The sequence below is a fragment of the Lygodium microphyllum genome, chromosome 22 (genome assembly GCF_053477565.2).
Source record: "Lygodium microphyllum isolate KBCC chromosome 22, Lygodium_microphyllum_v1.1.10, whole genome shotgun sequence".
Taxonomy (NCBI): Eukaryota; Viridiplantae; Streptophyta; class Polypodiopsida; order Schizaeales; family Lygodiaceae; genus Lygodium; species Lygodium microphyllum.
Window position 1 is genome coordinate 77883697 of NC_141156.1, and position 288358 is coordinate 78172054.

At 41.8% G+C, this 288358-nt stretch overlaps 1 pseudogene; it reads left to right on the forward strand.

Moving 5' to 3' along the window:
* The first annotated feature begins 13055 nt into the window (after positions 1-13055).
* On the forward strand, positions 13056-178747 carry LOC148017318 (ras-related protein RABA1f-like; annotated as a pseudogene).
* The last annotated feature ends 109611 nt before the right edge of the window (positions 178748-288358 follow it).

Consider the following 288358-nt stretch of genomic DNA (forward strand, 5'->3'; position numbering starts at 1 on the left):
TCTCCTTGAATCTCCCTTCACCCTGTTGTCTCATATCCCCGTGGTAGACTTTCGACCCCAAATGCTCCGACAACGTCCTCATGGCTTGGCATTGGGGGGACACCATGATTAGTGCAGTCATGTGTGGACGTAAGTGGTTTTGTAGCTTGTGCTTTCTACTTTGTGCCAGTGTCCCAAGCTCACTTGGCATGAAAACACACAAGGATTTCCTTATGCCTACACTACACATGATGTCTAGGTCCTAGGTTGGTAGGTGAATTGGGTGATTAACCTCTATCAACTCCCAATACAACACCATAAGACAAAAGCCAAGAATCTCTCTTAACAAAAGTTTTTGAATTAGCATGATAGAAAGAAAAAAAAAGGATTCCCTATATTACTTTCTTTCCACCACTGAGAGCTCAATCTAGCCTCATAACCCTTCTAATATTCAAACTCATATATCTCCTTATTGGTGACTTGGTGCAGGAACCACAACTACAAGTACTGCAGGACTACTATAGAGATTATAGCGCTACATGCCACAAATTGCCTCTTTTAGTTCTGTATGTGTATTCGAGCATGGAAAAATATATATTTTGGCATATTTTTCCATGAGAAAATTCTATAAAGCTTCAAGATTTTCTATAGATACTACCATTGGAGGTGAATGCATGACTCTAGGTAATTGTAACTGCCAATTTATTCCAAAACTATGTACCAACATGGATAAACATACATTTTAGTATACTCTTCTCTAACAGAACACTACAAAGTTTCAAGACCTATTGTTGCAAGGCTGCCACAACAAGATCACAAGTACCACTACGGAAAATGCAAGATTGCAAGCAACAAACTACCTCTTTCTACTCCAAATATGTACTCAATGTGAACATACATTTCAATGTACTCTTCCTAGATATGCACTACAAAGCTATGGAAAGTGTAGAATTTCAAGAGCTAGAGAAATTTAGATCATGCCAATGTTAAACATGATTGTTTGAGAAAATCTTTCCATTTCCAAAGAAACTTTCAATTTTATTACTCTTATTGTTATAAATCCTTTGAACTTTCCATTGACTCAAGTCGTATATTTAGCCTTTAATAGTATTACATGATCTTTTCAACATACTAATCCTTCAATCTCACCAAAACTCTCATTTCTCATTTCTAATTGATGAGAAATCTCTAGCATGTGCCATGCACCATCAACAACACAAAGTGAGACAACCTTCTTGATGTCTCTCATGGACAATAGCACCTCCAACAAAAATTGCACTCATTGTGCTTCCTACAGCAAGAGAAAGGGAAAGAGAGGCTAAAAGTAAACCCTTGCAATCATAGTTAGAGAACATAGGAATCACATTAGTAGACTTCATTCCACGATTTCATTCAACACATCGCCACCATTAGCTCTTAAAACCATGTAAGCTTCAATCACTTGCTGTAGATCCCTTTCCTCACATTCTTTTTTTTCCCTTCTCCCACATCTTCCATATTTTTCCCTTGTTACTAAGGTTCCTCCCCCATGCCAAGTGGCAAGCATGCTGTTAAACACTTTAAACATTCCTGAAGGAAGGTTATAGCTCTACTTATAAAATGTAAGTTGTTGGAAGACATCATATCAAATTTCAAATATTTCAGCCCAAAAAAAATCTATCCATCACGTATTTCTGCACATAATCTACTACGACCATCAAATTTCTAGAGTGCACATCTCCCACATACTTGCTTTGTTGGCTAGCAAACTTGATGGGGACCTTTGTTAGGTGTGAAAGTATACTATGAGAATGTAATCTGTCATTTAAAACCCATGGTTAACACTAGATTTCAAAATACCAAAGCTATTACAAACTATTAACCATAGCAATCAACTCTATGACTTGTATACATACTACTTACAACATTCATATATACATGATTCTACAAATGTGTTTCTTAAGATGGAACCTATTGATCCTGATTTTATGAACCATGCCATCTAGTTCATGTAACATATAAGTACCATTTTCAAACTTTTGCTAGATCATTAAGGGTCCTTCCCATCTAACTTGAAAGTTAGTTTGAAAAGTAGAGTCCAGACTATTATAATATTTTATGACTAACATTCACTTATGAAGGTCCTTCCTCCTCAAGTGTATATTCAACCATTCCCTCCTTTTCAAAATTTGTTTCTCATAACAATCCATTTCTTTTTGTCTATCCAATTGTAGCATATGCAATTTCAGTCCTATGTGAACTTCCAATCCTAATTAATCCAAGTGACATCTTTTTACAAACTCCATTGTGGAAAACATGACATTCATATAAATTATAGCCTCCTGAGCATATATGAAATAAAAAGGGGTGAATCTTGTACTTGTCTTCTACTTTGTCCTACAAGTCCATAAAGTTTGATGCAAGTACTTGTCCCAATCCTTTGGATGGTCTTCCACCAATTTAAAGAGAATATTTTGTAAAGTCCCATCGAATGATTCTATAAACCCATTGCATTGAGAGTAGTAAGGGGTAGCAAACATATGCTTCAAATCTAACTTCCTTGTCAATTCTTGAACTAGCTTATTCTTGTGAAGTGGAGACCATGATCTTTCACTATTTCTAATGGTATCCCAAACATACATCATATATCCTCCGTAAAAAATTGAAGTAGATTCTTTTTTTTACATTTCTGAGTGGCTTTTGCTTCAGGACATTTGGTCATGTAATCAATTGCAATAAGGATATAATACTTTATTGTTTTAGTTCTTGGCAAAGGTGCAATGAAATCCAAACCAAATTTCTCAAATGGCCAATAGGCAAAGTAGCTTTAGGAGGTTTTCAACATCCTCTTAGCAAATGATTGAGAAGCATGGCAACTTTTACACTAGTGACGAATATGAGCACTCAAACTAGACCAAGAAAGTCCAATAAATAGGAATTTTCCTTTTGGTTAGCTCAAATCCAAAGTGACATCCACATCCTTCTTCATGACAGGAAGATAAACAAGCAGGAATTTTAGAGTTGTCCAATACTCTTCTTAGTATATTATCAACCCCTCTTATATATAACTAATAGTTTATAAGTGTGTATGACTTGATCTTTCTAACAATACATGTCTTTTACCATTATCAACAAAAGATTTTAGCTCACCAATTTTTAGAAACACTTCAATCAAATGAAGACTTTCCCTATCTTAATCGGCCCCTTTATCTTGAATAACTAGTTCTTGAAAACTTATTTGCTGGCTTTTTAAACATTTTGAACTTGCCTAACAACTAACATATCATCTTTTTTTTGTCATTACCTTTTTATATCCCAACTGAATATATAGTTTTAAACCAGTATGTAACCTTACATATTCATCCTCATTATTGCTTTGTATTTCTTTACTTTCCTAATTTCCTAAAAAGACTTCTTAACCTTCAATATTCAAAATGGAAAATCATAAACCTCCATTTTTCAATATTCTTCTATAATTGCCATAAAAAAACAAAGTGGTCTCTTTATTCCTCATTTCTTTATGAATCTAAAAATGCGGGATCAACTTTCATTTTCTAGCAACTGCACTTTTAATATGCTCTTTATAGGTCAAAATTTCAACTAAATTAGCTCTTACAGTATCCTCTTTCAAATAGGTAAATTCAAATTCCTATAGAATCAATACCCATTTAGTTACTCTTAGGAAATTTTCAATAGACTACAAAATCTGTAGTAGTAATTGGGAACTAGTAAACACTACAAATAGTTTCTAAATTAGATATGATTTTCATATTTTAATTGTGTATACAATTCCCATACTAACAACTCTTCTTTGATCGAAGCCTTTTTTATTTCTCCAAAATAAATTTTCTTATGAAAACCATAGATCACATGTAAGGCATTTCCTTCCCTTTTTGCATCAAAATGGATGTGACAACATTTCTTTCCAATACTGATGCTAATGAAAAAAGTTTCATCCCAATTTGGAGGCATAAGAATGGGCAAAGTACTTAGCTTCTCCTTTATCTGTAAAAAAAACATCCTCTTTAATTTGTGTCCAAAGTAAAGGATATTTTTGAATTACTTTTTATAAATGATACATATTATTTAACTAGCATATGAAAAGACCTTGACATATACCTCAGTTTCTAAACAAAGCTCATCAATTCTTCTACAATTTTTGGGGAGTTCTAAGAAGTAAGCCCTCAACTGTAGTAGGTTTAGGTGAAATACCATTAGCAAATACTTCATGACCCAAAAGTATCACTCTACCTCTCCTATTAACTTGTATTTATTAGGAGTTAGCTCTTCTCTATCTTGATCTAGTTTGCAAAAAACCTAATCACGCTTTTTAGCATGCAAAGCTCTAGAGTTTTACATACAAAGGTCATCCATGAATACTCATAGGGACTTTCCAATGAAAGGAGCAAACACCCAATTAACCCATCTTTAGAAGCTAACAGATGATGTAATGTTTCTATTACTTAGTTTATTTTAATGTGCATATACATTCCAAAGAAAATTGATTTATGTTGCACATTAAAAAAAACAACTAGCTCTAATTATGAAACTGACTCTCATTATGAATATAATAATTATTATTAACGAGGTATTATATGCCAGTTCATGGAAGAAAGACTTGAGAGACCCTCCCAAGACTAGCTTATTAATCTATGCTTGTAGTATAGAACAACAAAAAAGAACTAGCCTAGTGGATAGTCACTTGGCAGTTAAGCACACTTGGGTGACGACACTGCCGAGATGGGTGATCTCCGAAATTCTAGAACTCAAGATAAATCATGAGTAAATTTTCAAGATGGATTTACTAAGAATGAACCCCGAAGAAATTAGTCAAGGATATAGTTTAATCTAGAAGCTTTGATAGAAGATTTTAAGATCGGAAATATCTCTAAGTTAAAGAAACAGACTTAGGGCCAAGAAACTTGGTTACAAGAATAAACCTTAAACTGGGAAGTTAGAGACACCAAAATCTAGATACCCTTAGTTAAAATCCAAGGGGAAGAGTTAATTATGTGAAATTCAAGTATCGATTGCTACTAGATTATTTATCACTTGAAAGTTGCATGATTGATTGAAGTCATAATTGCTTGAAGACTTCAATCTTGTATGTGATTTTCTAGATTAGATCTTGATTGAATTAAGTATTGGAATAGATATAAATTAAGGAGCCCTATAACTCCCCCAAGGATAGGTGCTGAATCCCCATACCAAGTGGGGATGTTTTTACTACTGTGGAAGCATGGACCTTGACTTCGATGGCAAGAGGTCTTCCAACAGGGATCGTAATAAGTAGGAGGTGGTTAAGGTGCCAAGGGGGCTCTGGCTAGTAAATCCTTTATGCACCTAGGAACTACTTGGTCCCCTATGGCTCAAGTTCTATTTGGGACACCTAAAAACACTAGCTATAGGTGGATTTGGTCTTGGTGACGTGTAGATGCGCTAGATGAGGCAGCACATGAAATTGTAATTTTTCTCCTAAATGGATGGGAGAACACACATTATGAAACATAATCAATGAATTTGTTTTATTCTGATTGTTTGTCCATGAGTAAATTATGTAATCGAACAATTGTGCATAATTAATGAAGTTGTTTTTATATGTTTCACATAATGTGGCAGGTAATTAGATAACTAATAACTTCCATAGAGGGAAGCAGGTGGATGGATTCCTGACGAATCTAGTCCTATGGCAGGGTGGTCTTAGTTAGCCGAGAGGTTTCCCGAAAAAAAAATGCCAGGAAGAAACTCTAGGAAGGGCCAACTCACTTACTTACCAAGGGTTTGGTCTCAGAATCCGAACTGTAAATTATCTTAGGGGAAAGGTATGGCAGCTGTGCTAGGGCACTGCGAGGGATTTCATAAATCCTTAGTCTGCTACTGGAAAAAAGCATTGTACTCCATGAACCAAGGGTATTGGTAGTCGCTCCTTCCGGACAAGAAGCCTCTCAAAGGGCACCTCTAGATGTGAGCTAGTTGTTGATAGGTGACTGTTAGGTCAATTAGGAACCTTTAGGTTGGTCCTCTGTGAGTAATGGTAGGATGCTTCCCCTGCGGGGTAGACCTAGGGTTATAGAGACGGCAGACAAAATCGGAGGACAAAATCTGATCATTCTGGTTAGAGTACGGATAACAACGTCTAGAAGGCAAACTCTGGGCGATTGCTAAAACGTTACTCCTCATGTAATAAATCCGGCTACATTACAGATGAATTTATCAAACCAAAAGACATTATCCTATGATAGAAACATCCCCAAGGAGTAATGATTTGGAAGTATTTAGAATATCCCTTGCATACATTATAAAGCTCATGACCTACCACACTTGATCCAAAATCTCATCCTAAAATGGAAGAGGGTAGTAATACATTTTGAACATAGCATTAGAAGGCTTAAAATCAACACATCCTCTCCATTTTCCATTTTTATTTGGTTTGATTACAATGGAAGATACCCATTCTACATCATCAACAGGGTAAATAAACCTAGCCTTCAACAATTTTTGAACCTCAGCTACTCTGAGTACACTTTTCTCAATTGTATCAAGTCTTCTTAGTTTTTGAGCTACTAATTTACATCATTCTTTCAATTTGATGCGATGCACAATAGTATTGGTATCCCACAACTGATAATATTTAGCAACAAGTAGCTGTGGGTATTTTTGAAAGATGACTAAATATTTAGCCCTTTCACCATTACTGAAGTCATTTCCCAGCATGTTCATCAGTTTGGGCAATCCAACATTCATTTTCTATTGTTGGTCATGCATTTCTTGGTATGGGGCATGCATTTTCTGCTCACGATTTATTGATTTTTAATCTTCTTTTGGACTCAGGATTGACAACAAAAAAGGTTGATGTCTCTAGAAAGTTAACTAGCTACAAATTCTCTATCTTCGTCATCAATTTTGAAATTTTTGGAATCACTAGTCTGATATATTTTAGCATCACTTTCATGTCCAACTTGAATGATATGTTTTCGTATAAAAACTCACCCTCTTATGAGTAGGTTTGTCCAAAGAGTTCTAATTGGACCCTATATCAATCTTGTTTTGATCTCACACCAATCAACCATGGTTGCCCCGAAATGAGAGGATATGCCCCTAACTTTGTAGCCATAAGATGAAAGTCCAAGCATATCCTCTTGCCTCCAATATTAATCTCCAAGTTTTCAATAACTCCTAAACACTTTACCTTTGAGCTGTTAGTCATTTTAACCATAAACATTGATTTCCTTGTCATTTTAAGATGCATTTGCAATATTGTCTCTTCAGTAATTACACAAAGACCAGTTATTGCTTGATGTATCCTTGTGCCTTAGTCAAATTAGACCTAGTCTATGTTATTGCAATTACATTTCAATGTGTGCAACCCATACAATAGTTGCAGGTGTGACGATTACAACCATACAAAATAATACAATATGTAATAGTATGAGCTCAACTCTGAAAAAATAAAATAATCATAATGTGATATCCATGAAGTATCAAAATAATAAAACTATTTAAAATAATCCATTGAATTTTCAAAAAATAATAATAATTATGACACATGATTGGATAGTCTTTGATCGTAGTCTTCCACATTTCCTATAAACATAATCTATGTTTAAATTTGGTATAAAACAACCATCATGGCCATTTTGGGAGAATATTTTGGGAAAGGTGTGGAGCCTGAAAAATATTATAAGCTGTTGAGTATATAGACATGTACAAATGTAAATGCTTTATTGAGTAAATATGTATTCAAGACCTAAAGTTGTACTCTATTACATATACAACAAAGGTTGTCTATGCAAAATATGCCTTGCATAGTATTTGAAATATCGATTACACAAGCCCTTCATTATTTATATGTATGTCTATTACCACTTACAAGTGGTTCGGTGGTTCCACTTGTAAGTAGTCTATTCATATTGCAAAGCAATTTGCTACCACTAAAAGACCATTATTGAAAATTTCAACTGGTCTCTAGCTTAGTTAATGGTAATAAATCAATTCTAACTAGTAGCAAATAACTTGTAAGGGTTGTTATAATACTTGCAACTATTGTTCTACCAATGGTTTTCCAAATCTTAACAGTAGTCTTACATCCCTTAAAAGTGACTTTCCATCACTTAAAATTGGTCTTCCATCTCTTAAATTGATTTTCCATCACTTAAAAGTAGTGCTTGATATATTTTCTAGTGGTGCGATACCACTCTATGCTACTGAAGAGTGGAGGAGGTGGCCAATAATGACTCTAAAATGGTAGGGTATTTTAGAATTGAGTAACCATCACTTTAAAGTGGTAGTCCACTAGTTGAAAGTGGGTTGACACCACTTTCTAGTGCTACAATATCACTTTTGTAGTGGTGATGCTCCAATGTAAAGTGTAGATGAACCATTTGAAAGTGGTATACAACCATTGTGAGTTGGTAATAAAGTGGTCTATCACCACTTTCTAGTGGTGCAATATTAATTTGTAGTGTTGATACACTAATGAAAAGGAGAACGATTTCAAAGTGGTATACAACCACTGTCAGATGGTAATAAAAAACATGGTTGAATGATTTTCCACACTTAAAATGCTAAGAACTAACTTTAGAGACACACTTGATAGTGGTGGAGTAGCACTTTTCAAGTGCTTCACTAGTTGAAACCTTTCTAGTTATACTCCACTGCTAAAAAGCGGTTGGAGAACCATTCTAAAGTGGAGTGCAACCACTTTTAGAATGGGGTGAAGTTCAAAGGAATTGGAAGTGCTTCACCACTTAAAAAGCGGTTCTCCATCACTTCAAAAGTGTTGCCCTACCACTCTACATTTTGTGGTTGTACATCACTTTTAAGTACTTTATGGAGCACATTTAAATAGTAAGGGGAGCCTTTATTTTGCATGTGGACTCATGTGGTAGAAGTGCAAAGGGACATAAGATAGCTATGCTCTTGTGGTATGCATACTATTTGCGTAGGGGTGTAATTAGGATGATAAAGTAGTAGAACAACATGGATAGGAACCTAAATAGATGGAGGTTGATAAATGGCCCAAGTTGGATGGTTGAGGAGAGACCCTTTTCATAGACAATCTCTCTTTACAATGATATGATTGGCACAACCTTTGACTAGTCTATTCTCAAGTACATTAATGTTTTTGGGGTATATTGAGGAGATTTTGAAAAAGAGGGCCATGAATTTACAATCCAAAGAGGTCAATATCTCTAGAAATCAAATAGGCTTTCCATTCTCATCTTCTTCATCAATGATGGAGTTTTTTGAACTATTGGTTTCATCTTTTGCAACATCACTTTCATGCCCACCTTGAATGATAGATCTTATTTTAGTGTAAAAATTTACCCTTTTATGAGTTGTGGTTTATCCAATTAGAGTTTCAACTAGTCTCCATACTAGTCTTGTTTAGGTCTCGTACCAATCAAGCATGGTCTACCCAAGATGAGAGGATATGCCCTTACCTTTGTAGGAATAACATGAAAATCCAAGCATACCCTCTGACATCAAATATTAATCTCCAAGTTTTCAATAATTCTCATGCATCTTTCTTTTTAGCTATTAGCCATTTTAACCTTAAATATAGAATTTCTTGTTATTTTAAGATGCATTTGCAGGATTGTCTCCTTAATGATTACATAGACTTGTGCATTGCCATCTACATAAACTTGATCAAATTTTCATTCACATATCCATGCATCCATGACAAGTTCTATTCCTTCCGCATTTAAAACATATAGAACCTCCTCATGCTTAGCTCTAGTTCTCCCTTTTTTGATACTAAGTTGCACATGCCATTGTCTCCTCAAGGAAAATTTCATTTGCAGTAGTTGTCCGTACATAACATTAATATTTTTGCGTTTAAGAACTTTAAGCAAGTTATAAGGGACCTAATTGACTCTTGGAGCAAAATCTCCCATTTGAACATTCCTTCTTTATCTAGCCTTCTTGCTATTCTTTGGCTCATTTACAACCGATTTTCATTTTTTGAAACTTGTTACCTTTTGAATCATAGTTTCAGTATTCCTCTCTCTAACTCTTTTATTAGCTAGAATATGTACGTTTTTACTATCGTGAAAAACTAGTTTAAGTTATATTCATAGTAGATGGGTTTTCATGAGGCCTTCTATCCAACTATTGCCCACTAGGTTTAGGACGCCTTTGTTCATATTGTTGTCTAATATCCTTAGGGGATTCACTATATGTATATCATCTACATCATGTGTGGTCAAGGCATATTTATAAATATCCTTATCTATGAAATTTTCCTGAATAAAACATAACCCTTTTCTATTCAATCTCTAAATAACCCCTTTATATTACACCCTTCTATATGTAAAAAATGTATAAAAATGGTATTTTTAAAATGCCTTATTTTGAACCCACGTAATGCACACATATATTCATGAGTGACCTTCCTGAGTTAATATCTTGGCTTGCATTTCTTTGAGGTATATGATACATCTTCCCTCTTACTCTTCTTGGATATGGAAAATCAATGGCAATATATCCTCTTTCCTTGCAATTGTAACATTCAAAGTTCTCCCATCTATTACTAGGGGTCCTCTAAGTCCTTATCACATTGGGGGTTACCTAGCTTGTAGTGTATTTATATTTACATTCCAATTTGCTAATTGTTCCTACAATTCTTAAATTACATCATCATCAGGTCTTCTACAACCTTGCTGCATAATATTTTTAGCCCTTTTCAATACCTTAAAAAGATTTATACCTTACTATCCTATATTTGTTATAGCATTTCTAGCCATTTTAGGCATTTAAACTATAGATACAACAATACCTCCTAGCTACTCCAACCTTGTTTGCATCTTTCTTTATTTTTCTTAGCTATTTAGTCACTTATCAAATTTACCTAGGTCTTCTCCCTAATTTCAGGTGTAAGAAGAGAAATAAATTATTCTCTTTCAAAAACATGACCAGACTTGCTCCATTTCTCATGTAACCTCGAAAGAGAAAAGCAAAAGGAAAGAATCCTATTCACTCACACATAGAGAATGTAAAAATTGCAACAACAGTTTCAAATCCATAGCTTTATCTTCATCCACATCACCATTGAACTTCAAGGCAATAAAAACCTCTAGCCTTGGAGCTCTCTCTCTTTGTAAATTACAATCTCTCTAAAAACTCTCTTTTTCCATGTTTTTACTCTCGTTTTTTCTCATGTACATGGCATGTACTCAATTTTCCTTCTCTTGTTAAGTAGTAAGCATGTTGTCAACCACTTTAAAATCTACTCACTCACATGAACATTACTACTTGATATATATAAAAACGTTACATGTACTATATCTATATCTTCTCCATAGTAAATCCACATTTAGTGTCATGTCCTGAGTCAAATATTTTCATCCATCAATGTCTCTTCAAGACAGTCGGGACCAAAAATGGGCTCGACATTGGCTCTAGGGCTCTAGCTGGGCCTTCTATACTAACCAAAACTACCCCATGGGCTCGTGACCAAGAGCGTATAGACACTATGAACTGATTTATTGAAAAAACATGTTCGTAGATATAATCTCTAGAATATATTCCAAACTGATGCCCTTTTCGAATCCAAGCACAGAGATTATTCAAACATATTGGTGGCTAGCACCTCATAACACAAATGAAGGGAGAACCCCCCAGCTTATCACTGTGGCCCCACTACGACCCTCTTTCTAAAACAAATAAACTTATAAATCAATCAGTGTGGATGTGCACAAACAACCCTTTCATGATTTCACTCTAGCAAATTGCTTTGTTGCTAAGGCACCACTAGAATAACCCGTGATACTGCCCTTTTTAAGACTTAAATCAAATGAATCCTATATGCTAGAATATGCATAAAACCAAAATTCAAATGATACTTAACTCCCACAATCCCCTTCCACCTATTGTTTAAGATTTTGCATTTGATGGATAGGTTAAGAGGTATTTCATATAAATATTCTTTATATAGAAAGTAATAGATACACATCGAAACATACAAATGAGGATAACTGAGGCCATTGATCCTCATGCTTTACCTCTATTATACTTGCACAAAACAAAATTCTAGTTATTTCATAAATTTCTAGATGCAAAAACTATTTGTTTTTCTATTTTCTTTGTCCCAAAAATGCATTTTTGGTTTTTTTCTTATTTTTATGTAAAATACAACATTTTCTAAATTTTTGTCAGACTAAGTGGCAGTGAAATCTCCATTATTTTCTTTTCTTCTTTTCTTCTTTTCTTCTTTTCTTATTTTCTTATTTTCTTTTTGGTTTTGTTTAACCTTATAGTCTATTCCAAAGGAAAGTGATTTATGTTGCACATTTTTAAAACTAGCTCTAATTATGAAACTAGCTCTAATTATGAAGATAATAGTTATTATTAATGAGGTATTATATGCCAGTTTATGTAAGACAAACTTGGAAAACCCTCCCAAGACTAGCTTATTAAGACTATGTTTGTAGTATAGAACAACAAAAAGAACTAGCCTAGTGGATAGTCACTTGGAGTTAAGTGTACTTGGCTGATGACACTGTCGGGATGGGTGACCTCCCGGGAAGATTTTCCTACAAGCTACTGGGGGCTTCTCACACGCAGCCAACAGCGCCAATGAAGCCTTCATAGCCCATTGCCAAGTATGCCAAGGCCAAGATGCCAAGGTCTATGCCTTGGTCGCCACCTTAGTCGCCGCCTTAGTCGTGAGCCTTGGAGTGACATCGCCCGATGACGAGACGTGCGATGCTCACCCATATATTTGTTAAATTGGTATCCTCGCGCTATGAAAATGGATTCCCTCTCCCTGACGTCACCAGTGATGTCGTAAAAAAATGCTAAAAGAAAGTGTTCTCTCTTTATCAACAATGATGTCATAAAAAAGTCAACGCTAAAAAGCGGGCGTCATCTCTTTATGCCTCCTTCCCCCCTCCCCAAATTACTATATAAAGAGGGGTAGAGCATCATGTCACAGACACACAATGATCCATGCAAAAGTCGCTGTATTGCTATTGACATGACGAAGCTCTGCTGCAACCAGCTGAACCTCTCTCTCTCTCTCTCTCTCTCTCTCTCTCTCTCTCTCTCTCTCCACACCTACGTAGGAGCTCTGCTCGAATCCATCAACTTCTTCCATGGATCCTAAGAGACGTCAAGATGCTGAGCGAGATCATGCTCAGAGAGTTCCTCAATACGTGGAAGTGGTCGCCGCTGCTGAGGGAATTCAACACGATGTTGAAGCACAAGCGGAAGTTAACCCCGAACTCATTCAAACCAAAGAACTAGCCATCCCACAACAAATTGAGGTTGCGGCTATAACCCGTATTCCGGATGGATGGACAAACGGAGATAATCAGGTTAGTACATAAGAAAAGGATCACAATTAGTTAGAAATTACTTAGACTTGTAAAAGCATGTTAGTATTATCAATTGCTTTCTAGGAAGGAACACAGAAATTGATGAAGGGGATAAATTCTATGTATCGCATTGACAACTGTGTTAAAATGTCTTATGGTTATGACTACTTTTGGATTTGTGAATGATGAGTTATGGCTCTTATGATTCCGGGCTTGCAAAGCCAGATGAGTTGTGGATTGTGGTGGTTCGGGACATTGGGGTCCCCAACCCAATGCTCCCTTACACTTTGCAGAGTGTGGAAAAACTCACTTGTGGGTGGGGGTCCTACGCTCCTCAGGGAGGTAGGTGGTTTTGGTTTTTGATCACTTGAGCACCTGAGAGGGCAAAGGGCTGAGTGGTAAGTGTCCTTGTTATGTAGGACGGATCTAGAGGCTTAGGGAAGCTTAGAGGGGCATTGAACTAGTAAATTCCCTGTTGACCGTGAATGAAGTGCGATCACATACAACCCAATCCCTCGAGGGATTGGAAGGTCCTATCCTAGGCTGGATGGTGTCTTTCTGCGGAAAGACGGTTTTGTATCACTCTGCAGAGTGATGGTGAAATAAGGTATCTGATTAATTAGTTACAAGGTTTAACACAATTTGATTAATTAGTTACAAGGTTTAACAAAATTTTAGGGGGCCGGAGCTGAGTTTTTACCTTATGGGTAGGGGGATCGAGTTACACTCTCCCCCGCCTCTCCCTCTCTTTGAACCAAGTACGGTGTTAACCTCACTCCTGCCTTTGATTGATTACAAAGAGGTCTTTCTTAGGTGGGCGTTAGATTGCTGTTAGGGGTGACTTGTCCACGCTTCCCCTATGAAGTAGAACTGAGATTCCCATGCTCAACTAAGTCCAAGTGTTAACCCCAACACGAAGAAAGCAAAAGAAAGTGAAAAAGACGCAGGGCAAAGGCGGAAAAAGATAGCCCGACTGAAGAAAGAAAAGGAGAAAAGGGCCAAAAGCGCAAGGACAACCTTAAAAGTCCAAGGCAAACACAAAAAGGGAAAGGCGCATTTTTGAATAAAAAGGCGCACCCTAAAATATTGTAAAAGAGCGCCGGGCTCCCACCCGTGCAATTTGTAAAGGTAGAAGGGCGGTGAAAGGAAGCTAGGAAGATAAAAGGACAATGGAAAACAGGGCCTAGGCTATGACCGGCCATGTAAAAAAGGGAAAGGGGGATGACTGCCCAAAAGGGAAGTAGGGTTTTGTATATAAAGTTGAAAAGTGAATGAGGAGCTCATTCTTGGTGTGTGGCAAAACTAGTCTTCTTCTTCCTCTCTTCTTCTCCCCTTCTTGCTTGTGTGTGCTCTTGAGAGAGGGAGTGTGAGAGTGTGAGGGAGTGAGTGTGTGTGAGAGTGAGGGATCAAGAGGGTGAAGCTCTTCACCATCTCCTCTTCTCTACTTCTCTTCTCTTCCCTTCTCTTCTCTTGCGCGGGTGGCTATGGAGGATGGAGCTTGGAGATGGAGGAGGCTTGAGGATGCTTGAGCTAGCATCTAGAATCGTGGAGCTACCGGAGTGCAAGAGAGAGGAGGGTACTCGATCGAGCATCAAGGTAAGTTCACTGCATTTGTAGGATTGACGGCGCATCGGCTAGGTGAGAGATAGCCATTAGAGCTCGCTTGGAACGCTTGAAACAATAAGCGGTCCGTGGGTCTTGGCGGTGGAGCGAAAGCTCCCACATTTTGGTTCCGTTGCCGGGACCGATGGACTCAAGCTTGAGCACTTGCGCGCCTCATATCGAGCATCGAAGTAGGGTATTCATCCCCGAAACAGAGCTTGAGATAGGTAGGAAGTTGGGTGTTTTCGATCTTCAGAACAGGTAAGTATTTTGGAATATTCTAGTTATTGATGATTGGAAAACATGGAGAAACTAGTTCAGTGTTTTGCTTTCGATTCAGGTTGTGTTTAGGATAGATTAGCAGTAGGAAATCACACATGAAGAGGCAGAGGGCTGCTGCTGTGAAACAGGGAAAAAACCACAGGAAACAAAAGGAAAAATGGAGTAAATGCAAAGGTAACTGCATAGGAAATGCCACGAAAGGAATCTGTAGTGTTCAGGGAAGAACTAGCAGGGTATAAACTCTGGGAGGGCAAGAGAACCCCATTTCCAACCAACAGAGAGCGAGAGAGATAGAGAGTGAGAGAGAGAGAGCGAGCGTGGCAACCGTCCGATCGACCAGGGCACGGAGGACATCGCATTCGGCGATTCCTAGGTAACCGATCTCCTCCTCACCACTTCAACTCCGTCGCTTGTTAATCGCATGGTCAATAGGATAAAACATCTGGAGAAAGTCGAGCAAATCCGTGTGCACAAGCTCATCGGATCGTCGGCGGACTCGGACGTCCGACCCAGTGTCGGACACTCGGACAACCGTCCGATCGGAACAACCTATCCGACTACTAGGATCGGACCAACTAGTCGGATCGGATGTGCCATGTGGCAGTCGGACCAACCTGTCCGATTTTGAGAATCGGACGCTCGGACCAACCTGTTCGACTCGGACGCTCGGACCACTCGGACGCTCTGACTCGGACCCACCCTGTCCGATCGGACGAATTAATACACGTCACCAATCAGACCACCTGCCCAGTCCGATTCCCAGGATCGGACCCATCCATAATCGGACCACTAGGATTGGGCACTCGGACCAATCTGACCGATTCTAGGAATTGGACTACTCGGTCCGATCGGACCAGTCAGACAAATCGGACCGCCCAAAATCGGACCAGCTCAGAATCGAACTCCTTGGCCGATTCTTCGAACACTTGCTCGTCTGATTTTTGAGAATCGGACACGCGGACCTAATACACTAGTCTGATTCTCATAATCGGACCACTGGTAAATCGGACATCCGATTCCCAGAGTCAAACCAAAACAAAACCTGACCCATCTAGGGACACACTGGGACACTCCCCTAGTGACCGACCCCCGCGTGAACAACAGGAAGCAGCATAGAACCCTAGAACCTGTAGAATGGCTAGAACTAGAGTAGCAAAGCCTGTCAGGCCCAAAACGAGCAAGAGTGAGTGAGACGTCGGGGAATTGCTCACAGCACTCAGGTTGAATTTCCGCACTTGAAGTACACTAAGGAAAGCCGAAAGCCTGATTGAGCACAAGTGCACGAGGAACAACACACTCACGAGTGATCATAAGTTGAGCACTGCATTCAAAAATTAAAGGAACTCACTCAGATAAATCGCCCAAAAAAACCCACCAATAGGAGAAGACCCAAGGTGTGTGCAAACGCGCGGAGCGCAGGGTAGGATCAAGCAAGGAGCGTCAACGACAAGGATCTGACTCACGACCAAGTGCAAGAATTCAACCATGACAGAGGGAGGCTCGGACCATCGGTTTATAGGGGAGCTAGATGTTAGCGCATTCCTAGACGCCATACAACAGATGGTGAGCAGTTAGATGTGCATGCCAGGTACGAGCACCGTGGTAGGACGGCAGACGCAATCATTGCGGACCTAGAGGAGGAGAGAAGGCTAGCCCGCAAGGCACTGCAGGGCATAGCCAAGTACTATAGGGACCAACAAGCCAGGAGCCTAAGGCAAAGCATGGAGCTGCATGAGGTGCAGCGAGTGCTAAACTTGGCTGGCCGGAACCGGACAGACCAGGAAAGAGCACTAGAGGAAGACCTGACGCTGGGCAAGCTCCTCATGAAATGACTGCTCGATAACACCGCGGTAGAACAGAATGCCACTGCGCTAGCAACCTCGCTACTTGCAGGGCTGGGGGCAAACCAGGGCTCAAAGAGCCAAGCCAAAATACCTATTGTCGCCAAGCAACTCGACCAAGTACCAGCCCCACCGGATGACTCGTATAGCTTTGTCGAGTAGTTTGAGCAAGTCTGCGAAGCCAATGGCCTCAACGACCAGGCCCAACGTTCGCAAGCATTCGGACTTTGCTTAAGCGATAAGGGTAGGACGTGGTATACAAGCCTAGACGCCATAGAACGAGCCAACTTCAATAACCTCAAGGACCTTTTGTCAAGAGATTTACCGAACCCGGATACTCTGACAACCTGCTAGTACGCCTGATGAATGTCAAGCAGAAGGAGAAGGAGGGCATCCGCGACTATGTGACCCATGTGAGAAGCCTCCTTAAAAGAATCCCCTTAGGCGAAAGACCTATTGACAGGGCAGTGTCGACCGTGTTCATCAGCGGGATTCGGGATGAGGAATTGTACAAGGCAATAGCAGGCAACTCAAGCTTGCAACGAGACATGGTGGCTAGGGTTTTTGAGGAAGCCATTAGGGTTGATGACCAGCTGAAAGAGCGGAGCTCCAGGAGCTCAAACCTAGAAGAAACCAACCCACGGAGTTTAGAGCGAATGCCAACCTCTAGCGAGCGATCAAACCCATCATCCCAAGATAAGGGAAAGGCCACCGAGACGGAGCACGGCTTGGCCGAGGTCAAGAGGGAGTTGGCCAAAATACAAGACATGTTGAGGTGACCGATGCGTCCACACGTCCAGTGTGTGTACTGTGGAGGAAACCACCTACCAGTAGAGTGTCAAGACCCTAGGTCAAGACCCTGCGCTAACTGCGGTAGGTTCAGCCACGATGCCGCACACTGTAGACTACCACGAAGACTACCATACATGCAACCCTATGGCCAGCTTTACCCGGCTAACAGGCCACATCCATTCTTCGGAAGGGGAGCCCCGCTAGCCCTACCGGCGCCTAACGATATGAAACCAGCGGTCCCTAGGCTGGACATAAATCCTACTGGTATTCCTAGACCGCCTGGTCCCTATGTGACCCACCCACCGAGCGATGCTCCCGTACACTACGTAGAGGAGCCCAGTGACGAAGAAACCTACATATACCCTTACGTCTCGCATGACGACGAGGGCAATGCAATCCTCATGGATTATCGACTCGTGTCGGTGATGGCATTAGGACGAGGACGAGGTAGAGGCCTAGGAGGGCAGCCACAAGATCCGGTCACCTGTTGGACTTGTGGACATCCCGGTCACGTCTCATCACACTGCCCCGAGAGAGAGTAGCAAAACAGGGACAAAGGTGACCAAAGGTGCACGGAGTGCGGAATCACCCATCTTTTCATAGACTGCCCAAAACGGAAGTCGCCTTCTGGTTCAGCTAATTTGCCGTCCGTCCCGCTGGGGCTGTTTGGTGTTGAAAACCCCGATGGGGAGGCCACACCTATTCCCTTGTGAGTTATGACCCGAGCACAAACGAAGCAGGCCGGTATCTCTCTGCCAGGACCTAGCAATCTTGACGCGACCTCAGTAGGAAAGAAGAGCCGTAGGCGGAAAAAGAAGAGATCAGAGGCTAAGGTCGCACTAAAAACCGACAGTGTTACGACCTTACCCCAAGGGAAGAAAGTCTCAGATGCAGAGGCAGAGACTTCAGCCCCTAAAACAGCCCAAAAGGGAAGCGCTAAGGTAGGGGAATACCCACACCCCAAGCGGCAATTGGAAGCCATAGAAAAGGTGAAGGAATGGGTAAGGGAGGCTCAACAGCACCTCAAGGATGTTGAACCCATCACGGAGGACGAGATTGAGGATCTCTCCAGCATGAGCACGCCACTATCACCGCCCCAACCTAAGTCTGCCGAGGCTGCTACGCCACAAGCAGTGCCATCGAGGCCAAGCCTAGACACAACAGACCCGCAGATCAGCCGCGGCCATTGGCCCGGATAGTCTGGGCTAAGGGAAGGACGAGTGTTTAGCAATCTCCTGACCACACTAGTGACCACCCCTGTAATGGTTGGCCTGGGAGATCTGCTTAGGCAGCACTTTGCCCTATGGCAGGACCTCAAGCATTGGGTCGAGAGACCGCAAGAGCAAGCCCCGGCAGATACTCAAGACCAGGATGCGGAAACGCACTTGCCAAGTTTGACGCTACACTCCGGGCCTAAATCCTTGCACGTCAACGTCTTCTGGGAGGGCTCAGAGATGCACGCAGTCCTGCTAGTCCTAGCCCTGGGAGACGCAACGAGGAAGGGGATTGTAGACAGAGGAGCTGGGGTTAGTGTGCTTAGCCACGCAGTGTTACAGAAGTGGGGAAACCCGCCTGTCGAAGCTGCTCGGTTTAACGTCACGCTAGCAAACGGTATGCGAGTGAAGCCATTCGGGGTCTTGAAGAATTGGCCAGTGAAGATTGCAGGAGTCCAGTTCTCTGTCGACTTTATCGTCATGAAGGGAGTGGACTATGATATCTTATTGGGTCGACCCTGGATGCGCAATGCTAGAGTTATCGAAGACTGGGGTAACAGCCTGATCTTCCTGGGCAACCAAACTAACGCTGTGAGAATAGAGATGGACACTTGGAAGACCTCGTCAGTCGACCTAGATGCCATCTCTACTCTACTCAAGGGAAACACCCAGGACAAGGAACCCTATGGGTCCTTAACTAAGTATATCCCATGCCCAGAGGACGAGCGTTCTCGCTACACTCGACCTGCCGTTCTCAGATCATGAGGCGTACGAGCAGGCTGTCAAAACAATTGGCAAGCCAAAAGAAACACTCCCTACACTTGTCTACATGATGGCAGCAAGCCTCCATGAAGGGCCTAAGCCTGTCGTTTTCCAAGTGCCTACCAACAGGAGGGAACTCTAGAGAATACTGGGGCACTTAACGGACCGACTGGCACGCAACGCAGCCGCCAATCTCAAGCCTCTCCAGGACCTCTTGGAAGAACCTGAGTGGAAGTGGACCAGGGTACATGAACTAAACCTTATGTATAACTGGGCGTTGGTTCCCGACCAACAAAACGAGGCAGAACAGGCCTTGTGGGATGATGAGCAGTCTAGCGATACAGATTCTTGTGACGAATACGAAGATTGCCAATCCTTCGATGAAGGAAGTGAGGGTGAGGTGGATACCGTTGAATACGACACCGAAGGGCGAGAAATTGAGCAAATCCGGGCAGATGCTAAGCCGCAGACGAGACCGGCCCTTAGAGTGGACCAAGGAGTTATGTGTACGAAATGCGATCGTGCTTGGTTGGAACGGATGGGAGCTGTGGATTTTGAGCAAGCCGGCCTGGCCCAACCAGGAACATCAGCACTGCTTAGAACTGAATCGCCATCTGAACTGCGGCTGCTAGGGGAGACCACCTCCTCTAGCGAAAATGGGGAATTTAACTCTGAGTTTGAAGTTACTTCAGATGGTGACCCAGAAATCCCTAGGCCACCCATGACCAGATGCACCAAGGGAGACTTACCTGTCCACCTGAGGTGCAGACGGTTACGGCAGGATGAGGCTAAGCGTCCCAACGATGCGCGATCAGAGGAACAAAGGAAGCCACAAGACCTCCCTAAGCGCTTTTCGAAATTCAAAAGAGGGGACAGGGTAGTGGTTCTGCTAAGTGCCAAGCGCCAAGGGCAAACCAGCGAACCAATCGAAGGGCCAGCCAAGGTCAAGGAGGTAAACCTAGCCCTGGAAGGGGAAGTACCCTGACCAGTGTTCATTGCCAAGGACTTGACCACAGAAGAAGAGTCCAGTCTTGTCACTCTTTTGCGGGAGTACCGGGACGTATTTGCTTGAACTTTAGATGAGCTACAAGGGGTAGATCCGAGTGTTGTGACTCACAACATACCCATGACAACGGATGCAACGCCGGTCAAGCAGCGACCATACCCCATGAATCCAAAGCACGCTCATGCTGTCAAGGAGGAAATCGACAAGCTGATGAGAGCCGGATTCATTTACGAAATTGAGCACACAGACTGGGTATCACCCATAGTCATTGTGATGAAGAAAAACGGCAAGATTCGAGTGTGCGTCAATTACAAGAAAGTAAACGCCACTACAAAGAGAGACAACTACCCCTTATCGTACACCGAGCACAGGGTTGAGAGAGTGGTAGGTCAGGAAGCCTACAGTTTCCTGGATGGCTTTTGGGGGTACAATCAGGTGCAAGTGCATCCTGCAGATAGGCACAAGACCGCCTTCGCCACTGAGTGGGGCGTCTTTGCATACGTAGTCATGCCCTTCGGGCTAACCAATGCCCCCGCCACCTTTCAACACCTCATGTGCACCATATTCAAGGACATGCTTCGCAAGGAGTTAGAGGTCTTTGTCGATGACCTGTGTGTCCATTCGGCCTGGACCGAACATCTCGACAAACTCCGCGCGGTCTTTGAACGGTGTCGCTTATACTGTCTCTCCCTCAACCCTCTGAAATGTCAGTTTTGGGTGAAGCACGGATGCATCTTGGGACACGTGGTGTCCAAGAATGGCATTGCCACAGACTTCTCGAAGGTCAAGGTCATCGTGGACCTTCCACCCCCAGGTAATTACAGGGGAGTTCAATGCTTCTTAGGTCACACAGGTTACTGTCGGCGGTTTGTATTGAACTACGCGTTGATCGCTAGGCCATTGTACAAACTGCTAATTGTCTTTGAGTGGACTGAAGCGTGCCAGCGGGCCTACGAAGAATTGAAAAAAGCCCTAACAATGGCACCTATCCTACGAGCCCCAGACTGCACTATGACTTTTCATGTACACATCGACGCCTCTAAGTTTGCCGTGGGGGCAGTGTTGTGCCAACCTGGTGAGCATAACCTAGATTACCCAGTGAGTTTTGCTAGCAGGCAACTCACGGAGACAGAGATGAATTATTCGACAACGGAAAGGGAGGGATTAGCCATGGTATTCGCCATGAAGAAGTTCCGGCATTACCTACTGGCCACCCCCTTCACCTTCTTCGTAGACCATCAAGCCCTGCTCTATTTAGTCAACAAACCTTGCGCTACAGGACGTATAGCTCGATGGCTTCTCCTGCTCCTAGAGTTTGACTTCTCAGTGGTGGTACGGAAGGGAAAACAACATTACATGGCTGACCATCTGTCCCGTATACCCACAGGAGAAGCTGCTGGACAAGGCATCATGGATGAGTTACCGGACAGCCACTTATTCCATGTGTCCAGCGAAAGAGACCTATTCAGGGCCGATCTGACACCATACTGGGCAGACGACATAGTCCAAGTGCTCCAGCATGGGCTACCCAAACGACCAATAGAACGGGCACGGCTTAGGCACTTAATCCTGAAAATCTAGCCCTACCAGCTGATTGCATGCCAGCTCTATAGGCTAGGCCAAGACGGATTGCTACATAGATGCGTATGTGAGCATGAGATGCACGATGTGCTCTCAGAGGCGCACAACGGTATTGCGGGAGGACACTTTAGCGGGGACACTATAGCACGAAAGGTGTTGCAGTCCCAGCTATGGTGGCCCACACTCTTCCGCGATGCCACACAATTTGTCAAGCATTGTGACGAGTGCCAACGGACAAAAGTCCCGGTTCGTAAAGATCAGATGGAGTTAACCCCTGTTATCGCCTGCCAACCCTTCGAAAAATGGTGGATTGACTTCATAGGACCCATCAGCCCCGCTGCACAATATTCACAAGCCAGGTACATCGTGGTGGCCACGGATTACCTCACCAAATGGGCGAAGGCGAGAGCCACGCGGAGAAACGACGCTAGGACGACTGCCAAGTTCTTATGGGAGCAAGTAATCTCGCGTTTTGGTTGCCCCATCGAACTGGTTAGCGACCAGGGAACGCACTTCATCAACGAAGTGATAGCCCATCTCCTATCCACCTTTCTCATCATCTATCGCAAATCCTCACCATACTACCCTCAGGCTAATGGCCAGGCTGAATGAACCAACAAAATTCTCATCAATGTCCTGACCAAAGTAGTCTCAGCCTCACGAAGTGACTGGGATAACAAGTTGATGGCAGCCTTGTGGGCCTACCGAACAGCTTATAAGATGGCCATTGGTCAAACGCCTTTTAGGCTAACCTATGGGACTGAAGCTATTCTCCCATTAGAATTCTTTGTCCCTAGCCTGAGGATAGCACTCCAAGAACGATGGGAAGGGAAGGAAGCATGGAGGCAACGCTTGGTTGAGCTAGAACGCCTGTCAGAAGTTCGTCTCCTAGCCACCCATGGACTTATCTGCGAGAAAGCCCGACGCAAAAGCTAGTTTGACAAACATGTCAAGCAACGAGAATTTGAGCAGGGTGACCTAGTGCTCCTCTACTCAGTTAAAGGACATAAGAAAAAGATGAAATTCAGAGGTCTCGGACCCTTTAAGGTCCGCACAATCAGCGGAACTGGTAATGTCGAGCTGGAAACACTGGATGGTGAGGGAATGGGCTTCTTCAATGGCAGTCAAATCAACAAGTACTATCCGCCCAGTCATTCGCTGCATGAACCACCAATGGTAGAACCACCCGTCAAAATACGAGTAGCCACAATTACGAAAATCTGCGAGAATGAGGAGGAACCTGTAGAACCCGCCTGCCTCCGCATCACGGTCATGGCCAAGCAGACGTGCTCCTTCAATGCCCTGATTGACGAGGGGGCGGATTTTAACATTTTGACGCATGAGCATTGGACTCGGCTTGGCGCACCAATCCTTCATCCCACAACAGCCAGATTGAGCCCATACGGGGCTCAATCCTACCCAATCCTCGGCACGTGCCGAGTCGCCATTTCTATCGAGACTGAAACTATCCCCATGCTATTTTATGTCTTACCAAATGCCATGGATGCAAGCACAGAGTCATTTCTCGGGCGAACTTTTAAAAAGCAGACCCGTTGCAATGTTGATTATGAGTCGCAACGCATCCACTTAACAATCGGGAACGTGCCTATTGTCACGACTTTCAGCAAGGGCCTCGTAACCCCATCACCGCTCACGGGGCCACCGATAAAAATAGCCGCACCTAGGACTAAGGAGGGCCGTGAATATCTACCACACCCAGATCCCCATGCACCGTGGCCCGCCGCACCCAAAGCAAAACCCCAACATACTCACTTGCAATGGGTACCTAAGAAGCCTCGAGAACTGCCTAGAACTAGATGTGCATGTCCGCGGAAGACCTACAAACCTAAACCTAGGAAATCCAGACGCCATCATCGCAAGTACCGCATGATTAAACAAATATGGGTCCCTAAAGTCCTCCTGCGTGCACAAGGCTACTATGAGGGGAATGCCTCGCTGTGGATCCCTAAAATCCCAACTGTCACAAGCCCTAGTTCTACGTCGACCTCAAGGCCTTGTCCCCCGACACCTCAAGACCACGAATCGCAGGGCTCACCCCAGTCATCCGACTCCTCTGCGAGTCAACCCACGGGCGTCACACACACCCAACGACCCAAACAACGGCCATCACCACAAGTAGCCTAACTGACTGCAGTAGCATAGTCCCTAAGATCAAACCCGACCCATCCCTCCAACCAACCCCCGGGTTGCTGTCAGAACCTCCAACTCCAGCAAACCCCAACCACCCGCCGGCCTTAAGCCCTCCTATGAATGGAAGTCATTCCTAATGTTGGCCCCCGCTGACCTCACAGAGGACACTGGGGATGATGTGGTGGACTGCATCAAACAGCTCGATGCCACCTTTGTTGCACTGGCCCTCAGCTATGACTGTCTGGACTTGGGACTATTAGCAGAACCCCTTGCAACTGACGTGCGCAATATGCCTTGCTCTTGGGAGACTTTTGAATTTGCCTTTGCACAAGCTTCTCGCTCTGCCACCGCTGAGCTGTTCACTCGCGAGGTCTCCAAAGAGCAAGCCATTAAGCAACGCCTCATCACATCATTTGACCCACGCACGATGTCTGCCATCACTAGCCAAGAGAAAGCAAGGTTGTCCCACCTGGCGGAAATGGAATTACCCTTCTTGAAGCAGTGGTACACTCTTAGATTGAAATGGGAAGTCGATGGATGCCGCATAATGACCAACGCCGAACAACGCCGAGCCATCAAAACGGCCGAGTATGATCCCACCTACGTCGCGCTGACCTCGTATCGAGTGTTAACCACTCTTCGAGGTCGGACCATGGACGATCATATCTTAGGGCACCCCTATCTCGACCGCATCTTGATAGAAGAAGAGCTCCACATCGCAAGTCGGGTCAACTCCGGTGATTTGCTCACAGATGTCCTCACGTAGATCACCCATGTAGGCATCCGACCCTGTGACCTGGACTGCGCTGCACACTTGGAATATAACCCCAACTTCTACGATTGGCTCCTACACAAATAAACATGAACGCCTTGGCCCCACAAGCTCCAATCCTAGGACGGATTTTTCTTTTCCACGAGGGGGATGGGGCAGTAAACGGAGTGAAAACTAAAAAGTAAACCAAGCATGAAAAGGCTCAAAATTGAAATGCCATACAAAAATAGGTGATAGAAGTTTGAAAGGAAAAGTTAGGGTTATGAACGATAAAATCTGCTATGTTTGTGGTCGTCTAGCAAATTGGTTGCCAAAAAATACTAAAAAGTTAATTGACTGAATGTGCAGGTGGCGACCATGGCAAGTCAAGACAAAGCTGGCAAACTCCCCTTCTCGGAGGAAGAACAAGTGTGGTACGGCCTCACGGTGGAAACAAGAGCGTTCAATCAGCTGAAGTTCCGCCACATATTCAACCTAGAAGACATGGTCATTGAGGAACTAGCGGTACGACGAATTATAGAGCAATGCCACTTACAAAGGTACCTGGACGCAGTGGGCCAGAGGATAAACTACACCCTGTGCATCGAGTTCCTGCGCACCTTCAACAGAAACAAGGGCACCGTCATGGTGCGGGACAGGGAAGCCACCAGACAAGTGCAGGTCGAACTGACCCCCGAACTAATAGAAAGGGCACTAGGGCTTCCAAACAAGGTGGAGAAGAAACCAAAAAGGGACATCTATGCCATGTTGGGAATGGACAAAGTGAAGGTCCACACCAACGACGGAATCAACCTGGCAGACATCCCCAATCAAGAGATTCAACTGCAGGCAAAGATGATGCATACCCTGTTTTCGAGTCAGCGGTACAACAGCATCATGTCCAGAATCAATGTACCTCTACTCGAAAGCATCGCTGCTCAATCACTGGACGAGGTGAACCTCAATGGGTTCGTAAGAAAGACAATTGAGGCTTCGGCAAAGGCCCTGGCAACAGGAGGAAGGGCCGTAGCAGGAGAATCCCCTTCACCCCGATCAACCCGCAAAGCCTCATCCTCCAAGGCCTCCACCATAGGTTTTGGAGGTGCCCTCACCACGATCATCCACGAAGCGATAGGGCAAGGACGAGCGGGAGAAGACAAACAGGGAGATGATGAGAAAAGTGGCGAATCGCCGTCGCAGTCCCAGCCTCATGCGGAAGAGCAGTCTGATGAAATAGAAACGGACACCGACGAGGAGGGAGAACCCCAGGCTACACCAAAAAGGAAGGCGCAGCAACGGACTAAATCCCTACACAGAAAAAGAGAAGAGGAGCGAAGGAGAAAAGAGAAGGAAGAGCTCGAATGGGCCCAAAGGGAGTCGGTAAAGGAAGAGGAGGAAAGAAGAAAGAGGGTTGAGGAGGAGCTGAGAAGGGGGGAAGAAGAAGATCTGGAGTTGGCGACCCGTCGCTCCATCGAGGAACAGCGAAGAAAAGACGTGGAAGGAGCAGGGAGTCCATACCAACCTGAAACACCCGGTCCCAGCACTGGTGTGTCAGAAACTGTGCACCTACCTCCTGCAGAAGGAAAAGGAAAAGACCCAGTCAGGCTAGTCTCCCCTCTCCTCGTGCCACCCATGCAAGCCACCCCCTACCACCGCCACCCAGGGGCACACCCCAAAAATCGATGAAAGCAACGTGGTCACCTGGTTGCAGTTTTTGGTGGAAAGGGAGCTGGCAAGGGAAGCAGCCGGGGCCACCCCAGCTTCAGATGCCAAAAGGGCAGCAACAGCCGAACTGGAGCTAGGGCCGGAAGTGAAAAGACAAAAATTGGAAGAGATTGCCACCACTACAACCATGTCCCACCCCCTACCTCCAGCAGGCCACTATGATGACTACGTGAAGGAGCTGCTCGCACAATTGCAAACGGCCAGGCAAGAAAGGAGAATATCGGTGGAGGAGTTGGCAGCGGAACACGAATCACAAGCCGCCCTCCAGCTGGACAGAGTGAAGCAGATAACAGAATATCAAAAGGAAATCACTGTGCTTAGGGAGGAGGCCAGCACTAAAGAGGCAGAAGAACTAAGAGCCCTGAAGGAGCGCGATGCTACCTGGAAGGGAATAAGGAAAATCCTAATGGAGCGTCTCAACAGAGAGAGGGAAACAACTGCCCACCTGCAGTGCAAGAATGACCAGTTATCTGCAGCCAACCTGGAAGCGCAAAGTCAACTCAAGAAAATTAGATAGGAGGCTACAGAGCTGGATCAGTTAAGGGCAGAACAGGTGCGCAGGATGCAGGTAAAGCTGGACCAGCTCAATGCGCAGATCACAGAGGAACACCAAGAGCAGTCCCGCCTGCACCATGAGCTCGAAGCCTAGCAACAACAACTCATGGCAATGACCCTCCATAAGGGGGAAAGCTTGGAAGATATGGAGAGAAGGGAAAAAGAATGGTCCAATCATAACGAGCAGAGAGTACGGGACTTGGCACGCCGGCTAGCCAAGGCCGAGGGAGACAGGGTGCTGGCTGAGAATCAGGCAGAAGCAGCCCAGCTCTCCATGATAGCTCAGCAGCGCACTTTTCTCAACATGCTGCTCCACGCCACCCAACCAGAAGGAGATGAAGCAGAGGAAGCTAACCATTGCGCGCAGAGCTCTCACAGCGGGCCTGCATGTACCGCTGCAGCTAGGAGGCCTGCCGCAGAGCCTAGAAGAATAGAGAAAATATCTGGCACAAGTAGGCCTGATGGCACAGGAGATGGACGACCTTGGTTTCACGGAGGAGAAAACACAAGAAGACGAGCAAGCAGAAGGGGGTGAACCGGAGCTCGACCTGGGGCCTTAGGAAGAGGAATATGTCCCACCACCCCCTCAACCACAACAAGCCAAAGTGCAACCCCCTGACACATCTGCCGAGCGAAGAGCGGCCCAAACCGACCGTAGAAAGGAGATGGTGGAGAAGGCAAGAAGAAAGCTGAAGGCCAGACATGTCCAGAAACAACCTGCCCCTCTTCCACTGCGCACCCAAGTCTCCCCTGCTGAATACCGCGCATAAATGATTATCTGGGAACAACAGGAGTATAACCGCGACCCCTTCGACCTGCGCTTCGAGTTCCCCACTGCCTTGAATAGGGTGCTGCCCATTCAGTTGGTGGAGGATGTCATTGCCATGGGGGCCAGGCTCAAGGCCAAATGGTTAGCAGAGCGTGAGGCCCACCCAACTGCTTGGGGAGCCGAGGACCGCGAGTTTTGGCAAGACAAAGTCCTCCAGGTACCTCGAACAGTGGAAGGCTATAATTGCCAACCCACCTGGAGGAGGTGCATTTTTTACGTCAACGTGGAAGCATGGATGGCGTTTTGCAACACCCTTCTACTTCTCCTCTCTTCCCTTCTCTTCTCTTGCGCGCGCGGCTATGGAGGATGGAGCTTGGAGATGGAGGAGGCTTGAGGATGCTTGAGCTAGCATCTAGAATCGTGGAGCTACCGGAGTGCAAGAGAGAGGAGGGTACTCGATCGAGCATCAAGGTAAGTTCACTGCATTTGTAGGATTGACGGCGCATCAGCTAGGTGAGAGATAGCCATTAGAGCTCGCTTGGAACGCTTGAAACAATAAGCGGTTCGTGGGTCTTGGCGGTGGAGCGAAAGCTCCCACACCAAGGTTTCCCATGGGGAGACGGGATGGTGATGTGCATGGATACGAATTTCAGTTGACTACTTGAGGACTCCTCTGTGTTTGTTGGAGGAGGCACCTCACAGTCTTATAGTTGGTTTCAATTTGCATTAGGTGGACAACCTTAGTTAGCATATCAACAATGTCTAAGATTGAATTGTATCCTCCTTGGACACAAGGTAACCCAACTATAAAATCCATGCTGATAAGTTCCCACTTCATTTGCAAAATGTCAAGTGGTCGGAGATTCCCTAGCATTTTGACATGCTCAGACTTGACGCATTAGCAACTCAGATATTCAATGGTATATTTAAGCACATCTTTTGAGCTTTTCCTAATGAAAGATTCTTCTTACTATATTGAGAGTCTTTGCTTAGCCAGGATGTCGTGAGAAAGGAGAATCATGGGCTTCCCAAAGTATCTTCTTCTTGAGGTCTTAACTTCTTGGAATTCACAATTTTGTTTTGAAGTAGATAAGTCCTTCTTCTATAGAGAAGTTTAAATACTTGAACTTGAATATAGGGTCTGTCTCTTTGGATAGAACTTCTCTCATCATCTTTTGGTATCTTAGATCCTTACTTGCTTCTTTCTTAGCCATTTCTAGGATTGGGTTATTAGGCATTGACCATTGCTATTGGAGATCTTTCCTTGGAGGGTTTTTCTAGGATACGGGTATTGAGAAATGCTTTGCGGCTTAGAGAATTTGCATCGACATTCTCCTTACCTGGCCTATACTTAATCTCGAAGTCATTCTCTTGCAAGATATCAATCCATCATTGCTGCCTCATGTTTAGATCAAGTTGAGTAATGATCCATTTGAGGCTTTTATGGTTGGTTACTAGGGTAAACTTGTTGCCAAGCAAATAGTGTCTCCATAGTTTGAGATCATGAATTACAGCAAGTGGCTCCAAATCATGGGTAGCATAGTCCTTCTCCTGAATCTTCAATTTTCTAGAAGAGTAGGCTATCAACAGATGGCCTTCTTGCATGAGTACACAACCTAATGCAAGAGAGCTTGCATTAGTGATAACTTCAAATTCTTGGTTTTGGATAGTTTTAGGATAGGTACTGTGGTCAAACTCTGTTTGAGCTTCTTGAAGCTAGACTACTCTTTAGTGGGAATCCATACAATGGCAGTTGGCTTCTTAAGTCAATCAAAGGTGTGGAAATCAAGGCATAATCCTTGATAAAAATCCTGTATCATCTAGTCAAGTCTAAAAAACTTCAAACTTTTTTAATTGTCATTGGGGATGCCCATTCTTGTACATGTTTAACCTTGGTAGGGTCTACATCAATTCCTTTGTTAGAGACCATAAATCCAAGGTACTCAATCTTCCTCTTATGGAAGGCACGTTTCTTCTTCTTGGCATAAAGCTTGTGTATTTTCATTGTTTTAAGAACAACTCGGAGTTGTGATTCATGGTCTTTATCCTTCTTTGAGTAGGTCTAGATGTCATCAAAGAAGACAAAAATAGAGTCATCAAGATAGGGTCGAAAAATATATTGCATTAGTCTATTAAAGGTTACAGGTGCATTGGTTAACCCAAAAGACATTACAATAAATTTGTAATGGTCGTACCTAGTATTAAATACAGTTTTTGGAATGTCCTCTTCTTTGATCCTTATCTCATAATAGCATGATTGTAAATCAATATTTAAAAAGTTATTTACACCTTGAAGATGGTCAAGTAATTCATCTATCCTTGAAATTGGATATTTATTCTTGATCGTCACTTGATTTAGCCCACAATAGTCAATGTAGAGACAAAGAATTCTATCCTTTCTCTTTTGGAACAACATTGGTGCTCCCCATACTAAATTACTTGGTGGCCCTGGCATGGTTGCTGGTGTTGAAGATCCTAATGTCATTAGGAAGGAACTACTAGGGCAAAATGTGTTGCTGCCTATGATCAAGAATAGCTCTGACCATGGGAGTCGAGCTCAAAGAAGCCTAGGAGAGAGTAGATGTATTTAGTGCCAAATGATATCTCATCACCAATGTAATGTATTTTGTAATCTTCTCTTGAAGTAGTGAAAACAAATATTTGTTGGATTTGAGCGCAATATAGTTTGTCATATGCGTCGTTTATTATTGTTTTTTACTTGAATATTATGTTTATTTATCGAATTTATATGCAACACGATTTGTACCCTAAATTTAATACATAATGATTTATTGAGTTCATATGCAACATGTATTCATTCAAACGTATGTAACGATAACTCAAAGACATAACTAAAACAAATAACAAGCGAATAAACAAAAATAAGACTTCTTGAAGTTGAGGGCATTAACAAAGGCTAGGCCCTTTAAGACCATCCTAACGAACTCTAGCTTGGAGAAAGTAGTGTTGCTTCGACGTTCGAAGCTCCTCTACTTATTCTCTAGTACTAGGTCTGGGCCACTTTTTTCCATGGTGGCCCGTGGCATGGTTGCTGGAGTTGAAGATCCCAATGTCATTAGGTAGGAACTACTAGGGCAAAATGTGTTGTTGCCTATGATTAAGAATAGCTCTGACCATGGGGAGTCTAGCTCAAAGAAGCCTAGGAGAGAGTAGATGTACTTAGTGCCAAATGATATCTCATCACCAATGTAATGTAATTTGTAATCTTCTCTTGAAGTAATGAAAATCGATATTTGTTGGATTTGCGTGCAATGTAGTTTGTCATACACGTCGTTTATTATTGTTTTTAACTTGAATATTACGTTTATTTATCAGATTTATATGCAACACGATTCGTACCCTAAATTTAATACGTAGTGCTTTATCGAGCTCATGCACAATATGTATTCATTCGAATGCATGTAATGATAACTCAAAGACATAAATAATACAAATAACAAGCGAATAAACAAAAATAAGGCGCGCCAAAAAAATTGTATTCATATTCATAACATTTTACATGGGATCCATTACAACCAGGGTTTTACAAAATCTCTTTGAAAGCTACATTTCATATATGTTTTGGTAGTACACTCCTATTGTTGTTGATCTCTGCGAGGACTATCCTTCCATTGCCGGAAGAACTTCACTATCCGCAAATCCCTATCGGCGATAGTGACTCTCCTTACATGTATTGCTGCATAGACTGAGTCTCCAAACAAGTCGATGATGTAAGCTTTGGCAGCTTCCTGTAGTGCAAAGACGGCTTAGATAGTACATCAATCGGGTTATTGCAAGCATGTTCCATCTAGGAAGTGCCTCTTGCTGTTCTTAATGAGTATGCCGTCCATAATATCATGCACTAGCTTCTGGAATGGAGCTTTTGGTATCAGGAGATGCGTGGACTTCTGGTAATGGCGGATCTCACGAAGAGCCACTATGCATGGCTTCCATCGACGCTTGAGATGCTAGCATGGTGGTGGTGGTGGTGGTGGAGCTAGGGGAGGTGGCCTTTGCATAGGATTTCTAGGGGGTGTCTCTGGGCCACTTGCTTGGTGCATGCCATGTCTTCTAGGAGAGAAAATCCAAAACTCAAAAGTGAAATGTGTAAAATGAGGTGAAACTTTAAACTTATAGCAAAACTTTCAAAAAACCCTTAAACCTGAATTAATGTATCCAGGCTTTGGAAAAATATGACCAATGATCCGATTGACGTGAAATTTTACATGTGGACTCCTCTAGGGTATATCAACTAGCAAATTTTTTTTTTGGCCTCATCAGAAGCTTGAATCCCTAGGGCCCCAGATGCCAGCCTCCGGACAGGTATCCCAGAGACTTCTGATGGGACTACTTTTTTAATATCCATGAGTTTTTATGATATCCGGCATGTGGGTGAAGTTTCACCAGATTTTGATTTATAAAATTGATGGTTCAATCATTTTTTGAAAATGCATTAACTGGATTATACTTCACTGATAACATAAAAACTCACCACTACACCGAGTGTGTGCAACTACATATTAAATGTGTTGTCAACCAAACTACATGAAATATTGGAAACTTAAAAACAAAAAAATAATAATTCATGGATCGAATGGAGTATCACATATCGGATATAGTGTTCTCGAATTGCTAAATACAGTAAAGATATAATGCATCGGCCCATCTACAATTGATCACTGATGTTGTGCGCGTGATTGCACATTGAATTTATCCTTAACAAAACTAATTTCAAAATTAAAAACTTGGAAATACACACAATGCAAATCATGGCAAAATAGAATATCAAATATCTGATTTGGCATTATGAAACCATGAAATATATGGTAGATAGTGCTTGCACTAAGTACAACTAGAGCTAGGTAAAATTTAGCTCCATTTTGTAGACCATTGTTATCAAATACTTGAAGGTCTACTAGAAAGATAAACCAAAACTAAGCTTCTTACAATCTACAACCAAAACTGAGCTAAAAACATAGATCCAATTACAAGGTAGCTTCTCAAAGCATATTGTTGACATTAAGATTAAATGCATCCTTGTTGTTGTGGATCCTATGAACAAGAACCATATCTATGGGCTTAATAGTGATACGTTGGGCATGAATGACTAAAACTTGAGAATCACCCATTAGATCAATCAAGTAACTTTCAGCTGCTTCTTGGAGAGCAAGCAAGGCTTGGCTTGACCATTGCCCCACATTCCTTGCCTGGTTCCTTGAAAATAACTTGTGATCATGTCCTAACTGCAGATCTTGCAGTATTTCTCACACCAACCTAGAGAATGGTGCTTTAGGAATAATCAAGTTGGCACTCTTCTAGAATTTCCTTATCTCATGTAGTGTAGCTGTGCATGGTCTCCATCTTCGCTTCTTATGTGTTGGAGGATGTGTATTACTAGCTGGAGTAGTAGTGGGAGAGGTGGAGTAGTAGCTGGAGTAGTAGTGGGAGAGGTGGAGCAATTGGAGCACGTGGACCACCATTTCTAGAAAATGGCAAACCACCATTATTGACCACACTAGAGCCACCATTGTTGGACACAATAGTACCACCATTATTAGTTGCAGTAGGGCCACCGTTGTCAGCCACCCCACCAAGGGACATTTGTCACTCACAGTACGCTCACTAGATTCGTAAGAGTGTTGAGCTTTTGCTCTTGTAGGCGCCTTCTTGATAGAAAGCTTGGAACGTGCCATGGTTGTGATAATGAAGGATAGAAAGGTGGAGGGTAGAGTGAAGAGTAATGGGAAAAAATGAAAGGAGAGACTTGACTTAAGCATGAAACTTTTGAACTTACTATGGTGTAAATGAACTTTAAAATTAAAAAACATAGTTCAAAATTGACTTTGAAAAACATAGTGACAAACCTTTGAAATTTTAAACAAAATTTGCAAGACATCTCATGTTAAAGATAGGAGTATTGATGTGTCATATCTTGGGTACCTATGCTCTCTGGTGGACTCTAAATGCATCAAAAGTTTTATCTTTATCTAGGTATCCATTTCTTGCCATCCCTCTCTTGGGTTGCCAACCATTCTGCGCGGCGTTGTCTAGTTGTACTATTTTCATATCTTGCTTTTCTCACTTCATATATTTCCCTACTTATAAATTCTGCTTGAGAGGTTTTGGACTTCTTTCCTTTTTCCTCGTATCGTATCTCTAATATTCTATACCACCATTATAAGAATTGCCTCATAGAATTGGAATAATTGATGCCATCTCCATGATCAATTGCCTTTTGAAAAGCACAACGAGCTTGCCAGTGAGATCGTTCTATGCCTTGAGTTGACTATATTGCCAAACTTCCTTGATCTGCAAAGTATGGACCATGTGCTTCAAGTATATGCTACACAAAAAGAGAGATTAGAAACACAAACTAATTCGAAATGATGATATTTTTTTGTAAAGGTGACAATACTGACCATGTAGTGTGTTATACTGTTTGTAGTCCATGCCTCCACCATGGACTTATGAAATTTAGCAACTGTTTTTTTAAATGTATTGGCATCACCATCCCTAAACCTCAACTTTTTTGAGAGAGTTGCTAATCTATCTAGGTGTATCCACACTTCTGCCTTTGCAATCCTCGTTCGTCCCCTATTGCTCAATTCAGAATAGCAAGGTGCAACTTTTTCCATGCTTCATACTTCTCTGGTTGTTTTACAAGTATATTGCCTTCCTTATCTCGAGGTGGAGATATAAACTTCATAGCCTTGGGTCCACCAAAGCATGGTTTACAAGGGATATTTCCACTCTTTCCTGATTTTTTATCATCATTTTTAATTTCTACTTGGCCCTAGTGCAATCCAACTTCAAAGAGGACTCCTTCTACCTTCTTGCATGTAGCATTAGCTTCTAACACAGGCTGCATCTTGTATGCAAAGCATATATATTCATATACTAGCTTCTCAATTATTCTAACCAAACAATGCAATGTGAAAAAGTGAACCCTTGTTAGTGGTATTTCCAAAATAGGGTGCTAGTTTGGATCCACTGGAATTAGCATTCCATTTCTCATGACTTTTTGATCATGTGTTGGAGCACCTTGTTGTCCTGCCTTGGCAAGCCATTCTTTCTTTCCATCTTTCCCTTTCTTCCTAGTTTGCATGCAGTATATGCACGGAAATTTTGCATTCGTTGCATTTGATAAACCAAACATACACTTCAATGTTTTTAAATCACTTGCAAGATGCCATTCAACTTGATAGTCCCCAAATCCCTTGATGTGTAAAATTGCTCCATTATTTTGCTGTTGAATAACAGTGGGTATATTAGTGAGGTTAAAAAAAACTTTAAGTACTTCATGGTCCTCCTTTGGTTCTTTAAATGCTACAAGCCACCATATTTCATTCTCTGACTGTACATTGAAGTATAAAGGATGGTTTTCATCGATGTTGGGATCCAATGCTCGATTCATAAGTGTTATACTCACACGTTCAAGTTTTGCCCCTTAATAATCTCACTCTCATTAAGTTTGAGGACAAACTTAAGCTTGCCTCTACATTCTTCCATAGACATATTGTAGAACTTGACCATAGCAATCTGAATCCTTCATATATCCAATACAAAGTTTTTGGATGCATTCAATACAAATGCAACTTCTTTGGAACCATACTTCAATATGTGTGTATTTTCCACATGTGTTGGCTCACCAATTAGTTCTAAAATTTTCTCATTTAGTTGTTTTTGAGCCTTCTTCACATGAAATGGTTTTGGTAGAGGCATTACTCACTTAGTTTTGAAGACTTGCTTAAATCCTGTATCCAATTATCGATAGAGCATACTATATGACTCAGAACTCATTCCCATCTTATCACATAATCCCTGCGCATCTGTAGCAGTAAACAAGTTGCTCACATCCCTAAGATGTTCACTTGCGACACCATCTACAATGTCCCTGAATTTACAATTTTTCAATGCATTTTTGACCATATCCTTGCTTAGGACTTTGGCAATAGTATCATTCTCTACATGAGGGAACATATTTCTCATTATAGCAGATTGAGCATATATCCATCTATGATATTGTCCACTTCCTTTGGTTGATTGGTGAATTCGTTAAGCTAATCAGATGCACCAATGTGATTCTTTGGTTTTTAAAGTGGGCCCAATCTCCAAAGTTTTTGTGAGCTTCCTCTTTATATTTTGATTCTGTTTCTCCACGTCCATACCTTTAGACTGTAACTCCATATTTTGCACGTGTGTAGTCTGCATAGCATCTTCAATGATAGAAATTGCTTGTTGTAGGATCTGGTTCTCCCTATCCTTCTTAGCTAATAATCTTTCCTTTTCCATTAAAGACTGCATATTCCCTTGTAATCTTGTCTGCATATTTGTCAAGGCTTGATGAACCCCTGCTAATCCTTGTGTGACAAGTCTGCATGTGTATCCATACAATCTTTTGTTGCCTTCACAAACAAACTTTACAAATGATGTAAGCCCTTCAAATTGTGGTGGCCTTTGAGTGACTGGATCGGGTGGATAAATGCACCCATCAACCCAAAGGTCCACATTTCTTTTCCTTGCATTTCTTTCTTGTTGCATCCTGTATCTTATTGCATCATCCCTTTCTACAGTTCCTTTAAACATTGATACATATTCATCCTCCAATTGAAAGTGAATATCTCTCTTTCTCTTGGTACGTCATGCACTTGCATCTTGTAAAGAAAAATATATGCCAATTTCAACATTACACAATTACACCCCTTTGATTAGATGCCAATTTTCTGATCAATAGCAAGAACGTCTAAATATCTGGGAGCTATAGTTTAGCATCAATTAAACAGAATACAACTTATTATGGATTGGCTCAAATCACACAATTATACCCCTTTGATTCACTATATCTGTGTTCTTTTGTACCCAATTGGATCTTATCTCTTTCTCTTGATTTTAGTCATGATAGACCCTAATCAACCCCTAATCTACCTGTAATCTTAGCTTTTAATTTATCTCTAATCAACATCCAATCTTATCTTCTCTTCTATCCAAAATACTCTCTCTCTCTCTCTCTCTCTCTCTCTCTCTCTCTCTCTCCCCCAAGAAGAATTGATCAAAGATATATAAACATATTTATATAGAAGCTTGGCTAGTGGAGAACAATAACATCATCTTATCTTCTACCCTAATTTACTCTCTATCACTCTATCACTTATTTTCTTAGTTAATCTCACACAGTCCTCTCTCTCTCTCTCTCTCTCTCTATATATATATATATATATATATATATATATATATATATATATAGAAATTGACACTTAAGGATTAAACAAAACAACAACTATGAAGAATAACAACATCAAATAGATTAAAAAAATAAAGCTATCTCCATTATCACTTGATTGCTTGTAGTATAGAGTGTTGAAGAGGAAGATATCTTATAGCACAGTACTGAAGAGGAAGATTGCTTGTAGCAGGGTAGAGAGTTTTGTAGGTAGAGATTATTTGATTTCAGCAAATGCTATGAAAACCACTCATGAGATTGCTTGTAGTAGGGTAGAGAGTGTTGTAGGCAATACTGAGTATTGCTTTAGAGGAATTCATATGCAAGAAACCATATTCTGGAGGGAAGGAAAAGAGTACACAAAATTTCGGACAAAACTAGAGCTTTGAGAGGGAATGAAGAAATGCCAAGAAATAGGCATATGCTTGTCAAAAAAATAAAAATTTACAAGGAAACTCTCATAAAAAAGGTGTGTCTGGGTAAAAAATAATCTTAAAATATGACGTCTACGTCATTTTATATCGTTTTTTAACTTCCACCCTTTTAAGAAGCAAGAATGAGAATGATTCTAATATATTTTCATGTTGAAAAGTCATGAGGGCATTAAAGAGTCATATATTAATGATTGGCTCCATTTTTACAGAAATTAGAAGTGTATTTTTTTAGTTATGAGGATTTTGAGAAAAAGTGACATTATCCTACAGTTTGAGAATAAAATAATAGGTGAAATCTATTGAAAATACAAATATGATTTTTTCTTGATTGTAGAAGATCTCTTATTTTAATATTTTGGAATCTCTTTTGAGAGAGAGAGAGAGAGAGGTGAGAGAAACCCCTTGAGGGGCAAAAAAGAGAGTCCATATTTCTCCTAATGCTTCAAAGGGAAGAAGCCATAGCTACCATCGACTTTGACCTATTGTAGGTATCTCAAATGAATATTGAAGCAGTGCCAGGTTGAGCTCAAGTGTTTGAGGAAGATGGCTCTAATACCAGTTGAAGGGTGAAGATGCATCTTGTTAGTCATATTTTCTTACAATATGGGATCTCCAGCTTTGAAAAAATCTCAATCTTCTGGCTTTCAAAAGATTGTTGATCATAAGTATCCAACTGAGCATAGTGGCTCTCGAATTCACACAAAGGGACTGTAGCATAAGACCCTTGCGAGGCTTTTCAATACAATCTTGAAAAGTATTCTTGGTAACTGATCATGTATCCTCAAGAAAGAATTCTTCCCTAAGAGTCTTCATAAGTGTTGCCCAATTTGCATCTCGATGATACAAATCATCTATGCATTCCTGCAATGCATGCACAGTCAAACATGAAAAATATAGACTCCATGCAAATTTCCAAACCCCATAAAATAACATCTTTTTAGCATACAACCATATAAAAGCTGATATACTATTTCATCTCTTGTCCCACAAGCTGCAAAGCATTCATGGTTGTAGTTTCCATCTTATTCGAATCCTATCTTCTCTGTTGTTGTTGTTGCTCTTGTTGCAATTGTTGTTGTTGTTGTTTCTATGCCTACGACAATAGCACAATTTGTTGGAATACATCACCACAAAAACCTAGTGAGTCCCCCATATCCACATTGCTTCTACCGACCTTCATGTCAAGTTCACTGATGTCAGAGCGTGTTTAGTGGAAGGTTGACCATTGGGGTACAAAACAGAAGGGTGTATAGGGATTCAAAGATAGGAACAAATGAAAGAGAAGAGTTTGGAAGAAAAGAAGATTTAGATGAGACTAATAGAGGTGAATTGTGTCATTTTATTTCATAGAGCTCAATAAAGCATACATCTTTGACATATATGTAATACATAAGCTCATAATCAAATCAAGATAGATACATCCATGAAGGTGGAACGATAACCCAATACACACTAAGGTGATAGCTCAACTCATAGATAAGTACATATCATGATCTCTATTGATTCAATCCATATGCAGCTATAGGTATTCACCTCCACTCCTCATGTAGACATTAAACCATTAGTTGTAGATGTCAAAGATCATCCATCATAACCAAGACAAGAAATTGGTAAACCAAAAGCATGTGCTAGATCCTTGCTAAGGTTGCCAAGGTACATCATCCCTATTATTTCTGTGTGTTTACAATAGTCAATCAAGAGCCATAAGAAGCTCAAAATCCAAGATAAATCTACTCGGAACTATCAAGATTATGTCTAGTACTCTTAGAGACCCCTTTTGGGTCAAAATCTCTTCAAATGAACCATGATGTGTCCAAATGAAAAATCAAAGCAAGTTGCCTTGATTTTGACTATTTATTATAGCCAAGAATAGCCCAAATCAAGTCCATACATGGGTAAAAACTTCTCTTTGGTGAAACATGCAAGTGATCCTATTCTTTGGGACCATGAACTAAGCATAATCCACCATAAAGTGATCAAAGAGAGTACATGAAACCCATATACAACATTTAGCCCTATTTTTCCTTGTCATAAATAGATGATGACACAGTTGGTTCAAAGAGAGAAGAGGATAATCAAAACTTTGTCTTCAGCCCTGTATGCTCTATTGTTGACTATCAAAACAGTCCACAAATGGTACTCATGACACATACACTCTCCTTCCATGAGCAAAGATGAATCTTCTATTGGTAAATTCCAAGGTGTAGGTAGAGAGAGAATCAAAAAACAAATCTAAGTATTCAACCCTAAAAACTTGCTCTAAAATTGAGAATATAGCAGCACACTCTTTCCAACAGAGCCTCTTTACATGATCAAAAAGTCATTTTTTCTTTCTCAAATGGTTTGAGAGCTTCCTCCTCACTTTGTCACTTGAGTTGCATGCCCCCCATGAGCTTTCCTCCATCCCTTTTTCTCCACGGTTGATATAGCACCATGGCATCTCTCAAAAGAGGCCAAAAATTATTTTGAAGATCTTGGCCATACGTCACAACTCCTTGTCTACCACATAACTCTCTAGTGAGTCACTTGAGTGACTAATCAAGGCTTAAGTTGAGCCATGCACTAGCATGACTTGTCAAGTGCTTCCCAAGGCCATAAGAGAAGTCAATCTTCAAGTAGACCATCATTACTTGGCGAAATAGACAAAAACTCTACTATTGCTACCTCGAGTTAAGTGTCCATTTTCACACTCTGTACCGAAACTCCTCAGACACCATGATTTGCGATCAACTCCACCTTTTAATGTGTACATAAAGGAGCTCAAGTTGTGTGGGTTCAAAACTAATAACATGAACAAGGTCTCTCACAATCTTTACCTTTGTCAACCATAGTTATGGTAATCCCTACAAATTTAATACTTGCGATGGTATTAAAGATGGTCATAAGGTTCTCTCTTATCTAAGCCAATTTGACTCACATTTTGATAGTGAAAGTTATGCTAAAAATGATAAAATCAAGTATGCTTCACATTATTTTATCATGACAAAGTTTCTTTATGATGGAATGTCACACGTAAGAGCACATACCGTTCTCTTACGTGGGAAGCATTCCGTAAGAAGGTTCTCACTAATTTTCTTCCTACCCAATTTGAGCTTCATGTGCAACAACAATGGGATGTCTTTATGCAGCAAGAGCAAGAGACCATTTCTTAGTACACCGAAAGATTATGGAGTACTTTGTTGCAACTTTTCAAATGGTCGAGCCTAACCAAATCTACTTTTAAAAGGAAGTATATGTCTGGCCTTCTTCTGTTTTTCCAAGCTAAAGCTAATATATTTAAGGCCAACACATTGGACGAGGCTATCTCTTTCGTGCATGACATAAAAAAGAAAAAGACTAAAGATTGGCGAAAACTTCTAACCTCCACTTAGGGGAAATAATATAGGTAACAACAACTCCTGTTTTAATTCTTTTTGTGCTTCTAACTTTCAATTTGGAAAAAACTGTCCTAATCGCTGACCTTGTATGAGAACTTTTTATTATAATGTAGGTTAGCTTACTTCAATTTATAACCCCAAGATTTCTCATCAGCCTTTTTCTATTCTGCCTAAGTCAACTCAACCTAAAATTTTAATCCAAGTGTCTTAAATACCGATTTCAAGAATGTAATTTGATATGAATTCAATCGCTTTGGTCATATTTCCAGTTGTTGTCTTATGGGAAATACTCATGAAGGGAAAAGGCCTACTACACATTAAAATTATATTGGAGTTGGCGAAGCAATTGAAGACCTTGAAGTGATGCTTGGTTTTGATGAAGCCATGCTTATGGAAGAAAACTCTAACAACATTGATGAAATTTTTGGTAAATTTTCTATCCATATATAAAAAATGAGATGTAAATTCCATAATAATGAAATGATTGTCTTGCATGATGAGGGTAGAAGGTATGACTTTGTTTCAGAAAAGGAAGTCAGAAAATTACAACTTAAAACTATTCTACCCACTTATAAAATTAAGGCTACATTTTAGGGTAATAATATAATGAAACTAAAAAAGTACTTGGATTAGAAATTTACATTGAACATTATAGAGAAAAATGAAAAATTTTAGTAGCACCGTTACAATCTATCGATGTAATTTTAGGTATGCCTTAGCAGTTATCAGTTAAATCCTAATGTTGATTATCACAGGCATTCGATGCATATTCAAGATGAAGGTAAAATTCATTTTTTGAAGGACTAACAAATACTGAGTTATACCCATTAATTAGTCACACACAAAGCGTGCTATTCAAAAACAATCCAAAGACACCATATTAGAGAATTTGGAAATCTTCTAAGTCCCACTTTCAAATAAGGGGTAAAGATTTGGCCATGTGGCTAAATCTTAATCCATGCTTCAAAGTGGAACTTGGAAAGACAACCTACATAGTAATTAGGGTAGACTCCACTTTCAAGTAAGGGAACAAGATTTGATCATGTGGCCAAATATTAACTATATTTGAAAATTTCAAATTATATGAGAGTTCTCAAATTCTCTAATATATTTTTCAAATATTTTCTCGTATTGATCAATGAAGTCGAAGTTGCCAAGTTTAAGTTAACCATAAGACATCAAGATTTTATTAATAAATTTTCTGATTATTTTCCTTTTGACTTGCCCCTCAAACTTTCTCCATCATGACTCGAGAGGATCATCAAATTGACCTTCTACCTAGTAGTCAACCTCCATGTAAAGCTCCTTATCACCGTAATCATGTTAAATAAAAAGATATCCAAAAATAAGTTAAACAATTATTAAATAAAAAGTTAATCCAACCTACTAGTTCACCTTTTGGAGCTCCCATTCTTTTAGTAAAGAAAAACAATCAAACCTATCATATATGCATAGATTACAAAGCTCTAAGTAAAAGTATTATTAAAAATTGATATCCAATTTCTTGTGTGGATAATCCGTTAGACAAATTGCAACGTGCTACTATGTTTAGCAAAATTGACCTTAAGTTGTTCGCATGGCTATACTTGACATTTATAAAACTGTCTTTAAGACCCAATTTGACCATTACAAATTTTTAGTAATGCCCTTCGATCTTACTAATACACTTGCTACTTTTAGTAGAATTATGAATCGAATATTTCTAAATTTTTAGCATTGTGTCATTATCTTTTTTGATGATATTTTTATTTTTAGTAAAACTGAAACAAAACATGAACATAATTTATCTTAAGTCTTTAGTTTACTAAAATAAAATCATCTTTTTGCTAACCTAGAGAAGAGTACTTTCTTTCAAACAAAAATTGAATATATTGTGTTTGCTAAAGGAATATGAGTTGATCCACGCAACATTCAGGCTATTAATACTTGGCCTACACCCAAAAATGTGTATGAAGTGCATTCATTTTTAGGACTAACTAGTTTTTATCGTAAATTTGTTTGAAACTTTTCATTTCTTGCTTTGCCATTAACTTTGTTATTAAAGAAAGTTTTTGTATATCATTGGGGCAACAACCAACAATGATCTTTTGATTTACTAAAGCATTAACTCACACACATGTTTTACAACTCCCTGATTTTAGTAGACTATTTTTTCTAGTCATTTTGATGCTAGTGGTTTTTGCATTAGTGCTATATTAATGCAAGATGACTACCCAATTGCATACTTTAGTTGTATATTAAAATCTTTTGAACTTAAGTATAGTACATATGAAAAGAAACTTTTAGGTGTAGTACATGCATTATGAATATGAAAGCATTATTGAATGGGCTCAAAATTTATGATTAAGATAGATCAACAAAGTATCAAACACCTTCTTTCTCAATCACAAATTTGTGATAGGCATATACAATGGACATCTTTCATTCAGTCTTTCCATACTTTAATCCAATATCAGTTTAGTAAAGAAAATATTGTAGCTGATGCATTTAGTTGTAGACCATCTGTAAATAATATTTTTGTGCTTTCTACATCTTTATTAGATGCTATGAAAAATACTTATTTGCATGATTTTGATTTTCATGATGCTTGGTTATATTTGTCTCAAAACCAATGGATTCTTGTTAATACTTTTTCTATCTCTAATGGATTCCTCTTTAATGAGAAACGTTTGTGTGTCACTTACCCTTTTCATCATTTTTTTCTCCAAGAAGTTCATGATCCACCTTATATGAGTCATCATGGCATCAACTTGGAAGTATGTTGCCAGGTGTGGCACCTACACGAGGGGATGGGCACCTTCAATGGTTCTCCCTTGTGTGCATGTTGACGGGATGAGTACCTTGAATGATCCTCCATTAGCATAAGGCACATTCCTAAGAACAAATTACTTTTCACCTTGGGTAGAAGGTTGATGGGGATGCCTATCCTTTCTAGGTGTGAGACTTGGAGGTGTGAACACAGGTATAGTCGTACATGTGTGATGCCACAATATTCATAGCTCAAGTACTAATGTCTATGTGATTTGAGAATTTAATATGATTCTAATGATTATTTGATTTATTATGGTTAGCTATATTTATTAAGTTAATTATTTTTCTAACATGGTTTTCTAAATTTTTGACAAATGATATGTAAAGCAAGATGATCTGGATACATGCAACAAGCGCAATTTATTCAATAGACTTCTTCATTGAATTATTTAAATAGACACACCACCATTTATTCTAAGAAGTGCCTACATTATCTTTGTAAATATTTATGGATACTTGAGATTTTAGGAGATATATTAAAGATATTTTAGAAATATTTTATGGCAACAGTTGTGAGTTGTGCAACTAATTGCAACTATTTATTCAGTGAACTCAAACTGTTTTATCAAAAGAGTGATTATAAAGTGCTTATCTTTGGGCAAATTAAGATTCATTTTAATATTATAAATGCGGCATGGAGGAGATGCCTACTCCATGTACGGGGAAAAATTGCACCCAATAGTATGTCATTCAATTTTACTTTACTCTTCTTTACGCCTATTTTGAGTTTTATGAGTTGTACTTTCATTTTTATAAGAAAAAGAGAGTGAGGGAAAGCTTCTTCTACTCGCTACATGCAAGTCTCACATCCAATATCTGAAACATATCTACAATCTCTGTAATAGTATCTATATAAAAGAGCCCATCATACAACCCATCAATGCACTCATCAACTTGCTTTTCTCAACTCCTCTTCTCTACATAAATACTACCTAGCAAACTCTAGGCAACTTTGTAACCTTAGGAAAACAAATAGAATATTCAGCCTGTAAGACCAATAAAGCATGAAGAACAAGAATTGCTGTCAGAAGGTGAGCAAATGCAGACATTTAAAGGATGGCATGAGAGAGCCATAAAAGTTATGTACTGGCTGTCTATTAGTATTTCAGACTCTATGATTGTGCATATTCAGGATGCAAGTATGCCAAAGGAGGCATGGGATACTTTGTCAAAAATGTATAGCACAAATACGCAAGCCAGGAAAATGCAGCTCAAGCAAGAGTTGCACAATGTGCAAAGAGAAAGTATGAGCATCAATGACTACCACATGAAGGTGAAGAAGATTGCAGATGCACTTGCTTCCATTGGGTCGCCAGTGGAAGATGATGATTTAGTTTCTGTGACCTTGAATGGTCTAGGAAAGGATTATGCACAGTTTCGAGCATCCATTTCCGTCCGTGAAAGATTTCCTGATTTTGAGGAGTTGATTGCTCTTCTAATTTTTGAGGAGCAGAGAAATAATGGTGCATCTTCTTCAAGCGGAACTTCAACAGAAGCTGTCTTCTACTCAAATGCTGGAAGAGGTAGAGGCAGAGGTAGAGGAGGCCGATCTGGAGGCCGTAGTAGAAATCAGAATATGCAGCAAACTCAAGAAAACCAATCCTATGGAGGAGGACGTGGTAACTCTAGAGGCAGGGGGAGCCAAAGAGGTCGTGGTGGATGGCAAAGAGGCCAAAATGCAAACAACAATGTTGAATGCTACTACTGTGGTAAAATGGGTCATATGGCTAAAGACTGCTATAAAAAGCAGAATGACATCATGAATGGAAAATTGCAACAAGGGAATTATGCATCTTCTAGTAGACAGGGTGATGACAGAAATGAGCATTTGTTTATGGTGCAGCACATGACCAATTCTGTGACAAGTGTAGAAGAAAGCAACGATGTGTGGTATGTTGACTCAGGTGCATCAAATCACATGACAGGTCATGCAGAATGGATGCAGGATGCAAGGAAAATGGAAAAACCAGAATTTGTGGAGACTGGTGATGATACTGCACATCCTATTGTGCAGATTGGAAAAATTCCTTTGTCTATGCAGGATGGGAAAAAGAAATATCTATCGGATGTATTTCATGTCCCGAATATCACCAAGAACCTGGTTTCTGTTGGTCAAATGGTTGAGCAGGGCTTGCACGTCAGATTTAATTCTCATGGATGCTTTGTTGAGGATATGAAAAATAAAGGTCGCTTGATAGCAAAAGGAAAGAAGAAGGGTAGAATGTTTACGTTGGATGCAGACATGCCTGAATTGAGTGCAGCAATGTTTGCACATGGGACCGGTGTAGTTGCATATATTGATATCTGGCATAAATGCATTGGTCATGTTAATGTACAACGACTTAAATCAATGCAAGCCCAAAATATTGTTGTAGGATTGCCTAAATTCAAGGTTGCAGAAATGCATAAGGTATGTGAAGCCTATCAATTTGGAAAACAGGCAAGGAAATCATTTTCTAGACATGTTCAAGAGAGTAAGAAGCCATTGGAATTAATCCACTCTGATGTGTGGACTACTAAAGCTGCATCTATTGGAGGCTATCATTATTTTGTCACTTTTATTGATGACTATAGCAGAAAAGTTTTGTTGTATTTTATGAAAAAGAAAAGTGAAGTTTTTGGGCATTTCAAAACTCTTAAAGCTATGGTTGAAAAAGAAACAGGCTTGCAAATAAAATGCCTAAGGTCAGATGGAGGGGGAGAGTACCTCTCAAATGAGTTTGCAAGGTTCTTGTAGGAACATGGCATAAAGCAGCAATATTCATGTAGTCATACCCCACAGCAAAATGGAATTGCAGAAAGAAAAAACAGGCATATTGGAGAGGTATCTCGTGCCATGCTCAATGAAAAAGACCTGCCAGATTTTTATTGGGCTGAGGCAGTTGCTACAGCAGTCTACATAATGAACAGGACTCCCACTGCAGCAATACATGGCATGACTCCAGAGGAGAGGTATACTGGTAGGAAACCAGATATTTCTCATTTGAAAAATTTTGGTTGCATTGCCTATGTTCATGTGCTAGATGAGTTGAGATCCAAAAGCTAAGAAGTGCATCTTTATTGGTTATTCTCTGCAGAAAAGGGTATAGATGCTATACCCTTCTACTCGTAAGTTTACAGTGAGCAGAGATGTTGTTTTTGATGAGATGAGTAGCTGGTATAAACTAGTAAATGTGATTGATAATGTAGATGCACAAAATGGTAATGCTGCACAGAATTCACAACAGCAGTCACAAGATATTAGTGGACCTGGAGCGTCCTCTAGCAGTGGTTCACATTCTTTGCCATGGACAGGCAAATTGAGATCAGGAGAATCTTCTCAAAGCAATGCAGATAGTGGTATGCAGGTATCACGAAAAGGAAAAGAGAAGGTAGATTAGCCCATATTTGATGTGAATGCAGGTCACTCTTATGTGGATGGTGAATCTAGTGGCTCAGAACAGAGCATTGATGATGAGTTGGGTATTCCTTCTATTGTTACACCTGGAGTAAGGAAGACCAGGGATGTTTTGAGAGCACCTGGGAGTGAACCTACTTTGCACAGATCTACCACAGCTAGGTATCCTGTGGATAGGCTGAAATATGATGGATTTACAGCCATTCACTATGCATATATGGTCAAAGTGATACAGGAACCAGAACCCACTTCTTTTGAGCAAGCCATGGGAAAAGAAAAATGGGAGAAAGCCATGGATGAAGAAATGGATGCCTTGGAAGCAAATGCTACATGAGAATTGATACCTTTGCCTAAAGATAATAATGCAATTGGTTGTAAGTGGGTTTATAAGGTGAAACACAATGCAGATGGTTCTGTGAATAGATACAAGGCAAGATTAGTAGTCAAGGGGTATGCACAAACATATGGCATTGATTATGAAGAAACATTCAGTCCGGTTGCAAGGATGGAAACCGTAAGAGCAGTCATTGCTATGGCTGCATCAAAGGGATGGTCTCTACATCAGATGGATGTAAAGAATGCCTTCTTACATGGTGATTTGCAAGAAGAGGTCTATATGGAGCAGCCACCAGGTTATGTGCATCCTGTTCATCCTGAGTTTGTTTGCAGGTTGAAGAAAGCCTTGTATGGCTTGAAGCAAGCACCTAGAGCATGGTCTGACAAGATATGACAGTATCTTGTCACTATTGGCTTTCAGATTTCCAAGGCAGATTTCTCACTTTATGTGAGAAAAACAGAGAAAGGTATTATGCTACTTGTCATTTATGTTGATGATTTGATTATGACAGGTGACAGTGATGAAGATATCCTTCATGTGAAAATGCTATTGAAGTAGAAGTTTGAGATGAAGGATTTGGGAGAGCTGCGTTATTTCTTGGGCATTGAGGTGATTAGATCACCAAGTGGGATACGACTCTTGCAGAGGCAGTATGGATTGGACATGCTGTCCAAATATGGGATGACAGGCTGTAAGCCTATTTCAGTTCCTTTGGAGCAAAATGTGAAGCTGAGCGTAGATGCAGGTGAGCTTCTAAAAGACCCTACTATGTACAGATGCATAGTAGAAAGTTAAATTTATATGACTATTACCAGGCCAGATTTGAGCTATGCAGTTGGATTGGTAAGTCAGTTTATGCAGGCTCCAAGGAAACCGCATTTAGATGCGGCTAGACGCATACTCAGGTATGTGAAGTCCACATTGCAGTATGGACTACTTTATGAGACTGGGGTTCAGATACAGTTACATGGATACACTGATGCTAATTGGGCTGGTAGTATTTCTGATAGACAATCTACCAGTGGATATGTGTTCTCTTTTGGGAGTGCTTCAGTCACTTGGAACAGCAAGAAACAGCCTACAGTTGCCTTGTCGAGCATAGAGGCTGAGTACAGGGGCGCAACAATGGCTGCATGTGAGGTAGCTTGGTTGCATAAGCTACTTTATGATATGCATCAGCCTACAAATGGGCCAGTTGTCATTTATTGTGACAACATGAGTAGTATACACTTGGCAAATAACCCAGTATATCATGCTAGAATAAAGCACATTGAGGTGCATTAACACTATGTGCAGGAGAGGGTTTTACTAGGTCTTATTGATCTAGTTTATGTCAGCACAAAGGATCAGGTAGCTAACATATTCACGAAGGCATTGGGCGCAGAGAAGCTGCGCAAGTTCAGAGACCTGCTTGGTGTGCAGGAATTGGGATTAAGCTCGAGGGGGAGTGTTGAGATATCGAGCTCCACTCGTGATATGCCAGGGTGACCGTTGTGCATTTATGTTACCGACTTGTTAGTTGCAGATGCGGTTGGTACACCGCCCATGAATAATAGCTAGATGACAACTATCCTTATCTACTCTAGTTTGTGGTTCAGTTAGTATGCCACCTTAGTTAGTTGAGTTTGGTTTGAGACCCATATATAGGGTTCTTCTATTTCTTTGTATGTGAGTTCTTTTTGGCTTACACAACTGAGAAGAGGAAAACTGTTTTCAGCCTCCACCTTTGTGTGTATTTCCCCATTGTGCAAGCAAGAAGGCTACAAGTGAGACTCCTTCCTTCTCTCCCACAATCTTGACAGTCCTAGTGATAAAAGGTTGACTGGAAATAACATCTTAAGAATATAAATCTTGCATAAAAAATGGCAATCATCCTGAACATCTCCTATAGTCACCCTCATACTCAGACATGTTGCATAAGGCTACCCTATAGTATTATTGGTAGCGTTATCCCCCATCCATGCTCCACATCTATAGGCCACCTCTCACTCTCATACAAACTACAAACTATGACATCTACCTTTGATCCATGATCTAGCAAGGCAACACATGGTCTCTCCATCTCTCCAATCTTAACCACTATCTCACTGGTCCCTCATACCCACAGACTTTTAGAAAAATAGTTGTGAGAAACCATTAAAGGTTCATCATCCTATTGCAACATCCTCAATAAGAACATCATTATCACTCTCATTGGCCAGCTCCTCAATCATGATACCCTACATGATATGTTTCTCTATAGTTTGAGTCACTTGTTTCTTTCTCTTAATCATATCTATAACTTTTTTATCAAATTCTCTCTTTGCATTTCCCAAAACCTCTCCTAAAGTGAACTCAACCTTGATACTCAAGATCCTCACTTCCAACACATTTTAAAGATCTATCAGGACTCAATATTTGAAGTAAGCTTGTAACCTAATTGTTTTTTCAATATGGCATTCTCCCTCTTTTGTACATCTTTTTTACTTTGATTAGACCCTATTCTAAAAGGCAATATTGCAGGCTCATCCCCTTTGGTCTTCTTGGAAGTGCTAGGAACACCATCATCTCTCTTGTGTTTTTTCTCTCAACAATTACCTCAATGCCTTGAGTTTTTGCTAAAGAAGCATAAACCAAATATGTGTCTGCTGGAGAGTCCCACATTGTTTGTAATTTGATGCTCTTTCCAACACTAGATAAATCATCTTGGTGCACTTTGCCCTTATTGCAATGTGTAAAGAAAAAGTCCATAACTCTAACTTACATTCCAATTTCTTCTTAATTTGAACACCATAAGCTGAAGCATAACCTGAGGATTCATAATATGTTTGCATAGACATGTCCTCAAAAAGCTTTTTCATACCTCCTTTACCAAAGTTTAGTGTGGAAGGCTACCATGTCTTTGTAGGATAAATCTTCTATCTTTCCAAAATACCAAATTATAGCTATGAACCTCTTTGAATGCCTTGTAGTCCCCATGCTCATGGTCAGTGCGATCACACCACATGCATTTGCATATATAGTCTCTCCTAGGCAATGCCTGAGAAGGACTCACTCACCTAAAATCATCTTTCAAAGACACCTTAATCCTCATATCTCTCATATCTTTTACAAGCTCATCAATAATCTCATCCTTATATGTTGTAGGAGTGGGTATAGAAGGTTGAGGTCTAGGTAGAGGTATAGGTTGCAAAAGAGGAACCATAGGTTGCATAGCCATCACTACTCAAGTCTTTATTGCCTCTTTACTAGCTTTGACTACCTCTTGTCATCCATCCAATCTGCTTTCAACCCATTTTTCATGTAATTATCTTCTAAGAGATTCTCTAGCTCTGATTGCAGTGGATGATCCAAAACCTGTAGGAAAAGAAAAATCTATTCAAGAAGTAGAAGAAATCGTTCAACGGCCCACTCCAAGAACGATCATTTTGTTACATGATCTATATCTTCTAAGAAAAATTCATCTTTCAAAGCCTTTTTGAAGCCATCCATGGTTTCCATATAAAGTCTAGATGCGATTTCACAGCTCCTCAACATAAGTTGCAACTTTGTTGAAATATCATGACATCTCACTAATTGCCACATTTGCAAACTCAAGTTTCTCTTGATAAATGTGTAAAAACCTAGGGATGTTCCTACCATGAAATCACTTCATCTCTATAATAATAGCATGTAGAGTCCTAGGCATGGCTTCCTTGTGCTTTATGTATTCATAAGTCCACATAAGATGGTGGATCTTATGTGTCATATGAACGTCTTTAGCATTGAAATTCCTATTGAAGATGTTTCCCCTATCTCTAATATGTTCACTTCATGATCTCTATCTCCCATCTCGTTGTCTAATGACATGGCTTTCATGTTAGGTTCACCAAATGTTAAGGGAGTATGTTTCAAGCCACAAATCATATGTCAAGAGAACCAAAAAATACTATGTATATTACTCTACAAAAGACTTTGCACATTCTAGACACCCATTCGAATAACAAACACTCTTTTGATAGAAGCTTAAACACCTTGTTTCAAAGCCCAAGAGGAGGGGCACCTTATAGAACATGTAAGATACCATGTGAATTTAAAAAAAATGGTATTTTATTCAAAAAAATTTACAAGATTATATTTGCAAAGGAGTTTTTTAATTACAATTAAAAAAATCTATAAGTTTAGCAAAGTAAAAGGATCATTTTATGGCCTTATAACATGTAAAGAAATAATGTTTCTTAATATCTTTTGAATGCATGTTATATAGATGGTTTTTTGTCCTGAGTTTCTCTATAACTTGGTTATGCTCTAAATTCTACACAAAGACTGAGAATATAGACATTCAATACTCAAATCAGCCAAAACAAACCTGATCTATAAGCCAATGCAGATAAAATTCCAAAACTTATCTCAAATAGTTAAAAAGTCACTTATGGTAAACATATTATTTTATGTTATTTTTAGATCTTGATGCCTTGTAGCACTTAGGATAACTCCTTGCATATGTTTTTATCCACCCGAAATTGTCATTAAGTTAATAGAACTCAATAATGAGTATTTAGACTATTTTGAAGATTAGTTTTGAACTTAGAAACTATGTCAAAATCATGAGTAAAAATCCCTTAGCATACATTTGGAATATGTATATGGACATCTTTTTCTTTTTTTCCATACTTGAAGATGTAATCACATGATATAGTGGCAAACTTGAAGATGTAACCACATGATACAGTGGCAAACTTGAACAATATGTAAACTAGAATTTCAAGTAGAGCTAGTGTTGCTTCAGGCTAAAATAGAGCCACAACCTCCTCCTCAGCTTCGTTATCATTTTTTTTCCACTTTTATGATATATGCCCTACTTCTTGATGTTGCGAAAACAAGGTGCAATTACAAGATATTGATTGTAATAATGTTAATAATTAAATATTAATAAAAGTTTTTTAGCCATCGTCTCTTTTACATCATGATCATCATCAATGCCAATTCACCTCATCATCATCATCATTGGAAATCTTCTCCTCCTCATGAACATCATCATAAAATCAAAATTTCATAAACCTTGCTTGTACATTTCCACCACTATTCTAGATCAATTTGTTAGGAGAGAAGCTAGGAGCCTCGATTAAAAATCAATTGTCGTCAAGAGCAAAATTTACATGTGGTTTAGTAAAGACGTGTGAGGGGGATAATGAAGGCTATGAAAGCCTCAAGTCTCTAAGCCTTATGCTATTCATTATTCCTTATTTTCTATTTTACTTGGGTGACCATTCAGAGATAGTACTCAAAGAGAGAGAGAGAGAGAGAGAGAGAGAGAGAGAGAGAGAGAGAGAGAGAGAGAGAGAGGATCATGCTCATCAAGCCTTCACTGTGTCTTCTCCTTTGACAAGTCCCCTTGCTCCATCCACTCCAAGATTAAACCCCAATCTTATCTTTCCCATAAAAACTTTGTACACTCCCTCTCACCTTACTACTAAGCTTGTTCCTTAAAATATCTCTTTCTACTCAAACCCAACCTAGATAATCTTTGAGCTTTTTCTTACACCTCAACAAGCCTCGATTTGAGGGAAGACAAGTTAGACAAAGACTGAAGAAAGAACTAAGTCCAGCAAGTACCAATAAGATGTCCCTAAAAAGAAGAAATGCTAGAGCTTGATGAGAGATAGTACCTATGATGAGTGACATTAAAACTTCTAAATTATTAGATGGTTGAAACTGCGATGATTAAATAATTGATTCATCAAATAGCAAAATTAATTTATATTTTTGAAAGAAAATATTCAAGAAATTTATGATAAATAGGAATATTAGTTAGGAACCATCCTAATTATCCTATTGAATATTATATTGGTATGAAAATATTATCATATTGAGTTAGCAAGGGTTAGGAGAAATGCTAACTCTTTTTGCTAGAAAATTATCTAGCAAGGTATTTTGCTAAATATTTTATTCTTGGATAGACATATAAACCTTGATTTAATTGACACAAAAATATAACTTGATTCGTTTAAAAAGAAAAACCTTTGATGCTCAAAAAGATCATCTTGTTATGTAGAATAAGAATGAGATATTCCAACAAAAAATGTATCTCACAAAAAAAAATCAAGACTAAAGAATATATTTTATCACAGTGCTTGTCGCATCGAAAGGAATGTTTTCACTATTTGTGAATGTTAAGAATGCTGGTTGATGCATTGAAATGAATGTTTTCACTATTTATGGATAGTATGAATTAATCTGTCCAAAATAGGTTAATGATTGGATGTGTGCATTAGGCCTCTCCCAAGGTTAGAATATATAACTCTTTAGAGAGGGAGTTGGATTACCACTTTAGATGCTAGGACACCAACATCATATGCAAGAGGTCTCTTTTGTAGGGAGTTGTTGTATGCTATGATGTGCCAAGGAGAGAGGGGCTCTAGCCATAATTCCTTGGACGTGCTAAGAATAGCTTCTCTCTTATGAGCTCAAGTGGATCTCTTGGAAGGCCCCGATACTAGTTGAGGGTGGAGGACCCTTGTCCTTGGGGTGAAGTCTAGATATTGGCTAGAATAATTATTGAAATAGAAACAAAAATCACTTAAAATAACCATGACCGACAGAGGTAGATAGTGTGGGAAACGTTGCTGATGTAGATTACCGATCGTCAACCCAAGTAAACAACTTGAGCTCCTTTATGGAGACATTCAAAGGTAGAGTTGATGGCAAACTAAAAGGAGAAAATCACGGCGCTAGAACGACTGCCACGAATTCATCAACAGCTTTGTCAGTATTCTGGACTTCATCTTGTTGTCTAGGAATTCACAAAAGCATTGGTGGTACTGAGGATGTTAGGTGCTCATCAACAAAACGCAACACCACTAGTGAACTGAGAAATGACGTACAATTGGGTTAGAGCTGCGATAGAGAAAGTTGACGTAATTTGAAAATTGATTGTTTGTGAAGGGAGGAAATCTGATTGCAACGGATGTTAATGCTGTATGCATCCGGATGAGTGAAAGCAGGGACAATTAACCAGTTAAATTCTGAATACAAGAGGAGCTGTCAATCTTGAAGGGGCCATCATCATGGGTGGCATAGCTCATGGGAGAATTAGATGCTGAGCTTGATAGATACCATCCTAAGGCCATGCAGAGTTTGTAGTTGTTCATGCTTCTCATCTTTGAGAACTTCTTCATGGAGCTTATTGCGGCGAGGTTGTTGTTTGGAAGAGTTTTATGGCATGGGGTTCAAGAACAGTTGGAACTAACCATCAAGAAGCTTCCAAGGGCAATCAAAGGGGAAAGCATTATCCCTTTCACATAAAGATGCTATTGCAAACAAGTTTGGACTCAAATGAATGAAGAAAGTCAACCATTGAAGGAATTGTGTATGAGGCAACCTATGCAAAGCCTCTGTAGAAGAGTTTGCTAACGGAAAAGGCGTGTGCCAACTTATGTGCTATGAGTTCGAAGTTACTGTGATTGGGTGCAAGTTTTGCTTGTCATCTTTCTTCCCTCTTCTAGATTTCTTCAAGAAATGGAGGTTGGATTGATTATCTTATTATGTCAAGCATGCCATTTCCACTTCCACTTCTCTCATCAAAATTAACCTTCATAAGTATTTTTTCCATGTATCTCGTATCTTGACCATATCTTTAATCGATGAGCTTGTAGCCTTATGCTACACCATTTCTAGCTATGTATGTGCAAGTCAAAGCTTTATGATTATGGAAAGAAAGAGTGAAAGACACCGTCATCTATCTCATGCTAGGGAATATGCATGATGTATTGATGTGCTATGCTTAGGGTTATTTTGAGGCTTAGTTATGATCACTCCTGAGCATCAGTTTAGCTCAGATGAAGTGGAGGGCTAAGTAGAGATTGGGATTAGTTGTGACCACCCCCCCTGAGCAATAGTACACTTGGATGAAGCGGAGGGCTAACAATCGAGAGTGTTTCTTATGTTTCTCTTATGAGGATGTGACCACCCCCCCCTGAGCGATAGTACACTTGGATGAAGTGGAGGGCTAAGTAGAGATTGGGATTAGTTGTGACCACCCCCCCTGAGCGATAACAATCGAGAGTGTTTCTTATGTTTCTCTTATGAGGATGTGATTTAGGTCTAGAGGATATGATAGGTGTGTATACTATGGTATTTTGCTGGCTTTCTATCTTATTTTTCATAGGTAACAGCTCCCTACTTCATGTGCCTACTTTATGAGACCTTGTGCCTTCCAACCATCAAGCATGTAGTGCCGCAAGATCTTTGGTGAATTCGGCGTGAAGTCCAGGTGAAGAGTCAGGTGGTATGGATGCAAATGCAAATATGCTTTCTTGGCAAGATATAAAGCAGGTCCCGTATTATACTATACATCTACTTGAGCTTTGGCATATAGATTATGCAGTTGGGAAGCAACTTGTGGCAAAGGCTCATTGCAAAATATAAGTACCTAGTGATTTAAGAAGGTTTGTTGGATGAAAATATGCTTTGTGCACAAAGTATGTAGCAAGTGATGGATTCTAGTATGCGGATGATTGAGCTTGGATATGTAACTTTTGTGATTTACGAAACTTTGAAGAAATTTGGAGCTCAATGCACAAGGCTTGTTACAGCCTATAATGATCAATGATTGGTGATTTATCATCAAAGGGTGAAACAAGAAGAGTAAGAACAAAGGAAGTGGAAAGAGGAGCAAATAAGGATGTAGATGCATCCAGAGGAGGATGAACTTTGAGAGGAGGCATATGATTTTGCCTAGGTTCCAATACTTCCTATTGCAATTGAGAGCCTACTAAGGATTTGAGTACTCATGCAGTGAATGCCCCTATAGAGGATGCTTATACAACAATGACTAGTAATGCTTTGCGCTACCATATTGATGATGTCTCTACAATTACTATGGATGCTTTGAGTCATCACAGAGATGATGTTTATCCAGACACTCTTCATACTATGTGTACCCATGCAGATGCTACCAAAAAAAGAGCTCAAAGAGGATGCGACAGATGATGCATATGCAAATGTCCTAAGTGCTTTTGAGAAGACCTATGTAGTGATATAGGAAAGCAAAGAGAGATTACAGAACTGATTGAGGTAATGATTAGCCAGTAGTCTGGGGATACTTTGGAAGAGCAGAAATCAGATAAGGTAGTTCTTATAGACGTAGAGTATACATATTTTCTCAGTGTATATGACGAGACTTATGAAGCTCATATTTTACTTGATGTAGGGACCTAGAGGGAGATTGGTGACTTGCTTGATACACATGATTTGCACGACACAGTTGTAGTCTATGAGACAATCCATGAGCTAGTGGCTATGCAAATAGAGGATATTGCGTAGGATGCTCCACAGGTTGAGAATATATCATATGCTTTGTCTAATGCCTTGATAGTAAATGTAGAGATACTTTATTCTTTGTCATGCTTTGATATTTTCAATGATGAGCAGAGTTTTTTGGATGCAAGTAATTCTCAAAGTATATTCAATGTGGCAAGTAACTAGTTCCAAGAGCAGCTTCTAAAGTGATGGATTCATAAAGAGAAAGGACATTGCTACGTAGTTTTAAATGGATGTATTGTTAGTATGTATATGAAGGTTCACAATCCTCGAGTGTGTGAGAGTCACCCATGGGCCTACGATCCTAGAGGGGGTGCTTGTAAGGTTCTAGAGTTGTGTGGATGATTGTGATTTTAATCTATGATCTAAGTGGATTCTTACCAATGCAGTCATGCTAGACCTACAAGAAAGCTTAAAAACTTTATTGCATCTTGCTCTAACCCTCAAGAAGGTGGATTATGCTTGTGGGAGACCTATTGTGGTTAGAGTTGATACTAGCCCTATTGGGATAGGATAGGATGTTGTGGCCAAGATGATGAGAAAGGACACAAGTATACAATTCACTTTGGAGAAAAGGTCTTGAATGAAAGGCAACATAAGTATAAATAAATCAAGTGTGAGCTTTGGGATATTGTGACCATGCTCAAATGTGATTAGGAGTATTTTATTAGTGCTTTAGTGGTTGTGGAGACTGATTGCTTGCCTCTTTTAGGGATGGATTACTAATTGTTTTACTCCTGATATAGTGATGCTTCATTGGATTGCCTATATCAAGTCATTGAATCTAGAATTTAAGAACATTGCATGAAGGGAGAATCCAATGCCTAACGTGCTTTCAAGAGCTAGGTTTGATGATGAGGAATCACTTCTTATGGAGGATGGAGAGGCTGAAATTTCAGTGAGGGTTGATCACTTGTGCCATATATATATATTCTTTTGAGGATTTTTCAGAAGAGTTGTATTTAGATGAGTGGTTGCAGATTGGCTGGTATTTGAGTACACTCACTAAAAAGGTTGAATGGTTTGTTGCAGAGTACAGAAAGATTAGGAAAAAGGCCTATGGTTATTTTTGTGGGATGAGTTGCTTTGGAAGCATCCTAATAGAAGGGGTAAAGTTCCTCTGCATATAATTTGTGACAAAGCTATGTAGTTGCTGGTTATGCATGAGTTTCATGAAAGTGCATGGGCTGGTCATAGAGGAGTATGGGCTACTTATGAGAAGATTAAAGAGCACTATTGGTGGAAAGGGATGTATAAGGATGTATCACACTTTGTGGAGACATGCATGGAGTGTCAATTGTACTCTTCAATGTAGAGCATAGAGATGAATTGCATCCGGAAAATCCACTTTGTATGCACTACAAGCGGGTTGTTGATTTGATTACTATGCTAATGAGACTTTGTCAGATTAGATATCTTGTGCTTGCAACGGAAGATCTTACCAATTAGGTTGAGAAAAGAGCACTAAAAATGAAGAGTACTAGTGTCATATGTAGGTTTTTGCTTCAGGATAACTTTTATAGATATGGTTGTGTGGATAAGATCATTGCTAATCATGGTGAGTTGGATGCAGATGATGCTAGAGAATTAATCTCTAGACATGGTATTAAATTGGCTTTGACTTTTGACGTGGATAACCCAGAAAGAAATGGAAAGAGTGAGAGAGGTCATCCATATATAGTGAAGGCTTTAGCCAAAGATTGTGGCAGAAGGATTGGGGATTGGCCAATGATGTTGCCCTGGCTCTTTGGGAAAATCACATTACTCACAGTGTTATCATAGGTTTTATGCCTTTGGAGTTGATGTACGGGAAAAATCTAGTTGTGTCGATAGAAATTTGTGCATTTAATTAGAGTGTTTTACCTTGGGAGGAGGATATGTTTAGAAGGAACTCTTAGCTCTTTGCATTCGAAAAATTGAGCAAAGGTCAGAGGAAGTACAAAGTGTAGTGCAAAATCTTAAAGAATATAGGTTGTAGAATAAGGAGAGGTATGATAGCAAGCATAGGCTATGACCTAAAGCAGTTGAAGAGAGAGATTGTGTATTGATGTATGATAGGAGATTGGAAAATTAGTATAGCATTGTTCATAAGATAGTGAGAAGGTGGTTCGGAGCTTACACGGTGAAGCATGCATATGAAAATGCTACTTATGAGTTGACTGAGCTTGACGAGGCAATGTTGAAGACACCTATTATGGGTAAGAGGATCAAGATTTTCAAGAGAAGAGATGAAGTTGAACATGCAATGGAAAATTTAGTTGAGGATGAGCTGATAGCTCGAGAGTTTGATGAGAATGTCATGGATGATGCTATGGCAGATGATGTTAGCTTGGATATTGAGGATGATGAGCTCAACTTACTTTAGAGCTTGGTGGAATTGAAGATGAATAGATATGGCTAATCCAAGGGATGAGAAGGTTTAGAGGGAGTGGATGTCATGATGTTGTGCATCTACTCCAAAAATTCTATCGTCGTCATTCCCTCAACATGTTTGGATTGTTTAGTGAGATAGCTTGCACAAAGACTAGAAGTCTTGTAGTCCCATCGACTACTTTATGGATGTTTTGTTTGATGAGTAGGCAAAGGAAGCGTTAGGGTATAGTGAAGATTACTTGGGAACTCACATAGACATTGGATGGTCTTCCCCTCCCTAAATTTTGACTCTTTGAAGGCATACTAATGGATTGGGTGGAACAACAAGGGAAGATAGCGAAGATGTTGTTAGAGGCCTCATTAGAGGCTAGGGGTTGCATATAATCGAATGGGCTCTTTCATAGCATGTACGCTATAGAAACAATGCAAATGATACTTGAAGAACATGTTCATATGGCACTTTGTAAGTTTTTTCAAGAACCTTAGTGGTATTTTGAGTGCTTAGACTAGCTTTTGGGAAGAGACCATCACATGATGCTAAACAAAAGATAGGAAAGAAAAGATAGTGGAGTATTTTGTTGAGGAAGGGAAAAAAGCTTTGGATTTTTTTTACTTTGCTTTGCTTTTGATTGCATGATGATAGTCAGCAGTTTTTTTTGTATAATCTTCATTAGAGATGGGATTGATCGAGTGTCTATCTATCTATAGAAGAGAGGAGACAAGAGGAAGATAACTACAGTTAACATGCAGAGGGGAAAAGGAGGGTAATCATGGTTCTGGATGGATGATGGAACCTATGCAATTAGAGGAAGAGAAGGTTAGGTCGATGGGTAGGCAACTTTTGGTATGAATGACAAAATCAATACTTAATGTGGAGGAGTTTAATGCTAGACTTGAGACATGCTATTTGCATAGCCAGAGGTGCTACACTGAATGATAACATGGGGAGTTGAGGCCATTCATGGAGAAGTGGATCCAAGTGGTATCATCAATTGTAGTCACTAAAGGGGAGCCATGCAAAGTTCGTAAGCTAACCAACCAATAATAAAATGAAGTAGAAGAAGATAAAAATGGTACATGTGCAACACCAAGTAGCTGGTCATAGGATACTTATACGAAGAGTTCTTGTTTGAAGATCCAGTGGATGACTTGTATCTTGCCATTGTTGCCACTCCTGTCTTAACCTCTATCATTACTACTAACTATTGCTACCTCTACTATGATGGGATCTAAAATGGGCCGGCACTGGCTATGGCACTAGCCGAACCTCATGCATACGATAGACAACCCCACCACACGGCCTCGTGGGCCATGAGCATCTAAAACTCACTTTGCCCTAGCTGCTTATGAAGATTTTGTGTTTGTATCCAATATGTAGTCCAACGTTTACCTTCCCTTCTCCTCAAAGGGAGATCCCATAACATATAGGCATAATGCCTCGTAACACACACATAGGGAAGTACCTCTCGGCTGATTGCCGCGGCTCCACTACAATTCTCCTATACCTCGAGGATTGGCCCCAAGATGTGTTGCTAACACATATAACATTTGCACAAACTCCACTCTTTCATAATTCAACGTTCCAGGAGATTTGGGTTTGCCTCACAAAACTTTCCCCAACGGAAGCACCTGTCTAACCCACGACTTAGGTTTCCTGTCCTCTCAGCGTTGGTCAAATTTTATCAATCAATCGCAATGCATTCCAGGAGATACCATGTGACATGCTTGATGCAAGGTGTATAACGATTGTGCACAACCATTTTATAATTAAAAAAACCAACTATGTGAGGTGCGGAAAACAACCCTTTCATGAATTTTAACTAAGCATTCCGTGATGTGCTGCTTTAGGGACTAGCACTGGAACTTCCGTGCTACTAATCACCTATATCTAATTATGGAACGATCCCTAAATGCTATGCACAACGAGGAAAATCAGAATTTGTATCTTTTCAGCAATTAGATCGTTGCACAAACTTCTATCCCCCTCACCATTTAGGTGTTGCTGCGTTGCATAGGTGTAAATGGTTGTTTTGTGTCATTTTTGTATGTAAAAAATAATAAACATGTACTATAACACAAAGAAAGAGGCCAAAATGAGGCTTGACCTCATGCTTTAGCCTCCACAAACATTCACGCACATAAATCTTATTTTTCCATATTTTTTGAGCGCAAAAATCCCAATTTTTTTTTAATTTTTTACTATTTTTTACTATTTATTATTCATAGAAAATAGGTATTTTCTGATTTATTTGTGTTGGCTTATTATTTTGACTGAAACTTAACATTTTCTCTGAGTTTATCCCATTTTCACTCATTTTTCCCAACTCAAAATCAGAAAAAACCACTAATTTACATTTAAAATGACATTTTGCGAGTTTTAAAGAATTAATAACGGCTCTAAATCATTACGGGTTCTGCATTTTTGTAGTTACAACCCTAAAACATGATACAAACAAGATTCTAACAAATATCCATCGCATATGAACAACATTTGGACCATGAAACAACAAAAACAAGCAAATTTCTTTGTAAAATTGGAGTATATAGCGTGTTGTGTGTTGGGGGTTTTTTAATAATTATTCCGGGTAGTCCACTGACCGACCAGCAACCATTATTCAATGGTGAACCTCTTTCCTCAGCCTCCTCTTCATCTTGGAGCAATTCGATCACAGTCGGACAAGCATCCTTCAGCCCCTCTTCTTCTTGATTTCTTGCATGCAAACCACCGCTTATAGGAGAGAGATGGAGGAGAGAGAAATACTAGATTGTGATCTCTTTGCTCAGTGCATCATTTGTTGATCCGTTTATGGTGATGGAGGGCGAAGGATAGAAGCATCTTAGGGCCAAGAGGATTCCTCCTACCTCAGACCGATCAGAAATCCCTAAAAAATGGGGATTTGGGAGGTGCCAAAAAATTGATCCCCCCCCCTGACGTTTCATTCTTGGTTATTAAGGGGACACTATTCAAGAGGGAGAGGAACTTGTGAGGGAGAAGAGAGGAAAACTGAGTGAGAGAGAGAGAGAGAGAGAGAGAGAGAGAGAGAGAGAGAGAGAGAGAGAGAGAGAGAGAGAGAGAGAGAGAGAACTACAAAAAATAGATGAATCAATAAAACTTAAGAGGGCACAAGAGATGGAGAACCCTCAAGACATAATCAATATACACAATATGGACACCAATAGCATGGGATTATTATATTGTAGAGCATGCATAAGCTATAGTAAGGGAATGAACTGCATAAGCTCATGAGAGAGAATGGGGAAGGCTCAATAGGGCTGAAGAAGGCCTCTTGGTTCCCTCTCTTGCAAATTACAAAGGAGAATGCCTCTTTATATAGGCCTTGAGGGTGTTTAGGGAGGATGTTAAGATAGAATATGAATTAACACCACCAAAGCTACATTAAGGCAGTTCCATTAATGTGGAAGCTCCATCTAGATGTTTTGCTGACCAATTTTGTACTTAATCAAGTTCCATCATAGGTGAGTTGTCTCCATTCTCCCCCCCATAGCTTGAGTCCAAGAGCTATTCTATAAAAAAAATATAGAGAATCTTCACAAAATAAGATCATATCTAGCAATAATGGAGAGAGAGTAGTGAGAATTCATACATTACATTTACAATTAAGGATGATTTAGGAGGGGAATTCTAATGGTTTATTAGCTTGAGAGAGAGGAGAAGAGAGGGGAAAGGGTTGGGAGTTTAATGAATGATGTTTTATGGAAGTGTTAAGTGTGGGTATGTATAAAATTGTGAGGTGGTCTCCACCGCAGTTGGAAAAAGTTAGCATCCACCATTTTGGCCATATCTCCCGACTCGTAGCTCCAAAAAATTATAAAAAAATTCCAACCAAAACTTTAGCTCACGAGCTATTTTTTTTATGTTGAAAAGTTTTTTTGGATCGGAGTGGAAGTATTTTAAAAAAATCTTACAAAATCATGTGCCTGATTTTTCTTCCACTAATACTTCCAAGAAGGGTTCCATTTGTTTGAATTATCATAAGGCTCCAAAGCCATGACATTATGAGCCTCACATGCCCTTTGGATGGCTCCAAATCTATTTCATGTCTTTTCTTTTCACATTACACATTTTCCCTTCACCTTCCTCCATTGATCTTTACTCTTCACCCCCCCTTGGTAAACCGGTCCATGAAATATTTCCATCCAGATTTCTTGGATTTCCCAAGAGGTTGTTCCCACCCTCTTCTTTATTTCAAACCTCCAAATGTACAAAAAATCAAAAAAGTGTTAGATAAATATTTTTTTGTGATTTTCTCGGATCAGAACCTACCAGGCCTTTGCAAGGCGATAAACAACAGCTCAAGGATTTTTCTTTCTGTCCTTTTCTATTTTTATAGGGGTTAAAATCCCTTTTTACACACCTTCCTATATTCATATATTGTATTTTAGATCTTTAGGGTTTTATATCTTTCCATCATTATTCTAGTAGGCTTCTCTAACTGCCTCACAACTAAGCAAGAACTCCTAGAACGGCTGCCTAGCGGGCTGGCAGAATAGGGTCACTAGAACTGCCTTCTAAAACAGGTCTTTCAATGCCTGGCAATGTCTTTACAGGAGCCAACGACAACTCAGACCTCCCCTAGACATACAGAACCTAAACCTGGGACTTCATGCCTCAAGTGCCGGTCCCTAAAAAACAAAAGAAAGTAACCCTCACCCACACATATATCATTAATTGCTCAGGGAAAAAACTCGAAAAGGGGACGAAACCACCTGGAATGGCCAAAAGAAGCTTGTTTGCAGCAAAGCCTCCCTCCAGTGACTTTGTCAACCTGTATGGCGTAATCACTAAAACAACAAAGCATTAAATGTACCTACACCAAAGAGAGATAGGGCCCTCTTGGCCTAAAGAAATAGCACATTTTACTGCAAACTAACTAGCCCTCTTGGCCTAAAGAGATAGATTATTAAAACCTGAAAACAACTAGCTCTCTTGGCCGAAAGAAATACGACATTAACTACTTAAAGCAACTGGCCCTCTTGGCCTAATGAGACAAACAAACTAGCTCATAGAGATCACTCCTTGGAAAAAGGCAAATATACGCAAATACGCTCCATTCCAAGGGGAAAAATAGGGCTCTCAACCCTAAACTAAATGCATCAAGTTATGACCCATACCTCCTGCATATATAGCAAGAGGCGTATGCCTAACATGTCTTTTGATCAACCTATGGATCCAAGATAACAATGGTAGATGGGTCTCGGCTACTCTTTGCATTACCCATATCAACCATCGCCTGCCATATAACACGTGGTCTGATAACATTCCCCACAAGCGACCAGGTCCTGTTTCATTATCAATAACAACGTCTCGACTAGGACCACAGTTGAAAAAGAGGTCCTCTTCATAAGAAAAATTAGCTAAGGAATCCGCAAACTGATTCCAATAACGTGGAATGAGCTGAAGAGATATGCTCTCAAATTCATCAAGTAGGGTTATAGCAATTTGATGATACATAAGAAGGAGAGGATTCTGGACTGTATATGTCCCATTAAGTTGATTTAAGATCAGCTGGGAATCCCCTTTTATTAACAACTGCCTAAATACCACCTTTCTTAGCAATATTCAATCCCATAATCAGGGCTTTATACTCGGCCATGTTGTTAGTAAATCCTACCCTGAGATAAGTAGCTAATTTCATTGTAACTCTACGTCGGGGGATCTTGGATAACTACCCTAACACTTCCTTTTCTATTAGGGCCCCTGGATGCTCCATCAAAATATAATGTATATATCCATAATGGGTTTACAGCCATCAAGAACTCCCCTATTCATAATTATGATAGTCAAAGTTCAACATATTTAGAGGATGAACTGACGGCTCCATCGCATCTTCTTCATTAAACTCAATAGGGATGCTTGTCAAGATTTGTAAGCAGTGATGGTAGAAAACTTTAATTTCCCACACAAAGGTACCGTCTTCTTGCTCAATCACTTTATATCCCTTGCTCCACTAGATAAGCCTCCCCTGATGATATCTTTTCTTGAGATATGGGTGCTCCAAATAAGGGATTAATCGCCCCATCAACCAATTTAAGCTCTCCTGCAAGTCTCCAATCAGCCCAGCATGGACCTGCAATGCATTTTTCCGCGTTAGCATACTTATAAATAATAAGGTTTAATCTTATTAAGATTAACCTTATTCTTAAATTCCACCCCTTGTAGATCAGCTAATAGAACTGTGGACTTATTTTTACCTATCCGAACTATCTTGTAAGGGCCATCCCATCAAGGTTCCAACTTTCCTGGAAACAGCTCTCTATGTGCATCGTAATATAAAACTAATTGCCCCTTTTTAAAAGTATGTTTCTTCGCTTTCAGATCATGCAACCATTTCATCCAATGTTTAGCTACCTCCTGGTGCAACAAACTCTACAATTTGAGCTCGTCCATGTGGCCTATAGTCGTAAACCGCTCAAATAGGGCATCTTCATTACCCAGAGAATGATTGATTGCGAATCTTAGAGGTTTCAGTGTCATTGACTCATACAGCCTCGATAAGACTAACTCCATTGCCTTGTGGCAACTCTTCTATAGTGGTCCTTCCCCTTTGCAGTATTTGTCTTGGTCCATCATTTTGTTGGAGGTTATTACCTTGGGCTCTATGATTAACTCGACCTGGCCCTTAAACTTGAGTTAATGTATCCAGGCTTTGGAAAAATATGATCAGTGATTCGATTGACATGAAATTTTACATGTGGACTCCTTTAGGGTATATCAACTACCCAAAAAAAATTTAGCCTCATCAAAAGTCTTTGGGACACTTGTCTGTAGGAGGCTGGCGTCTGGGGCAATTCAGGACCCTAGATGCCAACCTCCTCTAAACATGTGTCCCAGAGACTTTTGATGTGGCCAAATTTTTAATATCCGTGAGTTTTTTTTATGCCTGCCATGTGGCTGGATTTTCACCAGATTTGAATTCATAAAATTGACGGTTCAATCATTTTTCAAAAATGCATTAATTGAATTATACTTCACTGATACCAGAAAAACTCAACACCACACCAAGTGGCTGGTGAGCATCATTCAATATGTTGAATAGGGAAGATTAAACCCGCTTTTCGCAACTTTTGTAGTTCCTCATACAATCCGTCCCTTAATTCAAAAGGCATACGCCTTACTTTCTGACATACAGGGCATGTACCTTTCTTTACACGAATAGTATGCATAGCTAGACTAGAAGGAATACCTCGAAGTTTGTCATAGGTCCAAGCAAAGATATCACGCAACTCTCGAACTAAGGACACATAATCCTCTCTTTCTTCCAAACTGAGCATGGACGCTAATTTAATTGGCCACGAATCATTTATCATACCAAGATCCAGCTCAATAACGTCCGCGTTTCTTATTCGATCATGAGGCTCTATCAGCTCATTCAAGGTTATCTGATAAATATCCTCTATAGTGGACCCTTCCTTAGATCCATCGCTCGATGATGTCTCACTACCAGATGGATCATCTACTGTTTCTAGTTTAGTGGAGGATAGTGGAGCTCTCTCACTCTGAGGAGATTCAGGGTAAGCATCCACTATTACACGATGGGCACCTCGACCTAGAATCACTCGAGCAGCAGGTATATCAACTTGATAGTCTATTCGTAGAATCCATGTCCTGCCTAGTAAAACTTAATAGCTAGGACGTCTTGCAAACCTTATCACCCTAAAATCCAAATAGCATTCTACACTCGCAAAACTGAAACGTGGACCTTAGTAATGCAACCTTCTGGTTGTCTTAGACTATCATTAGCCATCCTAAGAAGTGTGGAGCCATCTTTTTGGATCTCTAGACCTAACCTCTCCATCAAGTCTGAACTTATGACATTGACGGAGGATCCAATGTCCACGATAGCATGCTCCACTAATATTCCATCCACATATGCTGGAACCCTAGGGCAATGCTTTTCAGCATGATCGAACCAATCTTCCCCCACTCTAGCTATGCCCAAAGGTTCTACTATATACCCTATACGTAGGATTTTCTTGAATTCCTTGCATACTCTTAGAGAAAGTTTAATCAATTGCAAGAGATTCACTTCTGGTTTGACTTTGCAAAGGGAACTTGCTAGATCAAAGTTGTGGTAATCAGCCAAAGTTCTCTTCTCGTGCCACACCATTCTCTCCTTTGGTCTTTCCATCAGCTTTGGTGCCTCTTTTTTAGCCTTTACCTTCTTTCTTGGCAATCCTTTATCCTCCTCAGGATCAACTTTACTGCCAACAGGTCTTAATGGTCCACCTTCCTTGTCAGGATTTATGACTCGCTTTTCCCTAGCATCTTGCTTAGGGCTTCCCTCAATAGGTTTTACAATTCATTTTCACCCTCTTTAATCTTTTGACCTCTTGTTACGGCTCGTAGATTAGAAGTTTCAGCGTCATTGACACATACAGCCTCAATAAGGCTGACTCCACTGCCATGAGGTAACTCCTCTATAACAGCCTTTCCTCTTTGCAGTATTTGCCTTGGTCCATCGTCTTGCAGGAGATTATTCCCTTGTGCATGATGGTTAAATGGACATGGTTGTTTACTCCCTTGTTGGAGAGAACTGTTCTTACTCTAATAGGTAGCAGCTAAGTGGTCAGACTTCCCGCAAATATCGCAGATGACATTCGGGCAATTCCTAGGGAAATGTTGGCCCCCACACCACTTACAGCTGAATCTTGAGGGGCCACCCTCTTCACGGCATCGGTTCCCTATCAAATTCTATTGCTTCTTAAGAAAATTGACATCCACAACTATTTTTTGATACAGTTCAGAGATCATATCCGTGTAGTGCTTCATCATGTTCTTAACTTCACCAAGGACATTAGAAGCACTCAACTCATAGCCGCGATCGTTAGTCTGTCGTCCCATGGGCCTAACCACTTGATTAGGAATCAGCCGCTGCTGACCAACTGGGACAACATTAGAATTCATTGTTTGGCTTCCACCACTATTTAGCGAGGCCGCGTGACTAGCCATAGGCATAGTTATGCTAGGAGGAGCTGGTAACATAGGCAAATTCGACATAATACTCCCTCTGCCACTCGTATTTAACATGGGGTCCCCTTGACTCCCATTGGTCAAGGCCAAATTATTACCATTCCAATTTATCCTTGTTGCATAAGTCGCTTGCAAGCGCGACTCTACTCCTTCTACTTGGGTAATGGCAGTGTCAATATCGGGCAAATCAACACTACTTAGCTGCACCTAGATATTAAAATCCAATCCATGTAGGAAATATTGCAACTGTGCAGCCGCTGGAATGGGAATATAAGCGTTAAGTTTGCAAAGAACTTGCTTTAGCTTCTTGGCATATGCTTGGACATTCTCATTTAACTCTTGGCATGTTACATTTAGAACAACACGCAACCAATATTTCCCACCCTTCTTAGGGGCAAACTCCCTACGGAAAGCCGTAAAGAATTGGGCACTACTAGTTATGGTTTCGACTTCTAGGCTGTGATACCACACTACCGCTCTTCCTTTTAATGTCATGTTGAAGAACATTATTAAGTGTCCTTCGTCTTGGATTCGATAGTTGAACATGAGCGTTTGAAACTCCTTAATGTGGAGTTCTCCATCTTCTTCTGCTAACCCATGGAAAATGGGCAATGGTGCTTCTAATGCTAGTAAATCCAGTGTACCTGCTAGAATTGCGATAGGTTGTGCCATGGCTACCACCGGATTGACAACAAGAGTTTGTGTAGGCAACACTACACCCCCACTTGTTGTGGATTGATTAATTGGAAATAGGGAAGTACCAAGACTTCCACTTGCACTCGAAGAGCTACTTGTAACACCTAGGTTACTAGAACCACTGCCACTTATGCATAACGGGCTACTCCTTTGAGGAGAATAGCATCTTACAATCTCCAATTGCTGTCTAGCCCTTTCAGCATGTTTTGCTTTTTGTATTTTGGCTTGATGGTCCTTGTCAGAGGACATAAATCAACTATTTGGTCCCTAAAAACCCTAGATTCAAGAACCATCACTTGTTGGTGGCTCCCGGTAGTAGACACACCACTGATGGGACCTAAAATGGGCTGGCACTGGCTATGGCACTAGCCGAACCTCATGCATACGACAAACAACCCCACCACATGGCCTCGCAGGCCAGGAGCATCTAAAACTCACTTTGCACTAAATGCTTATGACGATTTTGCATTTGTATCCAATATGTAGTCCAACGTTCACCTTCCCTTCTCCTCAGAGGGAGATCCCATAACATATAGACATAATGCCTCGTAATACACACATAGGAAAGCACCTCTCAGTTGATTGCCACAGCTCCACTGTGACTCTTCTACACCTCGGGGATTGGCCCTAAGATGCGTCGCTAACATATATAACATTCGCACAAACTCCACTCTTTCATAATTCAACGTTCTAGGAGATTTTGTTTTGCCTCACAAAAATTTCCCTAATGGAAGCACTCGTCTAACCCACGACTTAGGTTTCCTGTCCTCTCAGTGTTGGTCAAAGTTTATCAATCAATTGCAATGCATTCCAAGAGATACCACGTGACATGCTTGATGCAAGGTGTATGAAGATCGTGCACAACCATTTTATAATTATAAAAACCAGTCATGTGAAGTGTAAAAAATAGCTCTTTCATGAATTTTAACTAAGCATTTCGTGCTGCGCTGCTTTAGGGACTAGCACCGGAACTTTCGTGCTACTAGTCGCCTATATTTAATTATGGAACGATCCCTAAATGCTATGCACAAAGAGGAAAATCAGAATTTGTATCTTTTCAACAATTAGATCGTCGCACGAACTTCCTCCCCCCCTCACCTTTTAGGTGTTGCTGCGTTGCATAGGTGTAAATGGTTGTTTTGTGTCATTTTTATATGTAAAAAATAATAAACAAGTACTATAACACAAAGAACAAGGCCAAAATGAGGCTTGACCTCATGCTTTAGCCTCGACAAACATTCACACACATAAATCTTATTTTTTCATATTTTTTGAGAGTGAAAACCCCAAATTTCCCTATTTCTTACTATTTTTTGCTATTTAATATTCATGAAAAACATGTATTTTCTGACTTATTTGTGTTGGCTTATTATTTTGACTGAAACTTAACATTTTCTCTGAGTTTCTCCCATTTCCACTCCTTTTTCCCAACTCAAAATTGGAAAAAACCACTAATTTTAATTAAAATGACATTTTGCGGGTTTCAAAGGATTAATAATGGCTCTAAATCATTACGAGTTCTACATTTTTGTAGTTAGAGCCCTCAAACATGATGCAAACAAGATTCAAACAAACATTCATCGCATATGAATAACATTTGGATCATGAAACAACAAAAACAAGCAAATTTCTTTGTAAAATTGGAGCATACAGCGTGTCTTGCGTGTTGCGGGTTTTTTAATAATTATTTCGGGCAGTCCATGGACCGACAAGCAACCATTCTTCAGTGCTGAACCTCTTTCCTCAGCCTCCTCTTCATCTTGGAGCAATCCGATCATAGTCGGACAAGCATCCTTCAGCCCCTCTTCTTCTTGATTTCTTGCATGCAAACCACCGCTTAGAGGAGAGAGATGGAGGAGAGATAAAGACTAGATTTTGATCTCTTTGCTCAGTGCATCATTCCTTGATCCATTTATGGCGATGGAGGGTGAAAGATAGAAGCATCTCAAGGCCAAGAGGATTTCTCCTGCCTCAGACCGATCAGAAATCCCTAAAAAATGGGGATTTGGGAGTCGCCAAAAAACTGACCCCCCCTCCCCCCTCCATGATGTTTCATTCTTGGTTATTAAGCTCTTTGTTAAGAGCTTTTAAGATTTTAATCAAATTATCTAGTTCATGACTCTTGCTTTCACACTTTTGGCAAGTGGTTTTTTTCGCTTTTGGAGGGGCAAACGACATCGGATTCGAGATCCATCTAGACGGGTGGTTCTGTGTCATCGAAATCTACAAAGTTGGGCCCCATCTCGACTTCCAGATCCAGTAGCTGCTTCACAACCCCGAACCTTTCAGGGATTAAATGGGGGATCAAACGACCTCGGAATTGAGATCTGAGACTTGCATTGGAGTCCTGACATCGTTTTGCATCTAGGTAAACTCCAACTCGGCCATCCGCCACCGTTTGATTTTCCGTGCAAACTAGCATTAGCGCATTAGGGACTTTCCGCTTAAAATCGTAGTGATTGCCACCGTCGCCTTCGACGAAGTCTATTTTTCCCTTGATATTCGTAATTTTTGACTATTTTTTAGCACTTCTTGACATAAAAAATATTTGTAATTTTTGGCTATTTTAAGGATTTCTCGGCATCAAAAATCATCTGTCATGCTACTACTTTTGCATGGCCTCTTTCCCTGCAGCATTACCATAGCTTGCAATGCTTTATGTGTGCCCAGCTTCATCTGAACCTTCCTCCTCTACCATGATGAGGAAGGAAATAACATGTGGAAGAAGTGCTAAAAGTGACATTGTTATCAATTGTTATAGTGATCATAAAGGTGGTAGTATAATTGTTTAGAGGTAGTAGCATATACTAAAAAGGAAATAATCATGACTTACACATCAAGGGAATTTCAGCAACACCAAAGCTATGACTTATCTTGATGTGCCATGGAGATATGGGTGTTGTAGAGAATAACAAGTTCTAAATGAGGAGGAAAACTGCAAACCAACAAGACATACTTTTAGTTGGACATTAAGGTGCTACCTACAACCTTGAAAGACATTGAGAGCATGGAGTGAAAAGCTAACTCTACCTTCTTATACCATGTCCACATGCATACATTTATGGTGTCCTTATTCCTATGAGTACCCTTTTGGATTCCATGTAATGGCCATGAGTAACAAGAGTTAAGCCTATGTGACTTGTGTTAAGTTTGCTTATCCTTGTAGTACTGAAGAGAGTGTTTTGGATGATAATTGGTTTTAGGAACTAACATCATTCTACAAATCTTTATTCTTCCATCTTGTTCCATTATCCTCTATGGTTTTGTGGCTTGACTCAAACACCCTTCGATAACAGTTTTTTTTTGTTGGTGGAACCTTCCAACCATGGGATATTTCCAGGTAGTAGCTGTTCAAGGAGAAAAAGGGAAGGATATCAAGTTTGTAGTGTAGAAATATGCTTGAGTTCAAGAAAACTAATGCATTGCAAGTCTCAAGGCACTATTAAGTGTGTGCATAAAAAGATTTGGAGTTCATCATGCTTGAAGTAGTATTATTGAGGGAAGAAGATAAACTCACCATGCATATGTCCAAGGCTAAGGTGTGTGTGGCATGGGACTTAAGTGAGGGAAGAGTATTGGTGAAGGGTAAAACATATGCTTCAAGCAACCAAAAGCTTGTGGAGTGGATGCATGGCACAAAACTTTACAAAAAAGAAAATGCTATTATTAGCCCTAATAGAAGCCAATGCTAGAAAAAGGAGAGTGCTTGTGCTTTGCTAAAAAAAAAGATCTCCAACACCATATAGAAAGTGAAGATGACAAGAGAGGCATGAAAAGAGGGTGTGTGTGGCATGGGACTTAAGTGAGGGAAGAGTATTGGTGAAGGGTAAAAGGTATGCTTTAGGAAACCAAAAGCTTGTGGAGTGGATGCATGGCGCCAAGCTTTACAAAAAAGAAAAGGATATTATTAGCCCAATAGAAGCCAGTGCTAGAAAAAGGAGAGTGCTTGTACTTTGCTAAAAAAAGAGAGCTCCAACACCATATGGAAAGTGAGGATGACAAGAGAGGCATGAAAAGAGTGTGTGTGTGGCATGGGACTTAAGTGAGGGAAGAGTATTGGTGAAGGGTAAAACGTATGCTTTAAGAAACCAAAAGCTTGTGGAGTGGATGCATGGCGCCAAGCTTTACAAAAAAGAAAAGGATATTATTAGCCCAATAGAAGCCAATGCTAGAAAAAGGAGAGTGCTTGTGCTTTGCTAAAAAAAGAGAGCTCCAACACCATATGGAAAGTGAGGATGACAAGAGAGGCATGAAAAGAAGGTGAAGGGAATCAAGACTTCCATCCAATTAGTAAGTTGATAGTCCATGCACTAGATTAAAGTACAACTATGGGATGCCAGTCCACGATTGTAGGGATTACCAGAACTATGACTGACAAAGGTAGATATTGAGAGAGACATGGTTGATGTTATTATTTTTCAACCCAAACAACTTGAGCTCCTTTATGCAGACATTCAGAGGTGGAGTTGATCACAAATCATGGTGTTGGAGGAGTTTTGGTATAGAATGTGAAAATGGACACTTAACTGGAGGTAGCAATTCACCAAGTAATGATGGTCTATTGGAAGATTGACTTGTCTTATGGCCTTGAGAAGAACTTGACAAGTCATGCTAGTGCATGGCTCAACTTAAGCCTTGATTAGTCACTCAAGTGACTCACTAGAGAGTTATGTGGTAGACAAGGAGTTGTGACGTATGGCCAAGATCTTCAAAATAATTTTTGGCCTCTTTTGAGAGATGCCATGGTGCTATATCAGTCGGGGAGAAAAAGGGATGGATGAGAGCTCATGAGGAGCATGCAATTCAAGTGACAAGTGAGGAGGAATCTCTCAAACCATTAGAGCAAGAAAAAATAACTTTTTGATCATGTAAAGAGGCTCTCTTGGGAAGAGTGTGTTACTGTATTCTCAATTTTTGAACAAGGCTTTTAGGGCAGAATACTTAGATTTGTTTTATGATTCTCTCTTTGCACTATCCATAGCTTTTTATGCCTGCATCTTGGAATTTACCAATAGAAGATTCATCTTTGCTCATAAAAGGAGAGTGTATGTGTCATGAGTACCATTTGTGGACTGATTTGGGACTATTTTGATAGTCAACAATAGAGCATACATGGTTGAAGAAAAAGTTTTGTTTATCCTCTTCTCTCTTTGAATCAATTGTGTCATCATCTGTTGGATACATAGCCTCTAACAATGGAAGATTGACCCTTGATCATTGATAGATTGCTCTGTGAGCTTAGAGCTCTATTGGTGGGCTGTTTTGACTATTTATGAAAATGAAAAATAAGGCTAAATGTTATATATGGGTTTCATGCACTCTCTTTGATCACTTTATGGTGGAATATGCTTGGTTCATGGTCCTAAAGAGCAGGCTACACTTGTATGTTTCACCAAAGAGGAGTTTTTGGCCATGTATGGACTTGATTTGCTCTATTCTTGGCTATAATAAATAGTCTCAAAATCAAGGAAACTTGCTGTGATTTTTGATTTGGATGCATCAAAGTGGTGATTTTGAAGATCTTTTGATCCGAAAGGATCTCTAAGAGTACTAGACATAATCTTGATAGCTTCGAGTAGATTTATCTTGGATTTTGAGCTTCTTATGGCTCTTGATTGACTACTGTAATACACAAAAATAATAGGGCTGATGTGCCTTTTAAGCCTTGACAAGGATTTGGCACGTGCTTTTGGTTTCTTGGTTATGATGGATGATCTTTGCCATCTACCACTAATAGTTTAATGTCTACATGAGGAGTTGAGGTGAATACCTATAGTTGCATATGGATTGAGTCAGTAGAGATCATGATATGTACTTGTGTATGAGTGGAGCTATCACCTTAGTGTGTCTTGGGTTATCATTCACCTTCATGGATGTATCTGTCTTGATTTGATTATGAGCTGATGTATTACATGTATGTCAAGATGTATGCTTTATTGAACTCTATGAAATAAAATGATACGATTCACCTCTATTAGTCTCATCTAAATCTTCTTTTCTTCCAAACTCTTCTCTTTCATTTGTTCCTATCTTTGAATCCCTATACACCCTTCTATCTTGTACCCCAGTGGTTGACCTTCAACTAAACACATTTCGACATCAGTGAACTTGACATGAAGGTCGGTAGAAGTAGTGTGGATATGGGTGACTCACTAGGTTTTGGTGATGATGTATTCCAATAGATTGTGCTATTGTTGTAGGCAGGACAAAAACATCAACAACAATAGTTGCAACAAGAGTAACAACAACAGCAGAGAAGACAAGATCAGAATAAGATGGAAACTACAACCATGAATGCTTTGTAGGTTACGGGACAAGAGATGAAATAGTTCAATGGTCAAAATATATCAGCTTTTATATGGTTGTATGCTGAAAAGATGCTATTTAATGGGGTCTTGAAATATGCATGGAGTCGATTTTTTGCTTATTTGGGTTGCAGGAATGCATAGATGATCTGTTCCATTGAGATGTAGAGATTTGGGTAGCATTTATGAATGCTCTTAGGGAAGAATTCTTTCGTGAGGATACATGATTGATTTCCAAGAATAATTTTCAATATTGTATTGAAAAGCCTCACGAGGGCTTGTAGCTACAATCCTATTGTGTGAATTCCAGTGCCGCTATGCTCAATTGGATGCTGATGATCAGCAGTCTTTGAAAAGTCAGAAGATTGAGATGTTTTTCAAAGCTGCAAATCTCATATTGCAAGAAAAATTGACTAACCGTCTTGAAGATGCATCTTCACCCTTCAATTGGTATTAAAGCATTAAAGACATCTTACTCAAGATCTTGAGCTCAACATGAAATTGCTTCAATATTCATTTAAGATACCTATAGTAGTTCACAGTCAATGGTAGCTATGACTTCTTCCATTTGAGGTGAGATTTGATCTCCTACTTCTTCAAGCTTGTATTGACTTCTACCAGGCCATAAGTAGACTTGTTTAAGTTCCCCTGAAGTGATGATCACATTGTCCCTCTTTAAGTAGGTTTTCTATAATGTCATCTCTGATTGGTAGTCCGTATGGGACTTATAGGATAAGATTTGTAATATTTATGGCAAGCAAAGTCCTACTTCTTAGATATATTGGTTGAAGCAACTCATGGACCTTTGTATGAAGGAGGGCACTTCTATGTCAACCCACTTAAATGAGTTTCATTCCATTCTCATCCATTTCTCTCTATAGGGGATTGAATTCAAGGGTAATCCTCCCTCTTTGTTCCTCTTAGTTATGCTACTTAAATCATGGGATACATTTCCTACTGCAATGTGTGTAAATATGCCTCTTGATGGGCTAAAGTTGCAAGATATAGAGGTTGTACTCTTGAACAAAGAGGTTAATAGAAATAATATTGATGCTTCCTGCACCTCTCATGCTTTGATAGTTACAGGCAATAATGGTAGCAGTGGTAATGGCCGCTGTGGGATAGACTCTCAGCAATCTGGTTCTCAATCCTGTGGATAATCTCGCAGTACGCCCCATGGACATAAGTCCTCATTGACTTGTCATTATTGTGGGAATGTAGGACATATTTAGCCACAATTCCATATAATGCATGAGGACAAGCATAAGAAAAATAAAAAGGGTAGAATACAAGACAAAAATGATTATTATAGCATTGTTTCTAGCAAGTCCAACGTTGAGATTAAAGAGATTAATGTCATGTAGACTGATTCTCATGATGATTTGTACACTTCACAGTTGATTGATGCCTTATCACGATATACTCTATGTTGGTTGATAGATTTAGGGGCTTCGTTTCATGTGACTCCTTATAGAGAGTGGTTTCACTTCTATCACAGTATGACTGGATCTATCTGTTTGGGTAATGACTTGGTATTAGAGATAGTTGGTATTGGTGATGTCCAATTGTATTTTGGTTCAGGTAGTATGTTCACTCTTCATTATGTATATTAGGTACATCTCTTACAAAGAGCCTTATCTCTATTGGCACTTTGGATGATGCAAGCTATATTGTCTCTTTTGGTGATTCCTCATGAAAGATTACATGTGGGAATCTTGTCATTGCATGTGGTACTAAGTCCAATACTCTTTACTCCCTTACTTGTATTTAGGTCCGTTGATGATATTTTGATAGTGGATGTAGTTCCACATGTATCTTTTAGGCATTCTCACCTTGGGCACATATCCTTGAAAAGAATGAAAATGTTTACCCATTTGCAATATCTTTTGCCCCTCGACTATAAGTGTTTTGAGTCTTGTGATTATTGTTTATATGATAGATAGACATCTAACATGTATAAAAAGTCTGGTATGACATGCATGAGTGAGCCTTTGGCCCTTATTTATTTAAACATACGTGGTCCCATGCTGCCTTGTAAGTCATTAGGTGGTTTGAACTATTTTGTTACCTTCATTGATGGTTGTACACATAAGATTTGGACATACCTTATTAAGTAGAAGTTGAAAGTCTTGGCCTCATTTTAGCATTTGCTTGCTTTGGTTGAGAACTAGTGTGGATATAGGTTGAAATGCCTAAGGCCAGATAATGGGGGTGATCATGTCTCTAAAGCCTTTGAGCTATTTTGTGATGAAAGGGATATTAAGCATCAATTGACTACCCTGTACACCCCACCCCAGAATGGTATGGTTGAGTACATGAATAAGACAACTTAGAAGTGAATATTTTTGGGTTGAGGCAGTTACTAGTGCCGTACACTTGATTAATCGCTCCCCATGTACTACTCTTGACTATCATGTTATAGAGAAGAATGGTCTAGAGAACCTTCATCATATGCTCGTTTGTGTGTCTTTAGTTGTGAGGATTTCTGTCATGTTTCCAAGCATAAGTGTAATAAGCTGAATTTTAAGTTTGTGAAATGCATCTTTCTTAGTTATGGAGATGTAAGTGAGATGGCCTATTGCCTATGGGATCCAAAGGCTCGGAAGGTTACCTACAACCATGATGTTATTTTCCATGAGGAGAAAATGCATAAGAAGCATGAGCATATGGTTGAGGTACCTAGGGTGATATTTCAAGAGGGACCTCATCTTACTGTACAACCATCTTGACAGCTTGTAGTAGTGGGCTGATGCCCCCATGGCCCTGGTCTTTGATGCTCCATAGGATGCATAGGATACCACACCCTGGCTTGAGGTGATCTATTAGAGATAGACAATCATTTGAGAATTCTTCATCCTCTATGGATTATGTTATAGTGATACATACTTGCGAGTCTCTTACTTATGATGAGATATACATAGAGGTGATAGTCATTGTTGGGAGAGAGCCATATAGTTAGAGTATGATTTACTATAGAACAATCATACGTAGGATGATCTAGTTCCTTAGCCTAGTGGAAATCATACTTTTTCATGCAAGTGGGTATACAAGTTGAAAAGTACCCCTGGGTGCCCCAATGTTGAGATGACAAGCTCAACATGTGCAGACATTCATGATGGACCACCTGGCTAGATGGGTCCGCACGTCTACACTTAGCACGTTGGTAGTCATTATGATACTCACATGGCCACTGACTTATCACTTATTATATTTAGTTTGTTACACATACCTACAATTGGTAAAGATATAGCACTAGTCGATTAGTGTAGTCTGTTATGCAATGTTTGACTTAGTAGGCCACTTTCCTTTATGTTGTGTCTTATCTATACTTTTGTGTACATTGTGTGTGGAAGAAGAAGAAATCAGCAAGAAAACGTTTTAGGCCTCCATCTCTCTTCTCGTGTTCTTGAGTGAGATTCCTCTTGTGTATACAGTGTGTGTTTGGCACAACAGCTCAAGCAAGTTCCCCCACCACACGATTCTTGACACCCAAGCCGGCATACAAGACCAGATTTGCTACTAAGAGTTTCAACTACAAGCATGGCGTGGAATTTGATGAAGTCTTTTATCTTATTGTAAAGATGACTACCCTTTGCTTGGTACTGACTTTGGTTGCTCAGCTTGACTTGGATCTTTATCAGATGGATATCAAGATGGCTTTTCTTCATGGGGACTTGTATGATGAGATTTACATAGAGCAACCTAAGGGATTTGTAGAACTTGGTAGGGACCCACCTCATGTGTTGATTGAGAAAGAGCCTTTATGGCCTTAAGGAGGTACCTAGGGAATGGTACCACAAGTTTGATGCTTTTATGCATTCATAGGGATATTTTCACAGTGATATATGGATCCATGTTTATACACAAAGAAGGCTCCTGATGGCACCCTTAGGATTTTGATACTCTATGTGGATGATATACTGATTGTTGGGAGTACTGATGATGAGTTGGATACCTTGAAAGGTCAGCTCAAGAAGAGCTTCGAGATAATGGATATGGGACAAATCTCACATATTCTTGGGATGTACTGTAATGAATGAAGTTGACAGAAAAGAGGAGAATGAGTTGAAGCGAGAGAAAGTGAGAACGAAGAAGAAAGACTAAAAGAGGAGAGAGAAAGATAGGAAAGAGGGGAGAGGGAACGAGGAAGCCATGGAAGCTAGAGCTAAAGGTGAAGTGTATGTTCTTGATAATAATTGGATGCCCTAAACTTGGTCACTTTTAGCAGATATCAAAATGGAGCTTATGATGTGTACTTTTAGCACATGTAGCAAGCATATGGCTATAATTTGGACAATTACAGAAATTTTCTAAAATAGTGTATAGTCTATAGGTAGGGTGTTGTCAAAAGGGGACATTACTACTAGCCTTTAGCAGCCTTTAGCCCATTGGGCATCTTGGAGGTGAGTAAATTCATTGACAATAGTGGCTGGGTAGTAGAAGGCATCTTCCAAGGGTATGCCTTGCCATTTGATAAGGTATTCCTTGATGGATTGAGATCTTAAGTGTTTATCTTGTTGCCCAATGATTGCCTTAAGGATGTACTAAATGATACCTTCCTTGTCTATGGGGGGAAGCCCTTTCAAATAGTCCAATTAGGTGCCAAAAAAGGGCCTTAGCTAGCTAACATGAAACACAGAATGAATATTGGTGGTAGGGAAAAGCTCTAATTGGTAGGCCAAGTTACCAACTCTCTTGAGGATCTGGTAGGGGCCATAGAAATGGTGGACTAGCTTGTTGCTCCTACCTTCTTTGAGAGTGGAGTAATGGAACTCAAGCACTTTCAAGAGGATTAGTTCTCCCTCTTGGAATTCCAAATACATTCTTTTCTCTTCAACATAGAGCTTCATGTGGGTTTGTGCCTTGAAGATTCACTTTGCATTGCTGAAGTAGGGCATGCATGCGATCCAACTCGACTTTACTCTAAGGGTTGATCTTATCATTGAGTAAGACTAAAGGAAGGGAAACCTTATACCCTTATAATGCCTCAAAAGGGGAAACCCCAATCCTAGAGTGGGTAGAGTTTCTATATGCAAATTTAGTCAAGTGGATCCACGTATCCCAACTATATTATGCATCATGGCAAAAGTGTCATAGGTACCTCTCAGGCCATTTATTTACTCTTTCAGTCCCGCTATCTATATGCGGGTGGTATATAGTCAATGGATCAAGCTTGGTGCCTATAGATGTGAAAAATACATGCCAAAAGTTACTCATGAATGTGGCATCCCAATTGTGCACTATGACTTGTGGTAATCCATGCAACTTGAAGACATACTCCATAAACTGAGTGGCCACTTGAGAGGCAATGTACTAGGTCTTAGTGGGGATAAAGTAGGCAGCCTTGGTGAGGCAATTAACTAGCATGCATATATTGTTTCATCCTTTCTTAGTAATGGGGAGGCTGCGATGAAGTCCATGGTGATATGTGTCCATTTACCTTCAAGAATAGGCAGGGGTTGCAAGAGGCAAGTGGGTTTAAGTATGTTTTCCTTGTTCTGTTAGCACGGAACACATTTGGTCACAAAATCCTTGACATACCTCCATAAGCCTTTCCAGTGAAAGCTCTTGGGAAATCCTATCATAGTTTTGAAAATACCCAAGGGACCAATAGTGGGATAAGAATGCATCTCTTCCATGATCTACTATGTGAAGAGAGAAGTGTGGGGAATGACAATCTTGCCATGGGACCAAATAAGGCCATGTTTGAGCTAATATTGGGAGTTTTCAACCATTAGTTCATGCTGTAATCTCTGGAATATGTGGCCGAAGTCCTTATCTAACAAATTAAGTTCTTGAAGGTCCTCAATCCAATCACTATGCAGCTCTAAAAAATCTAATAAATCATCCAAATTTTTTAGTAGAAAAAGACTTTATGTTTGCACTTGTCTAGGTTCCTTTGACACAAAAGAGCTATGCTGATTGAAGAGTGAAATTCTATCCAATTTCTCTATACTTTGATGGGATAATGAGTAGAGAGGGAGGATACTCTGCATGCCCATATCTAAGAGAGTGAATCAGCCACGATGTTATCTTTGCCTCAAGTGTGAGAGATGTCAAAATCATAGTTTTGCAATGTTTCCACCCATCTTCTTTGCTTAGTAGTCAAAATAGACTGAGTCGAAATGTACTTGAAGACTCTATAGTCATTGTGTACTCTAAAATGGATACCATATAAGTAGTGGTGCCATTTCTTTAATAACATAGATGATGGCCAATATCTCTTGGTCATATACATTCATTTGCATCTCCTTGTCGTCAAGCTTATGGCTCTCAAAAGCAATCACACTGTGCTCTTATAGCAATACTTCACCAATATCTCTGCCACCACTAGCACCACACTAAATTGTAAACTCTTTGGAGAAATCAGGGCATATGAGGATGGGGAACTAAGATAAGCATTTTCTTCAACTGATAAGCTATGATTAGCAGTAATATCCCAAAAGAATGATTCCTTTTTTAATCGATCAGTCAAAGGTATTGCAAGGTGGAAAAATGCTTTATGAAGCATCTATAAAATGAAGAGAGACCAGGGATACCATGTAATGAAGTAGTGATGGACGGAGTGCACCAATACTTAATAGATTGCACCTTCTTGGGGTAAGTCTATATGCCATTTTGGCTGACAATGTGTCCCAATTACTTCACTGATGTTTGCATGAAGATACACTTATTTTCCTTAGCAAAGAGTGAAGGCTCTCTCAAGATATCAAACACCCTTCTGACATACGTCAAGTGCTCCTCTTGTGATTATTGTAAATGAGAATGTCATCAAAGAAAATGAGCACAAATTTGAACAAGAAGGGGTGGAGAATTTGATTCATGAGACTTTGAAATGTGGTAGCGGTGTTAGTCAATCCAAAAGACATCACTAGAAAATGATAAAGCCCATCATCAGTGCCCTGAAATCTCTTTTGATCTCACATCCTTCCTCGTATGGATGTGATGGTAGCCAAATAATAGATCAATCTTAGTGAAGAATCGTATCCCTTTCAACTCATCCAATAAGCCATCAATCCCTAGGATGGGATATCAGTTCTTCAATGTGATTTTTTTGAAGACTCTATAGTCAATGCACATGCGAAAAGAGCCATCTTTCTTCTTGACTAATAGGACAGGATATGCATAAGGGGAAGAACTCGATCAATAAAACCCATCTCAAGTAACTCCTTGACTTTCTTTGTAACCTCTTCATATTCACACTTGGAGAGTCTATAAGGTGGCTTGTTCATTGGGCTCTAAACTGAGTGGGTGGTCCACTTGCCTCTCAAGGGGAAGGACTATAGGCATTTGAAATAAATCACTGTACTCCTTAAGTAAGCCTCCAAGGATGAATCCTTAGATACTTTTAAGAGTTGATCTAAATTTTCCTTATTCAAGTTCAAGACAAAGATTTGTGAGCATTTTTTAAACTCTCGTTTGAGTTTCTTAGCTGTAATTAGCTGAAAATCAGTAATATTATGAACTCCCTCTAAAGTGGATGAGCTATCCATACATCATAAACTCCATGTAGAGCCATGAGAAGTCCAGAACAAGTTTTTTCAAAATTTTAAGCCAATAAAAACCCAAGACAACATCAATGGGACCCATGTCTAATGCAATTAGGTCAACCAATGCCACATAATTCTTAGTTAAGCATAGGGGGACTTTGGAACATACATGTGTCGGGATCTAAAATGGGCTTGACATTGGCTATAGGCACTAGGTGGGCCTCTCTTCACTCAAGAAACCACACCCCCTTGACCTCGTAGCCAGGAGCATATAAGGGACACACTGCCCTAACCTAACGTGAATCTTGCATTTGTTCTAAGTTGTAGTCCAACAATAAAACCCCACACTCCTAAGAGGGAGTCGCTATACATAGATCCATATAAAATACCGCGTAATCACAAACATAAGGAGACACCTCTTCGGCTGAATGCTGTGGTCCCACTGTAGCTCTCCTACACCTCGGGGATTGGCACCAAGATGCGTTGCTCTAGCATAAATAATACAGACGTAACAAGTTCCACTCTTATTTTAAACAATCTAAGAGATAAAATTTTCTCACTTGATAATTTCCCAAAGAACCCAATGCCTAAACCTACAGCTTAGGTGCCTCACAACTTGTCATGGGTCATATATATCAAAAACCAATTGCAATGCATCCAAGAGTTAACATGTGATATGCACAATGCAATTGTGAATGACACACCTCGTGCTCAAGAATTTTATGATAAAAAAACCAACAACGTGAGGTGCAAAGACAATTAATTCTTTGATGATTTCCAATCTATTCATAATTGGGATGTTGCTAGAGACTAGCATTGAGTTTCCTCGTGCTACTAGTCTCTCTTAAATTTAAATGGTGATCGGTCTATATGCTATGCATAAAAAAATAAATCAAAATTTGAAACATTTTTAGCATCTACTCACTTTCACAACCCCTCTTTCCCCCTACTGTTTAAGTTTTGCATTCGTTGGATAGGTATAGGGTTCATTTTTGTGTAGATTTTCATGTAAAAAGTAGTAAAAACCATACTCTAACATAGAAACAAGGCTGAAATGAGGATTATCCCTCATGCTTCAGCCTTGTTATACATTCACGAACATAAAGTATATTTATCTTTAATTTTTAGATACAAAAACCCTAATTTTCTCATTTTTCACTATTTTTCATATTTATTTGCACAAAAATTATGATATTTCAGAATTATTGGTTTTTCTTGATCAATATGCTCAACATTATTTCCATATTCATTTTCATCTCATATGAACCTAAAAAACTCAACAGAACTCCCAAATTTCATTATTTTCATGAAAACCACAACTTGCAGTGTTGTATGTTTAGAGAAAAATTACTATACTATTGAATTTTTTAAATTTGTTTAATATTTCTAAGAAAACACAGCATGAGGAACCAAAGCCAATCATTCTCAAGCAATTTCTTCAACCATTTATCATAAAACAAAAGGAAAAATTACTTACACATAAAAATCATTTTTTTAAGGCTTGTACTTCATGGTTGGGAGGCCACTGATGCTCTTTCTTGGGCGTTGACGTACTCTCTCAGCCCAATCTACGATCTCTACCGTTCCAACATCATCATTTGATCAGCATCCTTCATCACACCCCCCACCCGTTTCTCTCATGAATTGATTCATATGAATGAATAAGAAGGAGAGAGAGGAGAGAGGTGAGAGGTGAGAGAAAGACTAGATTTTCAGAATTTGATTGGTTGAACCATGTTACATGCATGAACAGTCAAAATCTTGCTCTTCTCCCATAGATCAGAGATCCATCATCATCTCTCATGATGCTTGAGGCATGAAGAGGCACAACATAAAAAAATTTTAGGGGCCCATAAAAATCTGTGCCTCCTCCCCTCATCTCGATAGTTTTTTCATGTTTTTAATGTCATGTCATTTCATTTGTTAAAAAAATTGGTTCACACTCATGTTCGCACTGCAAAACCGAAGTAGTCTCAGCCCGTTTGGAGAGGCAAATGGACTCGGAATTGCGATCCGTTTGACGGTTAACTCTATGACATTGAAATCTATAAACTTGGGCCCCGTCGCACACTTTTTGACTCCTAAACCACATAGCTGCTTTAGAGTACTAAACTTTGCGAGGATTAAATGGGAGGTTAAACAACCTCCAATCGACGAACTAAGACTTGCATTGGATTTCTGGCGATGAAATCCACTTAGGAAAACTCCAGCTTGCGACCATCCCTCATCGTTTCATTTTGCATGAAAATTTAGTCTTTGACGTCTCCCGACCACTTTTCTACTCCAAAATAGGCTCAAGTGTTTCAAAAACGAGTCCCAAAATTCAGCTCTCATATGATGACCACATGATAGGGTGACTTAGCCTGTTGAATCCCACGAACTGATCTGCACATACATAACCACAAAAACATCAAGTTGCTATAAGAAAATAAACAACAAAACATATCACAACTTTTACCCTTCCCCCTAACAAAAATCACGCCATGAAGTCCATAAGGGAGAATCTAAGTATCATTTGATAAAGAGGCCAAGTGTTAGTGGTTAGCCAACTGCTCCAACACAGCCTAGCTAAAAAGAACTATCAAAGAGAACGTCCTAAGCGGCGGTTTGACCTACCTACCTAACCTAGGACAACAAAACTAAGAGCTCCCACTAGGTGAGGGCTCGTATAGCTGAATCTCATTTATTCATTATTATTATTATTATTATTATATTCCTTTCCTTTCAAAACTTGATACTCGAGCATGTTAAAAGGAGGGACTTGAGTGTAGTGACCCAAGGAGAATAGGGCATCACGGCCTCGGGTCCTGTCTCGGCACCCGAAAACCTGCCAAACCCTTGCAAGGCGACACATAATTCTTTTTTAAAGCTCACTTTTATTTTTGCTCCAACTTTCCTTTGCTTTTCTTGTTGTGGCAAGATATCACCCCAAGGAAGGGCAAGGCATCGGCCTCGTCCCCAGGAACCTACCAAGCCTTCACAAGGCGATAAACACTACATTAGGATTTTTTTCATTTTTATTTCATCTTTTATTTTCTAGGGGTTAAAATCTATTTTTACACACCTCTATATACTGTGTTTTCCTGAAAATATCTCTTTCTTGATTATATATTTTTTGGGTAGGCTTCTCTAGCTACCTCACTACTAACAAAACCTCCTAGAAATAGTTGCCTAGTAGGCTAGCAAGACAGGGTCACTCAGGATTCCTCAAAACAGCTCTTTTAATGCTAGACAATGGCTTCACAAGAGGTGGCCAACTCCTCAAACCTCCCCCTAGATGTACCTAACTAAACCGTGGGACTTCATGCCATGTTTTGCTGGTCCCCAATAAAATAAAACCCCCAAAAATACATAGATATAAACAGCTTAAGGGGAAAACTAAAAAAGGTGACAACACCACCTGAATTGGCCACCACAAGCTCCACTGCAACAAAGGCTCCCTCCAGGCACTCTATCGAACCTGTTTGGTACAACACTAAAATAGAAAATGATCAAAAGCACCTGCACCAAACAATCAAAGGGCCCTCTTGGCCTAAAGAAATATAAAATTTCACAACAAACAAATTGGTCCTCTTGGCCTAAAGAGATATAACATTTCACATCTAAAATGTGGCCCTCTTGGCCTAAAGAAATATAACAATGCAACTCATATAAAACCCTCCTTGGAGTGACACTAATATACAACCAGACACTCTATTCCAAGGAGAAATTAGGGCTCCAAGCCCTATTCTAAATGCATTAAATTGTGACCCATACCTCCTACATACATAGCAAGAGGTGTATGCATAACGTGTCATCTGACCAGCCTATGGGCCCAAGATAACAAAGGAAAATGGGTCTCAGCTACTTTTTGCATTAACCATACTAACCATCACTTGCCATATAGGGCATGTTTTGATAAAAGCTCCCACAATAGACTGATTCCTATCTCATCATTAATAGAGATATCCAAACCAAAACCACAGTTGAAGAAAATGTATTCTTCATAAGCAAAGTTTGCTAACAAGTCTGCAAACTAATTCCAAGAACGTTGAAACAGTTGAGATAATCTCTCAAACTTGTTGAGCAGGGTCATAGCAGTGTGATAATACATAGAAAGAATGGGATTTCGTACTATGTATGTCCCATTTAGTTGGTTCAATATCAACTAGGAATCCCATTTTACTAATAACTGATGGATACCGCCTCTCTTAGCGATGTTTAGTTCCATGATCAAAGCATTATATTCTGTCATGTTATCGGTAAATCTTGCCCCGAGATAAACAACTATTTTCATCATGAATCTATGTCATGAATCTCTAATAACTACCCCTATACTCCCTTTCTTGTTGGGACCCCTCGACGCTTTTATATATGCCCTACCGCCCCTTGGGCATGCATCCCTTTTTTACATGGCCGGCCATTTTAGCCCACGTCCTATTTCCCTATTCTCTTTCTATTTACATTGTTCCTTCACCCATACCCATCTACATTTACAAATTACATAGAAGGGAGCATGGTTCTCTTTTACAAGGATTTAGAGTGCACTTTTATATTTAAGATACACCTTTCTCCTTTTGCACTTGGCTTGGACTTTTAAATTTGCTCCTTGCACTTTTGGCCCTTTTCCTCCTGTTTTTCCATTAGGCCACCCTTTTGGCTTTGTCATGCATCTTTTTGATTTTCTTTCACTTTCTTTTTTGCTTTCTTTTCATCGAGTTTAATATTAACCCCTCCTAGCCAAGTGCCAGTCTAATGTGGAACTTGTTGGTGAGGGCTCGAGTGGTTAAAGGTTTGACATGTGGGTCGATGATGGGGCTTCAAGGAGATTGGTGGTGGAGAAGAAGCATAACAGTGGCGAGGATAGATTGAGTGGGTGATGGGAGCCTTTGAGGTCGGTGGTTGATCATGGATTGTCAAGCGTACCTAAAAAGGAAAAGGAAGTGCACTACTTGGAGGTGTGTCTACCTCATCGTGCATGCATGGTGTCCTTGCCAGTGGAACTAGGAGTTGGGTCAAAACCTCAAGCAAACCTCATGCAAGCCCGTGGTGTTTTCCTACACTTAAGGTCCTAGTTCATATATACAAGGGAACATGCTCTGGGTGGGACTTAGGGAGACAAGTCTAACTATAGGCTAGTGTAAACTCCCTAGGTGTGTCGCCTGCCCTTGATGTGCCCTGCTGTGAAGTGGGGAAGGGTCTAGGGATATAATTATCCTTGGGTGTAGTATTTGTAGCACTCTGATGGTATATGATAATTCCATTTCTTCATTTTCTTATGCTTTGTCTTTTTCCTTTCTTTGCCTTCTTTCTTTCTTTTTCTCCTCTTTTATTTGTTTGTTTGTTTTTTTAAAAAAAATTAATATTTGATACATTAGGAGGGAGCATGGTAGATCTCATTTTGATGCTCTTCAATCAAGAGCTACATTGTGAGGGGGCCTAAGAGATTTGGTAAGGAAGGGTCTACTATGCAAGTAGCCTTTTATGTTAATACATACATTTAGGGATATCATTGACACGAAGGGGTGGCTGCATTTGGTGAAGTGGCTATCGTTCATTTCTTCAAGGATCACCATATAAAAGGAAGGTAGGAACATGACCCTCATCAAAAGACCCGGCCATCGCGTGCAGCTATCAATTCCTACATTTAGATTAAAAAAGAGTGGCGACAGTTGGGACTCTTGTGTTGTGGGCTCTTTCTTGAGAAAAATCCCAAGTACCCTAAGATAATTACATGTAGTAATGAATGCGGGGTTGGGGCAGGATGAAAACTCATAGATGAAGTGCGTGATGGATGGATATATATCTCAGTTAGTGAAAATTAAGCACTCCTCTAGACTCTGTGCATTCACATTATAGATCCTTGGAAAATCATACTTGCATTCACATTATAGATCCTTGGGGTTCCCTGCATTCACATTATAGATCCTTGAAAACTCATATATGCATGATGGATGAATGGATGGATGTCCCGCTCCACTGAAAATTAAGCACTCCTTTGCACACCCTGTATTCACATTATAGATCCTTGGAAAATCATACCTGCATTCACACTGTAGATCCTTTGGACTCCCTGCATTTACATTATAGATCCTTGGGAAATCATACCTGCGATGCACATCTGAGTTACATTATAGATCCTTGGAAAATCATACCTGAATTCACATTGTGGATCCTTTGGACTCCCTGCATTTACATTATAGATCCTTGGGAAATCATACCTGTGATGCACATCTGAGTTATAATCTACCCCCATTCTCCTCAGATATGGAATGTAGGTGGGATCATTGCGCTCCTCTAGTATGGTGTTGCAGAATGCAATCCAAGCATCAAGGTTGAAGTCCTAGCCACATCGATGCCATTTCATTGGGATTTGTATCATTGTTGATGGCCTTTGGGATCTCCTAAACCTTGTCTTGCCAATACTCCACAGGCTCTCTTTACCATCTTGTAGGGTATTGTGGGAGCTCTTTGAGCTCTGCCCCGAGACCTACGGACCACTTATTACTCAAGTGTTTCGAACTGAGCTGCCATGGCTACCTCTCACCTAGCCGTTGCGCAACACCTACCTTGTGGGTGTAGTGAGCTTACCTTGATGCTCGATCAAGTACCTTCCTCTCTCTTGCACCCCTGCAGCTCCACGATCCTTGAGGCGAGCTCAAGCAACCTCAATCCCTCTCCCATGAGCTTCATCCTCCATAGCCACGTTCAAGACCAGAGGAGAGAAGAGAGGAGGAGAAGATGAAGAGGGAGAATGGAGAGCTTCTTCTCCAAGATCCCTTGCCCTCCCACGATCACTCCCTCACACACTCTCACGCTCTCTGTCCCTCTCACAAGCACAAGCAAGGAGGCACGAAGGTGAGAAACAGGAGGAGAGGAAGAAGACGCTGTCTGCCACACACGAGGATCCTCTTCTCATTTACCTTTTAACTTTATATACATGCCCTTAATTTCCATGGGCAGTCGTCCCCCTTTTTTACATGGCCGGCCATTAGCCTAGGCCCTTTTTTCCATTGTCCCTCTATCTTCCTAGATTCCTTTCCACCGCCCGTCTACATTTACAAATTGCACGGGTGAGAGCCCGGTGCTCTTTTACAAGATTTCAGGGTGTGCCTTTTTATTTTAAAATGCGCCTTTCCCCTTTTGTATTTGCCTTGGACCTTTAAGGTTGCCCTTGCGCTTTTGGCCTTTTCTCCTATTCTTACTTCAGTCGGGCTACCTTTTTTTCGCCTTTGCCCTGCGTCTTTTCCGCTTTCTTCGTGTTGGGGTTAACATTACCCCCCTCCTAGACGAGTGCCAGTCCCATGGCACTGTGGGGGGAAGTAGTGGGATAAAGGATGCTAGTGATAGGTGTGACTGGCGGTTGGAGGACACTGAGGCTTGTGAGTGAGAGGTGATGGGGTTTGATGATGATGCCCAAGAGAGATTCCAGCGTGCTTTAGGCTTGCTGACGATTGCGGCATCTTTCTCACTGTTCTGGTGCCCCTCTGGAACTGGTCGTTGTTTGAGTATCCGAAACGCTTGAAACCAGAAGCAGTCCCTTAGGAAGATGGTATTGGAGGGATTTATTCTAGAGAAACCCGCCGAACGCTGTTTGTCATGAAAAGCCGTGGCATGGGCTGAAAAACCCTTGTCTGGGAGGAGAGGATCTTCGATTTTGAGGTGAAAGTCTTCAGGCTTGTGGTGCTAATAAGCGATCCGTAGATCTTGAGGTAGTGGGCATGGATCATCAGACGGTGAGGTTCCAAGATCTATGCCAATGGCAGCCCATCAGTGGGCGGATGGTTGTCAACATGAAATCTATGGAGCTACTGAAACCTTCGTAGCGAAGCTCCTGAAGTTGCAGTAATGGGGTCATGTTTGACTTCTGGAAAAATTCCTTGTCATTGGAGGATGTAGTAGACAATCGCCTTCAGCCAAGCAGCCCATTCTGGAAACATGAACATAACTTGCAAGAAAAGTGGTGCACTTCCTAGGGGGTGTGTCTGTCTCACTGTGCAGTGCATGGTGCCCGTGCTAGTGGAACTGGGAGATGGGTCTAACCTTGGGCAAGCCCTTGGTAATGTCCCACACTTGAGGACCCAGTTTGTGTGGCTTCTGAGGTGCGATGCGAAACTCAGGGTGACAGGTCCGAAAGTCCTGCCCTTGATGTGCCCTGAGTGTGAAGTGGGGGAGGGGCTAGAGAGGACTCTAGATGCAGTGAGTATGGTGCACCACAATAGTGAACGAAGACAGCAATCACTTTTTTTTTTTGGTGAATGAGAGAGAGGACATTGGGCGATGCATGGGGCACCTATTTAGTCACGGGGTGGTCGCAAGCATTGTGGTAAAAATGCGCGACTTTGTAGGTATTCCTTAATACCGGCTCTAGCTCTTAGAGGAGTGGTGGACAAAAAGGGGCGATTACACCTTGCAAAACGGATGTCACTCATATTTTCTAATATTTCTAAGCAGAAGGCCGGGAGGAGAGTAGCCCGCATCATCAACCTCGCCATGGCCCTACTATCTATTCCTAGGTTAAGATCAAAAAAGAGTGGAGGGAGATGGGCTTCCTCTGCGGCAGGTTTCTGGAGTAGCAGGAATTTGAGAAGTCGGAGGTAATTACAAGTGGTTAAGAATGCTGGATCGGGGCAGGAAGAGAAATCTACAAGGAAACGATTTATGGAGGGAAGTATATCTTCTGCCCTAAATACTAAGCACTCCTCCGGGCTTCTAGCATTTACATTATAGATTCTCGAGAAGTCAAAATCCCCATGCAAATCTCTGTTGTAATCCACTCCATGCCTACGGGGGTAGGGCATGTAGATGGGATCATTGCGCTCTTCGGGGAGGGAGCTACAAAATGCGGTCCAGGCATCAAAATTGGTGTCCCAAATCCTCCTCCGCTATTTTGGCTGTGCCTGGTAGCCTTGGACAGATTTGGGAACTAGACCGACCTTGTCTTCCCAGTATTCTCGTGGCTCTTGCCTCCACATGGTTACTATCATGCTTCTCTCTTCCATCCATTTGTTTGTGAGTTCTTTAACCAGGTCTTTGATCTTGGCTACGACTCCTAGAGGTAGGGCTCGGTCCAAGGATCGTGGAAAAGCGAATGAGAGCTCGAATGGCCTCTTATGTAGCTCTCTCTGGCGCCATATGACCAACTCCTGGGGCCAATCTACAGGATGTATATCATTTCGCAGTGGCATGGGCTCCTCAGGAAGTTGTCGTGGAAGTATGCGCGCTCAGCGTTGGGCCTCTTATGCTAACTCTTGCCTCCTTCTCCTTCCTGCAATTATGCGTTCAGGTAGCTCGGCGTCGGCGGGTTCCTCCTCCTGTAGGATCTCTGGTTGAGGCGGACTCGGCATCCTTTGCGGCTCGTCTTCCTCATCTTGCTCGAAGTCCAACCCCTCGTCGGCATTTCACGCTACCACAGGAGGAACGACTGGTGGTGGTGGCGGTGGCTGCTCTTGCTCCTGAAAACCCAACTCCTGGAGCTCCGCAGTGGAAAGGCCTGTACAGCGCAGGTAGTAGAACTGTTGCTCTTTAGTTATTCCTGTACTTGTTAGAAGCTCCCGCTCTTGAAGGCCATATCGTAGCGCCCGGGTGCTTAGTTCCAACTTTCTTTTTACCTGTTCCACTATATCATCGCCCTCGGCTTGCATCACGTGGAGCACCATGTTGAGAAAGGCCTGTCGCTGGGTCTTAGTCGTTATCTCTGCAGCCTCAACCCTAGCCTCGACCAGCATTCTTTCACACTCTACCACTGCAAGCCATTCTGTTAAATCCCTCACCCTGTCAAAGTTCTTTCTTTCCCACTCCACGGCTCTCTCCTCCATCTTTTGCCTTTGTTCCTCTAGCTTGGCCCGCTAGGCTGGTTATTACCTGTTGCTGCTCATTTGAATAGAACCATAACTGGTTTCTTTCGTTTAGTTTCTGAGCGAGCTGCTCTTCAGCAATCCCTCTTGCTTGATCAACAATGTTGAGCCTGTGGTGCGCTTCGGTCAGGATTTCTGATTTCTCTTGGACCAACTGTTCGAGGCTCTGGATTTCAGCGCGGAGAAGCCTCTTCTGATTAAAGATCATGGCCATGAGGGCTTCCACGTCCTCCTGGGAGGTCTCTAGCGCATCTTGCAGTCTCTGCACTTCATCCTGTAGTTATTTGGCTTCATCTGCTGAGACCCCTGGCCCTTCATTTTTTAGGAATTCGATTTCCCTGATTAGCCTGTCCTGTTCCTCTTGCTCATGCCATGACTGGGACTCCGTTGCATATTCTTGTGGAACAGTGGCTTTGCCTTCCTGAACCTCTCGGTAGAGCTTTTCCACTTGGGCCACCCTTTGCTGGAGATCACTGTATTGCTGCATCAGAAGTTTTATGTTCCTTTGTTCCGCTACCAGGCTCTGCTCTCATCCTCTAGCCTTTGCCTAAGGCGGCTTTCATTGGTTTGGGCTTGCTTCGTTTTCTCTTATAGCTAGTCTTGCAGGGCCTTCATCTCTCTCCGTCTGTCAGCTTCCTGCCTTGAGACCTCTAGCCTGAGGGCTGTTGACGTCTCCTTTTCTTTCTCTAGTTCCAACAGCGCCCACTTCTTTTCTTCTTTTGCCTTGTCCAGTTGCGTTAGTAACTCGGCCACATATGCGTCATAGTCTGCGGCAGGCATGGGAGTATTGGGCGTGGTGGTCGATGCCTCTAGTCTCTGTCATTTGGGATCTTGCTGATACTCTGCATCTGCGGCGGCGGGCCTTTTCAATCGAGTTTCAGGGGCAATTTTGGCCACCCTGCTTACGAGCATCTGCATCATGGTCATGAGCTTTGTCGTATCAAGAGGAGGCGTGGGGTGTGCAGCGGCGGTGGTCGTGATTTCGGCTGTTATTGGCACAAAGGAGGGAGGGAGTGGATGTAGGAGGGACTTGCCCTTGCCTACGACCATTGGTGCTGCCTCCACACTTGCACTGGCTTCAGCTTTATGGCCGGGGCTTGTGGGTTCGAGTTCTCTATCCCCATGGGTCTCTTCCACTAACCTTCGGGTGGCTTCTGCCAGTTTTGCCAGTTCCTAGAGTCGCTGCTTCTCAGCCTCTTCCTCTTCCCTCCTTTTCCTATCCTCTTCCGCCTTCTTCGACTCCTCTCCTATTCTGGCGAACTCCTCCTCCTCTTTCCTCCTCCTTTCTTCCTCAGCCCTTCGAGACTCTTTCTTAACCTTTTTGATGTCAGCCCGTTCTTCCTTACTTAATTTCTATTTTTTCTCCTTCTGTTTCCTATCACTTTTGCTTTATTTTGCGGGTTTGGTTGCTCGCGGAGGTGGCACTTCCTGCTCTCCCCCGTCGCTCACTGTTCTCTCACTTGATTTTCCTCCGCCATGGTGAGCTGAGCTTTGATGCGCCGCTTCCTCTTCCATGACGCCCTCATTCTTTATTGCTTCGTCTATGATGGCTGTCAGGATTCCCCCATATCTAATTGTAGCTACTTTCGACGCCGATTTCTTCCTTGTGGAACGCGTTGTTGAGGCAGGGGACTCTCCTTTTGCTGGTGCTTCCGCCGGAGTGAGGAGGGCAGCTAAACTTTGAATGGTCTTCTGTATGAATCCATTCCAGTCTATTTCTTCAGGGGTTCCTGTTGCTATGCTTTCCAACAGTGGGACCCCGATCCTGTTCATCAGCGCATTGTAACGCTGGCCCGAGAAGAGGGTATGGATCATTTTTGCTTGTAGTTTCACCACTAGGTCCGGGATCTCAGCCAAGCTGATTCCATCCACAGTATGCACCGCTTCTTTCTTGACTCCCAGCGTGGTATAAACGTCTCGCCTCGGTCTTCTCTCTTTCTTTGGCACAAGCCCCAGGGCCTTTTCTACGATCATTGCATTGAGGGGCACTTCGATTCTCCTTTCTTGCTCCCCTGTCCTTACTGTGACGGTGCCACAGTTCCTGCTTTTGTCGAAAGTCCTCAGGAAATCCGCGCACATGCTGTAGTCCACCGCCTGTCCCACCTTCTCCACTACTTGTGGAGATGGCATCTGTCCACTAAGTCCTTGATAGCGGGTTCCTCCATGATGGCTTCGTCCAAATTCAGTGTGTGCTTGAAAGTGAAGTGACTGAATCCGCGCGTCTCGATGGCGATGCCGAATTTGGTCATTTCCTCTTCTGAGAATGGTAGTTTGCCTCCTTTGTCTTGTCCTGCCATGGCGGTGACCTGTCAACACACCATGTCAACATTTAATGCCTAACAATCGGCGCATTTCTAATTAGAACTAAGTTTGAGAGAAGAATAGATGGCCTTAAAGTGGGCACACTTGCTTAGAGGTTTGACCATTGCTATTGTTTTATTCTGCAACATTCCTCCATAGAAACTTTCTTAATTAACAATCTGCTAGCTAGATAACATAACTTTTCATCCTTGCTCTGCTCTTGGTCATGCTCCCCCCTCCGTCAAGAATCTTGCAAAGAATCCTTCCTAGGATTAGCACAGAAAGGACAAGGGAAGCACTTGTTCACGTGGGTTGACTTACCTAGCTAATAGCCAATTGTAGAAGTTTGGATTGTATTCAAGTTGGGCATGACAATCCAGAGTGGATGGTTGGATGGAGACTTGGGAAATGTAGGTCAAAACATTGTGGAAGAGATCTCCGGTACTGAGGCGACTAGCAACATGCAATTCCTCTTGAGTGAGGAATTGGTCAATGTAGGGGTGGGCGAGCACATGGTCATCCAGATGCTGATTATGGGTGATGGCCAAGACCCTAAACGAGATAGGTGCCACGTACGTGGGGTCATATTCGATAGTTTTGATTGCCCTGCATTGCTCAGCATTGGTCATTATGCGACGACCTTTTTTCTCCCATTGGATCCTTAGCGTAAACCACTGCTCCAAGAATGTGGAAGGTGAGCTTGCCATCTGCATGAGCTCTTGCAGCTCCTGTTCAGGAGCAGAACGCGGAGGCTTTCGATAAGAGGTAATAAGCCTTCTGAGTGCAGCCTGATCCTTCGAGATTTCATCATTTGCTATCAGTTCGGCAGCAATTTTGGGAACTTTAGTGGTCATAAGTTCGTATTCCTCCCAAGTGCATGGTAGTGCACAAACCGCCGAAGCAAGCGTTTCGTCAAGAAGACCTAGGTCTAGCCTCTCGTAGCTTCTAGCAAATGTAGTGAAAGTTTCATCTAACACTTTAATACAGGTTATTAGATCGTCCCTAGAAGTTGTGGCAAGGTCATTAGCCAAGGAGAGGAAAGGTCGTATTGCATATGAAGGTTTAAGACCCTCTGGTGGGGCTAGTGCAAGTGGACTAGATAATTGCGACTTCCTCATCGCTGTCATGGGTCGGGCCTCGCACTGGGAAGCCCTTTGGGATGCTGTAGGAAACTCTAGAGGCACGGGAGTTGTACTTGGTTCTGAGTTAGCAGTAATTGTTGTTTGTAAGTTCTCAGGATTAGGTAGGTTTAGGACCTGGGGCATTTGCTTTGGTCGATAGATGAGCTGAGGCTTGTTAGCCACCGCTAGCCCTGGCCTGTTAATTGTGTTCTGGGTGCCACTTGTGTAACCCTCTCTTGTTAGGAATAGATTGATTGTAGATGAGCTTCTTAGCTGGCCATTTTTAGGCACCCAAATCTAGGGATTGCCCTCGTAGTATCCTTGTGCCTACAAGAGGTCTTTGGGAATCCAGCGCAGCGTGGTTGTGCGTCTACAGCGGTAGTGCCTAGACTGCCTCTTGGGTTGGGACGGTTGATAATTGGGACATTTAGGGTCACACCTGGGTGGTTTACCCTGATGTGGTTTTTGTCGTTTCGGCACCCATAGAATCTTGGACTCTTTGGCCTTGTGAGCGCTCCTAGTGGGCATGGGTCTGGGGTTGAGAACTCGACACGAGGCCGTGGTTTCCGTTTGTTTAGACCCGGGTTGAAGCGTGGTTGTGGGGGTTTCTATCGGCGGCTTCGTAAAAGTGGGGGAGTTAGGGCAGCCCTTGCTGAAAGTCGTCACTATGCGCACATTGCCAATGGCAAGATGTATGTGATTTAGGTTGTAATCCACATTACAGTTGGTTCGTTTCTTGAAAGTGCGACCTAACAGTGATACATTACCAGCATCCTTGGTGCCAGGCAACACATGGAAGAAGGCCGGTAAACTTTCAGACTCGATGGAAACGACCACCTTGCATTTCCCTAGGAGTGGGTAAGCGGTGCCCCCAAACGGGGTGAGTTGAGTGTTAGTGGGCTGTAGTTGCGGTTGACCAATGCGTGTCCAATGGTCATGTGTTAGGATGTTGTAGTCAGCACCTTCATCAATCAAGGCGTCAAAAGAATACACCACTCCTACTGCAACTGTAATCCGCAGGTATGCCGGTGCCACTACTTCTTCATCCTGATCTGTCTGGTCAGTTACAGTAGCCATGCGGATGCTCAGTGGGGGTTCTAACATGGGCGGCTCATGTAATGGATGTGAAGGAGGATAGTACTTCTTAATGCGGCTGCCATTAAAAAAGCCGATTCCCTCACCGTCAAGTGTCTCCAACTCGACATTTCCGGTCCTACCGATTACGCGTACCCTGAAAGGCCCTAGCCCCCAAAACTTCATCTTTTGTTTATGTCCTTTTACCGAGTACAGCAGAACAAGATCCCCTTGTTCGAAGTCTCTCTGCATGACATGCTTGTCAAACCACATCTTTCGTCGAGCCTTTTCGCAAATCAGAGAGTGAGTGGCGAGGAGTTGGGTCTCCGTTAAGCGCTCAAGTTCTACTAAGCGGTTGGTCCAAGCCTCTCTGCCCTCCCAACGTTCCTGGACTGCTAGCCTCAAACTAGGGATGAAGAATTCTACGGGCAGAATGGCTTCAGTTCCTAAGTCAGCCTAAAGGGCATCTATCCTATAGCCGTTTTATAAGCTGTGCGATAGGCCCACAAAGCCGCCATTAGCTTGTTATCCCAGTCACTTCTCGAAGTAGACACGACTTTTGTAAGCACATTGACTAGAATTTTGTTTGTGGATTCGGCTTGGCCATTAGCCTGAGGGTAATAGGGAGAGGACTTCCGGTGAATTATTAGGAAGGTAGAGAGCAAGTGGGCAATTACTTCATTAATGAAGTGTGTGCCTTGGTCGCTTATAAGTTCGATTGGACAACCGAACCGTGAAATGACCTGCTCCCACAAGAACTTAACAGTGGTCCGAGCATCGTTCTTCCTCGTGGCTCGTGCCTCTGCCCATTTCGTTAAATAGTCGGTTGCCACTATGATGTATCGAGCTTGGGAATATTGTGCTGCAGGACTGACAGGCCCAATAAAATCGATGCCCCATTTTTCAAAGGGTTGTCGGGCTATGACAGGGCTCAGCTCCATCTTGTCCTTCTGCACAGGCACTCTGGTCCTTTGGCACTCATCGCAGTGCTTTACAAATTTAGCTGCATCGCGGAATAGGGTGGGCCAACATAGCTGGGATTGTAGCACCTTTCGGACTGTTGTGTCCCCACTAAAGTGTCCTCCAGCGATTCTGCCATGTGCCTCATTTAATGCGTCGTGCATCTCGTGCTCAAAAATGCATTTGCGCAATAAACCGTCTTGTCCCAACCTATAGAGTTGGCCAGCTATCAGTTGATAGGGCTGAATTTTCAGGATACGTCTCTTTAGCCTGGCCTTCTCAATGGGTCGCTCCGGTAGTCCATTTTATAGCACTTGCACTATGTCATCAGCCCAATACGGCGTCAGATCAGCTCTAAACAATTCTCGTTCACTAGACAAGTTAAAAAGATGGCCATCCGGTAAATCATCAGGCACGCCTTGTCCAGCGGCTTCTCCTATGGGTATGCAGGACATGTGGTCAGCCATGTAGTGCTGCTTTCCTTTGCGTACAACCACAGAGAAGTCAAACTCCAGTAAAAGGAGTAACCATCTAGCTATGCGCCCCGTAGCGCAAGGCTTGTTCACAAGATACAGTAGGGCTTGATGGTCAACGAAGAAGACAAAGGGAGTGGCCAACAAGTAATGCCTAAATTTCTTTACCGCAAATACCATGGCCAACCCCTCCCTTTCTGTCGTGGAATAGTTCATCTCGGTTTCTGTGAGCTGCCTGCTGGCAAAACTCACCGGGTAATCCAAATTATGCTCACCAGGCTGGCATAGCATGGCTCCAATAGTGAACTTAGAGGCGTCTATGTGCACATGGAACGTTACGTTCCAGTCTGGGGCTCGCAAGATTGGTGCAGTCATAAGAGCCTTTTTCAATTCTTCATATGCGCGCTGGCAGTCCTCTGTCCACTCAAACACTATCAACAGCTTGTACAAAGGTCTAGCTATTAATGCATAATTTAGCACAAATCGTCGATAATATCCAGTGTGTCCCAAAAAGCACCGAACTCCCTTGTAGTTGTCGGGTGGCGGTAGGTCAACAATGACTCTGACTTTGGAAAAGCCAGTGGCAATGCCGTTCCTTGACGCTACATGCCCCAAGATGCATCCGTGTTTTACCCAGAACTGGCACTTTAAGGGGTTTAGCGAGAGGTGGTACAGCCTACACCTTTCAAAGACAGCTCGCAATTTCTTCAAGTGTTCGTCCCAACTAGAGTGTAAACATAGGTCATCTACGAACACTTCCAGTTCACGCCTAAGCATGTCTTTAAAGATGGTGCACATTAGGCGCTGGAAAGTTGTGGGTGCATTCATTAGCCCAAAAGGCATGACAATGTAGGCGAATACGCCCCATTCCGTGGCAAAGGCAGTCTTGTGCCTGTCGTCGGGGTGCACTTGTACCTGATTGTAACCCGAGAAGCCATCCATAAAACTGTAGGCTTCCTTCCCTGCTACCCTCTCCAGCATGTGCTTGGTATAAGGTAAAGGATAATTATCCCTTTTCGTAGCGGCATTCACTTTTTTGTAGTTGACGCACACTCAGATTTTCCATTTTTCTTCATGACAATCACGATAGGTGACACCCAGTCTGTGTGCTCGATCTCATATATGAGACCTGCCCTCATGAGTTTGCCAATCTCCTCCTTCACTGCATGGGCGTGTTTAAGATTCATGGGGTAAGGTCATTGTTTGGTTGGCACTGCATCTGGAATCATTGGGATGTTATGAGTCACAACCCTAGGGTCGACTCCCTTAAGTTTGTCCAGTGTCCAAGCAAACACGTCGATGTACTCTTGCAGGAGCACAACAAGTTTGGTCTCTTCCTCTTCCACCAAGTCATCTGCGACGAATATCGGTCTTGGTTTTTCACCTTTTCCAGCCAAGTTAACCTCCTTGACTTTGGCGGGTCCCTCTATCGGTTCACTAGTCTGACCTTCTCTCTTTGCATCTAGCAGGACCACCACTCTGTCACCCTTTTTAAATTTTGTAAACCGTTTGGGCAGATCTTGTGGTTTCCTCTGCCTTTCCGCTTCTGAGCCCCTTGCCTCCTCTTTTAGCCTCCTGCGCCTCAGGTGGACTGGCAAGTCTCCCTTGGTGCGTTTGACCTCAGATGGTTGCGGTATCTCGGGATCACTCTCAATACTAACTTTCGACTCTGAGTTGAACTCGCATCCTTCACTTGAGGAAGGTGTTTCCCCAGGGGGTCTTAGTTCGGTAGGTGAATCTGTCTTGAGCACTGGGATTATCCACCATTGTGCCACTCCAACTTGCCCATAATCTACGGCTTCTATTTGTTCCAGCCAGGATCTGTCACACTCCATTAGTATGACTCCTTTTTCGTTTCGACTGAGCCCTTCCTTCCTAGGCCTTAAGTCTGCCCTGATGTTCTCTATCGCTTTTCCCTCCGTGTCGTACTCTATCGTGTCTACCTCTTCTTCACTCGTTTCTCCCGCAGAGCGACAGTCCTCATACTCCTCATCATCCGGGTCCTGTTCTTCTAACTGCTCATCATCCCCTAAGCTTCCCTGTTCACACTCCTTGTCGTCAGTAACTAAAGCCCAGTTATATAACAAGTTCAGGTCATGGACTTTGTTCCATTTCCATTCTGGTTTAGCTAGAAGGTCACGTAGAGGCTTTAAGTTAGCGGCCAAATTGCCGTTCAATTTATCGGTCAAATACTCTACGATCTCCTGAAGCTCTAGTTTGTTGTTGGGGATGCGGGACGAGGCTAGTTTGCCTAGGTTGAGCGAGCTTCCTACCATCATGCAAAGCGGCACAACTGACTCTTCAGTTGGCACTGTGGTGGTTTCAGCAGCCTGCTGATGTGGTCCTTCCTCATTCGAGAATGGTAGGTCAATGGTTGCCAGCATGTGCATCCAATCCCTCTCATCCTCAGGGCAGGGAATATATCTAGCTAGCGATCCATAGGGCTTGGTCAGTTGAGTATTTCCTTTTAGCATGGCTGAGATGGCTGCCAGGTCAACAGACGTCGTCGTCCAAGTGTCCATCTCTACCCTCACTGCACTAGTTCTATTCCCTAGGAAAATCAATCCATTGCCCCAATCCTCTAGGACTCGTGCATTCCTCATCCAAGGTCGGCCTAATAGTATATCGTAATCCACTCCCTTCATGACAATGAAGTTTATCGAGAATTGCACACCGGCAATCTTTACCGGGCAATTCTTTAAGACCCCAAATGGACTTACCTTCATTCCGTTTGCTAGCGTGACGTTGAATCTAGTGGTCTCTACGGGAGGGTTTCCCCATGCCTCTAGGACCGCATGGTTTAGGGGTGCTGAGCTGCTGAGCCGCTTTTAGGGGTGCAGGCATGCTCCCAGCCGGTGGTTTTGAGGGTGAGACTGGTGTGTTAACACTGGAGAAGTCGTCCATAGGGTCTTCCAATATGGGTTCATCATCTTCAAGGTGCTTTTGGGCGTCCTTGACCCACTCCTTGACCTTGGCTATAGCTTCGAGTTGTCATTTGGGATGGGGATATTCCCCTACCTTGGCACTCCCTAGCTCTGCTGTCTTAGGAGCCGAGGTCTCTGCCTCTGCGTCTGTGACCCTCTTTCCCATTACCAGCGTAGTCGTTTCCTCGGTTTTAAGGGTTATCTTCGCATCAGTACTCTTTTTCCGTCTCCTCCGGCTTTTCTTCCCTATTGAGGTTGCATCAAGGTTACTTGGCCCTGGTAAGGAGATGCCTGCTTATTTCATTTAAGCTCGCGTCATAGCATGTAGTGGGATGGGCATATCCTCACTACCGAAAGTTTCAACTCCAAAGAGCCCCAAGGGCACCGATGGCATGTTGGCAGCGCCCGTTAATGGCTTCCACCTAGGACAGTTAGGAAACAGGTGTGTGATTCCACACTCTGTGCATCGGAGATCCGCTTTGTCCTTGTTAGCTTGTTCTTGCTCTAGGCAGCATGATGAAATGTGGCCTGGGTGGCCACAAGTCCAACATGTGACCGGATCCTGGCTTGGCCCTCCAAAGCCTCTGCCTCGTCCTCTTCCTAAGGCCATCACCGGTACTGGCCGGTGGTCCATCAAGACTAGGTTGCCCTCCTCGTCGTAGGATACATAAGGATTGACATATGCCTCTTCCTCATTGGGCTCCTCCACAAAGTGAACAGGAGCATCACTAGGTGGGTGAGTCACAAAAGGCCCTGGTGGCCTAGGTATGCCAGTTGGGTTCATCTCCAGCCTAGGCACGACAGGTCTTGGGTCAGTTGGTGCTGGAAGAGCTAGCTGGGTTCCCCTGCCCAAGAAATTAGGTGGCCTACTACCTAAGTATGGAGGGTTGTACTGCTGCATATACGGGAGTCTCCTCGACATTCTACAATGCGTTGTATCATGTCCGAATCTACCACAATTTGAGCACGACCGAGATCTAGGATCTTGGCACTCCACTGGGAGGTGATTGCCGCCGCAGTACACACATTGTACATGCGATCTCACCGGCTTTCTAATGAGCTCTTGTAACTGCGCAATCTCCATCCTCATCTCTGCCATCCCTTGGTCATGGTCTGCACTCTTTCCCTTGTTCTGCGCGCTAGCAGTTGCTTTTCCCCCTAAGGGGGTTGATCTCTCAGGGTCCCTCTGGTTTGCATTATCCCGGTTGGTAGCCCTCATGCTTCGCTCTCTAAGTTGATCATCTACGCGTATTGCCTCCTCGAAGACTTGAGCTAGCACATCCCGTTGTAAGGTGGAGTTACCGGCCAAAGCCTTGTAGAGCTCCTCACTCCGAATCCCGTTCATGAACACTGTAGACACTGCCCTTTTGGTAGGTCGCTCGTTGGCAGGGATTCTCTTGTAGAGGCTACGCACCTGAGTAACGTAATCCCTAACGTCCTCCTTCTCCCTTTGACTAATATTCATTAATCTAACAATGAGGTTGTCCGAATACCCTGCCTCTGAGAACCTTTTGATAAAGAGGCCCTTAAGGCAAGTGAAGTTTGTACATTTTGCATCATCCAGACTAGAGTACCAGGTCCTCCCCTTGTCGCCTAAACACAGGCCAAAGGCTTGAGCTCGCTGCGCAAGGTCAGTAAGACCATTTGCCTCACATACTTGCTCAAACTGCTCCATGAAGCTATACGGGTCACTGCTAGGTTCGTATCGAGCTAGTTGTTTCGCTACTATAGGGATTCTAGCCTGCCCTTTAGCCCCTTGCGTGACTCCCAATCCTGACAGTGGTGCGGTGGCTAGGGCGGTAGCACTTTGCTCCACGGATGTATTGTCCATGAGTCGCTTTGCCACCAGTTCGCTCAACATCATGCCAGCCTCTGCTGCCCGTTCCCTCTCTACATTCGGTCTGGACTTGGCTGCCCCAGCTAGGTCTAGCACTCGTCTAGCCTCGTACATATCCATGTCCTGCTACAGCCTTCTAGCCCTTTGCTCATGGTTGTAGGCAATTATGCCTTCCAATGCTCTCTTGATAGCTCTTCTCTCTTCTTCCAGGTTAGTCACCACTTCTTCTACAAGTCTACCTTGGATCTCAGTTCTGGTGAGTAGATCGTAGTCGTGGACCAGTTCTTGGACCGAAGTTGGAAATTCTCCTAGGTCTAATTGGTCTTCCCCTTGATCGCCTCTTGATCCCGACATTGTTTATGTTTCCAGCTCCACGAGGTTGTCGATGAATCCAATCAGCTCCGGTAGCTTCCACTCCTCTATCTTGTTGCTTCCCGTGTCTTTGTGTTTTCTCCAGGCACTACTAGTAGGGTGCTCAGGCACCTGTCTAAGTCTTGGGGTCTCCTCCTACTAGTGGGTTCCTTAATGTTATTAGGTATCCAAATGTGTTCCTTGTTATTTGAAAGCAATGTCGATCCTTACTCGCACATTGTGCTCTTTCGTGGTGCTTGGTGCGAAAACAAGCTTTTCTCTTTTCTTGCTGTGCAGGTTTAGTGGAGCACAAAAGTGAAATGCCAATGCAAAAAGAGTTTAATGCAAACTCCACCTTGTTTCTACCCACGTTCTTAGTCTAATTTGAGTTTCCCACTCGGTTCCCGACTATTCTATGGTCTTTCCGCTTCTGAGTTTGATTAATCTCTGAGGTTCTAATGGCCAACTTAGGTTCTGGGGATGTTCAGGGTTGCATCCTTGGGTCAGGTCTGTGGTCAGGTTAGCAAAAGATCCTTATCTTTGTGTTCTGGCAAGATGGTCTGATTCTGGGAATCGGACCGGGATGGTCCAACTCTGAGAGTCGACGGTCCGATTCTGGCAATCGGACCGGTATGGTTCGACTTTAACAGTCGGACGAGGTTGGTCCGATTCTAGATTGGTCCGAGTCGGACAGGGGTGGGTCCGATTCCTTCGATCGGGCGAGGTGTCTAGTCAGACAGGCTGGTCCGAGTGGTTTGATCGGATAGGATGGTCCGATCGGACAGTTGAGTGTCCGATTATAAGGGGCAGTCCGAGTGCCACGTGGCGCATCCGATCGGGCTGGTTCGATCCTGGCAATCGGACTAGACTGGTCCGACTCACTCTCAGTCGGATGGTCCGATTCTGGGAGTCGGACGGTCCGACTCCAGAACTCGGGTGGTCTGATTTTGGGAATCAGACCACTGCGAGTTGGTCCGACTTCGTCGGCGACGGGCACGTTTGAATCCTCCCTACTGTCTATTACACTCAATCATCACAAAACATCCCATAACCGATCAGAGCGCTACTGGAACTCACTGGACTCACCTGAAGTAGCACGAATCGAATGTGCTTGGAATCGGGGTTGCGTTTCCTCGTCCTGTGAACCAGAAGCTCTCTCTCTCTCTCTCTCACACAACAAAGCCAACTAAGAAAATGAGGTCTGTCTTGGCCTCCCATGCCTCTTAAGGTTCTTTCCCAGCCCTGCAAAACCTTACAGCCAGTTCCCTGTCCCTGGTTCACCCTGAAGCTTGAGTCTGGTCCCCTGTTTTCCTGTTTCCAGCAGCAGCTGGAGCCCCAAGAGGAACACCAAGGAAAAGGGAATTCTCTTGCAAGAAAATCTATCTTGTAACATCAACAAGCTTGTTTATTATGTTTCATATGATCACAATGAAGAAAAGAACACCAGGCACAACAAAGCTTCATACAGCATCATGTAGATCTCCCACGGATTTGATAGAATCAACTATATTCTTCAATATCTTCACAAAATCCATCAATAGAACAAAGAAAGCAAAGGAATACACCATCTTTGAATGGAAATACATCACATAGTATTCATCTTCAATATCTTCATAGTCTTCTCTCTCAATCTCTCACATACAATCACTATGTTCAGTAAAATTGGCTATCTCTGACTCTCTCTCTCTCTCTCTCTCTCTCTATCAATAATACATCATATCCTCACTACAATCTCTCAAAAATCACTCTCAATAATCCTTCTTAGGTCGTGAATACCCCTCCCAAGAGGTATGTCTGATATGAAGAGTCACCAGAGCCACTACAGTGTCTTTTCATAGCTCACTACTGTCACTTCACTTCAGTCTTCACTTGAGTCTTCAGCAGCTACTTCTTTCACTTCTTTCAGCTCTTTTGCACTTGTATTCACCTCTTTCCAAGGCTAGAAAACTTTCCCAAGCTACACTCTCATCCATCAGAACACATACAAAAGCATACAGAACAGTCACAGTACAGTACCAGAATAGCTACAGTACAGAACAGAACAGAAACAGAAGCTCTACAAAAGACCTACAGAAGGTTACAGAAGGTCATCAAAACCTCATAATTCATACTCAAACCATTCCAAACTATCAAAAATCACTCAATAAGCTTTCAGAAGATCTCAATCATCATCAATCATCAATTCATCCCTCCTTACAGAAGACAATCAGAACAAAACAGAACAAAACAGAAGCTATACAGAAGGTATACAGAACCAATCAGAACCTATCAGAACATCACAGAACCTCATATCTCCACTAATAAACATCATGAACTTCCAAAACACAATCAATATCATCCAAAACACTCTCAAACCACTTTCAAACCAATCAATCATCTCATAAAATCAACCATTCAGCTCTCAAAAACAATAAAAATCAGCCAAAAAACTAGTCATTTCAACACTCAACATATCCCCACACTTAATAAGGAAGCGTCCTCGCGACCCAGGAAAAAGGGAATACAAGTTCATTTAAAAGCTCAACTTTGATCTTCAATATCTCTTCAAAAACAATCCATCCAACCACGACCCCAACTTATAACCTGTATCTGATATAAAAATACAACGAAAGGAAAACCCTTTATATATTAACACTTCTTATCAAACTAAAAATCACAACAAACTTGTAAAGGATATAAGAGTTTTCTTCTTCTTCATCTGCATCAGCATCTTCAACTCTCCAACCACGACCCCATCACCACAATTCTCCAAAATGTACCTCGCACGAAATCCAATCCAATACGTTCTTTTTACATAAAGTAACTCACAACACAAATACTACACACAACACAACCATCTGAATGACTCCTCCAAAAAGAGAGATTTTCATTAAAAAGCATCCACCATACATTGGAAAAGGTATCAATGAAGATGATCCCTTTTAAAAGATTGATGATTTTGAAAACGATCCATAGACAAGGATTCATCTACAAATGTTTTGGGAGGATTCTGAAAAAACTGAAGACAGCACATCCTTTCCAACAGGACAAGGTATCTGCTAGGCAAACAAAGGGCATGAAAATACAATATATCCACATGCTGGGAATCAATGCTCACATTGACATTCATGCACAACTTTGGAATAGGCTTGGAATCATTATGAGAGTGCCTATGCATATACGCCAGGTACCAAGCAAAGTGAGCAGTTAATCTTACTGAAAGATCTGCAGACTGTGAATACTGCTGAGCAAAATGAATATAGTTCTGGTATGCTTGACTGGCAGCTGTCCATTCTCTTGGAATTACTGGCCAGTTGATCTGAGGTCCTGTAAGAGAATCATTCGAGCTCCATCCCCTTCTTCTAGAAATCTGATGATCAAACCCGTCATAGTCACTAACCAACTGAGGTGGTTGAGATATAGAAGTATTAGGAGAGGGAAGTGGAATAAGGAAAAGTGGATGAAGTAAGGGGTAGGCAAAATCATAAAAGGAAGAATAATTTAAAGAAGGAGTGGGAGAAATTTGTATGGAATCAGTTAAGAAGGGTGTTAACTGATAAATAGGAAAGGTGGAAGGTACATGAATGGATGGAGAAGGACATGATGGAGAAGGGGAAAATACTCTATCCTCAATAAAGGAGCAGTATGTAAAAATGGGAATTTGAGGGAAAGATAAAGGTTAGAAAAGAAGGGGTAAAATAGTTGTGGAATTAGATTGACAAAGGGAAAGATATATATGATATCGGTGAGCCATTTGTTGGTAATACAGGAGGGTAGGAACAGAAGGTCCTAAGAGAGATCTTCTATGATAGGCATCAAAAAAGGTAGAATCAAACGGATTATGTTTTGAAAGATAAGCTAAGAGATCCACCCTCAGTTGATTAGTACTCTGGGCATAGGTAGGGGCTGTGTTCTGTCTTTGATTCAGGACCACAGAATCAATCATGGTATGCCAGGAATTATCAGGACAATTAACCACTTTGGAGGAGTAACTCTGGAACATGTCAGCTATGCGCAACTCCAAATGGTTGACATACAAAACAGCTTGTAGAACCACGTCCCCCACATACCATGCCATATCCACCTCATCTGGAATTAACAAGTCTCCTCATAGATACATGTAGGACATCAACATGGTATCGGTCATGACAGAATCTTCAAACACCATCCAGACCACCTCTGTCAGCAACTTGGCAGACCAAGCCCCACTCCATCCATCCTCTGGAAGAGGTAAATCCATCGTGGAAAGCTTCATGTAGAAGGCCAACTTCTCTCAAATGTAGACCATAACAAATCCATTCTGGATTGCAATCTTTCCACTTTATCTTGGAATAGAGGACACAAGGTAGCCTGTCTCTGAAGAGCAGCCAAGTCCTGCTATGAGAGAGAAGGGATCAAGGGAACATTAGGGCTTGGAGGAACAGACCGGGACTTTTCCAGTTGATCTTACAACTGCTTGATTTGGGAGGCTTGTGATTCCACTGTGTCATGAGCAATCTGTAAGGTTGAAATTTTGTCATCTAAAAGAGTTTGGAACTCCGGCGCTTCTCTGGACATCCTCTCCTTCTCCTCTAAAAGGCTAGTAACCTCTGATTGAGCCTCTAGTAACTGGATCTTCAAAGAAGAGATCTCATCTCGTTGGGTTGCAACCAGTTGGGTTTGTTGCTCCATCTGCTTAAACAAATCTGCTAGGGTATCCTTAGCAGAGGCTAACTCGGATGTTGCCTTATGCAACTGGTCCTTAGACTGCATGAGTTCTTCATAAAAGGAAGTGTACAGCTGTTGAACACAGGCTATCACTGACAATTCAATGGAACTCTGAATGTCTTTACAAAGGAAAGGAATTGCATCTCCAGAGACTAGACTGTTCAGTGAGGGGACTGATATGTCCAACGATCCTTCGCGATGTGCTTTGAACAGGTTATTACAAGTGAGATACCCAAGGAGATCACTGCCAGAGGTAGCAGGAATGGGCACTGAAAGAAGAACCGAAGGAGCTTTATCCGCTACCCACTTCAAGCATTTGCGCTGGATGACCAAGGGAGGTGGAGAATCATCATCCTCTATATCAATGGGGTCTGACTCATCTAAAGGTGGAGGAGGAGGTACTGGATCTGATGGAGGAGGTGGAGGCACACTCTTCTGTAAACCTAAATAGGTCAAGAAGGCAGAAAAGTATGATCCATATGTGACATTGGTAACATTACCCCTGGTGACTTTGACGAAATGTTGATCCATTTTAGTGAGGAGGTAAGTGCTCCAATCAATAGCGACTCCTTTCAACACCATCCTTGAGGTTGTGAAAAGCTCTTTGGACAAGTATTGGGATGGCATTTTGGCAGGCATAAACCTGTCCTGGAGAAACTGACAGACCATCTTCCACACAGGATCAGTGATCATGGAAAAGGAAACTCCTGAAGAGTTTATCACCTTCTTAACATCCAGCAATTCCCTTGTCTGCTTTTGTAACAGCTTCAAAATCTCTTCATTAGAGAAAAGCTGACGAGTGGTAACAAAAGGTTCACCTTTGAAGGGAAGAGACAGAGCCTTCCCTAGGCCTCGAGGTGTCAAAGGCTAGAAACTCATCACATAACGACGGATCCTCTGGAAGCAATGGAAAGGAGGTAGCCACAAAAGCAGCAAGTCCCGCCTTCGTGAGAGGCTCAAAAGTGAGTAGGGAAGAGTAATCCCTACTGACTAATGGGACATACTGGATAGGGGGAGGAGCGTGAGAAGGCGCCATTCAGATGGTTACACACACACCACAGACACAGACAATCAAGGAGAATGCCTGCAAAGCAACAGACAAAAAAAACCAAGGATAAGAGAACAACCAAAACAATAAAACGTGACTCGACCAACTAACCCCAAGCAAACCATAGCCTAGAAAAAATTCGACATGACCTCTAGACATATGCGATCGAAAGCTTCATGCTATGCAGCATACAAACACCCAAAACCCCGTATCAGGCAATAAAGAAAAAAAACTACACACAGTACCCTTTAACCGTAACAAAGACACTAAACCAAAACATCACCACAACCTACACAGATCAAGACCACATCTTGGGTAATCGGTGTTTGACCATGGAAATAACTCCAAAAACTGCGCATACCCATCCCACGAAACCGGGTTTATTAAAAAGGGGAATTAAGTGCAGTGAGGGGAAATTAATTTAATAAAAGGTTCATTGTAATAAATTATTAAGAAATGGGTGAAGTTTTATTAAGTGATAAACCTTAGCAAGAAAACGGCGGTTCCTTCTTAAAAATTTAATTACCAATTATTAGGTTAAAATGGTGCTTTAATTCGAATCTCGGACTTCGATACCCAGACTGGGTCTCTAAATGCAAGTTTATTTTTAAAAAATGAAGGTGATGTGGAGCGTTTTTTTGCGAGCGCGTGCTCTTGTGACGGCTGGTTCATTTTAATTAAAAATATTAAAGTACCTCTTTAGCGCACTTAGCGCGTGCTAAGTGAACGACGGGTTTATTTTTATTTAAAAAATGGTGTGTTTAGCGCGAATTCGCGTGCCAGGGTGGTGTTGAGGGTTCATTTTAAAAATTAATCGTTGATTTTTTGGGATAGCTGAAAAAATAACAAATAAAAGGAAAAATACCTGGTAGTGGGTGTATGTAAATGCAAAGAATGCGCTCTCCACAATCCAAAAATATCTAGATGTTTTTTCTAGATGTTTAGTTGGTGTTTGGATGAAAAAGGTTTTTTGTGTTATTTTATTGATTTGTTTTTTTTTATTTTTAAGGAATTTAGGTGTGAAATGAAATATTGTGACAGCTTAGAAAAATATGCCAAAAAGAAATAAAAATGTTAAGGGAAGTGTTAGGAATTTTTTAAAAATTAATTTGGAAATTTTGAGCATTTTTAATGAATTTTAGTCATGTGTTTGAGTATTTTTAAAAGAATTTTGAATGTTGAAAATGGTTTTTGAAAATTTTTTTGGAAATTGACAGGTTAGAAAAAAATAGGCAATTGGTTACAGAAATAGTAGGAATTTTTCGAGATTTTTCTGGAATTTTTTTTCCTGAATTTTAAAGGTTGTTTAATGTGGTTTTTTTTTTGTTAAAGGTTTTAGGTGTTGGAATTAAAAATCTGGGAAAATACCCAGAAATAGGCTGCGTGGCAGCTGCGTGTCAGCAACCAACGATCAAAGTCCCGCACCCGCGCATGATCAATCACACGATCAACCTCAAGCTCCCACGTGCACGTGTGTCAAGGGGTGGAGAATGGTATCTGCGGTGTCGGCGGGGGACTGTTGGTTGTCGGCAAATGAAAGAGGGGTGTAAAGAGGGTTTTCTGCGGGTGACAGGGGACTTACGGGGAGGTTTCTGCGGTTCAGCGGGTTTCTTGGGGGGGGAAAGGGGGCTTGCGTGGAGGTAGGGTGGGTGAGTGGTGGGATTGGGGGCTTCGGTGGAGATGAGGGGATAGTGGGTTTTCTGGGGGGGAATGGGGGCTAGGTAGGGGGTGACGGGAGGGTGTTTGCTGGGGGAATGGGGATTAGTGTGGGGGTGGTGGGAGGGTTGTTTTGAAACTGGAAGGCGGGAGTCAACGGTGGGAGGCACGTGGCAGAGGCCACGTCAGCGAGGAGGGGAGGCAGGGCACCCGTCGAAGGCGGAGGGGGCGTCGCGACGGCAGCCGCGGGCGTCGCAGAGGAGGATGGCGTCGGGGGACGAAGGGCGGGGACGGCGTGGGCAGGGCGGCACGTGGCAGAATGGCGGATGGCGGCGGCTCGGGCGGCACGGACGACTTGGCCGCGGGCGGCTGGCGCGGTACACGGCGTCACAGGACGCCACAAGAGGGCGTCGTCGGCAGCGAAGGCGGCTGGAGCAGAGGCGGGGCGGGGCTGAAGGCACTGGAGCGGCCGCAGGCGTCGTCCAGGAGGGCAGCGAGGGGAAGAGGGAGGGCTGCGTCGTCCAGGAGGGCAGCGAGGGCGCTGCAGAAGAGGACGAGGGGAAGAGGGAGGGGAAGAAGGGCGTCGTGAGGGAGGAGAGAAGGGAGGAGAGAAGGAGGAGGGGAGGAGAGGGAGAAGAAGAAGAAGGGGAGGAGAGGGAGAAGAAGAAGAAGGGGAGGATGGAACAGAGGAGGAGGAGGGAAGGGTAGGAGCAGAAGGGGAAGGAGAGGAGGTGGAGATGGAGGGAGAGGAGGGACACGCAGGGGGAGAGGGAGGGAGGGAGGGAGGCAATTAGAGGGAGAAGGGGTCGGGGTAGGGTTGGGCAGGGGAGCCCATGGGTAGGGTACCCAAGGGATGGGGCAGGGGGGTCCATAGGGGGGGTGCCCATAGGGGGAGGAGGGGTGGAAATGGGCGGGGTACGCCCACGGGAGAGTGCCCGGGGGGAAGGGTAGGGGAAAGGGTGGTAGGGTAGGGTGGGAAGATGGGCAGGGGCCCAAAGGGGAAAATGGGCGGGGGGGCCCATAAAGGAGAGGCGTACCCCCCGTCCCGCGAGCGTGCGCGGGGCAGGGGTAAAAAAATTTACCGTGACGGGATTGAAAGGGCGACGGAGCGTCGGGACGGGGCACATGGATGCGAGCGGGGCGCGTTAAGATGTGTAAAATCGAAAACGGGCGCGTTCACGTGCAGGACGGGGCGCGTAAAAACTCATAAAAATAAAGAAAAATTAATATCTCCCAATTCGGATGTCAAAATGAAATGGCATAAAAACAAAAAATGGGTAGGACGACAGGGGGAAGACAAGAAAAATGTGCAACGGGAGTTCCGGGGGGGGAGGGGGGGATGAAGGGCGGTCACGTGCAAAAAATACAAAAAACGAATCAAAAAACACAATTAAAAATTAATATCGGAAGATCCGTGCATCGGAATGAGGTGTAAGAAAAAGGAAAAATGTGTAGAAAGACGTGCCCGACAATCCTATCACATCAAAACATAGTTTTGACTGAGATAAGACGCGTTCATGTGGAAAAACCCAAAAAACAGACCCGAAAATGGGATCGAAAATTAATATGGGACGAACCGTGTGCCGGAAGGACATGCAGTAAGAAGGAAAAATGTCCGCAGGAAGGGGTGGCACAAGGTTGTCACGTTAGAACGCAGTTCCGGTGGAAGTAGGAGGGGTTCACATGTAAAACACACCAAAAAAACGTCCGAAAACACATTTAAAAATTAATAATTAATAATCCAGAAGGCGAAAGAGGGTGGAGGAAAAAGGAAAAAGGTGGGGGAAGGCATAGGGGACACGGTTGTCAAATCAAATTGGAATTCCGATGCAAACAGGGTAGGTTCACATGGAAAAATATCAAAAAGACGCACAAAAAAGTCTTAAAAACCGGAAAATTAATATTGGACAAACCGTGCATCGGAATGATGTGGAATAAAAAGAAAAAATATCAGGGGAAAAGTGGTTGTCAGGGCTATGACATCTGATCACGGTTCCGAAGCAAGCAAAGCACGTTCACATGGAAAACCAACTAATTTACGCAAAATGCTTCAAAAATTAATAACTCAAAAACCGTGCACCGGAACAGGGGTAGGTAAAAAGGAAAAATGGTCAGTTCAAAGGGAGGAACAGGGCTATAAGGTTGGATTTGGACTACGATGAATGTAGGATGCGTTCACATGGCAGGACCTCAAAATCAGGGAATGAAGGAAAACTACAAGGAAACAGTCCCAAGGGTGGGTGGAAAATGAACTGTTGGGTGGGAAGGGACCCCATTAGGGTAACAGGAAGGCATGGCATAGAGGCATTAGCAGGTTGAGGCATATTCAGAAGGGTATGCAATGTAGACGCGCAGGGATGCGTCCCCACACTTAAGACCTTAACGGATAGGGTTAACCGAGCAACAGGGACCTAGGACCATGCCACAGACCATCCGCTAACGTCTCCACACTTAAAACATGAACGTCACTGAGAAACAGAAGGTGTAGGGTTAGAAAAACTTGGCCCATATTGTAGAGAATCAAGGTTGATTGTCGATGGCACTTCCTGTGTCGTTGTTGGCTGCTGGAGGTACCAAGGCATCTTCACAGCACACATCTTTCATGGCAGGAACCACGCAAGAGCACCTAGGGAGGTAGCTGGTTGAAGGAATCGCAGGAAATTCGTTGATGATGAGGAATATTACACTCAACTCACAATCACTCGAATGGAATGAAAGAACTGTCACTCGCCCCATGACTAATATCACTCGAGGAATAAGGATTGAAACCCATATCTCATACCCAGTTTAGAAATCGACAAGGTGGAATGGTGCAGAAAGAGTATGCCAGGATGCATAGTTGACGGTGCATTAGTGCGTCCCACCTATTTGGCATAAGTGCAAAGAGGAAGGCAAGGGAGCCTAACAGTGCAGTGTACAAAACAGGGTGATGTGTCCTATGATGATGACGGTAGAGACCCATCCCGTGGGTGCATAGGGAAACGGGAACATACCTGACTCCAAATGTCGTAACGTCCCTCAATCTCACCTCTCGGTAATTGATTGAAGAAACTCCAGTCACACTCTGCCCACCCTCTGTCTTACGCTCTGTTGATAGATATAGGAGGGCAGCCCTTTCCTGAAACCCATTAATGTAATCCTCACAGTCACGTGTGCAAAGGTTGTATGTCTTGTGCGCATTTGATGGTGCAACTGTGCATCCCACCCTATGCTGGCATACGGTGCGAGAAGGAAGGCCAGGGAGCCTTATGGTGCAGTGCACAAAAACAAATTGTGCTTTGTGCATTGAGAGGCCCATCCCGTGCGTGCAACACTTCATTCACACTACTCACCTCTCATTTGATTTGAAGGGAAAAGACTGGTCACTCACCCCACCCTCTGTCTCACTCGCTGTTGATAGATACAAAGGGCAACCCATACTCACGTCCCCATCCGATTAGGATGAAAGCTCACGTCACTCGATTGGTTGTCGATGAAGATCGCGTCGTCAGTTTTGTTGAAGAGACGTACCCAGGGAGGTAGCCATCAAATCGAACGTTGTGTTGGATAGGGACATGTCATCTGCTAGAGGACAATTAGATGCTCTGCAGAGAGACTCAGGACACAGCGTACCAAGGGAGGCAGCTTCGAAACTGGATCTTGGAAATATCAATGGATGAATCCACTTTCTGGACTGCTAGGTGTTACCACCTTTTCCACAGCCAGCTTCTCGCCCAAGGGTGGTTACCACCTTGTCTTGGAACGAGACCTGCTATGACAGGGAATTTCTTCCTTTTCTCTCATAACAGATTTGTTTTTCTTATCTTGTTTTTTTTCCCCCCCTATTCTCGAGGATGTTTCCACCTTTTCTGGAAGAATAGGTCGGCATGACAGGGACCTAAGTCCTTTTCTCCTATGACCGATATGTATATTTTTTTTATCTTTTTTTTTTCTTTCCCTTCGAATTAAGCAAGGGAATGGTAGAAAGACCATGTATCAGAACCAACCTCGCCACTATCGCTGGTGGAAAATAGAGGATAAAATATCAAGGCTAGAAGATGGGGGTGAGGGGACAGAGGGTTGCATCCACCTCATAAGGAGTGGCTGAAGAACGGCTATCAGAATTAGCATCATAAGAAGTACAATGCCGCGCCAATGGGGGAAAGGATCAGGTGACCATGATTGTCAGGATCCCCAAGGAGGGAAGTACTTCTTTAGGCAATATCCATTAATCAGGAAGGGATCATCAGAGGCATCAATGGTCTGCACTTGGACAGAGCCATTAGGGTTGACGGCAAGTACCTTATATGGGCCCATCCACCGCTATTGGAGGTTGCCAGGAAACTTGCCAAATCGTGAATCATAGGCTAGGACCAAATCACCTTCTTTGAACTCCTTGTTCTTGATGAAGCTGTCATGGTAAGCCTTACGTCGAGCTTACGTGGCTTCCATGCACTGTAGAGCCATCCTGCGAGTTTCATCCAAACATTCCAGGTGCAGGAGACGGCGTTGTAGTGAATCATCGTCCCCCAAATGCTCTTTGATAGCCACTCTCAAAGATGGTAATTCCAGTTCAACAGGGAAAACAACTTTTGTACCATATACCAGCTGGAAAGGGGTCTGTCCTATTGCTGCTTTATGGGAGGTTCTGTACGCCTAGAGGGCCTCTGTAAGTATATCATCCCAATCACAACGATGTGCGGCAATCGTTCTTGTCAGAATCGAGCAGAGGATGCGATTCGTGACTTTGACTTGGCCGTTGGCTCTGGGGTAATAAGGAGTGGACTTGCGATGGCGGATCTTCTACAACTCTGTCAACTCTTCCATGACTTTGTTAAGGAAATGAGTGCCTCTGTCACTTACCAGCTCTAAAGGACTGCCAAAACGGGTGATGATATTCTTGTACATGAACAGGGCCACGCTGTTACCATCGTCCCGCTTTAGGGCTTTAGCTTCACACCACTTTGTGACATAATCCATACATACGGGGATGTATCGGTTCTGTTTCCTTCTGGTAGGAGGATTGATCGGGCCAACGAAGTCGATGCCCCACTTCTCAAACGGCTTTAAGGGAAGAATAGGTTGCAGTGGCATGGCACTTGTCTTCGTGGGTTTTTCCATTCTTTGACAAGCATCACATCTTTTACAGTAATCATAGGAATCCTTATGAATGGTAGGCCACCAGTATCCTGTGAGCAGAGCCTTCCTGGCCGTAGCTTCTCCTGCAAAGTGGCCTCCACATGGCTCGTCATGGCAAGCCTTCAGAACAATCCCAATCTCATCTCCTGCAACACATCTTCTAAGCACTTCATCTTTGCCTTTCTTGTACAATGCACCGCCTAACAGGGTATAGGGGGCTGATTCTAGCATAAGCTTCTTCCTTTCCCGACTAGAAATTCCAGGAGGATACTGTTGGGTTGCCAGCAAATTGGCAATGTCTGCATACCAGGGGGTTACAGTTTCTACCAAGAATAGGGAAGCATCAGGGAGGTCTGGATCATCCTGCTCCTCGTTTGCAGTTTGTGGGATACGCGACAGATGATCAGCCAGAACATGGGAACGACAAGGTTTAGTAATTACCTCAAAGTCAAACTCCTGGAATAGAAGGAGCCATCTCATCATTCGTCCTTTCACGTCTGCTTTGTTCATTAAGAAGGACAGGGCCCCATGATCCACATAAAGTTTAAAGTGGGTGGATATGAGGTAGTGGCGAAACTTCTCCAGTGCAAACACCATTGCCAAGCACTCCAGTTCTGTCACTGTATAGTGCCATTCCCTATCAGTGACTTTTCGGCTTGTGTAATAGATGGGTTGATCCAACTTTGAGGAGCCCTTCTGGCAGAGAAATGCGCCTAAGCCTTCAATAGATGCATCAGTGTGTACATGGAACGCCTTCGTCCAATCAGGAGGTTGCAGAATAGGTGCCTCAATCAGACACTGCTTCAAAGTGTTGAAGGCTTTGTCACATTCTTCCGTCCAAGTAAACTCTGCATCTTTCCTCAGAAGCTTGTGCAAGGAGGTTTCCTTTGTTGCGAAATGAGCTATGAACCTTCTATAGTAACCCACATGGCCTAGGAATCCCCTCAACTGTTTGAGGTTGGTGGGTGCTGTCAAAGCTGCAATCTTTTCGATCTTTGCAGGGTCCTGTTGATATCCCTTGTGCAGAGTCAATGTGGCCCAACAGAACTCCAGAAGAGACCCCAAAGATATATTTGTCGGGGTTGAGGGAAATCCCATACTCCCGGCATCGGTTAAAGCATTGTTTCAGGTGTCCCCAGTGTTTACGGATCAAACTATAGACACAGAAGTCATCCAAATATACCTCAATAAAGTCGTGCAGATGATTTTGGAATGCGGCCATCATGACTCGCTGGAAGGTAGCAGGGGCATTGCAGATTCCAAAAGGCATCACTCGGTAAGCGTAGGTCCCTCATTCTGTGGTGAAGGTTGTTTTGGATTGGTCTTCTTCTGCGATCTGCACTTGGTTGTATCCACTGAATCCATCCAGAAGGGAATAAAGCTCATGTCCTGCCACTGTGTCCAACAGTTGGTCTGTGAAAGGGATAGGAAAGTGATCCTTCTTCGTCTTCGAATTGAGCTTGCGGAAATCCACACATATATGAAGCTTGCCATTCTTCTTGGGTACAACCACGATGGGTGAAACCCATTCACTATTTGCCACTGGATAGATGAACTTGGCTTCCAGAAGCTTCAGCAGCTCTGCTTTTACCAATGTGGAGTAATTCAGGTTCATTCGCCTTTGTCGTTGCCATACTGGCTTGGCATCAGGCTCCAAGTCAATATGATGCTGACATATTGTGGGATCAATCCCCTTTAGGTCTTTATAGGACCAAGCAAACACGTCCAAATTTTCTTTCAACAAGTTGTACAAGGTTGACAACTCCTCTTTTGGGAGGCTGCTACCCACCTTCAAGTGGCATTCAATGCCTTCTGTATCCACAAAGATTAACTGCCTTTCACCTTCTACTCCATGGATGAAGGTCCCGCGGACTGCTTCTGGGTACAGATCCGACTCCTTCAAGGGAGTGATGTCCTCTTCTGATGTCCCACTAGAACCAACTTCTTCTTTTGGTGGAAACCTAGGTTGCTCCTTAAGATGTTGAAATGGGATTAGAGCCGTTTCGGGTTTGGTTTCACGATTAATTACCTCTTGGCTTGAAGACTCATCTTCTGATGACACATCCAGGAACGTCACATAATAGGGACCCTCTGATCTCTATTGGGTTTGTGGGACTGGTGCTTGTTGGCACGGTGCATCATCATCGTCATCTTTCTTTGGCAAGGATGGGTGAGGACGGCATGAGCCACTGCTAAAAGACGGCTTATTCTTCTTAACCCATTTCTTATAAAGATTTTGCATATAAGAAGATCCATTTACCAGACCAAATGGTACCATCGCCATTCTGTCCCATAGCATGAGCTCGTCTGCTTCTGATGCTTCTGGAACTTCTTCTTCATACATATCCTCTTCGGGTGGGATAGATTCTTCTGGCTCACTTTCATAACCTTCTTCATCCATATCATCTCCATCCTCTTCTGTCTCTGCTTCTGTCTTTGTCTCTGTCTCTGTAGGAGCTCTGTAAGAGAAGAACAGGTTCTCTGTTTCATCTTCTGCCTCTGTCTCTGGCTCTGCTATGGCCATGTAACAGGGGGAGCAGTACATCCATGCTTCTATCTCACTGTCAGAAGTGATTTCGGAAATAGTTCCTGGTTCAGGCAGGAAGTATTCTCCCATTGATAATGGCTTTGCATCTTTTGGAAGTCGGCATACAGTATCCATTGTTAAGGAACGTGCCACTGTTTTCTTGGGAAGGATCTGTTTGACAGCATCTTCGTCTGCTGATGTTCCATCTGTAGCCTCATTAGGCGAGTCAGAAGATAATTCCAATGAGGTGGATCCATGTCCTTTTTGAGAACCGGTGAGGACGGCATGAGCCACTGCTAAAAGACGGCTTATTCTTCTTAACCCATTTCTTATAAAGATTTTGCATATAAGAAGATCCATTTACCAGACCAAATGGTACCATCACCATTCTGTCCCATAGCATGAGCTCGTCTGCTTCTGATGCTTCTGGAACTTCTTCTTCATATATATCCTCTTTGGGTGGGATAGATTCTTCTGGCTCACTTTCATAACCTTCTTCATCCATATCATCTCCATCCTCTTCTGTCTCTGCTTCTGTCTTTGTCTCTGTCTCTGTAGGAGCTCTGTAAGAGAAGAACAGGTTCTCTGTTTCATCTTTTGCCCCTATCTCTGGCTCTGCTATGGCCATGTAACAGGGGGAGCAGTACATCCATGCTTCTATCTCACTGTCAGAAGTGATTTTGGAAATAGTTCCTAGTTCATGCAGGAAGTATTCTCCCATTGATAATGGCTTTGCATCTTTTGGAAGTCGGCTTACAGTATCCACTGTTAAGGAACGTGCCACTATTTTCTTGGGAAGGATCTGTTTGACAGCATCTTCGTCTACTGATGTTCCATCTGTAGCCTCATTAGGTGAGTCAGAAGATAATTCCAAGGAGGTGGATCCATGTCCTTTTTGAGAACCATATAGCTTCAGCACCACTTTATTGGGTCCTCTACCCAAGGTCAAGGTTCCTTTGAACCAATCCATCCTTGCTCGGGCTTCAAAAAGCCATGGTCTGCCCAGTAACATAGGGTAGGATGTACCATAAGAGTTTGGCTTCACCACCAAATAGGTTAGCCAATAATCTTTTCCAGCCACTGTAGTCTTCACATATGGGAGAATGCCCAAAGGCTTGATTCTGCTCTGATCCGCCAGTCTGATGAGCCATTGGGTGGGTTGCGCACCTTGTAGGCCTAGATCCTTCATTGCCACATCCGTCATAATGTTCACTGATGAACCTCCATCAATCAGTGCATTTGCAATGAAGCAGCCTTCTATCCACACGCCAGTCTCTAGGGTACCCGGATCTAGGAAGGTGTTAGCTACATCCACTTCTTTGACAGGCTCTGGAGCTTTGTTGGGCTTTGTTGCTGTTGAGGGAGCAATTCTTAATCCACGTCTTCTTGTCAGTATACTTTTGAACCTTTTTCGGCAACTGGGAGATAGCATCAATAATTGTCGGAATGTGAGGTTTGGTTTAAAGGTATCTAGATCTCTGACCAGATCGTATTTCTTAATAGGATCCACTGGCTTCTCTAACTGGTTAGGGAATGGGGCAACACCCATTTTCATTTTTCCTCTTTCTTCCAACAGAGGAATCATGGGAACTTCTTCTACCCCTTGTGGAAATTCCTCCTCTTCTATCTCCTGGACCTCTGGTCCTGTCTCTGGAACTGTCTCTGTAACTCTCTGTGGCACTGTAGTGCTCTGTACGACACTGTCAGGATCTGTTCTGTTCTGTTCTTCTGGTGGAAGATTGAACTTCACTGTTCTGGTAGGAGGATTATTTTCTTTCTGGATAGGTGGTTCCTTATTCTTTGCACATGTGATGGCAGCAACTTCAAATTCCACTAAATTGGAGGTAGGCTCTTGGGCCTTGGCCGGACTATCAGTAGCACTGTTTTTCACTAGGGCTGGGCTTGGACAGTCTTTTGCAGTGTGGCCTTCTCCTTTGCATCAACTGCATAAGGGCTTGTAATCCACTGACCTTCTGGGATTTGGACAATTTGGTGAGATGTGTCCTTTTTCTCCACATCTGTAACACTCCACTTCTGATCTCTGACCACCGCCAAACTGTCTTCCTCTGTAACTTTGAGAGGGAAATCTTCTGGGTCCGAAATTAGGACCAAACTCTCTAGGCTTGGGGGCAATATCGTGTGTTGTCATTTTGGATTCCAGCAAGTTGAATCTTGCGTCTTCTTCCTTCCTTATCCTATCATGCATCTCCTTCAGAGAGCAAACATCCTCTATATGGTTCTTCCGCAAACAGTAAGAACAGAAGGCTCCAGGAATGGTTGGTTTTCGTGTACATTCAGTGGCTAAATGGCTTGCTTGATGACACTTACCACACCAAGTATTTGACAGCATCATATCTCTTCCTACTCCTGCAACATTGGATATGCTAGCGGTATTCACTTTCAGCGTCTGTAGCTGCTCTGTAATCACATCCATCAACTCCTTTTTTATATTTGCAACTGAGTTGGATAAATAATCCTTCAAGATTTCTCCTCCTGAGGTACTGGCAGTAGGGTTTTGAGGAGTCTCTGTAATTACTGCATAAACAAGTTGGGCTGGCACAGAGGGGTCTTTGTTCTGATTCTGATTCAGAGCTCCTGTTTGAACTGTTGGCTGTTGGCTCCAGTTGGTAGGGTTCCACTGTTGCTGCTGATTTGGCATTGAGGAAATTGGTTGGGACCATTGTTATTGTGGTTGAACCATCATTTGAGGCATTGATTGTGGCCACTGTGGATTTGGTGCACTATACTGTGATACTGGGGGCATTTGTTGGTAGGGGTAGGGGACAGTCCCTGGGACTGCATTGGGGGGGTACATCATTCCTGGCATCAGAGGAGGTAGAACTCCTCTTCCTGGATTCATCGCCAGTCTAGCTTCCACTTCATCGTATAGTCTTGCACCTTCTATTGCAGCTTGCAGTGTGGTTGGTCTTTGCAGCTCCACAAACTTACGGACTTCTGATTGTAAACCTCTAAGAAACACCCCCTTCTGAATGCCATCATCTAGATTATGGTTAGTCTATCTCTTCAGGATGGATTCCATTCGTGAGACATAAGCTTCTACTCTTTCTCTAGAGGACTGACTTAGGTTCATAAATTCCTCTCGCATCCGCTCTTCAAAACCTTCACGCCTGAATTTAGTGAGGAGGGCCAACTTCAGGTCGTCCCATGTGCCAAAAGTTCCTGCTGCTTGTCTCTCATACCACTGAAACGCCGCACCCTTGAAAGTGGCGGGGAATATTGCTAACCAATGCTCAGGGGTTCTGGCATTGTTAGCCACACATGCTACCATAAACTCTGCTACATGAAGATCGGGGTCTTCATTATACTCTCCCTTAAAAACTGGCAATGGAACTACATTCGCTGGCCTATCATCAATATTTCCAGGACGGATCTGGCTTGGAAGTGGACCTCCAGCAGGAGGAGGAAGGGCTTGATGTGCCATTGGGACTTCTGTAAAGAGTTTCGCAAGGGCGTCAAAGGCGGCTTCTGCTGGAGCTCGTTCTCAGCTTTGATTTTTGCTTTCTCTCTTTTCACGTACCTCTGGACTCGTTCTAACGCTTGCCTCTTTATTGCATCATTCATCAGGGGGTTGGCTCCACTATGTTGTTAGTGCTCCACAGAGGGTTAACAGAAGGCTTCAGTCTCTGGAGGACTGTCTTGCCAACATTTCTTCTACTTCTTCCTTTTCAACGTCTTTGAATTCTGCTTTCATGCCACTGCACAGAGGAAGGTATTCGGTTCTAAAGGTGTCAAAATGCATACGTCTAAGCATTGTGGTGGTGCCATCATCATAGTAATGCCAACTTCTGATGGTTTCAACAGTGTATGTTGTAAAGAACACTCTGTCTACCAACTTCTAGTGGGTTTCTAATTGAACAAACATAAGATTGTCAGAACATCAAGCATCCCACGTATCTTGCTATTGAGCATCCACGAACAAATTCCAACTCTTTTCCTTCTTGTCTTTGTGAACCTCCACAGACCAAGACTCCTGAAGCTTTTTCACAATCTCCCACTTGATGAGGTCTGGAAACTTCTCAATGAATGCCAAATCTTCCATGTATGGTCATTCTCTCTGTTTCTGCTCTTCAGTTTGTTCCCAAACAGTTTGCTACCAAGATGCAAGTTTCTGCTGCTTCAACAGGAAGAGGAAACTGTCCACCACATAGAGCATGCATCATGATGGTGATGTGTTTCCGCCATTGTGGGATGAACTTCTTGTGGAAAGTGGCTTTGATTATGAGAAATTCCAACTCTTCAGTGGAAGAAGGAACTTTACAAACATCCATTGAATTCTTCTCTTCTTGGCAATGCCATTTTCTCCATTTTCAGCCTCTTCTGGTGCTTGTTGATGGCAAGTTTCCCCGGCTGCGCACCAAAAACATGGAGCCCCAAGAGGAACACCAAGGAAAAGGGAATTCTCTTGCAACAAAATATATCTTGTAACATCAACAAGCTTGTTTATTATGTTTCATATGATCACAATGAAGAAAAGAACACCAGGCACAACAAATCTTCATATAGCATCATGTAGATCTCCCACGGATTTGATAGAATCAATCATATTCTTCAATATCTTCACAAAATCCATCAATAGAACAAAGAAAGCAAAGGAATACACCATCTTTGAATGGAAATACATCACATAGTATTCATCTTCAATATCTTCATAGTCTTCTCTCTCAATCTCTCACATACAATCACTCTGTTCAGTAAAATTGGCTATCTCTGACTCTCTCTCTCTCTCTCTCTCTATCAATAATACATCATATCCTCACTACAATCTCTCAAAAATCACTCTTAATAATCTTTCTTAGGTCGTGAATACCCCTCCCAAGAGGTATGTCTGATATGAAGAGTCACCAGAGCCACTACAGTGTCTTTTCATAGCTCACTACTGTCACTTCACTTCAGTCTTCACTTGAGTCTTCAGCAGCTACTTCTTTTACTTCTTTCAGCTCTTTTGCACTTGTATTCACCTCTTTCCAAGGCTAGAAAACTTTCCCAAGCTACACTCTCATCTATCAGAACACATACAGAAGCATACATAATAGTCACAGTACAGTACCAGAACAGCTACAGTACAGAACAGAACAGAGACAGAAGCTCTACAGAAGACCTACAGAAGGTTACAGAAGGTCATCAAAACCTCATAACTCATACTCAAACCATTCCAAACTATCAAAAATCACTCAATAAGCTTTCATAAGATCTCAATCATCATCAATCATCAATTCATCCCTCCTTACAGAAGACAATCAGAACAAAACAGAACAAAACAGAAGGTATACAGAAGGTATACAGAACCAATCAGAACCTATCAGAACATCACAGAACCTCATATCTCCACTAATAAACATCATGAACTTCCAAAACACAATCAATATCATCCAAAACACTCTCAAACCACTTTCAAACCAATCAATCATCTCATAAAATCAACCATTCAGCTCTCAAAAACAACAAAAATCAGCCAAAAAACAAGTCATTTCAACACTCAACAGCAGCAGCCAGAACCTTTGTTTTATCTGGTTTTACCCTAATCTAACCTCCATCTAGTGCAGCCAATATGAAAAACAAAAATGCAGAATAGTAGTCCTAATCTAATGCTTCCAACAAACCCAAATACTTACCTGTTCCTCAGATTAAAACCTCCTAAGTCTCCTAGTTATCTCGAGCACTGGTTCAAGCTGCAAACCCTACTTCCATGCTCGATCTGATACGCGCGGCGCTCAAAGCTCGAATCCGTTAGTCCCGGAAATGGAACCAAAATGTGGGAGCTCTTCGAGCTCTGCCCGGAGACCTACGGACCACTTATTACTCAAGTGTTTCGAACTGAGCTGCCATGGCTACCTCTCACCTAGCCGTCGCGCAACGCCTACCTTGTGGGTGTAGTGAGCTTACCTTGATGCTCGATCAAGTACCTTCCTCTCCCTTGCACCCCTGCAGCTCCACAATCCTTGAGGGGAGCTCAAGCAACCTCAATCCCTCTCCCATGAGCTTCATCCTCCATAGCCACGTTCAAGACCAGAGGAGAGAAGAGAGGAGGAGAAGATGAAGAGGGAGAATGTAGAGCTTCTTCTCCAAGATCCCTTGCCCTCCCACGATCACTCCCTCACACACTCTCACGCTCTCTGTCCCTCTCACAAGCACAAGCAAGGAGGCACGAAGGTGAGAAACAGGAGGAGAGGAAGAAGATGCTATCTGGCACACACGAGGATCCTCTTCTCATTTACCTTTTAACTTTATATACATGCCCTTAATTTCCATGGGCGGTCATCCCCCTTTTTTACATGGCCGGCCATTAGCCTAGGCCCTTTTTCCCATTGTCCCTCTATCTTCCTAGATTCCTTTCCATTGCCTGTCTACATTTACAAATTGCACGGGTGAGAGCCCGGCGCTCTTTTACAAGATTTCAGGGTGCGCCTTTTTATTTTAAAATGCGCCTTTCCCCTTTTGTATTTGCCTTGGACCTTTAAGGTTGCCCTTGCGCTTTTGGCCTTTTCTCCTATTCTTACTTCAGTCGGGCTACCTTTTTTTCGCCTTTGCCCTACGTCTTTTCCGCTTTCTTTTGCTTTCTTCGTGTTGGGGTTAACAGGTATCTTGCTCTTTCCTCTGTCCATCTATTTGCTAGGTGTTGGGTGAGCCAGATCACCTACTCTACTACTCTTAGAGACAAAAACCTATCTAAGGAGCGAGGGTAATGGAAGAAGAATTTGAAAGATTGGTATTTGTTCTTTGATTCTCCTAGACAGCTAGTTCTTGGGCCCAGTTTACAAGATAACATTCTTCTCTTTATGGGATCTGGACCTCAAGAACTTGCTACGCTTGGGCGCTCAGCCTCCTTTGTGCTTGCTCCACCATCTTTCTACTCTTCCTTCTTGCTTCTACCATCCTTTTTGGAATGGCATTTCCCTCACAGGATCTTCATTTGGCATCCCTTACCATAGTGGGCTAGGTTTTCCTGGTTGCTCTTCCTCATCTTAGCCTTGCTCAAAGTCTTGTCCTTCTTCATGCATTGGCTCTCTTGGATCTTTAGTTGGGCATTGTGTCGATGGTTCTTTCTCTCCAAACCCTAACTCTACCAACTCCTTTGTTGCCTTAACTACTGCCGTTGTTGTTTTGCACTTAGGCTAGTGTTGGCTATGGGGGTGTGCTCCTAGAGACTATACCATAGGACTTTTCTTGTGATATCAAACTTTCTTTTCAACTCTTCTATTGTGTCCTCACCTTCAACCTAGGTCATATGCAGCATGGTATTCAATAGGAAGGCTTGGCACTAGACTTCTATACCTACCTCCATTACTTGCACTCTTGCTAGTACCATGACTTGTTCACTTTCTGCCAAGTCAAGGTGTTTGGCAAGGTCTCTTAGCCTTCTACCAGTCCTTTCTTCCCAAGCCTTGGCCTTTTTCTCCATCCTTTCTACACCTTGATTTTGGCATTAAGACAACATCATTACCATGTGTTCTTGCTCAATCTAGATCTCAAGCATCTCATCTTTCTACCGTTTGAGGCAATTTAGATGCTCTTCCAGTCATTCTTCCTCTAAGAGGGTCATATGGAGTTGATTTTCCACCTCTATGAGCCTTTTGGACAACACCTAATTGTTATGTGCCTTGGTCTCATGTACTTCTTTAAGTAGCCAGTCCTTTTGCTATTTTTCCTTACAAATTTCTACATAGACCTAGGTCTTTACTCTTTCTAACTCCTTAGTGAGCTCATCTCGGATTTTCTTTAGCTATTCAAGGTATTCTTGCAACTCCTTGTTCTGTTGCAAGAGGACTGAAAAGTCCTCCTCTAACATCATATGTTCTCCTCTTTCCTCACCTTGGGACTCTTTTATGTCCTCCTCCTCTGACCCTTCTAGTCTCTTCTTAGGTTCCAACTCCTTCCTCAAGTCAGTTATCTACCTCTGTTGGGTGGCTATTTGTTGTCTCTTTTTAAGTTGGTAAGCTGAGAATGTATTTGTTTCTATTTCCAACTCTGCCACCAACATTACCTTCCTCTCATCTTTCACCTTTTCTAGTTGGCCTAGTAGCTCTTGGAAATATTCATCATACCTTTACCAACCCTAGTATGGTCGAGAGTATGGTCATAGTTGAGGCTACTACTCTGGCCAACTATTTTCTTAACTCTGCATCTATTATAGTAGTAGGCCTCTTCATCCCTAGCACTGAGGCTCCTCCACTTGGTGTTACGTCATGCTACTGCACCAAGCTTTGGAGGTACTACACTCACGCCACCACATTACTTAGGTTGACAGTTGCATTTGTTTTTCTTGTGTGGTGATAGTAGTGGTAACTATGATGGGTGGTGGTGGGTCTAATGGAGACTTTCCTCTATCTGCCACTATAAGTCCTTGAGTTGCTTTTGCCTATGGCACTAGTGCTGCTTGGTGCATCTTCTAGGTTCACCCTTCCCAATTCTTCTATTGGGGGGTTTGCTCCACTGAGAATCCGAGGGTAAGAGCTATCTACTCATCATATTCTCTCTTTAGTCTTTCCTCCTCCTCTTGTTGCTTTTTCCTTTGTTCTTCTTCCAACCTTTTAGAATCTTCTTTTGCCTTTTTGCAAGCATTCCTCCTCTTCTTCTTGCTTCTTCTTCCATTCCTCATGTAGCTTTCTTGATTTTTTTATACATAGCTTCTAAGGCTTTCTCCTCTTATGTTGTAGTTTCGTTCTTCTTGCATGGGATTTTCAATATGAATTTTTTCTTCTCTCCCTGGCTCAATGAGACAAAGCCCTCCTCACCTTGCTTACTAATGGTCCTTTTGAACCCTTATGTTGCCACTGTGCTTGGAGTTAAGGTTCATTTTTCCTTGGAGCTCACTCTGCTTCTTCTTCTTTTTGTAGCCTGATAACATCTCGGTGTCCCACACTTTTTATTTTTGGAGTCATTGATGGGCTTTTTGTGATTGGGGAATTGTACTACTCTTGAATAGATCTCTTTAGTGTCTCCCCTACTTTTTCTTCCCTTTCCATCTTTCCCATGACTTCTTGGATTATGGATGTTAACACCCCTCCAAACCCTATCATGGATGCTTTCCATGCATGCATTTTTCTATCTGATTCAATTGTGGTGGCCGGTGACTCACCTTCTACAGGTTGTTGGCTTGATGACAATGCTTTGGTTGATGATTCAGTCATTTTATAGGCGTAGGCATTCCAATTTACTTTATCTAGGGCCTCTATACGATGCTTTCAAGCATCAGCACTTGTATCCAGTTCATGAGTGCATTGTATCAGTGACTAGAGAAAAGGGCATGCACCATTTTGCATGTACTTGGATGGTGGGGTCAAACATGTTTGCTAAGCTAATCCCATCATTGGTGTGCACCTTTGTCTTTCACATCTTTGCACACCAAAAATTATCCCTATTTGGTCTCTTTCCTTGTGTGTTTGTTGCCAAACCTAATGCCTTCTCCAATATTTCATGGCTAAGTACAACTTCTATCCATTTGGATGAGCCTCCTTGCTTATGGTTATTGTACCAATGTTCTTTCTTGCATTGAAATATCTCAAGAACTCAATGCATCTGGTGTGGTCAATTTTTTGACTAACCTTTTCTACGTATTTGTGGAGATTGCGTTGATCAACTGTTTGCTTCACCGTATCTTCCTTGGTCACCAACTCTTCCCAATTGCTGACATTGCTGTATTTTAGCTGGTTGTAGACTTGTGTCTTAGTGGCCAATCGATACCTATTATACTCTTCCTCAAAGTAGAAAAGTTGTCATGTTATTTCTAGTTTTTTTTTCTCACAATAGCTTACAATTAGCTCATTTGAGAGTACCTTTTGCATAAAGAGAAAAATATTACAAACAAAAACTATGGAATGGTGCGATGTTCTTGTATGAAATGGACTTTTTAATAAAAAACTTCAAGTAGTCCACACATTCTAAGCACAAATCCCATAATTTTTTTTCCTTAAGTACAAATTCACTTTATTCGTCCTTGTTTTCTTTTAAAGTTTGGTTTGAAGTTTTGAAGTTCAAGTCATGTTTTCTTTTCCACCTTATCTACTCCCACATGGGAATGATGAAGATCCTTTCTAGGATTGGAGGATGAAGGGTTAAGGGTGTTAAACATCTACTTGTTGTGATTTTATTTTTCATGAGCCAAGCATATAACTATGGGTTATACTCTAAGTGAGCATGACAATCCATGTCTTGAGGCCTAATGCTTACACATGTAATGTAGGTTAGGACATAAGTTAGGAAGTCACCAAAGTTAATCTTGCTTGCAATGTGCAATTCTTTCTCAATCAGGAGTCAATCCAAATAGCGATAGGTCATAACATGCTCTTTTAATAGTCAATTGTGCATGATGGCCCCCAACAATGTGAATGAGGTAGGAGCCATATAGGTTGGATCGTATTGAGAGGTTTTGATTGGGTGTCTTTGCTCGGCATTGATTATAATTTGGTATCCCTCTTGTTCCCATTGGAGATGGAGAGCATACCAATTTTACAGAAAGAAAGAGTCAAAGTCGGCTAGCTATTTTAGCTCTTCCAGCTCCTGGGTTGTTGCAAAGACTTTTCTCTTGCTATAGGAGGTGAGTAATTGCTGTTTGAGAGCTTAGTCTCAAGAAATCTCATTGGAAATAAATTCATTTGCCACCTTGGAAATCTTGACAAACATGAATTCATATTCCTCTTGAGTCCATGGCATTGAGCCTACATCCATTGCTAATGGCTTGTCGAGGAGGCCTAGATCCCCAACCGTTTGTAGCTTTTAGCGAATTTGTGAAGGTGCCATCGAAGCATCTAACGCAAGTAACCAAGTCATTCCCCATATTTGTGGCTAGTTCTGAGGACAAAGTAATAATAGATCTCCACTCACAGGAGGGTTTAAGTCCTACGAGAGGTTGGGGTTTGGTTAGAGTGGATAACTTAGTTGATATGCTAATTTTTGTTTGTGAAGCAATTGGAATAGTAGGTGTCAGGTTGAGTCAGTTTAGATATAGCACGATGTTGTTTAGATCGATAGACCTCTTGAGGCTTGATGGGTTTGGTTTCTTTTGGGTTGGTTTATTTCTCATACTTAGCTGGCTTACAGTGTTGTGGAGATGGGCAATGTGGCTGAGAGACACGCATGCCACTCGTGGTCATGGGCAACCAAATCCAATTATTACCTTTGTAGTTGCCTTAATGAGCGTACAATAGGGCTTTGGGCAATGATCACTACTTGACCATTCATCATCTTCTATAGCACCAACTTTGTCTCCTAGGCCTAGGACATGAGGTTGTGGGATTATGAGTTTGTGCGGGTTGGATTCTAGGTGACTGTGCTTGTCATTTGGATATCCATTTGAGCTGCTCGTCAATGGCTTTGGATGTGTTTGCTATGGGGGTTGTGGCCAGTTTGTTGTGATGGGTTGGGATAAGTCACAACCCCCTCCTTAGGCTTGGCACTAAGTTGGTCTACTGGTGGTGCTACGGCCTTAGATGGAGCAACACTACCCTTGCTGAAAGTTGTTACTATTCAAACATTTCCAATGGTAAGGTGAACACGCTATAAGTCATAGTCGACATTGCATTGTGCATGCTTCTTGAATGCACATCCTAGCAGCAATTCTTTACGAGTGGCCTTGGTGTTAGGCAATATGTAGAAGATCATTGATAGGATTTTAGTCTTGATAGAGACTGCTACCTTGCACTTTCCTAGCAGTGAATTGGACAACTCCCAAAATGAGATGAGTTTAGCATTAGTAGGTTGCAACTCGGGCTAAGCAATGAGGGTTTAGTGATCATGTGTAAGGATATTAAAGTTAGCTCCCTTGTCAATGATGAGAACATCAAAGACATGTGTCCTCTTGGCACTGACCAATATGCACATGTATGCAAGTGCCCTTACTTCCTCATCCTCGTTCTCTATCTTAGTGATGGTGGCTACTCTCATGTTCACATGCAGGTCCAACATTGGAGGCTCATACAGTGGGTGTGCTGCTGAAGGATAGTACTTCTTGAGGCGACTACCATTAAATAAGCCTATACTCTCTCCCTCTAGAGTATTGAGCTCTACATTTTCAATTTGACTAATGTTGCAGACCTTGAAAAGTCCCAATCCTCTAAACTTCATCTTTTACTTATGGCCCTTCAGAGAGTATAGGAGCACTAGGTCACCCTACTTGAAACCATGTTGTTTGGTATGTTTTTCAAACTAGCTCTTGTGTCTTGCTTTTTCACAGATTAATGCATGGGTTGCTAGGAGTCGGGTTTCAGAGAGGCATTCTAACTCCATGAGGCATTTCATCCATACTTCCTTTCCATCCCATCCCTCTTGTGCTGCCACACTTAAGCCTGGAATAAAGAACTCCACTTGCACGATTGCTTCGATCCCATAGGTAAGATTTGAATCATATTTGCCCTATGAATGTCTTATAAGTTGTCCTATGGGCCCATAGTGTTGCCATGAGCTTATTGTCCTAGTTAGTGCGCACAAGGTGGAGACTACCTTAGTCAAGTCATTTACTAGGATCTTATTCATAGATTTCTGCCTAATCATCAACTTGAGAGTAATATGGTGAGGATTTCCTATAGATGATCAAGGGCAATCACTTGATTAATAAAGTGTGTACCGTGGTCACTAACTAGCTCAATGGGACAGCCAAATCACGAGATCACCTGCTCCTCTTAGTGGCACGAGATTCAACCCATTTCATGAGATAATCCATCGCCAGTATTATATGCTTTGCTTGTGGGTAATATGCAGTAGGACTGATTGGCCCAATGAAGTCAATTCTCCACTTTTCAAAGGGTTGTCATACTATTATAAGGGTCAACTTCATTTTGTCCTTACGGGATGGGGACATTGGTTCTTTGGCACTCGTTGCAATCCTTCATGAACTTAGCTACATTTGGAATAGGGTGGGCCACCATTGTTGAGATTGCAGCACCTTGCATGTTGTAATGCCTCCACTAAAGTATCTTCCAACATTTCCACCATGCGCTTTAGCAAGTACATCATGCATCTCATGCTCACACACACATCTTCATAATAACCCATCATGTTCTAGTCTATAGAGTTGGCTTGCTATTAACTGATAGGGTTGGTGTAACGTGCCCGCTCCTCAATTTGCGGGACACATCTTAGCAGTCCATCGAGAGATATATCTAGAAGACGCCGCTCGGCACTTCCAAGGAATGACACGGGGATTGCCAACTAGGGTCTCTTGAGTCTGCCCCGCAACGGAACTTATCCAGCTGTTCCCACTAGGATCGACCTGAAGTCTGACTTTTCCTAACATTTCTCGTTAACATTTCCTTTGAGGAAAGCTCTTGGCTAACCAAGACCACCCTTCCATAGGATAGACCCATTGGTCACATCCACCACACTTCCCTCGGGGTTGTTTTAGTTATCTAATTACCTACCACATTATGTTTGACACATAAAAGCGGCTTCCTTAATTAACCTGCTAATCATAGGTTCCTTTACGTAATTTAGAGCACTGACACGAAAGCAAGATTGAACACTTCCTTAACTTATCTTTAGATTAATATTTGTCTCCCGGCCATATAGGAGAATTAAGTGTTCCTTTCTGCCTCCGTAGAAAAATCCTTCCGTCTTCCGACAACAAAACTCGAAGGTTTATCCTACCAAGATTCCGCCTTGTAACTAGTATCAAGGCCTCGAGATCCCATCTTGAGTCACGTAGAACACTTGTGCAGGGTCCGGAGACATTGGGATTTATGGCCAGAGCCCCCACTGGCATCCAAGCATCCTCCTATGCCAAGTAATTTCCACGGAGAGACCTCTTGCAGTGGGTTCGGTCCACATTCCCAGCGCAGATTCATAACCCCCTTGCTTAGGGTTTGGCGGTTCGCGGCGGGTAGCTAGCGCCATTCTTCCTTAATTATCCCTTTAGGAAATCAACCACACCTGAAGCATCCAGCTTAAAAACAATTACTAGGGAAAACATCCCTTTTTGTTTCCATGGCAATTAGTCATCTCAGACCCGGCCATGCAATCATCAACCACACCCCACTTGGGTTAACATCCAAAACCACATTAACAAACATTTGAATGCACAACCTCTTGCTTCAAGGCATCGCAATCCCATTGCATGCACAATCAGAATTTAACTTGGATGTATCAAAATACTTTTACAACCTTTTCAGACAACCAAGCATAACTTGGGTCAACCATCCATCTTTAACAAGATCAACCTTCCTTAGAAACCATTTCAACAGTTCCAAGCAACATGGTTAGCATAAATCAGTTACCCTAAAGTTTGGTCTCCCCCCTTGGGTTAGGGCTTCGCAAGGTCAATTTAACAAATTCCTCCTAGATCCTTTAAATGATCTAAGTGATTTCACCTTGACCTTTATTAATCATGGCCACCTATTTAGGGTAGAAGATCAACCCAATTCCTAGAGTATCTATCTAATATCACAGGTCACCAAGTGCTAACCCATATTGCTAGTACATCACGAGATTCCAACCTGATTAGCCATAGGTTATCCAATCTTCATATATCGGCTAGACTTCGGACAAGGATCTCTAAACAGAATTTCTTTTAGAACTACTGTTCTAACAATGTTTATCGTGCAATCCCATTGTGTGTGCAAGATAACATATATCGACATGTGCATGATCTAACTGTTACTTTAATGTACCCTATCATCCTTGTGCATGAGAACCTTATCGTTTCATGTGCGTCAATCCATGCAGATTCCATTCTATTTGTCCCCTTGACTCACATACAATCATCCCCTATTTGCAAGATTTCGTGTGACAATATTTCATGTACTAGGTTAATCAATATTTCATGCAACTCATGCACTTGAGTTTTCATAATCATGCACTTTAAGTATAGAAGAGAAACCATGAACGATAAACAACAAGAATAGCGGGAAGGGGTTAGAGGGCACCATTTTCGAGGGGGGGTGGTTAATGTCGTCCTCTGATTTCCCTTCAAGTTCTCTTCTTTCTTCTTCTTCTCCTCTCTTCCCCTCTTCTTCTCCTTCTTCTTCTCCTTCTCTCTCTCCCTTCCTCTTCTTCTTCTTCTTCTACCCTTCTCCTCCTTCTCTTTCTCTCTTCTTCTTCTTCTTCTTCTTCTTCTTCTTCTTCTTCTTCTTCTTCTTCTTCTTCTTCTTCTTCTTCTCTCTCCTTCTCTCTCTCCCTCTTTTTCTTCTTCCTCTTCTTCTCTTCTCTCTCCCTCTTCTTCTCCTTCTCTCTCTCCCTCTTCTCCTTCTTCTTCTTCTTCCTCTTCTTCTCCTTCTCCCTTCTTTCTCTCCTTCTCTTCTTCTCTCCCTCTCCTCTTCCTCCTTCTCTTCTCCTTCTTTTCTTTCCTTCCCTCTCTCCTTCTCTTCTCTCTCTTCTTCTCTTCTTCTCTCCCTCTCATCTTCCTCTTCTACCTCTTCTGTTGCTGGAGGGGGGGTCTGTGTGGCAATGGAGGGGAGGGGGATGTTGTTGCTACTGGGGGCCGAGGTGGAGGGAGTCGCTGTGTGGCGAGGCTGGAGGGGGGCGCCTGTCAGTCCGCAGGGGGGGGAAGCTTCTCCGCCCTTCACGACGAGCCTCCATGGGGGGGGGGGGGGGGGCTTTATAGAGGAGGTGGTATGGGGGGGGAGACGGCGTCCTCCCGCCACCTGGGGGGCTACATGCCCCCCTCTCTTTATTACTTTCACTCTCTCTCTCTCTCTCTCCGTGACATGCAGTCGACAAGGGGAGAGAGAGGGGGTAAAATTTTCTAAAACAAATTTGAAAATTTTCTCTTGGGGGGGGCTCCTATGGGGAGCACGTGAATATTACAGTTGGAAGATTGAGGATAAGACACTTTAGCCTAGCCTTCTCTATAGGTCTCTTAGGCAATCCATGCTCTAGGATTTGGACTATGCCATCTGCCCAATACTGTGCTGGATCAGCCTGAATAGGTCTCTCTCACTATATATACTAAAAAGGTATGCATTTAGTAAGTCTTCTTATGATGCCCTGGTCAGCATCTTCTCCTATGGATATGCAAGACATATGGTCTACCATGTAGTGCTACGCTTACCCTTGCGTACAACCACAGAGAAGTCAAACTCTAGAAGCAGAAGTAACCATCTAGCTATGTGTCTTGTAGTGCAAGGTTTGTTTGCTAAATAAAGCAAATCTTGATAGTCAATGAAGAAGGTAAAGGGCATAGCTAACAAATAATGAAGGAACTTATTCACAACAAGCACTATAGCTACACATTCCCTCTCCATCATGGAGTAATTCATCTCTGTATCTGTGAGTTGTCTGCTAGCAAATCTTACAAGATAATCAAGATTATATTCACCATATTGTCACAAAACAGCTCCCGCGGTGAACTTTGATTCATCAATGTGTATGTGGAATGTTATGTTCCAATCTGGGGCTTGTAGGATCGGTGTAGTTGTAAGATCCTTCTTTAGTTTCTTCTAAGCATGTTGGCATTCCTCGGTCCACTCAAATACAATTAGCATTTTGTAAAGGGGTCTAACAGTCAATGCATAGTTTAGAATGAATTGCCGATAGTACCATGTGTGCCCCAGGAAGCATTGAACTCCCTTATAGTTCATGGTTGGATGTGGTAACGCAACAATGATCCTACTTTGAAGAATTTGGTGGCAATGCCATTCTTAGACTCCATGTGCCCTAGGATACTCCTGACGAAATCTTACAACCTCATTGTTGCTTACCCTATCTGTAACCCTGTGAAACTTCATTTCCTCTACACAAACACAGAGTGAGTTGCACACCTTTTTATGAGAGCAGAGCTTGTTCTACCAAAGCCCTAAGATTTTCTTCACAAAACTTTACAGGTATATTGTTCTCTTCCATGGATGTTCTATGGTAAATTTTTATCTCGTTTGGACAAAACCTATGCAAGTTATGTGCATTCTCTAAAATGTAATTTCTTTTATTTTGGTACTCTAGGAGTCTCTTATAGTCAAGAACAATGATCTTTTGAACACTCAACTTCTTCTTCAACATCTTATGGTTTCTTTGCAAACAAAGTTACAAGTATGTTGTCTTGTTTTTTTGCTGCTCCATGGTTAAATTTTATCTCGTTTGGACAAAATGTATGCAAGCTATATGCATACAGAGTTTTCCTTTGTTTTTTTACTCCCAGAGTCTTTGATGGTGGAGAACAATGATTTTTTAACAACTCAACTTCTTCAACATCTTTGGGCTTCTTTGCAAAGAGAGCCACAGGTATATTGCCACTTTTTTATATTGCTCCATGGTTAATTTTCAACTCATTTGGACAAAGCCTATGTAAGTTATATGTATGCTTTGACTCGATATTTCTTTTGTTTTTGTACTCTAGGAATTTGTCAGTGTGAAGGAACAATGGTCTTGCTATAAGTCAACTTCTTGTTCAACATCTCTAGGCTTCTTTGTGAAAAGAATTGCAGGTACAATGTTTTTTTTAAATTTCTCCATTTAAATTTCATTTCATTTGGAGAGAATATTTGCAAATTATACACACATTGATAGGTAACTTTTGTATTTGGTTACTATAGATGTCTTCATGGAGGAAAAACATCAGTAACATACTTGTAGTGGAGGTCTTCAATAGGAAAGATAGTGCCAGTAATTGGATTTATGATAAGTACTATAAGTTGGATTGGATTTTGATGCACCCAAGTACTCGAGGGAGTTTCAAGGTCAGGCATAAGGATGTTGCAAACCCTAGCAAACATTGGAAAGGCAGAATTTTAGAGTTCAAAAAAGTGTTCAGTGGAACAAGTACAGTAACAGAAGTGTTGATCCAACATGTTTATACACACAAACAAATCTCTGTACATGACAAGAACTACATGGCAAATTATAAACAAAACAGTAAGTTTTTAAATTTTATCATTATTTATTCTTTTGCATCAGAGTTGTTTTTAAAAATCTTTGCAGTGTTCTAATTTAATCTTGTTTTTTGACAGCTCTATATCCATCAACTTTGGATGAATGGAAGAATGTGGAATGTTTGAGCGACAAGATACATGTTTGGCATGAAGACATAGGTTCTTTGATCTATGATAATAACTCTGCAAGTCAACTTGCAACTCAAAATATCTTTTTTTATAATTCATTGTATGTAGTAGAAAGCCAGAGATTGTAGCATGTCCCATTGCCGCCACTATCTAGTGGTGAATGGTTGATTGGTAGCTTGGATTTGTCGGGAGCATGTGAGTCCATTATAAAATCTGACATCAATAGTGCTATGAAACCCACCACAGGCTCCAAAGATGTGCATCTTAGTTGATTTATTCCATTCTCATTGTTTGCACATTTGTTTGGTTCATGTGATGTTCTGAAGAAAACAAAGATTACTTATCAATGCAAGTGTCCATCCGAGGAATGGATGAGTCAGCTATTGGGTGAGTCTTAGCAAGTCAAAAGAACACATTTTGATGAGACGATTGAATGAAGGTTCAACCAATCTGATCTCACATTCAGGTAAATCTTTTTTACTACTTTGAATGCCTTGATTTGATTGATATAAGTCTTGCTTATATGAATTGTTATGTTATTCGTATTTACTTACCATTATTTTTGTTTTTATTACAGGTATTTCATCACTAGACAAACTTTGTGCATTCGCTTTCGATATAGAAGATGGCGAATTTTGTGAGGGGAGTGGATCAGCTTGGATCAAGATACTCGAGATGAGACACATACAGCTCTCATAGATGTGGTTATCTTGTGGAATGGTCATAATCCTTTTGTGGCCAGTGCAGAGAGCCATTGGCCCATTTCTTTTCCGAGACAAGAAATCCAATTAATGTCCAATGTCCCCTCTGCAACTTGTTGAGATATTTGCAATCACACCTACTTTAGTCCCTTTGTGAGAAGCAATGAGGGCTCCGGACCAGAATCCCATATGCACAGTAGGAGAAAATACCACCACTCAATTCCTATAAAGCATTGCACTTGCACTCTTTTTCTAATGTAATGATAGTACTCTTTTCTTTCCAGTAAAGTGTCATGTCACTGTCAATACACAAGATTGTGTTTATGAGTCCAAGTCTCAATCTTGGAACCTAATTCACTTGTGTAACAATTTGTCCTAGTCAAGGTCAATGTCTTCATTAGCTTCTTTTCCTCCTCTAATAGTGATGCTTGGATATCAACAAGTTCAGGATTTGGCATGTTGATTAAAGTTGTTGATACATTATTATATTCAGGAGGCAAACTCTTAAGTAGAAAACCAATGCAAACATCTTCTTCCATTTTAATGTTGATTCCTGCAAGTTGGGTTAGAAGTCCTTCCATGTAATTTAGATGTGTGGCAAGTGATGTGCTGGACTTCATTTCAAGCCTAAAAAACTCAATCAGGAGACCATACTTTGATGATTTAAACTGTGCATCCACATGGTATCAGAGCTCAGTTGAGCATGGCCCAACTCTCCTTTCACTCCTCTCAGCTCCTTTCCATCTCTTCTTAGCTCAGTTTGAGTGATGGACCCTATCTCCAACTTCATTTGCATTCCTACCTTCAATGAAGCTTCCATGGCAGCCATAGACAGCAGCACCCTATCAGTTTGAAGCTTTCATATCTCTCTCCACAGGCCAAATCTCTCTGAACTTCCTTCTGGAGAAGTGTTTCTCTACTTCCAAAACTCCTTCTTGGCACCTCAATCATTGAGATTGGGCAACTATAGCTTTAGCATTGCCTCTTTTCAGAGTTACTACCATATCTGTGTTTGTGGACAGCACCTACCTACCTTTGTTGGAGCAGCCATATCTCTTCAAGATTTCTTCTTGAGGTTGTTCTTCAGGTCAAGGCACAAATTCTTGGCACAAAAATCAAGGAGATTGATGCACACCATGCCCGGCATTTGCATTTTCCCAAATCTGGGTGCAGTTTTGATAGCGACCACTTTGAAGGCTTAGATCTCTCAACTCGAGCATAATGAGTACAAACCCTCTTAATGGGAGTTAGATCCATTAGTGAGGGTTCTCCATCTCAAAGGGTTTGAGCAGATTCAACCTGTGGAGCGCATGGGACCTCATTTACCAGTTTGCTGGTCCCTGTTTTAACAAGACAGCCATAGCCACTTACCTTTAAGCTCATTTTTCCTTCATTTTCTCTCTCCTGCCACTTAAACCAAGCCAAGGACACTCTAATATAAAGTTTTGAGCAAGTATTCAACCATCAAATCAGCAAGGAGGGAAAGCTATGAAGAGTTTTTGAAGATCATCAAGTCAAACTCAAGCGACAAACATCAAATTTCAAACTAGTATCTTTTGATACTTCACTGCCATTGCTTGTGTCTTTTGACACATACAAAGATCAACTCATTCCTAGTTATTCTCAGTCATTTGAAGCTAATTTGCTGCTGGTCTCTCAATTCAAACATGGGCAAAGATTCTCCAACTGCCCGTTTCAAAGGAGTCGGGTTTCATACATGGTAGACCCGCATCAAATTTATCCTAATGAAGAAGGTCCTCTAGGCCATTACCACTGGAAAAGAAAATAAGCCTCCTAATGCAGATCTTGCTGTCACTTGGCAAAAGAACGATGATAAGGCTCAGGCCATTATCAAACTGGAGCTAGATGACAGCTATATCCACCATGTGGATAACTGTGAGACCTCACAGGATACATGGAAGAGACTTGACACCTTGTTCGGTGCACAGTCTAAATCATCAAAGTATGGTCTCCTAATTGAGTTTTTCATGCTTGAAATGAAGTCCAGCACATCACTTGCCACACATCTAAATTACATGGAAGTACTTCTAACCCAACTTGCAGGAATCAACATTAAAATGGAAGAAGATGTTTGTATCGGTGTTCTACTTAAGAGTTTGCCTCCTGAATATAGTAATGTATCAACAACTTTAATCAACATGCCAAATCCTGAACTTGTTGATATCCATGCATCACTGTTAGAGGAGGAAAAGAAGCTAAAAACTAAGGAAGAACCAAGTACCTCTAGAGATGAGCATGCATTATATGTTGGCAACAACAGGTACAAAGGCAAGAAGGATCAGCTCTTCTGTGACTTCTGCAAAAGAACCGGACACGCCGAGAAGTTTTGCCACGCTAGAAAGAGGTCCCAAAAGTCCTATCTAGTTGCAGTCAAAGAAGAATAAGAAAATGGAGCAAAGGAAGAAGAAGAAGAAGAAGAAGACCACCAGGAGAAGGAAAAACCTCATCAGTCCTTCTATTCAGATAGACATTTTTAGTTTTGTATTTCCTAGCCCTAATGCCTCAAATATAAATGTGTAAACTCCTTAGTTATCCTTGTATTACAGCCTCTGTACACTTTGTGAGGTCCTTGCTACAGCCTTTGGATGTCCATCATGTTTGTGGTACCCACACTTAGCCTTTTCTGCGACAGCCTTTGGTGTTTTTGCCATGTTTATGGTGTGCCCACACTTTCAGGTGTTGCTTTCACTAAAGTCTTTACACACTTTGTACATTTGGTTGTGATTGAGGAGGGGTGTTGAGATATTTGCAATCACACCTACTTTAGTCCCTTTGTGAGAAGCAGTGAGGGCTCAGGACCAGAATCCCATATGCACAGTAGGAGAAAGTACCACCACTCAATTCCTATAAAGCCTCTACACACTTTGTACTTTTGGTTATGATTGAGGAGGGGTGTTGAGACATTTGCAATCACACCTACTTTAGTCCCTTTGTGAGAAGCAATGAGGGCTCAGGACCAAAATCCCATATGCACAATAGGAGAAAGTACCACCACTCAATTCCTATAAAGCATTGTACTTGCACTCTTTTTCTAATGCAATGATAGTACTCTTTTCTTTCCAGTAAAATGTCATGTCATTGTCAATATACGAGATTGTGTTTATGAGTCCAAGTCACCTAATTCACTTGTGTAACAATTTGTCCTAGTCAAGGTCAACGTCTTCATGAGTTTCTTTTTCCTCTTTCAACCTCCATAGCTTCCGCATCTGCCATGCTCTAGATCCCGTGTATTTCACATAACTTCTATTTCAAGTTAGATAATAGAAAGGTTAGGATTCGTAGTGAGCAATCCATGACATGTAAACAATGTGCTTCTCCACATATCCTTGAGATAGTGGAATCCTTGTAAAATTTTTATATAAAGAACACATATAAACTTTTTTTAAACTTTTGATTAGTACTTTCAATTTAGATGATCTTAGTTTACTATGATCCAAGCGTGCGATAATACATACTGTAATTAGTCAATACTGCTGGTTAAAATCATAATTAAATTGCAAGCTAGAGTTCTATAATCTATGCAATATTGTCTTTGCATAATGATATATTATAGCTCATCTCTTCTACTTATTTCTTAAAATTAAATATTAAATTGGATCCAAGGGATTTTGAAGGTCTTTCAGATTTCTTTTCTTAAAAAGTTTCTATATTTTCTATAGTTGGACTTGCATATACTCAGCGATCCAAGTATATTCGAGGATATAATAATGTAGAACGAAGCATTTGTCTGTATATGAGTAATTTTAACGGTTACTTTGAAGTATTGAAATAAATAAATTAAGGTAAGAGTTTTAATTTGAAACTTTAGTGTTAAAAAAGAACATTTGTTTAAAACCCTAGATACATAAAAGCTATAACTTCAAACTTATTTTCACTTTCATTCTCTACTTCCCTAAACTTGTGCTCTCCTCCCTTCTCTCTTTGTGTGCCATGGCTATCTCTCTCGCCTTCGCCACATGGATTAGCTCCACATTCTACGCACACATAGGAAACTAGATATACCATAGGTTTTGTGTGACCTTGAGTCTAGAGAGCTTGATTTCCACCGTAGACCCTAGCTCTAGTATACTGGCATCATTTTGTGATGTGGCTCACCTGCTCTATTCCGAACTCTGCTCTTAGATGGGCCCCCATAGATTTCCTATATAGTTTATGTGCTGGATCAAGCCATGCAAAGGTAATAAATCGAGCCCTCGTGCATGTGGGGTAGTATCTTCGTGCCAGCGCAGTGTCCACCTCATCCCAAGACCATGCCACGATGGATCTCATCGAGCGTGATGTAGCATTTTCCATTTATGTTTTGTGCACTGAGGTGCAAGGGGACAGTGAGAAAAACATTGACACACCCTCTCTGCCACAGCTAGAGTATTTTGAGAGGGATCCTGAAGAGATCACGCTCAATCAGAGAGTAGCGGCAGCACAAAGCTTAGCCATTGTGCACCCACCTCCTTGCCGTGTTGAGATGCCGATAAGCGATGAGCCACCCCTCGCTTCTCTCCATGCTATCATCATCGAGGGGGTGGAATATTTACTTATGCAGGATGTACTAAAAAATTTTGAGCTAAGGGAAGAAGAGCTATATTATATCATGGTGTGTGATGCACTTGATGATTTTATAGATTTTGATATACAAGATGCGCCAACACATGTTGATGAGGTGGCTCGATATGATGGCACAAGTGCCGATGACATCTCTGCCATTGTAAGAATCCAAGAGCAGATTGAGAACATGGCATCACAGTATGAGATCTCACATGAGGAGTTTGAGCAGTTGCAAGAAAGCATCTTTGGACCTCGACCCGACTACGTAGTACCTTCCCAAGAGAGAGACGAGGGTGCCCCAGCTGCAGGAGCATACCTGGATGCTCCATTACAACAACAGATAGATGATGCAGAGAAGGTAATGTTATCGGATTTACGTCAAAATTTACCAGTAGGGCCTCTAGGGCATCGGGAGTATGCACATCAAATTTTGCCGGGATCGGGCCCCGAGAGCTGCCTTGGCCGAAGGCTTGCGTCTAGGGGCCTCAATCTACACTCGCATCTGGGGGCCTGAATCAGCAGACGGAGCCTCCGACTAGGGTAGCTCTAGGGGCCCGATCTCAAAAAAATTTGATGTGCATACCTCCTAGGGCATCAGGAGTGTGCACATCAAATTTTGCCAGGATCAGGCCCCTAGAGAGCTGCCCTTGCCAGAGGCTCGCGCGTCTGGGGGCTTGAATTTGCATGCCCTGGCCAGAGGCTCGCGTCTGGGGGCTTGAATTTGCATGCCCTGGCCAGAGGCTCGCGTTTGGGGGAATTGAATCTATAGATTCAGGCCCCTAGGCTCGCTCGTATCTGGGGGACCTAAATCTGTAGATTCAGGCCCCTAGACGCGAGCCTCCGGCACCAGGGCAGCTCTGGGGGTTCGATCCCGACAAAATTTGATGTGCACACTCCCGATGCCCTAGGGGCCCTATTGGTAAATTTTGATGCAAATCTGATGTATATATCTTTACCACGCTCCATGCATAGCGAGTTTGACACAGTGAGTCTTACACTGAACTTGTGTGATGCAGGACATTGTCTATATAGATGAATTTTCATCTAGACAAGGTGGCCGATTTGGTAGCTAAGGAAGGGTGCAGGACAGGACATTGAAGGAGTATATTGGCCAGCTTGTGAGCGATATTTTTGTATTCCATAAGACATGCTCTTCGTCTTTTCTGAGAACTTCTTGAAGTGAAGGGCACTAACAAAGGCTAGGGCCTTTCAGACCATCCCAATGAACTCTAGCTTGGAGAAAGTAGTGTTGCTTCGATGTTCGAAGCTCCTCTACTTATTCTCTAGTACTAGGTCTAGGCTACTTTTTTCCATGGTGGCCCATGGCATGGTTGCTGGTGTTGAAGATCCCAATGTCATTAGGCAAGAATTACTAGGGAAAAACGTGTTGCTGCCTATGATTAAGAATAGCTCTGACCATGTGGAGTCTAGCTCAAAGAAGCCTAGGAGAGAGTAGATGTACTTAGTGCCAAACGATATCTCATCACCAATGTAATGTAATTTGTAATCTTCTCTTGAAGTAATGAAAACTGATATTTGTTGGATTTGCATGCAATGTAGTTTGTCATACGCGTCATTTATTATTATTATTTACTTGAATATTATGTTTATTTATCAGATTTATACGCAACACAATTCGTACTCTAAATTTAATACGTAGTGCTTTATCAATTTCATGTGTAATATGTATTCGTTTGAATGCATAGACATAAATAAAACAAATAACAAGTGAATAAACAAAAATAAGACGCGCCAAAAAAGTTGTATTCATATTCGTAACATTTTACATGGGATCCATTACAACCAAGGTTTTACAAAATCTCTTTGAAAGCTACATTCTGTATATGTTTTGGTAGTACACCCTTATCGTTGTTGATCTTCACGAGGACTATCCTTCCATCGCCGAAAGAACCTCACTATCCGCAAATCCCTATTGGTAACAGTGACTCTCCTTGCATGTATTGCTGCATAGACCGAGTCTCCAAACAAGTCGATGATGTAAGCTTTGTCAGCTTCTTGTAGTCCAAGGAGGGCTTGGGCAGTCCAGCGATCGGGTTGTTGCAAGCGTGTTCCATCTAGAAAGTGCCTCTTTCTATTCTTAATGAGTATGTCGTCCATAATCTCACGCACTGGCTTCTGGAATGAAGCCTTTGGTATCAGGAGGTGCGTGGTCTTTTGGTAATGGCAGATCTCACGAAGAGCCACTGCGCATGGCTTCCATCGACGCTTGCGATGCTAGCGTGGTGGTGAAGCTGGGAGAGGTGGCCTCTACATAGGATTTCTAGGGGGGTGTCTCCGGGCCGCTTGCTTAGTGCATGCCATGTCTTCTAGGAGAGAACCCAAAACTCAAAAGTGAAATGTGTAAAATGAGGTGAAACTTTAAACTTATAGCAAAAATTTCAAAAAACCCTTACATTTGAATTAATGTATCGAGGCTTTGGAAAAATATGACTAGTGATCTGATTGACTTGAAATTTTACTTATGGACTCCTCTAGGGTACGTCAACTACAAAAAAAAAATTGGCCTCATCATAAGTCTCTAGGACACCTGTTCGGAGGCTCACGTCTAGGGCCTTGAATCTGGGGATTTAGGGCCCCAGACGCCAGCCTTCGGACAGGCATCCTGGAGAATTTTGATGGGACCAATTTTTAAACATCCATGAGTTTTTATGATGCCCGGTATATGGGTGAAGTTTCACCTGATTTCGATTTATAAAATTGACGGTTCAATCATTTTTTGAAAATGCATTAACTGGATTATACTTCACTGATAACAAAAAAACTCACCACCGCACCGAGTGTACACAACTGCATACTAAATGTGTTGTCAACCAAACTACGTGAAATATTATAAACTTAAAAATTCACAAAAAATAAGTCATGGGTCAAATGGAATATCGCATATCAGATATAGTATTGCCAAATCGCTAAATACAGTAAAGATATAGTTCATCGGCCCATGTACAACTGATCACTGATGTGTGTGTGATTGCACATTGAATTTATCCTTAACAAAACTACTTTCAAAATTAGAGACTTGGAAATATGCACAATGCAAATCATGGCAAAATAGAATAAAAAATATCAGATTTGGCATTACGAAACCATGAAATACACGGTAAATAGTGCATTGCACAAAGTACAACTAGAGCTAGGCAAAATTTAGCTCCGTTTTGTAGACCACTACTATCAAATACTTGAAGGTCTACTGGAAAGATAAACCAAACTAAGCTCCTTAAAATCTACAACCAAACTTGAGTTGAAAACATAGATCCAATTACAAGGTAGCTTCTCAAAGCATATTGTTGACATTAAGATTAAATATATCCTTGTTGTTGCGGATCCTATGAACAAGAACCATATCTATGGACTCAATAGTGATATGTCGGGCATGAATGGCTAAAACTTGTGAATCACCCATTAGACCAATCAAGTAACTTTCAGCTACTTCTTGGAGAGTAAGCAAGGCTTGGCTTGACCATCGCCCCACATTTCTTGCCTGGTTCCTTGAAAAGAACTTGTGATGATGCCCTAACTGCAGATCTTGCAGTATTTCTCACACCAACCTAGAGAATGGTGCCTTAGGAATAATCAAGCTGACACTCTTCTAGATTTTTCTTATCTTACGTAGTAGCGCAACTATGCATGGTCTCCATCTTTGCTTCTTATGTGTTGAAGGACATGTATTACCAACTAGAGCAGTAGTGGGAGGTGGAGCAATTGGAGCACGTGGACCACTATTTTTGGACAATGGCAAACCATCATTATTGACCACACTACGATCACCATTGTTGGACATAGTAGCACCACCATTATTAGCTGCAGTAGGGCCACCGTTGTCAACCACCAAGGGACCTTTGTCACTCACAGTACGCTCACTAGATTTGGAAGAGTGTTGAGCTCTTGCTCTTGCTCTTGCAGGCGCCTTCTTGATAGGAAGCTTGGAACGTGCCATGGTTGTGATAATGAAGGATAGAAAGGTGGAGGGTAGAGTGAAGAGTAATGGGAAAAAATGAAAGGAGAGACTTGACTTAAGTACGAAACTTTTAAACTTACTATAGTGTAAATGAACTTTAAAATTAAAAAACATAGTTCAAAATTGACATTGAAAAACATAGTGACAAACCTTCAAAATTTTAAACAAAATTTGCAAGACATCTCATGTTAAAGATAGGAGTATTAATGTGTCATATCCTATGTACCTATGCTCTCTCGTGGACTCTAAATGCATCAAAAGTATTATCTTTATCTAGGTCTCCATTTCTTGCTATCTCTCTCTTGGGTTGCCAACCATTCTGTGTGGTGTTATCTAGCTATGCTGTTTTCATATCTTGATTTTCGCACTTCATATATTGCCCTACATATAAATTCTTGGACTTCTTTTATTTTTCCTCGTATCGTATCTCTAGTCTCCTATACCACCATTGTAATAATTGCCTCATAGAATTGGAATCATTGATGCCACCTCCATGATCAGTTGCCTTTTGAAAAGCACAGCAAGCTTGCCAATGAGATCGTTCCATGCCTTGAGTTGACCATATTGCCAAACTTCCTTGATATGCAAAGTATGGACCATGTGCTTCAAGTATATGATGTACAAGAAGAGATATTAGAAACACAAAATAATTCCAAATGATGATATTTTTTGTAATGGTGACAATACTGACCATGTAGTGTGTTATACTATTTGTAGTCCATGCCTCCACTATGGACTTATGAAATTTAGCAGCTGTCTCTTTAAATGTATCGGCATTACCATCCCTAAACCTCAACTTTTGTAAGAGAGCTGCTAATCTATCTAGGTGTATCCACACTTCTGCCTTAGCAATCCTCGTTTGTCCCCCACTGCTCCAATCTGGAACAACAAGGAGCAACTTTTTCTATGTTTCATACTTCTCTGGTTGTTTTACAAGCATATTTCCTTCCTCATCTCGAGGTGGACATAAAAACTTCCTAGCCATGGGTCCACCAAAGCATGGTTTACAAGGGATATTTCCACTCTTTCCTAATTTTTTCTCGTCCTTTTTTATTTCTAGTTGGCCCCTGTGCAATCCAACTTCAGAGAGGACTTGTTCTACCTTCTTGCATGTAGCATCAGCTTCTGACATAGGCTGTATCTTGTATGCAAAGCATACATATTCATATACTAGCTTCTCAATTATTTTAACCAAACAATGCAATGTGCAAAAGTGAACACTTGTTAGTGGTATTTCCAAAATAGGGCACCAGTTTGGATCCACTGGAACTAGCATTCCATTTCTCATGACTTTTTGATCACGTGTTGGAGCACCTTGTTGTCCTGCCTTGGGAACCCATCCTTTCTTTCCATCTGTCCCTTTTTTTCTAGTTTGCATGCAGTATATGCACGAAAATTTTACATTCACTGCATTTGATAAACCAAACATACATTTCAATGTTTTTAAATCACCTGTAAGATGCCATTCAACTTAATAGTCCCCAAACCCCTCGATGTGTAAAATTGCTCCATTATTTTGATGTTGAACAACACTGGGTATATAAGTGAGGTTTAAAAAAACTTTAAGTACTTCATGGTCCTCCTTTGGTACTTCAAATGTTGCAATCCACCATATTTCATTCTCTAACTATACAATGAAGTATAAAGGATGGTTTTCATCGATGTTGGGATCCAATGCTTGATTCATAAGTGTTATACTCACACGTCCAAGTTTTTGCCCCTTAATAGTCTCACTCTCATCAAGTTTGAGGACAAACTTAAGCTTGCCTCTACATTCTTCCATAGACATATTGTAGAACTTGACCATAGCAATTTGAACCCTACATATATCCACCAATACAAAGTTGTTGGATGCATTCAATACAAATACGACTTCTTTGGAACCATACTTCAATATGTGTGTATTTTCCAGATGCGTTGGCTCACCAATTAGTTCTAAAACTTTCTCATTTAGTTATTTTCGAGCCTTCTTCACGTGAAATAGTTTTGGCAGAGGCATTGATCGCTTAGTTTTGAGGTCTTGCTTAAATCCTGTATCCAATTATTGATAGAGCATATTATATGACTTAGAACTCATTCCCACCTTGTCACATAACCCTTGAGCATCTGTAGCAGTAAACAAGTTTCTCACATCCCTAAGATATTCACTTGCGACACCATCTACGATGTCCCTGAATTTACGATTTTCCAATGTATTTTTGACCATATCCTTGCTTAGGACTTTGGCAATAGTATCATTCTCTACATGAGGGAACATATTTCTCATTGTAGCAAATTGAGCATATATCCATCTATGATATTGTCCACTTCCTTTGGTTAATTGGTGAATTGGTTTAACTAATCGGATGCACCGACGTGCTTCTTTGGGGTGTGATGGCCTTTGAGGGACTGGATCGAGTGGATAAATGCATCCACCAACCCAAAGGTCCATGTTTTTTTTCCCTTCATTTCTTTCTTGTTGCATTGTGTATCTTATTGCATCATCCCTTTCTGTAATTCTTTTGAACATTGGTGCATATTCATTCTCCAATTGAAAGTGAATATCTATCTTTCTCTTGGAAAGTCCTGTACCTGCATCTTGTAAAGAAAAATATATGCAAATTTCAACATTACACAATTACACCCCTTTGATTAATAATAAGTTACAGAGTCAATGCCAATTTTTTTATCAATAGCAAGAACGTCTTTTTTTATCAATAGCAAGAACGTCTAAATATCTGGGAGTAGCAGGCCATCATCAATCCAGCAGCATGCTTCTGGATTGGCTCAAATCACACAATTACACCTCTTTGATTCACTATATCTGTGTTCTTTTTTACCCAGTTGGATCTTGTCTCTTGCTCTTGATTTTAGTCATGGTAGAACCTAACCAACCCCTAATCTGCTTGTAATCTTAGCTTTTAATCTATCTTCTGTTCTATCCAAAATATTCTCTCTCTCTCTCTCTCTCTCTCTCTCTCTCTCTCTCTCTCTCTCTCTCTCTCTCTCTCTCTCTCAGAATTGATCAAAGATATTGATGGACCAAAAAATGGGCCGGCACTGGCTCATGCACTAGCCGGGCCTCGTCACTACACACAAGACAACCCCTCGGCCTCGCGGCCAGGAGCGTCTATCAAAATCTCTGCCTTCCTAAACATTGCGTTTGTAATACGTTGTAGTCCAACTGATCCTAACCCAATATTACTCCTCAGAGGAAGTCCCTTTCACATAGCCAAATAGGCTCGAATCACATACACATGGGGTTCCTCCTACGGCTGAATGCCATCAACCCTCATTTTCCCTTGTTTTTTCATGTTTTACGTGTTTTAGCATATTATTTTGAACCACAAAATGCATATTTTTTTTATTTTTTGATTATGACCAGCAAGAACTCATAGAAAATAGCAACATGAACAGTTTTTATCCCACATGAACAACATTTCATCCATCAAAAGCCATAAAAGCTCAAATTTCCTTTGAAAATTTTAAATTACTGCTTATTTGCGTGTTTTGGGTTTCATGTCCATGGCTGTAGATTTGAAAAACGGCAGCACTTCATGTCCAGCACAATCATCAATCACCATTTCTAGCCCGTGGAGCAATCCGATCCATGCCGGACAAGCCTCCATCATTCTTTCTTCTTCCTTCTTCTTCCCACATGAACTTGCCTTTAGAAGAGAGAGAGGGAGGAGAGAGAAAGACTGAAATCAGAATTCTTCATAGAGACCACCATTTCTCGGGCGAGAGGCGGCGATAGAGTCCACAAACAGAGGGGAATGAAGCCCCATAATCCATTGGGGGGGTTGTTTGCAGCAGCCATGATGCCTCTCATCCATTCATGGCGAAAAAAATGGCGCCCTCTGTTGATCACGTTTTTTCATTCCTCTTCATTCTCTCTCCACGTTTTTTGCTTCATAAGGTGCATAAAATTTTTTTTGGGGGGGGGGGGGTGTCCAAACTCAAAAGGCATGCTCAAATTTGGCCTCCCAAGTGTCCACCTTTTCATATCTTGACCGTTTTCTTGGCCATTTCCCCGTCCGGACTCCGAATTGAGCTGTGAAAAATCATGGGCGTCCGGCTTGGCATCCCGCATTGGCCAGTAGCTCGTGTCAACCCGCACGACCATCTGAAAAATTATGAAAAATCAACAAGTGTCGCTCGGGCGCCTTTAAAGCACTTTGACGCTTAAAATCGTCCTAGATCGAGCTGCCGCCTTTGACATTGAATATTTTTCCCTTGATATTCATAATTTTTAGCTATTTTTAAACACTTTCCGTCACCTATCCCGTCACCTAAATTCCGCTCTCAGATATTTAAACACATTTATACAGAAGCTTGGCTAGTGGAGAACAATAACATCATCTTATCTTCTACCGTAATTTACTCTCTGTCACTCTATTACTTATTTTCCTAGTTCATCTCACACAGTCCTCTCTATTCCCCCCTCCCTTCTCCCTCACACACACACACACACACACACACACACACACACTCACTCACTCACTCACTCACTATATATATATATATATATATATATATATATATATGAATTGACACTTAAGGATTAAACAACAACTATGAAGAATAATAACATCACAGAGATTTAAAAAATAAAGATACCTCCATTATCACTTGATTGCTTGCAGTATAGAGTGTTGAAGAGGAAAATATCTTATAGCATAGTAATGAGGAGGGAGATTGCTTCTAGCAGGGTAGAGAGTGTTGTAGATAGTACTGAGTATTGGTTCAGAAGAATTCGTACGCAAGAAACCATATTCTGGAGGGAAGGAGAAGAGTACACAAAATTTCGGACAAAACTAAAGCTTTGAGAGGGAATGAAGAAATGCCCAGAAATGGGCATATGCTTATCCAAAAATTTACAAGAAAACTCTCGAGTCAAAAAGGTGTCTCTGGGTAAAAAATAATCTTAAAATATGATGTGTATGTCATTTTATATCGTTTTTTAACTTCCGCCCTTTTAAGAAGCAAGAATGAGAATGATTCTAATATATTTTCATGTTGAAAAGTCATGAGGGCATTAAAGAGTCGTATATTAATGATTGGCTCCGTTTTTACAAAAAACAAAATTGTATTTTTTAAGTTATGAGGATTTTGAGAAAAAGTGACCTTATCCTACAGTTTGAGAATGAAATAATAGGTGAAATCTATTGAAAATACAAATACGAGATTTGCTTGATTGTAGAAGATCTCTTATTCTAATATTATTTTGGAATCTATTTTTAGAGAGAGAGAGGTGAGAGAAACCCCTTAAGGGGCAAAAAAGAGAGTCCATATTTCTCCTAATGTCCTTGATAGTAGTATTTCTTGATTTCAACCTTCAATGAGCTATTATAAATTTTGTGGATTTTTCTAAATTGTAATCATATGAGTTAAATTTACACTCTTGTTTAACAATATATAAATGTGAATATTTACCAATAATTTACATTTCATTATCAAGAATACTGATTCAATATCCTTCACATATTAATTTATTTATTTTGAAATTCACTTAATTTTATTAGTATCAATTGTATAATGGGAATATTATATCTCTACCCCCACCCACCCCAAGCAAATGGACCAATAAAGGGACATTTAATAGGCCCCCATTGAAGTTCTTTTATCCATGTGAATTATGTAAGCTATTCTTAACATTTTGATTCTATGCATCATATTATACCTAGATAGAAAATTTTATGGTATTTTGATATTTTTTGTTAGGTAGACATAGTTATAATTGAATGGTTCACAAAAGAGTGACAATGAAGGGCCAATAGAATAAAAATCAAGGATGTATTATTTGGAGGTTTTGGATTTTCTAAAAGATGAAAACAATTACATGACATACTTGTGTGACTTTTATTAAATATATATTAAGTATATAATATTTTATGAAATATATATTAAGTATCTTTTATGCAATATTGTCACTAAATAGAGATAGGATGCATTTCACTTTGAGGTAGTGCTACCTACCAAATGTAAGCATTTTCCAACCAGAGCACAAACTAGTTAGAGAAAATCTTTTTTACATGATTAAACTCACTAACCTGTTGTTGATATCACTAGCAATTGCAAAGACCCTATGGACCACTTATCAAGTCAAGCATTTCAAGTGAGTGGCAATGGCTACCTCTTATATAGCCATGCACGCTCTCGCAAAAGGATGTAATGAGCTTACCATTGAATCGGATCATTTTAGTCCTCTTCCTTGAATCCTTTGATGGCTGCATGATTTAGGATGCTCGCTCAAGCAAGCTCCAACCTCCACACTGCACATGCAAGAAAAGATAAGAGAAGAAGAAGAAGAAGAAGAAGAAGAAGAAGAAGAAGAGCTTCTCCACAATTCCTCACCCTCATGCACTCACACTCTCCCTCTCTCTCACACTCCCTCTCTCTTGCATTAGAAGAAAGCAAGAGCAAGAATAAGAAGAGAGCTAGTTTGCACACACACCAAGAATGAGCTTATCATTTACTTTTTGTTAACCCTAGTGCAAGACAAAGAAAAAGGGAGCAAAAGAAAATTTAAAAAAAAGAGCAAAGAAAAGTGGAAAAAGGTGGCCCGAAAAAAGGATAAGAGGAGAAAAGGCCAAAAGCACAAGGGCAACCCTAAAAGTCGAGGCAAAGGTAAATGAGCATTTTAAAATGTAAAGGAACACTTTGTAAAAGAGCCCCACACTCCCTCCTGTGCAAGTTGTAAAGAGTAGACATGAATAGTTGAAGGCATAATATAAATAGAAGGGAATAGAAAAAGAGGGCTTTGGCAAGATGATCAGTCATGCAAAAAAAGGAAGGGGTGCTCAAAGGGATAAGGGCATGTACAAAAGCCAAAAAGTGAATGGAGGAGAAGCTCATTCTTGGTGTGTAGAAAAAGTGGTTCTTCTTCTTCTTTTTCTTCTTCTTATTCTTCTTCTTGCTTGCTTGCTTGTGCTTGTGCTTGAGAGAGGGAGTGAGAGGGAGTGTGAGGGATTGTGAGGGAGCGAGTGTGTGAGAGTGAGGGGCCATGGTGGAGAAGCTCTTTGTCTTCTCCTCTCTTTTTCTATTCTCTTTTCTTGTCTCATGCGCAGAGGATCTTGAAGGTGGAGAGTTGAGCTTGTTTGATCTTGCATCTCGCATCGTGGAACTACCGGAGTGCTTCAAAGAGGAGGTACTCGATCGAGCATTGAGGTAATCTCACTACACTCGTAGGCTTGAGAGCATGGCTATGTGAGAGGTAGCCATTAGAATTCGACTTAAAATGCTTGAGCAATAAGAGGTTGGCGGGTCTTGGAAGTCAAGCAAATGCTCCCACACTTTGGTTTCCGTGAGATACTAAAACACGTTTGTAAACATATATTGAGTGCTTGGGTGCTCTGAATAAACTAAAAGGTATTTGTATGTGTAAAGTGCTTGAGGTAAGGAAGGAAGGGAATTTGATCTTTGATGCAAGTAAGTGTTTTGGATTTTTGAAGTTTGGATGAGTTGGTTTGATTAGCATTAGCATTAGCTTGTGATTTGTAGGGATTTGTAGGCATTTAGGTAGCTAAAATAGGGAAAGAGGAAGTAAACATCAGTAGGATTCTATGTAATAGCTGGCCCAAATCGAAGAAAAGAGAGGTTGTAATCAAGAAAAGAAGAGGAAAAGACATCCGAGGAGTGTTGGAGAGGGGGTCTAAACCTTAAGGAAGGGGAAAGTGAGCTCATTTTCAATTTCTGAGCTTTGTGTGTGTGTGTGTGTGTGTGTGTGTGTGTGTGTGTGTGTGTTAGGGTGACAGGTCTGAAAGTCCTGCCCTTGATGTGCCCTAAGTGTGAAGTGGGGGAGGGTGTGTGTGTGTGTGAGAGAGAGAGAGAGAGAGAGAGAGAGAGAGAGAGAGAGAGAGAGAGAGAGAGAGAGAGAGAGAGAGAGAGAGAGAGAGAGAGAGAGAGACAGAGAGAGAGATTGTGTGTGTGTGTGTGTATGTTGGAGCTCCAGGGAAAAGAAGAGATTGAGTGTATCGATTTAGAGGTTTCTGGCTATTCTAGGTACATACAAGAGTTCCTTTGTATCTAATCATTCATTCTGGAAGTTCCTAGCACTTGCATCAACCAGGAAGGTCAATTGAATTAAAATTGTGCCTTATGAGCCGTTTGCATTACCGAAATTTGACACCCGTATCACAGAGTCCGATTTCTAGAGTTGGACAATCAGATCGGATAGTTTGAGTCCATCCACTCGGACAACCACAATACTCCATCTAATTAGACATCTTAGCCGGGTCCACCCACACTTTGACTTTCATAGTTGGATAGGCCTAAAATCAGACATGTCTATTTAGACATCGTTAGCGCAGGTCTAAAGTCGAATGGGCCCAAGACTCGGTCCCCATCCGACTTTCATAGTCGGATAGGCCCAAAATCAAACGGTTTAATTCTAGGAATCAGACCTCCGAGAATCAGACACACTAACCAGAATTTGAAAACTGACCAATCTAGCACATCCCAAGCCAAGTAAATCTCAACGTGGAGCAAGGCAATACCCTTGTAGGCATCCATACACATCGGATGGCTCATCGAGCCTCCAAAATTCAAGCCCACAACTTAGCTGCCTAAGAAGAAACCTCAAACAAAGCCCCTCAGACAACTTGCCTAAACGGGCTTAAACGACCCAATTGAACCTATTAGAGTGACCACTTGAGGGAGCCAACTAGAAAAGTGCATTGCATCACATTGTTTTTGTCACTCTCTTAGCACCTAGCAATGCCAAGATGGCTATCCCCATAGAATGGACAGCAACCCTACGGGCATACCTAAACCACCTAGACCCTTCTGACCCATCCATCGAGTGACACTCCAATACATTATGTAGAGGAGCCAAATGAGGATGAGACAAACATAAACCCTTATGTCTCGTATGATCATGAGGGAAACCTCATCTTAATGGAATTTAGATAGGTACTTGGTGATGGTGTTATAGAGGCCTAGGAGGGCAGAGCCAAGACCCAATCTCATGCTGGACTTGTGACCACCTAGGGCAACATATCTCATCTTGTTGCCCTAAACGAGAGCTAGCCAACCAAGAAAATTTTGATTTGAGATGCTTGAGTTCCAAATCACTCACTTATATGCTGAATGTCCCAAGCAAAAACCATCTAGCCGCTCAACCATTGTACCTTTTGTACCTTTGGGGTTGTTTGGAGTCAAGACGCTTGATGTTGAGGCCACTCCCATCTCCTTAATTGTTATGAATAGGACACAAATGAAGAAATCCAGTATTTCATTGCCATGACCTAGAAACCTAGATACTGTCTCAATAGGGAGGAAGACTCGACAACGAAGGAAGAAGAGGGCGAACGCCAAAGTAACATAAAAAACGGATAGTGCGACCACACTAACAATAGGGAAGCAAGTGGCGGATGTAGAGGCCAAGACTTCAACGTGCCTAAAACCGCAGAGAAGGGGAGTGCCAAGGTTGGGGAATACCCTAATCCAAAGTGCCAATTGAAAATAGTCGACAAGGTTAAAGAGTGGGTGAGAGAAGCCCAAGAGCATCTAAAGGATGCTGAGCCCATCCTAGAAGATGAGATTGACCAATTCTCCACTGTGAGCATGCCTGTCTTGCTAATGTGCATAATCTCAAGAGATGCACCCATACCTTGCACAGAATCACGAAGATAAGGCTTAGATGCCGAAGGTAGGCAAGTTACTCGAGACCAGTGGAAAAAGAGTGTAGGACAAGAAAAACGGAAAGCAACTAATGGCCTACTTACGACATTGCTAGTGGCTCCTATAACATTGCCAATTGTGGATCTTCTTAGGCAAAGCCCTTCATTATGGAGAGAATTGAAGCAATGGATAGAGGAAACTAATGAGCTAGGAGTAGTAGACTTGCATGACCATGACACAGCCACGCAGATACCTAGTATCACATTGAACTCGGTGTCTAAGTCCTTGCACGTGAATGCTTTCTTGGAGGGCACAAAGATGCCTGTAATCTTGAAAGTGGTAGCATTAGGGGATGTCACAAGAAAGGGGATTGTAGACATGAGAGAGGGAGTTAGTATACTTATCCATACAATTCTATAGGTTTGGGGTAGCTTGCTCATGGAAATTGCAAGGTTTAATGTCATGCTGGCTAATGGCATGAAAGTCAAGCCATTCTAAGGGTTGAAGGACTGGCCCTTGAAGATAGCACGTGTCCAGTTCTTGGTGAACTTCATTGTTATGAAGGGAGTAGACTATGACATCTTGCTAGACTATTCATGGATGAGGAACACGCAAGTAATCAAAGACTAGGGTAATGGACTCATATTCCTAGGCAATAGATCAGAGGCAGTGAGAGTTGAGATGGACACCTAGATGACCACACCGATCGACTTAGATGCCATCTCCTCTATCTTAAAAGGAACTTAAGCCAATAATTCATGTGGACCATTATGAGTGGGATTGGATGCATGTACTAGCTACAATCAACCTGCTAATTTTGGATGAGGAAGAAGATTATAAGCAGGCGAAGATTATAAGCAGGCTACAAGAACAGCCAATGAGTTCCACAAAGCCGCTGTATGGTAGTTTCCAAGGGGCAAGAACCTACCATTAGTGCCACTTTATATGATGGCTAAAAACCCTAACACGCAGCAAATACCCACCCCTTTCCACGTCCCATCTTACAAACTTGAACTCTAGGGAATTATTGAGTATCTAACAAGGGAGTTAGCTAGTCACCCAATTGCGAATCTCAAGCTACTCTAAGATCTCATAGATGAACCAAAATGGTGATAGAACAAAGTGCATAACCTAAACCTTAGGTACAATTGGGCACTTATCAAAGATGAAAAGGGAGTCGAGAATGGAGACCTAGATGATGAGGAGCAATCAGGAGTAGTATGAAGACTGCTATCCCTCAAATGAAAGTAGTGGAGAAGAGGCCGAGATGATAGAGTATGACACTGATGGTGTCGTGCTGCTATACACACACCGTGTAAAGAAATCTAGGGTGTGGCTTCCTTATAGATTTAGAGAGCCAATGCAACTTTAGGCATTAGTGTTAGTGTCCATGGTTCAAAAATATTAGATTTTTTGGACAAGTTTTAGCCAATTTTTTATATTCTAGATATTATCTCTTGTAAAAAAATCCATAAAAATGTAGAAAACTTCTAGATTAGGATGAGGTGTAAAATAAAGCATGTAGATTTTAGCCAATTTGAGAGGATTATATGTAAAAAGAGAGATTGACAAAATCGCACGATGCACGATCGTTGTTTTCATGCAGTGAACAACACTCCAAAGTGGGAGATGAAGAAGGAGTGATCTGGAAAAATTTTGGCCAAGTGTCCTAGTATTTTACCCCCCTTTTGGAGCTAATGGAAGCATGAGATTGGAAATTTGAGCAGCATAGAGGAAGGTATTATTTTATACACGTTTTTGTCTATTAAAGTTTTATCTTCTCATAATGCAGGAATAAACTGACAAGCTTCATGTCTGTTAGTATTCTTCTATATTTTCTAAATTTTTTTGGGAGTATTCTTCTATGTCTTCAAATTTTTCAAACCCCTTCTCTTTCGTCTACTCCTTTTCGTGAATCTACCTTCACCCTACTGTCTCCTACCCCCACGGTGCACTCTCGACACCAAACGCAACGACACCATGTTAGGGGAAGTTTAAGCTATCATTAGAGGTGAATTCCAGAAGATATTTGGGTTGATTTGGGGCTGATATCTTCAGCCATATTCAAAGAATTAGCTACAACAATGTTCTTTTAATTCATTTCTTACTCTACAAAAGATATCTTGTCAAAATATATAAGTATTATGTGCCCCTATGGCAGTGCAATATTTGTAGATCATTCATAGATGCTTTGAGTTGAATTAAGAGGAGTTTTTTCTCTTATTTCTTGACTATGGTAACTTATCCTTATCAAGAACTCAATTTGAAGCTCTCTTGAAGCAAGTCTCTTTGCCCTACAAGCCTTGTAATTGACTCATAAGTTTTTGTCCCTAACAGTCTACATTGAATGTAATCATGCAAAGTTGATTCATGTTATGGGATCATGTATAAATGATGGGATGAAAATTTGTTTATGATACATGACAACATATTGTACTTGATTTTATAATTTGTGATTTCTCTTACAATCAAGAAAACAAGCTTGATTTGAGTTAGAACTTATGAGATAATACTCTTGTGATGTTTGCTAAGAACATGCAGTTGGAAGCTCTATTAACATCTTCAAGAACTTGGCTTGAAACCTTCAACCCTTCTCTACCATCTTCGGAGTCTAAGCTCTTGAATCCCCATACATCCTTCTCTCTCAAACCCCTGTGATTGACCGTGAAGTACCTCTTGAACCTTCAAACATTCACTATAATCTACTTATCTCTTGAAGACACATCTCCATCTATCTTGTCTATGGTGACCTTCAACCCTACGTGCTGCGACATTGGTGAACCTGATATGAAGGTCGGTGTAAGAGAACTCTAAGATGGGGGATTCTTAAGGAGATACTCTACAACAGTTGGTGCACATATTGCAGTAGACTCAGCAACAACAAATCCAAATGTTACAACAAAAACAACAAAGGCAAGATGAAGAGAAGATTGATTCCACAACTATCAAGGCCCTAGAGAAAGTTGGTGGGCAGGAATTAAAACAATTTAATGGTCAAAATGTCTCTCTTTTTATTCACTTGTATGTCACTTGTATGTCGAGAAAATGCTCTTCTTTGGTGTACCGCAATATGCATGGAGTTGCTATTTTTCCAGACTAGCCAAGCATGGTCTTCAAGAAAGAATCCATGGTCTTTTTCAACGAGATGCGGATTGGGCTGCATTCAAATAAGCCCTACGTGAAGAATTCTTCTTAGAAGACTTTGGCCTTATGATGAAGAAAAGTTTCATTGATTGGGTTGAGAGACCCAACAAAGGTTTAGCTGTAATAGCTTTATACCATGAGTTTGAAAGTAAATTTGGACAACTTGATGCTGAAGACCAACAAAGTATGGAAGGTCAGAAGATTGAATTATTCCTTAAGGCTACAGATCCCATTCTACAAGAGAAGCTTGCTGATCACCTAGAAGATGCTACCTCCAAATCAGGAGTCAAGATTACATGGACAAATGTTACTGATGCAGTTAACATGATTGCTCGAAGAGAACGGATGCGACTAAGATTGGGCTCTACTTCAACTTCAACAACTCCATTGATGGAGCTTGTTCTACCTTCAAAATTCCCTATTCCTTTGAATAATCAACCAACTCTTTCTTCTTCTATTTCTTCTAAAAATGATGTCATAGATAAACTCATTAAAAGCATGCGTGACCTTCATCTAAATCTTACAGAAATTAGTTCCAAGGTGGAGAAGCTGGATGTCAAAGTTGAAGAACGAGGACGATCATCAACTCAAAGACTCATGAGAGAAGGCTATAAGAGGCGGTGTATTTGATGTGACAGCCAACAACATGACAAGAGAGAGTGTTCTGCATTCCGTGAGGCTGAAGCACAACCTGGGCGGTCCACTAGGATTTACTGTATGGTACAACGTGAGTGTAAGGGAGGGGGGTTATTTAAGGGAAGGAAGATACATTTTATAAGGTAAGGTCCCATAAATAGGGGGTAGATAAGGAGTATTTTCATATATTTCTTGCATGCAGGTGACATATCCTTATAACTACTAGTGAATCCCCCGTGAAGCACAAAAGCTCATCTTTTTGAAAGACAAAAAAATTCATGCAGCTAAAACTGGTCTTCCACTGGAGCCAAATTTTGGCAATGGTGGAATGAAGAAAATATTAGAAGATTTAGCTGTAAAGAATGACTACGCAGCAATTGATGCAGCTACCTATGGGCTACAAATTGAGCCAACTAAATCTAATTTGAATGCATGTAAAGCTAATGTGCAATCTAAAGTATGGATGCATGTATTAGATCTAATGGAACGTGGCAAAGTAGCGAAAGATGATTTGACTAACTCCAGTTAGTGCATTCGAGGAATAACTGGTTGGAAAGAACCGGTAGATTCTTTTTCTGCCTTTGCACATTTGGCTGACGTCAATCATAAAGAAGACTTGATTGAAGAAAAGAGAAGAAGAGAAGATGAACCAGGGCCTTCCTCTTTTGGCCCTCTGAAACGGGTAACTAGAAGAAAGCCTAAACAACCAAAGCTTGTTGAAAATATAATCCCTGACCAAGAGATGGAAGATTCACCACAAACAAAAAAGACCAAAGGAAAGAAGAAAGGCAAGCAACTAGTAGATTAAAAATTACAGTGTGACATAAAATCTGCAATCGATCTCAAACAAGTTCTAGAAGAACGAATTTTGGGAAGTTAAATTGAGTTCACCTTAGGTGAAATTCTCAGAATTTCCAAACATGAATTTCATGATGTAATTATTAATGTAATCAAAAGAAAAAGACAATATGTTGGTGATGATGCTGAAGAAACAGTGCATGCTTTTTTGCAAGCTCTTCGAATCTTTGTGCATGATGATGAAGAGAAGCTATCCACACAAGGAATTCAGCTTGAAGTAGTTAAAGAGCTAACTGCAACAATTGAAGCTAAATATAAAGAAAGTATGGATGAAAAAATTAAATAAGTAAAGGCTAAAAATGTAATGGTCGACTGGTCCAACCCAGTTGGGCAGCCCACGTCTCAAAAAAAGGTTGTCTACAGCACATGCATGATGAGGAAGAAGCCTGATTCATTCCAAGCAGTCACTACTCCCGTACACATTGGACAAGATCAACAACGGAGACAGTCATCAAATTTTGAGAAAAAAGAAACACCATATATTGCACTCTTAGACCATGGTTCTGAGATAAACATCATGGCAGGGAGTCTTTATGAAAGCGACGATGGCCCATAGATGTTGATCCAGGTTCGCGAATGAGAGCTACAAATAACTCTTCTAGAGAGTTATATGTTGCATGTCCTAATGTGCAGGTAACTATTGGAGACATAAAAGACAATTTTCACTTTTTTGTTCAAGACTATTGTAGTTACCCTATCATTCTTGGGCAACCTTACATTTTTGAAGCCCACTAGGAAACAAAAGCTCTTGATGAAGGTTCTTCCTATGCTCGAATCCAAAGCAAGGATAATGAACAAGCTGTCCAATTTCTTACGTGTGTGTTAACCATCATCGAAACAGAGAACGACTGCGTGATTATCCTGTGCCTCCTAGTGCCTAAGAACTCACGGGTTTTCGGGGTGCACTGCTGTAAAAGGAGGCTATGGCAATGCGTCATGCAAAAAGATTGAACCTCGTTATCCTACAAAAACTGTGTCTCTAGAAAATTTGTATGTATGTACAACCAATAGTATGGGATTTTCTAAGTCTCTTTCAACCATGACTAAAGCTGAAAGAAAATATTTATGTCGTGTAAAAAGGGAGCTGAAAACTTATGACATGATGGTTGAAAATGAAGATATTTCAGGCTCTTTTTTTGGATTGATTACTACTGACACATTGGCTAAAATATATGCAGCTACTCATATAGAAAATCAGGCTAAAAATCAGTCCATAGAAGTATGTACATTGGATTTTTATGAAACAATTCAAGAATTTGTTGAGCACGAAGGCATTGGTTCACTCAACAAGGCTAAAGTGCAAGTGGAGACAAAAACAAGACGGTGGATAAGAAAGTCAAGCATGTGGCAGTCCTACTATCTCCTAAAAGTGAAGGACTGACTGATAGGGCAACAAATCAGTCAAGTCTTCAAGATCCTTCCAATATTGGTCACAAGCTCACACTGAAAGTATAAAAGAGCTCAAAATAGGTGAAAATTATTTCCTTTCGCCAGCTTAAAAACACTCTTTTATGCAAATGCTAATGAAACATGGAAAAGCTTTTGCATTTCAGCCAAGTGAAATAGGCTATGTAGATCGCTCCTATGGTCATTTTTACGGTCCCACATGTGCCTTGGAACCTCAAGCCCATTCTGGTTCCAAGGGCGCATTTGCCCAAATTATTGAAACTTCTAAATGAGAAGATCAAAATGAAGATTTTAGAACCTTCTTCAGCACCTTACTCAAATTGATGGTTTACCGTGCCCAAGAAAAATGGATCCTTATGATTCATTCAAGATCTACAGCCTGCTATTCATGTCATAATCATTTGTAGTTAACCATATTCATGATTGTGATAGGATTTTGACAAGGCTAGAAGAGGTACATCTTACCCTTTCTAGAGCTAAGTTGATTTTTGGAGTAGAAGAAGTCCTAGTGGTTGGACATCTATGTGGCCCCTACGGACGTAAACCTTCACCAATCAAGATAGATGCCATCAGTAGAATGCAAGAAAAATGCACAAATATTTCAGAGGTGAGAAGATTTCTTGGCGCATTTGTATTCTATCTCATATGGATACCACATTTTTCTCATGTAGCCGAAAATCTCAATCAATTATTAAGAAAAGGCCAAAGATTCTCTTGGGGGAAAGAGCATACTCTCACTGTATGCAAACTAAAGAAGTTGTTAATTTCAGTCCCCACTCTCAAAAGGGCTGATTATTCAAATGGTCAACCCATCATCCTTACTGGGATACAAGTCCCATTGGGATAAGATGGGCTCTTGGCCAAGAAGACCTTGAAGGTAACAGGCATGCAATTCGTTTTGGAGCAAAGGTTCTCAATGAACGTCAAAGAAGGCATGCACAAGTAAAAAGGGAATTGTGGGGAGTTGTAACAACATTAAAGTGTGATCGTGAATACTTTATAAGTGCTTCTGTAGTGGTAGAAACTGGTTATCTTTCACTCTTGGTCTTGATTGCCAACTACTCTACACCTGACATTACTATACTAAGATGGATTGCATATATTAAATCTCTCAACCCCGAATTAAAGCATATTGCAGGAAAGGCGAATCCGGTTGCTGACATGCTATCACGTGCAAGATATGAAAATAAAGAAGAGCTGATGGAAGAAGATGAAACTAAAGAATCTATACTTGCTGAATTTCATTCCATGGCTGTTGAAAGTACCTTTTGAGTTGCTGCATATACAAACCCAAAGCTAAATCTTGCAAGTGAAGCTAATCTTTTTAATGGTATAGCATTAAGTACAGTAAGAATAGGAAAAGGTATTGTTGTAAATCAGCATACAACAACAAAGATCAAATATTTATTCATGGAAGAAGGGTGGTCAACTAGAAGCCAGCATGCTCATTGCATTGCTCAAGTTCTAGTTCATTTCCTTAAAGAAGATTGACTAAAGATTGGTCAATATTTGAGGACAATGAAGAAGAAAGTGACTTGGATTGATGAAGAGTTCAAGCATATTAAGTGGAAAGCTTATAGCTTCTTTCTTAAAAATGGACATCTATGGAAGTACGCAAAGAAGAAGAAAGGAGCACCTATCCGACTTTTAGGTAATAAAAGGTTGCAACTATAGGTAATGAAGGAATTTCATGAAAGCTTGTGGGCTGGCCATAGAGGTAAATGGCAAATCTTTACTAAAGTCAAAGAAAAATACTGGTGGTAGAACATGTATCGAGATATAGAGCATTTTGTTGAAACCTATTATGTGTGTCAAATGTATTTTATGGTCAAGCATCGAGATGGGTTACAACCAACTTATCCCTTGTCTATACACTATAGATGGGTTATTGATCTTGTAACCATACCTACAGGGATATGGAATATGCAGTATTTAGTTCTTGCAAGAGAAGATCTAACCAATCAAGTTGAAGGTAAAGCTTTAACAACCAAGACCACTCAAGCTGTTTGTTGCTTTTTTCTTGAGGAAGTGTTTTGCAGATATGGATATGTTGGCAATGTAACCGCAGATAGAGGAGAATTGGATACCGATGAGGCAAGCAACTTCTTTGCTCAATTGGGCATCAAGTTGGCTTTAACATTAGCCTACAATCCTGAAGGCAATGGAAAGAGTGAGAGAGGACATCAACCTATTCTCAAAGCTCTACAAAAGTCTTGTAGAGGAAAGATGAAAGAATAGCCTAAAATGCTACCTTTTGCATTATGGCCTTACCGGACTACTCATAGTACAGTGAATGGCTATATGCCAGCTAAACTTATTCATGGACAATAACCAATAATGCCAATTGAAGAATCTACTCTCACATGGAGTCTTCTACCTTGGGAGAAAGACATCAGTAGAGAAGAGTTGCTGACTTTGCGTATATGGTAGCTAGAAAGAAGGCCTAAATATGTTCAAGCAGTTATTGAGAAGTTAAAAATAGAAGACTAAAAAACAAAAGAAGATTTGATAGGCAACATCGACTTTAGCCAAAGAGCTATCCAAGAAACTGATTGGGTGCTTGTCTATGACAACATCCTAGATAATCAATGTAGTGCTTCTAGGAAGATAGTAAAGTGTTGGTTTGGCCCACATGTGGTAAAGGCCATTCATGACAATGCCACATATTCATTGACTAAATTGGACGGGACAAGGTTGAAGATACTCGTAGCTAGAAAAAGAATCAAGCTCTTCAAATGAAGAGAAAGTTCAACATATGAGTTAGAAGACTTGCATATAATTCAAGAGCATGAAGACATAGAGGAAGAAGAAGAGGCAGAAGATGAAGACATTGACATGGCACAAGATACTTCTTCTAACACTGCAGATCCGTAAGACTTTGGCACATGCCAAAGGATGTGCAGGTTAGGAGGGGGTGGATTTCCTGTCGCTACGCGCACACCGTGGAAAAAAATCTAGAGTGTGGCTTTCTTATAGATTTAGAGAGCCAATACCACTTTAGGCATTAGGGTTAGTGTCCATGGTTCAAGGACAAGTTTTAGCCAATTTATTATATTCTAGATATGATCTCTTGTAAAAAATCCATAAAACTATAGATAACTTCTAGATTAGGATAACGTGTAAAAGAAAGCATGTAGCTTTTAACCAATTTGAGAGGATTTTATGTAAAAAGAGAGATTGACAAAATCGCGCAACGCATGATACGTGTTTTTAGGCAGTGAACAATACTCCAAAGTGGGAGATGAAGAAGGAGTGATTTGGTAAAATCCTGGTTAGGTGTCCTAGTATTTTACCCCCCTTTTGGAGCCAATGGAAGCATCAGATTGGTGATTTAAGCAGCATAGAGGAAGATATTATTTTATATATGTTTTTGTCTACTAGAGTTTTATCTTCTCATAATGAAGGAATAAACTGATAGGCTTCATCTTTGTTAGTATTCTTCTACATTTTCTAATTATTTTTGGGAGTATTCTTCTACATCTTCAATTTTTTTGAACCCCTTCTCTTCTGTCTACTCCTCTCCCTGAATCTACCTTCACCCTGCTATCTCTTACCCCTGTGGTGGACTCTCGACACCAAACGCATCAACATCGTGTTAGGGGAAGTTTATGCTATCATCAAAGGTGAATTTTGGAAGATATTTGGGCTGATTTGGGGCTGAAATCTTCATACATATTTAGAGAATTAGCCACAACAGTGTTCTTTAAATTCATTTCTTACTCTACAGAAGACATCTTGTCAAAATATGCAAGTATTATGTGCCCCTATGGCAGGGCAATGTTTGTAGATCATTCATAGATGCTTTGAGCTAAATTAAGATGAGTTTTTTCTCTTATTTCTTGGTTGTGGTAACTTATCCTTATCAGGAACTCAATTTGAAACTCTCTTGAAGCAAGTCTCTTTGCCCTACAAGCCTTGTAATTGACTCATAAGCTTTTCTCCCTAACAGTCTACATTGAATGTAATCATGCAAAGTTGATTCATGCTATGGCATTATGTATAAATGATGGGATGTAGAGTTGTTTATAATACATGGTAGCATATTGTACTTGATTTTATAATTGGTGATTGCTCTTAGAATCAAGAAAAAAAGCTTGATTTGAGTTAGAACTTATGAGATAATACTATTGTGATCTTGGCTAAGAACATGCAACTGGAAGCTCTATTAACATCTTCAAGAACTTGGCTTGAAACCTTCAACCCTTCTCTACCATCTCCGGAGTCTAAGATCTTGAATCCCCGTACATCCTTCACTCTCAAACCCCTGTGATTGATCGTGAAGTACCTCTTGAACCTTCAAACATTAACTATCATCTACTTATCTCTTGAAGACACATCTCCATCTATCTTGTCCAATTTTCTTGCCAAACCCTTGTGGTGACCTTCAATCCTACACGCTGCGACAATGGCCGAGTGACCGAAAAAATAGAGGTAGAATCCAAGCCACATAGAGGCAATGCATTTTCAAAAGAGGAGTCTTCAAAAGTGAATGTGATCGCACTTGACTGAATCACTTAAGTGTGATGATGGACTACAAATAAGCAATGCGCTAGTCCTGCCAAGTGTCATGCTTCTCTTTAGGATGGAGTGAACACTCAGAGTTGCGACCATCGGGAGAAACTATATCCTCTAGTGAGGGTTGTAAGTTCAACTCAGAATCGGAGGTAACTCTGATGACAATTCAGAGATACCTGGACCACCTAAAATCAAACGCACTAAAGGTGACCTACCGGTCCACCTAAGGCGTAGAAGGTTAAAGGAGGGAAAGAGAGGACAACTAAAAAGAATGGAAGTCAAATAGCAGAAGAAGCCCCAAGACCTACCAAAGTGTTTCACCAAATTCAAGAAAGGGGACAAGGTAGTGATCTTGTTGGGTGGAAGAAGACAAGGACAGACGAGTGAACTACTAGAAGGACCTGCCAAAGAGGAAGTTGACTTGGCAACGGGTCGTCTAAGAACTTTGCATTTATACAATTTTGTAGTCCCACGAATAATTCTTTTTTCCACTTCTCAGAGGGAGTCCCTAAACATGCTGGTGTTATACACCACGTAACACACACACAGGAAACACTCCTCTTGATTGATCACCACGGCTCCACTACGACTCTCCTACACCTCGAGGGTTGGCCCCAAGATGCATTGTGGAACATAAAATGTTGAAAGTATAGGCATATGAAATCTCCTTATATAGGAGTGGAAGAGTAGGTAGGTGTGAATGGTCCTGAGGGGAAGGGGAAACCCTAACCCTAACCAGTTGGGGCTATATAATTAGCCCAGGGGTCTACATCAACCTTTGAGTGAGAGTGACCCAAGTTGTACTTTCATGAGCAACTGAATAAGCAAGGCTTGTTCTTGTATTTGTGAACTCTTCTCTCCCTCTTGTGAAAACTTCAATCTTTGCTTTCACTCTGATTTTCCACATGGTATCAAATCCATGTCTAATCCTTCAGCTTCCCTAAACCTCTTTACACACCTAAGTGCACAAGAATAAGTTTTTCCCTCTCAGTTACCTTCTTTTCCACCATAGCCAGCTTGACCCACCTTGTTGGAGAACCTAGGGACATCAAAGAAGAGCATCTCAGCTCCTAATTTCTTCTAGAGATCTTCTCCCCAACTTAGGGCACTTCAATGTGGTGCACTAAACACTGAGATTAGGTGACTTGGAGGGCATCATTGCTCAGTTCCCAAAAATCGATGCAGTTTTGATAGCGTGAAGTTCCAGAGCATGGCGTGACCTATAGGTGGCACAATCTTCATGGCTATCATAGGGCTATTCCAGCCCCTATGGTGGACCATCTTCACCTAAGAGGGTTTTCCATAATTCCTCTCCTACAGTCTATTGTGATCAAAGCCCTAGCTGTGGGTCTCCTAGTAGCCATAGCCAGAAAGCTTCAAGCTTTCCTATTCTCACTTTTTTCAATCTAGGCATTATCAACAGTGATTCTAATCACTGAAAAACCCTTTTCAAGATTTGTTACTGCCATGTGGAGCTTAAATGTAGAGTTTCTTCTTATTCCATGGGCACTTGCTAAGCTCGTAAAGATTGACCTTCATTATTATGAGTAGAAGAATGGAAGTTGATACAAGTGCTTCTTAGCACTACTGATGCATTCAGCTAATGTTTCCACATGTTTGTAGTTGGTAAATTAGAGAAGTGAGTATTATTTTACTCTCTTCTGATTTATCCCATAGCATAGAGTTGATTGATAAGCCGTGTTCCATTAAGAACTCCTCTAATAGGCCACATTATCAGGAGGAGCCAGAAGTGCGGTCTAAGCTTACTTCATTGAAGCCAAGGACAACAGTCAAGCACAAAAAAAGGGTTGGGTCAAAGGCAAGGACCTCCTAAGTCCTATTTTGAAATACTCCATATGTATGATTTTCAACCATTCTCAACCTTGAAGTTTTAATTGTAAAATCTACATTATTATCATCCTTGCACTAGTGGCCCTTGTAAAGGATTAGACACTGCTACTTGCACTAAGCAAGTAGTAAGATCTTCCTATGGCCTTAGCCTATGCCAACCTTTGTCCTTAGATTCCTAAATTTGATGACATAGAATTTTACCCCTAGCAAGTACTCATTAAGTACAAAATGATGGAGAGAGGTTATTGGCCTCTCATTCAAGGGACTAGAGCTATTGATCCTACAAATCTTTCTAATGTGGAGGATGATCAATGTGCTCAAGAAATAATCATGTTACACTTCAATGAATCCTTGATTCATCATGTTGATCAACTCTCCATAGCCAAGGAAAAATGGGATGAACTTGAAAAGCTCTATGGTGCTACAAGTAAAAACACTAAGATTTTCCTTAAGATTGAATTCTTCAGCCTAGAATATAGAGAAGGAGAAGACTTGGGAAATTTTATTTCTCATATGAAAGGCCTCATGACACAACTTTCTTCAGTGCAAGCACCATTCCATGATGAAGACGCTATTGCCATTCTTTCAAAAGCAATCAAAAAGGTCTTTCCTACACTTGTAACAACCCTTACTAATGTTCCCAACCCTACCTTGGCAAGTACCATCCAATCCTATTTGGATGAAGAAAAGAGGAATCACAAAGAAGAAAGCACCAATCAGATATCTACTCCAACATCTTATGACCAATCCTTGGTGCATAAAATTGTCAATAAGTGTACTTTTTGTAAAAGGAATGGGCATATTTCAAACAACTATTGGAAAAAATACCAAAAAAAGATGAAATGTAATACATGCAAGAAGACATGACATATCGATGCCAGGAGGCGTATTCCATGATGGATTCCGCGAGGTTTTGTAGTGGATTCTATAAAACTATATTTATTTACTGGGGCTATACACAAGGTGGATTCCTTGTGCGAGAATTTGACGGGAACGCTTGTCCTTTTCGGGTGTCATGTTAATTTAATGTGCACGTGGGTGACTCCATAGTGGGTGATTCCACAAAATACATATTTAAATTAATGAACGTTTATGAGTTTAGAGTGCACTCTTATTAAATTAAGGTTAAGGTTAGGATGGAGTTCCAACCTATTTATTTATTTTGTAGCTGAAGATTGCTAGGTATTCACTTTTGTTGATTTAATTTTATTATTTTCTAACAATTGTGAATGCTTCAATTGATGTGTAGGGTAGGCGACGGTGGCGTTGGGAAGCACTGGGCGATAGTGTGTATTCAAATTACCTAGAAAAATTATCATTTTTAATGGGCGGGCATCTTATCATTAAAGATATGGCACTAATATTTATTTAGGCCCACTTATTTATTGAAGCGCTTAACAAATATTTATTATTTTGTATGCGCATCGGTGCACGGTTTAATTATTTCATTATTGGACATTGTACTTGGGCACAACTCAACTCTTGGGCCACCCAACCTCTTTATTCTTTATTTGGAAAAAAGCAACACAAAAGATAAAACATGCTTATTTGTAAAATTGGGCTATTTTTGAGCTTTGAGATGAATAAATTTGAGATGAATAAATTTATAAATACATGCCTTGTGGAGCGCTCACACAAGGCATGGGGGTAGATTGAACCTAGTTGGTCTTTTTGCCTCATGTCATGCAAGTCTATTCTCTTGATTTTTGAGCTTAAAGTAGAGTTTTTGTTCTTGGGAACCTTCCGACGCTCGCTACGTATGCATACAATATCCGATTTGCGCACCAATGGTATCAAAGCAAAGTTGAGATCAAGGGCTTCTAATCGCTTACCATCTCGCACGAAGGTGAAGCTCCTAGAAAAAACGGGCTCTACAATCACTCTCGTGACAATCCATCAATACGAACGTGTTCCTGACAGTGAAGAACCCCCTACTGTGCTATTGGATCGCGAAGGACCTCTCTCAGGAAGCAGAGGACCACTTGGGAAGTTCCTTTATCAAAACGTTTTTTTTTCTCAGAAAGCAAAAACTTTCATTAGTGAATTGAAGATTGTAAAGCTTGATAAGCTTTATAATAAAGCTTAATCCCTCAAAATCCAGTGTCTGTGGCGGCAGTATGTTTTTTACGGCGTTAAATCCATCAACGATGTCCTATCATCTCGATTCGTTTCATTAAATTTCTTAAGCTTTTTAATAAAGCTTAAGACTCTAAGCTTTTTAAAGCTTCAAAGTCAATCTTAAAATTTTCCTCTAGTGGGTATTCACATGGAGTTCTTCTACAAATCAAGCCCGAACCAATTTTATAACTCCTTGCAAGCCCATGTTCACACTCATGCTGTGATAGAGATAATTTCCAGCAAACAGAGTGCTATATACAGTCTACACGGGAAAAGTATTCGTTGAAGAAGGATTTCATCAATTTTCGTACCTGCAAAAAGGAGAAAGATCGTAAAAAAGCCATTTAAAAAAAACAGGCCTTGTAAACCCGACTTTGACGACGCTCATCCTACTAACAAGATTTTGAGTGTGTGAGTTGTTTGAAATTTTGCAGGATGACCGATCAAAAAATGAAAGATTTTATGACCGAAGGTGTTTTACTGGAACCAACAGTGGAGCAAAAACTGAATCTAATATTTATGATGCAGCTTCAAGAGGAACGAAGAGCACATCAAACTTTGCAAGCTCAATTGGCCACTCTTCAATGATCTACTGTCGAACAAGATGGACTGCAACCAGAAGATGTTATATGATGTACGATCTATGCAACACTCGAAGCACAATCTATCCGGAAAGAAGCCAAGATAAGTAAAATAAATTTCAAATTTCGTACTTTTAATGGACTATATGAAGAAAAGATTGTTCTCGCTTTTATTAGTCAGTTTGATGATTATTTCCATGAAGAACTGTATGCCGAAAAAGACAAACTCAAGTGTGGCACTAACCATTTAGGGGACAGAGCATCACTATGGTGGACTGTTGTCCGCAAAAGTATTGATTGTCCTACTACTTGGGATGCTTTCCAAAAGAAATTTTTGTAGAATTTTCTTCCACCTCAATTCCACTAAAAAGCAATCAAACAATGGAATCTTCTGCAACAAAGAGATCATGAGCCTATTTCATAGTATACCGAGCATTTCTGGAATGCCTTATTGCAACTTTGAATGCTCGAAGATGTACCTGAGGTGATCCATAAGCACAAGTTTATGTTTGGTTTGCTTGGTCACTTTTATGAGGAGGTGAACATGTTCAAGCCAATGACTCTCGAGGATGCGATTTCTTAGGCCCATGATGCTGAAGACAAAATTCGAGGACAAGAGAAGCGACCACAACAATTCCCAACTAACGGTAACTTTGGTACAAAGCAATTCAATTCTAACTTTCAAAGATTCAATCAAAATCACTTTGTTCTGTCTTCTTTCTGTAAATCCTGGACACGACCCCCCTCTTTACCAACAAGCACAAATCCAAATCCTAAGCCATCTTTCCAGCCAAATCCCAACATTTCTAAACTCCCATCCATTACCAATAATGTTTCCAAATCCAAACCCATAGTCTACTACAAGTGCCATTAACCTAGACACCTAGCGGTGAATTGTCAATCCAAAAAGCCAATTGTTCACATCAACTACTTGGGAGCGACTGAAGATGAGGACCATGAAGAAATGCCCGATTTCACAGAAGACGATGACGATATCGGTACTACTTCAGATACTTTACCAGGTATGCCAAATCCTCATTCTTTATTAACGATGAAATGTCTTGTGCATGGTAGAGAAAAGATTGTTTTACATGATGATGGGAGCACACATGATTTTATTTTTGCAAAATTAGTCAAAGCATTGAATTTACATACTGTTTCAACCCATTATCGCATCAAGGCTGCATTCTTAAGCACTAGATACAATGGAACATAAGAAGTTCATGACTTAGAAATTAAAATTGGCGATTATGTTGAGCACATAAATTTCTTAACTGTGCCTTTGCAATCTAGTGACATTATCTTAGGAATGCCTTGGCATCATAAATATAATCCCGATATAGATTATTCCACGCATTCAATGGAGATTCATTCTAATGGGAAACAAATCACATTGCATGGTACACACATCCTTGATAATTTTACATTGCTTAGTCATATACAGGCTAAACGTGCATTAGGAAAAGGTAGCAAATCATATTTAGTATGGGTGAATGAAATTGAAGCTAAGGAAAATCAGATGCATCCTAGGCACACACAATTTCTTTCACAATTTAAAGATTGTTTTGCTATTGACTTACCACCTGGCTTACCACCTACACGTTTTAAAGATCATAAAATAGACTTAATTCTAGATTCTCAACCACCATGTAAAGCACTCTATTGACATAACCAGAACAAAAAGAAATTCAAACCCAAGTTGAAGAATTGCTAACCTGAGGACTCATTAGGCCCAGTAGTTCTCCTTTTGGTGCACCTGTCCTATTAGTCAATAATTAAAATAACGCCTATAGGATGTGCATTGATTATCGTGCCCCAAATAAGATCACTGTCAAGAATAGATATCCGATCCCTAGGCTAGATAATCTCATGGATAAGCTACAAGGGGGCACAATATTTAGCAAGATAGATCTTAAATCTGGATACCATCAAGTACGACTGGATACATATGATATTTTCAAAACTGCATTTAGGACTCAATTTGGACATTATGAATTCCTTGTTATGCCATTTGGTTTAACTCATGCACCAGCCATATTCAGTTGTATGATGAATTGCATATTTTTGAAGCATCAACATTGTGTCATTGTTTTCTTTGATGACATATTGGTTTTTAGTAAGAATGAAAACGAGCATTATGAACATTTATCCTTGGTTTTCAAATTATTAAAAGAGAATCAATTATATGCTAATCCTGAAAAGAATGAATTTTTTCAAACCCACATTGAATACTTAGGACATATTGTTTCATCTGACGATATTAAAGTTGATCCTAAAAAGATAGAAGCAATTTTGACTTGACCGATACCTAAAAATGTGCATGAATTACGTTCTTTCTTTGGTCTTGTTAGCTTTTGCAAGTGAGAAATATTTCATTGCTCGCATTGCCTTTGACAAAATTATTAAAGAAAGGTATTGTATATCATTGGTCTGAAAATCAGTAAAATTCTTTTGATTTATTGAAACATGCCTTAACACATGCCCCTGTATTGCAACTACCTGACTTTAATAGACCATTCTTCCTAGTAGTCATTGATGCTAGTGAGTCTAGAATAGGAGCTATCCTTATGTAAGATTCACATCCCATAGCCTACTCTAGTTGCAAAATTAAACCATCTGAACTCAAGTATTCTACCTATGATAAGGAATTGCTAGTAGTAGTACAAGCTTTATGTCAATGGAAATATTATTTAATGGGATCTGAATTCATGATCAAAACTAACCAACAAAGTATCAAACATCTCCTTAGTCAACCACAAATCTCAGACCGCTATATTAAATGGGCTACTTTTATTCAAAGTTTCCATCCACTTATCCAATATCAACCCAGAAAAGAGAATGTTGTTGTCGATGCCTTGAGTAGAAGACCAACTATCCATAATATCTCTATGATATATTTTGATTCCCTTATCCTTATGAAAGATACCTATGATCAAGACCCCAGTTTTCAAGGTGATTGGAATAAATTAGTTACAAATAACTGGATTCCAATTGATTCATTGTCTTATTATGATGGATTTATGTTTTATGAGAAAAGGTTGTGTGTAACTATTCCATTTCAATCATTTGTGTTGCATGAAATTCATTGTCCCCCATACCAAGGCCATAGAGGTATTATTTCTACTTTACATACATTGGTTGAAGAATTTTACTGGCCACAAATGGAATCTGATGTTTCTAACTTTGTATCTAAATGTTTAATTTGTCAAAGAGTTAAGTGACACCATGGTAAGCAATATGGTTTATTAATGCCTTTACCAATTCTAGAACGACCATGGAAACATATTTCAATGGATTTTATTACTGGTTTGCCTAACACCCAAGCTAATCACGATATGATCTGGACTATTATAGATCAATTTAGCAAACAATCATATTTCATTCCATGCAAGAAAACATTAACTACATCTCAAGCTGCACAATTGTTTTTGAAAATTGTTTTCACTAACCATGGTTTGCCAAAAGTTATTATTTTTGACCGTGATTCTAGATTCTGCAAAAAAATTTGGACTACTTTGTTTGCTAATTTAGGTACAATGATTGATTTTTCATCTACATTTCATCCTAAAACAAATGGACAAACAAAAGCTACTAACATTACAATTTTAGATCTTTTGTGTGCATACATAATTTTAAAACCACAAACGTGGGATACACACTTGCATTTACTTTACTTTGCATACAATAACACACCACATACAGCTACACAAAAAGCACCTTTTGAAATCATTTATGGATTAGATTGCCTATACCTATTACCTCATTGTCAAACAAAGTTAAAGCTGTTGATGATATTGCCAATATGCATGCTTCTATTTTTGCTGAAGTCAAAGACATGATTGCAAAAGCCCAGCAATCATACACAAACAAGCTAACAAGAAAAGAAAAGCTATGAGTTCCAAAATTGATGATTATGTTTGGTTATGCATTGAAAAGAGAAGATTACAAAGTGTTGAGAAACACCCTCTTGTTAAGTTAGCCCCTAGATTTTATGGACCTTTCAAGATCATTCACAAAATTAATGACAATGCATTTAAATTACAAACACCCCAACATTGGAAAATCCACAATACTTTTCATATTAGTTTGTTACAACCTTTTAGAGGCCAATTACCTTTCCACCTTGTCTATGAAAACCCTCCTTTGTTAGAAGAAGAAACTGAAATCCTTGAACCTGAAACTATTCTAGACATTGACTTCATGATTACTCGAAGTGGCTGTAGATACTCTAGATATTTGGTTAAGTTTAAAAATCATTCTGTTGAAGAGGCCGAATGGATGCATGCCCATGATCTAAGTGCTTACCCCTCACTGCTTGCTCCACATTGAGCTAATAGCAATTGAGGAAAATTACTATCCCACCTTGGGGGTATGATGCCAGGAGTCATATTCCATAGTGGATTTCGTGAGGTTTTGCAGTGGATTCCATAAAATTATATTTATTTGTTAGGGTTTATACACAAGGCGGATTCTTTGTGTGAGAAGTTGACGGGGACGGCTGTCATTTTTGGGAGTCATGTTAATTTAATGTACATGTGGGTGACTCCATAGTGGGTGATTCCGCAAAATACATATTTAAATTAATGGATGTTTATGAGTTTAGAGTGCACTCGTATTAAATTAAGGTTAGGACGGAGTTCCAACCTATTTATTTATTTTGTAGTCAAAGATTGCTAGGTATTCATTTTTGTCGATTTAAGTTTATTATTTTTAAACAATTGTGAATACTTTAATTGATGTGTAGAGCACGCGGCAGTGGCGTTGGGAAGTAGTGGGCGATAGCGCGCATTCAAATTACCTAGAAAAAATTATCATTTTTGATAGGTGCATGTCTTATCATTCAAGGCGTGGCACTAATATTTATTTATGCGCACTTATTTATTGAAGCACTTGACAAATATTTATTATTTTGTATGTGCATGGAATCATGGTTTAGATATTTTATTATTGGACATTCTATTTGGGCATAGCCCGACTCTTAGGAAAGCCCAATCGTTTTATTCTTTATTTGGACAAAAGCAAACATAAAAGCTAAAGCATGCTTATTTGTAAAATTAGGCTATTTTTGAGCTTTAAGATGAATACATTTATAAATACATGCCTTGTGGAGTGCTCACACAAGGCATGGGGGGAGATTGAACCCAATTGGTCTTTTTGCCTCATGTTGTGCAAGTCTCTTCTCTTGATTTTTGAGCTTAAAGTAGAGTTCTTTGTTCTTGGGGACCTTTCGACGTCGCTACATATGCATACAACATCAGATTTGCGCACCACATATTACAGGTAAATGTCCTACCCATCCTGAAGTACCTAAGGAATTGGAGGCCAATTTTGCCTCCCAATCCATAGATGATCGACTCTTTTGAGTCATGTATTCTATCTGTCTATAACTATCCTTGTAAGCCTGTTCTATAAAGGCATCCTAATTTGGGTTTAGGTGGGGCATTCTCTTATGCTTTGTATCCCAATGCCGCCTGGCATTGAGGGGAGGTGTTGAAAGTATAGCCATATGAACTGTAAAAGACTGGGGATAGATGGGTAGGACACGGATTAGCATGGGAATACCCAGTTATACTGACAGGGTATATAAGGTGTTGAGAGACCCAATTAGGACATCAGTTATCAATAATCAAGTCTCTCTTTTCTCCTTCCTCCTAGCTTTCATGGCTTCCCTCCTCTTTCTCTCTCTTTTCCTGTCTTTCTCTCTCTTCTGCTAGTCTTTCTCTCTCTTCTTCTCTCATCTTCTTCCTCTTTCTCTCTCCTCTCTGTAGTCTCTCCCTTCTCACCTTCTCTCTCCTAGGTCTCCTTCATTACAGTTGCTATCAGAGCCTAGTTTTTAGGTCCTTTCTTTCTCTCTCCTTCCTTTAGATTTAGTTCCTTTTTCAGTCTCAGGAAACCCTACTGTGCACATGTACAACATTGAAGAACCCCAGCAGCCAAGAAGTACTATAGAGATGGCATCTTTCTTGGAAGACACACAGGAGCTATAAGGGGCAGTGATGGAGTACCACAGGGGGATGGCAGCTTTCTTGAAGACCATAGCAAAAAAGCTTTACTACGCCTGCTGTCTACAGCCCAAAAGCAGTATTGCGTTTTGAAAATCGACGTTTCTTGGCCACATATCTCTTATCAGTGCTCTAGCTCTCTCATGAGCAAACCAACAGAATCTACACCTCGAGGTTGGGGAAAATTCTATATATGATTGCAAAGGGAAGCCTCTACAACTTCGGGAGCAATTGAATACTCCCCATTCGGATAGCGCAAGCGCATAGTTAGTGCAGGTAGTCCATCTTGGCCATCTGTTCAAAGTGGTGCTAATAGGAGATTCTGATGTCGGCAAGTCCAACCTCCTCTCACGCTTCACACGCAATGAGTTCAGCCTCGAGTCCAAGTCCACCATTGGTGTGGAGTTGGCCACACAAAGCACAAGCATTTTGATTCTCATCTGCCAAAACAACTAGAACTTCATCGTGCTCCTCTGGATTTACAGTCGCATCTTCAGAAAGGAAAGAAGGCACCCTCTGGTAGAATTGCATGATCTTCTGAAAGCTGGCCTCTGCCATCCCCAAGCAGTGAGGTACCAGGAAGTCCTAAGATGCCTACAGAGGAAATAACATTATCATCGCGTGAGACAATATCACAACCGGATGGTGAATCACTACTTAGAGATGGAAGGCATGTGGCAGAGTTATCCTGATGCCAACATGGAGGATAAGATGGAGATCTGGAATTCTCATAAATTGAAGAAGGCTTCCCAATTTTTGATGGATCCCTCTGCAAAGGAGTTGGGACATTCCAAACTTCTTGTGTGTAGAGCCTTCTTAACAGGAGGGCAAAGGTGCAGAAATCCATTGAAATGGCAAAGGCTTCCAGCTTTGTTTCAAAACGACCAAGAGGGTCTGAATACAAATATCATGTTTGAAAAGGCAACTGGGAAAGTGAAAAAAAAAACACAGCCTACTGAAGTTTTGAGAAGGCTTCCAAATACTGATCACACAAAGGCAGATGTAGGCTCACCACAGGTGCTTTTCTCTGTTGTGAGCCAGATAGAAACAGTCGAGTTTCCTATGTATTTTCCATCTGAGATCGGGTAACTTGGTCAAGCCCTTGCAACATCCAGGTTTGTCTCGTAGCATCCATGTTGACTCAAAGGTGCTCAAGGCTCAGATTTGGGACACGGCTGGCCAGGAAAGGTATAGAGCAATTACAAGTGCATATTATCATGGTGCAGTTGGTGCACTTTTAGTTTATGATATTACAAGGCATGTTACTTTTGAAAACGTTGAGAGGTGGCTGGAAGAACTAAGGGATCACTCCGACTCGAACATAGTGGTAATTCTTGTTGTAAACAAGTCAGATCTTCGGCACCTGAGAGCTATGTCCACAGATGATGGCTAGGCATTCTCAGAAAGAGAGAATTTGTACTTCATGAAAACATCTGCTTTGGAGTCAACAAATGTAGAGAATGCTTTTACTCTGATACTTACATAGGGTTGTGAGCAAGAAGGCTGTTGATGTGGGAAAGGATCCTGCTCCTGGTCCTAGGCAAGGTGAACCTATTAGTGTCCAAGGTGATGACGCCACAGCAACAAAGAAAGTTGGGTGCTATTCAACGTAGGAAGTTTATCACCTGTATTATTGGCCATCATTTTTGTTTTCTTATTGGAGTGGGACATATGGCAAAGAAATTTTACGCCTTACCTTGTGTATTGATAATTTACAAAGGAGGATCAGTGCTTCTGTATCACGCTTCACTGGCTTGGCCGAGCATATGTTTGAGGTTGAAATGCCTGGAGGATTGGTTTTAGCTTTTCCAGTTATACATTCTGGAGCTTGCTACAGCATTGGAAAGAGCTTTAACTTCACAGAAGCAATACGAAGACATTATCCCACAACTTTTTCTGGAAATGTCAAGAGGGCTACATAGTTCAAGTTTCTGGTATGTAGTGAATAATTGCACAGCAGCACTGGTTGCAATGTTCAACTATACATTATTTTGTTAGGTGAGCTACAATGTTCTCTGGCTACAGGGGGCATGTGGGGGACAGGACCAAACATTGTTCTTCAGCTTGTTGCTATTCTTATATTTACTATTCACAATGAAATTGGGACTCTGATTCTCATTAGCCTACCTTTTTAGAGATACTTCAATGCTCTGTCATTTTGGAATCATGTCATTAACTTTCTGCTTTTGTGGTCGTGCATTCTGGCCTTCACTATCTTGGAAACTGCTGAATTTGCTGAAAGAAAACTCAAAACTCCTTGAAGGAAGAGTGGTTTTAATGCAATGGGCTTGTGATGAAACAGACTGAAAAGAAATTGTGAGCTCCTCACAAGAATGATTTGTACTAGCCTGATCAGTTGCACCAGAAAGTGGCAAGGAGGTTATCTTGCACATTCCAAGTTTGATTCTTGCATCTGTTGATACACCGGTGTCCATGCTTGTGAAGCTTGAACAAAATCTTGCATCCGTGTTAACCAGCTCTTCCTCATTTAACAGTGCATTCAACACTTCACTTCGACTGGGGAGTCTCATAAGGATTTGTAGTGTGCAATGTGGTAGGATTTGCAGTGTGCAGTGTATTGTAGGGTAAGGGATCTCTTTACCAAGCAGTGTTGCATCAGCTTTGGTGATATGCAAAAAGGGAAGTAGTGTTACATCAGCTTTGAAGATGGCCGGTCTGGCAAGCAGAGAGGCTAACTAAAGCTACTCCTGGATTGTCAGCAAATAAGATACATGCTCAAGCTCAGCATGTAGATGTTGTTGTAGCCAGTAAAAGTGCAAGATTATATAGTTGGGATCGATTGTATATGGTGGATGGCAACCCATGTATGAGGGGATTTTGAGCATGATATAGAGGACAAATACAGCATACTGAGACAGAAGACCATGTGCAAAATTTGGGATTTTTTGCAAATTACAAGTATTTGTAATGAAATTGATTGCTTGACCTGAACATGTCCAGGACTCAACAATAGAGAATTGGCTCAATGCTGATATGGGGATATGGATGCTTGAATTCCATCAAAAGATCAGGTATGTGGGCAAGATTGAATATACTAATGTGATGAAGAAGGCATGATATATTTGGATCAGACTACACACCAGACGACATATGATTGCATGCAATTGTGCAGGCTTGGAATCCCAGTGTCCTATCCTACACGTATCACAACAAGCATCCTTGTAGTCAACCTCAGACTAGCTCATTTGACATGTTGACAATGACAGTATTAGACATGGGAGTGCATGATAGGTGTTTTGATGCTAATTGATCTATGGATGTGGTATACCTATGCCTCAGAGATTATATCATAATTGCAAAGGATATTGACACATTGACTTTTTTTTGGAAATGACACTTATGGTGGCACTCATATGCTCATGCTGACATTGAGATGTCTATGAACTTTTCTATGTTGGCAATTATGTGCCCCTATTTGGCAGTGATGCTTATGTGGTCATGAGATGATCATGTTTGACAAGGTTATGCTCTTATTGGCAAATGCATTTGGCTATGGTGGCAATGGTTTGGATCATACTAGTAGCGACTTTCAACCTACAATGATTTACAGGACAAATTCCAACTCATAGCTCTCCCAAAGGTCCTCATTCAGTTTGATAAGTTGGTTAGACCCTATAGGGTATCGACTATTCAAAACAGGCCTCTCAGAGTTAAAAATAGGGCACTGGATTGCACAGTTCAGCCATGCATTACTTATTATAGAAATTTTTTTATAAGACCTGTTGTTACATGCCTATGCTCTTTGCGTAGAGGGGATTGATACCTTTGAGTAGAGCTTGAAAGCTCCCCGATCGGAGCTCCCATTGGAGAGTTATAGCCACTTTTGTATGCAGTGATCCTGTGGGACAGGCAGCAGTCCTACACAGTCAGCCCACAAAAGTCTATTACAGCAAAGTCTTCTTGTGCGATCGAGTGCGGGCCCCATAGCTTGATTCGAAGAAGGCCTTCCCCCCTTCGATCTGAACCAAAAATCTCCCCATTTCGCCCTACGGTTTGGGAGATAAGCTCAATTTTGTGCTCAAAAGTACTGTGGGACAGGCATCAGTCCTACACAGTCAGCCCACAAAAAGTGATTACAGCAAACCCTTGATCATTTACTGTCAGAGATATTTTTACATAGCCTCGTAGAGGGGATCGAGAGCTTTAATTTGAATAAAAAAATTTGGTGATCGGAGCTTCCTAGCTCAAGATATTGTCATTTCTGTAACAAGGGGTCTGGTGGACTGCACCTAGTATGGCAGGCCACAAGGGTAAAGCAAGGCCCAAGAGGACTTCCAGCGTGAAATAAGGGACTCCCGTACCTCAATTAATGATCCTAGCTCAACCCAAGAGGATCGTGAAGACATGTTTGAAGAGGATGCCCCGAGATAGACCACTTATCTATGCTCAACCAAACCTTATGCCAACACGAGACCCATCATGCTGAACGACATCAAGAGTTAGAACAAAGCCATAGGGAGATGGAAATCTACCAAGATCAGCATCATTTCGAGATGATGGCCAAGATGGACTTACTCATCGAGCGCATGGGGCACCCTCATCCCCTCCATCACACCCTCCTCGGCTTAGCCCAAGGAGCATGTCCCTCCCCGTGAGGCCAACTCCCCTCCTACCTTGGAGACCAGGCGTAACCCACAAGGTTTTGGTGGCACCCATGGCCTTCCCCATAGCACCTATGAGCTGGGTGAGCCCCCTATGCGACATGATGAACCCATTCTCCCATCACCCATGACGAACCCTTCTAGCCCATCCTTGGGACAGTAGCTCCCCCACAGTGGAAGCTATATGTAAGGGCAAAATGCAAATTTTGGGCAACACAGTATGCAGGGTGCACATGGGCAGCATGCACATGGCAATTTTGGGCAGCAAGGACCCAATGTTCAGTTTGGTTTGCATGTATTGCATGGGCAACATGGAAATTTTGGGCAGCAAGGCCCCAATGCAGGTGCACATGGGCAGCATGGGAATTTTGGGTAGCAAGGCCCTAATAATTAGTTTGGTCCACATATAATGCATGGGTAGCATGGCACCCATGGACACTTTGGCCAGCAAGGCATGTATGGGCATTCTCATGGACATTATGAGTACCATGACCATTGGCATGGGTTCGATGTGCAAAGGCAAGTGCATGCACCTACTTATAGTCAACATGCATATGATGAGTGTGAATATTTTGAGCAGCATGCATCTGATGACTATATATGTTCTTATGAACTACATTCTGGTCACATACATGGACAACCATCTAGACAGCATTATGTACATGGACAGCATCATGCAAATGTATATGAGTATGTACATGGGGAGCAACATCATTATCAGCAATGGAGTGATCAATATCATCGGCCACTTGATTATTACTATAAGCAACATGCGCATCCTTATGAGCTACATGATACTTCTCAAGAACGATGCCATGATGAGAGCATCTCACTACCACAAGCTCATGAGCAGATGCCCCATCAACCCAAGGCCCTTACCTTTGAATGCCCAATAATAGCCACGCATGTGAAACTCATGGACATGAAATGCCTAGGGATTGATGCATTGAATGCTGTATTGATTGTAGCCTCATCTGCTTCAGTCTGATTTGACCTAGTGGTTCCCAATGAGTTTATAGACAAGTCAATGCATGCTATCGTATGGGTCGATAAGGATCTTGTGCCACCATCAGTGCTTCACGATGACACCATGAATTACTTCTATGATACAACGGATGCATTGGATCACAATTATCCTTTTGACCCCGGTGGTAATATGGTGACCCATGCTTGTATGGATGACCCTTGTGCTCTTGATGCTTATTATGGAGGTTATCCAGTTGATCCTAGGGAATGGAATGGTCTTGGAAAAGCCCTATGCTAATCAGCATTTCACCAGTGCTGTTCTTTCCCTACTCCAAGGATGCAATTTTGATTGAGTAGTAGCTAAATTTGCCCCAGTTTGAAATGCAGACAACTTACAGACATCATATTATTTCAGAACAGATTTTACCCTACATTAATGACAGTCAAGTGTCACCTATATGGCTTGAAAGTACGCTTCATGAGCTTCGTTTTGACATGTCACACGCCTCAATCGGAGCTGCCCATAAGAAATGACCAGTTTTCTCCAATAGGCTTGTTCTGGACAGCATGCTGTCCACTATTTGTCAGCCCCTAATTGTCAAGAATTGGAGGCCAAACTCATATGCTATCAACTTGCACATGTCATATACATCATATACACAATTCTATGCCCCAATTCCACATGAGATTATACTTCACCATACCCATATTCTCCTTTGTAATGTTGAGTAGAGTAATACTCTGCAATCCCCCCTGCCCTTTTTTCGCTGTGAGCCATAGGTCCTCTTTTTGTTTTTGAGGGCAAAAACCTTCAGGGTCGGGATGGAATGTAAAAGAGTGGGGATAGACGGGTAGGACACGGATTAGCATGGGAATACCCAGTTATGCTGACAGGGTATATAAGGTGTTGAGAGACCCAATTAGGGCATCAATTATCAATAATCAAGTCTCTCTTTTCTCCTTCCTCCTAGCTTTCATGGCTTCCCTCCTCTTTCTCTCTCTTTTCCTGTCTTTCTCTCTCTTCTGCTAGTATTTCTCTCTCTTCTCTCATCTTCTTCCTCTTTCTCTCTCCTCTATGCAATCTCTCCCTTCTCACCTTCTCTCTCCTAGGTCTCCTTCATTACATGAACTCTCCTTATATAGGAGTGGATAAGGGCAAGCAAGTGTGAATGGTCTTGAGGGGAAGGGGAAACCCTAACCCTACCCAGTTGGGGCTATATAAATAGCCCAGGGGTCTACATCAAGATTTGAGTGAGAGTGACCCACCTTGTACTTTCATGAGCAACTTAATAAGCAAGACTTGTTCTTGTACTTGTGAGCTCTTCTCTCCCTCTTGTTGTGCACATTTCAATCTTTGCTTCCACTCTGATTTTCCACATAAAACACATTTGAAACAAAGTCCACTCTTTTGATAAATCAATCTAGGAGATGATAGATAAACCTCACCAGAGAACCCCCAAGGAACCAAATATCTAGCCCTATGGCTTGGGATACCTCACACTCCCAACGTCGATCATCACTCATACAAACAAGTGCTATGCATCGAAGCTATGATACCATATGGTGCATCAATGCAAGTGTGTATATGACCATCATGCTCAAACAAATTTATCCATTAAAAGTCATCAATGTGAAAGTGCGAAGACAATTCTTTTCATGATTTTTTTTAATTATAATAGTGCTTTGTTGCTTAGGGCTAGCATCCGTCCTCATGCTACTAGTCCCTTTGAGTTTCAAACAACCACAAACTCTATATAATATGCATTATGAAACATTAGCATGAACGTACTTTATCAACTCAACAATCCCCCTAGTCTCTACCGTTTAAAATTTTGCGTGAATTGATAGGTGTAAGACATGGTTTTTAATGTAGTTTTCTTTATTAAAAACGATAAAAACTCTAAAAACATTAGGACTAAAATGATGCTAAACCTCATGCTTTACCTCCATCATACATTCACACACATAAATCTTATATTTTCTTATTTTTATGATGCAAAAAATCTAAATTCTTCTACTTTTCATTATTTTTCTATTTATTTATAGAAAATTATTGATAATTACTAATTTTTTGGTTTAGACTGAATGAACTTATGATAAATGATTTTGTTAGTATGTTTCATTCCATGGAAATGAAAAATACATACCAAAAACCCAAAAATAACATATTTTTCCTTAAATCGCATAGACTCGAGTTTTGCGTGTTTTGCATAAAAGTATTATACGATGATTTTTTATGATTCCTAAAACATGACTGATCAATCAGAGTATGAAAAATCAAATATAATAATTGCTAATCATTTTAAATAACAATTGATAATAAAACGATAAAATCTACATTTTTCTCATAAAATCGCTCATTATGACGTCTCTTTCCACTCTCGCATCATCCTATGATAAAAAACGTCCATCTCAGCTCATCCCCCTATTTTTTACATTGATCTATGAGAACAAATCACAAGAGGAGAGAGGAGAGAGGAGAGAGAAAGACTAAAATCAAATCTTTTTCTATAGAATGCATAATTTTCAATCATTTCTGAAGCAATGGGGGGTGAAGAATTTATGGAGCTTACTACCAAGAGGATTCCTTTGATGGTGCTCTACCAAAAAATGATTAAAAAATGGAGATTTGGGGGCACCGAAAAAAAATGATACCTCCCCTCACATTTTGATTAATCGTGCCTTTTCATTCAAAAAACATTAAACAAGCTTAAAGTTCAAGCTTAAAAAAGCTAGTTCAAATTTTCGAGTTCACACTTTTTGCCAAGTGGTTTTTTCACTTTCAAAGGGGCAAACACACTTTGATTTAAGATTTTTCTAGATTGGCTAGCTTCATTACGTTAAAATCTATAAACCTAGCTATTGTTACATACTTTCTCGCTCTCGAATCATGTAGCTGCTTCACAATGTGAGACCTTGCAGGGGGATTAAATGGGGGGTTGAACGGACTCCAATCGATGAACTGAGACTTGCATTGGGTTCCTGGCGTTGAACTCTATCTAGGAAAACTCCAGCTCATTGATCAGCAACCATTTCATGTTGCATGAAAATTTGGTATTTTACGGCCTCTCAGGCTCTTTTTCGCTTCAAAAATAGCCTTTAAAATTTGCTCTCATTGGCGACCACAGGATAGGGTGACTTAGCCCATTGAATCCCACGAGCTGATCTGCACAAATGACAACAATACCATATTAGAGAATTTTGAAAATTTTCAAGTCCCAATTTTAAATAAGTAATAAATATTTGACCATGTGGCTAAATCTTGATCCATATTTGAAAGTGGGATTTGGAAAGATAGCTTATATAGTATTTAGGGTAGATTCCACCTTTAAGTAAGATAACAAGATATTTTGAGAACATGTGTTCAAATAATCAAGGTATTGGGGGTTCCCAAAGTGCATGAAAATTTCCAAATTCCTTAATATATTATTCAACCATAAAAAGCATCAAGCTGCCACAAAAAATATACTCAACAACACACAAGAACAACTCTCATATTACCCCTAACAAAACCAAGGCATGTAGATCCTCAAGGGATAGACTTAGCATAATCTGATAGAAATCCAAAGCGAGTCACTAACCAATTGCTTCAACATAAAATAGCTCAAAAAACCATTAAAGAGGTCATCCTAGTGGTGGCCTGAACTATCTATCTAACTTAGGACAATTGGACCAAGAACTTCTACTAAGGGAGGACTCCTATAGCCTGGTCATCAAATAGTTCCTTGTAATACATTTGTCTTTTAAAATTTTCATACTTAGGTGTGTAAAAAGGAGGGAGTTGAGCGTAGAGTGACCCAAGGAGAACATGGCATTGGCCTCAAGTCCTAACTCGGCACCCAAGAACCTACTAAGCTCTTGCAAGGTGACACTTAATCCTTTTCTTTTTTGCTCACTTTTATTTTCACTCCAACCTTCCTTATTTTTTTATTCTAGCTAGTTACTACCCTAGGAAGGCAAGGCATCAACCTCGGGTCTGTCTTGTCCCTAGGAACACCACTTAGCACACACATAGGAAGTATCCCTCGGTTGATCACCATGGCTCCACTACGGCTCTCCTACACCTCGGGCATTGGCCCCAAGATGCGCCGTGAACATAAAACACATTTGAAACAAAGTCCACTCTTTTGATAAATTAATCTAGGAGATGATAGATAAACCTCACCAAATAACCCCCAAGGAATCAAATATCTAGCCCTACGGCTTGGGATACCTCACACTCTTAGCGGTGGTCCTCACTCATATAAACAAGTGCTATGCATCTAGAATATGATACCATATAGTTCATAATGCAAGTGTGTATATGACCATCCTACTCAAATACATTTATCCATTAAAAATCAGCAATGTGAAAGTGCAAAGACAATTCTTTTCATGATTTTCTTTTACTACGATAGTACTTCGTTGCTTAGCACTAGCATCGAGCTTCCTCGTGCTCCTAGTCATTTAATGTACTTTATCAACTCAACAACCCCCCTACTCCCTACCATTTAAAGTTTTGCATGCATTGATAAGTGGGTTTTTAATGTATTTTTCTTTATTGAAAACAATAAAAACTCACTCTTATAAAAAGATAGGGCTGAACTGAGACTAAACCTCATGCTTTAGCTCTATCATACATTCACACACATAATTCTTTTTTTTCTTATTTTTATGTTATGAAAAGCTTGATTTTCTCTATTTTTCATTACTTTTTTCTATTTATTTATAAAAATTTACTGTTAATTATTGATTTTCTAGTTTGGACTGAATAAATTTATGAAAAATTATTTTCTTGGTATGTTTCATTCCATGGGAATGGAAAATGCACACAAAAAATCAAAAGCCGCATATTTTTCCTTAAACGGCATAGTGTTGTTGGGTTTTGCATGTTTTACATAAATATGACTAATTTTTTATGATTCCTTCAACATGACTAATCAATCAAAGTATGGGAAATCAAATACAATCATTGCTAACAATTTCAAATAACCATTGATCATAAAATGATAAAATCTGCATATTTCTCATAAAACCACTCATTATGATGCGCATTTTTCGAGGTTGGAGACCCGTTGACCCTCTTCCATGCCTGCTAATGATCTATCCAACCTCAATTCATGTCTCTTTCCACTCTAGCATCATTTTATGATAAAAAACGTCATCTCAGTCCATCCCCATCTTTTTTACATTGATCCATGAGAACAAACCACAAGAGGAGAGAGGAGAGAGGAGAGAGAAAGACTAAAATCAGACATTGTTGTAGAATGCATCATTTTTTATCATTTCTAAAGTGAGGGAGGGTGAAGAATGGATGGAGCATATTGTCAAGAGGATTCCTCTGATGGTGCTCTATAAAAAAAATGATTAAAAAATAGAGATTTGGGGGCACCGAAAAAAATGGCACCCCCCTTCCCCCACATTTTGATCAATCGTGCCTTTTCATTCTAAAAAGCTTAAACAAGATTTAAAAAATTGGATCAAATTTTTGAGTTCACACTTTCTACTAAGTGGTTTTTTCACTTTCGAATGGGCAAACACACTCGGAATTAAGATCCATTTGGACGGCTAGCTTCGTGACGTCAAAATCTATAAAGTTACCCACCGTCACATACTTTTTGGCTCTCGAATCATGTAGCTGCTTAATAATGTGAGACCTTGCCGGGATGAAATGGGAGATCAAATGGACTTTGATCAAGGATTTGAGACTTGTGTTGGGTTCATCAAACTCCATCTAGGAAAACTCCAACTCATCCATTTGCAACCATTTCATTTTGCATGAAAATTTGGTATTTTCCAACCTCTCGAGCTCTTTTCCATTTCAAAAATAGCCTTTAAAATCCACTCTCAAAGCATGGATGTATCTTAGGGCACACAGTTTCCAAGAACGATGTCATTGCCATTGACTTCTCAAAGATCAATCAACTAATTACCACCACCAACCAAGTATAAGGGAGTTCAATGCTTCCTAGGACACATAGGGTACACTGGGTGCTTCATTTTGAACTATGGATCGATTGCTAGACTGCTCTACAAGTTATTGATTGTATTTGAGTGAACCGAGGAGTGCCAATGCGCTTGTGAGAAGTTGAAAAAGGCTCTCACTACCGCACAAATTTTATGAGCCCTAGATTGAAACATAACATTCCACGTGCATATTGATGTATCAAAGTTTGCTATTTGAGCCGTTTTGAGCCAGCCTGGCAAACATAACCTTGACTATCCAGTGAGCTTTTCTAGTAGATAACTCGCGGATATGGAGATGAACTACTCCACTACAGAGAGGGAAGGTTTGACCATGATATTTTCTATAAAGAAAATTTGGCATTATCTTTTGGCTACACCCTTTACCTTCTTTGTTGACCATCAAGCCTTGCTTTATCTCATTAACAAACCTTGCACTATGGGATGCATAGCTTGATGGTTACTTTTGCTTTTAGATAATTTGACTTTTCTATGGTCATATGCAAGGGCAAGCAATATTACATAGAAGATCACATGTCCCACATGCCCACCGGAGAGGCTGCTAGACAGGGCATTATAGATGACCTACCCGATGCACACCTCTTTAGCATACCTAGTGAGAAGGATTTATTCAAAGCTGACTTGATGCCTTATTGGGCAGACAACATAGTAGAGATCCTAGAGCATGGACTACTAGAGAGACCTATTGAGAAGGCTAGGCTGAAGCGCCTTATCCTTAAGGTCCAACCCTATCAATTGATTCATTGCCAACTCTATAGGCTAGGACACGATGGCATGCCATGAAAATCTGTATGGGAGCATGAGATGCATGAGGTGCTAAGGGAGGTGTACTATGGAATTGTTGAAGGACACTTCAGTAGAGATACTACAGCCCATAAGGTGCTATAATCTTAAGTGTGGTGGCCCACCCTATTCCCTGATGCTACTAAATTTGTAAAGCATTGTGATGAATGTCAAAGGACTAAGGTTCCTATTCATAAGGACAAAATGGAGTTCACCCCAGTCATAGCATTCCAATCATTCAAAAAACGGGGCATTGACTTCATTGGGCCAATCAATCCCTCAACACAATACTCCCAAGCTAAATACATCATTGTGGCAGCAGACTACCTTACAAAATAGGCCAAAGCTCGAGCCACGAGAAAGAATGATGCTAGAACCATGGCTAAGTTTCTTTATTAGGAGTAAGTGATCTCATGATTTGGTTGCCCCATTGAACTAGTTAGCAACCAAGGCACTCATTTCATAATTGGAAGGGAAAGAAGCTTGGACTGAATGCTTAGTAGAGCTAGAGTGTCTCTCCAAGACACGACTCCTACCTACTCATGCTCTAATTTGTGAGAGAAGGCAAGACACAAGAGTTGGTTTGACGACAAGTATGTCAAATAGTGTGACTTCAAGCAAGAAGACCTAGTATTGCTATACTTAGTGAAAGGCCATAAGAAGCAGAAGATGAAATTCAAGGGATTAAGGCCTTTGAGAGTCCGTAGTATTAGTCAAATAGGCAATGTCAAACTTGAAACTTTAGAGTGAGAGGGCATAGGCTTCTTTAACCATAGTCATATCAAGAAGTACTACCCCCCAACCCATCCATTCCACAAGCCGCTAATGCTATTAGTGCCTATCAACATGAGAGTAGCCACCATCACAGAAATCGAGGATGCAAACAAGGAGGCAGTAGAACCCGCTCATCTACGAATCATGATCGCTACTCAAAAGATATGTACTTTTGATGCACTCATTGATGAGGAAGCTGACTTCAACATCCTTACTTACCAGCATTGGCCCTCTCATTGGTCAGCTAACTATAGCCTATAAATGCTAAACTCAACCTATTTGGGGAGGAATCCTACCCTCTGCTAGGGAAATGCAAAGTGGTGGTCCCTATAGAGACTAAAAGCCTACCCATGATTTTCTATGTGCTACCTAATACCAAAATTGCAGGTAAGGAATCGCTAGTAGGATGTGCTTTCAAGAAGTATGCACATTGCAACATCGACCACAACTCGTAATGCATTCACCTTGCCATTGGCATTATGAGAATAATAACTGCTTTTAACAAGGGTAGCATGGCTTCACCCAAGCCCGCAATGCCATGAATAGTAGTATCTATCATAAAGTCTAAGGAGGGGGATCATGACTTGTCCCGCCCTACCAAGTCCAACCAATCACAATCCAAGGGAAATGCAACCAAGATCTCTAAGCAACAACTAAAATGGGTACCTAAACGCCAATCACCATCATCTAAAAATTGACCCAGAGGGACCCATAACTTCCAAACACCACATCCTAAGCATAGAAGACACAATTGGTGTTCTAGAACTTGACAAATAGTCAAACCATGATGGGTGCCTACCACCCTATTGCGTGCACAAGGCTACTACAAGGGCAACAACTAGATTTGGATGCCTAAGATCAAGACTAGCACATGTGCCCTCTAGCCAATTGCTGCTAGCCCATCTCCACAGCCGGATGAGCCACCTAAACCCATTAAACTGCTGGAGTCAAAAACCAAACCCATCGAACCTCAACAAGTCTATCAACCAAAATCACAATCGGTTGCCCCTAAACTGACCCAATCCTATGCTGCTAGTGCCCTGATGGCTTCACAACTAGCAAGTAGCACAACATCCCGGTCCCAAACCAAGTCCCTCTCACACAAGTGGCTAGCGCACAACTAGCAAGTAGCACAACATCTCGGTCCCAAACCAAGTCCCTCTCACACAAGTGGCTATCCCACAACCTAAGGATCAGCCAAAGATGCAGACACCACTTGATGAGCTATCCAGCCAAGTCAAACCCTGACATCCAGTACGCCTTAAACCTTCTTATGAGTGGAGATGTATTCTTACATTGGCCTCTAGCAGAAAATATGGGGGATGACTTGGTCATATTCATTAGATGCTTGGATGCTACCTTCATAATGCTTGTTAAAAGCTACAAATGCTTGGACCTAGGCCTCTTAGCCAAGACTTTAGCAACTGAAGTACGCATGATGGCATGTACTTGGGAAGAATCTAAGTTCATGTCCATTAAAGTTCCCATGGTAGCCGAGGAATTAAGTGCCACTAAGATTTCTCATGAGCAAGCTCGTAGACAAAGGATGATCACCTCCTATATAGCAAGAGCAATGTCTTTGTCACTAACCAAGAACTAGAAGAACTTAAAAGCTAGTCATTACTGACTCCTCCTTTCTATGCAAATGGTACCCTCTCCATCTTCAATGGGAACAAGAGGGTTGCCTAATTATGACCAATGCCAAGTAGAGATGTGCCATGAAAACCTTTGAGTATGACCCAACTTATGTGACTCCTATCTCCTTTAGAGTATTGGCCATCACTTGCAACCGACCTTTAGAATATCATAACTTGGCCCACCCCTGTTTAGATTGAGTCCTTACCAAGGAAGAGCTACACATTGCCAGTAATAGGATCAACTTCGGTGACTTCCTAACTGATGTCCTGACCTACATCAGACACATAGGTATTAGACCTCGCGACATGGACCATCATGCTCACTTGGAATATAACCCACATTTCTACACCTGGCTAATACAACAATAAAGCATCGCAAGCTCTTGTTTAATGAATGCCCTTAACCCTTCACTCTCCAATCTTAAGAATAAAGATTCATATCTTTCGTGGGGGGAGGGGATAAGGTGGAAAGTAAAACATGTCTGGAACCTCAACCAATGTTCAAAGGAATTAAAAACAACTTATGATTGACAATCAAAGCTTTGTCAAAGAAACTAGCTATTGAGAAATAAAAATGATGCTTGATATGTGTGCCCAAAATAGGCTTGCCCACAAGTGGATTTGTATGGAATATAGACATATGATGTATGCTGTAGGAAGATATGACAAAATCCCATAAGCACAGTGAGGTACTATGGTACCTTCCAAAAGCTATAAAAGCATGTACTTAACACTCATTTCAAATATATAGTACTATCATTATGTGTCACTCAAGATTGTGTTTATAAGTCCAAGTTAATCTATCTTGGAACCTAGTTCAGTTGAGCTGAAATTCTTTATCTCAACCATGTTTTATGTTTATAACCTCCATCCGCCATGGCTAGCATAGCTCTAGATCCATGTTTCTCAACATGGTATTAGAGCCATGGCTGAGCTAGGTCGCTAGTGGTGTGATTCCTTTTTCTTTGCAAGCTCTACAATTTGTCCCTCTTTCATTCTTGTCCTTGTACAAGTCCACTTCCATTCTGATCTCTCAAGCCATCCAGCATCAAGTGTGTGTACAAGGCCAAGAAGCTCAAGGAAGGAGGTACTAGTGGAAGAGCTAAGGAAGAAGGTGCTACTCAAGGTAATCGAGAAGCTTGGTTTGGCCTTCACTTTGAAGGTATTGAAGGTTCTTGTCATTTCCATTTTCTCATGCTATCATTTAAAAGGAGTAGAAGAAGGGTGCAGCCTTTGAAGGTTGGTTCAAGGTTCATATTGGTGTGCCCTTGAGGTTTTGCAAAAGGTCTGCTTAAGTTGGGGGTAGCTTCGCTCATTAAGCAGGGAACCTTCTTGTGCTCTGTAAGCAAGGGGGCTGCTTGTCCAAGAAGTAGGGGGTCTGTTTCTCTTTGACAAAGACACAGAAGAGAAAGAAGAGGTGGTTTTTTGAAGCTTAGGGAGTAAAGCTCAATGTTTTGTGTCAAAACGGAATGTACATGAGTTTGTTTTTGCATAGACATCAAAAAACGAATGCATTCTAAGAGGTGTCAAAATTTGTGCCTGCTGCGCATGCCTTATCACATTTTTAAATAAAAAAATCCTTAATCTCTAGCCCCTAAAACCTAAGGTTAAAGATTACCCTTATAAAGACCATTCACACTAGCTCCCTCTCACAAACCCTCATTCACACCTTCTCTTTTACACTTGAAGATCAAAACATGTTCATATTGGTGAAAGCTTGCTCATATTGTACTACTGCCATATCAATGTCTTCACACTCTTTATAAAATCTCATTGTAAAAGGATAGACACTTTTCGAGTGTATAATAAACTCATGGTAAGACATCCTTATCTCAAAATGTCTGATCTAGAGCAAATAGCCAAATTTGATGGTGAAGACTTTCACGCTTGGAAAGAAAAGACAATGTGTCATCTCATGAGGAAAGACCCATGGGATCTATTTGAGGATGATACAACAGATGGAGATGGCAAGAAGGAAGATGAAGAGAATAAACAAAAGAACAAGAATGCAAAAGATGGTGTCCTATCATCTATATAAGGAAACCTCTTATACACCAAAGGAGCTGCTAGACTGAAAGGAAGAGACCGAGGATTCAACTTTGACAACAAAGTTCAGATAGCATGTCATTATTGAGGTAAGACTGGGTCACATAGCCAGTCAATGTTTCCATTGTAAAAGAGCACAACACGTGCAGAATGGTAACCATAAGAATCAGTTCATGAATGAAAGAGAAGAAGAAGAAGATGCTTCTGCAATCAACAACAATTCTGATAGATTGTTTCAAAGAAATTATCTTTCCCGTAGTGGATCTTTTGTTTTCCCATAGTGGATTTTTTTTCCCACAGTGGATTTTTTTAAAAAAACAAAACCCTTGCCAAAGATGTAAAGTTTCAAGCTTTAACTTGACTAGGCTACCTATGAGCTAGTCTCCTGGGCCATGTCATCATGTAGGGGGGAAAAAGCTAGCAAGTGTAGGAACTCATCATTTGAGGGGGGTGTTGAGAATAGAAAATGATGCTTGATATGTGTGCCCAAAAGAGGCTTGCCCACAAGTGGCTTTGTGTGGAAGATAGATATATGATGTATGCTTTAGAAAGAGATGACAGAATCCCATAAGCACAGTGAGGTATAGTGGTACTATCCAAAAGCTATATAAGCATGCACTTGATACTCATTTCAAATATATAGTACTATCATTCTATGTCACTCAAGATTGTGTTTATGAGTCCAAGTTAATCTATCTTGGAACCTAATTCACTTGAGTTACAATTCTTTATCTCAATCATGTTTTATGTTTATAACCTCCATCCGCCATAGCTAGCATAGCTCTGGATTTGTGTTTCTCAACACTAGCCATAGGGACAAGACCAATGGGTAGGGAATCTTTGACTTCTACAGTGGGGATGGAAAGAAAGAAATCCTCATCAAAAGCGTCCATCATAGGGTTTGGTGGGGTGTTGACCACCATAATCCAAGAGGCTGTGGGAGAAGTGGAAGGTGAAGGGAAAGTGCTAGAGACACCTAAAAGGTTGCCACCCCAGGATCAGGAGCAATCAAGTGAGAGGACGGTGAGTGAGGGTAGAGAACTAGAGATACCATCTAGTCAAGGAGAGCCTAGGAGACCAAAGAAGAGAGAATGACCAAGGAAGAAAAGGTTGAATTACAAAGAGTGCAGGCAAAGTCAAGGAGGTCTGAAGAAGAGAGAAGGATGAAAGCAGAGGCACATGACAGAGAGATACTAAAGAAGGAAGAGGAAGATTTAGCTCGAGCCATTTGCATGTCGGTGGAACAGCCCTCGAGAGGGAGGAGGAGTTCGTCATGATATGAGTCCACCAAGGGAAGAAGGCCCAAGCACCAGCACCCAAGTGCCAAAAATTGAACCACCACCAATGGTGGCACAAGGAAAAGGCAAGGGCCTATTGTATCCAATCACGCCTGCTATAGTGCCCCAACCTATAACTCCCACAACCACCCAAGGTGCCACACTAGGATAGTGGATGAGAGCAACCTCATTGCCTAGGTGCAATACCTAATGAACAAGGTGCATGAAATAGCCCCAAATTTGAGTGGGGGAGCTCCGACAACTGGGACAAAGAGACTAGCGGCTGCAAATGTTGAATTTAGGAAAGACCCCAAGAGGCAGAGAATAGAGGCATCTACAATGACCATACCAACAGCAATGCCACCGTCCATGGGCTATGGCGAGTATGCCAAAGATCTTCTCACACAATTGGACACAGAAAAGGTGGAGAATAAGACAATGGTAGCTGAATTGGAAGCCAAAAGGGAAGTGTTGGTGGCAGTTCTAATTGGAAAGGACTTGCCAAGTGGTAGGATACCAAAAAGAATTCTACAAGACCTGAAAGAAGAACTCAATGCTAGAAAAAAAGAAGAAGATAATTGGCAAGGAAGGCTCAAAGAAGAATGACAAGAACTGATAGGGCTGCAAAGGGAGTACAAGCTCATCCTCGTGCAACATGAAGAGTTGAGAGAGTAGTTAAAGAGGATAGAGAAGGCAACGGAGGAGATTGAGGCAGTGGATGTAGAAAAATCTTAGAGAGAGGAAAAGCATCAAAGAGACATGGAATAAATGGATTATAGGTTACTAGTAGAGTTGGAAGAGCAAGAAAGGCTAGAGAGGGAGATTGAGCACATGGAGAAGGAGAAAGAAGAAGCAACCCAGAGATGGAAAGATCTAGAACTGAGGAGGGTGGCCTTAGCACAAAGGTAGAATGAAAGCCTAGAGGATATGAAGTGAAGAGAAAAATAATGGACTACCAAAAGAGAGGGAAGAGTGAGAAAATTGGTAGGCCATCCAGCCCATGATGAAGGGAACATGGTATTGGTAGAGAGAAGGGCGGTAGAGGCCGTACAAATGAGCATGGAAGCCCAACAATGTGCCTTCCTCAGTCTAATTTTAGATGTCAGGCATCTATAAGAGGAGGAGGTCATTGAAACCTTAAAGAAGAAGCTCGAGATTACCCGTAGGACCGTAAGGTATGGCCTATGTGTCCAAGCTCATGAAGCAAAATCAAGCCTAAGATGATGAGAGCAAAGGGAGTACATGCTAAATGTATGACTAACTATCCAAGATATGGAATGGCTAGGGTATGTGGGGGAGCAAGGACCATAAGAGCCAATGAGAGAAGAAGAGCATTAGCATGTACTCCCTTTGCTCTCATGATCTCTCTAAGATTCTGAAGTGAGGCAACAAGATGATGAACAAGTCCCCCAACCACCCTCTCTAAGACCAAAAGCTCAATAGGAAGTGCCACTAGAGGTTGCAATGGCAGAAAGAAAAGAGGAGATCAATAAGATAAGGAAGAAGATGTTGGAGCAAGCACAAAGAGGAGTAAGGGCATGATCCTTCGTAATCTCGAAAGCTCCCATCCCAAAAAAGAAGAATTCTTTATGATCAACTAGAACCTAGAGCTCATAGAGTGGGAAAAATGGAAAAACAAGTGCAAGACCTTTGAATTTACCTTCCAATATCCACCCACACTGAGGCAAGTATTGTTGAGATATCGAGCTCCACTCGTGATATACCAGGGTGACCATTGTGCATTTATATCACCGACTTGTTAGCTGCAGATGCGGTTGGTACACCGCCCATGAATAACAGCTAGATGACAACTATCCTTATCTACTCTAGTTCGTGGCTCAGTTAGTATGCCACCTTAGTTAGTTGAGTTTGGTTTGAGACCCATATATAGGGTTCTTCTATTTCTTTGTACTAGAGTTCTTTTTGGCTTATACAACTAAGAAGAGGAAAATTGTTTTCAGCCTCCACCTTTGTGTGTATTCCCCCATTGTGTAAGTGAGAAAGCTACAAGTGAGACTCCTTCCTTCTCTCCCACAATCTTGACATGTATCAAAGCCTGGTTCATGGTAAGGAGCTCAAGAAAGCAAACCAAGTTCACGGTGTTCTGGTAAGAGGACCAATGTTGCTTTCATTTTTCGAGTTTGGGAGCAAGTCTCTGTAGATAGCATAGTCGGAAAGTGCAAGAGTGCATTGTCTCAGATTGAGACGCCCTTCAGGGTGTAGCCCTGTGTTGCCCTGTTTTTTTTATTCGAGGCCATTTCGGGGCCTGTTTTGGAGGCGGAAGTTTTCCGCACGCACTCAGGAAAAGGCCTTGTTTTTTGCTGTGCGACCACTGTTCTATAGGTCGGTGAAAAGTTACCATAGAAATTGCATCATATGCCTGTGCGCAGAGACATTGGGAGTTATAGAATCATCCTTGTTGCCTGTTGATGCAAAATCGTCACTAGGAAGTGATTGTGTGGTCAAATACCACTTTCTCAGTTTTGTAGATTTGCCCTTGTGAGGCTGAAGCTGTGTTTTTTTGCAGTGACATAATTTTTTGCAGTGTTCTGTAATGGCGTCTGATTCTCTTTCACAGATTGTCACTGAAAAGCTTGACAAGAACAACTTCCAAGCATGGAAGTCTAGAATGATGAATTTCCTTATGGGAAAAGGATACTGGGAATTCGTTGCAGGAAACGAAGAAGAACCAGTTCTTCCTTATGTTCCCAATCAACAACAAATGCAGGCATTTAAAGGATGGCATGAGAGAGCCAGAAAAGTTATGTACTGGTTGTCTATCAGTATTTCAGACTCTATGATTGTGCATATTCAGGATGCAAGTACGCCAAAGGAGACATGGGATACTTTGTAAAAAATGTATAGCACAAATACGCAAGCCAGGAAAATGCAGCTCAAGCAAGAGTTGCACAATGTGCAAAGAGAAAGTATGAGCATCAATGACTGCCACATGAAGGTGAAGAAGATTGCAGATGCACTTGCTTCCATTGGGTCGCCAGTGGAAGATGATAATTTAGTTTCTGTGACCTTGAATGGTCTAGGAAAGGATTATGCACAGTTCCAAACATCGATTTCCATCCGTGAAAGATTTCCTGATTTTGAGGAGTTGATTGCTCTTCTAATTTCTGAGGAGCAGAGAAATGGTGGTGTATCTTCTTCAGGAGGAACTTCAAAAGAAGATGTCTTCTACTCAAATGCCGGAAGAGTTAGAGGTAGAGGTAGAGGAGGCTGATCTGGAGGCCGTGGTAGAAATCAGAATATGTAGCAAACTCAAGAAAACCAGTCCTATGGAGGAGGACGTGGTAACTCTAGAGGCAGGGGGAGCCAAAGAGGTCATGGTGGATGGCAAAGAGGCCAAAATGCAAACATCAATTTTGAATGCTACTACTGTGGTAAAATGGGTCATATGGCTAAAGACAGCTATAAAAAGCAGAATGACATCATGAATGGAAAATTGCAATAAGAGAATTATGCATCTTCTAGTAGACAGGGTGATGACAGAAATGAGCATTTATTTATGGTGCAGCACATGACCAATTTTGTGACAAGTGCAGAAGAAAGCAATGATGTGTGGTATGTTGACTCAGGTGCATCAAACCACATGACAGGTCATGCAGAATGGATGCAAGATGCAAGAAAAATGGAAAAACCAGGACTTGTAGAGACTGGTGATGATATTGCACATCCTATTGTGCAGATTGGAAAAATTCCTTTGTCTATGCAGGATGGAAAAAAGAAATACCTGTTGGATGTATTTCATGTCCCGAATATCACCAAGAACCTGGTTTCTGTTGGTCAAATGATTGAGCAGGGCTTGTAGGTTAGATTTAATTCTCATGGATGCTTTGTTGAGGATATGAAAATTAAAGGTCGCTTGATAGCAAAAGGAAAGAAGAAGGGCAGAATGTTTACGTTGGATGCAAACATGCCTGAATTGAGTGCAGCAATGTTTGCATGGGACCGGTATAGTTGCAGATATTGATATTTGGCATAAACGCATTGGTCATGTTAATGTACAGCGACTTAAATCAATGCAAGCCCAAAATATTGTTACAAGATTTCCTAAATTCAAGGTTGCAAAAATGCATAAGGTATTTGAAGCCTATCAATTTGGAAAACAGGCAAGGAAACCATTTCCTAGACATGTTCAAGAGAGTAAGAAGCCATTGGAATTAATCCACTCTGATGTGTGGACTACTAAAGCTGCATCTATTGGAGGCTTCATTATTTTATCACTTTTATTGATGACTATAGCATAAAAGTTTGGGTGTATTTTATGAAAAAGAAAAGTGAAGTGTTTGGGCATTTCAAAACTCTTAAAGCTATGGTTGAAAAAGAAACAGGCCTGCAAATAAAATGCCTAAGGTCAGATGGAGGGGGAGAGTACCTCTCAAATGAGTTTGCAAGGTTCCTGCAGGAGCATGGCATAAAGCAGCAATATTCATATAGTCATATCCCACAACAAAATGGAATTGCAGAAAGGAAAAACAGGCATATTGGAGAGGTATCTCGTGCCATGCTCAACGAAAAAGACTTGCCAGATTTTTACTCGGCTGAAGCAGTTGCTACAACAGTCTACATAATGAACAGGACTCCCACTGCAGCAATACATGGGATGACTCCAGAGGAGAGGTATACTGGTAGGAAACCAGATATTTCTCATTTGAAGATTTTTGGTTGCATTGCCTATGTTCATGTGCCAGATGAGTTGAGATCCAAGTTGGATTCTAAAGTTGAGAAGTGCATCTTTATTGGTTACTCTCTGCAGCAGAAAGGGTATAGATGCTATAACCCTTTTACTCGTAAGTTTACAGTGAGCAGAGATGTTGTTTTTTATGAGATGAGTAGCTGGTATAAACCAATAAATGTGATTGATGATGTAGATGCACAAAATGGTAATGCTGCATAGAATTCACGGCAATAGCCACAAAATATTAGTGGACATGGAGTGTGCTCTAGCAGTGGTTCACATTCTTCGCCATGGATAGGCAGATTGAGATCAGGAGAATCTCCTCAAAAAAATGTAGATAATGGTATGCAGGTTTCACGAAAAGGAAAAGAGAAGGTAGATCAGCCCATGTTTGATGTGAATGCAGGTCACTCTTATGTGGATGGTGAATCCAGTGGCTCAGAACAGAGCATTGATGATGAGTTGGTATTCCTTCTATTGTTACACCTGCAGTAAGGAAGACCAGGGATGTTTTGAGAGTATCTGGGAGTGAACCTACTTTGCGCAGGTCTACCAGAGCTAGGTATCCTGTGGATAGGCTGAAATATGATTGATTTACAACCATTCACTATGCCTATATGGTCAAAGTGATACAGGAACCAGAACCCACTTCTTTTGAGCAAGCCATGGGAAAAGAAAAATGGGAGAAAGCCATGGATGAAGAAATGGATGCCTTGGAAGCAAATGCTACATGGGAATTGGTACCTTTGCCTAAAGATAAGAATGCAATTGGTTGTAAGTGGGTTTATAAGGTGAAACACAATGCAGATCGTTCTATGAATAGATACAAGGCAAGATTAGTAGTCAAGGGGTATGCACAAACATATGGCATTGATTATGAAGAAACATTCAGTCCGGTTGCAAGGATGGCAACCGTAAGAGCAGTCATTGCTATGGCTGCATCAAAGGGATGGTCTTTACATCAGATGGATGCAAAGAATGCCTTCTTGCATGGTGATTTGCAAGAAGAGCTCTATATGGAGCAGCCACCAGGTTATGTGCATGTTGTTCATCCTGAGTTTGTTTGCAGGTTGAAGAAAGTCTTGTATGGCTTGAAGCAAGCACCTAGAGCATGGTCTGACAAGATAGGACAGTATCTTGTCACTATTGGCTTTCAGATTTCCAAGGCAGATTTCTCACTTTATGTGAGAAAAACAGAGAAAGGTATTATGCTACTTGTCATTTATGTTGATGATTTGATTATGACAGGTGATAGTGATGAAGATATCCTTCATGTGAAAATGCTATTGAAGCAGAAGTTTGAGATGAAGGGTTTGGGAGAGCTACGTTATTTCTTGGGCATTGAGGTGATTAGATCACCAAGTGGGATACAACTCTTGCAGAGGCAGTATGGATTGGACATGCTGTCCAAATATGGGATGACAAGCTGTAAGCCTATTTCAGCTCCTTTAGAGTAGAATGTGAAGCTGAGCGCAGATGCAGGTGAGCTTCTGGAAGACCCTACTATGTACAGACGTATAGTAGGAAGTTTGATTTATATGACTATTACCAAGCCAGATCTGAGCTATGTTGTTGGATTGGTAAGTCAGTTTATGCAGGCTCCAAGGAAATCGCATTTGGATGCGGCTAGACGTATACTCAGGTATGTGAAGTCCACATTGCAGTATGGACTATTTAATGAGACTGGGGTTCAGATACAGTTGCATGGATACACTGATGCTGATTGGGCTGGTAGTATTTCTAATAGACAATCTACCAGTGGATACGTGTTCTCTTTTGGGAGTGTTGCAGTCACTTGGAGCAGTAAGAAACAGCCTACAATTGCCTTCTCGAGCACAGAGGCTGAGTACAGGGGTGCAGCAATGGCTACATGTGAGGTAGCTTGGTTGCATAAGCTACTTTATGATATGCATCAGCGTACAAATGGGCCAATTGTCATTTATTGTGACAACTTGAGCAGTATACACTTGCCAAATAACCCAGTCTATCATGTTAGAACAAAGCACATTGAGGTGCATTATCACTATGTGCGGGAGAGGGTTTTACTAGGTCTTATTGATCTAGTTTATGTTAGCATAGAGGATCAGGTAGCTGACATATTCATGAAGGCATTGGGTGCAGAGAAATTGGGATTGAGCTCGAAGGGGAGTGTTGAGATATCGAGCTCCACTCGTGATATGCCAGGGTGACCGTTGCGCATTTATGTCACCGACTTGTTAGCTACAGATGCGGTTGATACACCGCCCATGAATAACAGCTAGATGACAGCTATCCTTATCTACTCTAGTTCATGTCTCAGTTAGTATGCCACCTTAGTTAGTTGTGTTTGGTTTGAGACCTATATATAGGGTTCTTCTATTTCTCTATACTAGAGTCCTTTTTGGCTTACACAACTAAGAAGAGGAAAACTGTTTTCAGCCTCCACCTTTGTGTGTATTCCCCCATTGTGTAAGTGAGAAAGCTACAAGTGAGACTCCTTCCTTCTCTCCCACAATCTTGACAAGTATTATCCCTTAAAGTGGTAGAGGAAGTGATGGGCATGGGCAGAAGGCTTGGGGATTAGTGGAGCACAGAAATAGAGAAGAATCCAACATTGTGGGGGACAGAGGCACAAGACTACTAAAAGACAAAGTCATGGAGGTGCCTAAGACCATCAAAGGGTACGAGTCATAGTAGCTAAAGTGGAGGCGGAGAATTTGGGATGGGAATGTGAACACACGGACGTCATTTTGCAGCACCCTACCCTATGAGAGAAATCACCCAACATACATGCCATATCCAAGATGGGTAGGGGTGGACTTTAACTCCAACATCCATGGTCGTTACGATTTCCCTAAAATATACAATGTAAATGCTACTAAGCCGGAGGAAGCCCTTATATTCTCTGAAAATGGCCTAGGGCCCTCCATCTCCTATTTCCTTAGTGAATCCTCTTCTTGCCCCAATCCTGCTTTTATCACAACTTGTAAATACCTTAGGCTACTTAGAGTTTTTCTTAGGTAACAACCTACCTTTCATGAATACCACCTACCGCTCCTATTTTTTTATTTGAATGTTGCCATAGATAGTTGTGCTATGTCAAGGGCTCATGATGAAAGCCACCTTCCTCCCATTCTTTTGCATGGCCTTGCTAGAGGACATGAACGATAGCTGATTCAGTAGGTGTAGTCATCCATTTTTATCAACAACTCCTCTGAATATCCACATGAATCTAAAGGACTATATGCAAGGTAGGAACCTCCTTAGTAAATCGCTTAAGCCCCCAATAGCCTCCTCCTCTCACGACCATGAATTTGATGATTAGTTCATTAAGCACATCCAAAAAAAAAAGAGAAAAAGAAAAAAAGGAAAGAAAAAGGAAACAAGCATAAGAAGAAAAGAGAAAAAAGAAAGACAAGAGCAAGGAAAGAAAGGAAAATCACATAGAAAGAAAAAAAACACATCTCACTTGATGAGTGCCACAATCACTGCACCTAGGGTTCCTCAAGCTAGGCATGTCTTGTGGCCTTGGTTGGCTATCTCTATTCCTAATCTACTAGCCCTTTTGCCCCCACTTCATTCTTGGGTACATCAAGGGCAGGACACACCTAGGGAGGTCACACTCACATATGGTTAGACATGTCTTCCTAAGCTACACTCACCACACTTTTGCCATACATGAACTAGGTCCTCAAGTGTGGGACAACACCCCATGCGGTTCGACCCATCTCCCACTTCCACTGGCATGGACATAATGCACAGCGCGGTGAGGTAGGCATACCCCCAAGAAGTGCACTCTCTTCTTGTTCAGGTGAGATCGACGAGCTTCACCTTACCACCAACTTTGGAGGCCCCTATCTCCACAACCTCAACCATTTCGAAAACTTCTCTCCCATGTCAAATCCCCACAAAGCCCCCATCATCAACCCACATAACCACCCTTCAATCATCCTATCCCTCATCAATAAATCCTCACAAGTGCCACGGAACTAGCACTTGACTAGGAGGGGGTAATGTTAACACCAATGCAAGACAAAGAAAAAGGGAGCAAAAGAAAATTCAAGAAAATTCAAAAATGTAAAGAAAAGTAGAAAAAGGTGGCTAGACAGAAGGATAAGAGGAGAAATTTCCAAAAGTGCAAGGGAAATCCTAAAAGTTAAGGCAAAGGTAAATGATCATTTTAAAATATAAAGGCGCACCAATTTTTTGTAAAAGAGCATCAAGCTCCCTACTGTGCAAGTTTTAAAGAGTAGATGGGCATATGTAAAGGCATAATGTAAATAGAAGGGAATAGAAAAAAAGGACCTTAGCAAGATGGTCAGTGATGTAAAAAAGGGGATGGATTTCCAAAGGGATAAGGGCATTTATAAAAGTCAAAAAGTGAATGGAGAAGCTCATTCTTGGTGTGTGGAAAAAGTGGCTCTTCTTCTTCTTCTTCTTATTCTTTCTTGCTTACTTTCTTGTGCTTGTGCTTGAGAGAGAGTGTGTGAGAGTGTGAGGGAGTGAGTGTGTGAGGGAGTGAGTGGCTCTTCTTATTCTTATTCTTATTCTTTCTTGATTGATTTCTTGTGCTTGAGAGAGGGAGTGTGAGAGTGTGAGGGAGTGAGTGTGTGAGGGTGTGAGGGTGAGGTACCATGGTGGAGAATCTCTCCATCTTCTCCTCTCTTCTTCTCTTTTCTCGCACACATGGCTATGGAGCATAGAGCTTGAAGGTGGAGGGTTGAGCTTGCTTGAACTTGTATCTCGAATCATAGAGCTACCGGTGTATCTCGAATTGTAGAACTCGATTAGACATTGAGGTAAGCTAACTAAACTTGTAGGCTTGAGAGCACATATGGCTATGGGAGAGGTAGCCATTAGCATTTGGCTTGAAACACTTGAGCAATAAGCTGTGAGCGAAAGCTCCCACACTTTTTGACTTTTATACACAACTGTAAAATGTACCTATAAGGGGATAACATGTGCATTATCTAGGGGATATGTATGGCTTATCGTGAAGTGCATTGTGCAAGTGGTAGTGGAACTAGGAGTTGGGTCAAAAGCACAAGCAAGCCCAAGGTGTTGTCCCATACTTGAGGACTCAGTTCATGGAAGGTGGAGGTATTGTGCATGACTTAGGGAGACAAGTCTATCATAATGTTTTGCCCTTGATGTGCCCTAAGTGCATGAAGCAGGTAAGGGCTAGAGACTTAACAGTCTCTAGATGTAGTGTTCATGACACTCATACATCACAAATGATTTTTTTTGTTTTTTTTGTTTTTTTCTCTCTCTCTCTTCCTTTCCTTCTTTCTCTCTTTCTTCTTCTTCTTCTTCTTCTTCTTCTTCTTCTTCTTCTTCTTCTTCTTCTTCTTCTGCTTCCTTCATTCCTTTCTTTCTCTCATTATTTTTTATAAATAATAAAAATAAATTACAACGGATGATGCCAAGTTGCATTTTTTTTCTCTTGCAGGAGCAGAGCTAGGTGTAGGTTTTAGTGACCTACTTAGGAAGGACTAACTTAGTATATAGCTATTTAAGTTAACCTTCACATTCAGAGGTATAGTGGACAAAAGTGGGTGGTTACACCTCATGAATAGAATATCACTCATGTCCCTTAAGAACTTTATACAAAAAGCTAGCAATAAGGTAGCCCTCATCATGAGCCTAATCATAGCACAACCATCTATTCCCGCATTTACATAAAAAAATATAGCCAAAAAGCTTCAAGACTTCCTCTTTCGATATTAATCACTATGGTTGATATAATAGTGATTCTAATCATTGAGAGTGGTAGTCGCTCTTCCTGTGCTCCTCCTAGCTTTTGCTTAAGAAGTATCCTTAGGAGACATAAATAGTTACAAGTAGTGATAACTGCCCTCTTTCAACGGAATTGTATGAACAGCAAGACTAGGAGGAATGCCTCTCAACTCATCATAACTCCAGGCAAAAATATCACGGAATTCCTGGATCAAGGCCACATAGTCCTCCCTTTCTGCTGTGCTGAGCATGGACCCTAATTTGATTGGCCGCGAATCATCAAGCGTACCAAGGTCTAGCTCGATAACATCTGCATCTCTTATACGATCTTGGGCCTCTATCGGCTCGTTCAAAGTGATCTGATAGATGTCCTCCGTGGTGGATCCCTCTTTGGACTCATCACTCGATGATGTCTCACTAGCAGATAAATCTTCTAATGTCTCCAATTCTGTAGAAGATAGAGGAGCTCTCTCACTCTGCGGGGACTCAGGATAAGCATCAACCACCACACGCTGGGCACCTCTGCCGAATATTAATCGACCGGCAGGTATATCCACTTGGCAATCCGCTTGCAAGATCCAAGGTCGTCCAAGTAATACTTGGTAACTTGGCCGCCCTGCAAAACGAATCACCCTAAAGTCCAACAGGCATTCTACATTTGCAACAGTGACATGGACCTTAGTAATGCAGCCTTCCGGCTGTCTCAAACTATCATCTGTCATTCTGAGAATTGTGGAGGTATCTTTTTGGATCGCAAGGCCCAACCTTTCCATCAGTTCAGAACTCGTAATGTTAACAGATGATCCTGTGTCGACAATGGCATAATCCACTAATATCCCATCAACATAAGCTGCAACCCTTGGGCAATGCTTCTCAGCATGCTCAAACCAGTCATCACCAACTCGCGCAATACCCAAAGGTTCTACGATATACCCGGTACGTAGGATCTTTCTAAATTCCTTACGTACTCCTGGGGAAAGCTTAATAAGCTGCAAAAGGTTCACATCCGGCTTGACTTCGCAAAGAGAACCCGCCAAATCGAATTCATGATAGTTCGATAGAGCTCGCTTTTCACGCCAAATCATCCGCTCTTTAGGTCGCTGAACTGGCTTTATTGCCTCTTTCTTAACTTTCACCTTCTTCTTTGGTGCTTCCTTATCGGCTTTACTCTCTACGGGCTTCAAAGGTCCCCCTTCTAGGGCAGGATCCAAAACTTGCGTTCCTTTGCCGCCTTGTTTAGGGTTTCCGTCGACAGGCTTATCCATGTCGGCTTCTCTACCCTTTTTACCTCTTGTAAGGACAGCTCGCAAATTAGAGGTTTCAGCATCGTTAACGCGTACAGCCTCAATCAAACTAACCCCACTACCACTTGGTAGCTCCTCCACTGTAGTCTTTGGTCGTTGAAGTATTTGTTTAGGCCCATTTTCTGGCTGGGAATCATTTCCTTGGGCACGATGATTAACAGGCCCTGGTTGCCGACTACCACGCTGGAGAGAACTGATCTTACTCCAGCAAGTAGCTGCTAGATGGCCAGATTTTCCACAAATGTCGCACTTAACATTTGGGCAATTTCGTGGATAGTGCTGCCCACCACACCATTTACAACTAAACCTCGACGGCGCACCCTCCTCTGGGTATCTACTTCCTATCAAAATTTGTTGTTTTTTAAGGAAGTTGACATCAACGGCTATTTGTCGATACTGCTCCGTAATCATGTCGGTATAATGCTTCATCATGTCCTTAACCTCGCCAAGAACATTGGAAGAGCTCGACTCATAGCCTTGGTCATTTCCATGTCGTTCCATCGGCCTAACAATTCGATTAGGCACTGGCTGTTGAGCTAGAGGCATGGTATTAGAATTGACCGCCTGGCCTCCACTACTTGGAGCCATTTGACTGCCCGTCGGCATCGACATGCTAGGGGGAGCTGGTAATAAAGGGACATTCTGCATCATGTTCCCTCTCCCATTAGGGTTAGCCATCGCTATCCCTTGGCCACTACTGCCATTGGCTATTGCCATATTGTTTCCCAATACTAAACCCATATTCGAATTGCCTCGAGAAGCATAGGCTGCTTGTAGTCGGGATTCCACCTCTTGTGCTCGTGTAATGGCAGTATCTATATCCCCCAAGGGGACACTACTCAACTGCAATTGGATATTAAAGTCCAACCCATGTAGGAAATATTGCAATTGGGCAGCTGCGGGGATAGGAATAGAGGTGTCCAACTTACGGAAGACCTCTTTTATCTTCTTCGCATAAGCACGAATATCCTCGTGTGGATCTTGGCGGGTCACGTTGAGTACACGCAACCAGTATTGCCCACCCCTTTCAGGGGCAAACTCCCTTCGAAAAGCTCCATAAAATGCATCAATGTTCAATATAGTTCCGGCTTCTAAACCATGATACCATATAGCAGCTCTTCCTTTGAGAGTCATATTGAAGAACATCATTAAATGCCCTTCTTCTTGAATGCGACAGTTAAACATCAGCTTTTGAAACTCCCTAATGTGGAGTTCCGCATCTTCCTCAACTAACCCATTAAAAATGGGTAGCGGGTAACCTAGAGCCGGCAAATCCGTCGTTCCTGCTGGAATTGCAATAGGCTGCGCCATGACGCGGATTGGATTTGCACTAGGAATAAAGACCGGTGGGGTTACACCTCCCGTACTTGACGTGGACTGGCTTATAGAAGGAAGGGGAGTACTCGAGCTTCCACCTTCTCCTAACTTACTGCTTGGGGTCCTAAGACCACTAGATCCACTCCCTCGTAAGGGTTCAGCACCGCTACGCTTAGGGGAATATCTCCTAAAGATTTCAGCACGTCGCCTAGCTCTCTCGTCTCTTTCTTGCTTTTGGATTTCTGCTAGACGATGCTTATCAATAAATAACGGATCGATCTCAGTATCCTTTGGCATAAACTGCTAGTTGGTCCCTAGAAAACCAGGATTCGAGAACCGCCACTTTTAAGCAGCTCCCGGCAGACGCACCACTGATGGACCTAAAAACGGGCCGGCACTGGCTCATGCACTAGCCGGACCTCGTCACTACGCACAAGACAACCCCTCGGCCTCGCGGCCAGGAGCGTCTGTCAAAATCTCTGCCTTCCTAAACATTACGTTTGTAATACGTTGTAGTCCAACTGATCCTAACCCAATATTGCTCCTCAGAGGGAGTCCCTTCCACATAGCCAAAAGGCTCGAATCACATACACATGGGGTTCCTCCTACGGCTGAATGCCGTCAACCCTCTGCGACTCTCCTACACCTTGGGGATTGGCCCCTCGATGCGCCGCTCAACATTTAGACATTTCGCACAGACGTCGCTCAAGGTACCAAATAAACGTATCTAGGAATGTACCATTTCCTCACTTGACTTCCCCTTTATGATCCCACGACTAGCCTACAGCATAGGAACCTCACGCTCTCAACGGTGGGTCAAGGGCCTACTGAAAACAATTGCTATGCGTATCCAGGAGCTGACTCTGATACTTTTAATTTCCTCTAAATGATCATGCAAAGAGGTGGATGCCTAGTGCTCAAACATTTTAAAAACCAGCAGCGTGCAAGTGCAAAACATCTCTTTCATGCTTTTCTTTCTAACTGCTTTGTGCTTCGCTGCAACACCTAGCACCGAAGTGATCTTCGTGCTACTAGGTTTTAATTTTTATCATTATTATTCCGTCCTAGATGCAATGCATATAAAATCAGCAAATTATCCCTCATGCTCAGCGGCATTTAACCATTTTTTCCACAACTCTACCCTTCCCCGTTGATAGTGCATCATTGCATTCATTTCTTTTAGGGTTTCCTTGTCATTTTATGTGGAGAAAGGAAGGAAACACGCACTAAAACATATAAACAAGGCTGAACTGAAGCATAACTTCATGCCCCAGCCTTGCTATACATCAACAAACATAAATCCTATTTTCCTATATTTTTCGTAGCCCCAAATGTATTTTTCCCCTATTTTTCATGGTTTTTTTATAATTTTCCCGCCATTTTCTTCATTTTCTTGTATTTTTTAAATTGCTGAAAATGAAAACCAGTTTGTGGGCTGTGGCCCTTAGTTCATTTGCAACAAAATTGAAAGATTAGTTGATGTGTATCGACGGTTTTCCCCATTTATATGCCCCAAAACCCTTGTTTTCCTTTATTTTTATGGTTTTTCGTGTCTCGGGTCCCTATTTTCTGCTAACCCACACATGTTTTCCTGATTTTTAAATGATGAACAACTAGAAACCAACTCAAAGCACGACATACTCAAAACTCAATCCATATGAACACATTTTTATCAACCAAATTCGCATCAAAAGACCATTTTCTTTGTAAAAACAATTATTACCGTGTCTTGCGGGTTTTTTCATTAAATTTGGCACGTCCCACGATTGATTTCTAGCCATGAATTCTGCTTGGAATCAGCAATCTACAATGGTTTTGCATTGCTCTTTCATCCCGTCAAGAATCGGCATCCATCCGGCCGTCCATCTCCATCCTATTCCTTCAAGCACGAACGGGGGCTAAGAGGAGAGAGAGGGAGGAGAGAGAAAGACTGATTTTCTCTCTCTCCAACCAGTCCACCATTGCGGGAGCGGAGACCGGCGATTTGATTGGCACAACGTCTTGATCAGGCCTGGAGGTTCATTACTATGGCTTCTTTGCAAGCCCTGCAATCGATTGGGGGGGGGGGGGGGGTCGCGTTTTTTTCGGCGGCTGTTTTCAGCCGCCGCCCCCCCTCCATATCCACGATTTTTTTTGTGGGGGGGTGCCAAAGGTCACCCCCCCCCTCTTGCACCTTTTGAAATTTCAATTTTGGGCCCCCTCTTGGGCACCCCGGCCGGTTTCGGGCCAACTCTCGCGTGCGAACTCCGAACTGCGTTCTGAAAATTTCTGTGAGCTCGTCTCAACATCCCGGACAGGCCTGCAGCTTCACTGACTGGCATGGGCGCACGGAAAAATTATGAAAATTCTCGGAGTGTCGTACGGGCGCCCGTCAAGTACTTGACGCTTAAAATCGTGCTCGCTCGAGCTGCCGCCTTCGTGGTTGAGCATTTCCCCCCGCATTTCCATATTTTTCTCCTATTTTTAGGCATGTTCCGGGGCCTAAAATCCATCCTTCACATTGGGTGCAGAGAAATTGGGATTGAGCTCGACGGGGAGTGTTGAGATATCGAGCTCCACTCGTGATATGCCAGGGTGACCGTTGCGCATTTATGTCACCGACTTGTTAGCTACAGATGCGGTTGATACACCGCCCATGAATAACAGCTAGATGACAGCTATCCTTATCTACTCTAGTTCGTGTCTCAGTTAGTATGCCACCTTAGTTAGTTGTGTTTGGTTTGAGACCTATATATAGGGTTCTTCTATTTCTCTATACTAGAGTCCTTTTTGGCTTACACAACTAAGAAGAGGAAAACTGTTTTCAGCCTCCACCTTTGTGTGTATTCCCCCATTGTGTAAGTGAGAAAGCTACAAGTGAGACTCCTTCCTTCTCTCCCACAATCTTGACAAGTATTATCCCTTAAAGTGGTAGAGGAAGTGATGGGCATGGGCAGAAGGCTTGGGGATTAGTGGAGCACAGAAATAGAGAAGAATCCAACATTGTGGGGGACAGAGGCACAAGACTACTAAAAGACAAAGTCATGGAGGTGCCTAAGACCATCAAAGGGTACGAGTCATAGTAGCTAAAGTGGAGGCGGAGAATTTGGGACGGGAATGTGAACACACGGACGTCATTTTGCAGCACCCTACCCTATGAGAGAAATCACCCAACATACATGCCATATCCAAGATGGGTAGGGGTGGACTTTAACTCCAACATCCATGGTCGTTACGATTTCCCTAAAATATACAATGTAAATGCTACTAAGCCGGAGGAAGCCCTTATATTCTCTGAAAATGGCCTAGGGCCCTCCATCTCCTATTTCCTTAGTGAATCCTCTTCTTGCCCCAATCCTGCTTTTATCACAACTTGTAAATACCTTAGGCTACTTAGAGTTTTTCTTAGGTAACAACCTACCTTTCATGAATACCACCTACCGCTCCTATTTTTTTATTTGAATGTTGCCATAGATAGTTGTGCTATGTCAAGGGCTCATGATGAAAGCCACCTTCCTCCCATTCTTTTGCATGGCCTTGCTAGAGGACATGAACGATAGCTGATTCAGTAGGTGTAGTCATCCATTTTTATCAAAACTCCTCTGAATATCCACATGAATCTAAAGGACTATATGCAAGGTAGGAACCTCCTTAGTAAATCGCTTAAGCCCCCAATAGCCTCCTCCTCTCACGACCATGAATTTGATGATTAGTTCATTAAGCACATCCAAAAAAAAAAGAGAAAAAGAAAAAAAGGAAAGAAAAAGGAAACAAGCATAAGAAGAAAAGAGAAAAAAGAAAGACAAGAGCAAGGAAAGAAAGGAAAATCACATAGAAAGCAAAAAAACACATCTCACTTGATGAGTGCCACAATCACTGCACCTAGGGTTCCTCAAGCTAGGCATGTCTTGTGGCCTTGGTTGGCTATCTCTATTCCTAATCTACTAGCCCTTTTGCCCCCACTTCATTCTTGGGTACATCAAGGGCAGGACACACCTAGGGAGGTCACACTCACATATGGTTAGACATGTCTTCCTAAGCTACACTCACCACACTTTTGCCATACATGAACTAGGTCCTCAAGTGTGGGACAACACCCCATGCGGTTCGACCCATCTCCCACTTCCACTGGCATGGACATAATGCACAGCGCGGTGAGGTAGGCATACCCCCAAGAAGTGCACTCTCTTCTTGTTCAGGTGAGATCGACGAGCTTCACCTTACCACCAACTTTGGAGGCCCCTATCTCCACAACCTCAACCATTTCGAAAACTTCTCTCCCATGTCAAATCCCCACAAAGCCCCCATCATCAACCCACATAACCACCCTTCAATCATCCTATCCCTCATCAATAAATCCTCACAAGTGCCACGGAACTAGCACTCGACTAGGAGGGGGTAATGTTAACACCAATGCAAGACAAAGAAAAAGGGAGCAAAAGAAAATTCAAGAAAATTCAAAAATGTAAAGAAAAGTAGAAAAAGGTGGCTAGACAGAAGGATAAGAGGAGAAATTTCCAAAAGTGCAAGGGAAATCCTAAAAGTTAAGGCAAAGGTAAATGATCATTTTAAAATATAAAGGCGCACCAATTTTTTGTAAAAGAGCATCAAGCTCCCTACTGTGCAAGTTTTAAAGAGTAGATGGGCATATGTAAAGGCATAATGTAAATAGAAGGGAATAGAAAAAAAGGACCTTAGCAAGATGGTCAGTGATGTAAAAAAGGGGATGGATTTCCAAAGGGATAAGGGCATTTATAAAAGTCAAAAAGTGAATGGAGAAGCTCATTCTTGGTGTGTGGAAAAAGTGGCTCTTCTTCTTCTTCTTCTTATTCTTTCTTGCTTACTTTCTTGTGCTTGTGCTTGAGAGAGAGTGTGTGAGAGTGTGAGGGAGTGAGTGTGTGAGGGAGTGAGTGGCTCTTCTTATTCTTATTCTTATTCTTTCTTGATTGATTTCTTGTGCTTGAGAGAGGGAGTGTGAGAGTGTGAGGGAGTGAGTGTGTGAGGGTGTGAGGGTGAGGTACCATGGTGGAGAATCTCTCCATCTTCTCCTCTCTTCTTCTCTTTTCTCGCACACATGGCTATGGAGCATAGAGCTTGAAGGTGGAGGGTTGAGCTTGCTTGAACTTGTATCTCGAATCATAGAGCTACCGGTGTATCTCGAATTGTAGAACTCGATTAGACATTGAGGTAAGCTAACTAAACTTGTAGGCTTGAGAGCACATATGGCTATGGGAGAGGTAGCCATTAGCATTTGGCTTGAAACACTTGAGCAATAAGCTGTGAGCGAAAGCTCCCACACTTTTTGACTTTTATACACAACTGTAAAATGTACCTATAAGGGGATAACATGTGCATTATCTAGGGGATATGTATGGCTTATCGTGAAGTGCATTGTGCAAGTGGTAGTGGAACTAGGAGTTGGGTCAAAAGCACAAGCAAGCCCAAGGTGTTGTCCCATACTTGAGGACTCAGTTCATGGAAGGTGGAGGTATTGTGCATGACTTAGGGAGACAAGTCTATCATAATGTTTTGCCCTTGATGTGCCCTAAGTGCATGAAGCAGGTAAGGGCTAGAGACTTAACAGTCTCTAGATGTAGTGTTCATGACACTCATACATCACAAATGATTTTTTTTGTTTTTTTTGTTTTTTTCTCTCTCTCTCTTCCTTTCCTTCTTTCTCTCTTTCTTCTTCTTCTTCTTCTTCTTCTTCTTCTTCTTCTTCTTCTTCTTCTTCTTCTGCTTCCTTCATTCCTTTCTTTCTCTCATTATTTTTTATAAATAATAAAAATAAATTACAACGGATGATGCCAAGTTGCATTTTTTTTCTCTTGCAGGAGCAGAGCTAGGTGTAGGTTTTAGTGACCTACTTAGGAAGGACTAACTTAGTATATAGCTATTTAAGTTAACCTTCACATTCAGAGGTATAGTGGACAAAAGTGGGTGGTTACACCTCATGAATAGAATATCACTCATGTCCCTTAAGAACTTTATACAAAAAGCTAGCAATAAGGTAGCCCTCATCATGAGCCTAATCATAGCACAACCATCTATTCCCGCATTTACATAAAAAAATATAGCCAAAAAGCTTCAAGACTTCCTCTTTCGATATTAATCACTATGGTTGATATAATAGTGATTCTAATCATTGAGAGTGGTAGTCGCTCTTCCTGTGCTCCTCCTAGCTTTTGCTTAAGAAGTATCCTTAGGAGACATAAATAGTTACAAGTAGTGATAACTGCCCTCTTTCAACGGAATTGTATGAACAGCAAGACTAGGAGGAATGCCTCTCAACTCATCATAACTCCAGGCAAAAATATCACGGAATTCCTGGATCAAGGCCACATAGTCCTCCCTTTCTGCTGTGCTGAGCATGGACCCTAATTTGATTGGCCGCGAATCATCAAGCGTACCAAGGTCTAGCTCGATAACATCTGCATCTCTTATACGATCTTGGGCCTCTATCGGCTCGTTCAAAGTGATCTGATAGATGTCCTCCGTGGTGGATCCCTCTTTGGACTCATCACTCGATGATGTCTCACTAGCAGATAAATCTTCTAATGTCTCCAATTCTGTAGAAGATAGAGGAGCTCTCTCACTCTGCGGGGACTCAGGATAAGCATCAACCACCACACGCTGGGCACCTCTGCCGAATATTAATCGACCGGCAGGTATATCCACTTGGCAATCCGCTTGCAAGATCCAAGGTCGTCCAAGTAATACTTGGTAACTTGGCCGCCCTGCAAAACGAATCACCCTAAAGTCCAACAGGCATTCTACATTTGCAACAGTGACATGGACCTTAGTAATGCAGCCTTCCGGCTGTCTCAAACTATCATCTGTCATTCTGAGAATTGTGGAGGTATCTTTTTGGATCGCAAGGCCCAACCTTTCCATCAGTTCAGAACTCGTAATGTTAACAGATGATCCTGTGTCGACAATGGCATAATCCACTAATATCCCATCAACATAAGCTGCAACCCTTGGGCAATGCTTCTCAGCATGCTCAAACCAGTCATCACCAACTCGCGCAATACCCAAAGGTTCTACGATATACCCGGTACGTAGGATCTTTCTAAATTCCTTACGTACTCCTGGGGAAAGCTTAATAAGCTGCAAAAGGTTCACATCCGGCTTGACTTCGCAAAGAGAACCCGCCAAATCGAATTCATGATAGTTCGATAGAGCTCGCTTTTCACGCCAAATCATCCGCTCTTTAGGTCGCTGAACTGGCTTTATTGCCTCTTTCTTAACTTTCACCTTCTTCTTTGGTGCTTCCTTATCGGCTTTACTCTCTACGGGCTTCAAAGGTCCCCCTTCTAGGGCAGGATCCAAAACTTGCGTTCCTTTGCCGCCTTGTTTAGGGTTTCCGTCGACAGGCTTATCCATGTCGGCTTCTCTACCCTTTTTACCTCTTGTAAGGACAGCTCGCAAATTAGAGGTTTCAGCATCGTTAACGCGTACAGCCTCAATCAAACTAACCCCACTACCACTTGGTAGCTCCTCCACTGTAGTCTTTGGTCGTTGAAGTATTTGTTTAGGCCCATTTTCTGGCTGGGAATCATTTCCTTGGGCACGATGATTAACAGGCCCTGGTTGCCGACTACCACGCTGGAGAGAACTGATCTTACTCCAGCAAGTAGCTGCTAGATGGCCAGATTTTCCACAAATGTCGCACTTAACATTTGGGCAATTTCGTGGATAGTGCTGCCCACCACACCATTTACAACTAAACCTCGACGGCGCACCCTCCTCTGGGTATCTACTTCCTATCAAAATTTGTTGTTTTTTAAGGAAGTTGACATCAACGGCTATTTGTCGATACTGCTCCGTAATCATGTCGGTATAATGCTTCATCATGTCCTTAACCTCGCCAAGAACATTGGAAGAGCTCGACTCATAGCCTTGGTCATTTCCATGTCGTTCCATCGGCCTAACAATTCGATTAGGCACTGGCTGTTGAGCTAGAGGCATGGTATTAGAATTGACCGCCTGGCCTCCACTACTTGGAGCCATTTGACTGCCCGTCGGCATCGACATGCTAGGGGGAGCTGGTAATAAAGGGACATTCTGCATCATGTTCCCTCTCCCATTAGGGTTAGCCATCGCTATCCCTTGGCCACTACTGCCATTGGCTATTGCCATATTGTTTCCCAATACTAAACCCATATTCGAATTGCCTCGAGAAGCATAGGCTGCTTGTAGTCGGGATTCCACCTCTTGTGCTCGTGTAATGGCAGTATCTATATCCCCCAAGGGGACACTACTCAACTGCAATTGGATATTAAAGTCCAACCCATGTAGGAAATATTGCAATTGGGCAGCTGCGGGGATAGGAATAGAGGTGTCCAACTTACGGAAGACCTCTTTTATCTTCTTCGCATAAGCACGAATATCCTCGTGTGGATCTTGGCGGGTCACGTTGAGTACACGCAACCAGTATTGCCCACCCCTTTCAGGGGCAAACTCCCTTCGAAAAGCTCCATAAAATGCATCAATGTTCAATATAGTTCCGGCTTCTAAACCATGATACCATATAGCAGCTCTTCCTTTGAGAGTCATATTGAAGAACATCATTAAATGCCCTTCTTCTTGAATGCGACAGTTAAACATCAGCTTTTGAAACTCCCTAATGTGGAGTTCCGCATCTTCCTCAACTAACCCATTAAAAATGGGTAGCGGGTAACCTAGAGCCGGCAAATCCGTCGTTCCTGCTGGAATTGCAATAGGCTGCGCCATGACGCGGATTGGATTTGCACTAGGAATAAAGACCGGTGGGGTTACACCTCCCGTACTTGACGTGGACTGGCTTATAGAAGGAAGGGGAGTACTCGAGCTTCCACCTTCTCCTAACTTACTGCTTGGGGTCCTAAGACCACTAGATCCACTCCCTCGTAAGGGTTCAGCACCGCTACGCTTAGGGGAATATCTCCTAAAGATTTCAGCACGTCGCCTAGCTCTCTCGTCTCTTTCTTGCTTTTGGATTTCTGCTAGACGATGCTTATCAATAAATAACGGATCGATCTCAGTATCCTTTGGCATAAACTGCTAGTTGGTCCCTAGAAAACCAGGATTCGAGAACCGCCACTTTTAAGCAGCTCCCGGCAGACGCACCACTGATGGACCTAAAAACGGGCCGGCACTGGCTCATGCACTAGCCGGACCTCGTCACTACGCACAAGACAACCCCTCGGCCTCGCGGCCAGGAGCGTCTGTCAAAATCTCTGCCTTCCTAAACATTACGTTTGTAATACGTTGTAGTCCAACTGATCCTAACCCAATATTGCTCCTCAGAGGGAGTCCCTTCCACATAGCCAAAAGGCTCGAATCACATACACATGGGGTTCCTCCTACGGCTGAATGCCGTCAACCCTCTGCGACTCTCCTACACCTTGGGGATTGGCCCCTCGATGCGCCGCTCAACATTTAGACATTTCGCACAGACGTCGCTCAAGGTACCAAATAAACGTATCCAGGAATGTACCATTTCCTCACTTGACTTCCCCTTTATGATCCCACGACTAGCCTACAGCATAGGAACCTCACGCTCTCAACGGTGGGTCAAGGGCCTACTGAAAACAATTGCTATGCGTATCCAGGAGCTGACTCTGATACTTTTAATTTCCTCTAAATGATCATGCAAAGAGGTGGATGCCTAGTGCTCAAACATTTTAAAAACCAGCAGCGTGCAAGTGCAAAATATCTCTTTCATGCTTTTCTTTCTAACCGCTTTGTGCTTCGCTGCAACACCTAGCACCGAAGTGATCTTCGTGCTACTAGGTTTTAATTTTTATCATTATTATTCCGTCCTAGATGCAATGCATATAAAATCAACAAATTATCCCTCATGCTCAGCGGCATTTAACCATTTTTTCCACAACTCTACCCTTCCCCGTTGATAGTGCATCATTGCATTCATTTCTTTTAGGGTTTCCTTGTCATTTTATGTGGAGAAAGGAAGGAAACACGCACTAAAACATATAAACAAGGCTGAACTGAAGCATAACTTCATGCCCCAGCCTTGCTATACATCAACAAACATAAATCCTATTTTCCTATATTTTTCGTAGCCCCAAATGTATTTTTCCCCTATTTTTCATGGTTTTTTTATCATTTTCCCGTCATTTTCTTCATTTTCTTGTATTTTTTAAATTGCTGAAAATGAAAAACCAGTTTGTGGGTTGTGGCCCTTAGTTCATTTGCAACAAAATTGAAAGATTAGTTGATGTGTATCGACGGTTTTCCCCATTTATATGCCCGAAAACCCTTGTTTTCCTTTATTTTTATGGTTTTTCGTGTCTCGGGTCCCTATTTTCTGCTAACCCACACATGTTTTCCTGATTTTTAAATGATGAACAGCTAGAAACCAACTCAAAGCACGACATACTCAAAACTCAATCCATATGAACACATTTTTATCAACCAAATTCGCATCAAAAGACCATTTTCTTTGTAAAAACAATTATTACCGTGTCTTGCGGGTTTTTTCATTAAATTTGGCACGTCCCACGATTGATTTCTAGCCATGAATTCTGCTTGGAATCAGCAATCTACAATGGTTTTGCATTGCTCTTTCATCCCGTCAAGAATCGGCATCCATCCGGCCGTCCATCTCCATCCTATTCCTTCAAGCACGAACGGGGGCTAAGAGGAGAGAGAGGGAGGAGAGAGAAAGACTGATTTTCTCTCTCTCCAACCAGTCCACCATTGCGGGAGCGGAGACCAGCGATTTGATCGGCACAACGTCTTGATCAGGCCTGGAGGTTCATTACTATGGCTTCTTTGCAAGCCCTGCAATCGATTGGGGGGGAGGGGTCGCGTTTTTTTCGGCGGCTGTTTTCAGCCGCCGCCCCCCCTCCATATCCACGATTTTTTTTGTGGGGGGGTGCCAAAGGTCACCCCCCCCCCTCTTGCACCTTTTGAAATTTCAATTTTGGGCCCCCTCTTGGGCACCCCGGCTGGTTTCGGGCCAACTCTCGCGTGCGAACTCCGAACTGCGTTCTGAAAATTTCTGTGAGCTCGTCTCAACATCTCGGACAGGCCTGCAGCTTCACTGACTGGCATGGGTGCACGGAAAAATTATGAAAATTCTCGGAGTGTCGTACGGACGCCCGTCAAGTACTTGACGCTTAAAATCGTGCTCGCTCGAGCTGCCGCCTTCGTGGTTGAGCATTTCCCCCCGCATTTCCATATTTTTCTCCTATTTTTAGGCATGTTCCGGGGCCTAAAATCCATCCTTCATTGGCGACCACGGGATAGGACGACTCAGTTTGTCGAACCCACGAACATATCTGCACATAAACAACCAAAGAAGCATCAAATTGATACAACACAAATATATATTAAAACTCAGCACAATGCTCCCCCTACCCCTGGACAGAACCAAGGCATGACATCCACAAGGAATAGGCCTAGCATCATTTAATAGAAGATCCGAAGCGAGTCACTAACCAGCTGCTCCAACACAGCCAAACTAAAAAGAACTGTCAAAGAGGTTGCCCTAAGTAGTAGTCTGAACTACTGACCAACTAAAGACAACACAACTAGGAGCTCCTACAAGGCGAGGACTCCTATAGCCTGAACAAAGGATATTTTCTTTCAGTATATCTCTTCTTTGAGGGTTTTGATTGGATGAACATACTTGGGCATGTAAAAAGGAGGGAGCTGAGCGTAGTGACCCAAGGAGAACAGGGCATCGGTCTCAGGACCTGTCTCGGCACCCAAGAACCTACCAAGCCCTCGCAAGGCGACACTTAATCCTTTTCTAACGCTCACTTTTATTTTCGCTCCAACCTTCCGTGTTTTGATATTATTTGTCCAGCAAGAAGCCACCCCTAGGAAGACAAGGTATCGGCCTCAGGACCTGTCTCGGCACCCAAGAACCTACCAAGCCCTCGCAAGGCAATGAGCAACTGCTTATATATTTTCATTTCTTTTCTTTTCATTGATAGGGGTTAGAACCCCTTTTTACACACCTTCGTATTGATAGTCATCCTTTAGGACAGTCAGGATTTCTTGGCATCATTATTATTATCTTCTAGTAGGCTTCTCTAACTGCCTCACTACTAACAGGAACTCCTAGAACGGCTGCCTAGCAGGCTAGCAGAACAGAGCCACTAGGGCTTCCTTCCAAAACAGGTCTTTCAATGCCTGACAATGTCTTTACAGGAGGCAACGACTACTCCGATCTCCCTCAAACATACTTAGCCTAAACCTGGGACTTCATGCCTTGGTCGCCGGTCCCCAACAAAAAGTATCCCCTCAACAAGTACAAATACACATATAACAGGAAAGAAAGGTACTCGTAAAGGAGAAATATCACCTGGAATGGCCACAAGAAGCTTCCATCGCAGCAAAGGCTCCTCCAGGCTCCACGAAATTCCACAACCTGCGAAACCTGTCCAGCACAACACTAAACAAAAAACCCAATTAAACGCACCCGCACTAGACAGGGAAATGGCCCTCTTGGCCTAATGAAATCAGACATGACTTTGCTACAAAACTAAATCGGCCCTCTTGGCCTAATGAAATAAAACAATACTATGCATAACATCCTCCTGGAAACAACCATGATAGACATCAAAGCATACTATTCCCAGGGGAACAAAGGCGCATAGCCCTAAACTAGGTGCATTAAATTATGACCTATCCCTCCTGCGTATATCGCAAGAGGTGTTCGCATCACATGGCGTCGAATCAGTCTATGGGTCCCCGATAATAAAGGTAGATGAGTCTCGCTTACCCTCTGCATCACCCAAATCAACCATCGTCTGCCAAAGAGGGCATGTTCAGAAAGCATACCCCACAAACGACCAGGTCCTATCTCACCATCAATAGATATATCGGGACAAGGGCCACAATTAAAGAAGAGGTCCTCTTCATACGCAAGATTAGCCAATGAATCGGCAAACTGATTCCAATTCCGTGGAATCAGCTGAAAAGACACTCTATCGAATTCATCTAGCAGGGCTATTGCAGTATGATGGTACATACAAAGGATCGGGTTCCGCACCATGTACGTCCCATTGAGTTGATTTAAAATCAACTGAGAGTCCCCTTTTATCAACAACTGGCGGATACCACCCTTCTTTGCAATATTCAAACCCATAATCAGGGCTTTGTATTCTGCCATATTATTGGTAAAATTCGCCCCGAGATAAGCAGCTAACTTCATGACAATGCGTCGTCGGGGGTCGCGGATGACAACTCCTACACTTCCTTTTTTGCATGCACCCCTGGACGCCCCATCAAAGTACAAGGTGTACGTCCATAAAGGGTTTACATAGTCTGCCATCCTGAACTCTACTCGTAATTATGGTAATCGAAATTCAGCATATTCAACGGGTGGACTGTAGGCTCCATCCCTCCATCATCATTGAATTCAACAGGGATGCTCGTCAAAATTTGTAGGCAGTGATGGCAGAAGACCTTGATTTCCCAAATAAATGTCCCGCCTTCTTGCTCAATCACCTTGTATCCTTTGCTCCACCAAATGAGCTTTCCCTGATGATACCTCTGTTCCAAATATGGGTGTTCTAAATAAGGGATCAGACGACCCATCAACCTCTATCACGAGCTCCTTGCAGATGTTTGATCAATCTTGCCTAGACCTGCAAGGCAATCATAGCATTAGTGCAATCAGAAGTAATAAGGTTTAATCTTATTAAGATTAACCTTATTTTTAAATTCTATCCCCTCAAGGTCAGCTAACAAAACTGTGGATTTATTCTTTCCTATTCTAACGATCTTATAGGGCCCATCCCATTTGGGTTCTAGCTTGCCTGGGAATAATTCACGTCGTGCGTCATAATATAGAACAAGCTGTCCTTTCTTGAAGGTGTATTTCTTGGTTTTGAGGTCGTGTAGCTTCTTCATTCGGCGCTTCGCCAATTCTTGGTGCAATAAGCTCTGCAACTTAAGCTCATCTAAATGTGCCAGTGTCGTCAAGCGCTCAAAAAGAGCGTCTTCATCGCTCAAAGAATGATTGATGGCAAACCGAATGGTCGGCAGCTCAATTTCTAAAGGCAAGACACACTCCTCCCCATATACTAACTTGAACGGGGTATGGCCAGTGGCTCGTTTGAAAGTCGTATTATAGGCCCACACTGCCACGTATAATTTTTTATCCCAATCCCGTTTCTTTTCCGACACAGTTTTGGACAGGATGCCCACAAGCTGCTTGTTGGTGCTTTCGACTTGCCCATTGGCTTGCGGATTATATGGGGTTGTCTTGTTATGCTTGATGTTCCACAACTCTGTCAAACCTTTGATCACCTTATTCAGGAAATGGGTTCCGCGGTCCGACACTAATTCTTTCGGCGGACCAAACCGGCATATTATCTGCTCTAAAAGGAAACTAGCAGTTTCTTTAGCATCATCTTTCCTTGTTGCTCGTGCTTCTGACCACTTTGTGAAGTAGTCAATTGCTACAATGATGTACCGCTTTTGCGTAGTCGATGACGGAGTAATAGGACCCACAAAGTCTATTCCCCACTTCTCAAATGGAAGTATCGCCATAATAGGGGTGAGTGGTCGTTTCCTATTCTCTCGACTATCATGTCGTTGGCAAATATCGCATCGCTTAACATACGCAAACGCATCCTGGAAGATGGCAGGCCACCAATAACCTGCTCTTAAAGCCTTTTGTGCTGTAAGCCGTCCAGCAAAATGGCCACCGCAAGCAGAATCATGGCACTCTTCCAAAATGAATGGCACCTCGTCAGGCATCACACATCGGCGATAGATATCATCAACCCCTTGCCGATATAATGTACCTGCGATCAAGGCAAACTTTAACGCTTGCTGCTTAATTTTCCTTTTCTCAGCCTTAGATAATTCGGACCCCGCCTCTCCCGTTGATAAATAATGCGTTATTGCAGCATACCAGGAGGGAATAGATGCCGTATCTATTTTAAATATCATCTCTATGTCACTACCTTCAGCCACAGATTCTTTCGGCTCCCCAAAGTCCACTAGACATTCCACGATGCCTTGAAACCTTGGTGGCTTACTCTTGATTTCATAATCAAATTCCTGCAAAGTGATCAACCACTTCGCTAAACGATCAGGCGGCTGTAACTTATTCATCAATAGTCGAAGTCCCTCTGCCTTCGTATAAAGCACGACTTTCTCATAGAGAATGTAATGCCTGAACTTCTTGGTCCCAAAGACCATCGCTAGACACAGCTTCTCCATGTAGGTGTAATTGATTTCGGATACCCCCAGCTTCCAGCTAGCAAAAGCAATTGGGTGGTACCACTTCTCTTCCCAAATTTGGGCCAAACAACAGCTGATACTATACATGGTGGCTGCCGAAAATATATAGAACACCTCACCTCTTTTAGGTGCTTTTAAAACGGGCGCTCTTGCTAGCTCTTGTTTCACATCCTCGAATGCTACCTTACAAGGGTCACCCCACACAAACGAACAGCTAAAGGACAATAAATTTGTAAGTGGCGACGTTCTTTCTGCTAAGGCGTTAATGAATCTACGGTAGTAACCAACCGAAGACAGAAAGCTATGAACTTCTTTCGGAGTGCGTGGTGGACCCATGGCAACTATAACTTTGACCTTCTCAGGGTCTGTCGTAATTCCTACCGAACTGACCACATGGCCCAGCAATAGCCCATAAGGTACTCCAAAAGCACACTTCCGTGGGTTTAGGGCAATGCAAAATTGTCTACAGCGCTCAAAGCATTTTCTCAAAATGATCAACTGCCTTTCTCTCACGGTGGCAGCCCCTAAGTCATCAATAAACACCCTCAACTCTTCAGGGGATATGTCACCGAATGTCTTATCGGCTGTTCGTTGCCACGAACCAGGCGCATTGCATAAACCAAAAGCCATCACGTGGTAAGCAAAAGTGCCAAATACAGTGATAAAAGTTGTTTTCAACTTGTCCTCTTCTGCAATTGCCATTTGGTTGTATCCTGCAAAGCAATCCATAAACGAATATATCTCCCTACCCGCTAATTGATCCAAAATCTGGTCAATAAATGGCAATGGGTAGTAGTCCTTAACCGTCTGCTTATTCAGCTCCCTAAAGTCTACACATAAACGGATCTGATTATTCTTCTTCTTTCTAATCACAACTGGCGAACACCATTCCGTGTGTTGCACAGGAAAAATCAAACCCGCTTTTCGAAGCTTCTCTAACTCCTCAAACAGCCCGTCCCTCAATTCGAAAGGCATACGCCTTACTTTCTGTCGTACAGGATGACTGCCCTCTTTCAACGGAATTGTATGAACAGCAAGACTAGGAGGAATGCCTCTCAACTCATCATAACTCCAGGCAAAAATATCACAGAATTCCTGGATCAAGGCCACATAGTCCTCCCTTTCTGCTGTGCTGAGCATGGACCCTAATTTGATTGGCCGCGAATCATCAAGCGTACCAAGGTCTAGCTCGATAACATCTGCATCTCTTATACGATCTTGGGCCTCTATCGGCTCGTTCAAAGTGATCTGATAGATGTCCTCCGTGGTGGATCCCTCTTTGGACTCATCACTCGATGATGTCTCACTAGCAGATAAATCTTCTAATGTCTCCAATTCTGTAGAAGATAGAGGAGCTCTCTCACTCTGCGGGGACTCAGGATAAGCATCAACCACCACACGCTGGGCACCTCTGCCGAATATTAATCGACCGGCAGGTATATCCACTTGGCAATCCGCTTGCAAGATCCAAGGTCGTCCAAGTAATACTTGGTAACTTGGCCGCCCTGCAAAACGAATCACCCTAAAGTCCAACAGGCATTCTACATTTGCAACAGTGACATGGACCTTAGTAATGCAGCCTTCCGGCTGTCTCAAACTGTCATCTGCCATTCTGAGAATTGTGGAGGTATCTTTTTGGATCGCAAGGCCCAACCTTTCCATCAGTTCAGAACTCGTAATGTTAACAGATGATCCTGTGTCGACAATGGCATAATCCACTAATATCCCATCGACATAAGCTGCAACCCTTGGGCAATGCTTCTCAGCATGCTCAAACCAGTCATCACCAACTCGCGCAATACCCAAAGGTTCTATGATATACCCGGTACGTAGGATCTTTCTAAATTCCTTACGTACTCCTGGGGAAAGCTTAATAAGCTGCAAAAGGTTCACATCCGGCTTGACTTCGCAAAGAGAGCCCGCCAAATCGAATTCATGATAGTTCGATAGAGCTCGCTTTTCACGCCAAATCATCCGCTCTTTAGGTCGCTGAACTGGCTTTATTGCCTCTTTCTTAACTTTCACCTTCTTCTTTGGTGCTTCCTTATCGGCTTTACTCTCTACGGGCTTCAAAGGTCCCCCTTCTAGGGCAGGATCCAAAACTTGCGTTCCTTTGTCGCCTTGTTTAGGGTTTCCGTCGACAGGCTTATCCATGTCGGCTTCTCTACCCTTTTTACCTCTTGTAAGGACAGCTCGCAAATTAGAGGTTTCAGCATCGTTAACGCGTACAGCTTCAATCAAACTAACCCCACTACCACTTGGTAGCTCCTCCACTGTAGTCTTTGGTCGTTGAAGTATTTGTTTAGGCCCATTTTCTGGCTGGGAATCATTTCCTTGGGCACGATGATTAACAGGCCCTGGTTGCCGACTACCACGCTGGAGAGAACTGATCTTACTCCAGCAAGTAGCTGCTAGATGGCCAGATTTTCCACAAATGTCGCACTTAACATTTGGGCAATTTCGTGGATAGTGCTGCCCACCACACCATTTACAACTAACCTCGACGGCGCACCCTCCTCTGGGTATCTACTTCCTATCAAATTTTGTTGTTTTTTAAGGAAGTTGACATCAACGGCTATTTGTCGATACTGCTCCGTAATCATGTCGGTATAATGCTTCATCATGTCCTTAACCTCGCCAAGAACATTGGAAGAGCTCGACTCATAGCCTTGGTCATTTCCATGTCGTTCCATCGGCCTAACAATTCGATTAGGCACTGGCTGTTGAGCCAGAGGCATGGTATTAGAATTGACCGCCTGGCCTCCACTACTTGGAGCCATTTGACTGCCCGTCGGCATCGACATGCTAGGGGGAGCTGGTAATAAAGGGACATTCTGCATCATGTTCCCTCTCCCATTAGGGTTAGCCATCGCTATCCCTTGGCCACTACTGCCATTGGCTATTGCCATATTGTTTCCCAATACTAAACCCATATTCGAATTGCCTCGAGAAGCATAGGCTGCTTGTAGTCGGGATTCCACCTCTTGTGCTCGTGTAATGGCAGTATCTATATCCCCCAAGGGGACACTACTCAACTGCAATTGGATATTAAAGTCCAACCCATGTAGGAAATATTGCAATTGGGCAGCTGCGGGGATAGGAATAGAGGTGTCCAACTTACGGAAGACCTCTTTTATCTTCTTCGCATAAGCACGAATATCCTCGTGTGGATCTTGGCGGGTCACGTTGAGTACACGCAACCAGTATTGCCCACCCCTTTCAGGGGCAAACTCCCTTCGAAAAGCTCCATAAAATGCATCAATGTTCAATATAGTTCCGACTTCTAAACCATGATACCATATAGCAGCTCTTCCTTTGAGAGTCATAATGAAGAACATCATTAAATGCCCTTCTTCTTGAATGCGACAGTTAAACATCAGCTTTTGAAACTCCCTAATGTGGAGTTCCGCATCTTCCTCAACTAACCCATTAAAAATGGGTAGCGGGTAACCTAGAGCCGGCAAATCCGTCGTTCCTGCTGGAATTGCAATAGGCTGCGCCATGACGCGGATTGGATTTGCACTAGGAATAAAGACCGGTGGGGTTACACCTCCCGTACTTGACGTGGACTGGCTTATAGAAGGAAGGGGAGCACTCGAGCTTCCACCTTCTCCTAACTTACTGCTTGGGGTCCTAAGACCACTAGATCCACTCCCTCGTAAGGGTTCAGCACCGCTACGCTTAGGGGAATATCTCCTAAAGATTTCAGCACGTCGCCTAGCTCTCTCGTCTCTTTCTTGCTTTTGGATTTCTGCTAGACGATGCTTATCAATAAATAACGGATCGATCTCAGTATCCTTTGGCATAAACTGCTAGTTGGTCCCTAGAAAACCAGGATTCGAGAACCGCCACTTTTAAGCAGCTCCCGGCAGACGCACCACTGATGGACCTAAAAACGGGCCGGCACTGGCTCATGCACTAGCCGGACCTCGTCACTACGCACAAGACAACCCCTCGGCCTCGCGGCCAGGAGCGTCTGTCAAAATCTCTGCCTTCCTAAACATTACGTTTGTAATACGTTGTAGTCCAACTGATCCTAACCCAATATTGCTCCTCAGAGGGAGTCCCTTCCACATAGCCAAAAGGCTCGAATCACATACACATGGGGTTCCTCCTACGGCTGAATGCCGTCAATCCTCTGCGACTCTCCTACACCTTGGGGATTGGCCCCTCGATGCGCCGCTCAACATTTAGACATTTCGCACAGACGTCGCTCAAGGTACCAAATAAACGTATCCAGGAATGTACCATTTCCTCACTTGACTTCCCCTTTATGATCCCACGACTAGCCTACAGCATAGGAACCTCACGCTCTCAACGGTGGGTCAAGGGCCTACTGAAAACAATTGCTATGCGTATCCAGGAGCTGACTCTGATACTTTTAATTTCCTCTAAATGATCATGCAAAGAGGTGGATGCCTAGTGCTCAAACATTTTAAAAACCAGCAGCGTGCAAGTGCAAAACATCTCTTTCATGCTTTTCTTTCTAACCGCTTTGTGCTTCGCTGCAACACCTAGCACCGAAGTGATCTTCGTGCTACTAGGTTTTAATTTTTATCATTATTATTCCGTCCTAGATGCAATGCATATAAAATCAGCAAATTATCCCTCATGCTCAGCGGCATTTAACCATTTTTTCCACAACTCTACCCTTCCCCGTTGATAGTGCATCATTGCATTCATTTCTTTTAGGGTTTCCTTGTCATTTTATGTGGAGAAAGGAAGGAAACACGCACTAAAACATATAAACAAGGCTGAACTGAAGCATAACTTCATGCCCCAGCCTTGCTATACATCAACAAACATAAATCCTATTTTCCTATATTTTTCGTAGCCCCAAATGTATTTTTCCCCTATTTTTCATGGTTTTTTTATCATTTTCCCGCCATTTTCTTCATTTTCTTGTATTTTTTAAATTGCTGAAAATGAAAACCAGTTTGTGGGCTGTGGCCCTTAGTTCATTTGCAACAAAATTGAAAGATTAGTTGATGTGTATCGACGGTTTTCCCCATTTATATGCCCCAAAACCCTTGTTTTCCTTTATTTTTATGGTTTTTCGTGTCTCGGGTCCCTATTTTCTGCTAACCCACACATGTTTTCCTGATTTTTAAATGATGAACAGCTAGAAACCAACTCAAAGCATGACATACTCAAAACTCAATCCATATGAACACATTTTTATCAACCAAATTCGCATCAAAAGACCATTTTCTTTGTAAAAACAATTATTACCGTGTCTTGCGGGTTTTTTCATTAAATTTGGCACGTCCCACGATTGATTTCCAGCCATGAATTCTGCTTGGAATCAGCAATCTACAATGGTTTTGCATTGCTCTTTCATCCCGTCAAGAATCGGCATCCATCCGGCCGTCCATCTCCATCCTATTCCTTCAAGCACGAACGGGGGCTAAGAGGAGAGAGAGGGAGGAGAGAGAAAGACTGATTTTCTCTCTCTCCAACCAGTCCACCATTGCGGGAGCGGAGACCGGCGATTTGATCGGCACAACGTCTTGATCAGGCCTGGAGGTTCATTACTATGGCTTCTTTGCAAGCCCTGCAATCGATTGGGGGGGGGGGGGGGTCGCGTTTTTTTCGGCGGCTGTTTTTAGCCGCCGCCCCCCCTCCATATCCACGATTTTTTTTGTGGGGGGGTGCCAAAGGTCACCCCCCCCCTCTTGCACCTTTTGAAATTTCAATTTTGGGCCCCCTCTTGGGCACCCCGGCCGGTTTCGGGCCAACTCTCGCGTGCGAACTCCGAACTGCGTTCTGAAAATTTCTGTGAGCTCGTCTCAACATCCCGGACAGGCCTGCAGCTTCATGACTGGCATGGGCGCACGGAAAAATTATGAAAATTCTCGGAGTGTCGTACGGGCGCCCGTCAAGTACTTGACGCTTAAAATCGTGCTCGCTCGAGCTGCCGCATTCGTGGTTGAGCATTTCCCCCCGCATTTCCATATTTTTCTCCTATTTTTAGGCATGTTCCGGGGCCTAAAATCCATCCTTCACGTTGGGTGCAGAGAAATTGGGATTGAGCTCGACGGGGAGTGTTGAGATATCGAGCTCCACTCGTGATATGCCAGGGTGACCGTTGCGCATTTATGTCACCGACTTGTTAGCTACAGATGCGGTTGATACACCGCCCATGAATAACAGCTAGATGACAGCTATCCTTATCTACTCTAGTTCGTGTCTCAGTTAGTATGCCACCTTAGTTAGTTGTGTTTGGTTTGAGACCTATATATAGGGTTCTTCTATTTCTCTATACTAGAGTCCTTTTTGGCTTACACAACTAAGAAGAGGAAAACTGTTTTCAGCCTCCACCTTTGTGTGTATTCCCCCATTGTGTAAGTGAGAAAGCTACAAGTGAGACTCCTTCCTTCTCTCCCACAATCTTGACAAGTATTATCCCTTAAAGTGGTAGAGGAAGTGATGGGCATGGGCAGAAGGCTTGGGGATTAGTGGAGCACAGAAATAGAGAAGAATCCAACATTGTGGGGGACAGAGGCACAAGACTACTAAAAGACAAAGTCATGGAGGTGCCTAAGACCATCAAAGGGTACGAGTCATAGTAGCTAAAGTGGAGGCGGAGAATTTGGGACGGGAATGTGAACACACGGACGTCATTTTGCAGCACCCTACCCTATGAGAGAAATCACCCAACATACATGCCATATCCAAGATGGGTAGGGGTGGACTTTAACTCCAACATCCATGGTCGTTACGATTTCCCTAAAATATACAATGTAAATGCTACTAAGCCGGAGGAAGCCCTTATATTATCTGAAAATGGCCTAGGGCCCTCCATCTCCTATTTCCTTAGTGAATCCTCTTCTTGCCCCAATCCTGCTTTTATCACAACTTGTAAATACCTTAGGCTACTTAGAGTTTTTCTTAGGTAACAACCTACCTTTCATGAATACCACCTACCGCTCCTATTTTTTTATTTGAATGTTGCCATAGATAGTTGTGCTATGTCAAGGGCTCATGATGAAAGCCACCTTCCTCCCATTCTTTTGCATGGCCTTGCTAGAGGACATGAACGATAGCTGATTCAGTAGGTGTAGTCATCCATTTTTATCAACAACTCCTCTGAATATCCACATGAATCTAAAGGACTATATGCAAGGTAGGAACCTCCTTAGTAAATCGCTTAAGCCCCCAATAGCCTCCTCCTCTCACGACCATGAATTTGATGATTAGTTCATTAAGCACATCCAAAAAAAAAAAGAGAAAAAGAAAAAAAGGAAAGAAAAAGGAAACAAGCATAAGAAGAAAAGAGAAAAAAGAAAGACAAGAGCAAGGAAAGAAAGGAAAATCACATAGAAAGCAAAAAAACACATCTCACTTGATGAGTGCCACAATCACTGCACCTAGGGTTCCTCAAGCTAGGCATGTCTTGTGGCCTTGGTTGGCTATCTCTATTCCTAATCTACTAGCCCTTTTGCCCCCACTTCATTCTTGGGTACATCAAGGGCAGGACACACCTAGGGAGGTCACACTCACATATGGTTAGACATGTCTTCCTAAGCTACACTCACCACACTTTTGCCATACATGAACTAGGTCCTCAAGTGTGGGACAACACCCCATGCGGTTCGACCCATCTCCCACTTCCACTGGCATGGACATAATGCACAGCGCGGTGAGGTAGGCATACCCCCAAGAAGTGCACTCTCTTCTTGTTCAGGTGAGATCGACGAGCTTCACCTTACCACCAACTTTGGAGGCCCCTATCTCCACAACCTCAACCATTTCGAAAACTTCTCTCCCATGTCAAATCCCCACAAAGCCCCCATCATCAACCCACATAACCACCCTTCAATCATCCTATCCCTCATCAATAAATCCTCACAAGTGCCACGGAACTAGCACTCGACTAGGAGGGGGTAATGTTAACACCAATGCAAGACAAAGAAAAAGGGAGCAAAAGAAAATTCAAGAAAATTCAAAAATGTAAAGAAAAGTAGAAAAAGGTGGCTAGACAGAAGGATAAGAGGAGAAATTTCCAAAAGTGCAAGGGAAATCCTAAAAGTTAAGGCAAAGGTAAATGATCATTTTAAAATATAAAGGCGCACCAAATTTTTGTAAAAGAGCATCAAGCTCCGTACTGTGCAAGTTTTAAAGAGTAGATGGGCATATGTAAAGGCATAATGTAAATAGAAGGGAATAGAAAAAAAGGACCTTAGCAAGATGGTCAGTGATGTAAAAAAGGGGATGGATTTCCAAAGGGATAAGGGCATTTATAAAAGTCAAAAAGTGAATGGAGAAGCTCATTCTTGGTGTGTGGAAAAAGTGGCTCTTCTTCTTCTTCTTCTTATTCTTTCTTGCTTACTTTCTTGTGCTTGTGCTTGAGAGAGAGTGTGTGAGAGTGTGAGGGAGTGAGTGTGTGAGGGAGTGAGTGGCTCTTCTTATTCTTATTCTTATTCTTTCTTGATTGATTTCTTGTGCTTGAGAGAGGGAGTGTGAGAGTGTGAGGGAGTGAGTGTGTGAGGGTGTGAGGGTGAGGTACCATGGTGGAGAATCTCTCCATCTTCTCCTCTCTTCTTCTTTTTTCTCGCACACATGGCTATGGAGCATAGAGCTTGAAGGTGGAGGGTTGAGCTTGCTTGAACTTGTATCTCGAATCATAGAGCTACCGGTGTATCTCGAATCGTAGAACTCGATTAGACATTGAGGTAAGCTAACTAAACTTGTAGGCTTGAGAGCACATATGGCTATGGGAGAGGTAGCCATTAGCATTTGGCTTGAAACACTTGAGCAATAAGCTGTGAGCGAAAGCTCCCACACTTTTTGACTTTTATACACAACTGTAAAATGTACCTATAAGGGGATAACATGTGCATTATCTAGGGGATATGTATGGCTTATCGTGAAGTGCATTGTGCAAGTGGTAGTGGAACTAGGAGTTGGGTCAAAAGCACAAGCAAGCCCAAGGTGTTGTCCCATACTTGAGGACTCAGTTCATGGAAGGTGGAGGTATTGTGCATGACTTAGGGAGACAAGTCTATCATAATGTTTTGCCCTTGATGTGCCCTAAGTGCATGAAGCAGGTAAGGGCTAGAGACTTAACAGTCTCTAGATGTAGTGTTCATGACACTCATACATCACAAATGATTTTTTTTGTTTTTTTTTGTTTTTTTCTCTCTCTCTCTTCCTTTCCTTCTTTCTCTCTTTCTTCTTCTTCTTCTTCTTCTTCTTCTTCTTCTTCTGCTTCCTTCATTCCTTTCTTTCTCTCATTATTTTTTATAAATAATAAAAATAAATTACAACGGATGATGCCAAGTTGCATTTTTTTTCTCTTGCAGGAGCAGAGCTAGGTGTAGGTTTTAGTGACCTACTTAGGAAGGACTAACTTAGTATATAGCTATTTAAGTTAACCTTCACATTCAGAGGTATAGTGGACAAAAGTGGGTGGTTACACCTCATGAATAGAATATCACTCATGTCCCTTAAGAACTTTATACAAAAAGCTAGCAATAAGGTAGCCCTCATCATGAGCCTAATCATAGCACAACCATCTATTCCCGCATTTACATAAAAAAATATAGCCAAAAAGCTTCAAGACTTCCTCTTTCGATATTAATCACTATGGTTGATATAATAGTGATTCTAATCATTGAGAGTGGTAGTCGCTCTTCCTGTGCTCCTCCTAGCTTTTGCTTAAGAAGTATCCTTAGGAGACATAAATAGTTACAAGTAGTGATAAATGCCAGATCTGGACATGAAGAAAATTCCTTGAGAAAGTGCATGACAGATGGTTGAAGATCTTTTTCTGTGAAGATCATAAACTCTCGGTGTGAACATTATAAATTTGAGGAAAATCCTACCTTCCATACACCTCTGGATCAAAATCTACTCTGTGTCTTCTTGGGTAGAACATGTAGGTCTGATTATCCCTTTCATGTGGTAAAGTACCTGTAGAAGGCTATCCATGCGTCCATATTGTGATCCCATATATTTCTCCTCCATTTTGGCTAATAATCATAGCCCGTAATTGTTCTAGGCTCCTCCATCACTTTGTCCTCTCCTAGTATCTAGCACGTTCCCTATCCCACACTGTTGGATGTATTACCCTTTCCTTGAGCCTTCTTTTGCCCAACTGCATTAAGCGCTTGATCACCTCCTCCACCATCCTTGGTGATAACACTCAATCAAGTGATCGCGGGTAGGAGAAGGGGAACTCGAAAGGATTGTAGTGGCTTTCATCATGCTACCTTCATAGGGACAATTCTTGTGCCCAATTGATTGGTAAGCATTCTTCACTTTGAGGGATAGGGGGTTTAGGTACTAGGGCTAAGGCTTGGCACTAAGCTTTCTTTGTGTCAACTCTGCCAACTCCCTTCTTTTGCACCTCACTTTGTCTCTTCTCCTTCAACCTAAGTGACATGCAACACTGTGTTCAAGAAAGCCTCTTGCTGTGCCAGCATCCCTGTCTCTAGCGTCTCCTCTTTTCCTTTAGTGATTATGGGCTCACTTTTTGATAATGCTAGGTACTTTGCTAATTTTTTTTTCTGAGCCTCATTCCTTTCTACCCATCCTTCAACTCTCTCTTTCATCAATTCAAGGCTCTAATTTTTCTCTCGTGAGAGGGTAGTTACCATCTCCTCATGCTCTTTCCGTATTGCAAGCATTCTTTCTTTGCCTTGGCCCTAGCATTCCACCTACTCCCTTAGGATGCCTTGTTCATGGAGCGTTGCCTAGAGCTGATTATGGAGATCTGCCATCTTTTTCATAGCCTCTTTATCTTTTTTGTCTTTGTAGATGCAACTTCTGTCTCAAACCCTCTCTGTGCCTCTTCAACTCCTTGTTTGCTATCTCTAGATGCTTATTTTCCTTAGAGTTTAAGGCACATATTTTCTTTAAAGACATGTGGCTTTCACTTTTCTCATTGTATAGGTCCTTTATATTTTCTTCACCCTATATTGCCTTCACGACATCTTTCAATGTTGTGACTTTCCTAGTGTATATCATCATTTGCCTTGTTTTTTTAGTCAAAAGTCTTAAAAAATCCTCCTTTTTTTCTTATAGCTTGGCTAGTGTAGCTTTTTTCCCTCATTCATTCTCTCACATTAGCTCTCAAACTCTTTCACTAGCTCATCATATTCTTCAGTGTTGCATGTTTTCGACATGGTACCAAAGTGGTGGATACCTCAAGTCATGGCACCTTCAGATCTTGGTGGGATTCCACATCGGTTGTTGCTGCTGATCTCTTGGATCCTATCATTGGGGGCCCTTTTAATGTCATTGGTGCCATCTCATGCACTCTACCTAGTAGTTATTGATCCTATGCCATCATGTTACATTCATCCACCACCATTTTTGTGGCTCCTTGTGTTGGGTTGATTGTGGTGGTCATGACTGGTTGTATTTCATACATGGGGGCATTTCCCTTCCCTTGTACCACTATAGCCTCCTCTGTAGTAGTAGCACCACTTGTGCTAGTCATATCTTCATGAATTGGGCTCATCATGGCTAGCTCTTGAGATCAAGAGGGTTGTTCCATCGATCTTCTGATAGCAATGGCCACCTATTCCTCCTCCTCTCATCTTAACATTTCTTTCTCCTCTTCCTGTCTCTCTTTACGTTCCTCTTTGAGCTTCCTTGACTCTTCTTCACTCTCTACAATTCTCTACTTTCTTCATTGGTGGATCTAGTTTTCCTGATGGGAATTTTTAGCATAATTTTTTGCATGTCCCCCTGGTTGGATGGTGCTGAGCATTGCGCCCCTTGCTCTCTTACCATTCTCTTGCTTGAGGTTCCTAATTGTTAAGTTTGACAATTAGCTTCCCCCTTCTTAGTGGCTTTCTCTACTTCTTCTTTCTAGTAATAAGATAGCTCTCATCACAAGCCTAGTCATAGCTCAACTATCTATGCCCGCATTTATATTAAAAAAGAGGGGTGGTAGTTACTCTTCCTCTGCTTTGTTGGCTTTTTCTTAAGAAGTATCCTTAGGAGGCAGAGATAGTTACAAGTGATGACAAGTGCTAGATCTAGACATGAAGAAAAGTCTTGGAGAAAGTGTATGATAGATGGTCGAATATCATTTTTTGTGAAAATCATGTACTCCTCAGGGATATAGATTATAGGAAAAACGTTCCTTCCATGCACCTTCAAATCAAAATCTACTCTGTGTCTTCTTGGGTAGGGCATGCAAGTTGGATTATCTCTTTCATATGGTAAAGTGTTGCAGAAGTCCATCCATGCATCCATACTGCCATCCCATATGTTCATTCTCCATTTTGGCTAGGATTCATAGCCATTGACTATTCTAGTCTCCTCACTCACTTTTTCCTCCTAATATCTAGCAGGTTCCCTTTTCCATAGCATTGGGTATCTTGCTCTTTCCTCTAGCCACATTTTTCCCAACCACATCGAGAGCTTAATCACCTCCTCCACCACCCTTTATGATATCACTTTATTAAGTGATTGGGGGTAGGATAAGGTGAACTCAAAAGGATGGCAGCACCTTTTGTACTACTCCCAGAAGGACAATTCTTCTGTCCAATTGACTGGTTAGCATTATTTACATTGAGGGATTGGGGCTTCAAGAGCACTGGCTAAGGTTTGGCTCTAAGATTCCTTTGTGATAGCTCTACCAACTCTCTTCTTCTACACCTCATTTCCAAAGTCCTCTTTGGGGCAACAACGGGGTCTTCGTCATGCACTTCTACTTGTGATTCCAGTTGTGGAGGTAGGCTTGGTATGTTAGGTTGCTCTTCCTAATCATTATATTTTTGAAAATTGGACCCTTCTTCTAGATCTGGCTCTACAAGATCCTAAATGAGGGGTTGTGCTTGTTGCTCCTCTTGCTCTCCAAGACCTTGAGCTTTTGCCTAGATAATCCTACGTTGACCAGATGTTCCCTGTGCTCTTCTACGCTTAGGTTGGTGCTCGCTTTGGGTGTCTTTTCATGGATGCCAAATTTCAACACTCTTATTGTGAGTTCTAATTTTCTATTAAGCCCTTCAATTGTCTCTTATTTGTCAATTTGAGTGACATGAAGTATTGTGTTCAAGAAGGCCTCTTAATGTGCCAGCATCCCTGTCTCTAGCACCTTCACTTTTCCTTCAGCGATGATTATGCATTCACTTTCTAATAGTGCTAGGCACTCTGCTAAATCTTTGATTTGAGCCTTGTTTCTTTCTACCCATCTTGATGCTCTCTCCTTCATTTGTTCAAGGCTCAGGTTCTATTCCTGTGAGAGGGTAGTTACCATTTGCTCTTGGTCCTTCCATATTGCAAGCATTCTTTATTTGTCTTGGTTGCCCTAGTGTTTCACATGCTCCCTTAAGATGGAGTGATGCGCTGTCATGCCGCTATGCACACATTGTGTAAAAAAATCTAGAGTGTGGCTTTCTTATAAATTTAGAGAGCCAATACCATTTTAGACATTAGTGTTAGTGTCGATGGTTCAAAAATATTAGATTTTTGGACAAGTTTTAGTCCATTTTTTATATTCTAGATATTATCTCTTGTAAAAATCCATAAAACTATAGACAAATTCTAGATTAGGATGACATGTAAAAGAAATCATATAGCTTTCAAAAAATTTGAGAGGATTTTATGTAAAAAGAGAGATTGACAAAATCGTGTGATGCACAATCGCTGTTTTGAGGCAGTGAACAATACTCTGAAATGGGAGATGAAGTAGTGATCTCACAGAATTTTTGCCAGGTGTCCTAGTATTTTACCCCCCTTTCGGAGCCAATGGAAGCATCAAATTGGCAAACTAAGCAACATAGAGGAAGGTATCATTTTATACACGTTTTTATCTATTAGAGTTTTATCTTCTCATAATCTGAAATAAACTAACAGGCTTCATCTTTGTTAGTATTCTTCTTCATTTTCTATTTCATACTGGAAGTATTCTTCTACGTCTTCTATTTCTTCAAACCCCTTCTCTTTTGTCTATTCCTCTCCCTGAATCTCCCTTCACTTTGCTGTCTCTTACCGTCGTGGTGGACTATCGACACCAAACGCTCCGACACTGTGTTAGGGGAACTTTATGCTATCATTAGAGGTGAATTCCAAAAGATAGTTGGGCTGATTTGGGTCTGAAATCTTCATCCATATTCAGAGAATTAGCTATACCATTGTTCTTTTAATTCATTTCTTACTCTACAAAAGACATCTTGTAAAAATATACAAGTATTATGTGCCCCTATGGCAGGGCAATGTTTGTAGATCATTCATAGATGCTTTGAGTTGAATTAACATGAGCTTTTTCTCTTATTTCTTGGCTATGATAACTTAACCTTATCAGGAACTCAATTTGAAGCTCTCTTGATGCAAGTCTCTTTTCCCTACAAGCCTTGTAATTGACTCATAATTAAACAATTTAATGGTCAAAATGTCTCTGTTTTCATTTGCTTGTATGTTGAGAAAATGCTCTTCTTTGGTGTACCACAACATGCATGGAGTAGCTATTTCACCAGACTAGCTAAGCATGGTCTTCAAGAAAGAATCCATGGTCTTTTTTAGTGAGATGCGGATTAGGCTGCATTCAAAAAATCCATACGCGAAGAATTCTTCTTAGAAGACTTTGGCCTAACGATGAAGAAAAGTTTCAATGATTGGGTTGAGAAACCCAAAAAAGGTTTAGTTGCAACAGCTTTATACCATGAGTTTGAAAGTAAATTTGGACAACTTGATGTTGAAGACCAACAAAGTATGGAAGGTTAGAAGATTGAATTATTCCTTAAGGTTGCAGATCCCATTCTACAAGAGAAGCTTGCTGATCACCTAGAAGAGGACAAGATAGATAGAGATGTGTCTTCAAGAGATAAGTAAATTATAATGAATGTTTAAAGGTTCAAGAGGTACTTCACGGTCAATCATAGGGGTTTGAGAGAGAAGAATGTATGGGGGTTCAAGAGCTTAGACTTCGGAGATGGAAGAGATAAGAGAAGGGTTGAAGGTTTCAAGCCAAGTTCTTGAAGATCTTGATAGAGCTTCCAACTACATGTTCTTAGCAAAGATCACAAAAGTATTATCTCATAAGCTATAACTCAAATCAACATTGTTTTCTTGATTGTAAGAGCAATCAAAAATTATAAAATCAAGTACAATATGCTGTCATGTATCATAAACAACTCTACATCCCATCATTCATACATGATGCCATAGCATGAATCAACTTTGCATGAATACATTCAATGTAGGTTGTTAGGGACAAAAGCTTATGAGTCAATTACAAGGCTTGTAGGACAAAGATACTTTCTTCAAGAGAGCTTCAAATTGAGTTCCTGATAAGATTAAGTTATCACAGCCAAGAAATAAGAGAAAAAACTCCTGTTAATTCAACTCAAAGCATCTATGAATGATCTACAAACATTTCTCTACCATAGGGGCACATAATACTTGCATATTTTGACAAGATGTCTTCTGTAGAGTAAGAAATGAATTAAAAGAACAATGATGTGGCTAATTCTCTGAATATCGCTGAAGATTTCAGCCCAAATATCGTCCATAATTCACCTCTGATGATAGCATAAACTTCCCCTAACATGGTGTCAGAGTGTTTGATGTCGAAAGTCCACCATGGGGGTAAGATACAACAAGGTGAAGGGAGATTCAAGGAGAGGATGTCAAAGGATGCGGATCTAGAGCATAACACAAGCTATGGTGGATTAAAGATGAAGACCAAGTTCATAATGACATGGAGAAGTAGAGACAAACTATTACACAAGTGAATTAGGTTCCAAGATAGATTAGCTTGGACTCATAAACACAATATTGTGTAGAATTGACAATGACAAGACACTTAACTGAAAGTACAAAGCATCATGACATTGTATTCATTTCATAGTCAAGTACAATGCTTTGTAGACTTTGAGATGTTCCACTCTCCTCACTGTGCATATGGGATTCAAGATAACTCCTCTTGGAGCATACATCATTTGTCTATTTCTCAACACCCCCCCTCAAATGATGAGTCCCTACACTTGCTGGCTTTTTCCCCCCTACATGTTAACATGGCCCGGAAGACTAGCTCATAGGCAGCCTAGTCAAGTTAAAGCTTGAGACTTTACATCTTTGGCAAGGGTTTTTACAAATCAAATCCACTAAGGGAAATATAGAGATCCACTATGGGAACAAATTCCTTAAAACAATCTGTCAGAGTTGTTGATGGTAGCGGAAGTATCTTTTTCTTCTTCTTCATTCATGAATTGACTTTGGTGGTGGTCATTCTGCATCTGCTGTGCTCTTTTCTTGTGGAAGCATTTACTGACAATATGGCGAGTCTTACCACAATAATGACATGTCATCTGACTCTTGTTGTTGGTGTTGAATCCTCGACCCATTCCCTTGGGTCCAGTAGCTCCTCTAGTGTATAATAGGTTTTCCCTTGAGTTGGTATCTTTTACATATTTGCTTTTAAATTTTCTTTCTCCATCAAGCAATGAGTGCTCAATATCTTTGAGTGAGAGACTTGGAACATTACTTAGAGTGGACACAAGGTTCTCATATGGATCCTTGTTTACACTTTCAAGCAGTACGGCTATTGCTTCATCTTCATCAATATTCTTCTTAAGAGTTGCAAGCTGGGTTTTTAGGATCTTGAACTTGTTAATGTGCGTGGTCATAGAAGCACTGTCTTTGATATCTAGTTTATAAAACTACATGAGGAGTTTTACCTTTGAGTTCTTTGCTTGGGTACCAGACATTCTGTCAAGTTCCTCCCAAGAGGTTCTAGTATTTTTAATGCCAGATATATGATGTAGCACATCATCAATTAGTCCCCAGGCAATGATGTCTAGTGCCTTGTTATTCATCTTCTTCCATTCTTTGGTTTTGAACTGGTCTTCTTCAACGAACCCATCTTCATCATCTTTGTTCTTGTTATCTGCATCATCTTCAAACAAGTCCCATAAGTCTTTCCACATAAGATGGTACATGGTCTTCTCCTTCCAGGCATGGAAGCCTTCACCATTAAACTTTGCTATATGTTCCACTTCAGTCATCTTAGCAGGAGGTATTACCATGAGAACTCTCGGGCAATGTCTATCCTTTTACAAGAAGATTGAGATTTACAAGGGATTTGATAATTGTGACTTTAAAAACATTACATAACTTGAGAATGTTCTTTGAAACTGGAATCAGAAGATGAGTTTCTTTTGAGTACAAGTGCCAAGAAGCACTATTTGAGTATCAATAGATACTATATCTTGAAGATCTTGATATTTGGCTCGATGTTGCTAGGTAATCTTTGAACTTTCTTGGATCCTTCTAGATCTGTAGTAGGCTTCAGAGATAATTTCAGAGTGATCAAGGTCACTATTGATGATGCCAATAAGAGAAGACAAGGTTGCCAAGATTTTTAAGTTCCTGGCTATGGCTTCCACTATTTAGGGTTTTAGACAGCCCTAATTTTTTTGTTGTAGCAGGAGCTCGGCGCAGCCACTCAGGTCAAGGATTGGATGGGGGATAGCTTATAGTATAGGCTTTAAATGCCCCATACGAGTAGAATGAATTGCAGCCTCCACACGTCACGCAGACTGTACGACTGTCACAGGGTGCAGCAGAGACAACGATACTCGATTTTGGTAATGCTGGGCTGTACGATGGATAATGTCACACTCTGATGTGATGGGGAGCTATGCTGGGAGTAGAGGAAGAGCTTCTCAGAAGACACCTTAAGCTGAAATTGTCTGTATGATGAGATCTGAGAGCTCCACTAAAGATAGGTGCAATCTGGATATGGTGGCCAAGAAGAAGTGTGTGAAAATAAAGTAGGAGATGAACTCAACCAGTTGTCCTGAGCTGGAGTTGAGCTATGATAAGCTAGAGAAGTAGGAGAAAATCTAAGCCATGCCCAACTGGGCTTTGATACCATGTCAAAGGATGCGGATCTAGAGCATGACACAAGCTATGGTGGATCAAAGATGAAGACCAAGTTTATAATGACATGTACAAGTAGAGACAAACTACTACAGAAGTGAATTAGGTTCCAAGATAGATTAGCTTGGACTCATAAACACAATCTTGTATAGAATTGACAATGACAAGACACTTAACTGAAAGTACAAAGCATCATGACATTGTATTCATTTCATAGTCAAGTACAATGCTTTATAGACTTTGAGTTGTTCCACTCTCCTCACTGTGCATATGGGATTCAGGAAAGCTCCTCTTGGAGCATACATCATTTGTCTATTTCTCAACAGGGGAGTAGACGAAAGAGAAGGGGTTTGAAGAAATAGAAGGTGTAGAAGAATACTCCCAGAAAGAAATAGAAAATGAAGAAGAATACTAACAGAGATAAAGCATGTCAGTTTATTTTAGCATTATGAGAAGATGAAACTCTAATAGACAAAAATGTGTATAAAATAATACCTTCCTCTATGCTTCTCAGTTTGCCAATCTGATGCTTCCATTGGATCTGAAAGAGGGGTAAAATACCAAGAAACCTAGCCAGAATTTTGCCTGATCACTCCTTCTTTATCTCCCACTTTGGAGTGTTGTTCACTGTCTAAAAACGGCGATCGCGCGTCGCGTGATTTCGTCAATCTCTTTTTACATAAAATCCTCTCAAATTGGTTGAAAGCTACATGCTTTCTTTTACATGTCATCATAATCTAGAAGTTGTCTATTGTTTTATGGGTTTTTACAAGAGACAATATCTAGAATATAAAAAATGGACTAAAACTTGTCCAAAAATCTAATATTTTTGAACCATGGATACTAACACTAATGTCTAAAATGGCATTGGCTCTCTAAATCAATAAGAAAGTCACACTCTAGATTTTTTTACACGATGTGCGTGTAGCGGCATGACATCCAACCCCTCCTAACCTACACATCCTCTGGCATGTGCCAAAGTCTTACAAATCTGTAGTTTCAGAAGAAGTATCTTCTGCCATGTCAATGTCTTCATCCTCTACCTCTTCTTCTTCCTCTATGTCTTCATGCTCTTGAATTATATCCAAGTCCTCTAACTCATATGTTGAACTTTCTCTTCATTTGAAGAGCTTGATTCTTTTTCTAGCTATGGGTATCTTCATGCTTGTCCCATCCAATTCAACCAATGAATATGTGACATTGTCATGAACGACCTTTACCACATATGGGCCAAACCAACACTTTACTATATTTTTAGAAGCACTGTATTGATTATCTAAGCTAATGTCATAGACAAGCACCCAGTCATTTTCTTGGATAGCTCTTGGACGAAGTCGATGTTGCCTATCAAATCTTCTTTTGTTTTTTAGTCTTGCTATTTTTAACTTCTTAATAGTTGCTTGAACATCTTCAGACCTTCTTTCTAGCTGCCATATGTGCAAAGTTAGCAACTTTTCTCTATTGATGCCTTCCTCCCAAGGTAGAAGACTCCATGTTATAATAGATTCTTCAATTGGCATAATTGGTTGTTGTCCATGCATAAGTTCAGCTGGCATATAGCCAGTCGCTGTACTATGAGTAGTTCGGTCAGCCCATAATGCAAAAGGTAGCATTTTAGGCCATTCTTCGATCTTCCCTCTACAAGACTTTGCTAGAGCTTTGAGAATAAGTTGATGTCCTCTCTCACTCTTTCCATTGCCTTCACGATTGTAGGCTGATGTCAAAGCCAACTTGCTACCAAATTGAGCAAAGAAGTTGCGTACCTTAGTGGCGTCCAATTCTCCTCTATCTGCGGTTACCTTGCCAACACATCCATATTTGCAAAATAATTCCTCAAGAATAAAGTGACAAACAGCTTGAGTGCTCTTGGTTGTTAAAGCTTTACCTTCAACTTGGAGCTTTACTCTCATCTACAAAATGCTAAGGTACATTCTAGAGGAACTTTGAACAACACATCCTTTCCTGCAAGATAATGAACCTAGATAGGAAAGCCTCTGTAAAGTAATACAGGACATCCATTTGAGCAATAATCACGTCCACATTTGGATTTATGATCAATTGTGGGATACTCTTTTGAGTATTCAAATGAGATTGTTGATGCATGAAAGTAAGATACTAACAAAAGTGAGTAGCAGGTGTACATAAATATCCTCAGAATGAACATGCACCCAAGAAAAATGAAGATAAGAAGTCAAACATGTAGCAGATGTCTACTAGAACCTTGGAATAAGAGGCCAGCAGTTAAACACCCGTCTTGTTAAAGGATCATGCAATGTCGATTTCCTTCGACGAGGAATGTCACTATCATATCCATGTGTATTCAGCACTAATTAGGGAGGAAGGTTAATATAATCTGATGGAGATGGTAATGGAATAAGAGGGGAATATTGCAAAGGTGGATTTAAAAAAATCATAAAATGAAGGTAAGTAAAGGGATAAGGAAGATGGAAAGATGGAGAATTCATCAAAAACATTTGAAGGGATTTTGTTGAGAAAATAGAAGGAATAGGAGGAACTATAGGAGAAGGTTCAAAAGGGGTAGGAGATAATGTAGGATCAGCAATAAAAGGACAGATTGTAAAAACAAGAATAGGAGGGGATCCAAAAGGAGTAAATGATAAAAGAGGAATAGTATCAGAACTAGAAGAAAGAAGGGAAACATACAATGTAAAGTGATAAGACATGAGAGAAGAGGAAAGAAGATCATCAGGATCCAATGGGTAAATAAACCAACAAAAATTAAGAGCTTAGAAAAAGGAATCAGTAAACAATGGATGATGAGAAATATACAACAACAATTAAGTTTGCAATGGATGGATATCAAACTTATGAAAGACACTATGTAAACGACGAGGTTCGAAAGCATCATCCTCCAAAGGCAAATGCCAAGCATGCCCTCTACACCAGGATGTCTACTAATGATAAGTCTTCAAGCTTTTTGCTAACAAGAGTTCCATTGAATGAACATACATGAGTGCTTGCAAAATCACATCCCCCACATAAACATTCAAATCCTCTTCATCAGGAATTTGTAGATGCCCTGTGAGATATATAAAAGACAATACTTGGGTTTCATGTGAATCTAGCTCATCCATGAATCTATCAAAGACAACTCTTAGCAAATCTACAGACCATAGATTTTACCACCCATCCTTTGGAGGTTCCAAGTCCACATCACTCAAGGTAATATACAACGCAAATCTCTGTTGATCATATTTAATCTAGAAGGAGCAGGGAGGTGACACCAATTCAGCATAACAAGTCAAGTCATCCTATACACAATTCATTTGCTACTATTGAAGGCGTTCTACCTTAGCAGAAAACCCATCACACAGCTTAGCCTTTTGCACTGGTCAAGCTCTTCTTTAGAAGATAAGATAGAAGAAACTATAGGAGCTAAAGGAGGAATAGAGAGGGTAGCAATTTTCTGGTTTAGTTCTTCAACAAGCTTCTTCTGGGAGTCAATAGTGTCTTGGGAATGTTGCAATTGACCCTCACAAGTACCCAACTTACGAGAAGACTCTGTCATGTCCTCAAGAGTTGTATTATTTTCTTTAGTTAAAGACACATTCTCAGCTTCCAAGGTAGCTACTTTAGTGTCTAACTCCTTGATGTGGGCTTTCTGGGAATCCATCAAAGCAGAAGCTTCAATCATCTGTTTATGAATGTCACTAAGGGTAGCTTTTTCATATGCCAAGTCCTCCAAAACTTTGCTCAACTGACTAGTCAAGGAATCAACTTTGGCTTGCAATGAAGTATAAACCCATGTGTAAATGGACTGAAAACAGGAAGTAAGGAAAGTCTCCAATGTAGACTAAACTCTAGAAATCAACTGGGAAAGCAGAGGTCTTTCCATCATCGTCTACAAAGAAGAGGGAATCTACTGATCTAGTTGTCCATCCATTTGAGCAGCAAATAAGTTAGGACAAGACAGGAATGAAGGGAGGGAACTGCTAGAAACAAGAGGGGTACATGCACAGGAGGAGTTGCAACAACTGAGACAGAAGAGGGACTAGGCAGCCTCATGGTATGTCTGCGTTTAGTTGGAAAAAACCTAGGAGGGGGCTCATCCTCTGTATATCTGAATTCAACTCTAATGGAGGAGGAGATGGAATAAGAGGTGGAGGCTGCTTTGGAATAGGAGCAGGATCAGCCACCACTGGCACACCACCAAGAGGAGGGGCAAGAGTAATCATTTTTGAAGAAAGACACCATAAGAAACATTACTGCCTTGACCCTTTTTGACTCTCTGAAAATGTTGATCCATCTTGGCCAGCATGAATGTGGTCCAATTAAACTTGGCTCCCTCAAGGATCCGAACAGACACAGCAGAAAAGCTCCTTGGATAGACATTTGGAAGCAGGATTTCCAGACATGAATCTATCTTGAAGGAACTGGCATAGTTGCTTCCATACCAAAGAGGAGATATGAGCAATAGAAACCCCAGAGCTAGTAATAACTTTGTTGGACACCATAGGGATAGATGTCTCCTTTGGAAGAAATGAAAGGATCTCCTCAGCAGTCAATAACTGATTGCCACTAGGTACAAAGGAAGCTGAAAGAGGCAGACATAACGCTTCACTGATATTGGTAGTGGATAGGTAGAAGTATCGGTCATAGACCAAACTAGATTGTTTTTTGTATGACGCCATGAAAGAGTAGCAAAGCTTGTTATCCATCGGTCGGAACTTAAGTGCTACGAATGAAAAAAGACCAACACAGTAAATACAATCTACCTCCAAAAGTAGAGAATAGTCATGCATCGGAAATGGCACATGCTGGATCAAAATTGGGGGAGTAGAGGAAGATGCCATTCAGACTATAGATCCACACACACACAACAACAAAAAATAGGAAAATTTTTGGAAAACCTAAACAAGCCACCACTAAGAAAAATATAAGGAAAAAGAAACAAAGGAACAGACATGGCCAGACCAGACTTCCCTAAGCAATCCACATCCTACGTAAAAAATTCGACATGACCTATGCACTCATCTGACCAAGAGCTTGGTGATATGCATGACAAATAGGCACCCTGTCCCCCGTAATCAAGCACTCAAAAAGAACAGAAACTCAAACATTCCATATCCCAGACACTGACTACACTCAAAACAGAAGCACACATTTGGACCATCAGAATAAACACAAACAAATATGATCGACATCTCGGATTAAGAAATCCCAATCCCTGTAAACGTTGGGCATATACCTAAGGTGCGGTGAAGTGAGTGGGTGATCCCTACCAAATTCCTTTTAACGGTGCAATGGTCAAGTTATTTTTATTTACAAGTACTTGTGTATAATGGTGCATGTGAAGGAGGAAAAGAGGAAAACCTGGCGCCGTGTGGACACTCGCAAGGCCTATCATGCAAAAATCCCACTTGTAAATTATCCAAAAGACAGGAAAAATCATTGTACACAACCAACAAGGTGACCAAGGGGAGTAATTGGCCTCCTGGGATTCACAAAAGAAACCACATGCTAATATAAAAACAAACGAGGACAAAAGAGGGTTTGGCATTTAGGTAATTATGTGGTAGATTTGTGTGTTTTATTTTCTTTTTCTTTTGTTTTGTTTTTTCAAAAAAAAAATAAAAAAATTAATTTTGAAAAATTTATGTGTATGTGTTTGGAGTTGGGTTTAGGTTTTGTTTATTTTTTTCTTAATCAATTATAAGATGGTTGTGTGATTAATATATATATATTTATTTTGTTCATTCATCCGAATTAGGTTGAAAGTTAAGTAGAGATGTCCAATTGATTTTTCAAATATTTTCAGAATTTTTCTAACCATTTTTGGAGTGGAAAAAGAAAATTTCGAAAGATTTACACAAAAAATGAGGGTTTCTTATTCAATTAAATTTTTCCAATTAATTGTGATAATTTTAGTACATGTAAGTGATCTAGAAATATAAATAAAGGTGAGTATGATTTTCTAAAATTTTCTTGAAACTTCTTAAATTTTAAGACTTTTTCAATTATTTTTAGATAAATTTTCATGAAATTAAAAGTTTTTATTATTTTCTAAATTTTTGTGAACATTATCAGCTAAGATCTTTTTTGAAAATTTTCATAAAGTTGCTAAATTGTTTTAGCAAATTTCTCATATTTTTTTCATATTTTTTGGCATTTTTTGGCATTTTTAGGTTTTTTAATAAGGTTTCATGTGTGTTTTAAGAGTTTTTTGACTTTTAAAAAGTTAAAATTGTAAAAAAATGTACTTGGTTTATTTGTCAGCTATGTGTGAAAAATGTACTTGGTTTGTTTGTCACCCCAATGAAAAACCACATGTGCGTCCTCACGCATGAACAATCGCAATCATGAATACACGTCACGAGATGGAAAAAGCCCGCATGCGAACAAGGCCTAAGAGGACACACTCGGGCAGGATATGGAGGAAAAGAGGGGTCACGCGCTAAAGGCATAAAGGAACACATGGGCCAACAAAGGCAGGGGAACGGGGAAGGAAAAAAGGGGGAATAGTGATTATGAGTAGGGTTGGTGGGGTGTGGGGGAGGGTTTTGTTTGTTTGTTTTCTTGAATTAAATTATATATATATATATATGTATGTATGTATGTATGTATGTATGTGAGGTGTGTGGGGGCCTTTTTGTGTGGTGTTGTTTTTATTTTGTTTAATTTGAATTAATGGGTGTTTCTTTGGTTTTTTAAATTTATTTAAAAAAAATTAGATGATTATGGAATTGAAAAATTATAGGGGGCAGAGGGGTACCTAAGGGGTGGGCGGGGCGGGGAGCTGGGCAGGTAGGGGGGTGGGGCGGGTCGAATTGTGGGTAGGGTGGGGACTGGGGGGTAGGAGAATGGGCAGTGGGGGGCCTTGGAGGAGGGAGACAGGGAGCGGAGCAGTCGCTGCGATGAGATGGCAGGGCGAGGCATAGTGCGGCGTGGACGACCTTGTGGATGACGACGTGGCCGGGCAACCGCTAGGAATCACGGCGGTGCGGTGGCACCAATGGTCGTGAATTGCCCACCACTGCGAAAGACTCCAACGCGAGCGGTGACTGTGCAAGCGACGTGGTAGTGAATGCGGCGAGCGGCCCAGGTGTTGCTGGTGGCAGATTTAGCGGATAGGGCGGTGCTAGAGGTGGCCGGGGCGGTTCTGTAGGATCTAGGTGGCAGGAGAAAAAGGAGAGAGAGGAGAGGGAGAGGGAGGGAGGTGGTTGGTAGAGGGGGGGAAAGGAGGGGACGGGGGTGAGGGTGATGGGGCACATGGGAGGGGTGGGGAAGTTAGGGTGGGGGGGTAGGAAATGGGGTATGGGGCCCATTGGGGGGGGAGATGTAAGGTCTAGGACAAGGCACACCTTCCCATCTCACGTGTATGCACGAGGCAGGGGTGAAAATTTTTTGTGTTGCGGGGAACGAGAGGAAGAGCGGGAGTACGACAGAAGTGACAAAAAAGCAATGTCAAGATGCAAAATCAGATGAAAATTATTACTAAAAAATTGATTTACTAAAATGAAGTGTGAAAACAAGAAAAAGTGGACAGGACGACATGTCAGACAAGCCTATTACATCAAATGTCGTTCCGACAGAGATATGACCCGTTCACGTGGGAAAAACCGTAAAAACACACTTGAAACTGGAAATAAAAACTAATACAAAAAGATCCAGTGGTCAAAATCCTGCGAGGTGATCACAAAAAATGTCCACAGGAAGTAGGATGTGCAAGATTGAACACGGTTTCAGGGCACGTTCATATGGAAAAAATGATAAAAATTCCAACAAAAACAGAGTTGAAAATTAATACGAAAAAAATTGTGCATCAGAATAGAGGGGACTTGAATGGAAAAATGTCAAGAGAAGCTTGTAGGACAAGGTCGTTAGGTCAAATTGCAGTTCCGATGGCATTAGGGGACCTTCACATGGGAAAAATAGAAAAAACAAGCACAAAAAGGTACGAAAAAATGTAATAAAATAAAATCGGTAGACCGGATCAGGGTGGAAGAAAAAGGAAATTCGTGCAGAGAACAAAGCCGGATAGGGCTATGCAGTCAAGTTAAATTTTGAGGTGGCTAAGGCAGGTTCACATGAAAAAACTGCAAACATGTATCTAAGAATACCTGAAATGACGGAAAAATTAATAACGAAAAAACCGTACATCAGAATGATGGGTAGTAAAAAGAAAAAACGTCCAAGAGAAGGTGTAGGTCAAGGCTGTCATATCAGATTGTTGTTTTGAAGCAAAAAAGGTACTTTCTCATAGAAACACGTTGAATGGGCAGAAAGTTCTTCAAAAATTAATATTGCATAATCCGTGGCTCAGAACACGATACTGTAAAAAGGAAAAGGAGCTAGTTCAAAGGGATAAACATGGATCTAAGGTCAGATTGTAATTTTGGTGAACGTAGGATGCATTCACATGGAAAAGTGATAAAACAAATGAAAAAGGCAAACAGTCAAGGAACAACCCCAAGACGGGTTGAAAAGAGAATGGGTGGGTAGGGAAGGGACCCCATTAGGACAGGACCAGGACATGGTATGCTTAAATCATTCGATAGAGATGTTTCATAAAGGGTATGCACATTGGATGCGCAGGGGCGCACCTTCACACTTAAGGCCTTAATAGATTAGATGGACTTGATCAACACGGACTAACACTAACTCACAAATTATACCCATACTCCTCACACTTGAAACATGACCGACTTTTGAAATCAAAAGGAGTAGGGTTAGAAAAAATTGGCCCAATTTGAAGATGATCATCGAGGGAAACCGTTCGTTGTTGTATGAAGGATCGTAGTCATCGGCAGGAGATACCACATGTCGCACTCGTCCAACATGACAAGACCACAGAGTAGCACCCAAAGAGGTAGCTTTATTATTGAAATGGTGGTTAGGTTGTCAATGGTAAGGTATACAACACTCAATCTCAATAATCACTCATGTTGAAATGATAAATCAATGGCTCACCCCATGGCGCACGTCACTTGAAGCTTAATGATTGAAACCCATAGCTCACATCCGGTTTAGAAATTGACAAAGGTTATAGTTCAGAGGGAGTATGCCAATGTGCATAGTTGATGGTGCATCTGTGTGTCCCAACCCATTTGGCATATGTGCAAAAAGAGAGGCCAGGGAGCCTTATTGTGTAGTGTGCAAAAGAAAATGAGATGTAGAGTGATGGTAGAGGATGTGCGTCCCTTGTGTGCATAGGGAAACGAGAACGTACTTGTCTCCAAATGTTGGAAAATCCCTCAATCCTCACCTCTCACTTGATCAAAGGAAAATCAATCACGCTCAGTCTCTCGTTTGTTTCATGCTCTGTTAATGATTACAGGAGAGCAACCGAGTTCCTCACATCCTGTTAACTGAATCCTCATTGCCAGTTGTGCAAAGGTTGTATGTCTTGTGTGCAATTGATGGTGCAACAGTGCATCTCGCCCTGTGCTGGCACATGGTGCGAGAAGGGAGGCCAAGGAGCCTTATAATGCCATTGTCATGACGCTGCGCATCTACCACTACAAACCTGAGGGCGGAGTTTTCTGCCAAGATTTTGGACTCTTGAGTCAGCGTCGTTATGAGTTTATTTTCCATTGTGTGTTTCTTTTGTGTTTGCATTTGCATGATGCACAAGCACATGTAGTTAGGCTAGGGACAAACTCCTCAATGCATTCATAATTTTTTGTGGAGCATCGTTCAATTGATTGCAAAGCATGGACTCAAATTTGCAAATTGCATGAGTGATTGCGCACGAAATTGTTTTCCAAATCATGATCTTTGATAGGGCACATTGCATGGAAAAACAAGTTCATATGAAGAAATCCGTTTTTGAAAACTCAGAAGGGTCATGCATGTCAAGTGTTCAAGCCTACAAGAAGCACACGAAGAGGGTGATAAGCTGCCTAGATGAAGCATTGCATCATAAAGCGTAATGATAATTGGATTGATTATATGTACACTGACTTGGCCACAATTTATGAGTATGTAGGAAGAGTCCAAGGAAGAAAATGATCCATTATACAAATTCCCATCTTGACTATGTCAAACGATGATAATACTCATCCAGTTTCTGAATTGACTAGATATAATACTGAGGGTCAAATTTATATTGATCAACAACAGATTTGTCCTCCAACCAATGATCTAATACAACTGTATGGGACTCCTACCCTTGTAAGAAAAACATTGACAATCCTCATGATAAGGCGCATAGACCTCCAATGTACACTCAGTATGCCTCACTTTCTAGTGGCCACCTACATCATTTTACCTATTCATTAGGTAGCTATATATTGAAGCTCCCTTGCTTCATATCTCACTTGCCTTTGAACAAGACTTGCTGGAGCTTGTTTGAGGCCTTCCTTGACTTTAACCGGACCCCTTCAAAGCTTGGCCACCATTTTTTGCAGCCCTAGGACTAGCATTTACAGTTGGTGAAATCACGCAGCCCTCCCATATGTGTTTTCAACATTGACAATCACAACAGCAGCTCTCCCCCTCCATTGGCACTTGGAAAGGCTCCATTTCGGGCATATGAACATACTTTGATGCTTGGTTTTGATGGTTGATGTGTTGGCATAGCATTTGGACTGATTTAACACTATTTTGGGACTATCATAACAGTCCACAGGCAGTTTATGACAGTGTTACACTGAAATTTGATGCTACAACTTGTTTGGCATTGTCATCTGAGGTCCTATTTGATGCCCGGATGTTAAGGGAATGTATGCCTATTGTTTGGCAACCATTTGGGGCTGATTTTGGTGCTGAAATTATCAGTTTTGAATAGTAAATCACTGCTGTACACAGTTGGGCTGAAGTCATTTTACTCATGTATGCTTATGCCTATGCTTTTCGGGCTATGTTTCGAGCATATATGGTTATGTATTGACACTTGGGACTCGACATAGATCTTGGTTTTGATTTGGGATCATTGGTTGAGCTTGAGCTTGCTTTGCAAAGCATTTGGATGCTCCATCTTGGTTGTACTTATGGCATGTATGTTGCTTATGTCTGACCGGTCTTAGCCTATGCCATTAGTACATGCTAGTTACATTGTTTGGAGCCTATTGCTACTGGAGCTCGGTTTGTCTTGACCTTTGATTCTCGGAGCTTACTTGAACTATTTATTGGCTTGCCAGAGTTGTATCTTGGGATGTACTTGATGTCTTACATGCTTATGGATGCTACATACAGATGCTCTACCACCTACATGTTCAGGATGTACTATTGATGTATTGTCTTGGACTTATGTCATTGGCACTGTGTCTTTCCTTGGCTTGAGATCTTGAGCTCGTACATACGGCTTTTGTGCCAGTAGGAGCATTCTTGAATGCTTATCAGACATTGAGCACGTGGTACTTTTACGCATTGAGCCGTTACATGCTATTGAACAGTTATAGACACTTGAGACTTTGGGACTTCTTACCTTTTGGGATGATACATCATATGTCTTGGTTCATTGTATGCTTATGAGATAAGTCTCAGTTTTGGATCCATATCTTTGTGACCTTACACCTACTTGTGTCAAGTTTTGGTAGTGGTAGGAACACTTTGCCCCGTTGCCTAGGGGTGTGCCTACTCATTGGCAGATATTTGTATGACATACTTAGGTGTCGGATTTATGCTTATCGATTGTCATATGCTTATGCTATACCCACATGATGCCGGCTTTGGTCTTGGCAGTATCTGATTGCCTTGGGATCCGATTTTGGCACTGTTAGCTCTCTTTTAGTGAAATCTGAAATTTATTACAGCAACCATATATGTATGGACTGACATGGATTTTTCATGCTGAGACACTCTAAAATGATATACTTTCACTAGTACTTGGTGGGAAACACTTTAGTTCCACTTTCTTCGCCATTTTTCCTAGATTTTGGTGATTTTTGGTCATTTTCTGCAGTAAATAGCAAGCAATTTTGAACTGTCTACAGTCTTTCAGCCTGCATTATGGCGAGTTCGTCCATTGATCATGCTATTTTCAACATCACTAAGCTTGATGGTACGAATTACTCTTATTGAAAGAGCCAGATTTGGCAGTTGTTGGTGCAAAAATTGCAGATCAAACCTTTGATGTTAAGCGGGCATCCGCCTGCAACTATGCTAGATGAGGAATGGCTTGAGCTTGATGAGCTATGCAAGCCCACTATTGTATTGTCTCTCACAGAACAGGTTCATTACAATGTCTTTGAGGAAGAATAGAGTGCATGGTAGTTGTGGGATAAAATCAAGAATCTCGATGACAAGAAAAGTCCAGCGAGTCAGATGTATTGGCTGAAGCAGCTTATGGATTTGCGCATGAAGGAGAATGTGACCATGTCCGCTCACTTGAGCCAGTTCCATGCTATACTCAAGAACTTGACTTCGCAGGATATCACTTTTGTAGAGGATGTCACTCCTCTTTTCTTGCTTGGTACTCTTAATGATTCATGGGATGTATTCCGCACTGCATTATGTGCCTCTACTGCTACCTTTAAATTATCTGATGTTGAGAGTGCTCTTCTGCAGGAAGAGGTCAATCGTAAGAATTTGGATGCCTCTCGTATGTCGCATGCTATGACCGTTAGAGGTAGGAATGATGGATATGGAAAGCATGGCAGTGGCAGTGGTCGTGGACGGGATTCTCAGAAATCTCGATCCAAGTCTCGCGGGAAGTCACGCAGCAAATCCCGTGGCAGGAATGCAGATGTTACTTGTCACCATTGTGGGAAAAAGGGCCATATTAGGCCACAATGCCATGAACTACACAATGAAAGGCGCAAAGATAAGGGGAAAGACAAAGTGCAGGATAAGTCTTCTGATCGCAGCATAGTGCCTACAAAGTCCAGTGTTAAAATTGAAGAGATCAATGTTATGCAGCCTGAGGATGTTGATGATGATGATTATATCCTTGCAGCTTCTTCTAGTGCTTCGTAGATGACAGAGATACACTCTATGTATGCATAGGGTTGGCTCTTGGACTCAGGTGCATCCTTTCATGTGACACCTTACCGAGAGTGGTTTCATTCATACCGTACTATTTCGGGTTCTGTGTGCTTGGGTGATGACAACTCTCTTGAAATTGTGGGCATTGGTGATGTTAGACTGCAGTTTCCTTCTCGCAACAGTTTTTTTTATGCAGGATGTATGTCATGTACCTGCTTTGATATGTAGTCTCCTATTAGCTGGACAGCTTGATGATGCAGGTTATCATGTATCTTTTGGAGACTCTGTATGGAAGATCACTCGTAGTAGACTTGTGATTGCGAGAGGTGCCAAGGCTGGCAGCCTCTATCCCTTGATTGTATCAGCTTCTTCCCTTGATCATGTTTTGTCTGTGGGTTCTATCCCACATGTATCTCTTTGGCATGCCCGTTTGGACCATATGTCTTTGAAGGGAATGAAAATGCTTTCTGGTTTGCAGTATTTACTGCCCCTTGATTATGCATGTTTTGATTCATGTGAGTATTGTCTTTATGGCAGGTAGACTAGGTCTACACATAAGAAGTCTGGTAGGCCACGCATGAGTGAGCCCTTGGCATTGGTACATTCGGATGTCTGTGGGCCCATGCCTTGTCAGTCTATGGGTGGTGCAAAGTATTTTGTTACGTTCATAGATGATTTTTCACGGAAAGTTTGGGCTTATCCCATTAAGCTGAAATCCGATATCTTAGCTATGTTTTAGAGATGGCTTGCATTGGTTGAGAACCAGTCTGGGTATAGGCTAAAATGCCTAAGGACAGATAATGGAGGTGAGTATGTCTCATGTGCTTTTGAGCAGTTATGTGATGAGAGGGGTATTAAGCGTCAGTTGACCGCCCCCTACACCCCCCCCAGAATGGTTTGGCTGAGCAGATGAATAGAACCATCCAGGAGCGTGTACGCAGTATGCTTAGCCATGCAAGCCTACCACAGAGCTTTTAGGCTGAGGCAGTTAGTACAGCTGTGCATGTCATAAACAGATCACCCTCTAGTGGTTTGGATTTCCAGGTTGTAGAGGAGGTATGGACTAGAAAACCTCCCTTTTATGCGCATCTCCGTGTCTTTGGATGTGAGGCATTTTGCCATGTGCCCAGGGACAAGAGAAGTAAGCTAGATGATGCATTTTCCTTAGTTATGGGGATGCAGGCGAGATGGGTTATCGTCTCTGGGATCCACATGCACGAAAAGTCATCCGCAGTCATGATGAAGACTACATCATGCATGAAGACAAAATGCATAGTTATGATGTAGTCTTCCATGAAGACAAAATGCATAGGCATCCTAAGAGAGTTGTTGAGATCTGCAGGGTCATATTTCAGGAGGAGCCGAGAGTTCCCGCACATCCAGTTGGACAGCCTATGGCTATAGCAGATGCTCATGGTCAGGGTATTGGATAGGCAGCTGGGCAGGCAGCAAAGCGTGCCGTGAGATGGTCTACTAGAGACAGACGTCCACCTGATAGATTTCAACCCTCGATGCATTATGTCTTGGTTACAGATGCAGGAGAGCCTTTCACCTATGATGAGGCTATGCACAGGGGTGACAGTCACTCCTGGGAGAGGGCTATGTAGTCTGAGATAGACTCCATGCATAAGAATGACACTTGGGATTTGGTTTCCTTGCCTACGGGCAAGAAGGCTTTGCCATGCAAGTGGGTGTACAAGCCAAAAAGTACCCCTCGACACCCCATGCTGGCATACGAGGCTAGATTGTTAGCAAAGGGTTTTAAGCATGAGCATGGTGTGGACTTTGACGAGGTCTTTTCTCCTGTGGTTAAGATGACCACCCTGCGCTTAGTCTTGGCTTTGGTTGCTCAGCTTGACTTGGATTTATACCAGATGGATGTCAAGACGACTTTCTTACATGGGGACTTGCATGATGAGATTTATATGGAGCAGCCTAAGGACTTTGCGGAACCTGGCAGGAAGCACCAAGTGTGCAAATTGAAGAAAAGTCTTTATGGCTTAAAACAGGCACCTATGGAGTGGTATCATAAGTTTGATGCCTTGATGCAGTCACAGGGCTACAGCCGGAGTGCTATGGATCCGTGTCTTTACAGGAAGAAAGCATGTGATGGTTCTTTATTGATTTTGGTTCTCTATGTGGTTGATATGCCGATAGCAGGGAAATCTCATGATGAGCTAGATGCTCTTAAGGCTCAGCTCAAGAAGAGATTTGAGATGAAAGATCTGGGATAGGCCGCTCATATACTTATGCGCATTAGATGATACAGACATCAAGGACTCCTCTACTTGTCACAGAGGGAGTACATTCATAAAGTCCTTGAGTGCTTCCGCATGCAGGACGTAAAGCCTTGAGTGCCCTGAGTACATTCATAAAGTCCTTGAGTGCCCTGAGTGTGAAGTGGGGGAGGGGCTAGAGAGGACTCTAGATGCAGTGAGTATGGTGCACCACAATAGTGAACAAAGACAGCAAGCACTTTTTTTTTTTGGTGAATGAGAGAGAGGACATTGGGCGATGCATGGGGCACCTATTTAGTCACGGGGTGGTCACAAGCATTATGATAAAAATGCGCGACTTTGTAGGTATTCCTTAATACCGGCTCTAGCTCTTAGAGGAGTGGTGGACAAAAAGGGGTGATTACACCTTGCAAAACGGGTGTCACTCATATTTTCTAATAGTTCTAAGCAGAAGGCCAGGAGGAGAGTAGCCCGCATCATCAACCTCGCCATGGCCCTAATATCTATTCCTAGGTTAAGATAAAAAAAGAGTGGAGGGAGATGGGCTTCCTCTATGGCAGGTTTTTGGAGTAGCAGGAATTTGAGAAGTCGGAGGTAATTACAAGTGGTTAAGAATGCTGGATCGGGGCAAGAAGAGAAATCTACAAGGAAATGATTTATGGAGGGAAGTATATCTTCTGCCCTAAATACTAAGCACTCCTCTGGGCTTCTAGCATTTACATTATAGATTCTCGGGAAGTCAAAATCCCCATCCAAATCTCTGTTGTAATCCACTCCATGCCTACGGGGGTAGGGCATGTAGATGGGATCATTGCGCTCTTCGGGGAGGGAGCTACAAAATGCGGTCCAGGCATCAAAATTGGTGTCCCAAATCCTCCTCCACCATTTTGGTTGTGCCTGGTAGCCTTGGACGGATTTGGGAACCAGACCGACCTTGTCTTCCCAGTATTCTCGTGGCTCTTGCCTCCACCTGGTTACTATCATGCTTCTCTCTTCCATCCATTTTTTTGCGAGTTCGTTACCCAGATCTTTGATCTTGGCTATGACTCCTAGAGGTAGGGCCCGGTCCATGGATCGTGGAAAAGCAAATGAGAGCTCGAATGGCCTCTTATGTAGCTCTCTCTGGCACCATATGACCAACTCCTGGGGCCAATCTACAGGATGTGTATCATTTCGCAGTGGCATGGGCTCCTCAGGAAGTTGTCGTGGAAGTATGCGCGCTCGGCGTTGGGCCTCTTCTTCTAACTCTTGCCTCCTTCTCCTTGTTGCAATTATGCGTTTAGGTAGCTCGACGTCGGCGCGTTCCTCCTGTAGGATCTCTAGTTGAGGCGGACTCGGCATCCTTTGCGGCTCGTCTTCCTCATCTTGCTCGAAGTCCGGCCCCTCGTCGGCATTTCGTGCTACCACAGGCGGAACGACTGGTGGTGATGGCGGTGGCTGCTCTTTCTCCTGAAAACCCAACTCCTGGAGCTCCGCAGTGGAAAGGCCTGTACAGCGCAGGTAGTAGAACTGTTGCTCTTTAGTTATTCTTGTACTTGTTGGAAGCTCCCACTCTTGAAGGCCGTATCGTAGCGCCCGGGTGCTTAGTTCCAACTTTCTTTTTACCTGTTCCATTGTATCATCGCCCTCAGCTTGCGTCACGTGGAGCACCGTGTTGAGAAAGGCCTATCGCTGGGTCTTAGTCGTTATCTCTGCAGCCTCAACCCTAGCCTCGGCCAACATACTTTCACACTCTGCCACTGCAAGCCGTTTTGTTAAATCCCTCACCCTGTCAAAGTTCTTTCTTTCCCACTCCACAGCTCTCTCCTCCATCTTTTGCCTTTGTTCCTCTAGCTGGCCCGATAGGGTGGTTATTACATGTTGCTGCTCATTTGAATAGAACCATAACTGGTTTCTTTCGTTTAGTTTCTGAGCGAGCTGCTCTTCAGTGATCCCTCTTGCTTGATCAACAATGCTGAGCCTGTGGTGCGCTTCGGTCAGGATTTCTGATTTCTCTTGGACCAACTGTTCGAGGCTCTGGATTTCAGCGCGGAGCAGCCTCTTCTGATTAAAGATCATGGCCATGAGGGCTTCCACGTCCTCCTGGGAGGTCTCCAGTGCATCTTGCAGTCTCTGCACTTCATCCTATAGTCATTTGGCTTCAGCTGCTGAGACCCTCGGCCCTTCATTTTTTAGGAATTTGATTTCCTTGATTAGCCTGTCTTGTTCATCTTGCTCGTGCCATGACTGGGGCTTTGCTGTATGTTCTTGTGGAACAGTGGCTTCGCCTTCCTGAACCTCTCGGTAGAGCTTTTCCACTTGGGCCACCCTTTGTTGGAGATCACTGTATTGGTGCATCAGAAGTTTTATGTTTCTTTGTTCCGCTACCAGGCTCTGCTCCTCATCCTCCAGCCTTTGCCTAAGGCGGTTTTCATTGGTTTGGGATTGCTTCGTTTTCTCTTCTAGCTGGTCTCGCAGGGCCTTCACCTCTCTCCGTCTGTCAGCTTCCTGCCTTGAGACCTTTAGCGTGAGGGCTGCTGACGTCTCCTTTTCTTTCTCTAGTTCCAGCAGCGCCACCTTCTTTTCTTCTTTTGCCTTGTCCAGTTGCGTTAGTAACTCGGCCACATATGCGTCATAGTCTGCGGCAGGCATGGGAGTATTGGGTGTGGTGGTCGATGCCTCTAGCCTCTATCGTTTGGGATCTTGCCGAGACTCTGCATCTGCGGCGGTGGGCCTTTTCAATCGAGTTTCAGGGGCAATTTCGGTCAACCTGCTTACGAGCATCTGCATCATGGTCATGAGCTATGCCGCATCGAGAGGAGGCGCGGGGTGTGCAGTGGCGGTGGTCGTGATTTCGGCTGTTGTTGGCACAAAGGAGGGAGGGAGTGGATGTAGGAGGGACTTGCCCTTGCCTAAGACCACTGGTGCTGCCTCCACACTTGCACTGGCTTCGGCTTTATGGCCGGGGCTTGCGGGTTCGAGTTCTCCGTCCCCATGGGTCTCTTCCACCGACCTTCGGGTGGCTTCTGCCAGTTCGGCCAGTTCCTGGAGTCGCTGCTTCTCAGCCTCTTCCTCTACCCTTCTTTTCTTGTCCTCTTTTGCCTTCTTTGACTCCTCTCCTATTCTAGTGAACTCCTCCTCCTCTTTCCTCCTTCTTTCTTCCTCAGCCCTTCAAGACTCTTTCTTAGCCTTTTTGATGTCAGCCTGTTCTTCCTTACTTAATTTCTCTTTTTTCTCATTCTGTTTCCTATCACTTTTGCTTTGTTCTGTGGGTTTGGTTGCTCGCGGAGGTGGCACTTCCTGCTCTCCCCCGTCGCTCACTGTTCTCTCGCTCGATTTTCCTCCGCCATGGTGAGCTGAGCTTTGATGCGCCGCTTCCTATCCCATGACGCCCTCATTCTTTATTGCTTCGTCTATGATGGCTGTCAGGATTCCCCTATATCTGATTGTAGCCACTTTCGACGCCGGTTTCTTCCTTGCGGAACGCGCTGTTGAGGCAGGGGACTCTCCTTCTGCTGGTGCTTCTGCCAGAGTGAGGAGGGCAGCTGAACTTTGAATGGTCTTCTGTACGAATCCATTCCAATCTATTTCTTCAAGGGTTTCTGCTGCTATGCTTTCCAACAGTGGGACCCCGATCCTGTTCATCAGCGCATTGTAACGCTGGCCCGAGAAGAGGGTATGGATCATTTTTGCTTGTAGTTTCACCACTAGGTTCGGGATGTCAGCCAAGATGATTCCATCCACAGTATGCATCGCTTCTTTCTTGACTCCCAGCATGGTGTAAACGTCTCGCCTCGGCCTTCTCTCTTTCTTTGGCACAAGCCCCATGGCCTTTTCTACGATCGTTGCATTGAGGGGCACTTCGATTCTCCTTTCTTGCTCCCCTGTCCTTACCGTTACGGTGCCACAGTTCCTGCTTTTGTCGAAATTCCTCAAGAAATCCGCGCACATGTTGTAGTCCACCGCTTGTCCCACCTTCTCCACGTACTTGTGGAGATGGCATCTGTCCACTAAGTCCTTGATAGCGGGTTCCTCCATGATGGCTTCGTCCAGATTCGGTGTGTGCTTGAAAGTGAAGTGACTGAATCCACGCGTCTCGATGGTGATGCCGAATTTGGTCATTTCCTCTTCTGAGAATGGTAGTTTGCCTCCTTTGTCTTGTCCTGCCATGGCGGTGACCTGTCAACACACCATGCCAACATTTAATGCCTAACAATCGGCGCATTTCTAATTAGAACTAAGTTTGAGAGAAGAATAGATGGGCTTAAAGTGGGCACACTTGCTTAGAGGTTTGACCATTGCTATTGTTTTATTCTGCAACATTCCTCCATAGAAACTTTCTTACTTAACAATCTGCTAGCTAGATAACATAACTTTTCATCCTTGCTCTACTCTTGGTCGTGCTCCCCCCTTCGTCAGGAATCTTGCAAAGAATCCTTCCTAGGATTAGCACATGAAGGACGAGGGAAGCACTTGTTCGCATGGGTTGACTTACCTAGCTAATAGCCAATCGTAGAAGTTTGGATTGTATTCGAGTTGGGCATGACAATCCAGAGTGGATGGTTGGATGGAGACTTGGGAAATGTAGGTAAAAACATTGTGGAAGAGATCGCCGGTACTGAGGCGACTAGCAACATGTAATTCCTCTTGGGTGAGGAATTGGTCAATGTAGGGGTGGGAGAGCACATGGTCATCCAAATGCTGATTATGGGTGATGGCCAAGACCCTAAACAAGATAGGCGCCACGTACGTGGGGTCATATTCGATAGTTTTGATTGCCTTGCGTTGCTCAGCATTGGCCATTATGCGACAACCTTTTTTCTCCCATTGGATCCTTAGCGTAAACCACTGCTGCAAGAATGTGGAAGGTGAGCTTGCCGTCTGCATCTAGAATCATTGGGATGTTATGAGTCACAACCCTAGGGTCGACTCCCTTAAGTTCATCCAGTGTCCAGGCAAACACGTTGATGTACTCTTGCAGGAGCGCAACAAGTTTGGTCTCTTCCTCTTCCGCCAAGTCATCTGCGACGAATACCGGTCTTGGTTTTTCACCTTTTCCATCCAAGTTAACCTCCTTGACTTTGGCGGGTCCCTCTATCGGTTCACTAGTCTGACCTTCTCTCTTTGCACCTAGTAGGACCACCACTCTATCACCCTTTTTAAATTTTGTAAACCGTTTGGGCAGATCCTATGGTTTCCTCTGCCTTTCCGCTTCTGAGCCCCTTGCTTGCTTCCTGGCCTCCTCTTTTAGCCTCCTGCGCCTCAGGTGGACTGGCAAGTCTCCCTTGGTGCGTTTGACCTCAGATGGTTGCGGTATCTCGGGATCACTCTCAGTACTAACTTCCGACTCTGAGTTGAACTCGCATCCTTCACTTAAGGAAGGTGTTTCCCTAGGGGGTCTTAGTTCGGTTGGTGAATCTGTCTTGAGCACTGGGATTACCCACCGTTGTGCCACTCCAACTTGCCCGTAATCTACGGCTTCTATTTGTTCCAGCCAGGATCTGTCACACTCCATTAGTATGACTCCTTTTTCGTTTCGACTGAGCCCTTCCTTCCTAGGCCTTAAGTCTGCCCTGATTTGCTCTATCGCTTTTCCCTCCGTGTCCTACTCTATCATGTCTACCTCTTCTTCACTCTCTTCTCCCGCAGAGCGACAGTCCTTGTACTCCTCATCATCCGGGTCCTGTTCTTCTGACTGCTCATCATCCCCTAAGCTTCCCTGTTCACACTCCTTGTCGTCAGTAACTAAAGCCCAGTTATATAACAAGTTCAGGTCATGGACTTTGTTCCATTTCCATTCTGGTTTAGCTAGAAGGTCACATAGAGGCTTTAAGTTAGCGGCCAAATTGCCGTTCAATTTATCGGTCAGATACTCTACGATCTCTTGAAGCTCTAGTTTGTTGTTGGGGATGCGGGACGAGGCCGGTTTGCCTAGGTTGAGCGAGCTTTCTACCATCATGCAAAGTGGCACAACTGGCTCTTCAGTTGGCACTGTGGCGGTTTTAGCAGCCTACTGATGTGGTCCTTCCTCATTCGAGAATGGTAGGTCAATGGTTGCCAGCACGTGCATCCAATCCCTCTCATCCTCAGGGCAGGGAATATATCTAGCTAGCGATCCATAGGGCTTGGTCAGTTGAGTATTGCCTTTTAGCATGGCTGAGATGGCAGCCAGGTCAACAGACATCGTCGTCCAAGTGTCCATCTCTACCCTCACTGCACTAGTTCTGTTCCCTAGGAAAATCAATCCATTGCCCCAATCCTCTATGACTCGTGCATTCCTCATCCAAGGTCGGCCTAATAGTATGTCGTAATCCACTCCCTTCATGACAATGAAGTTTACTGAGAATTGCACACCGGCAATCTTTACCGGCCAATTCTTTAAGACCCCAAATGGTCTTACCTTCATTCCGTTTGCTAGCATGACGTTGAATCTAGCGGTCTCTATGGGAGGGTTTCCCCATGCCTCTAGGACCGCATGGTTTAGCACACTAACACTGGCACCTGTATCCACAATTCCCTTCCGACTCATGTCCCCTAAGGCTAGGACGGGCAAAACTGCGTGCTTTTCAGTGCCCTCCCAAAAATCATTGACGTGCAAAGACTTAGGATCTGTGTGTAGAGTTAGACTTGGGATATGTGTAATTGCGTCGTGATCTTGCGGATTAGTGCCCACAAGTTCCGCGTGTCCCTCGATCAAGTCTTTTAACTCCTGCCACAAGGAGTGATTTTGCCTAAGCAGATCCTCCAGGCTTAGAGTTACTGGGGTGGACAACAAAGTTGTGAGGAGGCTATTGGACCCTTGTCTTCCTCTGAGGCCGACAGTTCTAGGCCATGCATCCTGTCTGCCCTGGTAAGCTTCCCCCCGGCCTTGCTGCTGAGCCGCTTTTAGGGGTGCAGGCATGTTCCCAGCCGATGGTTTTGAGGGTGAGATTGGTGTGTTAACACTAGAAAATTCGTCCATAGGGTCTTCCAATATGGGTTCAACATCTTCAAGGTGCTTTTGGGCATCCTTGACCCACTCCTTGACCTTGGCTATAGCTTCGAGTTGTCGTTTGGGATGGGGATATTCCCCTACCTTGGCACTCCCTAGCTCTGTTGTCTTAGGAGCTGAGGTCTCTGCCTCTGCGTTTGTGACCCTCTTTCCCGTTACTAGCGTAGTTGTTTCCTCGGTTTTAAGGGTTATCTTCGTATCAGTACTCTTTTTCTGTCTCCTCCGGCTTTTCTTCCCTATTGAGGTTGCATCAAGGTTACTTGGCCTTGATAAGGAGATGCCTGCTTGTTTCGTTTGAGCTCGCGTCATAGCATGTAGTGGGATGGGCATATCCTCACTACCGAAAGTTTCAACTCCAAAGAGCCCCAAGGGCACCGATGGCATGTTGGCAGCGCCTGTTAATGGCTTCCGCCTAGTACAGTCAGGAAACAGGTGTGTGATTCCACACTCTATGCATCGGAGATCCGCTTTGTCCTTGTTAGCTTGTTCTTGCTCTAGGCAGCGTGATGAAATGTGGCCTGGGTGGCCGCAAGTCCAGCATGTGACCGGATCCTGGCTTGGCCCTCCAAAGCCTCTGCCTCATCCTCTTCTCCCTATTGCCCTAACGCTAATGGCCAAGCCAAATCCATGAATAAAATCTTGGTCAACGTGCTTACAAAGGTAGTGTCTACTTCAAGAAGTGACTGGGACAACAAGCTAATGGCGGCCTTGTGGGCCTATCGCATAGCTTATAAAACGACTGTAGGATAGATGTCTTTTAGGCTGACGTACGGAACTGAAGCCATTTTACCCTTAGAATTTTTCATCCCTAGCTTAAGGATAGCAGTCGAGGAGCGTTGGGAGGGAAGAGAGGCTTGGACCAATCGCTTAGTGGAGTTAGAGCGCCTAACGGAGACCCGACTCCTCAACACTCACTCTCTGATTTGTGAGAAGGCTCGACGAAAGATGTGGTTTGACAAGCATGTCAAACAGTGAGACTTTGAACAAGGGGACCTTGTTCTGCTATACTCTGTAAAAGGACATAAACAAAAGATGAAGTTTCGAGGGCTAGGGCCTTTCAGAGTATGCATGATTGATAGAATAGGGAATGTTGAGTTAGAGACACTTGAAGGCGAAGGAATGGGCTTTTTTAATGGCAACCGCATAAAGAAGTACTATCCTCCTTCCCATCCATTACATGAGTCACCCATGCTAGAACCCCCAATGAACGTCTGCATGGCTACTATAACTGACCTTACAGATCAGGACGAAGAAGCAATGGCACCGTCATATCTACGAATCACAGTCACAGCAAGAGTGACGTATTCTTTCGATGCCTTGATTGATGAAGGTGCCGACTACAACATCTTGATGCATGACCATTGGACACGCATTGGTCAACCGAAACTACAACCCACTAATGCCAAACTCACCCCGTTTGGGAGTAATGCTTATTAACGCCTAGGGAAGTGCAAGGTAGTCGTTTCTATCGAGTCTGAAAGTTTACCAGCTTTCTTCCATGTGTTGCCTGACACTAAAGGAGCTGGTAATATGTCACTATTAGGTCGTACTTTCAAGAAGCAAACGAACTGTAATGTGGATTACAACCTAAACCGCATTCATCTTGCTATAGGCAATGTGCGTATAGTGACGACTTTCAGCAAGGGCTATCCTGACTCCTCCACCATTACGAAGCCACTGGTAGAAACCCCTACGACCACGCTTCAGCCCAAGTCTAAACAGAAGAAAACTAAGGCCTCATGCCAGGCTCTCGACCCTAGGCCTAAACCCACCAAGAGCCCTCACAAGGCCAAGGAGTCCAAGCTTATATGGGTGCCAAAACGGCAAAGACCACATCCGGGTAGACCACCCAAACGTGATTCTAAACGCCAAAATAATCAGTCATCATCATGGCCTAAGAGGCAGTCTAGATGCTATCGACGTAGACACACAACCACACCGCGATGGATCCCCAAAGATCTCTTGCGACCACAAGGATACTATGAGGGAAACCCCTGGATTTGGGTGTCTAAAAATGGCAAGTTTAAAAGCTCATCTACAAGCAATCTCACCCTAGTAAGGGAGGCTTGCACACATGGCGCCTAGGGCATAGTCAGCAAACCATTGCCCGCTGTGGCTAGTAAGCCCTAGCTCGTCTATCGACCAAAGCAAACACCACAAGCCTTAGACTTACCTAATCCAGAGAACTTAAATACCCCCATGACTGCTCACTCAGAACCCAGCACAACTCCCATGCCCCCAGAGCTTCCTACAGTACCTCAAAGTGCTTCGGAGTGCAAAGCCACACCTGTGACACCAATGATGGAGTCACCACTATCCAGTCCATTTGCACCATTCCCACCAGCAGGTCTTAAACCTTCCTATGCAGTACGACCTTTTCTTTCCTTGGCTAAAGACCTCGCCGTGACTTCTGGGGATGACTTAGTAACCTGCATCAAGATATTGGACAAAACTTTCACTACATTCGCTAGAAGTTATGAGAGGCTAGACCTAGGTCTTCTTGAGAAAACACTTGTTTCGGATGTTCGTGCATTACCATGCACTTGGGAAGAATACGAACTTATGACCGGTAAATTCCCCAAAATTACTATTGAACTGATAGCAAACAACGAAATCTCAAAGGAGCAAGCTGCCCTCAGAAGACTAATCACTTCATATCGTAAGCCTCCTCATTTTGTTCCTGAGCACGAGTTGCAAGAGCTCACGCAGATGGCAAGCTCACCTTCCACGTTCTTGCAGCAGTGGTTTGCTCTGAGAATCCAATGGGAGAAAAAAGGTTGCCGGATAATGACCAATGCTGAGCAACGTAAGGCAGTTAAAACCATCGAATATGACCCTACTTATATACACCTATCTCATTTAGGGTTTTGGCCATCACCCGCAACCAGCATTTAGACGATCATGTGCTCGCTCACCCTTACATTGACCAATTCCTTACGGAAGAGGAATTACATGTTGCAAGCCGCCTTAATACTGGAGATCACTTTCACGATGTCTTGACCTATATCTCCCAAGTCTCCATCCAACCATTTGCTCTTGATTTTCATGCCCAACTCGAATATAATCCAAGCTTCTATGATTGGTTATCGGCTAAGTAAGTCAATCCACGAAAAACAACATTTGCCTCGTACTTCCTGTGCTAATCCTAGGAAGGATTCCTTGAAAGATCCAAGACGGGGGGGAGCAATGTGAGCAAGAGCAGAGCAAAATGAGAGTCAGAAAAATGAGAGTCATGGTATCTAGCAGAATGTTATGATTAATTGAGTTTCAATGGAAGATACTGCAAAGGGAAAACAATAGCAATTGCTGCTGTGAGTCTGTCTCTAAAATTCAAGCCTCTGAGCAAGTATACCAATTTTTGACACATACATTTTTCTCTCAAAATTGAGTTTTGTTAGAAATAAGCCGATTTTTAAGCATTAATGTTGGCATGGTGTGTTGACAGGTAACCACCATGGCAGGACAAGACAAAGGGGACAAACTCCCATTTTCTGAAGAAGAGATGACCAAGTTCGGCATCAGCGTCGAGACACGAAGATTCAGTCAATTCACCTTCAAGCACACGCTGAACCTGGATGAGGCCATCTTGGAGGAACCTGCAGTCAAAGAATTGGTGAACAAAAGCCATCTCCACAAGTATGTGGAAAAGGTGGGGCAGGCCATGGATTACGACATGTGTGCTAAATTTTTGAGGAACTTTGACAAGGGCAGGAACTGTGGCACTGTCACAGTGAGGACAGGGGAGCAGGAAAGAAGAGTTGAAGTGCCCCTCAATGCGGCAATCGTAGAGAAGGCCTTGGGGCTCGTACCCAAGAAAGAGAGGCGGTCGAGAAGGGATGTTTACGCCATGTTGGGGGTAAAGAAAGAAGAGGTGCACACAATGGATGGAATCAGCTTGGCTGACATCCCGGATCCAGCAGTGAAGGTGCAAGCGAAGATGATCCACAGACTCTTCTCGGGCCAAAGGTACAACACATTGATGAACAGGATCGGGGTCCCATTGTTAGAAAGCATCGCAGCAGGAGTCCCTGAGGAGGTAGACTGGAATGGGTTCATGCAGAAAACCATTCAGAGCTCAACTGCGCTTCTCACTCCAGTGGAAGCACCAGCAGGAGGAGAATCCCCTGCCTCAACAGCACGCTCCACAAGGAAGAAACCTGCCTCAAAGGCGGCCACAATTAGATATGGTGGTGTTTTGATAGCCATCATAAATGAAGCAATGAAGGATGATGGAGTCATGGAAGAGCAAACTGCACATCAAAGCCCACCGCATCAAAGCCCACCTCACCACAAAGGAGAAGAATCAAGTGAAAGAACGATAAGTGACAAGGGAGAACAGGAGGTGCCGCCTACACAAGCAAGCAAACCAGAAGGACAAAAGAAAGGGGACAGGAGACAGAAGGAAAGGAAAGAGGAATTAAGCAAAGAAGAACGAGCTGAAATCAAGAGGGCTCAAAGAGAGTCTAAGAGGGCTGAGGAAGAAAGAAGGAGGAAAGAGGAAAAAGAGCTTGCAAAGATAAGAGAAGAATCAAAGAAGGCAGAAGAGGACATGAAAAGAAGGGCGAAAGAAGAAGCTGAAGAGCAGAGACTGAAGGAGCTGGCTGAGTTGGCAGAGGCTACACGAAGATCTGTGGAAGAGACCCACGGGGGTGGAGAGCTCGAACCTGTGAGTCCCCGTCATAAAGCCGAAGCTAGTTCAAGTGTGGAAGCAGCTCCAGTGTGGCTGTAGGTAAGGGCAAGTCCCTACTACATCCACTTCCTTCCTCTTTTGTGCCTGCAATGACTGAAACCATGACTACAACCACCGCACAACCCACACCTCCCCTCGACACGGCACAGTTAATGAACATGATGCAAATGTTAGTGAGCAAAGTGGCCGAGATCGTGCCAAAAACCAGATTGAAAAGGCCCGTTGCCGCAGATGCAAAGTCACGGCAAGACCCTAAAAGACAAAGGCTGGAGGCATCAACCACCACACCCCATACTCCCATGCCTGTCGACACTGACTATGACGCATATGTGGCTGAGCTACTGGCACAACTAGACAAGGCGAATGAAGAAAAGAAAGTGGCCTTGATGGAGCTAGAAAAAGAAAAAGAAACGTCAGCTGCTCTTAGGCTAGAACTCTCAAGGCAGGGAGCCGACCGACGAAGAGAAATGAAGGCCCTGCAGGACCAGCTAGTAGCAAAAGCAAAGGAAGCCCAAGACAACGAAAGCCGCCTTAGACAAAGGTTGGAAGACAAAGAGCAGAACCTGGTGGCAGAGCAAAGGAGTCTAAAGCTACTAGTGCAGCAATACAATGATCTACAACAAAAGGTCGCTCAAGTGGAAACGCTAAGACAAGAGGTTCAGGAAGGCGAAGCTAGCACACCACAAGAACATACCATGGAGCTCCGTTTGTGGCAGGAGCTAGAAGAACAAAATAGATTAATAAGTGAAATTGAGTTTCTGAAGAGTGAAGGGCCAGGAGTCTCAGCAGCAGAAGCAAAACAGCTACAAGATGAAGCACAAAGATTACAAGATGCGTTGGAGACCTCCCAGGAAGATGTAGAGGCCCTCATGGCCATGGCTTTCAATCAAAAAAGGCTATTCCTTGCTGAGATCCAAAGCCAAGAGTAGCTGGTGCACGAAAAATCAGAAGTACTGGTCGAGCTGCAACAAAGGCTCAACATTGTAGATCAAGCCAAAGGGATTGCTGAAGAGCAGCTGGCTCAGAAGTCAAGAGAAAGAAACGAGTTGTGGTTTTTAACAAATGAGCAGCGACAGGTAGTGACCACCCTGGCGAGCCAACTGGAGGAAGAGAGAAAAAGGATGGAAGAAAGAACTATGGATTGGGAAAGGAATAATTTTGACAGGGTGAGAGACTTGACCGAACACTTGGCAGGGGCAGAATGCGAAAGGGTGCTTGCAGAAGCCAGGGTTGAAACTGCCCAAATAACTACTAAAACACAGCGGCACGCCTTCCTCAACATGGTACTCCATGTCACACAAGCTGAGGGCGATGATCCAGTGGAAAAGGTGAAAAGAAAGTTGGAGCTGACCACCCGAGCTCTAAGATATGGTCTTCAAGAGTGGGAGCTCCCAACGAGTACAGGGATCACTAAGGAGCAACAATTCCACTACTTACGTTGTATGGGCCTTTCCACTATTGAGCCCAAGGAGCTAGGTTTTGAGGAGCATGAACAGCCACCACCACCACTGCCAGTCATCCCATCTGTGGTTGAGCGACATGTCGAAGAGAGTCTGGATTTCTAGCAAGGTGATGAAGAAGAGCAACAAACAATGCCGAGTCCGCCTCAACCCGATCTCCCACAGGAAGAACCTGTAGATGCCCATTTGCCTGAGCGTATAGTTGCAACAAGGAGGAGAAGACAAGAATTAGCTGAGGAGATCCAACACCGAGCACGCACAATTCCAAGACAACTTCCTGAAGAGCCCATGCCACTTAGAGGTGATGCACATCCTATAGACTGGCCCCAGGAATTGGTCATCTGGTGTCAGCAAGAGTTCCAGAAAAGGCCGTTTGAGCTCTCATTTGCTTTCCCACGCTCTCTGGACCGGGCCCTGCCTCTAGGAGTCCTAGCCAAGATCAAGGATCTAGCTAATGAACTTGCAAACATGTGGATTGAAGAGAGGAGCCTGATAATAACTAGGTGGTGACAAGAACCATAGGATTACTGGGAAGATAAGGTCAATCTGGTTCCCAAAACCGTCCAAGGCTACGAGGCACAGCCGAAATGGTGGAGGAGGATTTGGGACACCAATTTTGATGCATGGACCACCTTTTGCAGTTCACTCCCCGAAGAGCGCAATGATCCTATCTACATGCCCTACCCCCGTAGGCATGGAGTGGACTATGATAGAGACTTGCATGGGATTACAACTTCCCAGAAATATATAATGTAAATGCTAAGAGCCCTGAGGAATGCTTAGTGTTTAGGTTAGAATATATACTTCCTTCTATAAATCGTTTCCTTGCAGACTTCTCTTCCTGCCCAGATCCAGCGTTTTTGACCACTTGTAATTACCTCCGACTTATTAAATTCCTGCTACTCCAAAAACCCACAGCAGAGGAAGCCCATCTCCCCCCACTCTTCTTTGATATCAACCTAGGAATAGATAATAGAGCTATGACTAGGTTAATGATGCGGGCTACTCTCCTTCCTTCCTTCCTTCTGTCTAGAGCTCTTAGAAAATATAAGTGACGCCTGCTTCACAAGGTGTAATCACCCTTTCTTGTCAACCACTCCTCTGAGAGCTAAGACCGATATTAAAGAATACCTACAAAGTCGCGCATTCTTATCTCAATGCCTATGACTGCCCCGTGATTAAATGGGTGTGATATGCCTTGACAATTGTACTCCCTCTCTCATTCTCAAAAAAAAAAAAGAGAAAAGAAAAGAAAAGAAAAGAAAGCAAAGAGAGAAAAAGCCACAAGGAAACAAAGACAAGGTGACTGGAGAGAAAGACAAGAGCAAAAAATAGCAAAGCTGAAAGATAAATCTACTACTAAGCAAGTTAACAAGGAGAACACTTCACATGTGCTTGCAGTCTCCCTTCATTGTTATTGTGCACCACACTCACTGCATTTAGGGTTCTCCCTAGCCCCTTCTCCACTTCACACTTAGGGCACATCAAGGGCAGGACTTTCAGACCTGTCACCCTAAGTTTTGCACCGCACCTCCAACGACACACGAACTGGGTCCTCAAGTGTGGGACATTATCGAGGGCTTGCCCAAGGTTAGACCCATCTCCCAGTTCCACTGGCACGGGCACCATGCACTACACAGTGAGACAGACACACCCCTTAGGAAGTGCACAACTCTTCTTGTAGGTTATGTTCGTGTTTCAAGAACTGGCTGCTTGGCTGAAGAAGATCATCCACTACATCCTCCAATGACAAGGAATTTTTCCATGAGTCGGACATGACTCCATTACTGCAACTTCAGGAGCTTCGCTGCGAAGGTTTAAATGGCTCAACAGATTTCATGTTGCCAATCATCGGCCTACTGATGGCTGCCATGACTGAACCAAATCAAGCAGAAGGAAAACCCAGTGATGGATCTGCCATTGGCTTAGATTTTGGAACCTCATCTTCCAAATATGCATGCCTACCGCCTCAAGATCTACGGATCACTTATTGATTCCACAAGCCTGAAGATTTTCAATGCAAGGTTCAAGATCTTCAGCTCAGCACTGAAGATCTTGAAATCAAACCTGAAGATCTTGAAATCAAAGCTCAAGATCTTCAAATCGAAGACAAGGATCCTCAGGATAACAAGATCTTCAAAACAAAGACAAAGATCTTCCATGCGAGGACAAAGCAAACCTTTGTCAAGATAGAGTTCAGGGGGGTTTCTCCAGGATAAATCCCTCCAACACCATTCTCCTAAGGGATTGCTTATTGATCAAGCGTTTCTGTTGACCAAAGGATAACCGGTTACCTATTTTCCACCAGCCAATTGGAACCTCTATCAGCCCCTCGCAGAATGGGAGCCACAACTGTGTGTGAAATCCCCAGCATTTTCATGAAGTCTAAAGCACGTCGGAACCTCTCCTGGTCATCATCATCAAACTCCATCACCTCTCATTCACAAACATCAGTGTCATCTACCCACCAGTTCCACCTAGCAACAGCATCATCTATCCCACTACTTCCCACCACAGTGCCATGGGACTGGCACTTGGCTAGGAGGGGGGTAATGTTTACCGCAGCACAGAGGAGCGGGAAATGTAAAAAAGGAAATAGCAAAAGGCGTAGGACAAAAGGAAGAAAAAGGCTCCTTAACCGGTAACTAGACCCTGAAAAAATTGAAAGCACGGGCACGACCCTAAGGAATTCTTAGAGTCGCCCAAGGAAAGTAAAAGAGTAAAAAGCACACCATTAAGTGTGAAAGCGCTCCCGAATCCTTGTAAAAGAGTGCCAGGCTCATTCCTGTGCAAATTGTATGCATTAATTGAGAATAGGATAGATTAGAACGGTGGGAAATGAGAAATGGGCCTAGGCTAATGTCCAGCCATGTAAAAAAGGGGATGACCGCCCATGAAAAGTAGGGCATGTATATAAAATTCAAAAAGTGAATGAGAAGATCATTCTTGTGTGTGGCCAAAGCTTCTTCTTCTTCTTCTCTTGTTTCTTGCCTTCTTGCTTGTGCTTGAGAGAGGGATTGAGAGAGTGTGAGGGAGTGAGGGAGTGATTGTGTGAGAGTGAGGGATCTTGGAGAAGAAGCTCTCCATCTTCTCTCTTCATCTTCCCCTCCTCTCTTCGGTTCCTATGCCTGCCTTCTAACAAGTAGTAGGTAAAGCCATATTGAGTGTCGTGCAAGGAATGAGGGAGCTATCAGTAGTGGTTGTTAGGATCCCAGGGAGGGTGATACATCTTGAGGCGATAGCCATTAATCAAGAAGGGATCATCCAAAGCATCGACTATCTAGATTTGGATAGAGCCATTAGGGTTGATGGCAAGTATCTTGTAGGGCCCCATTCATCTTTGTTGAAGCTTGCATGGAAACTTACTAAATCACGAATCATGGGCCAGGACTAAGTTGCCTTCCTTGAACTCCTTTTGGTTGATGAAGCTATCATGATAGGCCTTTCTACGAGCTTGCGTAGCTTCCATGCACTATAGAGCCATCCTACGAGCCTCATCTAGGCATTCCAGATGCAAGAGATAGTGTTGCACGGACTCATCATCTCCCAAGTGTTCTTTGATAGCCACGCACAGAGAGGGTAGCTCAAGTTCAACAGGGAAGACGGCTTTTGTTCCATATACCAATTGCAAAGGGGTTTGTCCTATAGCAGCCTTATGGGAGGTTCTGTACACCTAGAGGGCCTCTGTAAATCAACCGTCCCAATCATGATGATGTGCATCAATCGTTCTTTTCAAGAAATTTGAGCAGAGGATGCAATTGGTAACTTCGACTTGGCCATTGGCTCTAGGGTAGTAGGGTATGGACTTATGATGGTGCTTTGTCAACTCTTCCATAATCTTGTTGAGGAAGTGAGCACCTCTGTCACTTACAAGCTCTAGGGCATTGCCAAAATGGGTAATGATGTTCTCGTACAGGAACAGGCCCACGCTATTTACATCATCCCGCTTTAGAGCTTTTGCTTCACACCACTTGGTTACATAATTTGTACAGGCCAAGATGTATATATTCTGCTTCCTTCTGTTGGAGGATCAATAGGGTCTACAAAGTCGATTCCCCACTTCTCAAATGGCTTTAGGGGAAGAATAGGTTTCAAGGACATGGCATTAGATTTGGTAGGCTTTCCCATTCTCTAACAGGCATCACAACGTTTGCAATAGACATGTGCATACTTATGGAGGGTTGGCCACCAATATCCTACAAGCAAGGCCTTTCTGGCTATCACTTCTCTTGCAAAATGTCCGCCACTCGTCATGGCATGCTTTTAGCACGATTCCAATCTTCTACAACACATCTTCGCAATACTTCATCTTTTCCTTTCTTGTAAAGAGCACGACCTAACAGGGTGTAGGGGATTGATTCCAACACAAGCTTCTTCTTCTCATGGCTCGAGATACCAGGGGGATAGTGTTAGGTTTCCAGGAGGTTGGCTATATTTGCGTACCATGGGGTAACAATTTTGACTAGAAATAGGAAAGCATTAGAGAGGTCTAGATCATCCTGCCCTTCATCATCACTCTTAAGGATTCATGATAGATGATCAGCTAGGACATGAGAGCGATCGGGTTTGGTAACCACTTCAAAGTCGAAATCCTAAAATAGAAGGAGCCATCTCATCATTCTTCCCTTCACCTTGGCCTTGTTCATCAGGAAGCACATGGCTTTATGGCCCACATAGAATTTAAAGTGCATCAACAATAGGTAGTGTCAAAACTTCTCCAAGGCAAACAACATTGCTAGGCACTCAAGCTTTGTTGCCGCACGGAAGACGCACAAGGGTTAGTGAAAGTTGCTTGCCGCAGGGATGCTTTGCGAGATGGAAGCCCTCCTTAGTGAAAATTGCTCATCTCGCAAGAATACTGTGCAATAAAATTTTTTAAGAAGAAGTACAGTAAAGCAACGATCTCTTATTAAGATTCAAGAAGCCTCTTCAAAGATTCAAGAAGTCTCTTTTAAGAAGCCTCACAAGGAATATGATGAGGTCCTCTTATCAAGAAGCAAGAAGCTTTACATGGAATAGGATACACACAAGACCTCCACTTATATAAGAAGCTTCTCATCAAGATTCGAGAAATTTACATGAAAACAAGGCAAGGTGAGAGCACTCCTAGTGCCTCCTTACATAGGTTTTGTATATACACACATTTGTGTTTTGACCTTCTTAAAAAGCCTAAGCTTTTAATTTCATTTTTACTTTTCCAAAAGTATTGAGCTTTCACGCTCTGCTTCCTCCTTAAAGGCTAAAAGTAAATATCGTTAAGGCTAAAAGTAAAAAGTCTTTAAGGCTTAAAATCATGCGTATAACCTAAGGCTATTTAGTTTAGCCTCCCTCTACCATCACAGAACATGCCTCCGCCATGTGTATCTGTGCCGCCAACATTGCCTTCATAAAATGCTGTTATTTCTGTGTTTTCCACCAGCACACCATTCTTTCAATATTCGACGGCACATCGCCACCCTCACTCTCATTAAGAACAGCCATGCCATTCATACTGTCACTTGCTCGTAATGCCGTCTGTGTTCAGAACACCATCAACTTGCGATTCTTCAACGGCCATGGAATCTTCCGCTTATATCGTCGTCACATCTGTCATTATTGCCTGTGATGCCATCATCATTGCTCGAGCTCTGAATATGCCGCCACTTTGGCTATCAAGCCGCCATATCTGTCATGTTTCTAAACTTTGAGCAAGCCGCCATCTCTGACTATAATCCGGATTATGCCACCAAATGCTTTTAACTAATGCTATTTTGCTTGTGTTGCCGTCGAATGCTCTGAATATTCAGTTATCTCTGCATCTCGTTCAACCAGCTGCTTTGATGTTTTATGCCACAGACTCCAAAAGCTACCTGCCAAATTTGCAGACAAGATCAATAGAGAAAGGGTGAAAGTTGTTCGTCCGAAGAAATTCAAATAGGCTTGGTCCAAGTTTTCTCAAAGACAATAGAGATATGGTTTCTGTAGTCAAACCAACTCCTAATCTGGACACATCCAATTGCTCTCTTGATTATGTGAGTGAGAGAGAATAGGCCCAAGCACACATTCCATCATGGCCAAATGCTCTAAGTTTCCACGTGTCTGAAAAACAGTGTTACCCGAGCATAGTTCAATCAATATTCAACCCATGCTCCAAATATCAGACGGGTAACTCCAACCAAAACTTAAGATCACCTTAGGTGCTCGATAATGCATGGTTGAAATAATCAAATAATAGTGCTACCAAAATCAATGAGCTTAATCCTACTTGAACTCAGGACCCATTTTATTCTTATGCTTTAAAGCTTTTATTTTCCACCAAGATTTTCATATTTCTTTGACTGAAGCCTATGCTTTGAAATAGAACTTTGTGCTCATCCACTCATGATTCGAGAAAAGTTGCAATGTTGAATCTATGCGATGCAATCAAAGCCCTTGTTGTAAATACCCTGGAAACACAAATTTTGCTATGTATAAACAACACCTTGTAAATCTTTTAATTGAGATATTTCAGTAAAAAACACTTTTTACTGAGAATGCTCACCACCCAAATTTTCTTGTAGCATGAAATAAGCAATTTTGCAATTCATCACCAGAGAATGGATCTGTAAGACATATGACAGCTCTTGATTCTCAATTTTCAGCAATGTTGAAAGATCCTCCATAGTATCGAAGCATGGCAAACCATCATAAAGACCATCAGTATTCTTCTCATCATGAGAGTTATTCTCCTCAGTCTTCTTCAAGTCCATAGTTGTCTCAATTTCGAAAAGTAGCTTGAATCCAAGTTGCTTTTCAGCTTTGAATCTTTTGACTTCGGTGCTTTTTGATCTTCTTGTACTTTTGGCTTCTGAACATCAGCCATACTCTACTCTAGTCGCGAAGAAGAAGACTGAAAAATTGGATCACTCCTCCTAGTCTCTCTCTTTGAACCCTGAGACTGATCATCACTCTTTTTCGCTTCTCCTCAACAAGCACTTCAACTCCTTGAGATTTCGCCATCTTGGAAGAATTTGCAAGAGTAGAAGAAATTGGGGTTGAAACTAAAGCTAGAGCGGCTGCTGCTCCCTTCTAGTCATCTTGATTTGTAGGTCTTTTAAGTTCTTTGATATCTCCTCCATCATCTCTTTGACACTCTATTTTGTAGTTGGTCTGACAACAGGAATAGGCATTAGGCATAGACACATGTTGAGAAATAGAAGAAATAGTGGATGGTGCAACATGAGAAGTAGGAGAAGTCATGGAAGGACAAGACATTGCTAGTGGTGACTGCATCCCATTCTGCAAGAAATCTTTCCATCTTTGCCTCTTTGTCAGTGTAGAAACCGCATCGACAGCATCCTGCTAATCCATCTTCAATCCCTTAGGTTGCATACAGTTCTCTAGCAGCTCTCCCAACTCATCGTGAAGTGCAGGATCAGCCGCTTGCAAGAATAACTCCACTTTCTCTAAGTTTAGAGCTCTTTGCTCAAGTGCATCCAACTAGTTGTATCACTCTTCAAACTCATGCAACAATTTAGAAGCAAAAGTCCTTTCTTGGGTTGATAAACCCACTCTCCGAATGTCTTTTGCATAGCAATACCATAATCTTCAAGAAAATATTCATCTTTGAGCACTTTCTTGAAAAAATCCTAGTTAGAGTCCTGTACAAACAAATCTATCACTCTAACTTGCAAAGCAAGAATGACAATCCATAAGAAATAGTTGCTCCAGATGGTCAAAACTTTGAAGAAGAGCATTTAACACCATATTGGGGAATATGGGAATTTTTCATAAGTTTGGGACATGTGGTCAAATCTTTGGATTTGTTATAGCTTAAACCCTATAATTCCAAATTGAGTGCTCTATAGCTCAATAGATTGCATTTTTCAAGTGCTTTCCAATAATAGTCACATCATATGGTTTTGAGAAACTTATGGGCATGTTATCCAAGTGCCACCTTTTTAGTATTCAAAAAATGAGAATTGGGAGATTCCCAAACTCATTAATATTGTGTTATTTGGCTTTCAAAGGCTTTAATGTAGGCTAAAACATTCCAGCCATTGTCTACATGACATTAATCTCTTCAATCTTAACGTTGGACTTGCTAGGAATAATTCTATAATCATCATTTTTATCGTGCACTTTACCCTTTCTCTTTTTCTTGTGCTTGTCCTCGTGCATTTTATGGCATTATGGGGCTAAATATGTCCTTCTTTCCCACAACAATGACAAGTCAATGAGGATTTATGGCCATGGAGGTGTACTGCGAGACTATCCATGTGATTGAGAAAAACATTGATGAGAGTATCTTCCGCAACGATCATTACCACTCCTACCATTATTGCCTCTAACTGTCAAAGCATGAGAGGTATAGGAAACATCGATATTATTTTATTAATCTCTTTATTCAAGAGTGCAACCTCTATATCTTACAACTTTAGCCCATCACTAGAGGCATATTTAGATACATAGCAGTAGGAAATGTACCCCATGATTCAAGCACTATAACTAATGCTGAGACTTCAAGCACATTATTCTGTATGTACTCTGGCTTCTTTGCTACAAATTGCAAACTTTAGCCCTAGCTGTAAATACCCCATTAAACACAAATTTTACTATGTATAAACAACACCATGTAAATCTTTTTGCTAAAATACTTAAGTAAAAAACACTTTTTGCTGAGAATTCTCAACAATCAAATTTTCTTGCATCATGAAATTAGCAATCTTACAATTCATTGCCAGAGAATGGACCTGTAAGACATATGATAGCTCTTGATTCTCAATTTTTAGCAATGCTGAAAGATCCTCCATAGTATCCAAGAATGACAACCCATCATAAAGACCATCAATAATCTTCTCATGAGAATTATTCTCCTCAATCTTCTTCAAGTCCATAGTCATCTCAATCTAGATTACTTTTTTGGCTTCGAATCTTTTGACTTCGAGGCCTTGGTGATGACTGCATCCCGTTTTGCAAGCAAGCCTTCCATCTCTGCCTCTTTGTCAGTGTAGAAACCACATCGATAGCATCTTGCCAATCCGTCTTCAATCCCATAGCTACGTATGGTCCTCTAGCAACTCTCCCAACTCATCCTAAAGTGCAAGATCAACTGCTTGCAAGAATAACTTGCACATAAAATACGCATGGGATTTCGTGAGAGTCACTCATTTTAGGGACGCTTTGCGAGATGGAAGCTCTCCTTCATGCGAATCACTTGTTGCAAGAACACCTTGCGTGATAAAAGTCCTCCACTCTCTTCACAAGACTCAAGGAACATAACAAGCAGAAGAGTAAGATAAGGAACTCATATTAAAATTCAAGAAGCCTCTTAAGATTCAAGAAGCCTCACATGGAATAGCGTACACACAAGACCTCCACTTGCATAAGAAGCTTCTCATCAAGATTCGAGAAGCTTTTCATGAAATAGGATAAGGTGAGAGCACCCCTAATGCCTCCTTATATAGGTTTTGTGGATACACACATTTGTGTTTTGGCCTTCTTAAAAATCCTATTAAGCTTTTAATTTCATTTTTGCTTTTCCAAAAGTATTGAGCTTTCACATTTTGCTTCCTCCCTAAAATCTAAAAGTAAAAATAGTTAAGTCTAAAAGTAAAAATGGTTAAGGCTAAAAGCAAAAAGCCTTTAAGGCTTAAAATCATGTGTATAACCTCAAGGCTATTTAGTTTAGACACCTTGCCATTACAAAACATGCTGGCACCATGTGTATCTATGCTCCCACCATCACGTTCATAAAATGTTGTTATTTTGGTGTTTTCCACCAACACACCATCCTTGCAATATTTAATGGCACATTGCCACCCTTACTGTCATTAATGATAGCCATGCCATTTGTATTATCATCTGCTCGTAATGCCATTTGTATTTAGAACACCGTCAACTTGTGATTTTTCAATGGCCGTGGAATCTTTCACTTATATCATCATCACATCTATCATTATTGCCTGTGATGCGATCATCACTGCTCGAGCTCTGAATATGCCACCACTCTAGCTATCAAGCCGCCATATCTGTCGTGTTTCTAAAGATCGAGCAAGTGGCCATCTCTGACTATAATCTCGATTATGCCACCAAATGCTTTTAAGTAATGATGCTTTGATGTGTTATGCCACAGACTCCAAAACCTGCCTGCCAAATTTGCGGACAAGATCAATAGAAAAAGGGTGAAAGTTATTCATCCAAAGAAATTCAAACTGGCTTGGTCCAACTTTTCTCAAAGATAATACATATATGGTTTCTGTAGTCAAATCAACTCCTAATCTGGACATATCCAATCGCTAACTTGATCATGTGAGTAAGAGAGAATAGGCCCAAGCACACATTCAATCATGGCCAAATGCTCTAAGTTTCCATGTGTCCGAAAAAGCGTGTCACTTGTGCATAATTCAATCAATATTAAATCCACGCTCCAAATATCAGAAGGGTAACTCCAACGAAAAATTAAGATCACCTCAGGTGCTCGATAATGCATGGTTGAAATAATTGAATAACTATCTTTCCTATCATATGTAGCGCTATCAAAATCATTGAGCTTAATCCTACTTAAACTAGGGACCAATTCTATTCTGATGCTTTAAAGCTTTTCTTTTCCACCAAGATTTTCAATAGGCCACATTGTCTTCCGTGTTTCTTTGGTTGAAGCCTATTCTTTGAAATAGAACTTCATGCTCATCCACTCATGATTCGAGAAAAGTTGCAATGTTAAATCTATGCGATGAAATCAATCAAACAATCTCTACACAAAAATTATGAATGCACTGAAGAAAATGTACCTAGCCTATCTACATGTGCTCATGCGTCATGAAAAATGCAAATAAAAAGACACACACAAAAAAGAAACAAATTCCTAATGACATTGACTAATGAGTTCAAGTTTATGGCTAAAAAATCAGCCCTCAGATTTGTAGTGGTGGATATGCAGTGTCACGACATCGTCAATGTATAATTCCTTTCTCTATCAGTTATTTTTGACTTGCATAATAGATAGGTTGATCTAACTTCGAGGGGCCCTTTTGGCATAAGACTGCACCTAGGCCTTTGACTAATACATTAGTGTGCACATGGAACTCCTTCATCCAATAAGGAGGTTGCATGGTGGGTATTTCAATCAGGCATTGTTCAAGGTTTTGAATGCCTCATCACAATTAGTGGTCCATGTAAAGTCTACATCCTTTCCCAGGAGCTTATGCAGGGGGGTTGCCTTTGTTGTTGCAAAGTGCGCAATGAACCTTGTGTAATAGCCCACATGGCCAAGGAATGGTCTCAATTAATAAAGGTTGGTTGGCACTGTTAAGGCTGCAATATTCTCAATCTTGGCAGGTTCTATTGCTATCCCTTGTGCTGAGACAATGTGGCCCAAAAGAACTCTAGATGAGACTCCAAAGAAGCATTGGTTGGGGTTGAGAGAAATCACATACTCTCAACATCTGTCAAAGCACTGCTCTAAGTGTCCCCAATGCTCACGGATTTGGCTATAGACACAGAAGTCATCTAGGTACACCTCAACGAAGTCATGCAAATGGTTTTGGAATGTAGCAATCATCACTCATTAGAAGGTAGTAAGGCATTACTGAGCCCAAAAAAATCACTCTATAAGCATATGTTCGCTATTCTATTGTGAAAGTTGTTTTGGATTGCTCTTCTTCTACGAGTGGGACTTGATTATATTCGTTGAATCCATCCAAGAGGGAATAAAGCTCATGGCCTGCCATTGTGTCCTACAGTTGGTCTATGAAAGGGATAGGAAAATGATCCTTTTTTGTCTTAGAATTTAGCTTTCGAAAGTCCACACATATTTTTTGTCTTAGAATTTAGCTTTTGAAGTCCACACATATTCACAGTTTTCCATTCTTCTTAGGTACCACCATAATGGGCGAAACCCATTCACTATTGGCCCCACTGGATAGATGAACTCAACTTCAAGGAGCTTCAGTAATTTGGCTTTCACTAGGACCGAGTAATTCGGATTCATGTGCCTTTGCCTTTGCCTCACTAGCTTGGCATCAGGCTCTAGGTCCATGTGGTGTTGGTGCACTTTGGGATCAATCCCCTTCAGATCTTTGTATGACCATGCAAACACGTCCAAGTTCTCCTTCTTCAGTAGGTCACACTAGAACTTCCCCATCTCTATCTTATACAAGTAGGATAGACTCTTCTAGCTTACTTTCATAGTCTTCTTCTACATTGTAATTTTCATCCTCTTTAGACTCTGTTTCTACCTCTGTGGGGGATCTGTAAGAGAATAATAGACTCTCTATTATGTCCTCTACTTCTGCTTCTACTTCTGTCTTTGTGTTTGCTTCTGCTCCTATCTTTGCCTCTCGCTCTGCTTCTGTCTCTGTATCTACTACTAACATGTAATAGGGGAACAATACATCCATGCTTCTATCTCGTTGTCAGAGGTGACTTCAGAAGTCAATTCAAGTTTAGGCACGAGGTATTCACCCATTGATAAAGACTTTGCTTCTCTCAAAAGTTGGCTTACAGTGCCCACTATCAAGGACTGTACCTCTATTTTCTTGGGAAATTAGATCTGTTTGACAGCTTCTTCATCTCTTGATGTACCATCTATTACTTCATTAGGGGAGTTTTGAGGTCTCGAAAATGCCTTTTAGGAGATAGAAAGAGAGTTCTCTAGACCAATAGGAGCAAAGCCTCCGTAATGGAGCTTTTATTTTAAAAAAGGTAAAAATTTATTTGATAAAAAGATATATATATAATTATATTAGGAATTTGTATTGTCAATATCTATTTTTAGTCTCTTATATTCGTGATTATGACATTCTTTGCATTAATGATATACAATCCCGGACTCTTTTATTTAATGATATGTTTGAATTAATGATAATGACATGTTTACTCTTAATTCAAAATAGTAAAAATCTTGGCATATATTTGTTTCCCTCTTATCTTCTATCCCTCTCGTGTTTTTCCCTCCTTTCTTTTGTCACTGTCATAGTAGCCTAGTCTTCTCTGTGTGTGTGTGTGTGTGTGTGTGCGCGTGCTATGGATACATAAATTCAACCTTCAATAAGGCATCCAAGCTCCCAAATCACATCCATATCAATATTTAACTCATTCCAAAATGATGGAAGATGGATTCCTACAATCATTAGCAAAAGTAGTTGGATCACCATGCAACATGAAAAACGTGGAAAAACACGAGGATATGAGAGCTCGTTCATCTGGTAGAATCTGAGATTTCAAGCTTGGAGTAAATAATAATAGCATAAAAGAGGTTCTAGTGCAACATGTGTTTATGCATAGAGAGATATATTTGGAACGTGAAACTTCAAATCTTCCAATGCATAAACCAAATTGTAAGGATTTAATTCTTAAAGTCTTTTTTTTTCTTAAACTTGGTTTAAGGTTTTCCATTATAACATTTGTTCATTTGTCTTATAGATGTCTATCCCTCTAATCTTGAGGAATGGAAACCGCTCGAGTCTATTGTTGATTTGATTGATGTGATGTATGGCTTGATTGGAGAAGAAATGTACAAAGGTAGAAAGAAGACAGAGCTTGCAGAGAATGGAATATTCTTCTATGACCATTCTTATATTCTCCCCATGCAGCCTAGCCAATGGGGATCAATATCCCCCCTTCCTTTGCCAAAATTTTCAAGCTTTGAGTAGCCTTTGCCAAGTCCAGATACTAGTGAGGGCTATGGATGCAAAATATTTTCTAAAATATAGAGAGCATTAAAACCTAGTATCTCAAGTAGGCTAAGCAAAGTTACTTTGTTCATGCATATTGATATATTTGTTGACTTATTTTCTAATGTTGAAATAAGAAAATCAAAGACTATGCTTTCACCAAAGAGGCTAACACATGATCATGTTATACAGTTTGTTAATGAGGGATGGGACACTAGGACAAAAGGAAAAATTATATCTAAGATAGATCAAGACTCTATAGCTTGTAAATATATGATTGCTACTCAAAATTTCATCCTTAGCTTTTATTATAGTAGATGTCATTATGTCGGTGGCAGTCTAGTTGCTTTAGACCAAAATCTTGATAATTTTAGCAAAGATCCTATAGTGGATCTTGATGTTTGGTACAATGAGGATATTATTGCAATCTAAAAGGTTATATCATCATGCACGCTACAATAAGTGAGGATGGATTTACAGAATGAAGATATTGAACTACCATGCTCATTTGTGTTCCAACTTAATAACAAATGAGTAAATTTTTATTTCATATTATATTCATTTAGGTCTATATATGATTTCACTTCCTGATTAATAAACATTTGTAGCATTTTTTAAATAGATATCAACAAGGAGAGAGAAGAATATACAATGCAAGGATATTGAACAAAATATCTCTTTATTATCAATATACAATACATGTAAAAAATTTTGTTAGCCATCTCCATGACTTTTACATAAGGGCTTACAATCTGAGGCAAAACTACTTTTTTTGAGAAGGAACATCCTTTCTAGGAGTCCTCTTGCCTATCTTTGATGATTTGGTTGTTGAAGGCATAGCTTCACCTATTATAGCTACATGTACCTTCTCTCCTTCAATGTCCAAGCCCCCATTGTAACATGTCCACCTGTTCGCTCGTAGGACACGTCTTAGCAACCCATCAAGAAGAGAGTCTAGAAAGTGCCACCCGGCACTCCCACGGAATGTCATGGGGTTTGCGATCTAGGTCCTCCCGAGTTTGCCACGAAGCGGAAGCATTCCGGTTGTTCCCACTTAGGATCGACCTCAATCATGGTTTTCCTAATGGTCAAATTCCTAGAACGGCAGCTAGCATCGAACCCCAAGAGAACTACTTTACGCAGAAACGTCAGGGTCGAAGCGGATTCATGCTGCACTTGGTTCAAGGAGAATGGGAAACGAGAGGGATGCAAAGCTCGACCTCTCTGCCCATAAGGCATAGTCCCATTCTGTTCCCCTAAAACAACACAAATCGGGATTCTAGCTTCCTAGATTCTAAGTCATCGTTACCTCATTGTCAATTCTGTTGAGAAAAGTTTTTGACCAACCGGGACCACCCATCCGCAGGACGAACCCATGGCCACATTCAATGCACTTTCCTCGGGGTTGCTTTAGTTGTCTAATTACCTACCACATCTAGTTGGACATGCATAAAACAGCTTCCTTAATTAGCCAATTAGACACCGGTTCCTTTACGTAATCTTAGCATTGATATAGAAAAGCAATGTCAAACAAGTTTCTTTACAATAATTGATCTTATTTATCTTTGGAATACATCATATAATCCAACCCGACGGCTAATCCATAATCCGCTCGAATGCTATCCATACTCCACCCGAAGGAAATCCAACAATCCTCAAGGATTACTAATCCAAGTTTCCACATGTAGACTAGTATGTGGGCCTCAAGATCCAATCCCAAGTCATGTCGGCCTCTTGTGCAGGACCCAGAAGGCAAGGGATTTACGGCCAGAGCCCCCACTGGCACCCAACAGGCCTCATAGACGCACTTTTAGACGTGCATGTTAACCGGCGGGTTTGGTCCACGTTCCGAGCATGGCTAACAATCCCCCTTGGTTAGGGTTAGGCAGATAGTCGGGTGTAATTGATGCTGCCTCTCCCTTCAGGCCTTCAACCTGAAGCATTAATTATTTTTCCATCTTTAGTTCTTTGAGAAAAGCAATACAAACAGTGCTCCTAAACTGTACAAACACAATCAATCCAGTGGTCGTTTATTTCGCCATTTACTAAGGTGTGAATCCTCTTCTCCGAATGCGTCCAGCATCCGATCTGGGATCAATTGCAACTTGGCAAGATCCCCAAGGGTTTCATTGCTTGTTTACCCCTTTTATCCCTGGGTTAGGGGTTATATCCTATTAACCCAAACACCTTAGGTTCCTTAAATTAAGACATTAAATCCTGGGTAATTCTCGTCGCCCTAACTTGAATTGGTCAATTTCTCGTTACCCTCGCTTGGCAACTCAGTAGCAGGATTACTCTTCTTCTTGCAAGTTAGACCTGCACTAGAACCTGCCAACCTTGCTCTAATGAGTGGCAACTTTTCTTTGTAATTTAACACAAAACCATGCAACGTTGCAACTTGTTGCATCGGGAGTCGCATCCGACTTGCGGGATCATCTTTCCCATCAATCGGCATACCTTGGGTGGTCAAGAAATAAGTTTAGTCAAGAGGTAGGGTTTGGGAGTCCTCTTGACCCAACCCAATCCCTAACCTTACTAGGCCAATAATGTTTGGCCCTAGGGATTCTAAACTTAATCAAAAGTTTAGTATTAGGCCGATTGATCCTTAGGGTAAAACCCTAGATGGGCGTCCAATTAACCCAAACATCTCGTGAATGTGGGTAGGATCCTTTGGGATCAAAAGTCTTGACTTAGCGTCCCAAGTGCGACACTAGGTAGAATTTTTAACGTACTAAACCCTACCTAGCACTTTGAAGTGTTCCTCGTACCAACTAGTTATGCTTTTATGAATCCCTTGAGGGTTATACCATTATAAGTGATCTACCTAAAAGGATCTAATTGTCTTGCGACAAGAATGATCTTTGCTTAGAAGATATGCAAATACTTTTCCTAAGAGGTGCAAATAAATAAATTCAAGATGCAACATTCCATACAAGTAAGCGAATCATAGACTATTACTTCGATGCAACTATAAGGTTTGCAAAGATCATTTCTTTTCCTTTTAAAAAAATCATGATGATTGACAACTTGGGGAATAGCTTGTATAAAACCTACATAGATTTACATCAAGGACTTTGCCTACAAACTTTTCATTTAATGTAATTGAATTTCAGGCTTTAATATGACATGCAACCTTTTCTAGATACAACTTCAATAAATGAAGTTCATGCATGACGAATGTCATAAGACCATTGTTGACTTAATCTGTTCTACGGCACTTAGTCCATCTTAAATTGCAAGCATCTTCACATGCAACAGGCAAGTTCATGGTTTCATTTCCAAGCAATGCAACTACCTGGACAACATCGACAAAGATTATCTCATATAAATCCGCAAGTAGAAAATTACTACCTAAATGCCTTAAGCACTTTTCTTTTCCGTGGCCAATCAAAGATGCATTTAAACAATTTCATCTTTTAAACCTAAGCAATATGCACTTGGGATTTGCAACTTGGAAATGCAAGCAACCCAATTTCATGACATGCACTAACTCTTGTAAATCGTTCAAGGAGATAATTTTCCAAATGTATTTTAACTAGACTACGTGAATTAGAAACATGCGTAAATGCATTCTTCCCATGAAAATTTAACGTGCCTGATGCATTGCTTTAATGCGGAATCATTCTTTTAAGAACGTGGACTTGAGGACTTGTAGGGATGTCCACGCGTAAACTTGGGTTCGAGACTTCCGCGCGTGCGCCTTGCATATTTTGTTTTGGGGCCATTTATGCAATGTAATTTTTGTTATAGCAGCTTCCCTTGGGTTACTCGCATCGCGAATCCCTTTCCGAGTGAGCTCTTCTCCTGTGCGTGGGACACGGCCCTTACAATAGGTGGTTTTAAGGGGAACCTGCAATGCACGGGGAAACAGGCTTTATGGAAGCCCAAAATTAGAAGCTTCTTAAGAAGATTCTAAGCTTTTGACAAAGCTTACGTGGAGAGAGAATATTGAAGAGGGAGGTGATGAGCATGAAGAATAGGATGATGGTGATGATGATGAGGTCGTAGAGTGGCACAGCGTGGCGTCTCAACGGTGGTAGGTCTTGGTGTGGCAACGATCTGGCAGGCTGCAGCATGATGTCAATTCCCTTTGACAGCACGGCGCTCTCTGATTGCTTCTCCCCTCTCTCCCAAGCTTAAGGGGAGGGGGGGTTCATATAGGATGGGGAGGGGGGGGGGGAAGGTAGCCTCCATGAGTCGGCTGCGTGCCACTCCCCATGCCCTCCATGTCTCAAAGAGTTCTCAAACTCCCTCTCACACTTCTCTCCCCTGCCATGCATCAGCTGAGGTGAGGGGCTAATTAATTTAAAAAACTTTCTCTACTTTATTCATTTATCCATTTTTCTTTCCGTAAGGGATGTTCTCGTGCAGCTTGCAGGTTTTAACCTCGGCCTTATTTGCACAACACAGATGGGGATTATTATTGTGCGCGCGGGGTAAGCATTTAACTGCCAACATTATTGGATGTGGGAGATCACTTTGGGGAGCCTTATTGTGTGGGGTGTGCTGGTTTTAAGTTTGAATTAATATTTTGAGTGGAAATATTACATTCTCTCCCCCTTAGAGGAATCAAGATGTCCTCATCTCGAGAAGAATTTGGGGTATTGTTAATTGAGAGTACTTTCATCCATCCAAGTGGCATCCTCCTCGGGATAATCTGTCCACTGGACGAGATATTCTCTCAAGGTTCTGGATCTCACATGCTTCTCCCTAACATCCAAGATCTTGTCATGCCATAGCTTAAGGACTCCTTGGGTACGAATTACAACTTGTTGATCATCAAGTACATGACTAGGGTTAGGTACATACTTCTTTAGTAGATTGATATGGAATACATTATGAACTTTTAGGTTCTCAGGGAGTTGAAGTCTGTAAGCATTAGGTCCTAAGCACTTGAGAATCTTATAGGGTCCACAATACCTTGGACTTAGCTTCTTGCATTCTCCTAAGGATAGGGAACTCTTCTTTGGGCGTATGCAAATGAAGACCACATCTCCTTCAGTGAAGAATCTATCTTGATGTTTGAGATCTGCGTAAGCCTTATGTCTGTACTTGGCAGCTTGGATGTCTTGTCTTATTGACTTCATTTGGTCATCCGTATCTTCCAGCATTCACTTTGAAGCTTCAACCCTTAAGGTTGGATCCGAGAAGGTTAAAGGACTTCGACAATCGTGCCCATACAATGCTTGAAAAGGGGTCATCTAAATGCTTTGTTGATAAGAAGCATTGTAGGCAAACTCAACTAGTGGCAAATATTGAATCCACTTTTTGGGTTCACGGTAGCAGTGTGCTCTTAGCATATCCTCAATGACTTGGTTGACTCGCTCCGTTTGACCATCGGTTTGGGGATGGTAAGCTGTACTAAAACAGAGTTGAGTCCCGATGGCTTCGAAGATAGCCCTCCAAAAGTGTGATGTGAAGAGAGAGTCACGATCACTAATGATTCTTCTGGGTAACCCATGCAGTTTGAATATCTCCTTGATAAATAATCTTGCGATATCTGAGGCTTTATAGTTTGTCTTAACA